We start from the raw sequence: 202661 nt of genomic DNA on the forward strand, positions 1-202661 counted from the left end.
ATGACATACTGAGTGATATAAAGAGAAGCTCTGTGGGTTGCAGGGTCCTGCATTTTTTCCTGTGAGAAATAATCTGGAAATTCCAGATTATATGATTCCAATCTGGACAAATTTTAACCATTTCAGCAGTAAGACTCTATAGTAATACACTCTCTCATATGTATGGTATATAATAACGTACATTAAGCTTGTGTTGTCCTGCATAATTGTTTTATTTTCACACAACTCCTCCCCATCTTATATCCTCATTACTTTAACTGTTTCCCATTTACCCAGTTTCATAACGAGTTCACTTTCATTTTGAAATGGTGATTCACGGTCACACGTACAGCACCGTGGAAATAATTTGCCCCCTTCTTGTCACGCTTCCATGTTTCAGATCATCAAAGAAATGTTAATATTAGACAAAGATAATCTGACAATCTGATAATCTTACTTATAGAAACATTGTGCTCAGCTTTGAGAGACAAACACAACCTGACGCAATATGCCTTTCACAGATACCTACAGCTGAGATCATATATTGATCGTGAGTGCAAATTGTCCGACTTTACAGATGCTGAGTCGCATTTTTCCCCCCATCCTGAAGAATGCTACAACCATGACCCCTACTAAATCTATTTCCGACCTATACAAAGCTCTCTCTAGTGCCAGCGAGGATAACACTTTATACATTAAAGATAAATGGGAAAGGGAATCAGGGCTTGATATTTCTGTGGGGGAGTGGAAAAATATTTGGTCCTGCCAGTGATCCACATCCAGTTCCATGAGCTGGAGGGAACATGGCTGGAAGAACATTATTAGACACTTCAAGATACCAAATCAGGAGAGATATAAAAGTGCTCATATGCATTCTGGAGACAATGTGGCTCGACTGTTGCTAATCATTTTCGTGTCTTTTGGGACTGTCCCAGGTTAAAAAATTTCTGGATGGGTGTCCGGGCCTCCTTAAGCACAGTCTTTAACGCTCAAATACCTCTAGATTTTGAGGTTCTATATGTGAGTCTGGTCCCTTTTCTGGAATGTAGGAGTGAGATTAAGCTGGTGCAATTATTCTTGGTGGCAAGTAAGAAAACAATTACAAGAAGATGGTTAAGCCCAGTCCAGCCTACCCTGGATGATTGGTTTGGGATCATTTTAGAGATATTTAGGATAGAAAAACTGACATATCTATTAAGAAATCAAAAGGTAAATTCTACCAAATTTGGAACAATTGGATAATATTAATGACCCCGACAAGAGCTAACTTTATTTGATCTCACTGTTACTTGTACTTTTGTAACCTACTTATCTAATTTCTGACCATTGTTAATCTGGACGATCAGCGGAGACAGATGAGGCTTGAGACTCCAGTTCCAGCTTACGCAGCCTCACTGCTTTATCTGCCTCTATCTCCAACCTTCTGATCTCGAGCTCTAATTAAGCTCGCCTGACCCGAGCCTTCTCCTCGGGCTCCAAATGGACGAGCCCCCCCTCTGCTAGGCGACAAGAGGGGAGTAACATACACAAGCCCCCACACGAAACTTGAGTAAAATAAAGGGTTTTTTGCCTTACCTTCTCTGACTGATTTATGGTATAGGAGGACACCTGCTCTGTATCTGTTTTAGTATAAGAGACCTTTGTTTAGGCGGACCGCTGGGCTCCTAGCACCAGCTTTGGGGAGTCGTTCACAGGGTCACATCTTGACCACACACACACACCTGCGCACACATACATACACACACACGCACACCTACACGTATACACAGACTGGTACTCTTTGTTCATATGTATGCCTGTGTAAGACGTCATATGTTAATGAACCTATACATATTCATTTAAACACAATAAAGAGCAGTGCTACGGGGGAGCTAACTGAGAGCGACTGGGGTTCGAGCGGAAGGAGCGGCGCAGGCACAGGTCTCCAAGTAACCAACCATCCACGAGTCCCAGCACACTTGGATTTGCATGAACAAAAAAGGCAGTCTCACTTCCTCCAAGGCTCAAGGCCGTAACAATGTATTTTATTTACTTTTTTTCCTACTTTTTTCCCTCCATGACAGCAGCATGGGCAACCCCCCAGTTCACGTTTATAGCTCCATATAATGTGTCCTACCTTTATGTAATATGAGTCCCCTTCTGGAGAACATATGAACCTCGTAGAACTTTGTTATCAGGCAACTCTCCTAGTAATATCCATTAGAGGATAACATGCACTTGCCGATCACTGTGTTTATCATTTGCTCTCCTGGACTTAACTCTAAAAACCTGGAAGAAGGACTCTGTTTTCATCTTATTCATATACAGGGAGTGCAGAATTATTAGGCAAGTTGTATTTTTGAGGAATAATTTTATTATTGAACAACAACCATGTTCTCAATGAACCCAAAAAACTCATTAATATCAAAGCTGAATGTTTTTGGAAGTAGTTTTTAGTTTGTTTTTAGTTTTAGCTATTTTAGGGGGACATCTGTGTGTGCAGGTGACTATTACTGTGCATAATTATTAGGCAACTTAACAAAAAACAAATATATACCCATTTCAATTATTTATTTTTACCAGTGAAACCAATATAACATCTCCACATTCACAAATATACATTTCTGACATTCAAAAACAAAACAAAAACAAATCAGCGACCAATATAGCCACCTTTCTTTGCAAGGACACTCAAAAGCCTGCCATCCATGGATTCTGTCAGTGTTTTGATCTGTTCACCATCAACATTGCGTGCAGCAGCAACCACAGCCTCCCAGACACTGTTCAGAGAGGTGTACTGTTTTCCCTCCTTGTAAATCTCACATTTGATGATGGACCACAGGTTCTCAATGGGGTTCAGATCAGGTGAACAAGGAGGCCATGTCATTAGTTTTTCTTCTTTTATACCCTTTCTTGCCAGCCACGCTGTGGAGTACTTGGACGCGTGTGATGGAGCATTGTCCTGCATGAAAATCATGTTTTTCTTGAAGGATGCAGACTTCTTCCTGTACCACTGCTTGAAGAAGGTGTCTTCCAGAAACTGGCAGTAGGACTGGGAGTTGAGCTTGACTTCATCCTCAACCCGAAAAGGCCCCACAAGCTCATCTTTGATGATACCAGCCCAAACCAGTACTCCACCTCCACCTTGCTGGCGTCTGAGTCGGACTGGAGCTCTCTGCCCTTTACCAATCCAGCCACGGGCCCATCCATCTGGCCCATCAAGACTCACTCTCATTTCATCAGTCCATAAAACCTTAGAAAAACCAGTCTTGAGATATTTCTTGGCCCAGTCTTGACGTTTCAGCTTGTGTGTCTTGTTCAGTGGTGGTCGTCTTTCAGCCTTTCTTACCTTGGCCATGTCTCTGAGTATTGCACACCTTGTGCTTTTGGGCACTCCAGTGATGTTGCAGCTCTGAAATATGGCCAAACTGGTGGCAAGTGGCATCTTGGCAGCTGCACGCTTGACTTTTCTCAGTTCATGGGCAGTTATTTTGCGCCTTGGTTTTTCCACACGCTTCTTGCGACCCTGTTGACTATTTTGAATGAAACGCTTGATTGTTCGATGATCACGCTTCAGAAGTTTTGCAATTTTGAGACTGCTGCATCCCTCTGCAAGATATCTCACTATTTTTGACTTTTCTGAGCCTGTCAAGTCCTTCTTTTGACCCATTTTGCCAAAGGAAAGGATGTTGCCTAATAATTATGCACACCTGATATAGGGTGTTGATGTCATTAGACCACACCCCTCATTACAGAGATGCACATCACCTAATATGCTTAATTGGTAGTAGGCTTTCGAGTCTATACAGCTTGGAGTAGGACAACATGCATGAAGAGGATGATGTGGACAAAATACTCATTTGCCTAATAATTCTGCACTCCCTGTATTGCTATGTTGATGGATTTTTCCTGTCCATTCCAAATAAAGATTTTTTTTTAAAGATAATCTGAGTAAATAGAAAATGCAGTTTTTAAATGATAATTTCATTTATTAAGTGAAAAAGGAGCAAAACGCTATTGTCCCTTAAACCTACTACCTGGTTGTGCCACCACTGGCAGCACAAACTGCAATCAAGTGTTTGCAGTATATGGCAATGAGTGTTTCAGCCCTCGTCCCCACTGTCATTACTGTGGAGGAATTCTGCATGCGCTTATCTGTAGAATTGTTTTCATTCAGTCATACTGGAGTGTTTTCGAGCATGGACAGGCTGTTAAATTTTGGAGTCACTAGCCCACTCTAAAAAATTTTAAGGCATTCAGAGGTGGACTTGCTGGTGGTGTTTCTGATCATTGTCCAGCTCCCCTGCACTCTTGAGTTTCAGGGCATGAACAGAACAGACAGCAGAATTCACGGTTCCATCAATTATGGTGCGACTTTCAGGTCCATCATGCTACCACCACCATGTTTGGCTGTTGGTCTGATACTCTTTAAATGAAACGCAGGGTTGGTTGCAGACACGGCGGAACTCGAACCTTCCAAAGAGTTCAGCTTTTGTCTCGTCATATCCACAGAACATTTCCCCAAAAGTCTAAAGGTCAAGGTGTTTTTTGACATGTCTCGGTATTAAGGAGCCTTGTGTCTTTCTTATTGTTGAATCATGAAGTCTGACCTTAACTGAGGCACGTGAAGCCTGCAGTTGTGGTAGACCGGTCACTCCTGTGAAGCTTTACCACTCAGCCCCCTGTGGCTTCTGCTCCGTGGCTGCTGAGTGACCCCTCGTCTGGGGTTCTCCTCAGCTCTTCCCAGGAGGATGGCATGGTTCCCCCTCTGATGGTCCCCCTCATTATGAAAGCACGGTACAGCCTCGGTGTAATGTCAGCAGTTTTTGGAGAAGTAAATATGAGAATATAAGAAATATATGACTAAAAGAGACAAATATATGCAGTGGATTTCAAAGGTTTTGTCACTCTTCCCATAAAAGCAAAAAAAAGTTTAATTAGCTGTCATTTGAAGTTGGTATCCTTGTCCCTGGTTTTTAGTTCCTGTCCTGAGTTCTTGTAATCATGGTTTGTATTTGGTTTCACAGTTGATCCTGTGCTCTTGTTTCCTGTTTGGAATTTCTCTGTTATTTTAGTATTTTATTAGTTTTACTTCTCGTAACATTTCAAATCTTTGGTTTCTATTTTATGAATATTCTTGTGCTTAGTTTCAGTTTTGCAATCATGTCTTGTTACTCATCCACTGTGCTTAGATCCAGTGTGGACCTTACCTTAGTGTACACTGTTTTGCCTTTGGACTTCCTGTTTTACTTTGAAGGACAGTTTTCTTTAATGCCCTGCATTAATGTTACTTTGTGCCTCAGGGAATCGGTAAAAGCAGAGGCACAAAGTAACATTAATGCAGGGCATTAAAGAAAACTGTCCTTGAGTGAGGATAGCTCTCACTCTGGATAACAACTCAGTTAGGAATCCAAATTTTTTTAAGGTCCAGTGAGCGATGAGTGAGGCCGGGAGGGCGACGTCTCTATCTGTAGTGTCTCTGATCCCACTGTGAGAGTGTGCTCTTGGGGCAGTCAAGCCTTGTCAGCCCCTCCCTCAGTCCCCCTGCCTGCCACTACACTTCAATCACTCACACAACACACACACACACAACCTTCAGAGTCAACACCCCTTTCCCCTGACACCAAGCCCGTACACCTTATCTCCTTCCTAACCCCTTTTCCTTAAAATTGATGATGTTTTAATGAAGGTTACCTTTCGTTTCCATAAGCCTGGCTTTGGTCCTCTCCATATCCACACTGTAACAGATCTGCTCTCAGCACTCCTGCTATTTTTGGAAGACTCCCTGATGGACCTACCAGTGGGTGAAAACTAGAAACTGTGGCCCGTCATTCACAGGCAGCAGGGAGACTTGCAAAGGCTGCTAAAATGAGACACCAGGATAACAGGTATATGGATTCTGCTGAAGCCCAGAAGAAGCTCAGGAACTTTGTACCCAGATTGTTCTGAAGATGTTAAATGAATCGATGATTGAGGGAGCACCCACTTCCTCTACACTGTTTCCATTAAACTGATGGATGCTTGCTCTTGTTAAAGGAGGTTGAAGTGCTTCTCTGTGACCCATCAGTTTGTTGCACCTCACAGCTTCATTCAGCATCTTTCTCTCACACTCTTTTTTATTACATGTTGTAACACAACTTGACCAGCAGATGGCAGGTTAGAGGCAGTTTCTGATGTGCTTCAATTGTGGGCATGGTTATATTTTGGAACAATCAGAGTTATATTGTTGTAGTTTGTAAATGATAAGTTTAGAACACTATGTGATTTTAATTGGTCACTGCACTTGAAAACATGCTTCTCAATCATTATATTTAAAAATCATGAAAACAGTGCTAGCCTTTTCCTTTTTTCTTTTTTTAAAGGAAGCTGATTGTTAGATTAATTTAGTCAGTTCCTTTTGTGTTCTCAGTCTGATCCTCTGGTCTTGTCTTTGTATTTTTGTCTTTCATGCTCCCTGGTTTTGTTATGCCAAGTTAATCTTGTCTCGCAGTCAGTCATGTCTCTCTTCCTGTTTTATTTTGGTGATTCTTTGTCTCCGTGTCTTGTGTGTAGTTTAACTTCCTCCACAGTCATAGTGTGTTTTATCCTAAACTGAGTTCCCACCTATTATTATCCTGTGTGTGTGTGTGTGTGTATACTGTGCGAGGCTTTCCCTGTTCTTTTTTTTGGTCTTGTCCAGGTCCCTGTGTTTTCCTAAAAATTCCTTCTTCTTAGATTTGCTGCTCTAAAATGCTATTCTTATGAGTTGATAGCATTAAAACTGTTAGCCTAGCCTTGTCCTTCATTTGGGTCCTATATCTGCTCGCCAGCACAGTCGCGTTAGGCATGTAAATGTAGATTCAACTATGTTCAAAGTGAGAATCAGAATGGGGAAGTGTGAGGGGCTGGGTCTGTGTGTCACGGCCTGGGGGGTCAGCGGGACGCTGATCAGCCTTTTCTACCATTTCTTGTCTCTCGTTCTCTCTTTCCACCTTTCTGTCACCGGGGCGGAACTCATTGTGGGTTCACGCCCTCGGCCCACGCCCACGGAGGAGGAACACACCTGATGCCCATTAAGGCGATCTGCATTTAAGCCAGGAGGAGACTGCTGGTCTTTGCTGGATCGTTGTCTGCCATGAGTCAGTGAGAGTCAAAGCCACAGCACAGCACAGCACAGCACAGCACAGCACAGCACAGCACAGCACAGCACAGCACAACACAGCACAGCACAGCACAGCAAAGTTGAGAATCTATTGAGAATTTTGTAATTAAGCCCTATTTCCTGTCTACAGACCTCCTGGATACCTCCCCTGTGTGAATCTTTGTGTCGAGTGTGAAGAGTGGACCCACGGTCGTGTGCGGAGAATCGGAGAGCGAGTGATCACCCCTCGGATTTCCCTGGAGCCCCGTCCCCCACTTTGTTGTATATAGCACTGCCCTGCACTACCTGTATATACACCCGGTGACTTCTGTAAATAAATTCTTGTGTGCAGTCAATCCTGGAGTCCTGCGCTTGAGTCCCCCACGTTGCACCATAACACTCTGACCCAGCATTTTGTATTATTTTTTTATTGTTTTCTTATTTTTACATTGTGTTCTATCCATGTGCTATTCTTAAGTTAAGGGTTAATGAGTTATTTTATATTATTGGGCTATTTATGAAATTATGTTAAGTCTTAGTATTATGTCTGTGAAGGTTCTCAGTCATCCAGGTCATCGTAGTCAAAGGAGCTTGCAAAGAAAAGCGTCTGGACTTTCACCTCTCATCCGAGAAGCTTCTTCAGTTCTAAGGTCAAATGGTGGAGAGTCCCAGATATAAACCTAGTGGGAGTGACCCCCCACAGAGGGACAAAAGGACCCCCTGATGATCCTCTAATCGCCTGAGCCAAGGTGGGAAACTGGGCGTGGGTCCCAATCAGCCAGAGTTTCGGGTGTGTTCATTGTGAAACCTGGCCCCACCTTACGACACCAACTCTCTGCCATCTATAATCCAGTTTTGAGATCCCTTCCGAGACGCCTTAACGCCCACTCACATCCTGGGCCATCTGACCTCAGGAATTCGCATGATAAGGTGGGGCCAGGTTTCACAATGAACACACCCGAAACTCTGGCTGATTGGGACCCACGCCCAGTTTCCCACCTTGGCTCAGGCGATTAGAGGATCATCAGGGGGTCCTTTTGTCCCTCTGTGGGGGGTCACTCCCACTAGGTTTATATCTGGGACTCTCCACCATTTGACCTTAGAACTGAAGAAGCTTCTCGGATGAGAGGTGAAACGTCTTCAAGCAACTTAAAGAAGTCCAGACGCTTTTCTTTGCAAGCTCCTTTGACCAAGTCTTAGTATTATTATTGTTACCTTGAGTTGCAGTATAGTTTAGGTTCTTTCATGTCTCTATAGTTACGAGTCTCTTCATGTCCCCTGGTGTAAGTCTGTCCCAGTCTTCTGCGTCATGTATTTTCTGTCTGTGTGTTTTCATGTTGCTCATGTCATGTCCACGTTTCCTGCTTTATTTTTCTTGGTTCCTTAGTTTTAGTTTTTGTTATTGTGTCTCAGCTGTGTCCTCCTGTGTCTCCACTTCCCCTGATCACCTCATGTGTGTATTTAAGTCCTCTGTCTAGTAGTCCGTGTTACCTTCCCCGTGTCCAGTCGTAGATGTCATTGTGTTCTTAGTACTCACAGTTTTCATAGCATTCATTGTCGTCATAATCTAGTCACAGTGTCACAGTTTATTCATAGATTCCTTAGTTTTGTCATTGCCTTCAGTTTAGTTGCTTGCTCAAGTTTGTTTCGTGCTTTGTTTTATGTTTCACGTCACATCAGCCCTAATGAAAACTTGCTTTTTGTTTAAAGTTAATTCTGCCTCCTCTCCTGTGTCTGTGCCTGACCAACCACCTGTAAGATGTGCAGAGCATGGTCTAAAAAACATAAAATATCCATGAGTGGCTGTTTTTTGGTAGAAATCCTTTGCTGGAGATCAGAGGAGGATTTCTAGACTGCTTTGAGCTGATAGGAAAGCAACACTAACTCAAACTACACTCGTTACATCCAAAGCCTGCAGAAGAGCATCTCTGAATGCACAATGGAAGCTTGAAGCAGAAGACCCACAGCATCAAGCACCCAGTCAGCAGAAATCTTCCTGTTCTTAGCTGAGCACTCCTGTCCTCTATGGACGGGAAACTGAGGCTAACACAGGCTCATCAAAACTGGGCAACGGATGATTGGAAAAATATTTTCTGATCCAATGAGTGTTAATTTCTGCTGTGACATTCAGACAGTGGGATCAGAATAACATGAAGGCATGGATCCACCAATGGTTCTGGTGGTGGTGTAATTGTGTGGGGTATTTTCTTGGTTGGCGACTGTGTGATGCTGTCATGCCAATGTGGACCAAAAGCTCTGAGAAACATTTCTAGCACTTTGTTAAATCTACGCCATGAAGAATTAAAGCAGGTCTGAAGGCAAAAGTTGGTCCATAGCATTAGGAAGGTGCAACTAATAAAGTGTCCAGTAAGAGAACGATGCAACACTTTGATAACATATTCATAATACTAATCTGTTACCAGGTTTTCTACATAGTTTCATCTGTTTTGCTTACGACTGCTTGTATTTCATGATCTGCAGCTGCTATTATTCCTCTGCAACAACCTAGTTTCCTCGCCTAGGTCCTGTTTTTTTCTCTGCATATTAGCACATATTAGCATACTGGCTTGTTTCTCGAGAGCGCAGACTCACAAAATAATTGAAACGAGGTTGAAGGGTAGATAAAAAGCTGTGTTGTTGTCACTCACAGCCACAGGAGGGCAGTGCCTTCTTAAAGTTTGGACAAAAGAGCGAAACCTCTTAGTCTCTTTTTGCTTCTGCAGTGAAGATTTACTGCTCGCTGGAAAATGTTTAGAGTTTAGAGTTAGAGTTGTTTACTTAAACTGACATGGTTGCTCTGAGATGTCAAAGACTTTTTTGCTTCCCATTAGAGCGCGAGAGGAACAACAGCTGCAGTCGTGATATGGAAACTGACAAGTAGACCAATATTGACAGGTTTGTGGAAAGGGTGATGGAAATAAACTAAAATAGTTCACCTTTTTTCTGAGGTGAGTATTTCAGGAAAAAAATAAAACAGTGTTAGAGGCTATGCCAACAAGAAGGTAAATCTCAAGTGAACAAAACAAAAAACAAACAGAAGCTCGGTCAGGAACAAGAAGGCTAAGGAGCAGCAGGTACAGGAAAGGGGGGTGGCAGCATCCGAAGCAACTGACAGAAAACTCAGTGGTTGTGACAAAAACAGGCAGGAAAGACATGAAGAGAAATGTATTTTTTTAACTTTCATTTTAGAATAGAATAGAATAGAATTCAACTTTATTGTCATTGCACATGCACAGGTACAGGGCAACGAAATGCAGTTTGCATCCATCCAGAAGTGCTTTAGTGATATAGATATATTACAATATATATTAGCAATAATATAGATATGTGAGTATATTACAGAAATGGGTCTATTATGGTATGTTATAATGTACACGGTATGAAGTATGTTGTGAATATTCTATAACTATAAGTGTGTACAGGCTGTAGTGAGTACAAGCTATGTACAGGATATGAACAGGATATAAATATGAAAAACTATACAGAATATGAAATAAATAACTTTACAGAATCTGGGATATACAGCTATACAGAAATGGGAACTATGCAAGTTGTAAACAGTTGTAGGATTAAAGATTATCGAATGTACAGAATGATTATTTACACAGAGCTATACAGTAGTGCAGTTAAGATAAGTGAGGGTGTAGATAGTTTCTACAGAGGCTATATAAAGTGCTAGTGGTTGTGAGTGGTGGTTCAGTCCATGTTATTATTGTGTTTGAGGGTACAGTTGTCCATTGTGGGTGTGTGTATGTTCAGTCCATGAGTTTAACGTGGGTCAGATGTCAGGAGGCAGAGTTCAGGAGTCTGACAGCTGTGGGGAAGAAGCTGTTCCGGTACCTGGTGGTCTTAGTCCGGAGGCTCCTGTGGCGCCTCCCAGAGGGCAGGAGGGTGAAGAGTCCATGTGATGGGTGACTGGGGTCTTTGATGATTTTCCCAGCCCTTTTCAGACACCGCTTCCTGTAGATGTCTTTTATGGCAGGAAGTGGTGCTCCGGCGATGCGCTGGGCAGTTTTCACGACCCTCTGCAACGCCTTCCGGTCCGAGGCAGAGCAGTTCCCGTACCAGACTGTTATACAGTTGGTCAGGATGCTCTCGATGGTGCAGCGATAGAAGTTCACCAGGGTGTCTGAGGACAGGTGGTTCTTCCTCAGAGTCCTCAAGAAGAAGAGGCGCTGGTGAGCCTTCTTGACCAGCTTGGAGCAGTTGGTCGTCCAGGTGACATCCTCGGAGATGTGGACTCCCAGGAACTTGAAGCTGCTCACACGCTCCACAGCCGTCCCCTTAATGTGGATGGGTGGATGTGGGTCAGCATTCCTCCTGTAGTCCACGATGAGCTCCTTGGTCTTCTCGGTGTTAAGCAGCAGGTTGTTTCTATCGCACCACTCAGCCAGACGATCCACCTCCTCCCTGTAGGCGGCCTCATCGTTGTCACTGATGAGGCCAATCACCGTGGTGTCATCTGCAAACTTAATGATGGTGTTGGAACCATCAGCAGGTCTGCAGTCGTGGGTGAAGAGGGAGTAGAGGAAAGGGCTCATCACACAGCCTTGTGGTACACCGGTGTTCTCCCGTTTTATCAGATTTAAGGCATATCTTGTAAAGCTGTCATCATAAATCTGGAGATTTGCATGTTGGCTTGCATTCAAAACCACCAATATTAGTAGATAAACTCATTTAATTCAAGAACACAGCTAAGAGAAACTTGCAGTAAGCTTTCTCTGGCAGTATAATCCAGCAGCAGAAAATAATCTGAAATCTGGCTTTCAGTATGAATTCTACTGGCAATGATTTATAGGTAGAAAAAGGTTATCTTGAGGCCGTAAATGAAATGAATTTCCCCTTTTTTGTGTGAGATTCACTTTTCTGTTTGACTTACTGGGGGAAAAAAAAAATCAAAGGTGTAGGCAGTATTTCAGAGGTGTGAAAACCAAACCTAATACTGGATGAAGGAAAATGTTTTTATGAAAAGGAAAGTTACGCCTTATCAACAAAATAAGATTTGATTAGAGATAAAAGAATCAGTTTCTCAGGAAAGCAAAACACTTGATCAGCTGTTGCCCTTTGTTTGAATGGTAAACACTGAGTTTTTCCGTAATTGTTCAAGCAAATGCTTGGTTTTTTAAAACCAGGCCAGGCGCATGTAACAACTATGCACAACGATCGCACAGTCAATCCATCCACTCCATCCATTTTCTTAATTGCTTATACGGTTCAGGGTCACAGACAGGCTGGAGCATAATCTCAGCTGTCATTGGCTGAAAAACAGGGCAGGATACACCATGGACAGATCCAGAGCCAGTCCATCACAGCACCAACTGCACACTCTCTAACTCACATCCATGGCATCAATTTCAGCCGACAGTGGAAAAACATGCAGAATCCATGTAAAAGGGCACCATCCAGCTGAGAGTTGAACTCTGAGCCTATTTGTTGTGAGGCATCAGCATAAACCACCCAAATACAACTGCACTTGCATATCCATAAACTTAGAAGTAAGAGTTTCCACTTTAGCACAAAGCAATTAGCTAGAGCTAGAGCTAAAAAAAATTACGTCCTACTCTAACGGCCACAAGAGTCAGTCCCAATGTACCCCAGTTTATCAGGTAAACCTTTCTAGTACTTAGTTGGACAGCATTTGCCTTCAGAACTGCCTTAACTCTTCATGGCACAGATTCAACAGGATGTTTGGTCCATATAGAGACGATATCATCTTGTTCTTCCGTTCCACTGCATCTCTGTGGAGGCCATGTGAGTACAAAGAAATCACTGTGATGTTCAGCAGTTGATTTTTACTTAATGACATGGCACATTATCCTACTGGAAGTAGCCATCAAATGTTTGGTACAATGTTGAAAAAGGTATGGGCAAAATTAGTAACAAGCTGGTTTGTGCTGAGAAAATATCCCCACCCCACTGCACCACCACCACTAGTCTGAACCAGCAGGGATGCAGCCACGTTTCATGCTGTTTAACCCCAAATTCTGACCCTGCTGTCTTTGGCAGGAGAAACAATTCAGATGAGTCTCAGTGTCAAATGAGTAACTGAGACAAGAACACTTCAGGAAATCATTCCTACTGTCCTCTCTAAAACTGAAAAATGACTCTTCATTCAGTGTCAGGCACACAAAAGACCCCTTATTTTTGTATTATACCATCATGCAGTTGTTTTTCTTACATTTATAGTGTACATATTTTTTGTAATGCACTTTCTATCTATCTATCTATCTAGCTATCTATCTATCTATCTATCTATCTATCTATCTATCTATCTATCTATCTATCTATCTATCTATCTATCTATCTATCTATCTATCTATCTATCTATCTATCTATCTGTCAGTTATATCAAAATGATGACACACAAGTTTAAATCAAAGGTTGCACTTTCTGCATTCTTGATGCACTGGGTTAGAAAATGCAATGTCTCACTTGTGAAAATGCAATGTAGGGTTGTTGTTTTTTTTTATGAGAAACCTCGATACAGTAGAGGTGGGTGTTAAGAAGTGCAAAGTGCAGACACATTATTTGCTCAGGCCACTGCTTGAGTGCAGCAGCAAACATGCACACAAACAGAAAACAATGAAGCCTTTACCTCAAGCACGTGGGAGGCAGAAACTCACTCACCGAATGATCAGCTTAAGTGTTTACTCCAAACACACTGAGCTCAGTTATTGTGGCTGTACCACCGGATAGACCAAGTGTTCTCCTTTTGATCAAACTTTAGATGTGCTTGTTACTTCATCTGGATTTTAGATTGACAGTGTGCAAAATATTTTTGTTGTAGAGTTAACTTTAACTGATGCACTTTTGCAAAATGTATTATAACCAAAACCTGAAATTTATCATTTGAAACTGCATGTTTACAGTTAGGTCCACAAGGATCTGGACAATAAGACAACTTTTCTTTTATATACAGCACACCGACTTCAGAGACTCACTACCACAGACTGACAGTTATTCCACATCTGCAGTGGAACTTGTATTTGGTAGCTGTTTGCTTGAACTCTCATTATTCTGAGGTCAAAAGAGATGCTGATGCAGGTGAAGGAGTACTCAATGCTCACATTCACAAATGCCGCAAACAGTGCAGATGGATAAAGACCCAAAGCACTGCAAACTGCAAAAGCAACCCAAAGGTTTCTCAAGGCGATGAAAAAGTCAAATCAACCACCTAACCGGAACCCAAGAGAGCTGCTTATCAGTTAATAAATACACAAATAAGCACTAAGTGAAGGCGGCTGCAGGAAAGGCCTGCCAGAGCATCAAAGAGGAGGAAACAAAGCAACTGGTGATATCCATGGGCTCCAGACTTCAGGCGATCATTGAGGGTGGGGGGCGTGATGCTTAATATCTCAAATAAAAGATAAAGTCTGCAGTTCAGTCACATACTGATGGTTGATGGTCACATACTGGTTTCAGCAGATGGCATCACATCACCTCTATTGACTGCGCTTCGCTCATCTTTTAGAATTTATTTTAAGATCTTCTTATGATTGATTTGTATGATTTCATTATACTTGTTCATATGAGACTGCACTGTGCTGCGTTATCAGAAATGCAGACTCCCATATGTCACTTCAAAGCCTTAGATTTTCAGCTGGGGCCCTTCTGGGTTTCCAAAGAATGAGGCTTAAATTCAAATATGTCTGTGGATTTGCCATCAGGGTCCCTTGGCTTCGGAACAATCTGTATGAGTGGAATATGCAACCTAAGACACGCTGCTCCAGACCTGCGCGTCGCTCTGCTTTTCTTCAAACACCTCTCTGTATTTTGCTGCTTTCATTTCCTTGTGTGCTCTAACCAGTCTCACTGTCCCTGCTGATGAGAAGTGTGAACAGCGTGATGCTGTCAAGATAATATTTCATCTCAGTCATCTCGGGGTTAAGCAGAAGGGTGTTTACCAGACGCAGCGCTTCAGGTTCTACCAAAAGAATTTATTTTTGTCTCATCAGTCATTTGAGTGGTTTCCATTCAGCCTCCTACTCCAATCAGCCAATACAGGTAGCAAAAGCCTTGCAGGGCTGATGCCGTACGCCTGTTTGGGGCATCACTAAAAACGAAAGTCTTTTAGCACACTAAAAGACACTTTGCAATGTTTCGGTGTAGGTTTCAGTTTATTCTAAGGTGAAAAAGCATCCACGTCTGTGTATAACCTAAGATCACGCTTTATTACGTGGTCTTGACAGAAAAATAAAGTTGGCGTTATAGGTGATTTACTTGGGTAAGTCCCTGCAACGTGCTAAAATACTGCTTATTTTTACATGCCAAAGACTCCACGACCTACTGTAACACAGACTAGAAGATAAAACAGTGCATTCTTTGAATACACAACTGTGTGTGGTGAGCGTCAACTTTAGTTACTAAAACCATAAAGAAAACCAGAATCTCAGGTAAACTTTTTATTTTATTTTAGAGGTGTTTTTACAGGATAAGAATTCAGAAATATTAGATTTTTTAAAAACAAAACAACACTCTGAAGACTTATTTTACACATCTCCCAGAATGCACCGCTGCCATCAAAATAAAGAGCAGTTTCTGTTCCTTCTGTGACACAGATCCAGTACAGTACATTCAGGAACTGAAGACAGTATTTACACACACATACACACACACAATAAAGTTGATAATTTTACATCCATTTACATCTTAAAAACTGCGTATTTCAATTAGAAACAGTTCAGCAGTATGTAATAAAGTAGCACGTGACAGGACGGTACATTTTGAAAGCTTGCTGGGTTTCAAAATGAACTTGCTCTTTCTCTGAGTAGCTGGTGAACAATAAACCAGAGAATACATTTTAACATATGATAAAGATGTATGAGAACTGAGTAAATCAAAGACATCAATAAGCTTTCAAAAAGAGAACTTCAGAGGCCATGCATGCAGTTATTGCACATAGTGTCAGATTGTTGTTGTCAGATTTGCATGATAGTGGCGAGCTGATGCAGCAGCTCATGGAAAAATCACCAGTGACCTTTGAATATACAGTACTGATAAGCTGAAAGGTCTATAACTGATCTATAAGCATGTATGGACGGTGTCCCTGAAACTTTTTCCTCCGTGTTGTGATAAATACCCCGATGCAAAAGAAGTCACTAAACCTGAAAGTCAAAAGTGAGCTTGTTAAGCTCTCACGCGATTATCAGCATGGGAGTGAAGATGAATTCTGGAGATGAGGTGAAGCGGAAAATGAAAGGTTTTCATGTTGGAAATGTCATCAAAGTGTAAAACCTTTCAGCCTGGGATTGCATGATGATGCATTCTCAGTCAAAACTTTCCACTCAAACAAAATAAAAGCCCCTAGTTTCTGTGTGCAGCCACTTATTGGGACCCATTTTAAAACTGACCTCTAGCAGCTGTTTGATTGTGCAAATTGCATCTGAAATTATCAACTTGGTAATTTAGAAATTTGAGCTTACTGGCATGTGTCACACTCTTCATCACACTAACCAAGTGGTTTTGGTTCTTAAATTATAGAAACAGCGAGTGAAAGTTTTGCATTATTTTCTTGCTGCATAACACCTTTATTATATGTTCTGCATCTACAAGAGTGTGCAAGTAAGTGCTGGGATTCTCATGAGCCACTATAATACAGTGACACCAACGGCACGTGCCAGCACGCGCTTCCTTCAACCAGACTCCAAGTGAACTCGGAGGTGTAATCACAGCCACATGTGGATTTAGGCATTTGTTTAAAGTGGAAACACTCCTATTTTTCCACTTACAAGGTCATTTATGGTTCTATAGCAGGGGCATCAAATATAAGGTCTGGGGTCCAGATTTGGCCTAGGAAAGACTCCAATATGGCCCACAGGACAGCTTTGGAAGATTTTGTAGTTTTAACTGAAAAGCTACAAAACTACAAAGTGTGAGTTTTGTAGCTTTTCCAACTGATAAATAGGAACTGACATTCATACCACACCAGAGTGATTAAGTGTAGATATTAGTAATTGATTCTAGTCTACATATTTATCATGTAGTTTCACTGGTGGGCTGTCTGTGGCCCATGATGTAAAATTAATTTGGCATCCCTGTTTTACAGGAACTAACAAAGGATACCGTGCTTTAGTTATTTCTGTCATTTGGGATACTTTTATAACTTAAGACAGTGTCAGCTGCAGAGTTTTGGTAACATATCCCGTTCAAACAGGTTTGGATATCCACATTTCCAAAGCTGTCTCTAAATTCATGTGCTTAGTTGGCAGGTTTTTAAAGATTTTTAAATATTAAAAGCATCAGAATTGTTCAGTGTAGTTTTTAGTCAACAGAAGTGAGGCTATTTCAGTGGTAGAACAACCTAAATTTGGTGCTCTACAGAGGGAGCAAAGTTTGTAGGGGTCACTACATCTCCTGTGTTATCACCTAGTGCATCAGTGTGGTTCACTGAAGCTATTAAACACAGTGAGACCCAGAGCAGTGATGTACAGTAGACTCTGGGTACACAGGAAGTGCTTGCTTTGTGTTTCTGGTCTGAAGAAAATCTAAAATCTAATTTATCGCCTGTTAAGTATTCCTTAGCGGCCGGATACCCCCGACACAAATTAACAGCAAAGAAAAATTGAAAGCTAACTGCGAGGCTGGGTTGTCACTGTAACTGTATTATGTTCTGGCTTGAGGTTTGCCGCAGCAGCATGCATCTCAATTTCGAGACCACCAAACACAAAGTGACACCTACATACACACTACCCATGCAGACTCTTCCTCTCCCAACTCTTTTGTTTGAGATATAGTGCAATAAGACATCCCTGTATAACAAAAGCAGGATTTTTAACACTTGCAAGAAATTTATATTTATATATATTTAGATTTATGTTATGTACACTAGTCGAACAGTGAGCTGTGCATCACATGTGTCTCTTTTCTGTGAGATAGCTGACGGCAGCATACTCTGTATCTCTTGGGTTGATCTCAACAATTGTCGGAGGTCTTTTGGGGAAGTCCAAGACGCTGTAGATCACCGAGGGTGCAGACACGCTGCTCAACGACGCCACTGATTCCTGCGAAGGCAACTCGAGTCAGGCTGAAGAATTTCCAGGCTTATTTTTTTCTCTAACAGCAGATCAAAATCTTTCTTACCTGCACTGTGGGAGTGGAGCTTTGCGGCCTTTCTTGTTGTTGCTGTTGTTTGTCTGCATGAGAAGAAAAGCAGGTGAAATGTTACAAAATAGGTGAAATCGGTCATGTATACTATATTTTGAGTTTTGCAGAAGAAGCATTCGTGGGACGTTCGAATAAAAAATTTCTTATCAAATTTATTGTTACAGCCCATCAACCACGTCAGTTTATCCCCGATTTACATATTTTCCATTGTCATACTTTTAAAAAAGTGTGAAAATAGTCAAATCTCAATATTAAAGACATAAATGCCGCATGTTTTGGAATTTTTTAGCTCATAGGAAGTAGGGAGTAGGAGTATGCCACAGCACCCAGGAGTATAAAGGAAATAACATCCAAGATAAGTTTCTGATTCATCAGATAAGGAAAAAAAACGTTAGACGTTCATAAAAATAAAGCAATTAACCGTCGAATACATCAAAAGCACGAATCCACGTCAAATACGTCGTAACCACATAGAGTGTTTGTGCTGTTGCGCAGGAGACCGGGTTTCGCTTTGCCGGTTTAGACTAAACACAAACTAAACATTATCATTGCAATGATAATGTTAATGTTCAGTTACTGAGCTCAATGATGAGATTGCATGTTTATTCCTGAGCTTTTTTCACGCTAATATCAGCATTTTGTTACCTTTACACAGAGTTACGATTGCTTTTTACTTACTTAATGCTAAGCTAGGCTTAGCATCACCTCCTGATCCCGCCTCTGGAAAAAGATATAAAAAAAGCTATCGATATTCTTACATAAATACCATTAATTAAACAAATTAGCGTTCAGATTAAGTGATAGCAAGCCAAAATTATGGACGACGAAAAATTTAATGCTTAACAATATTTTTTCAACGAATAATGATTATAATAAGCTGTGCTAAAGTAAAATGTTTTAATTTTGTTTTAGTTTAACTAAAGTTTGTGACTAAATGTTTTAGTCAAGCCTGACTTTTATAATATAGTTTTAGGTCTAAGCTTTTTGTAAGTTTATGCCGAACAAGTCACGTTGTCTTTATCCTCTAGCGGTGCAAATGCACCAGGACAAGTTGCCAAAGACAGAGAGCAGTTTCTCTTCAGCATCTGTCGGTTTTGTGCAAAACGTCTACTCGTGGACAGCGGCCGGGCCCAATTAGCACGGCACGATGCAGGAGTGCGCAGTCAGCAATTGCTTGCATTTGTATACATGTACGGGAACTCTTCTAGTGCGGTTTCTGAGGTCACGGGGGCTGTCAGATTATTTCAGTGTGGCAGCGTTCCTACTCAAAGTAGGCCAGAGGGGTTTGTCTTTGAAGTGAAAGCGCACTCGTATTAGTGAACAAATAATGCAAGCTCTTTCTTTCCACCCATCTCTCAGTGATAGTAGGCACAATTAGATTTGCATGCACTGAAGGAGGACTTATTTTCAAAAGAGATGAATCATCGCATCTATCAGAAGGATGTGAAACTGCAATCTGGTTTGCATTTTTGAGCATCTAACCACACAACTGCAAATTTTTTCCACAGAATAACAAGTGTTTCCTTACCATTACTTTGTTTGCTTGAAAAACTAGAAAATACTACTGACTGCAGCCCCGCACACGCAATTTGGCTTCATACCCCTTTACTATTTATATGTGGAGAATATTGAATTAAAGGTTCCTGATGTGTTTTATTCCAACTCAGCTGACACTACGTTCAGACTACAGCATGGAAATGAAATAAAATCCTACGTCTCCAAAAAATAATAAAAGTTTTGGCCACACTCTGATAACAGACACAACACAACATATCAGTGAAAAGTGAAGGTAAAGATTGTTTTTGGACCGTATATTTGCTTACCTTTGGGTCTCACGAGACTACAGATCAACCATGGGAGTACTGTTGCTAACAGGACCACAGGTAAAACCGCGAAGATGATGATGATCTTATTGATGGAAAGGGAATTGGAACTTTCATTGAAAACTGTGGGTTTAGTCGACGGCGGTGGAGCTGTAGGAGTTAAAAGAAAGTCATGAAAATATGTGAGCTTCACTCATATTTTCGCACCACGTTTATGAAAAGAAATGAAACAAAAAATAAAAATGATTAAAGATACTGAATAAGTTTAGATCCCAATGGATCTATGCATATTTCCCCAGTACATATAGACTAATGCAGTATAATACATATTTATAACATACATCAGCAACAGAAATAAAGCATGGTAGGCAGTAAAATTACACACTTCGACTCTTTCTTATGGGCTGTAAGCTGACACTGTAAACCAATGAGAATGTGAAACAGTGATCAGTATTCAGTTTTTCTGTAATCAATAACAAATAACATACTGAATATGTGAATAGTAACCAAGCGGTTACAAAAGGCTCATTATTTTATCTATAATGGGACTGTACATCAGTCAATCTCATATCAGCTGCTTTACGCTCAAACATCTCAGCAGCTCCACGAATGACGCAAATTGCGATTCTGTGAGGATAAATGTAACTGACACTGCTGTTTGTGTCCCCCGTGAATGCACTGCAAACCCTTTGATGTGCCTGATTTTCAAGCTGGCTTCCTTGTCAGGTAGAGAGGTAAATTTGCTCAGTAGCCCAGTTCTGACCAAATATTTGCAAACATAATTTATATTTAACGCTAGAACATGTTGACACGCTAGATAGCTTTGATTGCCTAGATTGTAAAGCTGGTTAATGTACGCCTGCTGGATAGCAAGATGCTAGCATGGTGACATCAGTATTTAGCATTTAGGTCAAAGCAACAGAGTGCTTTTTATTCAAACAGGCTAGGAAAGGAAGGCAGTATTATTGCCCTACTGCTCTGGTAAGTATCTACAGCAGATGGGACTGACTGAATGTCAGCTATCCTTTAAATGCCCAGCAATATGATCTGAGAACGAGGAGCTATTTTTGTTTGTTTATTTAAATATTTCTGTTCTAACTGAGCCTTTATCAACAATGTGGCAAAAACATAACCTGCAGGACTCTGTGACAATCATATTTAATTTGTTCTACTGTTTTAATAGTGTGTTAGTGACTTATTTTCATATGGGCTTTAAACTTTTCACTAACTGGTTAAGAACAACCTTGGATCCATGACACTTATACACACTATATGGTTTTTATATTTAATGCAGTCAATACTAGCAGACACAATTAATTAAAGTGATCATTTTAATTTGGAATAGTATTTTAAAAGATATTAGGAATGATGATGTCATTTATTACAGGATCTATAATAAAGAGGCAAACATTGAGGAAGTAAAGGTGGTGAGGAATTAGTGTATACTATATATGGCTGCTCTGTTTGTATGAATATAATGGAAACATACTTCACTTTAGTCTGCTCTTGATATTGCTCTACTGTGTGTTAAAGTTGTTTTCATTATGTGCAGCTTATAATCATAACAAATGTCCTTACCTGTACAGCTTATGTTCCTTTCTTCAACAGTCAGCTTCACTTCATTACTTTTTCTTAGGTTGCCCCCAAATAAACTGGCCCAGTAGGTGTTAGTGTGGTTTAGAGTGAGATTTATGATGTGGTAAAAGACAGAATTGTTTTGGGGGCAAATAACAAAGGAACCTTTCCCACTTTTAAAATCGTCAATCTTTTTCTCGCCTGTTATATAAATTCCAATTTGACTGTTTTCATTAATGCTAACATTAAATGTAAATTGAAGGGTGATGTTGCTGCCAAAGATCCCGATGACTTGTGCATGGCTGGGGTCTGTATGGAGACAGAAGAGCAGATTTGCATTATAAACACTGAGCTGTAGTGCTTCTTCACCTCACTGTGCAATACCTTTGTGCAATACTTTTGTAAATTGTCAATGGTGCAATAGACCTCAATACTTGAAATGTGCAATTCACTTGTATTTTTATTTTTATTCCTATCTATTCTATTTATCCCCTTCGTATAATTTACTTATATTCGTCTCTGTATTTATATGTGTGTGTGTGTGTGTGTGTGTGTGTATATATATATATATATATATATATATATATATATAACATTCTGCAACTGTAACTTCTGTCGGTGCTGTGCTTTTGGAAACCGAATTTCCCAGAGGAACCCACCCGAGGGATTAATAAAGTTCTATCTTATCTTATCTTATGATTAGTGGAGAAATTAGTTTGATGTTTTTAATGCTTTCTAATGCTTTTACTGTTATTCAATTTAAATTTAATAAATCCATAATGATGCATCAGTCTCCACTCATCAACACATGATCATACCCCGCTTTGTGATCCTATAGTATTTTAAACTGATGCTCTTCAGTATACAGTGTAAGCTGTGGGTAGCTGGAAGAAAGCAGTAGTGAAAACAGAATAGTCCATGTGACATATTCTGTGTTAGAGACTTCAGTTGGTTTAATCCTCAAAAACCTAAAAGCCACAGAAGCAGCACAGGACGACTGATCCTCTCCACAAAGGAAACAGGCGGGTCACTTTTCCCTTCTGCTCACTACCTCAGTGCAAGTTCCACAGTTACTTTCCATCACTGACAGTAAAACTACAGGGTAGTGTTTAAACTAGGCTAAGCCGCCACAGTAAAATGCCAGCAGTGCTGGATCAGTCTACACAGCCATATAGCCACCAGCAACAGCACCAAGGCGAAGTTCGGACTGATTTACCTGATTTATCTAGCTGCCATCTGTGTCTAATGTTCAGTGTTAGCTCACATATAGAAATGAGATAAGTAACTTTTCTTAGATGTGTCATCTCCTCTGTTTGAAAGTCTCTCTTCTGTAGAAACTATGTGATTTGTTGATTAGAAACCTTTAAATAGCAAGTACTTATATTTAAACAGGAGTCTAGGTGTTTGGACACCTACTAAAAACAGTAACGGAAACAAATAAAGTTCAAATATATTCTATTATACACTATCCTTCTATTCTCTTCTGTTTATTAAGTTCAGAACGGCGGGGGGACTGGAGCTACTGCGTTGTCTTTTTCCAAATTAATCAGCCCAAATCAGCGTTTTCTATCTGTGTATCTATGTTATATATCTATTTTAAGTTAAGTTATTTTTCAAGTTTTTTCTCTAAACATGTGTGAAGCACCTGCGGATGTCTCCATAATGATTTGAGGGCTTGCATGTGGTATTAGTACGATCGCTTGTTTTTGGCATCATAAAAGTGTGATTGCTATATTTGTTTAACATCAGAACGTACACATTATGAGCCAGGGTTAAATTCACAATGCCTCAGACTAACTTTAATTTGCTGCAATGCCTTTTTCACCTCAGACACAAGCACACAGTGTTTTATCCAGAATGTGTCAGTGTTTTCAACATTTTTGAAACACCCAGTTCCCTGTTTTAATATCGCTCGTCTGTGATAAAACTCTAACAGATACCGCAGCAAAACTTAGAACAAACCACTTGTGGAAACAGGGTTACCGACAAATAAAGTTGAGTCACAAAACCAGAGCTTTGTGGAACTCCCCAATTATGATTCAGTAATGGTAATTGAGTGGGGGAAACTGAGTTGTCGTTAGAGACCTACTACAACGAGTTACATACAAAATATTCAGTGCATTAACTAACTGTCAGAGGAATCAGGGAGCAATAAATGTAACAGACAGTCAAGTTCATCATGCGCTGCCAGGACACAAAACCTCTCACACGTCACGGAGTAAAACAGTTACGAATGAGACGGCTTACCGTTGAACACCATGTGAGCTGTGATGATAAAAACTAGCCCGAGAGGCTTTGTGATGGTGTTTTCACCCATGATGGAAGCGTTAGGCTGCTCGGAGGCCTCTTGCGACGGCGCTTGGGCTTTGACCTTTCTGTGTGTGCGTTTTTTTCAGCTGCCCCTGTGATGTAAAGCCTAAACTCTACACTTCTACACAAGTGACAGCTTCTGTGCCTGCCTGGAGGAAACTGTAGACAGGAACTTACACCAACACCAATTTATCTAGCTTCAGTATCATAAGCGCCTCCCGTAACGGAAGACTTCAAAGGGGTTCATGGACATGTGGTGCAGACTGTGAGGAGGATGTCACTCACATGATGTGGGTAAAGTCAGGAAGAGTAAATAGTTTCCTTCATATTCTGGGGGAGAACATAGACTCTTACATCCTGTTTCTCTTAGAGGACAAATTAAAGTTTAAATTTAGAACACGGAAAAACAAACAGCACTCTTTTTTCACTTTTCATTACACATAAATGTATTTTTCTTGTTTTCTGCTGTTTTGCAACATTCATCTTGTATGAACAGGTTCAGGAGTGCTCAACACGACATCAAAAAACATCTGAACTTCTAAGAATTCCAGCAGCAACTTTTCTTCTAAGAAACAACACTCAGTATCCTGCATGTCCACAGACATCTGCAGATTAGAAGATAAATGCACATTTGCATGTTTCTCACCAACTACATGTATTCACGATTGAATAAACACAATGTTATTTCAAATAAAAGGAGCCATCGTTTTAGGTCCACGTGCATGCCAGCTTCCCTGTGCGTGACTGTGATTGTGAATTATCGCACATTACCACTAACAGACTGCAAAGAATGGCCTAATAAAACATATTTCAAGAAGCAAACAATAGTTTACAATAGTTCACCGTGAGCAGCTGGAGCTCAAACACCAACCGCTGTAACCACAGCTGTCTGCAGGTTTGATCTTTATTGAACACCAGACTTGTTTTTTTGAAAGTTCATCTGATTAGAGTGAATTTACCAAGAAGTGTCTGTGATTGAACGACCTGCCAGCTGTACACAGACACCAACTGCACATTTTTAAACGCTCATGTTAATGAATGTGCGTTGTTGAATAAAAATGACGATATAGAGACTGTTCCACCACTAACGAAACTTACTATAAAGTTGATGTTACACGATTAACTCGTATTAGTTTCCTCATTACTGTAGGTGTTAAAAATCTGGCCTTGATACATTACACACACACACACACACACACACACACACACTGTAACACTTTAACCACAGAAGAGGAAGTTGGGGGCTTTGAAGTAACAATTTGAAGACTGCAAGGGGGGATTTTGTTTGTTGGATGTTTCAGTGGTTGATGGAGTTGGGCGTCGACTTGCAGCTCCTGTTCGCTCTTCATGTGGCATCTCCACAGGCAAAGACAGACCTTGTGGATTAGTCTCCAAGCTGATGACTCAGTTGTGAGGGGCGCAAATTTTAATGCATTTTCTGTCGGATAGCTGCAGCCCTTCGCCAAATCTCTTAATAGCTGAGTGTGTTTTGGAACGTAGCCATAAGCCTGTCCTTAAAAGAACTCAAGTGAGGTACATTTTTATTGCTTTTGATCCTTTTATTTATGGCCTACACACATAGTTTTTCAGTGCAGATGTGACTTGCGTGTGATGACTGTTGTTTTTCACCATTTCACAGGTGTGCATGTTTGTGTGTGTCTCTGTGTTAACCCTGCCACAGACTGGCAGCCTGTCTAGACTGCACCCTGCTTCTGTCCTATGGCAGCTGCTTTTTCTTTTTTAATAAAAAAAAAAAAAAAACTTCCCAGACCTAATCTCAGAGTGAAATAAGGCAAACATTTGCTTTGTTCCTCATTTGCAATAAAAGTTTTTCAGTGGTTTGCTTTAAAAAAAAAAGGAGCACCGGCAAGACAATAGTATAATGTGATAAGGGGCAGTTTGACATGGAAGTATCATTTCCATAAAATCCCTGTGTGTATTTTTACAAGTACAATAGGCTAACACACTGGAGCCCCTAGTGGTGATAACTGTTCATTAAAAACCTAAAAATAAATACAATTCTACCTGCGACAGAGCGTAACGCTCCTGTAGAGAGTTTTACTTCGTGGTAAAGTTGTCCTGTATCTGCTTAGTGGTGGATTTTTACATTAAGATTATGCAAAAACCTTTATTCTCCAATTGTACTGCAGTGAACTGTACTGTTCACATTTCTTTTCATTTGCATAAAATTCTGTTTGTTAGGTTTAAATATCACCACATACTTCTGTTGGAGATGCTCCATCACTAGTGGGAAACTGAACTCACCCTTCATTGCTTTCTGCTGGAAAAAACAAATTTACATATGTAAATATATCACTGTTATAGGTGCATATTACTGAAATAACTCTTCTCTTAGGCATTTAGGAAGCTTAGATGCCCCAAACCAACTCTAGTTCTATAGAGGAACTTATTCATTAATTTATTCATGCAGCAACTTTCCAGCAAAAGTTTTCTATAAAATCCTGTACAACACAGACAAATGTATGTTTGTGGATAATTCAGGTCCAGTTTAATTTGGGTTTATTTATGTAGTGTTAAATCAAAACAATAGTCAACTGACAATGCTTTATACTGTAAGATAAAACCTTGAAGCATTCTGGAGAAAGACGTGCTGCAGTGCTGTATGATCATGTGGGGAATGAATGAGGTGAGTGGAGAAGTCCTCAGTGCATCATGTTGTCATGAAACTAGATAAAATCTAGTTTACGTATGATTGTTTTGCTGAAGGAGTTTGCTGATTTGACTCTTATATCAATCATCTCCATCAGGGGTCAGTGAGAGCAATCACAACAACGACTTCCAGCCCCAAAGAGAGCGTGCAATACTGACTACAGTTGCAGACACTAATGTAGTTATTTCACCCTCATTATTGCATTTATGCGCCATCTTGTGGACTCAATAGTCCCTACAAAATTTGCTTGACACGTGATAACCCACTGCTCTTTCTCCCCCGCTCCTCACATACACTTTCACAGAAACACTCAAGACACACACCTCGCCAATCCCCTGTGGTATTACTTCCTGCATCACAGCATTTTGAAAATGTTTCCTCTTACACCACATCATGTCCTGTTACACGCCTCTGTTGCTGTCACCCAGCAATAGGAATGCAAGTTTATTTGTTTATATTGCATGGCCTCAATTACGGTAATGGTACATTTTAACATATCATTAGTGTGTGCAAATTGACTTGCAGTGCACTAAACCATGGCTCACTTTGTATCTGCAGTGTTTGAGGGGCTTTGTAATAGAGTCAGTGAGGAAATAAATGAAGACCTCAGGTTTTGCTGGAGCCTTTATTAGGTCATCATGGGAATCCTCTTCAGATAACTGAGTCCAAGTCTGGCCACAATAAGACATTTACTCCTGTGGAAGCTCTGATTTTCCAATCAAATGTATGAGGGTAAACACTAACCACCTGTTTCAGTTCTATATTTTGAGAAACAGGTTGCTTGTTGTCCCTGCTTCATGCCTTTGTTATTCTTTGATCCACAAGAAATGTCTGCATAATGTATTTAACCAAATAATATTTGCATTAATCATCTTATTTAAGCTATTTTTGTTTTTGTTTCGTGCAGTTAAACAGCCCCGTCTTCTTTGCTCCTCCCATGCAGTTTTGCTGACTGAAGCAAAGCCTTGCCTCACGTTTCACTGGTTCGGGTGCACAGCGAGTCCTCGCTCTTGTTAGTGAAGCCTTCGATATATGTGGGTGAGATTCTGGATGAGAGCTACAACAAAAAGCCTCAGTGGGGGTCTGTGGAAAGATGTGCTCGTATGTGTTTGAAGAAACAGCCGTATTCGCTTTAATATTAACAAATAATGCCCTTGAAAGTTTACTGCATCGCTCCGCATGTGTGTGAATGACATAAGAATATGTATTAAGAGGCACCTTGCAATCATTTACGGCATTAATTTTGCTAAGCTGAATCTCACACAGCAGTGATGGGAGGAGGCGCACAGAATGGAAGAGCAGGAAAGCCCTCATCTCCATGGTAACGGAATCTGATGGAAACTGACTCTGTTATTAAACGCTGCTTTAACAAAACAATTACCAAGCAATCGAGAACGGGAACCCCACCACCACCACTACACGCACGCCACAGGCTCTCCAAAGTGTCAACAATGGTACATTTACACCTTTCCACACAATAGCTCCAAAACCCACCAACATCCACCTTTCTAGTTTGGATTTGCATCATCCATACGCCACATTTAAAGTCCCTTGCAGGGCTTGAAGATGATGTCACAGACCATGCACAAAGCTAAATAGGTGAAATAATAAACCCATCATTTTTTGAGTCATTTTGGGAGATAGGAGGTAATCTGTTGATTTATGACTGGAGAGATGTTTGTTTTTAAATTGAGCTGCTGGATATTTGATTTCTGCTTGGGGATAAATACATTATCTATCGATCTATCTATGAAGAGTCATTATCAAGGTGTGGGAGATTTACAGGTGAGTGCTTTCCTTGCTTTTTGCTATCCCACAAGCGAACTACTGCCTGAATCCGTGAGCTTCCTGAGCTGTAGTGAGCTCATCTCGTTGATTTGCTGCAGTTTTACTGTTACTGAACACTGCTGGCCAAACACCAAACAGTAGACACACACTGTTACAAACAAAATGAACGATGAACTGAACGATACCTCAATTTACCAAAAAAATATACAACATAATTTCTTGTTTTCTTCAAAAAAAAAATAAAAATAAAAAGGCCAAACATCAAACAAATCAACCAGAATCACTATGAACTGCAAAGTTTCAAAAACACGTGCATGCTTGTCTTATGGTAATCGAACAGTAAACAGGTAGCACACTGCTCAGTCTAACAGGTTTTGTGTGGAAATGTGAGTGATGATGGTGGAGCTGGTGTGGATTGGACTCTGATTTTGATGGCATCACTGATGGAGCTTAGGTGTGACCAGTTGAAGCAGCTAAACCTCCACCTTTAGATGTTCTTACTGGACGGCACTTCGTACATCCACCTACAGCAGCAGGAGAATCGATTTTTAAGCACACACTAGCACACAAACACTACCCGTGGTAGGATATTCTACCTTTAGTCAGGCTGTAAAACTACCCCTCCCTCCCCGCCCCCGCCTCCTCTCCACTTAAGCCCGCACGTGCGCGCATACCCGAGGAGCCAATTAGAGACGCTCAACACTGTGATTTATGTGGACGGTCTCGACGTGGCCACGTGCTCACAGAGCCAGTAGGCTATATCCCCTCTGTGTAAATGCGCCGTGTCTGTGAAAGTGAACATAAAAGCAGAGTGAAGCTGGCACCCCACCCACTTGAAACGTAAAGGCAAATAGGCGGATCGTAGTGATGGGTCGGTCGCGAACGAAATGGCTCTTAGAGCCGGCTCTTTGACGTGAACGACGCGAGCCGGCTCCTTATTGCGAGCCGTCAGGTTTTTTTCTTTCTCTCACCCTCTCTCTCTCTCTCGCACTTTTTTTCCGCTTCACTCAGCACATGAGCCTTGTGCTTTACGCTGGGCAGAAGGGGGAGGGGCGGTAGTTACACCAGTATCACAGGAACAGAGCAGGAGGGAGAGAAAGAGAGCCAGGGACAACAAGTCAAATTAGAAAGGTATAGTAATCATCCACAACTATTTTCAGTTGCAGATGATAAAGGATTCAAAAAGTTTATTCATGCAGGTCCATATGACAGAGAATGTGCATGTTCTTTTTGTTATCATATTATAATTTATATTTAATTGTGTTGTGGTTTGCAGTGTTTTGTGTTGTTTCACTTTAAATTTGTAAAAGGAAAAAGCTGAAAATTGAAATAGTTAAAAGTTGAAATGTGAATAGTTGGTTTTTGTATTATATGATTTATTTATTACATTTTATGTGGAGTGAATAAATAAAAGTATATTTACGGTGGCCCCTAGAGACAAAGCACGTACAAACTTCAAATTACGTACGAACCCTGTGGCACGTACAAACTCCAAAACACGTACAAACTCCAAAACACATAAAAAACACGTAAAAACTCCAAAACAGAACACAAAATTGGTCCAAAAACCTCTGATGTTCAGCTGGTTTTTTGTAAAAAGATAACAATGTTAGCCTTTTCTGCAGCTATGGGGCATATATGGTATCACTCTTGGCTGGAAGCAGTGCTTAAACAATGGAAAAAACACAAACTTTGTCCAAAAACCTCTCATGTTTAACTGTTTTCCACTTTTTCTTTGGTCATTTTAGCCTTTTTGGCCAGGGTGAAGGGAGTATCTGCCATCAAACAAGAAGACAGCCGGATGTAGCTATGATGATGTTTGCTAGTTCACCTTACATGCATTAATGTAATAACGTGGTTAGCCTACTCAACGTAAATTACACACGAACAACATTAAGCTACTCACGCAGAGAAGAACGGCTGCTGCTGCCGTCATCATCCGTCATCATTTCTGCTACACTGACAGGGCTAGGGGCCAGGACTCTCCTCTTCGGGGTTTTTGGGGGATATTGCTAACTCTGGGTCCGATAACAGGCAACCCACGCACAGTAGATGTGCTCGGTGTGAGGTCTCGCAGCAAGCTATCATACGGCGCATTTCTGGGCTTTTAAAGAAAAGCTATTCGTCGCCAGCTGTTTCATCGGATTTGAGGTGTTACCTCCTTTGACAGTATCACAGTATCAGCTTAAAGCACTTGTTGCAGGCTGCTGAGTTTGCATATTTTGCTGTGAAGTACAGCCAGACTTTTGACCGCTTCGCCTTGGACATTTTTAATCTGTAGCTCTGCTCTAAAAGAACGCACGTACCCGGACCCGCCTACTATCCTCGGAAACGTAAAATTATTGGCTAGAAGTGTATCACAGCTCAGGAAAAAAAAGCACCGAAATAAAGCACCGAAATGTGCGCTGCTTTTCGGTCTGGTTACTACCGTTTATGTCAGAACCAGTGCCATCATGGCACCGGACACCGGTACCCATCCCGAATCGCTTGTGTCAGATCACACGCTGCACTGCCGTGCTGCGCCGTCTTTTCCGCTGACATTTGTGTTTGCGCGTGCGCAGTGTGACAAACTGCGGTGACACCCTCACGAAATCCTCACGACCAAGCGATTGATGATCGGGAGCTCGTCGTGAGGTGTTAATCGCGTCTCGTTACCCCACGTATACTACACGATGCACGACGCACGATGAAGGCCAAAATCGGGCCGATCGCCAAAACGGTCGCACGACTCAAAAATCGGCTCAAAATGGGCCAAAAATCGCAAAGTGTAAGCCCAGCATAAGGCTTCCGCTCCTCACATATCAATATGAACATAGGTTCATATTGATATTAAAAAGTTTCTGTGTAACCGAAACAAAGGCTGGTTGCTGTTAAACAGTGTTTCTGCCGTATTTATGCTCTTTGGCAGTAAGCTTTTGTTAGCCCCCTAGTGGTTGCTGCGCATAGCACGAAATGTGTTTGGATTTACTGTTTTTCTGTGCTTTTTGTGATGTTGTTTTACATTGTAGGAGCTACAATTGCTGATACCATCAGAAGATACCTGTTGAGTGTGTTTTATGTCTTCTGCAGGTACGTGAGCTTGTTAACAGTCATTTTGTCTGTACAGCACAAGCAAGTGAAAATGTAATGCGCTATTGTTAATTTGTCCACTAGAGGGAAATGTTTAGTCGGTGATACTTCTGTTATCCTGTTATTTTGTTTTATACGATTGTGAAATGTATTTTATTATTCATAAGATTTCTTTTTGTATACAAATTCAGTGTGACAGACTGTAAAATGGGAGAAATTATTATTTTCCATCTTTTCTTTATTAAAAAGTTAATTGTAAGTCTGTAAACACAGTGCGCGTTTGCACTGTGAGGGAGCTACAATTGCTGATACCATCAGAAGACACCTGTTGAGTGTGTTTTATGTCTTCTGCAGGAATAAACTGTGAAAAGCCAACCTTTCTGAGCGTCTGTGATTTATGAAGAGCTGGAAGCGTTACAGCTACACAAGCCAGCAAGTACCAACGACCGGATTTGGTGTGTGGTAATAACAGGTAAATGAACATTTTTTAAATTATTATTTGACTATATATGAATGCTTGTGTATAAATACACAAACAATACACATATGCTTTCATGCTTTCAATTGTGTAATTTAAGTGATCTAGGTAGCTCCGTTTTGGAAGTTCAGTTCATGCTAGAAATGTGTTTTGGAGTTTGTACGTGCTTTGTCTCTAGGAGCCACCGCATATATTTATATATAAACATATATAAATAAAACCACTTTTTTTTTTACATTAGTAATTCCTTTTGTGCATAATTTTATATTGTTGTTAATAATAAATTAATTAAAGCAACAAAACAACCTGAAGAGCCGGTTCGGAGCCGAAAGAGCCGGCTCTTTTTAGTGAGCCGAACCGAAAGAGCCAGTTCTCTAAAAAGAGCCGGAAATCCCATCACTAGAAACCCAGGGGTAGGTCTACACCCAGGGACAGAGAGGCTGTTCATTTACTGACAGAGGATCTTTGCCTAGTAGACATTTGGAGGTTAGTTAATCCTAGTTCAAGGGAATATACATTTTACTCCAATTGTCATAAAACATATTCGAGGATAGATTTCGCTTTAATATCAAAGTCTTTGGTCGATTCAGTTGTCGACTGTGAGATTGGTGCCATTGCCATTAGTGATCATGCCACGGTAGAGTTGCAAATTGATTTAAACACAGATAGAACAAAGAGGGGTCGCTGGAGGCTTAACACGATGTTGTTGCAGAACAAAAGTTTTAGTGAGGAGTTAACAAAGGATCTTAAAATTTTCTTTGAAATCAATATGGGTTCCACAGATAAAGTAGCCACAGTTTGGGAAGCGTCTAAAGCATATATAAGAGGAAAGATAATTGCATATGCAACAAAAGTTAAGAAAAGTGATCTAGAATGGGAAAAAACCTTAGATAAAGAAATACGAGAATTGGAGAAGGATTTAGCAAGACAATACTCAAATTATAAATACCAGACTATATGTAAATTAAAATACCAGCTGAATGACATTTATAACAAAAAGGCAGAATATGCCTTATTTAGGCTTAAAACAAAATTTTATGAAGGTGGCGAAAAGAATGGTAGACTATTGGCAAGGCAACTGAAGCAGCAAGATAATTTAAATAATATATGGCCTGCATTTGTATAGCGCTTTTCTAGTCCCTAAGGACCCCAAAGCGCTTCACACTACATTCAATCATTCACCCATTCACACACTGGCGATGGCAAGCTACATTGTAGCCACAGCTGCCCCAGTGCTGGACACTGGCGCCACCGGGCCCTCTGACCACCACCAGTAGGCAAACACGGGGTTAGTATCTTGCCCAAGGATATTTGGCTTGCAGCCAGGAGGCAGCCTGGGATCGAACCACCAACTTTCTGATTAGTGGCTGACCTGCTCTGCCACCTGAGCTACAGCCACCCACGATATCTATGATTAAGAAAGACAGCCAAGTGGTAACCTCATCAAAAGAAATAAATTCAATTTTCAAATCATTTTATTAAGATTTGTATACCTCTGCTGGTGCACTTAATGAGGGGGAGGTGAAGACATTTTTTTCAGGTCTACAATTACCTACTCTTTCTGAGGAACAGAAAACAAGGCTGGTTGCTGTTAAACAGTGTTTCTGCCGTATTTATGCTCTTTGGCAGTAAGCTTTTGTTAGCCCCCTAGTGGTTGCTGCGCATAGCACGAAATGTGTTTGGATTTACTGTTTTTCTGTGCTTTTTGTGATGTTGTTTTACATTGTAGGAGCTACAATTGCTGATACCATCAGAAGATACCTGTTGAGTGTGTTTTATGTCTTCTGCAGGTACGTGAGCTTGTTAACAGTCATTTTGTCTGTACAGCACAAGCAAGTGAAAATGTAATGCGCTATTGTTAATTTGTCCACTAGAGGGAAATGTTTAGTCGGTGATACTTCTGTTATCCTGTTATTTTGTTTTATACGATTGTGAAATGTATTTTATTATTCATAAGATTTCTTTTTGTATACAAATTCAGTGTGACAGACTGTAAAATGGGAGAAATTATTATTTTCCATCTTTTCTTTATTAAAAAGTTAATTGTAAGTCTGTAAACACAGTGCGCGTTTGCACTGTGAGGGAGCTACAATTGCTGATACCATCAGAAGACACCTGTTGAGTGTGTTTTATGTCTTCTGCAGGAATAAACTGTGAAAAGCCAACCTTTCTGAGCGTCTGTGATTTATGAAGAGCTGGAAGCGTTACAGCTACACAAGCCAGCAAGTACCAACGACCGGATTTGGTGTGTGGTAATAACAGGTAAATGAACATTTTTTAAATTATTATTTGACTATATATGAATGCTTGTGTATAAATACACAAACAATACACATATGCTTTCATGCTTTCAATTGTGTAATTTAAGTGATCTAGGTAGCTCCGTTTTGGAAGTTCAGTTCATGCTAGAAATGTGTTTTGGAGTTTGTACGTGCTTTGTCTCTAGGAGCCACCGCATATATTTATATATAAACATATATAAATAAAACCACTTTTTTTTTTACATTAGTAATTCCTTTTGTGCATAATTTTATATTGTTGTTAATAATAAATTAATTAAAGCAACAAAACAACCTGAAGAGCCGGTTCGGAGCCGAAAGAGCCGGCTCTTTTTAGTGAGCCGAACCGAAAGAGCCAGTTCTCTAAAAAGAGCCGGAAATCCCATCACTAGAAACCCAGGGGTAGGTCTACACCCAGGGACAGAGAGGCTGTTCATTTACTGACAGAGGATCTTTGCCTAGTAGACATTTGGAGGTTAGTTAATCCTAGTTCAAGGGAATATACATTTTACTCCAATTGTCATAAAACATATTCGAGGATAGATTTCGCTTTAATATCAAAGTCTTTGGTCGATTCAGTTGTCGACTGTGAGATTGGTGCCATTGCCATTAGTGATCATGCCACGGTAGAGTTGCAAATTGATTTAAACACAGATAGAACAAAGAGGGGTCGCTGGAGGCTTAACACGATGTTGTTGCAGAACAAAAGTTTTAGTGAGGAGTTAACAAAGGATCTTAAAATTTTCTTTGAAATCAATATGGGTTCCACAGATAAAGTAGCCACAGTTTGGGAAGCGTCTAAAGCATATATAAGAGGAAAGATAATTGCATATGCAACAAAAGTTAAGAAAAGTGATCTAGAATGGGAAAAAACCTTAGATAAAGAAATACGAGAATTGGAGAAGGATTTAGCAAGACAATACTCAAATTATAAATACCAGACTATATGTAAATTAAAATACCAGCTGAATGACATTTATAACAAAAAGGCAGAATATGCCTTATTTAGGCTTAAAACAAAATTTTATGAAGGTGGCGAAAAGAATGGTAGACTATTGGCAAGGCAACTGAAGCAGCAAGATAATTTAAATAATATATGGCCTGCATTTGTATAGCGCTTTTCTAGTCCCTAAGGACCCCAAAGCGCTTCACACTACATTCAATCATTCACCCATTCACACACTGGCGATGGCAAGCTACATTGTAGCCACAGCTGCCCCAGTGCTGGACACTGGCGCCACCGGGCCCTCTGACCACCACCAGTAGGCAAACACGGGGTTAGTATCTTGCCCAAGGATATTTGGCTTGCAGCCAGGAGGCAGCCTGGGATCGAACCACCAACTTTCTGATTAGTGGCTGACCTGCTCTGCCACCTGAGCTACAGCCACCCACGATATCTATGATTAAGAAAGACAGCCAAGTGGTAACCTCATCAAAAGAAATAAATTCAATTTTCAAATCATTTTATTAAGATTTGTATACCTCTGCTGGTGCACTTAATGAGGGGGAGGTGAAGACATTTTTTTCAGGTCTACAATTACCTACTCTTTCTGAGGAACAGAAAACAAGGCTGGATGCGCCTATAACTGAAGAAGAGGTCAGAGCTGCGATCTCATCAATGAAAAATGGGAAATCGCCAGGCTTGGATGGCTTCCCGATTGAGTATTATGGCCTGTATTTATATAGCGCCTTACTTTTATATTATACTATTATAAGAAATATATTGATATTTTAGCTCCAGTCTTGCATAAAGTTTACCTTGAGGCATTAGAAATAGGTTCCTTACCGAATACATTTAATGAGGCACTAATCTCCCTTATTCCTAAAAAGGATAGGGATCTATTGGACCCATCAAATTACCGGCCAGTAAGCCTTTTGGGCGTCGATTGCAAAATTTTGACGAAGGTTTTGGCCTTCTGCCTGGATCAAATATTACCAGATATCATCAATGGTGATCAGGTTGGCTTTATTAAGAATAGGTCCTCAGGTGATAACATTAGAAGACTTCTTCATCTCATGCACAAAAGCAAATCTAGTCTAGCCCCGGTTGCGGCCTTCTCACTGGATGCTGAGAAGGCTTTTGATCGGGTAGAATGGGGCTTCCTTATGACAACCCTTGCAAGGTTCGGGTTTGGGCCTGGATTTTGTAATTGGGTCAAAACTGTATATGCAAGTCCAAGGGCAGCAGTTTTGACAAATGGATGTTCTTTGACAAGGGTGTTCTTTGTCCCCGCTGCTTTTCACAATATTTCTGGAACCACTGGCCTTGGCTATTCGAGCTAACAGGGATGTCAGAGGTGTTCATGCAGGGGGTATGGAGCACAAGTTATTTCTATATGCTGATGACATCTTAGCAGTACTAACGGATCCCATGCAGTTTCTACCAGCGCTACTCACATGTGTTGAGTCATTTTCAAGGTTGTCAGGTTATAAGATAAACTGGTACAAATCGGAAGGCATGCCACTATCAGCATCATGTCATTCTAGATGACATTACTCCATTCAATTTTAAGTACTTACCTTCAGGTATGAAGTATTTAGGAATATTATTAAAACCCAAACTGGAGGATATTATGCTTTCAAATATGGAACCTATCCTCCTAAAGATAAAAACAAATCTGGATAAATGGGGTAAATTGAATCTTACACTATGGGGTAAAATTAATGTGATTAAAATGATGGTGGCCCCACAGTTCAATTATGTTTCCATGATGTTACCTGTAAGAATTCCTTTACACATATTTAGTCAATTTGAGAAGTTAATTAAAGATTTTTTGTGGAATAACAAGAAGCCAAGAGTGAATATAAAGAAAATGTGGGCCTCTAAAGACATTGGGGGAATGGCCCTCCCAAATGTGAAGTTGTTTAATTTAGCTTTTGAAATGTCAAGACTGGCCAAGCACTGGACAGGTTCGGACTCTGAGCTGAGCTGGATGAAGATCGAACAGGAACTAGTGAGCCCTTTTACACCCTTGGATGTTCTCTCACAGGGCTCAGCAATTAATGGACAAGACTTTCATAATAACCCAGTGCTCGGGTATTCTAAAGCTGTCTGGGTAGAGGTGCACAAGATGTGTGGAGCATCTCATTTAAGACAACCTTATACCTCGCTATGGAACAACACCGCTGTACAGATTGGGCGAAAAACAGTGTTCTGGAAGTATGGCTTGTCAAAGGCATACACAGGATAAGTGATCTTTACTCAGGGGGAGTGTTTATGTCATTCGCTGAAATAACCCAAAAATATGGTTTGATAAGAGAAAATAATTTTTGGAAATATTTACAAATTAGGGATTGTATTACCAAAGGAAAATTTACTCAAAGCTCAAATATGGTGGAGTTTTTAGAATTGTCCAGTACAGCACATAGAGCAGCTGTTTTCTACAAACTGTTTAACAATCCAAAAAAAGAGATATGTGAAAACTTGAGGATTATATGGCAGAGAGATTTGAGTTGTGCAATTTCTAAAGAAGATTGGGGTAGAATTTTGTCATTCTCTGATAAATATATAAGAGAGGCCAGGGGTACGACGAACTCTTTCCGGAGGCCGTCCCCGAAGGCCATGATGCCATCTTAGAGGCTCGGAAAACGGCCGGCAGAGGCGAGGCGGAACGGGTCGAGCTGGCACTGACGGCGGCGTGGCAACCACAGGACCAGACGAGGCAGGACCAGACGAGGGCGGAGCTGAGGCTGGACCAGGCGAAGATGATGAAGACGCGGAGGCTGGACCAGGCGAAGATGATGAAGGCGCGGAGGCTGGACCAGGCGAAGATGATGAAGACGCGGAGGCCGGACCAGGCGTGGATGACGGCAGCGGGACGGCTGCGGAACCTGACGGCAGCGGGACGGCTGCGGAACCTGACGGCAGCGATGCTGCAGGAGGTGATGTGGAGATGTGCTGGCTGGGTCCTCCAGGACCCTCAGCTAACGAGGCGTGGTGCTGGGTGAGCTCCTCGGACCCTCCAGCAGACGTGGCATGAGGCTGGACGGGCTCCTCGGGCCCTCCAGCAGACGTGGCATGAGGCTGGACGGGCTCCTCGGGCCCTCCAGCAGACGTGGCTTGAGGCTGGACGGGCTCCACGGGCCCTCCAGCAGCCGACACTTGAGGCTGGCTGGGTTCTCCTAAACCCCCAGCAGACGACACTTGAGGCTGGCCGGGCTCCTCAGGCCCTCCAGCCGACGAGGCAGGACGCTGGCTGGGTTCACCTGAACCCCCAGCTAACATGACATGAGGCTGGCCGGGCTCCTCAGGCCCTCCAGCCGACGAGGCAGGACGCTGGCTGGGTTCACCTGAACCCCCAGCTAACATGACGTGAGGCTGGCCGGGCTCCTCAGGCCCTCCAGCCGACGAGGCAGGACGCTGGCTGGGTTCACCTGAACCCCCAGCTAACATGACGTGAGACTGGACGGGCTCCTCAGGCCCTCCAGCCGACGAGGCGGGACGGTGGCTGGGTTCACCTGAACCCCCAGCTAACATGACTTGAGACCGGACGGGCTCCTCAGGCCCTCCAGTGGAACCAGTCTCTGAAGCAGCAGGTACGGAGACCTCTGCCAGTGTGGACACTGGCTGGGACTGAGCAGCACAGTGGCTAGACTCAGGCAGCAACAGTGGGATACAGTCCTCAGAGGGCTGAAAGTGCTCCCCAATACACTCAGCAGAGGACTGAGGCGGACGGGTGAACTCACTTGAACTCTCAGGGGGTGCTGAGAGCCGAGACTGTTCTGGTGAGTTCTCCGGTGAGGCTGCTGGTGCTGGCGTCTTGACCTCTAGGGGTCCAGAGTTGGCTGGTGACTGACACCCAGCCTCTGGGGAGGCCCTAGAGGGAGCAACGGTCTCTGAGATGGCCAGCTTAAATGAACCAGCAAAAGTTTGTGTGGAGTGTGTTCCCTGCTTGTAATGAGGCTGTGAGGATACAGGCTGGGTAAATGAGTGGACAGGCTGCTGAACTGGTGGCAACTGAGCTACAGGTAGCGAAGTAGTAACAGGTGGTGGAGTGGCTGGCTGAACTGATAATAAGGCTGATGAATCTCTTGCCAACTGAGCTATTGACTGGGCTATGGACTGTGTCTACTGGGTCTGACTGTGACTGTAATGGAGGTGATGATTGAGCGGCTGACTGAGTTAGCGACTGCTGGGCAGCTAACCGAGCTACCGGCTGAGCAGCTGACTCAACGAACACAGCCCCGGTATAAACAGTCATATGAACTGGTGAAACAGCGTCTTTTCCACTCACCACAGCCGGCAGTTCCGAAGTCCTAATCTCCGGCTGTGGGGCGACGCACCGGTATTAGTCAGAGGTCCCTTTACTACGGTTCGGAGTCGCGGACATTCAGTAATAGTAATAAATCACACAGCAATAGTACATTCACGTTGTTGTAAAAAGCATGATAATATATTAAGTAATCCAAAGTATTCCGAATACGTTACTGTCATTGAGTAACGTAACGGAATACATTACAGAATACATTTTGGGGCATGTATTCTGTATTCTGTAATGGAATACATTTTAAAAGTAACCTTCCCAACACTGGCAGAGGAGCTGCTCAGCATTGTAAAGATGGGAAATGCTTTGCGGCACACCAGCACCACAGGAATGAACGAGCGCTCCAGTCGCTCTCATACCATCCTCACCCTTCAGGTCGTGTTATCCTGCCATAACAGCAAGAACTCTTCCTTTAAGTCTGTCTGCTCCTCTAAGCTCTGTCTGGTTGACCTGGCAGGCTCGGAATGTGCTAGAAAAACTGAGAACACACACACAACTGAAAGAGTTTGCTCATATCAACACAGGCCTGTTTGCACTGGGCAACGTTATCCGTGCACTTTCAGACCGAAGTCAAAATCGGCACAGTAACAACTCCGGCAGTGCACACGTACCATACCGTAATGCCAAGATCACTCGACTCCTTCGTGACTCATTAGGAGGCAGCGCCCACACGCTAATGGTGGCGTGTGTAAGCCCCTCCCACCACTTTGTAGCTGAGACCCTGGGCGTCCTCAAGTTTGCATCTACTGCCCGATACATTCAGAACCGTCCAAGTCCTTCTTTCAGGCAGCGGCTGCAGGAGAGACTCAGAGCTGTCAGTCACTCACCTCCAACTCGTATGGAGTGTTCAAAGGAGGAGGGAGACCATTTTGCTCCATTAAACCTCAGAGAAGAGCTAAAAAAAAATACCAGGTAACTATAAAAGATTTTAAAAGGGATGTTGCCATTAAGAGATCGCAAACACTTTGATTACAATCAATTGATAAAAAGTAAAGCAAAAAAAACTCTGAGATTTTTATTTGGTTGCCTTGAAGTGTAAAAGATGGTTAGTGTCTCCAACATGTGGACATGCCTGACACATTAAACAACAACAAATGAGCTTGGTGTTTTATTTATATAAGATAAGATAAGATAAGATAAGATAAGATAAGATAACCTTTATTAGTCCCACACGTGGGAAATTTGTTTTGTCACAGCAGGAGTGGACAGTGCAAAAGTTATGAGGCAAAAATTAGAATACATGATATATTACTGTACCCTCTTAGATACCTGCTGTCACGGCCTGTGGCTCAGCATCCAGGGAGCCGTGGGAGGCTGCGGTGGCCACACCCTCGGGCTGGGCCGCCTCCAAATCACCTGCGTCTCATCTGAGGCAATCACCGGAGGACTACTTCAGCCAGCTCTGACGGCTTCTCCTCGCCAGTCTGTAAGTCTCCTCCCAGTGTGACCAGCATTCGGCGTGGAAGCCTGTGGCCTGCCTGTCATCCTGCCTGACTGCCTCCCTCCCTAGGATTCCCTTCATGGGCACCTCTCCCCTCCAAGCTCCACAGTCCTGCTCTACTTGTAAGCCTCGGCTACTTATGAAGTCTAGCTGTTCATTTCTTGACAATCTGCGTGCTGTTAACTCTGTCTCCCCTTTCTGTTGCAGTTTCCCCACGGTCCCGATTACTGTGCTCCTGGGCTCCACGCTCCTCGTTTCCCCCCGTGGCGTGGGCTTTATTTTTCCGTTTCCTTAACGTTGTTAAAAGATTCTTCAGTTCAATAAAAACGTGTACATAGTTCTGAGCTGCGGTGTGCTGAGTCTGCTTTGGGGTCCTGTTACCTGAACACTCCATGTTCTGTGACACCTGCTATTCAGAATAGGAGAAGTGTATTCAGACTGAAATCATTTCAAACTGCTGATGGAATTGCCGTTAAAGAACTGAAGTCTAATATGGATTTTTTTTTAAAAACCACAGACATAGCTAATGTAAACTAAGAATGACTGCATCCCGTTTAGATTTGAGGCTGTAGAAAGAAGTAAAGCCATGGGTATATCATTGGTTATTCCTTTGTTTCCGTTACAAGTTGTCAACATTTCGTCTGGAACATCTTATCCTCTGAGAGCTTATGAGAAGATGATGTGAATAAACGCAGCATGGCTCAACTGGATCAAACTGTTTACATAGACAAAAGCCAAGTTGTACAATTTTATAGGCTGGCTATCCTATCCAGTTTCTCTTTTGTATGCTTAGGAAGCTCTCCACATAGACAAGCAACTGTTGCAGCAGAAAGATGCAGAACTGAGACGGGTAAAAGAGGAACTCGAGAAACTCCCTCAAGAGAGGAAAACTCACCTTATGTTGTTAGAGGAAGAAAAGCAGCGATTACGCATACAGTTGAGGAGGAGAACAGTGCAATAAAGAGCTGCTCTGTGATGCAGAAATCAGTATATTTTATTTACGGGAAAAAAATTAAAAGATGAATTTAATGCATGTCTGCTGTGTTATCATTTGTTCTTTAAATGTGCACCTCTGTGCAAATGTTTAGACAGAACAACTGGTGAACCAGCAGATAATGATTGATCGCCTTCGTGGCGAACTCATGACCTTTCGGGGGACAGCCTCAGGGGCAACAGTGGAAGTGGGGGGGGGGGGTCTGAGTACTCAGGCAAGAGACCCCCCAGTGTCCCTCTGATCACACACAGCTGCATGTGAGGCCTCCCAGGAAGGTAGGAAGCAGTGGGTAGCAGTGTTGGTCAAGTTACTTGAAAAAAGTAATCAGTAACTAATTACTGATTACTTACCCCAAAAAGTAATCCCATTACTTTACTGATTACTTATTTTCAAAAGTAATTAATTACTTAGTTACTTAGTTACTTTTTAAAAACACGATTTACAACCTGAAGAGGTGATAAAGTGATAGATCTTTCAGCCCAATTCTACTTTTTCTACATAATCCATCATACAAAATGTAATCAAATGGAAAAGTCTCTTTTTTTAACTTGTTTTATTAGTTTTAATCTTTTAACTTTATGCATCAAGCAAAAATGTAATTATATGCAACATTCTCTGAGTTGAATAAATTAGTTTAACATTTAAAACTATATTCCACACATTCCAGCACATAAAGTAAAATATTTTTTGTGTTTACACTCACTCTTTCAAATAGATGCAAGTAAAACACAGTAGAAAATAAATAAAGTCAAAGACTAGCGGTCCTGTTGCTCTATTTTCACCTGTAAAGCAGGACTGCGGTAGGCGGAGGTTTACCCTGGTGCAGGTGTGCCGCGGTCAGTTGAAGAATCCGTGAGTTTCTCTGTGAATTTCCCATTACGTCGTTGCGCACTCGGTGTTTGTTTGGAAGTTTAGGGGGTTTTTTCGCTGTAAAAAGAAGTTTTCTTCCCACGCACGATGGACGCTAATGTTTTTGTCACTTTTTATGGAATCAAACTCAAAGTAAGGTCAGTACTTCCACGCTTTAAACGCTGCACGCTCATACTCTCTCCCACAATCGAAATGTGATCCACTGTTGATCTGCACACGGCTGTTGTCACTAACGGCGCACTCGCTTACGTCACTGTCATGAGACATTCTCGCAAAAAATCACGGTTTTAGTAACACAGTAACGCAGCATTCCTACGGGAAAGTAACGGTAATCTAATTACCGTTTTTGCAATAGTAATCCCTTACTTTACTCGTTACTCGAAAAAATTAATCAGATTACAGTAACGCGTTACTGCCCATCTCTGGTGGGTAGTGTGTGGGTTAGGTTGATGTCCATAAGTGAGGGTTTTTTTTGTTGTTGTTGTTTTTGTTTGGTCTGTTATAATGGGGTTTTTTGTGACTTTTGTTATCTGTGATACTAAAAAGTGTGCCTATAGACTGGAGAGGGTAATGGCAGCTTTTAAAATCCATGGCCAACTCCTGCTGGCTGAAATCGAGGAAAAAGATGACGTGTACTGCCCGCTCTTAAGTGGGTCTGGATGAGTGAAGCTTTCTGTTAATGTAAAGCTTTTTAATGACATATCTAATCCATGATATATCTTATATAGCATGTCTCAGTTTTTCTACATGAAGAAAATGTGTAAAATACAGAAAAGGTTCTGGTAGACAGGTGATGTATTTATGGGGATGTCAGGAACAGTTTCTGTAGTAGATACCAGGTGGTAAACAAAGCTGCTTGATGTTGTAAAGCACTCAATACAATGACTTAATGGGGTTTTAGAGTTCAGGCCAGAAGAACTTAAATTTCTTGTAACGGTAATTATTTTTGTTTTCCTGTTTTATTTCATCTTTCTACAACAGCACCATCATAAAAAATAAGAACTGCAAACTGTTGACCTGGAGAGATGATGCAGTAAAATCTCATTACTCTTTGCTCAGTCCTTTTATTTGTCTTCCACTGTGGTTATAAATTTTTATCCTACAAGTTTTTGTTCCTCCCACATATTTTTTTGGGGTTTTTTTTTTGGGGGGGGGGGGGGGGGGGGGGGGGGGGTCTAAATCTTTCAAGTTGTCAAATGTCTTAAATCATAAATGTGTCATGAATTTGTCATCTTTTGACTTGAATTAATAAAAGCACACACACAGACCTCCTGATATCCATAAATAATTGTGTCCTTTCTGCAATTTTCTGTTTCACAGGGAAACAAGAAAGGCAAGAAAGGCTCAGAGGCAGATCTATGAAGGTTTCAGAAGGAAAATGCCTGAAAACAAAATGAAATAAACAAATGAAGAAACCCCTGAAGAATATTCCCACTATTTATCGAAATCAGGGTTCTTTTTTTTTTTTTTTTTTTTTTGTTAATTCTTAGACTCCTGGTCAGCCTGTAATGCATGCCCTCCCTAAACACACACACACAAACACACACACACACTAATAGAAAAAGCTAGATTTGGCACGATATGTTACACAATTAAATAAGATTTACAAGAGGCTTTCTGAAATATCGACAAACGTTCTAAGCTTGTGCTAAAGTAGCTGCTTGGCACATCGTGCTGCCCTCTTCAGGCCTAAGAGTGCCTTTGGATCTCCTGTACTGTCGAAGGCTCTGTGCCTGGGCCCTATTTCAGGAAGCCGGTTTAGAAAACTCAGAGTGAAAAACGATACTCAGGGTTGAGTAACCCCGAACTGTCCAACTCGGAATATTCGGTTTCAGAAAGGCTGATAACAATTAGTTCAATCAACACGGAGTTGCTTTAACCCCAAGTTGAACGCGCGCACGAGGATACATAAAGCCCTGATTAGTGGAGCACAGATTAAGCGAGTCACCATGGAGACGGAGGGAAAGAAGGCGCGGTCAATGTATTTTACAGCGCTTGAGGCCGAAATTCTGATGGCAGCATATGCCGATAACATGCAAATTTTGCGGAAAAAAGTAACACAGCCTCAGCTGCAAAAGAAAGGGAGCATGCATGGCAAAACATAGCCGACAGAGTCAATGCGTGAGTGTTAATTTAAACATTGATCTAGGGATTTCCACCCATTTAACACGTTATTATATTATATTTTATTTTATTTTTTAATTTATACATTTTATTTTGTGATGTGATGTGAGCGCAGGTGCAACCCAACAGGCCCCAAACGTTCCTGGCAGCAAGTAAAAAAAAAAATTTAAAAAAAAGAAATATAAAAATATAGTCCAAACAGGTAAGGTGTAATTGTATTATGAGCCATAGTGCTTGGTCTGTTTGTCCGATGTAAATCAATTGCAGTTAGAGGCTACATTAATTTCCCCTCTGTAAGCACTTATTGAAATTATCTGAGCACATTACAAGTACATATTTGCTTACTCTGTATGCTCAAATGTGACCCGTTATAGCCAACAGAAAAAAAGCGGAGGCCCGAAAAACAGGTGGGGGTCCTCCACCACCACCACTCACAGAGGCTGAGCAGTTGGCTTCCACATTTGTGATAATGTTGCCAGCATCATATATGATCTTCACAGTGCAGAGAACACAAATTGGCATCCATTACTATAATGAAATAATTTGTTAGTTTGAAATGCTACAGGGAGCTATGTACCTGTACATTAATGCTGTGGAAAGACTTCCTGTTCACATAGTCTCCTTCATTTACTGAAGGAGCAATGATTGGAATGTGAGTGCCATCTATACAGCCAATCACGCCTGGGAACCGTGAAAATAAATGTAAAATTTAAGTAGTAGTTCAAGTATCACCACATCATGGATTAAGTTTTGTTCATCCTGATACCTGCAATTTTGTGGCATCCCTCTTTGATAAATCTTGTGGGTCTATGACCGGGGAACACCACAAACGAGTACAGGAGACGTTTCAGTGCAACTGTAACATTCCTGACTGCCCGACAGACGGTAGCCTTGGAAACGTGCTCAGCATCACCAATATTATACAGAAAGCTCCCGTTTGCAAAAAAACGAAGTGCAATACAAATAATATGTACAGAACTGAGAGGATGTCCGCGATGTGTCACATGAGCAATATTAGGCCTGAGGATGTTATTCAAATAAATTATAGATTGTGCTGAAAAATGGTAACGTTCACACAGGAAATCATCAGGAAATGATAAAATGTCCAAACGTGCTCTAATCACTCTCTCCCGGCGGAGAGCTCTGCGGAGAATTTGGGCTTCAACATCTACTGGCTCTTCAAGGAAGGGGCACGCCATGTCTGACACTTCCTACAGTCAGGTTTCCGACAAAGAGGCGGAGAAAGTCAGGGTTAGTTGAAGTAAACCTGCTAGGGGGCAGGTTAGCTTCACGGAGTGTGTCGTCATAGTAACTCGCTCGGAATTAATCTAAACTCGCTTTGTGAAACCGAAAACCCAGAGTTTTCGTTAACTCAGGGTATACTTACTCAGAGTTTGCACTAAACCGGCTTCCTGAAATAGGGCCCTGATCTTTAAAGGTTTTGTTGCCATCAACTACCACTTATCACCTGTGCGTCACCTTTGGAGGCTGTTAAAATTATAATGATTCATTATTATTCCTGGAATGAGAGTTTAAAAGTGAACTGAGAGCATCTAGGATTTGAACTGCTGTCTGATTTTTAAGGGCACTATATCTTTAAGTTAAGTCCGGTTACATAACTACGGTGGCCCCTAGAGACAAAGCATGTACAAACTCCAAAACACGTACAAAATCCAAAACACATGCAAACTCCAAAACACGTACAAACTCCAAAACACATGCAAAATCCAAAACGTACAAAATCCAAAACACATGCAAACTCCAAAACACAACGGAAGTGCTCCAGGGGCCCGTTCTTCGTACGTCGCTCACTACATCCAAGATCAAATGACACATCCAAGACCAAACCATCGCGCTAACCGTGAGCTCGCTAATCCGGTTCCCCGAACACACCTGCTGTTGACGATTAGTACAGCTGGACGCAGTAATGTGACATCACTGGGTGTCGTAAAAGGGGCTACGCATCGATAGTGGAAACATTGATCGGCAACCCTCTGATTGGTCGGCGAAAATGTCGACGGAGCGCGCTCGGCTCGGTATTTTTCGGCAGCAGAGCAAGAACTCTTGAGTGAGGGATTTCAGGAGTTTCAGAGTTTAATCAGAACGCAAGGGAACACTGCAAAGGCTGCAAAAGCAAGGAGAGAAGGCTGGCAGAAAGTTGCTGACAAATTAAACTCGTAAGTAATTTAATAATAACAATAATAATGGAGTGGATTGATATAGCGCTTTTCAAGGCACCCAAAGCACATGACAATGCCACTATTCAGTCACTCTCACATTCACACACTGGTGGAGGCAGCTACAGTTGTAGCCACAGCTGCCCTGGGGCAGACTGACAGAAGCGAGGCTGCCATATCGCGCCATCGGCCCCTCTGGCCAACACCAGTAGGCGGTAGGGTAGATTTATTATATTACACTATATTATCCAATATTATATTACATTATATTATATTATGTTATATTATATCCCCTTACACATTAGAGCCACAACAGGACCCACTAGAACATGGGAACAGGTAAAAGTGAAATATAAGAATATTCTACAGAATGGTAATATTTATCACTTATATTGCTTTTCGTCTCTTGGAAAGAGACCCTGGAATAATCTGTTAGTTTGTTCATAACAGCAACCAAGAAAAGGGCAGAGCAAAAAAAAGACAGGTGGTGGTCCTGCACCCCCTCGTCAACAAGTTGGTTAAGTAAATAATATCCTCACGGGAAAATCGATATCTCTCTATGAGCACACTGTCGCGCTGAGCTAAAGGATCCTGTCTGTCCCGCAATATACGCTGAATTCTGAAAACTCTCCTTATCAATCTTGCACCTTCCGCAATGGGCTGCTCGCGTATACGGACAGGACATGGCTGCGACAGGCTTCCCAAATCCACCTTCGCTTTTATAGCCGTGGTCTCTCATCTTGATTACACAAAGTAATTTGCAATTGCTACTCTGAAATATGAATTACATCTGTAATAATCACATACATGTGATAGAATGTTAATAGTACATTTCCCTTTTTTTAGGAAATGACCTGTATGTATGTGTGAAATCAATAAATGGATCAGGGGCCCGTTCTTCGTACGTCGCTTACTACATCCAAGATCAAATGACACATCCAAGATCAAATCATCGCGCTAACTCTGAGCTCGCTATTCCGGTTCCCCGAACACACCTCTTGTTGACGATTAGTATAGCTGGATGAAGTAATGTGAGATCACTGGGTGGCCCAACAGGGGCTACGCATCGATAGTAGAAACATTGATCGGCAACCCTTTGATTGGTCGGCGAAAATGTCGAAGGAGCGCGCTCGGTATTCTTCGGCAGCAGAGCAAGAACTCTTGAGTGAGGGATTTTAGGAGTTTCAGAGTCTAATTAAAACGCAAGGGAACACTGCAAAGGCTGCAAAAGCAAGGAGAGAGGGCTGGCAGAAAGTTGCTGACAAATTAAACTCGTAAGTAATTTAATAATAACAATAATAATGGAGTGGATCTATATAGCGCTCTTCAAGGCACCCAAAGCGTTTTACAATGCCACTATTCAGTCACTCTCACATTCACACACTGGTAGCTGTCACAGCTGCCCTGGGACAGAAGCCAGGCTGCCATATCGCGCCATCGGCCCCTCTGGCCAACACCAGTAGGTGGTAGGGTAGATTTATCATATCACACTATATTATCCAATATTATATTACATTATATTATATTACATTATGTTATATTATATCCCCTTTCACATTAGCGCCACAACAGGACCCACTAGAACATGGGAACAAGTAAAAGTGAAATATAAGAATATTCTACAGAATGGTAATATTTATCACTTATATTGCTTTTCGTCTCTTGGACAGAGACCCTGAAATAATCTGTTTGTTTGTTTATAACAGCAACCAAGAAAAGGGGCAGCGCAAAAAAAGACAGGTGGTGGTCCTGCACCCCCTCGTCAACAAGTTGGTTAAGTGAATAATACCCTCACGGGAAAATCGATATCTCTCTATGAGCACACTGTCGCGCTGAGCTAAAGGATCCTGTCTGTCCCGCAATATACGCTGGATTCTGAGGACTCTCCTTATCAATCTTGCACCTTCCGCAATGGGTGGCTCGCGTATACGGACAGGACATGGCTGCAACAGGCTTCCCAAATCCACCTTCGCTTTTATAGCCGTGGTCTCCCATCTTGATTACACGAAGTAAATTGCAATTACTACTCTGAAATATGAATTACATCTGTAATAATCACATACATGTAATAGAATGTTAATAGTACATTTCCCTTTTTTAGGAAATGACCTGTATGTATCTGTGTGACATCAATAAAAGGATCAAGTGCTGCATTATCTTTAGTTACATTGATGTTATTTATTTATGGTACAACAGTGGTAAAATATCGCTGTTGCTTTCGTATACATGAAGCGGAAATACCTGAGTGGCCGCAATCTAATCCTGTTTACATAAAGTAAACCTGCTCCCGAGCAGGTTTACGCTTACGGCTCTGTTGCTATGACAGCAAGTCCCGGATGGGCTTCGAAGAACCGAACGATCCAGGATCACGCGAAATCGTCAACAGTCAAATCCGGCTAACTTACTTAGCGAGGTACGAAGAACGGGCCCCAGGTGCTGCATTATCTTTAGTTACATTGATGTTATTTATTTATGGTGAAACAGTGGTGGAATATCGCTGTTGCTTTCGTATAAATGAAGCGGACATACCTGCGTGGCCGCGATCTAATCCTGTTTACATAAAGTAAACCTGCTCCCGAGCAGGTTTACGCTTACGGCTCTGTTGCTATGACAGCAAGTCCCGGATGAGCTTCGGGGAACCGAACGATCCAAGATCACGCGAAATCGTCAACAATCAAATCCAGCTAACTTACTTAGCGAGGTACGAAGAACGGGCCCCAGGACGTTAGGGGCAGTGTTGAGCTCGATTTGCAAAATAAACGGCAAGTTTGTTGCAAACACATGGGCTAGTCTAGTCTCCATCGCAATTCCCAGGTTGCCTAGCAACCATGATACTAACCGCTGGAAACGTGTCATACAACTTTGTTTGACAGAAATGAAGGAGAACATATTTTGTTCATTTGTTTGTTTGTTTCTACAAGAGCTTTGTGTGATTTAATAAGTATCTGAGGCTGAGACCACAGGACAGTAAAACATATTTTTGGGCTTCATTTCTGTACTGAACAGTCATTTAAGATTAGTTAGTAAATAACAATTAGCTAATGTTGTTCATGAGACTAAAGTCATATCACTTTGGTAATGTAAATATAATATGGCCAATATTATAGTTATTATTATATTAATCATTATTAGCTATTACAGCAGTGAACATGAACTGTGTCAAATACTGAGCTTCAGTACAGATTCAAGTGGTAGTTATTTACATGTCTTATCACCTTAAATCTTCACTCAAAGACAAGTATATAGGAATGACTGCCAAATTTATTTGCCACTGAAGCAGAAGGATGGCATCTGAATAAAACCTCTCTTGACATGCCTAGATGACATTAAAGCTTGGTTGGCTCTAAACTTTTTAAATTTCAATGAAAAGAAAACAGATTTGTTGGTGTTTGGACCCAGTGGCCCCTGTGAGTCCTCTTCTTTTGATTTGGAAGGTTATTTTAAACCTGTTGTTACTGCCCTTGGTTTTAAGTTGGACCAGTCCAGTTTTTATCATTTAAGGTGACTGGCAAGAGTGAAATCTTTTCTTTCTAGGCAGCACTTTGAAACCGTGATCCATGTTTTCACTTCTTCCCCTGTGGACTACTGTAACAAACTTTATGTGGGGGTCAGTCAGTTGTTACTCTGACGTCTGCAGCTGGTTCAACATGTATATTGACAGTGCATATATAGGTGTATCATATATAAGAGACAAATGTTGTTCCTTCAGTATGTTGGCATTACTAAATTTGGCTCATTGCTTACATATATTTATAAAAAGAAAATGTACAAGCTGTGATAACTGTTTCTGATCAAATGAAGAGTAGACTGATATATGAAATATTCCTTTATTGGGTGAGAAAATCACACTATGTCATAACTGCTTTTAGTCATACAGAATAGATATCAGAGCCTTAAACAGGCTGGCTTCTGCTAAATGGGTCAAACTGGGCAGAAAGTCTACAAACACATAACATCCTTATAGAATATGATGTAACACTATAGATCAACTTACCTCAGAATATATAAAGCATATAAACAATTACAGCAGTATGATGCAACAAACACAGCAGTGCTACTGATCCAAAATACTCAAAGCTTCATAGAACTGAAACAAACATTTATTTTTAGGTCCATTCTGCTGCTGATACATACTTTATTTTTCTGAACATTAAACTTGTTGCTGCCTTTCATAGTGTGTAACTTGAAGGCCCTGAGTACTTTCTCCCACACTGAAAACACTGGAATGATAAAATTATTTGAACATTACCTAATAAGACTGATTGAGGACAGACAATTAGTTATGTTAAACTTTCCTAGCAGTCCTTCACAAACAGGGAACAGTCTGTCTATTCTCTCCATCTGTCAGCTGCTGCTGGCTCTTCCTCCTCCTCTTCCTCACACACTGCTGAGTTTGTCCTGGTGGATCATCAGGGGTGCAAAGCCTCACAGATGATGTGCAGCAGTGGGTCCCTCAGTCTGTCCTCACTCTGGACACTTGCAGTTGTCACACATGGAAATCAAATGTGTCACACATGGATGTCACGCAGGATTCAAACTAGAGCTGGGCGATATGAGATTTTTTCATATCACGATATGTTTTTTTCATTTCAGGCGATAACGATATCTATCACGATATAAGCCAAATAACTATATTTGTAAGATTTAAATGTGCCGTTGCTCACAAGTAAAATGTGAAATAATCAGCAGCTTGTTTTTATTTAAATATTTATTTCCCATAATAAGTTCAACAGGGTAGATGTACTTAAGGAACATGAGACTTTTTCAGATAAATAAAGGCAAATATTGCAAACTACACAAAAGGCAGCCGCTAAAGCGTTTAAGTTTCAAAATAGAACAAACGAAACAGACTAAATTGTCAATTCCACTTAGAAACAAAATATTAATTCTAAAAATAAATCTTAGTTTGTGTTACAGAAGAACAGACAAAACTGACTAACTTTTGTCAATATCAAATAAACTGAGAACTAAAAGGAAATTCTCAATCTCTCCTTGTTGTATAGCTTAGCTTTTCAAACAGTTTTAACAGTTACTTTAGTCTGACAAAAGCCGAATGAAGAATTAGCGCTTCCAGTCAGAGACTGAGGCTACGTCCACACGTACACGGGTATTTTTGAAAACGGAGATTTTCCGTTTTCGTTTTAAAAAATAATCCCGTCCACACATAAAGGCAGAAATGAAGGAAAACGCTGCTATGAACATGCCAAAGCAGCAGGTGGCGCTAGATTCCTAACCGTGCAGAAATGTTGGCCAATCAGAAGTCTAGAAGCCTCGGTGGGAAAAAGTAAACAAAGCTGGGGCATAGAAGCAGAACCGAGTCGTATGTGTGGAGGGACAGTAACTGTGTGTATATGTAAGCATTTAAACACTGCAGAGAGTAGAATTAACAGTATTGTAGAAATTCATTTCACCGAAACAATAACGTGGCGCACAGTGTGACGCATGCACCAGTTTATTGTATTTCCAGACTTGCTTTCGGCACAATTTACAGTGCACGCTACTCTGTTTTTTGTCAGACTTGAAATAGCCGAAATACCTTCACACTACGGAACTTCTATGGCTCTTCCGTTCGACAATCTCTCCGGCATTGGAACCATCATCTGTTTTCTCTTCGGTCACGCTCGGTTGATTTTTCTAGTCGGCACACTCATTTCCTCCATTACCCGCTGGCTGCTTCCCAAACAAACACACGTGCGGCTTGGCACTTGTGCTGTACGTAACAAGTCACGCGACGTGACGCTGCGGCTGTGATTGGTTCGGCTCTGCGCTACTTAATTTGGATTGGCTGATCTTTTTTTTTTTTTTTTTTTTAAGAGGACAAGAGCGACGAGGTCTATCGCGATAGCTTAATTTCTCTATCGAGTAAAAGTTATATCGCGATACATATCGTTATCGTTCTATCGCCCAGCTCTAATTCAAACACAAGTGTAACTTATAAATACATGTTCATACTTTTATTCCACAATCAGAGAGAAAGAAACAGAGAGGAAGTGCAGGACAGACAGACAGGTGACAGTCTCAGGTGTATACACTGCTACAAACAGGAGGATTTAGCGTTTGTGTTATTACGAGTGCAAGAAGAGTTCCCAGCTGGTACAGTGGACACATGTGTGACTCCTGTGATTAAAGCATCTTTCTTTCAGCTTAACGAGTGAACCGTCAGCTCGTTCAAACACACGTTAAAGTCCGTTTGGCTCGACACCACCGAACAGAGGCAGAAATATAACATAGCTAACATTAACAGTGCAGTGAATCCTGCTTGTGCCGTGATATTCAGGACTGCAAACCGAGCAGCATCACTGACTTTCAGCTTGTTGTGTTTGTGGATATATGACTGACTTTATTTATCCATAAAATCATCACATTCTCTGTAAGATTAAGGTCAACTATTGAACGGCGTATATTTTGAAGTAAAGGCTTTAAAACCAAGTTAGTACAAACATTGCTAATGTCACATAACTTTCCTGACATTTGGCCAACAGTAATTTTTTAAAATGTTCTTCATTATAAAAACATTTGGCCGCATTTCGAGCAGCCTTTGAATTGGGACAGCCTTTGTCGTGTCGCTGTGACGTAATCGTAACCTTAAAATGCGGCCTCGGTGTTGCCAACTCCTCAGTAAGGAAAATCGCTATTGGTTGTCCTAAAAGTCGCTAGAAGTCGCTAAATGACGTCATCACCTAATTTGCATAATTGGTCATGCTAATCTAATTGTAACCTATGTTGTTGGAGAGAGAAATAGCATCGTGGAAGAGACATAAAGTGAGTAAAAAACGTCCTAAATGCATTTAGAGTTTATTTAGAACTACAAATTAAATTTCTTTTAGCAATTATTGTTTTTTTTAATGTCACAATTCCAACCCTGCTCCTTTATCCGGGGTTGGACCGGCAAAAGTGACCCAAAATAGGCACTCTGGTGGAGTTACTTTGTGTGTGTGTTTATAAGTAGTTTTAAACCTTCTGATCCACAAAACAGCATAAGAGTAAAAGAAGAACTGACTGCGTTACAGCACCCGCTGCTTGTTGAGAGTAAAAGCGATACGTGCTTTCGCGTCTTTTTTAAGGGGTCTGAAAGGGGTCTGAAAACTAGCGACAAAGTCGCTAAGTTGGCAACACTGTGCGGCCTTTATGGCTGCAGACCCCAAATCCGGTCATTGGTACTTCCTGGCTTGTGTAGTTACTAGGTAACAAACACAGCTCAACACTGCCCCTAGCGTCCTGGAGCACTTCCGTTGTGATTTGTAGTTTGCATGTGTTTTGTAGTTTGCATGTGTTTTGGCGTTTGCACGTGTTTTGGATTTTGCACGTGCTTTGTCTCTAGGGGCCACCATCCATAACTGGCTTATTATTAAGTGTGATTTTTTTTTTTAAGTCTATGTGCACTCAAAATCTGTTATAACCGGCAGCAGGGGCATCAGATCTGTGCATAGTAGCAACTAGGTGTGGGCTTTGCGTGTCCACCTCAGTGACCGGTGTGGCCACAGCAGAGTGAAGCTGACCCCCCACCCACTTGAAACGTAAAGGCAAATAGGCGGAGCGGTTAGTGCTACGTTTGTGCTGATTTGTGCAGGTAAAATTAGCGTTTGTGCTGCTACGGTTTCCGAGATATTAAACTTTATTTTATAGGTCATTCAAAGGTCACCATCCCCCCAGACTGCTCCAAAACGGGCCAAAATGGTCTACTTTTTTAGTGCTACGTTTGTGCTGGTTTGTGCAGGTAAAATTAGCGTTTGTGCTGCTTCTGTTTTAAAGATATTAATGAAAATGTAAAGGTCAACCAGCCCCCCCACATTAATTAAATCAAACAAAATGGGTGTCAATCAACTGTGCTACGTTTGTGCTGGTTTGTGCTGCTAAAATTTTCGTTTGTGCTGCTTCTGTTTTAAAGATATTAATGAAAATGTAAAGGTCAAAAGGTCAACCAGCCCCCCCCCACATTACCCAAATCCAACAAAAGTGGTATCAAACGTTTGTGCTACGTTTGTGCTGGTTTGTGCTGCAGAAATTTTTGTTTGTGCCGTTATTATTTTAAAGATATTAACAAAAATTTCTAGAGGTCAACCAGCCCCGCCATATTAATGGAATCAAACAAAATGGATGTCAAACGTTTGTGCTGGTTTGTGCTGCAAAAATGTTTGTTTGTGCTGCTAACATTTTAAAATGTTTAATAAAATAATGTCTTGATGCGTGCTTAATCATCCAGGTAAGTAAATCCCAAAAGGTTGATTCTGTTCATCTGGACATTTTCAGTTGGAGAAACGTTTCGTCACTCATCCAAGTGACTTCTTCAGTCTCAGCTGACTGTAGGTTTCCCCAACCATATAAACAGTACATTTGCATAGTGAAGGAAACTAGCGCCACTGAATGAACAATGTGCCGGGGGGTTAATTCCATGATTGTTAGTATGCAAATTCTTATGACCATTGATCAATGACAACTAATCAAAGCCTATTGATCAATGGCCATGAGTACCATTCACAGAAAGTGGGGAATGGCTACAATCACAGCATTGTAGGATGGCGAAAGATGTACCCTTGGGCCCCCCTTCTCGATCCAGAGATGGTCAGCATCCTGACAGCCCGATGGACGAAGCTGTCTCTCAGTCTGCTGGTTCTGGCCCGGAGGCTCTTCAGTATCCTTCCTGATGGCAGCAAACTGAAGACGCTGTTGAAGGGATGAGTGGAGTCACCTGTAATGGAGACGACCTTCCAGATGAGGCAGGTGCAGTAGATCTCCTGGGGAGGGAGGCAAGAGAGGTCCCCACAATGCTCTCGGCTGCTCTCACTACCCGTTGTCATTTTTTCCTGCAGAACCCAATGCAGGAGTCATACCACACAGTGATGCAGCTGGTGAGGATACTCTCAACTGTGCCTCTGTAAAAGGTGCTCATAATGGGGGTTGAATCTCTTGTGCTTCTCAGTTTGCAGAGGAAGTAGAGTCACTGTTGGTCTTCTCCACATTCAGGGACAGGTTGTTGTTGCTGTACCACTCTGGCAGATGGTTAACTTCACCCCTGTAGTAGATCTCGTCGTGGGTCAGCAGAGTGAAGAGAAGGGAGCTCAACACACATCCTTGGGGAGCCCCCGTATTCCGTGTTCTTGGGCTGGAGGTGTTGCTGTTGACCCGTACTGTCTGCTGTCTTCCTGTCAAGAAATCTAGCAGCCCGTTATACAGCAAGGTGCTGATCCCCAGCAGATCCAGTTTGTGAATGAGTTGCTGGGGAATGATGGTGTTGAATGCTGAACTGAAGTCTATGAACAGCACTCTGACATATGAGTCTCTAGTGTTCAGATGTGTGAGGGCTGAGTGAGGGGCAGTTGAAATTCCATCATCGGTTGAGCGTTTTGACCGGTATGCGAACTGAAATGGATCCAGGTTGGGGGAAAGCAATAATTTGATTTGATGCATGACTAACTGTTCAAAGCACTTAACTTAATAATGATGGAGGTGAGTTTGACAGGACGGTAGTCCTTAAAGCAGGAGATAGATGACTTCTTGGGTTCAGTAATGATGGTGGAGGGATCTCCACACACTGTCTGGGGATTGTGTCACCACGGTCTGTAGAGTGGGCTTGTAGTCTGTGATGGTTTGTATTCCTTGCCACTGCCTCCAAGTATCTCTGCTGTCGCTGAAGCTTTGCTGTAGCTGATGCCACGTGACAGGTTTGCCCTTGCTGTTCTTAGACTCACCTAATTCCCGGCTCTGAAGGCTTGCATTTTTCAACTTTAGGAGCATTTAAACCTGACCTGTGAGCCATGGTTTCTGATTGGCCCAGACAGTGATAGTCCTGGTCTCTGTGACATCATCGATGCATTTTGGGATGTAGGCAGTGACAGTTTCTGTATATTCCTGAAAGTCTGTGGTGTTGTCGTGTGTGGCGGCCTGTGGTGGAAAAGCAGTGCCTCTGAGGACCCTTCTGGCCACACCTGTACCTGCTTACGAACTGGTTTGGTGACTTTGACCAGGGGCCTGTGGGAACCCATGGCACACCTAGATTTCTGCCTGTACTGACCTTTATGCAAAATAGGTGGAATTAAGACAGTTCCAAAAGCAAACACAACTGATCAGTGCTGAGAGTGGTCCTGTTGCTGAGGTTGGGATGATCCTGTAATCTCTTATGAACGACCTCCAACGCTTCTATGACTGGGATGCAAGTGAAGACAGATGTAACATCTCTCTCTCACTGTACATGTACTGTTTATAAAATTAGGGAAACATAACCTGCACAAACAAAATAATTTGCAGGACAAATGTTTGACATCAATTTTGTTCGATTTGAAGAAGGTAGGGGGGGCAACTTCACTCACGGGTGTTTATAAGGTTGGGGAAACCTGCAGTCAGCTGAGACTGAAGAAGTCACTTGGATGAGTGACGAAACGTTTCTCCAACTGAAAATGTCCAGATGAACAGAATCAACCTTTTGGGATTTACTTACCTGGATGATTAAGCACGCATCAAGACATTATTTTATTAAACATTTTAAAATGTTAGCAGCACAAACAAACATTTTTGCAGCACAAACCAGCACAAACGTTTGACATCCATTTTGTTTGATTCCATTAATATGGCGGGGCTGGTTGACCTCTAGAAATTTTTGTTAATATCTTTAAAATAATAACGGCACAAACAAAAATTTCTGCAGCACAAACCAGCACAAACGTTTGATACCACTTTTGTTGGATTTGGGTAATGTGGGGGGGGGGGGCTGGTTGACCTTTTGACCTTTACATTTTCATTAATATCTTTAAAACAGAAGCAGCACAAACGAAAATTTTAGCAGCACAAACCAGCACAAACGTAGCACAGTTGATTGACACCCATTTTGTTTGATTTAATTAATGTGGGGGGGCTGGTTGACCTTTACATTTTCATTAATATCTTTAAAACAGAAGCAGCACAAACGCTAATTTTACCTGCACAAACCAGCACAAACGTAGCACTAAAAAAGTAGACCATTTTGGTTTGTTTTGGAGCAGTCTGGGGGGATGGTGATGTCATCAGCAAAAAATATAACTTTTAATATCTCAGATACTGTAGCAGCACAAACGCTAATTTTACCTGCACAAATCTGCACAAACGTAGCACTAACCGCTCCGCCTATTTGCCTTTACGTTTCAAGTGGGTGGGGGGTCAGCTTCACTCTGCTCGTCCGCACAACATAAAGGCTCGTAACAGCAAGACAGTCCCCGCATGCGCGTGCACGGTGCTTCCACGAATAGAAGCGCGCATCTTGGTGTGCGGCAGCTGTTACGGTCTCCGGCAGAGGTATTCCCCAGTTCCATCACAACCAGCAGCCTGCCAGTGTTCGTGGTTCCAGAGTTGACAGTAAAAAAAAAAGAAACGCTTGTATTAGGTTGTTTTTTTTAATGCCATATGGTGCATAGAAATGTGAAAAAACGCGTAACGCACCTAAATAAATACAAAGATACACGAAATGACCAAACCTCGGGGCGCATTCAGACTCATCGGGTTTGTGAATAAAACCTCCTTCTCGACTTGAATTTCTCGTCCTCACCCAACCTCGACTCTGACATGGCTGTCACCCACCCAAATTGATTTGGCCACCCCCCTTCCCCCTCGCTTTCCTCCCTTCCCTCCCTTCCCACCAGTCACATGGAGGTAAGCGGTGACCCATCGTTCCCTCGGCTTTGTGGCAGTCGCTCGCTCTCCGGTGCTCTTGAAAGACGCACGGGGGGAACAAATAAACAAAAAGCGCAAAACTGGCAGTAACTGTCTTTTTTTAAGTTCTTTTATTGTATCTGTTGCTAAGGAGAATCAACCCGGAATCCGCTGAAGCCGCCGGGAAACGATACTTGGTTAAAGGGGTTATTTTTAGTCCCCCACGGCGGCGATGAGTGGCTGGAAGCCGGCTGCGAGACCGAGCGCTGCTGCGCTGTGGTAAGTGAAGCCCCAGCTCGGTGCTCAGGAAGAATGAAGTCGAGACGAGATAAACTGAAGATCCCCTCTCTGACTCTGGAGTAAGTTCTGCTTTTTTCAAACAAACAAACAAAATGTTTTCGTGCTGTGCTGCAGATGTGAAATCACTAGCTGTCCTGTGTGGCTGCTGAATTTGAAGTTGCAGTAGGTGAGAAATAGGAGCGTTCACGCGCTCGTGTACAACGCGCTCGTGGTGTCAACAGAGTTTTAGATGCGCCGTGGCTTTAATTCAAACCTTCAGCTATCTGCTGCGCAGTGAAGTTAAACAGCCACCTGAGCACGAAAGATGTAAAAATAATCTCTCTCTGGGTGATAGCATTCTCATTGTCTTGGTAACGGCTTCGGTTTATTCTCATATTTTGAAGACGATGCGCTTTGGAGACTTCAGGAGTCAACAGGTGTGTCTCACCAGCAGCCTTTATGTCTTTAGAAACATCATCAGTGCTCTCAGGAAGACACAGGCTTAAAATTGGCAGATCCCCCACCCTGCGCGTTAATCTTTAAACTGAGCTGAAGTGGAGAAATCAAGCTGTCCAACCTTGAACTGGATCCGTGTTTGCTCAATTTACGACTGGTTAAATTTGTAAAGCCAAACTAGTGAAAACAACACTAAACTTGTGATGGCATTGACATATTTTGTCCGTGAAATGACTTCATCCAGGTTCCCAATCCTTTAATCTCACCAAATGTTTAATTTCATATGACTTTCTGTTTTTTTCCTTCTCTATTGTCTCTTTTTTTAAAGCTCAGTCCACAAATCCTGCATGAATCACATCGTGGCCTTTCCACAGGAACAACACACACTGACAGTGTTTTATTTAGCAGGACAGACGCTGGCTAACCTGTAATTTTTGTCTCTATCAAAGCCCATGACTGCAGTCTTATGTCCACCCACCCTTCCTTCTGAGTGAATATAGCCTTTTTTTTGCATTGAGAAAAGGGAGGGGGTTAGGGAGCGGGAGGGGTGGGGGTTCCTGCTGCTGCTGCTGCCCACTGGGATGCTGATCCATAAGGCGTAGGAGCTCCCTTCTCGCATCCTCATCATCCTCTGATCCATGCATCCATCTGCCTCCTCTGTGGACCATCTCGGCTGAGCATGCGTTGGTTTCATTTCATTTTTAGGCACTCCTTAGCTTCTGAGATACAGAGGAGGTTTCACGCTTCGCAAGCAGGGAGGGTCTCAGGGTCTTAATGATGGCACCCGCTGAATCAAACCACTACTGGAAGTGCAAATGTGAAAAGTAACACTTTCCTGGCATTCAGATAGATTTTGTTATGGTGAATTGTGCTCTTCGAGTATTTAGCCAGATTTGTAGTCGTAGTGACACTTTGGATCTTATGAGGTAAAATATGAATAACGTGGAATAATAAGAAGCCATTAGGTCTGAGCACAGTTGTAATTGGATTGTAGTTTTTAAGGACAGCCAATGGATGTTATCTGATGATTTGTAGCTACCGCCGGTCTGAATATCAGAGCCTCCCTGAACATTTAGGAAAATCTGAAATGAGTCAGTCTGAGATTTTCCGCTCTGTTTTCCACTCTGGACAAGATTGGAGATAAAATTGAAATGCAGTATGGAATTGACAGATTATTCACTCAAACACCACTCGGGGCTTTTCTTTAAAGGGTCTTAAGGAGAAGACGTGCCAAAATGAAATGCAGTGGAACGACTCGCATATGTTGCTTAATTATGAGGAGGCACTACAGAATGATCAGTCTTTGTGCGAGGAGTTGTTTTTCCTACCGTCCGCCCTGCATTACTATGACAACATGTTCATTAGTGCTGTGGTAGCCAGGGCCGTGTTTAGCACTGAGAAGCTTCTGCAGAACTGAGACAATAGCAGCTTTGTGGAACCCCGAAGGCAGAGCTTAAATCTGAGAGAGAATTACTTCACGCATTATGTCAGTGTTAGACAGATGCAGATTTTGGAGCAAGCTCGGCCTGCTTATCTCGACCGTGCATTAAGATGTGAAGTAGTAGCTGAGATTCATTAGAGACAGTGCTGTGCAGGTTTGGGTGTGCAAGAACTACAAGTGCATTGTTGTTTTTGATTTCAGGAAGTCAAACCTCGATTTATCTGATCTTAGGCATCTCCTAACACTGTTAAAGATTGCGCTACATGTTCAATAAATGTGTGTTGGATGCTGAAATTTCCTGTCTGGTGTGTTGACAAGCAGCTGCTGACTTCCTGTTGTGTAAGAGCTCACATGAGATCAGTAGCCGGCTAATCAGATGCATCCAGGGATGCACCCAGCGAGCCTGTAAATAAACAGCGCTATCAGATGGGCATCGGCTTTGGCAGCCCCAGTGGTGATGTCAGCTGGAGAGAGGCGGGCATCGGCCTCTAACCTTGCGCCAAAGCTCCAGCACTGACTGATGATGACAGACACCTGACGGGCCAAGTTGCTGAGCCAGCTCACTAATGCACGTGACCATGTCTTGCTCTTACAGTTTGTCACCCACATGCCAGAGCCCCACCCTCCTGAGCCCATGCAGCCCATGCAGCCCCTGCAGCCCCCTACAAACCCTTCATCCCTGGAGGTAAGAGAGCCAGGTCACACGTAAACTCTTCCTAAGGACTAAACCTATCCATTTTTAAATTAAATTAAAAAACAAAGAAACAAAAAAACCCTGACAATTTGCTGAACAGGTAATGTTAATGTTACTGTTAACATGGGCCAGCAAGTGTAATTAAATTTCATTTATTTCAGAATAATACAGCTCTTATTATTTGGTTGCTTTTGATCCTTTTATGCACTATTATTTCAGAATAGTGCATAAAAATGCACCAAATCATTCCTGACTGGATCGATATGACATAAAAAAATCATAATTTGCTCATTTATATACATGACAATAACACAATCTGGGTGTGTTTTTTTCTGTTGCTTTTCCTATTTGAGAAAAAAAACGAGATCAGAAAAAGTCAGAAATATCATTTGAGTCGTGTGCTCTTTGTTGTCTTGTTGTTGTTTTTTGGCATGTGAAGGTGCTTCTGTTTCACCAGTGAAGATGTGTCGTTTATTAGTTGTCTCTAAGTCTTAGTGGGTTGCTTGGCAACGGTGCTGGGTGCTGTGGAGGAAGGCAACACTGCAAACAGAGGCGGCTGCATCCAGCATGTTTCTGGATGTGTGAGCACCGCTAGGCTGTCACACCACACACTGAGCAGTAATGAATCTCATTTGCTCTCCTGAAAAATGAGCACAGTTTTTCTAGGGATGCAAAAAAACATGCATTCATTTGCACATGGACATAGTCTGATTCCACAGCATGACCGGCTCCATATTTGCTGGCTTCGTGTTTTTAACACCGTTTTGCATTTGTTTCACCACCCAGGCACATGCTCATTCTCTTGCATCAGATTCTGTATTTGTATGCAAATTTCTTATTTCCCAACATCAACCCTTGGATCAGATACTGTGATTGTGCTGCAGTTTGGCTTGAAGGAAAAAAATGTGAGAAGACAACATGCCTTTTGCCTGGCGTAGGATTCATTTTCAGTATTACCCATTCTAATCTTTTGGCAGCATAGCCAAATCCTAAACCTAAACTACAGACAAGAACAAATTATGTTAAGCTGCCACACCCTAAATAGCCACCCGGTATGAGCTGTATATCCAATAAAACCTGTTTGATGACTCAAAAAAAGTAAATCACGTCAGAGTTTCTTTGTGTCAGGGTAGATGGAAGTTTATTTAAAATTTGACTGGAAACCAGTTCAAATTAGATTAAATAACATAAAGTGCCAAAGGTTTGGAAACAGGACCGAAAAATTCCAGCTATCTGGTAGAGTCACGTGAAAGAGAGAGTTTTTCATGTGAAAATTATTCATTAGCTTTAGCAGCAATAACTTGAAGCAATCATGATTTCATCAGTCTCTCACATCATCGTGGAGGAATTTTGGTCTACCTTTCTTTACAGCGTGGCTTCAGCTCACTGAAGTTTGCAGGCGTTTTAGCGTAGCTCTCTTAAGGTCTGTGCATAAATAGCCAGCATATAACCAAATCGTTAACGCCTCGATTCTTTTCTTTTTCAGCCATTCTGTTATAGATTTGTTGCTGTGCTTGGCTCGCCCCATTGAATTATCCATTTCTGGCCATAGCTCTCATCCACATGGCCTCACATTTGATTCTAGAATACTTTGGTATACGATGACTGCAATGTGCCCAGGCCTTGTGGCTTCAAAACAAGCCCACATCATCACTCCTCCTCCACCATGCTTGATAATTGATGTGAGGTGTTTGTGCTGATGTGCTGTGTTTGATTTTTGCCAAACATGATGCCTTTGTAAACCCTAAGCTGTACTGCCATGTTCTTTTGATAGAGAAAAGGCTTTCTCCTGGCAACCATCACAAACAAGTTATACTTGTTTTGTGTTTTGCTAATTGCACTGTTATTGACTTTAACGTCTAACACACTAACTAAGGCCTGTAGAGTTTGAGTTGTAGCTTTTGAGTTTTTTGCAGTTTGCATTGCATAGTCTGACCTTGGGGTGAATTTGCTGGGTAGACTTGCAGATATCTTGAATGTTTTCACTTGTAAATACTTACTGTAACCTGATCGGCTGTGAGTTTTTCGAAAATGACCCTATAGACATTCTGTTTGCTGTGGTGACCCCTTGTGAGTAAGGGAGCAAGTGAAAGCAGCTTCTTCCGAGCATTTCACTGTCTTACCCTGAGGTGAATTTGCCTGGACGCCCACTCCTGGAAGAATGTGGCACTTTGTCCATACACACTTAAATGCTCCAGACCGGCAAACTGACAAATGTCTGCTTTTATAGAGGTGATGTTTACATTTGCTGATGATCGGTTGTCCTTACCCTTTTAATTCCTATCACAGCACATGAAGGTATGCTTAGACACGACTGCTCAGAATCCTGTAAAAACTCTGTTTTTCACATGACTTTATGTTAAAGCCTTTAATGAAAAATGGCCTGACTGTGTGGGAAATAATGTGCATAGAGACACTAACAGTCATGAATGGTATGTCAGTGGTAACAAAGTCATTTCACTGAAAATATCTATAAAATTCCACTTAAAGCTGCTGTGATGGAAAGTGCAGAAATGACCAAGCCTGAAAATATGCAATATTCTATCTTTGTTATCAGATAGGTTCAGACACAGACATGCCTCTTTTTGTCAAGGTAAGGTGCTTGGTTACAGTTAGCTTACAATAAAAGAAAGATTTCAGTTAGTTTTTGGGTCATAGAGATGACGAGATTACGTTTTAAAGAGTAACGTTATTATTATGTGCAGAGGTGTAAGAAGGTTTTATTTTTAGGCCTGGTTGGTCTGAGACTCTAACTTGACACTTCTAATCTTATACATAATGAAGTTTTAAGGTCAGGTAAAAAATAACTAACTACAAAAACAGTCGGGAAATAACTGTTGTACATGCAAACTTCTAATGATGACTTTAAATAGATGTGCTGCAGTATAACTAGAGAAACAAAAAGTTGCAGATCTATCTATCTATCTATCTATCTATCTGTCTGTCTGTCTGTCTGTCTGTCTGTGTGTGTGTATGTGTGTGTGTACGCGTGCGTACTAAGCCAAGAGTAAGTGCACAAGTACTGGATGTAGTTTGTGCAGTGGAATGTACCACTATTCAATAAGTTTATCTGGAACTTCCCTCTACCAGGCTCCTAATGGTATACCCCAGCAACATCTTATGCTGCTTTCACGTTTTGTAGGAAATTATCCCTAAGGTATGAATGCAAGCAGCATCTGTAAGTTTACTCGTATTACATCATAAAAGGATAGTTTGCATGTTTGCAGCACAACTAATCATAAAACATATAAAGGCTGCTCTCTCTCTATATTACACGTTTTAATTATTCTTGGTCTATTTGGACAAGATTTTCTATGGAAACTTAAAAACGTAACAATGATCTTGCACTGTTGTTATTGTTTACATGGCAGTACACCAGGTTATTAAAGAAATACAGAAAAAATAAACTATTTTAAACAGGAGAACAAAAAAAATTAGATTCATTTTCCAGTTCATTGCTAATTATTATGATTAAATGATTTTAAAAGGGGGATTGTTGATATCTGCATATTGTCCTGTCTCGTTTACACACAGGTTTACGCGACTATTTTTTCAATATTATGTTAATTTTGCAGTTATATGATTATAACCCTTCCACACAGAGAGGTATAATCATACATACTAAAAGAATTCAAGCTACGTTTTGACCTGTCTGAAGCCTATATGAAAAGAGTGGCTGTCTCAGGCTAATGTAGGTTATAAATAGTCAAGATAGAAAGTAGAAAAAAACAGCTTTTAGCAGGTTTCTAGCACGTTTGCGTGGTAGGAGTCAGCGTGGTTTGGATTTGTACTCCCAGTCTTCAGTGGTGTCAGTTTTTTTTCTTTGCTCTGCTTTTGTAATCTGAGCTGCAGCACCGTCTGTTAGAGTCTTTAGCTGCAGTTATGGCAAACCAACACTTCTCCCCCACCTCTGTTTCAAAATCCCAGGGTCATTAATCATACAGAAAACAGCATGACTGAAAGCTTTATTTTATTAATCTGCTACAGGAATGTTGTATTTATTTGGTATCTTTACATGACTCACACTTTCAGTCTTACAAATAATATTACTTTTGCATCTTTAGCAAAGACAGATAGACAGAAACCCCCTTACAGTCCAGCAAGTCTCATTTGTAGTCAGCACTGGGACCAACAAATCGGGGCTGGGTTTCTGACTATAACTGAAATTAATACCTTTGCTTCCACTCTGGGAAATTACTTAGCCAGATCCAGTGCACACTAAAATATTGCCATCAATGTTATCTTTTATGTTATCTTTTTGTGCATGTCCTGGCTAAAGTGAAGTGTTATTATTGGTACGGAATCAGAATAATTAGGACATTAACAGATCCCAAGTTTAGGCAAAGCTGCTTCTATTCTAGTTGTCTATTGTCCAATACACGTGAAAGCACTGAAACTGAAAGACAGCTCTGTTGACACTGATGACAATATACCTGCCCCACAACAGCCTAACTACAGTACACACAAATACAAATATATATACCCACAGCGCACATAAATGAAGTATTATTCATCAGGAGGTACAGTATGGTTGCATATTTGAATGTGGGGCTCATTGAGGATTATCTATTAAACTAAAATCAAACACTACACCACGTGCACTCACAGTTTTTGATACCCAGTCACATTTATTGGGCAGAAATAGCAATCAGTTGTGCAAATACCAAAACAACTATTTGTGTAGCTGGATTTAAGTGCTTAAAGTTGAACCTTTTAGAACATAATTAACGCCACCTTGTGCTGATAGATTTACATTTATTTATGTTAGCTAATTATTAACAGAACCAATAACTCAGGGGGAAATAAAGACACTAAAACTAAAAATCAGTGTGTTGTGTGGTCTTTGGCTCCAACAATGAGTTTCATGTTAAGTAATCAAGGCTATACTGTCCACTTTAACTGTATGTTTAGCAGCAATTGGCTCTTCCTTGTTTGGCTAGCTGCACTGAAACTAGAAGATCCAGCTGTTAGTCATAATGTTCAGGTTTTAAAGCACTTTATGGATGAGAACAGAGTGGAGATATGGAAAAGAGCTGTTAAATCGAGTGCTGCACACAAAAATTAATATGAATACAATATACATACATTTTTAAACCATTGCATATGAGAATATAACTGGACTCAGAACTGTTTGTCAGGCTTTTAGGGGATTGCCACTGTCCATTTTAAACTGTTTTGTAAGAATTAGCTAACATAAGAGAAGCGACAAAAACACAAGTCAGTTAAAAAGCCCTAAAACTTGAGCAGACTTTTGCGGCAGTGCGTAGCGAACGTAACGAGCGGCGCTTGAACGCAGCACTTGTCTCCAGCTTCCTCACGCGCAGAGACACGCAGCGAGCGGACACGGTGTGGACAAAGTACCGCGGGCTGAGAGGCTGTTTTCAGCGGTATCGCTTAACCGACAAGCCGCGAAGGACGTGATGTCCCGGGTGTAGCGCTTTCCGTCAGACCGGGGGATGTAACGGCTGCTCCGGAGATGTTGGGACGGCACGAGGCGGTTTGACTCCGGCTTGAATACAAACGGAACCGCCGAAAAGAAGAAGACGAAGAAGAAGCAGAGACGATGGTGGGGAGAGAAGCAGTATTAGCAGCAGCAGCTGGAGGGGGAGCGGATTTCACATCAAGTCGAGCTTGTGTTTTTTGAAACCAGCATAAACTTTAAACGAGGGGTTATGCAAGAAAATCCTCCAGCATGTCGGATCCGATTCACTGGTCTGCGGTGCCGAGCCAGAGCAAGTCCCCTTTTGTTTCGGTGTCGCTACTGAAGCGCTCGAAGAGGTACTTATCAGAAGTTGACATACCGGAGGTTGAAACTAGCCCACATAGCTATTTAGTCTTTAAAAGCTACCACATAGGATTACATTAGTCTATCCTAACTCACTCAAACGTCTCCGTTTACGTTTAACAACACGAGCTAGCTGCTGCTTCAGAGCAGCAACCCGATCGCTTGAACGTTAATCCAGTGTTTGCTCTCTGTTACTCTTTTGTTTTTGTGGTTATGAAGAAAACATCGTATCTGAAGCTGTTTGCAGATAATATTTGCTATAAAGCCAATATTCTCAGAGGCAGGAGCTTAAAATAATAGGCGCGGTGTGCAGTTTCCTTTGTTGAAATTGGATGTAGCATGACAGCAGGTCTGCATGTGTTTGTCAGTGGATGCACTTTGCAGCTGGCACATAAAGCTGTGTGGATAGACTAAATAATAAAATTATATGTGCGGATCCCTGTTTAGATTGGTGTGCTGCACGTTGGATTTGGGATTAGGGTTATAATGACTGCCTGGAAGTCATATTTAGGTGTAATGTATTGTGTTTACTGTTGGCTGACTGGAGATAAGGTCTGCACCTGTTAACTTCCTTGTGCAGGATGTCACACAGGATCACTAGTGATTAGTGTCATCCAGTGATTGATTTGCTCTCCAGAACGTGCCGGGCACAGTCTGAAAAAGCCCCTCTGGCTATCAAATACTTTAAATGTGCAGCTGGACATCTTAGATATTGAGATTTTTTTTATCAGTGCATCCAGAAGTTATTTAATCAGGTGATTTTTCTCAATTCATCTTGTGGACTCTAAAACATCAGAAGGTATTTGCTTCATTTTATCTGCATCATAAATTTGGAACGGAGTGCTTGGACCAGCAACTTTGAAATGTCGAATTTCCTCCTTTTAGGGGATTATTTAGCATTCCCTCCTTTTTCCTTCTCAAACACACACACAGTGGTGGACATCTGTTGACCAAGCTGGGCCCGCGGCTGCGGTCAGCGTGCACACCCCCCCCTTCAGGCTTGAGTCCGGTGACAGAAGGGCATCCTTTTTGGATTGTGGCTCTCATGAGTTTTCTCTCTTGATCTGTCATGCTGGTGTGTCATGCATTTGCCTGCAGATTACAGTTGTAGTTACGTAAACGCGTCTCAAGGCAGAGGTGCTCTGAAGGCGGAAATAATCTCACTGGTTGAGTTAAATTCCAGTGGGCAGAGAAAAAAAACAAAACACATAAAAAACGCAAGCTGTGGTTCTTAACGCTCATCTGTATTGGGCTATGAATGCTGTATTTTTGGTAAGTGTTAAGAAAGGAAAGAGGAAAAAAAATAATAAAGTAAAGAAAGAATTAGCTCATCAATAGTATTAGGTTAACACGAGCTATTGAGCTTGAAAGGATGTGCAGCAGGTTAGGGTGATTAAAGGACCGGAATGGAAATGTAATAACGAGTGAATGGAGTGTGCAGAGAAGTTAGGAGTACTTAGAGGGCCTAATGAATGAAGGAACTGAGAGATTGAGGACAGATCGAGGAAAGCAAGTGAATAAGGAAGTGAAGAAGATTAGTGAGGAGAAGTGAGGGCAGCAGTGAAGGAAGATTAAGAGTGAAAAGGTGGTTATGTAAGCATGTCCAGCTGGCATACCTGTAGAGGTATGCAGATTTCCAGGAGAGAGGGCAGTGGCATTTTTAACCAGGCTGGTAATTACAATCTTGGAGAGCAAGAGGATGCCTGGGTAACTGAGAAGAAGTGTATTGATACCAATTTTCTAGAATGATGTGCAGGACTGTAGTAACACTATCAGCCATACTATCAAGATATGGTGAAAGAGTCATTAAAGGTAGATAAGAAGAGAAGCAGCACTATGGCTTCATGCTGAAAAAGAGCACGTTTGCTCTGAGGGTGCTGATGGAGAAGTGTAGAGGTCACAAAGATGCTCTGTAATGCATCCATTGGAGTATGAATTTGAATTTGAGGACTGTTTGAAGATGGTGGCACTGACAGGAAGACAAGCAGAGCTAAAGATGGAGAAGATCGGTATCAGAGGGACAGTTCAGGTTGACAGACAGAGAGGCAAGGTTGAGACGGTTTTGGACATCTGCAGAGGAGGGCTAGTGGAATTATTTGACTATGGATGTTGGAGATGGAGTTTCCAGGAAGAAGGAAAAAAGGAAGACCTCAGAGGAGGCTCATGGATGTAGGGATGGAGGACATGCAGAGGGTTGATGCGACAGAAGAGGGTGAGAGGGAGGCAGATGATCCGCTGTGGTGACCTCTGAAGGGAGCAGCTGAAAGAAAAAAATGATAATAGGTCATTCAGCTGAAGAACTGTGGAGCTAATTTCATTGCAAGGCGTCAATCGTCCGTCTACAATTTTCAAGACTTGCTAGTTCTCCTACAGCATTGGTCACAATTGATCATCAAACGGGTCTTCTATCAAACTGTGGTATAGATCAAGGTCACATTTGTTATTTTCTGTGCAGTAACCTGTGAATTGTGGTGATACATTGGTATTCTGTTTATTATTTACTTGTCTGACAGCATTGCTACTAGTATTAGCATTTAAATATTGGAAACTTATTGTTTAAAAAGGGATCTACTTTCTTTAGTTTCTTTCTCTCATATAATCTTGAGAAATACTAATAAAACGAACAGATGCAACATATGACTAAACAGAATGCTAAACACCCTTCTAATCTTGCGCAAAAGACAGTACAGTAGATCATTTTCAGACCCATTTGGTCAAGAATCGCCAAACACAGTGTTGTTTATTGGTTGTGTTTAAACCAGTAAAAAATTAAGCCTCAGGCTGAAGGTATATGGGTCCAGAAAATTAATGATCTTCAGATGACCTAAAGTGCAGGTCTTAGCATGTTGGTCCCATGTCGACATGGTTTTACTCTGGCTTCCCACCACAGTCACAAGCCACGCATGTTAGGTCAGCTGATGATCCTAAATTAGGCGTGGGTGTGATGGTGAGCGTGAATGTCGCAGTGAGTTAGCCCTGTGATAGGCTGGCACCCTGCAGTAGATTTGCAGCAATGTCTGAAAAAGGTCTTTTTTGCTAATTAACGATGGAAATTCCTGCCTTTAAAACAAACAGGCGATTGCAAGAAACAGTAAAAAAAATACTGAAATGAAATTAATAATGTAAGGACATCCTAAAGATGGTAAACACCGACAACAAATTTTGACGTGTTTTTCAGGAATATCGCTATGTTTGTTTTGTTTAATAATACGTAGTTATATGAGGATTGCACACTCTACATCCATGTCCTATCTCCACAGCACCATTTACCCCCATTTCTCCTTCCAGTGTGCACACAAAACAGACATGTTTTGGTGTTACTCTGTGTTTTTTCAACCGTCACAGCTTGGAGGATAACGGTCTGCTACGATAGAGGTCAAGTGTCTGCTTAATCTCCTCAGAGTTACACTGTCATGAGCCTTTTGTGTCGACAAGCTGCTGCTCAACACACATACTTAAAGCCAATCCGAAACACTGGAAGACTCAGATGACTCAGACCTGTAATTATAGGTGGAAGAAGTCAGGGCAGCAGCGATTACGCTCACTTTGAAGGAAACCAACAGGTTATTATTTTCTGGCATTGCCATATCGTTCTTCCCGTCAGTTAAAAGAGCTGCTGGTATTATCAGTGTGTTTCATACAGTGCTCTGTGTTAAGGTGTGGAGCTGCTGTCATTATTTTAAAAGTGAGAATGTTGCAGGTTTTAAAGGGACCTTGTTGAGGACATAATGAGAAGAAATAAAGCTTTGTTATTCACTGATCATGAACGTAACACTGCAACTAATTTGTCAGCATGCTGCTACACCTGCAGGGCACAGATTACCCTACTGAGGCCAATGTTAGGTTATTTTCATACAGCAGTCACTTAGTATTCAAACTACTACAGAAACACTTGTATATAAATTGTGATGGCAGATGCAGATAAGTGATATGTTTTGACTGTGACAGGCTGTTGAGGTTTCTCTTTTTGCTGTTTGTGCTCCAGCTGTCGCAGCAGCAACAGGAAGAGCCTCGGTGTCGGGACGCCGTCGCCTACGCTTTCCCGGCCGCTCTCTCCACTTTCACTCCAAACTGGTAAGACCTGTTTCAGTGTTTTCCAAAATCTCGGCACTGCACCGGCCAGTCAAACCGATGAAAGAATGAACTGTTGTTATAGAAGCGTTTGCTTTGCTTGTTTCCATCTCACCTTACCAGCGTTGAGAAGAAGGATTTTCAGAGTTGTACGACCCCAATCCCAAAAAAGTGCTGCGTAAAATGTATATAAATTCATAATGCAATGATCTGCATTTCTCAAAAACACATTAGAACATAGAAAATATCAGATTTTTAGAGTGAGACATTTTACTGTTTCGTGGCAAAAAATCAGAGCTTATTTTGAATTTGATGGCAGTGACGTATTTTAAAAGAGCTGGGACAGCAGCAACATAAGGCTGGAAAAGTGAGTGGTACTAATATGAAGCAGCTGGAGGAACATTTTGTAACTAATTAGGGTAATTGGCAAGTAACACGATTGGGTATAAAAAGAGCATCTTAAAGTTTCCCTGAAACAAAGATGGGCAGAGGTTCATCATTTGGCAAAAAACGCATCTAGAAATTGTGAAAGAATTTCTTAATAATGTTCCTCAACCTAAAATTACATAGACTTTCAAATATATCATCATCTACAGTACATAATATTGTCAAAAGAGTCAAAGAATCTGGAGAAATTTCTGTGTGTAAGGCAAAGGTAAAAAAATCAATATTAGATTCCTGCGATTTTCTGGCCCTGAGCCAGCACTGCTTTAAAAACAGGCATGATTCTGTCATGGAAATCACTACATGGGCAAAGCCATATGTGAACACGATTGAGAAACAACACTGTCTTCTTTGGGACAAAGCTCATTTAAAATGGTTTGGGCCAAAGTGGAAAGCTGTTTTGTGATCAGATAAATCATAATTTGAAATTATTTTAGAAATCCATGGAAAGGCACCATCAGTCTTAAAAAGTATTAACAAGTTTTAAATCAACGTTTGCTTTCATCCAGAGTACATCTTTCTCCTACAACCACTTGCTTTTCATAGTACAAGAGCTGGGTGCTGAACTGACCGGCCTGCAGTCCAGACCTTTCATCACTGGAAAATATTTTGTGCATCATGAGATGAAAAATACACTGAACAAGAGTCAAGACTGTTGAGCAAACATAATCCTGTGTCAGACAAGAACTGGACAACATTGCTCTCCCAAAAGTCCAACAGCTGGTGTTCTCAGTTCCCAGACGGTTTCACACTGTTGTTAAAAGAAGAGCAGATGCTACTGTTACGTTCTTAGTCTAGGCGTGTATTGAACGCAACAAGAAATTGGCCCCACTCACGCACCACCCAAGAAAGAACACAAACAGTAGTATCTTTTAAAGTGCTAAGCAACCATTTATTTGCTTCAGCAGTGAGCATTGCCAAAAATAACAAACACAACTCCCTAAAGGTCCCTAAGCTTTCCTACACAAATGAAAAGCAACCAAAAGTGGTAAATATGGCCCCCTCCAAACTTTTGGTGATGTGTTGCTGCTCAAATTTAAAATGACCTCGTGTTTTTCTTCGATATGTTCCATATCGGCGTGTTTTCTAAGTTCTGTCGTGAAAGACTGCCGACCACTTATTTGTTTGTATTTCAGACTAGTCGACTAGTCTACAAGTCTGAAAAATACTGACTACAACCGTTAATTTTCTACATCAAGTGCTGCAGAACAGCATTTGTTCACCCAGCTGGCATCTGTATTGCTTCCCACCTTAATTATTTTCAGCCTAACATCACAGATAGACAGATGGGGGCTGCTGTTTGCCAGGGTTGAATTCTCGTCTTGTCTTCTAAAAAAAGAAAAAAAGAAGAATCACTGTTGAGTCTACAAATAACAGAGAACTTAGTGAAGAACTAGTTTTAAGTTGTATCTTTAACACTTTGTTACGAGCTGCCTTGTAAGAAACACAATATTTTCTAATTTCTTTAGATGAATTTATGAAAAATACCAAAGATAACTCAGTTTGAAGGCCATAAAATAGCAATTTTCATGAAATTGTAACCTAGTTAAGGGACAGGAGATACTGAGATGCTTGATGTTGCCCTCCTGCTTTCGAAATCAGCAGCAGATGCTCTAAAGCCCCTGAATGCAATGAAGCAGCAGGAAAAAATAACGTTCGTATCCTCATAACAGCAGCATGTAGCTGTGCTTCCTTTTGAACTCAATCACGCTAAGGATGAGCTAATAATGGAGTGCAGTCGCACTCTAATTGGGCACTCAACACTCGCATGTAAACACACTATGGTCTCTAGTGTACCCAAATCTGCAGACTCAAACAAAGCCAAGCAGGATGAGGCTTCTCCATGAATCGAGAGCCTTAGTAGACTGGAAGCAACATTTGAAAAAGTAATATCAAAATGATATGTTGGACCATTCGTGCTAGTTTTGCACTGATGATAGGTTACTGCATAAACATGATGTTATCTGTTTTCCGTTCCATTTTCTCGTATGTTATTACAGTGCTAACTTTCATTTATGTTTTTATGTCTTTCAGCCGCCAGCAGTCCTTTAGACAGTCCACGAAATGTGTCGACCAGTGCCTTCCTCAACTTTCCATTTGCCCGAAGGTATGTCGGCAATGCTTCTTAAAAATTGTTCCCCTGGAGTTTAGTGTTTGCTTTATTGCCGTTTTTAATCATGCTTGTATTCTGTTGGATGATGGACATTAATCAGCATCACTGCTGTTAAGAGAAAGCCACATGTTGAATGTGGCAGAAATACTGCAATGAAACTTAAAAGTAAAAAGGTCATGTGTCATTCGATTAAAAGTTTGAACCATAAAATCCATCATATTACACTTGTATACAAAGTAAAATCAGCACAACAACAAGTGAGTATTTTTAAAGATATAATTAAAATCAATCGCTTTATGATGTATTTTTGAAGTTCCTGGAACTGGCAACTCTTACAGTGAAGGTTGTTGGGATTGTGCTGGTAGAGGATGATGTCAAGGGTCAACAGTGGTCGAAGTTAATGGTGCTAGCACATCAGTCAAGTCAACTTTAGTCTGGTTTTCCCCTTTTAAGAAGAAGAAACCACCTGTCAAAGTTTTCTTCTTGTTAAAAGAAAGCTTTTCTTTCCCACTACACGTAGGGGGTCGTGTAGTTGTTGGGGTTTCTTACTAATATTTGAGGGTCTTTACATTGTCTCCCCTGACGATATGTCCTCTGAGGCAGCTGTTGATTTGAATTGGTACTATATAAATAAAACTGAATTGAGTTAGGTAGTCGTTTTTTGATCTCTGAATCACCTGGGCCATTGTTTAGCCTTACGTCTTTGTGATTTATTACTGTGAATCCAAATCAGAAAAGTACACACTTAAAAAAATGACTAAAAAAAAAGCTAACACAGGATCACGGTCTTCATAAAAGCAGCGAGAGGAAAACAGCAGAAAGGTGACTGAGGCTGACTCAGCCGGGAGCGCTCCCCACCATCCTTAACGCTGCAGACTCCTCGGCAGGATGAGTGAAGTCAGATGGAGGGTACCCCCCCTTACTCACGCATCATTCAGCCCGGTTCCCATGGCAACATGCTTGTCTCGCTCCAGGCGTGCGTAGCCGACAAGTGAGGCAGTACCTTAAAGACACCCGAGAACAGTCATTAAAAACTTATAAGCAGGTTCAGGTGCTGTGGACTGCTCTGAGAACACATCATAGCTTGCCAACAAAATAACAGGCACTAGGTAAATATTTATTCATTAAATATTTAGATTTCCTCCTGTTGTATAAAAAGCCAGTCAAATTAAAGGTCAGTTAATGTCTTTTAAAAAAAAAAAATTTCATATACACAGGAATGGCCCTCGACTTATCTTGATAAGCTGAACTTAGACTTGACTCTAAATTCATGCCGATAATAAATTGTTGTGCGATACTTTTCTTATTATCTCATCCTGTGTCATATATCTATTCCTAACCGTCACTGTGCTGCAATAAAATAGACTCACAGCCATGAAGAGAACTCTTTTTGTTACTGCGTGAAGCTCTGGTTGTCCTGTTGTCACCATTTAATGAGACCCTTTAGTGGAAGAAGAGATTCATGAGTATAATCCGTTTGCTGTTGTTGTTTTTGTGGCAGTCAAAGCTTTTTATTAATTTACTAAATCTGTCCCGATCTATTTAACACTATTTGTCAGGGTTGTATGCTTTTTTTCTTAAGGGGGGAAAAAGGCAACGAGTTTCTGCTACGTTATACGACAGACGCCTTTGCAGTATTTTTGTGTGATTTGATAAACTAAAGCGTGTTGATGCTGGTGATTTTCCTTTGGCTCAGGCTAAAACTCTCTGCCTAAGCAGGAAAAGCCCTGCTCTTGAAGTTTGCCACTCAGCCTATGCAGCTGCACTTGATTCTCCATACAATCTGTGTGAAAGTTTAGTGCAGTCCTTGCATCATTTCTCTGCGTGCAAATGCCAAATAACATAAACATACTCCCACCGCCACCCTTTTTTGCAGCTGTACAGTCCAATCTGCAGGTTCGTTCTTTCCAGCTTTGAAGTGAAGGGCTCTTCCTGTTATGTAACACACATCCTCAAATTAATTTAGTTTGCTCTCCACTCTTTGTATCTGGACAAATGAAAAGTGGCAAGGAAGGCAACATTGTCAGTACTAATCCCTCAGCCGAATGCCAGAGGTCACAGGTTCATTTGTGCAAGACTCTTAAAACTCACTGAAACTCACTTCTCTGCTTTTCTCTTTCTTGTTTTCTTTTTTTTCTTGTCCTTCTTTCCGTTGCTGTCGTGATCGCAGCCACTTGGCTCGCGCGGACAGGTAGCTTCTTCTCCAATTCTTGCACCCTGTCTTTATGTCTAAACTTTTCTGTCGTGTGTTTTACACAAAAAATATTTGTCCTTCATAAATTCTTATTGCTTGATTATTGAAATCAAGTGATGAGAGAAAGTGAGGGAGGGAGGGAGAAATGGGCATTTATATTTTTAGATATATATATGTGGGGGGGAAAAGACATAAATTTCATGCTCATGTAGTCACAGGACACCTCCGTTGTCTGTTATGTAACAGGTTTCACATATGAAATGCTATGAAATGCTAACTAATGCCTATGCCGCTGAGGCTTATGTAACATGCATGTCTGCTTCCCTCAGAGCCGAGGGCCGACGATGGTCCCTGGCGTCCCTCCCTTCGTCTGGCTATGGAACCAATCCGCCGAGCTCCACCGTCTCGGTAAGACACCCGGAAAAATGGCGCCATCGTCCCCCGGTCACAACATGGCAGCCAGGCGATTCTAACACCTCACTCAGCCCAAATAGCACATTGGTTTATGCAATAAGGGACAGTGAATGCCAAGACTGATGATGACAAACCGCTAATTGTTTTCCTCCATCGTCTGCTTCAGTGAGTCATTCTCCAAGTCTGTGGAACTCGGTGTAAGAAGTAACACACACACACAGTCTGCGTGGATGCATATTAATGAGGAGAGGAGGGGAAGGAAATTTAAATAATTTCAGGAACTTTTTATTTTTTTTGACAGCCTTTATTAAAAACACAAAACATCATAACATCACATTAACAGTACACTGAGACATTAGTGTTTGGTAGCTTTAAACAGCATTTTTGAGCAACAGGATGTCACAGTGATTCAACCAGATGTTTTTAAAAGACTGCGAATTGTCTTATTGCAGAATAAAGCCATAATTGTATTTACTGGATGATGTCACCAGACGGCAGTCAGATGAACAGTTCGTAATGGCGGCAGTCTGCCAAGTCTTTGAAAGTCTGCTGTGTGAAGCTCTAATAAGGAGGTTTATTGGGCCGACCCAGGCATAGCCCCAGAGGTCAGTGGGGACAAAAGGGCTCTTCAGTGGCCCCCGCTGCCCTCTTTATACTGAGGCTTTAGAAAGAGACTTCGCAGATGCTGTCCCTCTGGCCCCGTTCTGTTCACGACACATGGACCGCAAAATGAAACAGATTGCCGGCAACAGACACCGTCCCCTATTTTGCTTGAAAAGATGTTACTCTCTGCCTCGGTAGACATGGAAGATGACTGCAAATAATAATAATAATGCCTCTGTAGGCTTTTGGTTTTTTGGTCACCTAAATTCATATACATTGTGAATTTGGATTTCGGGCAAATCTTCACAGGTGCCTGATCTATTTTATGAGAATGCATAAGTGGAATATTCTGATCTGAAAGATGCTATGTGGAATTATTTTACATCACTGAGTTCATTCGTTATGTCTTTTAAACAATTATAACCTTTCAGTGTGTTGTTTTTCAGCTGGTCTGAAAAGAAACTAGACTCTTATGTTTCATAGCATATCACAGATCTTTCCAGATTCAGTTACTCTCACTGAAGTAGTGCATCCATCCATCCATCCATCAGTATCCAGTTCAGGGTTGCAGGTGGTCTGGAGCCTATTTTAGCTATCATAGTGCAAGAGGCAGGGTACACCTCGGACAGGTCGTCAGTCTGTTGTAGAGCCAGTAAAATACAAAGAATAAAGATTGTCCAAGCAGAAAATCACAGTACTGCAAAGGAAAAGAGCACCTTCTCATGGGAGAGCAGGGTTTGAAACCCGAGTGAAGCCAGAACGCAGCACATGCGTAGGCCTGTGCTTGCCTAGTAAGACGAGCTTAGCTTTAATTTTATTTTTTCCCCTTCGATGATCCTTTAAGTCAGGCTCACAATGCAGAACCAATTTCAGTTTGCTGTTGTCCTTTGCTTTGCCCGACTTGCCTGAACCCGTTTGTGATCTTCAGTCTTAGCAGCCTACCTTGTTGAGTGATGCCACCTGAAAAGCAGACCGGCAAATTGCAACATTAGTTGTTTTTCTTCTTTTGCGAAAGCAGCCCGCAGTGGTTACAGGGCCGATGCTGCGTATTGCAACATGTAAAGCTGGCTTAGCTTGCACTTACTAATCGTGAACACAGCAGCAAATCTTTGCCAGTTTGGGAAGCTGTTGGGCTTTTGTAGTGTTGAGGTGAAGATCCTTTCTCGGGGATTTTCAGTCTTAAGTCATTTTTGAGTTCATTTAAATATTTTCCCACTCTTTAGAAGCACTGCACAAGATGATGGGTCGGAAGTAAAGATTTGGATACTTTAACATTTATTCAAATGTCAAAACAAGTAGCTCAGAAGGGCTGAAGAGATACTGCTCGTTGTTTTGGTTAAATCAGCCTCAAAAGAAGCTCAGTATTAAATGTGAAAATAGATGTATTTTTCTTATTTGATGGATTCCAAGAAACTTGATTCTTTTCATCTGAACGCAGAGTTTTCAGCGGGAGAAACTTCAGCTCATGACAATTTGCATATTAATGATGATGAAACTGACCTCACGACCCATTGTTAGTCAATGGTGCCAGTTTCGGTCACTATGTAGTGTTTATAAGGTTGGGGAAACCTGCAGTCAGCTGCAAGTCACTTGGCTGAGTGATAAAACGTTTCTCCCACTGAAACCGCAACATGTAGATGAACAGAATCAACTTTCTGGGGTTTGTTTACCTTGATGATTGAACATCCTTCAAGACATTTGATTAATTTCTTTCTGTGTGCGCAGTCCTCCTCCTCGTCCCAGGAGCGTCTCCACCAGCTTCCCTACCAGCCGACACAAGACGAGCCTCACTTCATCTTCAAGCACTTCCGCAGCACAGACAGCATAACAGACGAGGACGGACGGCCCTCGCCGGTGGTACGACCGCGGTCTCGGAGCCTCAGGTGGATAATTGACACAGAACTGAACAAACTAAAAAAACGTGCAATTAAACTTTGTTTAGGGTAGCCATTTTTAGTTATTTATTCAGTTACTGAAAACATAAAGTGTAAAGTAATGACAGGATCACTATTTTAAGACGACCTTCTGACACCGACGGAAGGATCCACACGGAGATGGGAGAACCTCTCACAGCCTCCTGTCTGTTTTGTTCAGATTGTTTCTTGTTCTACCATCAAATTAAAAACATGTAATGTTTCACACAGATTAAATGCAGTAATCCGTCCGAAAGGATTAACTATCTACATTTCAGATTAACTTTGGACAGCGACTACAGAACACGAGCGCTGTTGTATCATTTATAGACTGTCAGATTTGAAGACGCCTTCAAGCGCCAGTTTTGGCACCTCAGCTGCCTCCGATTGATCGCACATGCCCGTTGGCCGGCAGGCAGGTGGAGATCTGACTGCAAAGCGGTGCGTTTTTGACAACTTTTGTCTGTTGGCTCTGCTCCGTGCTGTTTGTGCAGTGCCTGAGTGCTCTGTGTTCTGGCACCATGGTGTGCCGCGCGTGGGCGTGCTAGCTAACAGAGCGCCTCGGGGATCATCGTCTCATAGCTGCTGAACTGTAGTCGAGGGTGGTGGGTGTCTGATGCGGCGAACTGCAGCGAGCTTTGCAGCAGTGTGTGTTGGGCAGAAGCCATCCAGTAAAACAGAGGCGTCTTTTATGACAAGAAGAAGAAAAAAAAAGACTCTGGGAGTCTGTTTGCAAGTGATAGGTTTTCCCTCCATCTGTTCTGTTTGAAGCTTCATCAAGCAAGATTTCTCTGTAAAAATACACCTTCCCTTTGGCCTCAATGCTGGAGTGGTGCTGCAGCGAGTGACTAATTATTTGATGTCGATGATTCACACAGTTTTGGCTAGAAGAAACCTCTGCTGCTGCCGGTACGGAAGCATCTTAAAGTGAAACATCAAAACCTGACAGTGAAATCCACCTTGATTGGAGCTTAAGCAGCTTAAGAGCCACCAAACCTGAATGTTGTCTCGCAGGCTGACATCAAAAGTATCGTTGATGCTGACCTCAAAACCCTCGTTCAGTCACACTCAGGCTATTAGTTAAGAGCCGACGTGTGTGTGTTGGTTGGATTGAACTAAACTGACTGCTGGCCATTTCGAGGGAACTGCGATGGCCTCGATGACATAACCACTCTTCATCGCCATTTAATAGCTTAGAAGAGAAATGCAATGAACTGTGTAGTAGTAATAATAATAAATGTCTCTGTGTTGATCAGTTGCAATGTACTAATTTGTTGTGTTTTGCTTTTTCGTAGCCCGGGCCGATCAAGTGTTTCCTTCGATAATGAGATAGTCATGATGAACCATGTTTACAGAGAACGTTTTCCAAAGGTACGTACAGGATATCTGTAACTTTGCATTCTCAACGAAGACATATTCAAACCAGAAACACACTTTGCATTTCTCCTGTTGTTGTGTGGAGCGTCCTGAAGCCTTTTTGGGTTTTGGTTTTGTTTCAATAAGGAGAAATGCTTTTAAACAAGCTTTTAAAGCCCACTTTTCAACATTTGGAGAAATTCTTTTTAATTTGCTGTAGAGAGGGGTTAAAAAAATGATTATCAGTGCTCGTTTAATTGTTCTAACTCTGTGTTTGTGTGCTCCCTGCAGGCCACAGCCCAGATGGAGGAGCGCTTGTTGGAGATTGTCACACATTACTCTCCAGACAGCTCCCTCCGGCTGGCTGACGGGGTGTTGGGCTTCATCCAGCACCAGTTGGTGGAGCTGGTCAGAGACTGTCTGGATAAGTCCCAGAACGGCCTGGTTACCTCTCGTTACTTTGTTGAGCTGCAGGAGAAGCTAGACAAGCTGCTACACGAGGTGAGAATCCCTCAATCTGACATAGGGTGCATCTGAAAGGCATCCACACTGCTGAGGTGTATCTTCTAGGAAGCTGAGGGGTAACTGGCCACCACCAGTATTTTGTCATTAATTAACTGAATCCATTTTGGAACAAAGCTGTCACATGACAAAATGTGGAACAAGTAAAGACCTGTGAATGCTTTCCAGTTACACTGGAGGTTTTGCAGGACTGATGAGAGAAGCGGTGCAGGCCAAATGCTCTCTCTGGTTTTAAGCAGCAGCTGATGAACTGATGCTGAACTCTTTAATTCGGGTGTGATGACGTTTTGAAAGAGGATTGATCGAGCCCCGGTGAAATGTGCAATCAGGCATGCCTCTCCAGTGATAGCCAACGGCACACACAATAGATCTCTTAGTGGAAATTTTCAGTGATGCTGAGAGGCACTTTTGTCACAGGTCTTATGCATGTTGTGTTAGTTTCTATAGCAACCTCTTCCCGTGTTTCTCTGCGTGCTTTCAGACAGCAGGCACGGCTAACTCTCTGTACTTCCAGCTGAACTGATAAGTCTGTTCCCGCACAGTGGAGCAAATGTCATATATTTACGCACACACACGCACGACTTGATTTGTGTGCCAAGGCCACTTTGTTAAAAAGGGCAACAGTTTTTTCCAGAAAGTTTTCTCTGGGTCTTTGTCATGCAGTATATGCAGGGGGCCCTGTGACAGGCTGGGGACATGTCCAAGGGGTGTCCCGCGTCTCACCCTGTGACAGCTGCGCAGGCTCCAGCCCTCCACGTGGATACACGGCTGCGGTGTTGCCTGAAAAGTGACACATTTTTTATTAATTTGTTATAAAAATCTTGTACATTACAGGAAGCAATGCACAAAAAGTAGCTTTGTGAAAGAAACACCTGAACAGTGCTCTGGACTAGATTAGAGGTTAGAGATTAGATGAAACTTTATTAATCCCTCGGGTGTGTTCCTCCGGGAAATTCAGTTTCCAGTAGCACAGCACCGGCAGAAGTTGCATGTTACAGATACAATAAAGGGGAATGAGAGCAAGGATATAAACATAAAGACTATAGCCTATTTTAGTAACAATTATTAATAATCATTCACTGCTCTCTATTTCCCATATCTGGACTTCTTCGGGTTTGTGATTGTGCTCTGGTCCCATCATAACAATTACAAACTATGCTTAAACTGCATTTAATGCTTTATTGGCTGTGGGGTACAAAATGTTTTTCTAGTCTATTTGTCCTTGATTTTATTATCTTGCCTGATGAGAGCACTTTACACTAATTATAATTTGGGTGTGATGAGTCATGCAAAATTTTGGGGGCTTTTCTGAGACAGCGGGTGTTTGAAGTTCCTGCAGTAAGGAAGCGATTTCCTGGACGACCTTTTTGAACCACCCGGAGAGCTTTCCAGTTTGCCAAAAAAAACGTGTTGTAGTAGTAGCAATTTTATTGATTACATTTGATTACATGTAAATTCAAGAAGAAGACAAAAACATAAAAATGATACCTTAAGGCAGTGAAAACAAAATAAAAACAACAAACAACAACAAAGCAACAACACCTGTAAGGCTGGGTGAATGAAAAGGTTTTAAGTCTGTTTTTGAATTTGTACACAGTTGTAATTGATCTCAGGTCAGCAGGCAGCTTGTTCCAAAGAACAGGACCACAGTAGCTGAAAGCACCTTCAGCACATTTACATCTGATTCTGACAACAGTTAAAGAATCCTGAGAGGGCTGACCAGGTGCTAGACAGTAGGATTTCTGTCCGGCATAGGAGGTCATAGGGCACAGTAACAAAAACACTTTTTGATAGCATCATTAATTATCTGATGAAGATATTCCTCTTCATTCCGGGAAATACGTAAAACTTTTACCATTTACCCCCATTTAGGCCTGTTCTGGGCTAACTGTTGATCCTCTGATTCTGTGTCAGAGCCTCCCCTTTCAGCTCAGCTGTTAAGTAGCAAAAATAATGTCTGTTTATTGGCTAAATATTTTTGTGTACATTTGTCTTAAAATCCACTTTTCTTTGTCTTCTCATCGATCTGTTCTTTTGTTCGTCAGTGTTGATCACGAGGAACTGTGGGGATACTGCACTTTGTACGGTATAGCAGTACTCACTGTAAATATGGATAGCACTAGGCAGTGATTTCAGGCACAGACATGGCCTGTATCACAGTTACGTACAACAGAAAAGCTTTAACAAGAGTTTAGAGCAGGCAGGAGAAAGCCTGTGACCGTAAGGTTTGAGTAACTGCTGTCTTTCTTAACTTACACATTACTACACTCACTACCAGAAGGTTAAAATATAATCCACACAAACCTAAGTGTAGACAGAAATGACGATCACAGCCACAGGAAGCTTGGCAGATTGTGAAAGAGTATCTCATGTTTCAGAAATGCTGGTAGACGGGTGTAGTAGCAACATTTCCTTTAGGGCCACTTTCTTGAGTCTGTATCCTCATATTTGACAGGTGGCTGAGATTAGTAATAGTCTTGTTGTGCAGGAAGCTTCAATTAGCTCTCATATGACTGGATCACAAATACACAGTGTGCTGTGCTGCTGTATCGTCACCAGAACAGGGTGTTTCTCTGTTATTATAGAAGAAACTGAAAATGACTCACGAAGACTCCGCCCACCCACCGCGGATTATTCTGATAATTGCTCTTCGTTTGAAGTGGCGTCATTTCTGATGTAATTCTATCAGGCGGCACCTGTTTTCATGTTTTTGTTAAAGCCCTATCCACTTCCTTAGAATTTTATATTTATTTTTATTTCACTGTTTCCCCATAAAGCAGTGTTCTTGTATTTCTCTTTTTTTATAGCTTTTTTTTCAGGGGTGGATGAAATGGTGCTAATAGTGATAAACTGTACTTGCCTGTTGGATCAGTTAGGGTTCCCTTAGACATACAGTGGGGCAAAAAAGGTATTTAGTCAGCCACCGATTGTGCAAGTTCCCCCACTTAAAATGATGACAGAGGTCAGTAATTTGCACCAGAGGTACACTTCAACTGTGAGAGACAGAATGTGAAAAAAAAAATCCATGAATCCACATGGTAAAGAAAGTAAAGAATTTATTCGTAAATTAGGGTGGAAAATAAGTATTTGGTCACCTCAAACAAGGAAAATCTCTGGCTCTCACAGACCTGTAACGTCGTCTGTAAGAAGCTTTTCTGTCCCCCACTCGTTACCTGTATGAATGGCACCTGTTTGAACTCATCATCTGTATAAAAGACACCTGTCCACAGCCTCAAACAGTCAGACTCCAAACTCCGCCATGGCCAAGACCAAAGAGCTTTCGAAGGACACCAGGAAAAGTATTGTAGACCTGCACCAGACTGGGAAGAGTGAATCTACAATAGGCAAGCAGCTTGGTGTGAAAAAATCAACTGTGGGAGCAATCATCAGAAAATGGAAGACATACAAGACCACTGATAATCTCCCTCGATCTGGGGCTCCACGCAAGATCTCATCCCGTGGGGTCAAAATGATCATGAGAACGGTGAGCAAAGATCCCAGAACCACACGGGGGGGACCTGGTGAATGACCTGCAGAGAGCTGGGACCAAAGTAACAAAGGTCACCATCAGTAACACACTACAACGGCAGGGAATCAAATCCCGCAGTGCCAGACGTGTTCTGCTGCTGAAGCCAGTGCATGTCCAGGCCCGTCTGAAGTTTGCCAGAGAGCACATGGATGATACAGCAGAGGATTGGGAGAATGTCATGTGGTCAGATGAAACCAAAGTAGAACTTTTTGGTATAAACTCAACTCGTCGTGTTTGGAGGAAGAAGAATACTGAGTTGCATCCCAAGAACACCATACCTACTGTGAAGCATGGGGTTGGAAACATCATGCTATGGGGCTGTTTTTCTGCCAAGGGGACAGGACGACTGATCCGTGTTAAGGACAGAATGAATGGGGCCATGTATCGTGAGATTTTGAGCCAAAACCTCCTTCCATCAGTGAGAACTTTGAAGATGAAACGAGGCTGGGTCTTCCAACATGACAATGATCCAAAACACACCACCCGGGCAACAAAGGAGTGGCTCCGTAAGAAGCATTTGAAAGTCCTGGAGTGGCCTAGCCAGTCTCCAGACCTCAACCCCATAGAAAATCTGTGGCGGGAGTTGAAAGTCCGTGTTGCTCGGCGACAGCCCAAAACATCACTGCTCTCGAGAAGATCTGCATGGAGGAATGGGCCAAAATACCAGCTACTGTGTGTGCAAACCTGGTAAAGACCTATAGTAAACATTTGACCTCTGTTATTGCCAACAAAGGTTATGTTACAAAGTACTGAGTTGTATTTTTGTTATTGACCAAATACTTATTTTCCACCCTGATTTACGAATAAATTCTTTACAAATCCTACCATGTGGATTCATGGATTTTTTTTTCACATTCTGTCTCTCACAGTTGAAGTGTACCTCTGGTGCAAATTACTGACCTCTGTCATCATTTTAGGTGGGGGAACTTGCACAATCGGTGGCTGACTAAATACTTTTTTGCCCCACTGTATAATCCCTGATGATCCTTTTGGCACATGCAGTTTCTCAATATTAAATGACAGTGACACAGTTTTTGCTTTTGTGCACCTCCACGGTGGATTAAAAGCACAGAGATCAAGTTGTGACTAAAATGTAGACGCTCGTTCAGCGATTTTAACATTTTTAAATTAAAGCCATTTTAATCACAGTCGCCTCATGTTCACACAAATAACTGGTCAAACTTTATCGTAAATGTAAGCCATGTTTTTGCCGCTCAGACCCAAACCGTCTGCAGTCCCTCTCTGAAACTGGAAATCTGTTGAGTTGAGTCTCCTGATGGCTCCTTGTGTTTTCCAGGCCTACGAGCGCTCTGAAAGTGAAGAGGTAACCGTCATCACCCAGCTAGTCAGAAAGATCCTCATCATAATCTCTCGACCGGCTCGGCTCCTCGAATGTCTGGTAAGCTACCTAAATTTGTCAATCGAATACCAAGTTTGTCATCTCCAACAATCAGCCATTTATTAACACAAATCTGATCTGAGTCGGCAACCTTACCCCGACAGCTCTGCGCATAGCTTTGTTTAGGATTTTTAGTAGTAAATCAAATGGCATCTTGGATGCCTTTCAGTTTCCCGACACTCTGCATTAATTACACTGCTGTTGGATGCTGGTGACAGGAGTTTGATCCAGAAGAGTTTTACCACCTACTCGAAGCGGCAGAAGGCCACGCCAAAGTCGGCCAGGGAATCAAGACCGACATCCCGCGGTACATCATCAGCCAGCTGGGCCTCACACGCGACCCGTTAGAAGGTAAATTTAATCAGTTATCGAGCGAAGCCTGTGATGTGGCTCATATGTGATGTTTTTTTTAAAGCCTGTTTCAGACATGGGTTAAGTAACATGCTGCCCCGAGTAGGTGATTATTATTATTATGCTTTATGATACTGCAACAAATACACAGTCCTGACTTAGATGAAGAGCAGACTGCATTTTTAAGTGATCGGTGCAGAAATGTTGGAAACCCAAATTAAAGCCTCTTCTTCTTTTATTTCTAGACATGGTACAGCTTGAACAGTATGATGCCAGTCCCTCGCCCTCAGCGTCAGTGTCAGTGGAAACAGATGCTTCTGTGGAGGTGAACTGACTAATTCAATAAGTTCAAATAATATTACAGACTCAGGCTGAGCTTTATTCAACCATTTGACATGTTAGAAATTAAACACAGCATCTTAGGTCTCAGTATATGCAGCGTGCTATTAAACAATAGCTAAAACAGTATAAATAACTAGAATAAATACAAAAACCAAGTATTGAAATATGCTAAAATTCAAATAATGGATCTTAATAAATGTACAGTATTGGACAGTGTGTGGCAGGGAAGAGTTCACACTGCCGCTGTTCCCTGCTGTACATTTATTAGGAGCCATTATTTATATTTTAGTGTGTTTATACTGGGAGAGGAGATGATTTAATGTTGAGTGCTCAGGTAAAGTAGAATCAGTCCATTTACCAAAGATGAAAAGTGCACACGCTTCTTCAGATCTGCCCACCGTGCTGTGCTGAATGTGTTTAAAGAGGATCAGGAAACGGTGACTCTTTTTATTGTGAAAGGATGCCAAAAATATTTAAAATCAATGTTATTTTGGTTAAGTAGATTGCAGGTGTAATTAGTATTTGGAGTAGTAGTTGGCTTTTAATCTGCAATCAGCATTAATCACAGCATTGCTTCTGTCTGCTTATTTAATTTTTCACATGGGCGTAAACAGCCACAGAATAAGAGCCCACAGACGCTGACTCCAACTCGAAGGAAACCTCTTGAGAGTGATTTTGAGACCATCAAACTCATAAGTAACGGAGCTTATGGGTAAGAGCACAAGTCTGTTTAACTGCATTTCACTGCTTCATCTTAGAAATGATGTTTGTTTGTTTGCGACACTTTGTTTATTTGCAAAGTGTCGCAAAGCTAAGATGAAAGATTAAATGGTGTCAGGAAGCGGAAAATACATTTAGTTGGAAGTAGTTTTTATTGTTGTTATTCTGATGCAGTTTGCCTCAATTTCAACCTTTTTTGTGCACGTTTTTGTGAGCCACTGTGACTGTGCCTTTTACCCGTTTCCAGGTAATTGAGCTAATGAGGTTTGTTTGGTTTTTGGCAGGGCGGTGTATCTGGTTCGCCACAAGGAGACCCGTCAGCGCTTTGCCATGAAAAAGATAAACCGTCAGAACCTGGTGCTGAGGAACCAGATCCAGCAGGCGTTTGTGGAGCGGGACATCCTAACTTTTGCTGAGAACCCCTTTGTTGTCTCCATGTTCTGCTCGTTTGAGACACGACGTCACCTCTGCATGGTCATGGAGTATGTAGAAGGTAAAGAAGGGAGAGGCTGCGGGGGCTGTTACAGTTTTATGTCTCTAACATTTTAGCTTAGCTTAAACAAGACCCGGTTTCAGTGAGTGCCAATGCAGAGAGTCTGAGAATAAGAGTCTGTGCATTACTGCCTCGGACAGTTGGTGTGTTAGGATCACTGCTGTTACTGGGATTTTAGTTGTTTTTTAAGGTGTTCTGTTCTTTTAAGGTGGAGATTGTGCCAACCTGCTGAAAAACATGGGCCCACTGCCTGTGGAAATGTCCAGGATGTATTTTGCTGAGACGGTCCTGGCTCTGGAGTACCTTCACAACTACGGCATCGTGCATCGGGATCTTAAACCTGACAAGTAAGGACATCTCCAACATCACCTTCACTCAGCTCTTCCGTCTTGCTTTTCTTGCTTTCATTAGGATCCGTTGACATAGTTGGGTCTGTGAGCGGGCACATGTAGAGTCTTGATTTTTCTGTAATTCAGCCCTTATCCTCATTTTCTTGACAAATTGTAAAATGCGCCGCTTACACTGACGTCTTCTTTCCCCCAACAGTTTGTTGATTACATCTATGGGCCACATCAAGCTGACTGACTTTGGTCTCTCTAAAATCGGCCTGATGAACATGACGACCAACCTGTATGAAGGTCACATAGAGAAAGACACAAGAGAGTTTGTTGACAAGCAGGTGAGACAACTTCAGGTGTAAGAGATGAATCACCTGTCACTTTTGGACAGCAGTGATTGTAGAGGCACTTGATCCAAACTGATGTTTGCTGGTTTACTTCCTCAGGTGTGTGGGACTCCAGAGTACATTGCCCCAGAGGTGATCCTCAGACAGGGCTATGGGAAGCCAGTGGACTGGTGGGCGATGGGGATCATCCTTTATGAATTTCTGGTCGGCTGCGTCCCGTTTTTTGGAGACACTCCCGAAGAGCTTTTTGGACAAGTTGTCAGTGGTACGTCTTGAAATGAATGAATTCTCTACTTAAAAATCGAGCATCAGGTTTAAAAAAATAGAATCACAGCATAGAATAGCCACTGAGATCAAATCTTTATGTTAAACTAGTTTCTTTTTCCTTTTATTTGAATTGAAAACACAAGCAGTGACGTAGGCACAGAAGTCTACAACTTTGCTTCACTCTCAGAATCTTAACCACATCAGTCCTGGGCAAGCTTATGCTTTGGCAAACACAAACATTCTGACTTGCTGTTTAATGTCTTTGTAAGACTGTAAATTTGGTTTTAATTAATATTTAATTTTGTACTTTTATTTATTATCTTCTCTGATTGTCAGATGAAATCATTTGGCCTGAAGGAGAGGATGCCTTACCTGTTGATGCACAGGATTTGATCACCCGCCTGCTGAGGCAGAACCCTTTGGACCGGCTGGGAACAGGTAATGCTGATAAATTACAGCAGGGATCTTTTATACAGGTCTGTACAGCTAAATCAGAAAAACAAGGTTTATAGCAAGGGGGACATTACATTTGAATAATTTTAAAAAAGTGAAACTAAGAATGAAGTAAACATGTTTGCAAGAGGAGTTTCACCCTGATCCTAATCCAGTGTTTAACTGAATGTTTTTAGGTGGAGCCTCAGAGGTGAAGCAGCACCCCTTCTTCTTGGGGCTGGACTGGAACGGACTCCTCCGACAGAAAGCCGAGTTCATCCCTCAGCTGGAGGCCGAGGATGATACCAGCTACTTTGACAGTGAGTTCCTGCTGAGTCTCTTTGTGGTTTATTTTTCTGTGTAATCTTGACTTCACATGGTAGTGAGAGCAAAACGTTGTCCATAATTGTGGGTGTTGGAGATGGGATGCAGGTTAAATTTAGCTGGAATATAATACGGGCGAGCTAAGATAAAACTGCAGAGTGATGAGTTTTTCTCGGGATTATACCATGAAGTTTGACTTTCTCTTAAATGAGAGCATCTTCCCTTTTTGCCATATTCAGCTCGTTTGGATCGCTATCATCATTTGGCCTCTGACGAAGACGACGAAACTAACGACGAAGAGTCTTCCTTGGAAATCCGACAGTTTGCTTCCTGGTCTCATCGCTTCAGCAAGGTAAAGACCGCTGCAGTAAGAATCTGCTGTAAGAGTGCCAAAAAATTTGAAAAGTCAGATCTTAACTGACACCTTTTCACCTGTTTGTCATCAAGGTTTACAGCAGCACAGAACACCTGGCAACACCGTCCAACCTGAGTTTCTCCTCCGACCGCAGCCACAGCGAGGACAAAGAGGACCACGGGGATGCGGCAGGGCTCGGGGCCTCGCCAAGCCCAGCAGATGGCAGTGCTGAGCACAGGCAGTCTGGACGCATGGCCAGGTAAACAGAAGATGTGGACACCTGCTATTCCTCTTTATTCTTGTTTCTTTTTCGTATTTTTGCACGTTTCATAGTATTCATAATATAATAAACAGGTGGCTGAGTTTGTGGGTCTGCATGAAAACAGATCCTCAATCAGCTGATCTATGAGTTCAACATTTTTTTGTGTGCTTTTACTGTTTTTAGTCTTCGCCCCCGGGCCTCCTCCAGTTCCTCCCAGTCTGACAGAAGCACCAGTCCTCTGGTAATGAGCAGCACTCACAGCCTGGAGACGATGCCCCGGTTTGCCCTCTCCACTGATGATGAAGGTAAATCCACTTTTTTTTATTTTAACACATCTCTTCATAACACGTCCAGGTGCTTCTGCCAGAAACATTCACACTTAACACCTTCTGTCCGCAGCAGAGGTGGTGGTGTCAAATCTTCGGCGGATCAGGATTCGCAGCAACAGTACCGGCGGGAAGCAGTCATCCCCTAAGGACACGGCAGGCCCTCGGCGCTTCGGTAACCAGCTGGAGACGCCAGACAGGCAGAGGGTTCCCTGCGGAGGAAAGGTTCCCAAGTCTGCCTCTGTCTCAGCCCTGTCTCTCATCATCACTACAGGTGCAGAAGGTTATCATAACTACTTTAAATCCAGCAGAATCAGTTTGGTTTTTATTGCTCCGCTTTGACAGAGAGCCTCTGCAGATATAGTCTAAACATGTAATCCATAGACAGCAGTTTTTGTTTCTAATTGTGGAATTAAAACTGGCCTTCTAATTTGAGTCATAAAATGTGAGATTATGAGTCTATTTATCTCTAAACTGTGTGTTTGTTTCAGACGATTCACCCAGTGGCCTCCACCCCGGTCCCATCTCCCCACGCTCACTGTCTTCCAACCCCTCATCCCGCGACTCGTCCCCAAACCGGGATCTGTCATTCAGCCCCGGCAGCCTGAGGCCACCAATCATCATCCACACCTCAGGGAAGAAGTTCGGCTTCACCCTGCAGGCCATCCGTGTGTACATGGGCGACAGCGACGTCTACACCGTGCATCACATGGTGTCGGTAGGTTTTAACCACAAGCCTTAAAACAGATCAAAGATCTGAAACCTGTGTTTGTAAACTGTAGCGTGTTCCAAATATTTTGCTTTGCTTTGGTGATCCAAAACTAGAAGGTAGTGATATAAAAAGGTTGTTATGTAATGCTCAGTTTGAAACTCACTCACTTCACCATCGCAACAGAGTGTGGAGGAGGGCAGCCCGGCTCACCAGGCAGGCCTCTGCACTGGAGACCTCATCACCCACGTGAACGGAGAGTCTGTCCAAGGCCTGGTCCACACAGAGATGATCGAACTGCTGCTGAAGGTACAGCTCGGAGCTGCGTGGCACTTGAACTTTGCTTTTTAAGTTGCTTCTGTGTTGAAAGGTCTGTAAAAATTCTTTCATTCTCACGAAACGTGCAGAGCGGCAACAAGGTGGCCCTTCAGACCATAGCGCTCGAGAACACTTCTATTAAAGTCGGTCCTGCACGAAAGACCAAACACAAAGGGAAGATGGCTCGCCGCAGCAAGAAGAGCAAGAGGAGAGATAATTATGACAGGTGAGCATCTGACTGGGTTCTGGGTTTCTTTTTTTTCTCTCTCTCTGTCTTTGCAGCTCTGCTGTGTTACTCATCATCTGTTTACTCTGGGAGGCTCTTTCTCCTTCAAGTGTAAGCTACAACAGTGAATTATATATCGTCCCTTCTAGGCGACGGACCATCTTTAAGAAGCTGTCCAAGCAGAGCACAGTGATGCACTGCAGTCGCAGCTTCTCCTCAGGTCTTCATCACTCTGTTTCCTCCAGTGAGAGTCTTCCAGGCTCCCCGACCCACAGCCTCTCCCCGGGGCCCTCCACACCCTGCCGGAGCCCCGCACCTGACCATCAGGGCCACGGTAATTAAGGAAATGTAGTCATTTGAGATTCTGCAGGTACACTGAAGGTCTTATAATACCCAGATGGCCGCCCCTCCCTCAGCCTAAAGGATCCTTCCTGTTAAAAGGGGTTTTTTCCTTCCCACTGTTGCCAAAGTGCTTTGTGATAGGCAGTCGTCTGATTGTTGAGGTTTCTCTGTATTTTTGTGGGGTCTTTACCTTAAAATATTAAACACCTTGAGGTGACTGTTATTGTGATTTGGTGCTACATAAATAAAACTGAACTGAAATAGAATTGAAATTTAAAAGTGTTGTTTGCCCTGCTGCAAACTGCAGCTTGTAGTGTGAGTATTTCAACAGTCCTGCCTCTACTTTCCAGAGAATAACTCACCACAGAGTACGTCGCCTTGCTCCAGCTCTCCAAGCTCTCCCGCCACACACAGCCGGCCCATCACGCTCGGCCTGGGCTCTAAACTCAGCCCGCAACGCTACAGCAAAGTGGGCCGCCGCAAATCCACCAGCAACATCCCCCCCTCGCCTCTGGCCTGCAGCAGCTCCTCATCCTCTAATCAGCCGCTTTCCCCACAGCGCTCGCCCTCTCCTCTGCCAGGCTTCGCCAAAAACCTTCACACATACCACGGAAAAACCCTGTCTCCCCCCACCATCGTTAGGCATGTCGTCCGGCCACGCAGTGCAGAGCCGCCTCGTTCACCGTTGCTTAAGAGGGTGCAGTCAGCGGAGAAACTGTCTGGAGTATATCACGCTGACAAGAAGTCAAAAGCCCCCCGCAGGCACACGCTGGAAGTGCCGTTTTACGGTGAGGCTGACCTGCTGGGCGACTCAGAGATGGACGCAGCCTGTGGCATCGCTTACATTGGGGTTGACCACAGCAGACTTGGGCCGTACATTAGCAGCCAAAGGATTGAACGATCAGAGCAGCTGGTTGTGATGCGGAAGCTGAACCTGTCAGAGCGGAGAGACTCCTTTAAGAAGCAGGAGGCAGTGCAGGAAGTGAGCTTCGACGAGCCAGAGGAGAAAAGCAGCAGTAATGCAGCAGGGAGCAGCACACCTCCAGGGGCTCAAACGCAGCACAGAGCGGCCTGGACTGTGACACGACCCCAAAGCAGTCAGGACATCGAGATGGACGTCCCCGTGGTGAGGAGGTTCACGCTTGTGCCGCAGATAGCTGTGCAGGGCTCTACGGAGAGCGAGGAGCAAGACGAGTGGGAGCCGTGTTCAGATGGAGAGGACTCTGGTGAGAAGCCCGAGGTGGAGGTGGACGTCACAGCATCTCCGCGGGAACAAACAGGATGTCTTCTCACCAACATGAGCTGCAGGCAGGGAGCAGAAACCACTTCCACGGGTCCTAAAATTGCACCAGAGAAGACACCAGAGTGCAGAGAGCAAACACAAAAAGGGCACCTGAGAAAGTGACAGCTCGCCGTTGTACTCCTAAAACCTGCTCTTGTCTTTCAAGGGTGACGAAGATGTTAAGTCATTCTCAAAGTTGTCGGGCTGAAAGAGCGGGAGAAACTTTTACTTGAATTTTGTTTTGTAAAAAAAACAGTTGCCTTCAGGCATCGCTGACCTTTCTGGTCTTATTTATTACATTTCATGATGCGTTTGTAACAGGGGAAAAGAAAGAAGTTCTCATGGGTTGACCAGCCAAGGCTCAACATTTTTGTATCCATAAAATGTGGTTTTATGTCTTCTGAATGGATTGTTTTCTAAAAAAAACAAACAAAAGTTGTCTATTTTTTAAATAAATTCTGGTACAGAGTAGAAGTGTTAATGCTGCGTAAAACTGTTGGACCAAAAGGTACGAGGAGTCAAGGTCGCTTTTTTTTCTTCTTCAGTGTCTGTGTGTGTTTGTAGTACTGCTGTAGGTCTTCCTGAACCTAAAACGATCTCTGGTTCACACTGTGAGCAACATGACTGACACGTCATTGGATCTATCTCTGCAGCTGATGGCTACAGTACTGCATGGATTTGTATTGATGCATCCTTTAGAAGGAGTAAAACTGAAGCTACTACGCTCAAACTAGAATGCAGGGGAGAAAAACAACTGTTAATAAAACGGTCGTATCAAAGAAGAGGCTCTGAAGATGTTTGGTCCATGTTTCCTTGATGGCTTTATCCCTTCATGTACTTTAATCTTGCACAGCTTGTTGTGTTGGTCATGTTCCTCACAGTGTGAATTCACGAGAACGGCATTGTTTTTTTTTTTAATTCTTGCTGAGAATAATGTTGCAAACGCGGTGAGACACTACCCACCTTTGTCTTCTCTTATGAAGATACGGAGCCGAAGGGTTTTTATGTGCCATGGCATCTTGTGCAATGTCCTCTAAGCCATATCATTGAAGGCAGAAATGTTACTTGTAATTTTCAGTCACTAGGAAGATTTGTTTGGGGTTTTTGTTTGTTCGTTTCCACTGCTATTGTGGAAAAAGACGCCGAGCCTGAAGCTCCGGATGATCCACGTCCACCTTTCTGTGTGCTGTGAGTTTATCAGTCGAACTCTTTGATCGGGCGCGTTCATCTCACAGCACGCCGTTTTACTTCAGAACATGGAAGGGAGCGTTTAAAACACTCATTTTATTTGACTTTCGTTTTTTGGCCAGGTTTCCTTACTTACTCTGACACGTGTTGGACTTTTGCAAGCACAAGTACGTACAAGTGCGTTATGGGGTTGTTGTTGTTTTCACCTTTTCCAGAAGCTGTAGCGTTTTTCCATTTTAATCATTATTTTTTCCCACATGTGCATGTGAAAGAGACCATCCGTAAACGCCCTGGTCCTACTTCATGTGCTGTGCAGTGCTGTTTACATCCAAAGGGGAAAAGTGCACTAATGACATTTAGACATAAGTTTTTTGTAACCGAATGTGAAAGGTAAACTGAGATAAACATATTTACAGTGAAATCAGGGCTTCTTTGAACAAGTGTTTTTGGTTTTTTGTCTTTGTATTGTGCAAATTTTGATGTATATTTTGGTAACAAGAGTGTGTATAATTCCAAGTGTACTGAAGGACATAATATGCACGAAGACAATTTCTGGCAAGAGGGAGTTTTTGGGAATTCTGTCTTTTAAATTCAGGCAGTATTTGACAGCTGCACAGACTGGCTGCACATCACATTTTCTCCACAACAGACATGACGTTTGGAGAGTTGTCGTCCTCTTTGTAAGTGGCTGTTCCTGGCTTTTGTACTAACTTTACTCTGAGTCTTCTCTTTCTAAACAGCTGTTGTGTTACTTCAACCCCTCTTCTTCCTTAAAAACCATAGAAGGGAAAAAAAAAACCTTAAATCTTGTGATGAAAACCTTACGGGATGATGTTGTTGTGTTAGTGACGCAAACAGACGGACCACTCAGTTATTTTTGCAGTCTGACAGAATTGTTTACAATGAACAAACATGCTGTGTACTGTACAAACATTTTATATTCTGTGGCTGTACACGATGAAACTATCCTCTTTGATACTCGCAAAGGAAACGACATTCATAGAAGCTGCATATCCGTTTGTTTTTTATGTTTAGTTTTAAAGACACTGTTCTTAATGAGTAGTTTGGCACCAAGCTCAGAAGCATTTTCGATATTTGCATGTACCTGCAGAACGAGATCATTGGGACTTGTTGTTCAGACTTCAAAAAGAAGCTTTAAATATTAATTAATTGGAGGTGGGGGAAAAGGGATGGATGGAAACATGCATATTTGTTCTTATGTGCATGAGAAAAATGCTTTACACCAAAAGTAAAAGTGTTAAAGATGAGTAATAAAATATATATTTACATTAGAGGTTTCTTTTTGCATACAGGAAAAGCCAATTTAAATATGTAAACATGATGAGGGATAATGTTTTGGTTGCTTTTTAATAACCTTGTATGTGTTTAAAAAAAAATGCTTTTCTGAAGTCCACCACAGGGATTTTTCAGCCTCTGTTGAGCGTACTCTTAAAGAACAAGTTTGGCAGGTCAAAGTGTCGTACAAGTGCATTTGTTCTCCTGTGGACTCTTCTGTCCAGTGCATGCTGCATGAGACAAGCACACAGCTGTAATACTTGACTGCATGGTATACCGGCGATGTCGCCCTCTACTGTGTTTTCTTGTGCAACAAATAAACTTTGTATTTCCCTTTGATTCTTCTCTGAGTGTTGCGTACAGTTATCTGCCTTATTGTTACATTGATGTACCAGATCAGACCATTCAAATCCTTTTCATCAGTATAGGTGTTGTAATTCTACAAGCAACCATTCCACTATATCACTATATAAATACTTCATCAATAGACAAATGTGATGAAGCAAAATTACACTGTGAAGGTTATTAAGGCTTCCCTTTAAGGCAGGTGTCTCAAACGTAAGGGCCAGGGTCTAGAATTGGACTCTGATCCAGCTCACAGATCACTTTGGAAAATCTGAAGGAGGCCATAAATTCTGGACTTTGAATTTTTTCATAAGTTTTACAACTTTACCTACTGATAATAGATCAAGCTGTGTATTTTATGCATACCAATAAAAATGTATGCATGTCTGTCCAAGATAGACCAATCACTTGTAGGATAAAGGGTCCAGAGGTTAACCTAGTAACAAAAATGTTTTACTTTAAAATCCGTAGGAGTTCTGCAGTTTCAAGCAGGTAATACTTGAATTCGGTCAAAATTTACTACTGTCCATACTGGCATAGCAATAGTTAGGGCCATAATTTGTTGAACAAAGACACCAATGTTTGTAGTTGGGGATTTGTACACCATCACAGTGGACTGTAAATCAAGATGTAATCAATATGCAGATTATCATCTTTTAAATACAGGGATTTGAAAATTGTGTGTATAAAAATGAATTACAGTCATTTTTATACACACGTCCTGTTTTTTTAAAGGCTCAAAAGTAATTGGACAAAATACTGTAATTTTTAAAAAAAATTATGAGCTGCTCTGCCAGGCCTTTACTAAAGAAGATAAAGATTAGTTGTACAGAGTGTCTGTGTTCATCCACTTTATCTAAGTTAATTTGGCCCTCGGAGTACATAAATAAATTGTAAAACAACAAAAGTCTCTAAAATGCACGTTTTTACGCTGCAGTTTCCCCTGCTGGTCGGCAGGTGTCAGCAATGTGTTGAGAAACCTGGGAAAAGGAACGAAGAAGACCCGTGTCCTTCACAACAGCTAACATGGCTACTGCTACTAAATTCATTCAGAGGCTGCGAAATTTTTTATCAGGGGTAAGCAATAACATTCGTCACACTTTAAAACGGAGTAGTTTTCTGCTCTAAATATGATGTAATAGCCCTCCGGACGATTTGTCGCAATAAACTTTATCAAAGGAAACGTTTAACAGCCAGCTAACCCTTACTGACGTTAGCTAGCAGTAGCGTTGTGGGGTAGCTAAACACTATGAAGGAGGTGAAGTTCACCAGTGTGGGATTTGCACTCGTCGAAAATTGACTTTCCTTTTCCTTTTCAGCATGACCTGCAAGCCAAACTGCAGCTGCGATATGAGGAGATTGCAAAGAGGTAAGACCACAGGCGCTACCCTCGTACCGCTCACGAATGAAAGTGTTCACATATTAGAAACAACGACTAAAACCCCGTTAACAGAGAGATGCAATGACTCTGTGGGTTGCCAGACTTGCTTTTTGTTTTTGTTTGTATTTTGTTTGTTAAACCACTTAAAACTAACGAAGAATTCAAATTTGTTGTATAAATCGCTGTCAATGTATATGGACGAGAGAAGTACCACAGTGAATGTCTACAGCCATCTGTAAAAGAAAAATCAAAGCTTTGTGCTGGTTTGGGGCTGTATTTTGAGATTTTCTCAAAAATGCTAGAGTTATGATTGCACAAAAAGCATCATCACTGCCAGTGTCTGACTGGCAACAGCTTCACAATGATCCCAAACACACTACCAATGTAGTATTAACAAATCTGGTTAGAAAAACACACAATGTAACACTATCAGGCTTGGATTGGCCTCCCTGAAGCCCGAACCACAATATTATTTAGATGGCGTGGAATCATGTTGACAGAGAACAGAACAAAAGCCAGCCGACATCCAAAGAAGAGTTCTCCAGAGCTTCAAGAAGCCTGGAGAACTATTCCTGAGGACTACATAAAGAAATGACAAGAAAGTTTGACTAAGAGTTTGTTGATGTGTGGAGGAATAAAGGTGGTCATACAAAATATTGACTTTAAAGCAAAAACTCTGTTTTTGTTTTAAATTCTATATTTCCAGGTATCTTTGCACGTTTCAGTAAACTGCACCTATTTTCCATTTTGCCTGCAAATGTGGAAGTCACCAACATTGTTAAAGTCTGTTAAAATAGATTTTTTTTTTCTTCATCCCAACAGGACACAACCACCACCCAAACTGCCAGTAGGCCCGAGCCACAGGTATGCCAACAACTACTACTACAGCAGAGATGGACGGAGAGAATCAGCCCCTCCCACACTCGTGATGTCCTCACAGAAAGCTCTTACTGCTGGCAGGTTTGTTAATGATCACTGCATTTTCATGTATTTCAAGTTCAGGTGTTTGTTTTTTGCACCATATACATAATAATAATAGTGTAATCCATCTATTTGATGTCACCTGTCAAAACATCTTCTTATGACTGACAATGGAAGTTTGCTATTTGTAGTTTTTAGCTGAAATATTGTGGTCTTTTTTTTTCCCTTCTTTCTCTGTTGTTGTTCCTTTTTTTTTTTTTTAGTCAAGTTGCTGAGATCTCAAAGCTTCCAGTGACTCCCGGCACTGTATATAAAGAGCCACCAATCTCCACAGACCAGCCCTACCTCTGAGCAGCAAGACAAGACTCTGCAGGGTCAACATTATGTCTCCATCCTGCCCTGACTACAGCAAGTGTTGGTTGTATCTTGTACAATAGAAGATGTGAATAAAATATTATGTTTATCTCTTTCTGCTCATTGTTTTGGTCAACCGTGTACTGAACAGATGTGAGAGTAAGTGGGGGAAGCGATGAGCTAAACATCCAGCTGAAGCTCTGCTCATCCTCTCCAAGTGACCGCTCAATGTCCCTCAAAATGAAAACTCGTACACAGGCGAGCCATTTGCAATAGTCTAAATATTGGAAATCACATTTCGGCAATCCATTACCTGGAAATGGGTAAAAGGCACAGGCCCGTCCCTACCAGTCGCGGCAGAATGCTGTCTCTTTCTGAGCCTGGTTCTTTCGAAGTTTCTTCCTCTTAGAAGGGAATTTTTCCTTCCCAGAGTCGCTAATTGCTTGCTCATAGGGAATCACTTGATTGTTGGGGTGGCCAAAACTCTAGGAGAACTAGCAATTCTTGTGAAAATCCAAAAAAAAAAAAAAAAAACAGCTGCCAAAATATGCCATTGAATTTAGGCACCATTTTGCTTAAAATCCATTAAGTAATCTCTGTGTCAAGTTCTTAACAATATTCAAAGCGGAGCAGCGGACAACTTACCATCACATCAGTCCTTTAATCAGACCTAATTTGATACAAATTGGAAATAAATTGATTTTATTAAATAATTGGTTGGGTTTTTTTGTTTTTAGAAAAGTTGAGCTCTAGCCTTGAAGTCAAGGTCCCTAAGATTTAAACCTTACAGAGAGTTTCAGTAAATGCAACCATGGTATTGATTTGAAAATTATATTGCATTCACAAATCCATATGCCAATTTTTATTTTTACATTTTGTTTTTACTTTTTCATAAAGATTATAACACACAAATAACACAAATGAGAACATTGTCATTTTTGAAACCCCTACTTTGACCTTATCTAATGCAGTGCAAAAAACAAATAAATAAATAGATAACTAACACTAAGTCTTTTGTGTGCGCGCAGACTGCGTGAACACACAGGGAAACACTGAGAATTCAGAAGATTTTCACTGTGTCCAATTCAGCCACATCTTTCAGATTTTTCACATAACAAGCAGCACGGATTTTGTCATCATTTCAGCTGGAAGCACTTTATAAGGTGTTATTTCACGTGAACGTCGAGGAGAGATCTCAACAAATATCACAGCTGCATGAAGATACTGTAAATGTCCACAAAGACGTGGACTGATTATAATGTAGACACATTAATCAGAGTCATATATGTAATTTCTTTATTTTCTATATAACCAACCTTTTCACAAATTCTATTAAAGTTTGTTTATCAATATAATCAAACATGTTGAATATACAGAAAAAGGCAGAGAAGCTTGGAAAAGCAAAGTGGACCGTTTGAGGCATTTCCATGTTAAAACCTGCGACGATATAAAGATAAACAAGTACAAAACATACAGCAGTTTCTACTCAACACGAGCCAGTTCACGAGCATAAAAATAACACAACTAGACGAAGAAACGAAGTATGAACGGCGGAGTACCAACTCGGAGACCTGACAGGTTGACAGGCTCGGCTCTTGCGTCATATTTGCGCGCCATCTGCCTCGTTTCTGTGGAGGACGTTGAACATGGGACACCTTGGAGCTGTATTTCTTCTGGTCGTGGGTCTCTCCTTCTATATTTGGGGTATGTTGTGGAAAGAAAAAGCTGCTTCTGCGTGTGTGTGAAATGAACCGGCATGTCGTTTTCGGGGCGCGTGCAGAGCGCCTGTTACTTTGAATGAAGCGTGCTTGCAGCGCGAGCGGGGTTGTTCTTGGTCTGTTACTCATGACGTGTTTATGCTTTTACTGTTACTAAACCATAGACAAACAGTGCTTCAGAAGCCGAGGCGTTTTATGTTCGGGTTGTTGCGTGCGCGAGTCTGTCAACATAAAACACTAAAAACAAAATTATATTATGCGATGTTTGCACAGTCACAGTCTGTTAGGGCAGAATGAATCATTATGATGTATTTGCATGAAACAAACCTGGTACGAGAGCCTGTCACATTGTGATTGATTTAATGTGATTTTTTTGGGGGGGGAAACTTTTTGGAAAATGTGCGTGTTGCCGGTTGATTTTAGCAGGTTAATGAATGGGTTTTTAAAAATTAAATAGTACTCTTGGATATTATTAAAATACCTCTTTTGTCAGCAATGTAATGAACAAGTCCTTTGTTATTTTTAATAATTCATTAATTTATCAGCTCTTTCCCACAGCAGTAAAACACTCAATGTGCCTCGTTTCCAGGCGCTGCAGGTCACTTTGTGCCCGCTTGTCACCAGCAGCGAGAATTCACGTGCAGCGATGGCGCATGCATCTCCACCCTGAAGGTGTGTGATGGACATGCAGACTGTGAGGACCGATCGGACGAACTCCACTGCAGTGAGTGCACACATGCGCTTCATCACACACATGCTCATTGCTTTGTGTTTAGCAACACAGATGGTGTAATCTGTTTGGCCTATTACAACATTAGGACAACTTTCTCAGCAACTTATGCAGAATTTACTTTTTTTCTAAATATGATTTTTTTTAAAAATAAAATTGAACATTTTATCCATTTATTTATTTTAATTTTAATAAGGCAGCATAGTTGAGATGTTATGTTCCATGCATGACTGATACTTTAATAATGTTAATAAATCTAAATCTGCACTGTTAATAATTGTCCTACTCAAGATTTATGGCATATTGTATACTGTTGCACCTTTTGGACTTCTTTTGCAGAACAGATTATCTTCTGTTCTCTTGCTGCGTGGGAATATGCCATTTGAGATTCTGTTTTTCTAATCCTGCTGAAGTCATGAGAGTCTTTGATATCGAATTCCAGAGAGATTTAGTGTTCATCACGTACATCAGCCTGCGGGTTTGCCAAACAGAACCCTGCAGGAGGGAGTACTTCTGAAAGGATTAGGTGTGATTTTAGGTTAAACATAAACTTTGCTGACGTGAATGAAGCCAGCAGGTTGGAATATTTGTTTAGAGCTTGGGGATGTGTGAGTCCAACCTGAAAGGTTTTGGTTTGACTGCTGGCCAGGAAAACTAAAAAAGTGAGTAATTTATTCTCACTGTCCTACTAAGAAATGCAGGGTTCATCAGTTAGGCCAGGAGACTTTAAAGAGACTAATCCAGTCCAGGTTAATCCAGTATAACTAGGAGCATTAGACACATTTACTATGTCGGATCACGCTCTTGTTTTCTTGTCTGTTTCAGATAAATTACACACGCACAATAGACATGCATGCTTGAATTTTAGTTTTAACTTTTAGCTGTGACTCTTCACAGGCCATGTGTGGTGCACCAAAGGTGAATTTGCCTGCCAGAGCAGAAGGTGCATATCAATGGATTTCTTATGCAATGGTGTGGATGACTGTGCCGATGGGAGCGACGAGGCTTCCTGCATGAACTGCACTGCTGGTTTCTTTTCCTGTGGGCCGTCTGATGCCTGCCTGCCCAGAAACAGGGTCTGCGACAGGCAGACTGATTGCAGAGATGGACGTGATGAGACCGAGGAGTTGTGTGGTTTAGCTCAAACCCTCCCGCAGGCGTCACCGAGATGTGCTGCGTCAGAGTTTCCGTGCAAGAACGGCCACTGCATCCGTCACGCCTGGAGGTGTGACCACTCAAAAGACTGCTCTGACGGCAGCGACGAGGAAAACTGCGGTGAGTGATGTGATGTGCAGCTCCACTTCCTTGGATAAAATGTTGAAGTTGTCAGTAGCAAAGCTATAGTGGCTCTGTTGAACTTGTTTTTTTTTTTGTTTTTTTTTTAAGGCATAGCGCAGAATAGAAAAATGCGATTCTATCTACCTTTTTGTTAGGAACACCTAGACCCAGTTTTGCCTTCAGAACAACCCTAATTTTTTGCAGATCAGATTTTGGTCCATATTGACTTGATAGCGTCACATAATTGCAGCGTATCCATGATGTGATATTAAAGTAAAAAATTGCTCTATTGGATTGAATTCTGGTGACTGCTGGGGGCATATTGAGGGGAAACTTGTTTGAGAGGATGTGAGCTTTGTGACGTGGCACAATATCTTCCTGGGTAATGCACTGTGGTCATAAAGGATTGAACATGGTCAGCAACAATACTGTAATAGCTGATCATGACCATGAGGTAGGCCCAAAGTGGACCAAGAAAATAATGTCTACACCATTACACCAAAACCACCAGCCTAAACTGTTGATGCAAGGCTGATGCAGTAAAGCACTATACAAATACAGGCCATTTACCATTCTTTCATGTTTCACATTTCCACTGAATTTTGCAGCAGAAATCAAACCTCTTAAGACCAATTCCACATCCAGGTGCTGCTGGCACCTGGATGTGTCATCCCACAAGAATGCTTGAATGACAGGTTAACCAGTACACACCTTAACAACCTTCCCAGCAGCTTGAAGCAGTCTAATTATTCGTCTCCAATCAGCAAGGGATTTTCTCCTAAAGAACTGCTGCTCTCTGGATATTTTCTGTCTTTCATAGCAGGTTCATGTCCTTGTGCATAGATGCACTGAAATATCTAATCAGCCATGTGATTGGCTGATTAGATATTTGCATTAGCTAACAATATAGCTGGTAAGTGTATAAAGTTTGTAGTTTTAAAAGTTAACCAATGCGTTTGACCTCTAGTGTTCCAGCTGCCACCCAGAATGAAGCCATATTGGATGCTGCTGCACACTGATGATAATGGGAAGTAGAATAAATATTGTATGGTGATACTCGAGTTCTACAAGCCAAAAAGAATACAGGCTAATCCAATTTGTGCAGGCCTGCAGCAATCACGTCTGATTCATTTTTAATAATGTGCATGTTAACACTACTGTAATACAAGATAATGTTCTTGTAACTGGTGACGTTTGATGCCTGAAGTTGAAGGTGGGTAGAATGATGGTAGCTGGGAAGAGCTTTTACACAGATGTCCAGAAAGTGGGTGTAATGTTTGAAATGTTGGTGTCACGGAAAGAAAAATTGTCACACAGACGATCTCTCTACTCCCTGAGGGGTTTTCAGAATTTCCGAACTTTCAAACAGATAGACAGGTCTCACAGTTTTGAGTCACAAAACGGTGACGTGTCACAGCGTCATCCAGCAGAGGGCAGCACTGTACTGCTCTGTATTGCAGAGTTGGTGTACTGAAGTTAGAACAGCCAAACATTTTAGCTGAAGGCTCTGTTCAGACTAGAGTTGATAAAAATTGCTGCACCTTCATAAGTGTCTGAGTTGTTGGTCACCTGTACAGTTAGGAGACTAAACACAACGCAAGCGTCTTACTAATGCGTGTGTGGGAAAGCTGAGTTAATCAGCAGAATTGCGCTTTCAGTTTGTTATCAAATATAATAACAAGGTGCTAAAATTTCTCAGCTTCTGTGATGGGATAAAATATGGTGTGCTGATGAATTATTGCACCTCCTTAAGTGTACAAAAAAATTCCACAAAAGTTGGGATGTTTCCAACATTAAAATGTCGGAACTGAGAAAATGTGCTGGAAGCTATCCCAGCTGTCATGGGGTAGAAGCCGGGGAACACTCTGGATACTAAGATGAGGCTTAAAACAAAGAGCAAACCAGTAGTGACAGATGTGCCCAGTAGTGGAGTACAGGCCCCAAAGATGATTGAAAAAAATAAGAATTCTGTGCCAAGATGTCTCTGTGGGGTTTTCGTCATTTATCTGAGACATAAAAATGTTTTTCCTTGCAACCTATGCAAGGATATGATAACGTTTGTTCAAGCTGGCATCAGTGATATTATCCTGACTCAGCTGTTCCAACAGGAGAGACACAGGGTCCATATATCCTGTGAAATGTCAATGAATGTTGGTCACGTTCAACATAGATCAATTCAGCACATTATAAAAACATGATATGTCTTAAAAAGTACTTTTTTTCTGTATGGTTTTTTTTTTTGTTTTGTTTTGTTTTGTTTATGAAGTCCTGAACCTGACGGTATCTGAAGGAGTGATGTGCAGGGAGATGAAATTTCTTTTGTATTTGATCAGTGTGATAGAGATTTAGTCTATCATACTGTGAGCTATGTTCACAGACGGTGACTTCTGTAAGTGTTCCTGAGCTCATGTAGTAATTTCCTTTGAAGTATCATGGCACATTGTATTTGTGTGTGTGTGTGTGTGTGTGTGTGTGTGTGTGTGTGTGTGTGTGTGTGTGTGTGTGTGTGTTTGTTTTTGTTCTTTTTGTTCTTTTTGTTCTTTTTTTTTTTTTTTAAATGCACAAAGACCACAGCCATCCGGTGTTGATTTCCAGCCTTGTACCTTGCGCACAGAAATTTCTCCAGAGAGTCTTTTGATGATATGTTATGAGTCTTTGTAGCTGGACATTGAGGAACATTATTCAAAGTCCACAGTTTTGCAGACTGGTTGAACCTCTGCCCATCTTTATTTCTGAGAAACCCTGCCTCTTTTTTATACCTGCTCATGTTACTCTTTACATTACTCTTTACACACCAGTGGCGCTGGGTAATGATTCACACAGGATCTGTTACAGCAACGACTTGTGAAAAAGTCAGAAAAAGATAATGAGAAAAATGTAACTGTTTATTTTTTTTACTGGGTTGAACTCAGAGAGAGGTGTTTGGGGGTTTTTAATTTTAATTTTTGGAGGATGGCATGCCCAATAATTGGACACCAAGGGTGTTGTAGTTTCAAGAGAAGGGCGCGTGAGTTTGTCTTGGAAAACTTCCAGAAGGTTGACGATATGCTTCTTTGAAATTAGAGTTGCAAATGCATTCAGTAAACTTCATTTCGCTGCCTCGTGGTAGAAGCACTTCAGCTCAGTTAAGCTGGTGCAGTCCATAGTCTCACATATTAATGTTTGGAGGAAGTTTGAGAGTTGTGGCTTCTGAATGTTTTTCATAATTGTCGCTCATCATCTGCATGAACAGCTGGGTAGAGGCTCAGTGGGTCATTGTGTTTTGGTGTGGTTACTTTACGTTTTAACCACAGTGCAGCTCGAGTGATATCCACCCCTGTGGTTGACACACCCGTTTGGATTATCATGTTCTCGTTGCAGACTCTCATGTTTTACTTTTTCTCAAGTTCAGCTGCCGAGATAAAATGTCGAGCGTCTCATTTTCATTAATGACTCCTTCAAATTGCTCGGTTAGCTTCAGATATGTTTAGAAATAGTAAGCGAATGTTGGCATATGAAGACACTAAAGCAAAATGAATGTGCTAAACATTGTGCTGATTTTAAGCAAGTTTAATCATGCTGGCATTACCCGACTATTATTAGTCATATCTAGATAAAAGGGTGGTTTTTGGTGTGAAACCACTGCTGATGTTCTCTTTTTTGTGTGTGTGTGTGTGTGTGTGTGTGTGTGTGTGTGTGTGTGTCTGTTTTCTTCTTGTTGCAGATCAGGACGAGTGTCTGGTCAATAATGGCGGCTGTTCTCATCATTGCGTGGATCAGCCGATGGGTTTCTTTTGCCGCTGCCCCGACAACATGAAGCTGGTCAGGGACAGCCAGTGTGAGGGTGAGTGGCAGCCTGATGGAGCAGCTGCAAAAACAACCCCGCCCGAAGATTTATTTATTTTGTATTCATAAGTCAGGGTTGTACCATTCGTCTTACATACATATTATAATACAATGCAAGCTATGACTATTTACTCTAGTAAATTATCTCTTTGATTCTTTAGAGGTGGATGTGTGCCTAGAGAGGGACACATGTGATCAGCTGTGTGTTCACAATAACGGCAGCCTTACCTGTGAGTGCCAGGAGGGCTACAGGATGAATGCAACAACTGGAGATTGCAAAGCTGAAGGTGAACAACAAATTATCTCACAACAATTTCAGATGTGTGCCATCAGTGGAGTTGCTAGATTTTTAAACAGTTTTTATTAGACATTTTGTTCATGACATTTGACTGTAGGCTGAGAATAGTGTGGAATAGCCACAGACACATTCACTGAGTTAGTCTGTAAAAAGTCTATTTGTTTTTATATTTGTTCCTTTTTATCTGAGATAAGGTGTTTGGTTTTTTTTTTTTTTTTATGAAGTCTGGCTCAGATCCCACTAATAGGCAAACCCCAAGTGGATGACTGAATTCATCTTTTGCACAAAGACTTGTTAGTGCTGTGGTCCAAAAGAAGGAAGTCAGCTAGGATTTTCAAATAGATACCACAGGCGTGTTTACTGGAGGGGTGAGGGGTAGCGTTGGCTGTTGCCAGTATTTCTCGTTTATCAACACTATCTGTAAGTACAATCAAACTTTTATGTCACGTTCACAAAGGTTACACCTTAACAAATATTGACTCAGTCACACTATATAGGTTGACACAACTGTACAAACATATTGCTCAAATCCGTAACTTTAGCATAGATACACTTACCGTAGTCAATGGCATTTTCCATTCCATTTTGTTATTATGTGACTTACAATGTTCCTGTTGTGCAAACTATTGTAAAATGACCCTGAAACTTAATTCGCTGCCACTGGAAAAAAAAACAAGGTCAAAGAGTTTAAAGCAGGCCCGCTGACATTGTCACTTTTTCCACACGTCTTCAAGGACATTTAGAAAAGTCATTAAAAAATAAATAGTGATGGCACATCTGGTTTAAATGAATGAGTAAATTGAAGATAAGTAGACATAGACAGGGGAAATTCACTTGTTACAGCAGCACAATGAAAATGGAGATGAATACAGAATAATTTCTACTGTTTATAAGTGGTTGCTGTACACAGTAAATAATGTGTGTCTTTTCAGGAGATGAAGCTCAGCTGGTCTTCACCAGTTCCAAAGGGATCCAGCTGAAAAACATCAGCAGGTCTGAGTACATGGAACTGGCACCGCATGTGCCGGGTCCCCTGGCTGTCATGATTTCTAATCGCACACTGTACTGGGCCCAACAAGGAAGAGGCTCCATTTACAGGTAACCAGCACGTTTCAATATGACCTGCTTTCCAAAGTCACATGTGACAGTTGCAAGAAAATCTGAGGTCCAAAAAATATATACACATGGATGTTTACCTGTTTTGTTTTGTTTTTAATTTATTATTTATTAATAAATTTTTTCCCCTAACGCTGATGTGGATCTGTGTGGCAGCAGGATAAGTGAGATAGCCCATACCCATTTTCAGAGTATCAGTTTTAGTTTCGTAAGTATTATTAGCAACTTCCTTATTATTAAAGATATACAAAATATGATCTGATCAGATAAAAAAGGGTACTTTGATAATCTGGAAATTGTTTCCTGTCTGTGGACCAAAACTGATTAGCTGCAGAGCAGAGAGACTGGATTTTAATATTCCTATCTGTATGCAAACCTGACTGGTCTCTTTTCATAAACACACATTCACTGGACTACAGTAATGTGTCAGGTAGTTGTTTCAAACTCGTGGCCCGGGGACAACTTGCGGGCCATGTCATCCCTACTTGCGGCCTGTATACCGACGTGAAGAAGTATAATGCAATTTGGCCCTTGAAGTAAGTTTTTTTTTTTTTTTTTTTTTTTTTTTTTTTTTTGTTAGGGATGATTTGTTTATTGTTGAGCACAATGTTAAAATAAGTTCTTTAAAAAGCCAAAAATGATTTAATGTGAGCAGAGAGCACAAACACGCTGAGTAATTGGCTGTGTTAGTTCAGTGAGAGAGTCAAAAACTAACGTGTACAATTATGTCTGCAGTTTTATTTTGTTAAATACAAACAAAATGATAGCAGAAGTGCTGCCATGTGTCTGTAAAAAAAACAAACAACCCCCCCCCCCCCCCAACCTGCATTTTAGGACATATTTCTGTGTGTTTTCTTGTTTCGTTTTTTGCATTACCTGAACACCAAAATGGCCCTCAAGCGAGATGACAGTGTCAGCAGTGGCCCATAGCTCATTTTGGTTAGGTGTTAAAATAAACTCTGTGCTCACACACTCTTACTTGTCCACCAATGCTTGCAGTATAAATAGAAACGGTACAGCATCATGGTCTGAAACGTGACCCAAACACAAAAACGCTATGGGACGGTGAAAACAGCCACATGCTGCGGCGCCACTATATCAGTGTGACTACCGCCGTCACTGAACTCCAGATTCAAACCAAACAATATATGTTCTGATTCTCAAAGAGTGTTTCTTAGACAGCTTTGACTCAGATTAGGGCAACAGAAAGCTAATAACCTTCACCTGACCAGATTATTTGGGTAATAGGTAATTTAGTTGTGTCAGTATCAAATATCTTCTCTCTCTCATGGCACACAGTGATAATAATCCGCATACAAGTGTGTCGGTGTTGTTGATATAAGGAAATGCAATTTATGGGGAAATGTTTCTAGTTCAACAGCCTTCATTATGCAAAGCATTTCAGAATAAAAGTGATTCTGAGAAGCATCAAAGAGTGACATGAGTCTGCTGATACGGCTATAAGGGAAGTTTTACTTTATGCTGATTCATTTAAATGACTGATCACAGGCAAACAAGAGAGTCAAATTCCACATCTCAAACAAGCTCTTCAAGTTATGGAGAGAAAATCACATATCACCTATGTCATGTACTTAGTGTTAAGTTTTGAGAAACTACTGTTGTATAAGTGAAGACTTTATCTTGCAGATTGCTTTCTCCTATAAAGCGATTAGTGCTCGGATGCTTCTTAAAAAATAAATGGTTGCCCATGTGTGACTGATATAATACATTTCCTTCATTTCTGCATTTACGTGTGGATGGGATTATTTTTTTAAACGATAATACAAAAAAATACCCATGTACGTGTGGACGTAGCCTTAGCCACACATGAAAACAAAGGGAAACAAAGCCATGATTTGACCTCACACATGCACTCTTGAAAGCAGTGCAAAGACAGAGTGGAATCATCAGCTAGTTCAAAGTAGATCTGTGTATCATCAGCATAACATAACAGAAGTGATACTGTATTTCGCAAAGGTTAGTCACAGTTCCCACGATTGTAGCCTGTTGTTCCTGTTGAAGTTATTGACTGTAGAGATCAAACAAAGAGTATACGTATGTTTTCACCTTACGGTGCAACCTATGCAGTGATGTTGTATAGCTTGTGTGCTAGCTAGTTTAAAAAACTTGATACAATGACATATATCGTTTACCATAGTGTTTTTTTTTTTTTTTTTTTTTTTTAGTGGAGTAATGAATAGTTATGTTTAGAGATGGACCGATCCGATATTACGTATCGGTATCAGTCCGATACTGACCTAAATTACTGGATCGGATATCGGAGAAAAATAAAAAATGTAATCCGATCCATTAAATATCACGAAAGCACCTCACAAAACTTGCAACACGCCGTAACTCACCTCAGAACGTTAGCATGTCGGAGCAGTATGCATCACGTGATAGAGCGGCTGTGGCATGCAGGACCTGTCGGTGGTCTGGATAGCATTTGGAGCTTCGCTAGCAACCCGGCATTTCATCTCCGACAAAGTTATCCCCGAGAGAAGTAAAGCAAGTGTGTAAGTCCATCTCTGAATGTTTGTAAAGCATTCCTGCGTTAAGCTTAACAAACGATATATGGAGCGACTGCCTCTTCTTGCTGCTACTTCAATCATGAAACTGCTTAATGATCAGCTGATCGGCTTTTCTGTCGCGAGTCGTGTCTCTAGTTTGCTTTTGGCCCACTTTGCACCAGAAAGAGGAAACCAGCGGCTGAACAACAGCAGCACGTTTAAGCTTGATCAGCTGTTGTTAGAATTTATTTAATATTACTTTCTACACCAGGATCCTTTTCTATGTAGCTGACAGCTGGTAACTGTGCAGGGGCGGATCTAGCAAAGTTTAGCCAGGGGGGCCGATAGGGCATGAACAGGGAAAAGGGGGCACAAAGACATACTTTTCTTTCTTATTCTCATTTAAAATGTCTAGCTTTTAATAAATAATTATCTGACACCCAAAGTTTTAATTTGATGTAAAATGAATAGAAGTCAATTACTGTATATAGTAACTATTAAGTCTAATATACCCTAGTAAGCTATAGTACTTTTTCCTTTGTGAAGGTACCATCTGTGCAGTCTGCAATTTTGTTGAAGAAAGATGTTGAATCTATTTAATATTTCTTGAAAAATAATTGATTTCTGTGCATTTTTTTTCACACTGCATCAAATTAAGGTTGATTACGTCGATTAAGCATCATGAGGTGGCGCGTGAGGGGTGGTTTCCTATTTTTTATTTATTTATTTTTGTTGTTGCTGGGAGTTGGAACCCTATTAGTTAGGTTGCTTAATATTTATGCTAGGTACTCTTTAAAATACCAGAATAGGGAGGATGGTGTAGGTTTAAGTTTATTAGATTGATCAGTATTGCTGAACTATGAAATATTTTTTTTTGCATACAGGTATAACAGAATAGCTTTAGTGTAGTTGTTGTTTTAAACTTGAGTATGAACTTATACAAAATGCAGCAAGATATTTAAAAAAACAGTTTTGTTGATTAAAAAACACTATATCGGATTCATATCGGTATCGGCAGATATTCAAATTTATGATATCGGTATCGGACATAAAAAAGTGGTATCGTGCCATCTCTAGTTATGTCTATAACTTCTGTTCCCTGAAGGAGAGGAACGAGGTACAACATATAAGTATGGGATATCACGACCTCGTGTGCCCTGGCTGAAGAAACCTTTATTCACCGCTGTCATCACAGTCATTCCTCAGTTTGATAGCCGCGCTTCAACGAGCCAAACTGCTCAGTGGGGCCACCTTGTGTTGTACCTCGTTCCTCTCCTTCAGGGAACAAAGTTATAGACATAACTATTCATTCTCTTTCAGTTGATTCACTCGGTACAACATATAGGTATGGGACATATATACACGCCCCGCAGAGCAGCCACCAAACCGGAATCGGACCACCACCACCTTAGTGAGCGGTAGACCAAGCAGAAAGGACAGTATGAGCCACCGATGGGGCTGTAACATCCAACCGATAAAACCGCACAAAAGTGTGCGGTGATGCCCAACTAGCTGCCGCACAAATATCACCTACAGGCACCCCTTTGAAAAGAGCCCATGAGGTTGCCATCCCCCTGGTGGAATGAGCTCTCACCCCGTGGGGCAAAGCAAGACCTTGGTGCCGTATGCCAGTGAGATAGCTTCTATAATCCAGTGGGACAGCCTCTGTTTGGACAGAGCTCTACCTCTATTTGGATTTGGATGTGCATTTCCCCCAGTGGAAATGATACAGAAGCACGTCTGGCCATTGGTGCATATTAAAACCCGATTCTTTGATCCCCATAATAGAACAGAGAAAACCTGACTCAGAGTGGTCAAAACATTTTTATATTTAATTCTTTATTCAATCATCTTCCGGAAGAGAGAGTCCTGCACAGCCCAACGCCAGTTGCAGGATATCTAACAGAATCATAAAATGTGTCTCTGTGGTAAGACTCGACTTAAGCGGTCAAAGAAATGCAAGAGACTGATGCTGTCCAGTGTAGCAAGTGATTTATTCACCATTTTGTGGCCCAAACAATATTTACAAAGAAACAAATAAGAAACTCAACTCTATAATTAACTCAGTTCAAATAAACATAACTGAACTTAAATCAACAGAAATTAAGGTCAAACTGCACACAGCTACACTGACCTGAACCTTTCTCCTCAAACACCTGAGTTTGTCTGCTTAAATAGTCCACTTAATCAAACAATTTCTCCTCTGGACTATTCCATTCAGTAGGTAGGTAAGATGAACATTATTATATTCAATCCTCTACTACTCCTCTTGACTGGCAACATAAACTCTGTGGTGTAATCAATACATATCACAACAGTAAATCTATTTCTTTATAAACCCTCTAAAATCAACTTTATTAAATTAAAAGAGTTCTTCCCCTTCTGCACTTGGTCTCTTCCTGTGACCTCAAATGAACCCAGAAGGTATAAAGCAGGAAGTAAAACTACATTTCCTCCTTTTGCTTCTGGAAGACAGGTAGGTAAGGTAAGTTCTAAACAATACCAATTAACAGTTGAAATAAATAACATGTTAACTTAACAAACTTGTAGGAATTGATTTAAACCAAGATGTTTTATTATATAATCTGTAAAAGTGCAGAACATAAACAAACCCGGGATAGTAGATGTTTGCCTATTGCAGATTACATGTGAAATATGGTTAAATCAAAACAAGAATGTTAACTAAGAATGTAGACAAATGGTCTTCTCACCCACTTTGTCACAGTCTCATATAGATGTTATTTTGGTACTTTACATGTCACACATAGTTTCAACAACTCCTTATATACGGTACAAGTTCCTCTTTTCTGCCTGGCTTCCCTTATTTATTTATTTCTTTAAAATATTTATTAATATGCTTGTATAGCGCTACACTAACTTCCTGTTTTTCAGTCTGGCTGAGCACTTGGTTTGTGAGTCAAAAGTGGCCTTGCTTTACAAACCTTCATTACTAAAGTACATAAAACAATATAATCAGCGCCTCCATGCCCAAGGGTGCATCGTGGTCGATTATGGAGAAGAACAGGGGGCAGTGAGTATTAACCTTGGAGGGAAAAAGATCTATTTGCGCCTTGCTAAATAGATCCCAAATCTGAGCCACTAGATTTAAGATGGCGCGGCCACGTCCAGACGCCTTCCTGACCGCTCCGCTCCGACTATCCACTTTTCTTATTTTTTGCTCTGGTTTACATTCCAAAATCCTCTAGTTTTATAGTATACGACAGCAGATCACTTGTAAACATCGGTGACAAGGTTGCACATCTAATCTTGGACACTTTTAAACCCGACCCATCCTGGCCGCCAGAGATTCTACGCGGCGCGAAGAACAACAAAGGACGGGCCGCTCATCCGAGGCGTAGAACAAAGAAGCGCCGGGGGACTGGCCAATGTACAATCCATGGAGAACAAGCTCGATGACCTAAGAGCAAGAGTCACCTTCCAACGTGACATGAGGGAATGCAACATTTTGTGCTTCACAGAAACATGGCTGACCCCCACCGTGCTGGACCAGGCCGTAACTCCGTCGGATTCATTCTTTGTGCTCCGCACGGACAGAACGGCAGAGTCGAACAAAACCAAAGGTGGAGGAGTGTGTTTCATGGTAAACAGAAAGTGGTGTGATGCCAGGAGCATTTCTACTCTTTCCAGCAGCTGCTCGCCACATCTGGAATTCCTGAGCATTAAGTGCCGCCCTTTCTATCTGCCGTGTGAGTTCACCTTGGTCATCGCCACGGTGGTCTACATCCCACCCCAAGCGGACACAGGTATGGCTTTGTCCGAATTACATGATGTGCTGAGTTCGCTTCAAAACAAGGACCCGGGCGCAGCCCTCATTGTAGCAGGAGACTTTAACAAAGCGAACCTCAGACAAGTCATGCCAAACTTTTACCAGCATGTCTCGTGTCCAACGAGGGGGGATTGAATTTTGGATCACTGCTACACGCCATACAAGCAGGGCAACAAAGCTGTCTTACACCCGGCTTTTGGGAAGTCTGACCACAATGCCATCTTCCTCATTCCCCACTATAACATACGGAGGGAAGAAGTAACCACGAGGGAGGTGAAACGGTAGTCTGCCCAATCAGAAGCTACGCTACAGGACGCACTCAACGACGTCAACTGGGACATGTTCAGAGCATGCGCAGTCGACATCAACGAGTTTACGGAAGTAGCAGTATGCTTCGTCATTATGCTAGCGGAGGAGATTATCCCCACTGCGAGAGTCACCACATTCCCAAACCAGAAACCGTGGATGAAGAGATCGATCCGCACTGCAGTGAACGCCAGGACCTCCACCTACAACGCGGGTCTTGCCACTGGCGATATGAGCGCCTACAAAGCGGCCTCATACGGCGTGCGCGCGCGGTGAGAGATGCCAAACGCCGGTACCGGGAGCGTGTGGAGTCCCGCTTCCACCAGGGCGACACACGGAGTATGTGGCACAGACTACGCACCATTACGGACTACAAAGCCAGGGACACTGCGCCAATCAACGCCAACTCTGCATTCGCCAACGAGCTGAATCAGTTCTATGCCCGTTTCGAGGTTAGCCAGGCGGCTAATGCTATCTACCGCCTGACTACCGAGGACAGTGACGTCATCAGCGAGAGACCGGTGACCATCATCGCGGAGCATGACGTCCGAGCGGCATTGAGGAGAGTGAACACAAGGAAAGCGCCGGGGCCAGACGGCATCACCTCTCTCTCTGAGGGGCACTAGCGCTGCCTCGGCACATTTAGCAAAGGTGCGAGGAGCGAGCGACAGCCCTAAATGGCAGCACCAGGTATTCATAGGCTAAGCCCTCGAAAGCATATCAGGAACTGCCTGCGTTTCAGGTTTATAGCCACATGAAAATAAGCATCTGTTAGATTGGTTTGCAACAATCAATCTCCTGGGCCGACTTCATTCAAGACCTGTCTGAGTGTTATTGATTGTAACATGGAAAGATGTACATTCATACATTCATTGGAGGCACCTTTCCTGGGGCACAACAATGAAAAACAGCGGTAACACGTGATGTGGTCACCTGAACATTTAACACACCTGAACAGGGAGTTACAACCTGAGGCATTTTGTGTGCACGGGTTTTGTGCTTGGGAGACAGTGTTAGGCAGCGCATTCTGGAGCTGACAACCTAAACAGAACTTAAGCGGCACCTCTTGGGCGGCAACAGAGGGGTAAAAGCAGCGTCTCCCTGCTGCTGGCCCCCTGTTCCCCTCAGAACCACAGCTAGGAGGGCTGAGGCTTCTTTCTCCTGGGCGTCGGGTGGGCCTTTGCTCCAGGCCGACTGGTGTGGAGCTCGGGCTGTAGGATGTGCTTTTGCTAGCGGCACACCCACTGTAGCAGTGGGCGCTGGTCTTTTGCCAGTTGGCAGAGGAGCGGCAGGCCTGTGAGAGCTAGCTGCGGGCTTGGTCTTCGCCTGACGTCTGGGGATGATGGCGCGCAGAGCTTCTGTCTGCTTCTTCCTCAGATCGAATCTAACCTGAATGGCTTCAAGTGAATGTCCAAAAAACCCAGCCGCAGACACTGGTGCGTCCAAATATACAGCCCTGTCTCTATCTGGGACATCTGAGAGGGTCAGCCACAGCCACTCTGCGCCACTACTGTCAAAGCCATTCCTCTGCCCAGGGAGAGCGCTGCACAGCGGGACACACAGAGGATGTAATCTGTGGCAACTCTGACCTCGTTAGGAAGAGGTACCAGCGGGCTGTCATCAGGAACCAGCGATTCGAGCTCCACCAGGCACATAGCCTGGTACGTCTGGAGCATGGTGACGGAGCTCATTGCGCAAGCAGTGCCGGCCTGAGCCTGATAAATCTTCTCCAGCTGCGAAGCTGAGAATCTGCAGTGTTTGGATGGCAGAGTTGCGGGGCCGCCAACACCATCGTTATGGGATGGGGCCAGATAAGCAGCCAGAGACTGCGTTAACTAAGCCAGCTTCCTCGGCGCCGTCCAACTCCATGTACTTTCCATAGCCGGGCACAGTGATGCGGCTAGACAGAGGTTTGTCCCATGATGCCGTTAGCTCGCAGACAAGGTCTGGGAACATGGGAGGCACCTTTTTGGCCGATGCGGGCTCTGGTAGGAGGAAAAAACTAGCGAACCACGACGGCTTTTGAGCTGGCGGAGGAGAGGACCAGTCCACCTGCAGCTTCTCAGCAGCACGGCGAAACAGGGAGAAAAGAAAGGTGTCATCGTGGCTGACTGGCGCAGCGGTGGCGGCACATTGGGCCATGCTGTGCGACAGCTGAGCGTCCCAGCACTTTTTCCACAAACATCACCCATCTTTCCAGGGTCGAGCGCCAGAGGTGGCGGCAAAACGCACAGGCTTCGGGCTCCGTCAACACTCTCCTAGCGTGAACGATCCCCAGGCAGACAGTGCAGGCATCGTGCTGGTCGCTATCATGCAAAGAGAGGACGGGAGAACGGAAGATTTCTGCTTTGCTAGCTTCAGTTTGGAGTCCATTTTAAAAAGCAAAGCAAAACGCTGCACAGTTAAAACTCGAAATTAGTGCTCTGCGGGCAGCCCACGCACCAACTGCGCAATGGAGGCTAACACCAACAGGGGCAGTTAAGCTAAGTTCAAGTCAGCAGACAACGGAGCTAACTAGCAGCAGCTAGCTAGCCCAACTCAGCAGAGGTGTTCTCAGCGAGGTGAGATTCGCGATGTTGAGAACCAAAACAAAATACCAGAGGCCCAGAAGGATGCAATCAAACAGATGAGTTTATTGAACACACACGTGGGAAGATGTACACTGGGACTTGTCCTCTTCTTTGGCCCATCTTCTGTCACTTGTTACTAGGCAAACTCAAAAGCAACAAGAAGCTGAATACATTCAGGCCTTCACTCAAGCCTGTTTCTAGATTATATGTAATATATGTGTTTTGTAGGCGTGTATGCAGTTTTAACCTTCTATAGCTCCAAGTCACTTACACAATAGATTGTCTGGACATCGCGCCAAACAAAGCTTACAACCTTTAATTAATTGACTGAGCTTCAACTCTTTAATAAGCACAAAATGCAATGTGTATAAAATGGTTATAGCTGCACCTGTAATAAAAATGTCAATGTAATGCCAACAGCTTCAACAAATGCTTTAATGAAATGATGATTAATTTGATTATGTCTTAATGCAAAGTGAATTAATCCAATGGTAATAATGAAAAGTATGAGTAGCAGTAAAATATTTCCCGTATTCCACAACTGTGATGACAGCGGCTATAAGTGCAGGCGGGGCTGTGCGTGTGTCATCACACGTCATCTGCCTTAAAGGCGTGAATAAAGGTCTCTTCAGCCAGGACACGCGAGGGCATGATATCCCATACATGTGTTGTACCGAGTGAATCGACTGAAAGGGAACTTATTACACGGTCTCCACCCCCCTGGCTAATAAACTGCCCCTCTGTCTCCCAGGAGGTATAGGGACAGTTTCTTTCCTACAGCTCTGAAATCTAACACCCCCTGCACACACACCTGAAGACATGCACAAGGCCACTGCACTTTACAATACCACTTTTTAATAGTATTCCCTTTTTTATGTGTGTGTGCCGTTTCCATATTGTGAATATTTGTTTGTGTTTGTCTATATTTTTTGTTCTTGTTTTTTTTTTTTTTTCTCTTTTCTCATTATGTAACTCCAAAATCACAACACAGAATCTTTGAATGCTAAATTATGCCAGTTGCTCCTATATAGAAAGTACAGCTAAGGCTGTTAAAGTGCACAAGTACTGGCCTCTAGTAGTGGATTAAAAAGTAAAATAAAAAATTTGACTTGAAAAAAATAAAATGTGTGTATATATAATGGTAAATGGTAAATGGCCTGTATTTATATAGCGCTTTACTAGTCCCTAAGGACCCCAAAGCGCTTTACATACCCAGTCATCCACCCATTCACGCACACATTCACACACTGGTGATGGCAAGCTACATTGTAGCCACAGCCACCCTGGGGCGCACTGACAGAGGCGAGGCTGCCGGACACTGGCGCCACCGGGCCCTCTGACCACCACCAGTAGGCAACGGGTGAAGTGTCCAAGCCGGGGCTCGAACCGGCAACCTTCCGATTACAAGGCGAACGTCCAACTCTTGAGCCACGATATAAGATATACGATATAAGATAATAATTTTAAAAAAGTGTTTTGAGTAACTGCTAAAATATTTCACTGAGACAGAACTGGAAACATCAGCCTGATAGTGGAGGGGAAGGAAATGTTGGTCATGAATTGTTCTGTGGTGGGGGTGACTGTGGTGATGCATCAGTCTGAGACGTGCTAACACTAACATTACTGTTGCTAATGTGGCTAAAATAATGTTTAGGCCGAGTTCTGATGAATTAGCCTGTTGTGGGATGGCGCCAGTGGCATGGATGGAGTCTGATTGGATTTGTTAGAGCTGAAATTTCAATAAACACACTGTCGTTGTTGTGGTTGTTGTTGTGGTGGGGTTTTTTTGTTTTTTTTGTTTTTTAATGTGTTGTCTGGGCTTCTTATTTTCACTCTTGCATTGTTTTTTTTTTTTTAGGATCTCCTTGGATAGAAAGCCACAGGAAGCTGTGTTGGTGCTGAAAGTTCAAGATTCGGTAACCAGCATGGCGGTGGATTGGATCCACCAACTTCTCTACTGGACCAGTATAGAGATGGGGTGGGTTAGCGTGGCCTTTCTGGATGGTTCAGCTCATCGTCGGCTCATCGCAGGGCTCGACAAGCCCTCCGCAGTGGCCGTGGATCCTCTCCGAGGGTACGAGGCTCTGGGATTTTGCATTTCATTTTAATGGTTAACAGCACAAGATAAGGAAAAAAAAAATGCTTCACCTGTGATAAGGGGCTGTTGCATCATGGTTGTTAAATAGCAATGATTGCATTTCAAAGCAAAGAAGCTAAAAGCCAGCACGTCACGCTGGAGCTGGTTAAACATTTACACCTTTACTTGTCCAGGGAAGGGCAGCACATTACAAAACCCTACATTAATACTGTTTAAATGGTGTTTAAGCATGACTGTGTCCATGTCATGCTTGAAGGCATTGAATTATTCAAATAATACATTCTCTTCCTTGCTTTATGCTAGTAGGTCCAACCACTTCCTTTAGTTTTGCATATTTCTTTTTGCTTGTTTCGTCTTTATTGAAGTGTTATTTGTTGGCAAATAGCTTGTCTCCTAAATTAAAAAAAGACATCACCAAAAGGTAAAATAAGTCTTAAAAATCAAAGCTACAGAAGATCAAAACATGGGTGCTTTTATTTTCTCAGGCTGCTTTTCTGGGCAGATTGTGGTGTCTCCCCAAAGATCGAAAGTGCCGGTTTGGACGGCTGCGACAGAAAAGCTCTGGTCACTTCCTCAATACGCCAGCCTGTAGCCATCTCTCTAGGTACGTTCTGACATTCAAATTAATTGCTGTCAAACTGGCATTATTTAGAGAAATCAGAGGAGAGGAAAAACATCTTCGTCCTTAAATTAGGAACAACATGAGTTCATTTTTCTGTACTTCAGGCAGAAGTCAGACCTTCAGTTCGGAGCATTTGAATATATTTATGTTGAGTCACTTAGTGCTGGTATTCATGTTGCACGTTCCCTTAGATATGCCTCGGCAGCTGCTGTACTGGTTTGATGAGGGAATGAGAAGAATCTCAAGAGTAAATCTAGACGGTCGTCAGCGTAAAACGGTGGTGGAGTCTAACGGCTATCTAGACCGAGCGTTTGGACTGTCTGTGTTCGAGGTACAAGAATTACATTATGGTCTGTGCTGCCTGACATCCTGTGTCAGACCCGGGGGGCAACAACAAATGCATTTTAATACTGAAGGCAGCTATATGCAAGGAAACTAAATGCAGTGCATCCAGAAAGGATTTACAGTGCTTCACTTCTTCCACTTTTTGTTATTTTGTAGGCTTATTCAAAGTGCATTCAATTCATTTTTCACCTTAAAACCCAACACACAATACTCCTAACACAACACGCATGCGACAAAAGTGCCTAAATTTCCACTAAAAGATCTATTACTTGTGCCATTGGCTATCACTGAGAAGACATGCTGCTTGCACATTTCACCGGTGCTTGATCATTCCCCTTTTATAATTTCATCACAGCTGAGTTAAAGAGTTCAGCAGCAGCAGCAGCTGCAGCTTAAAACGAAAGAGAATATTTGGCCTGCACCACTTGCTGAATTGAAGTGTGAATACTTCCTGGATATACTGTATACAAGAAAATCACTTCATGATGAGATATGGAGCTTTCTTCTTGCATGCAAAGCCCGATTTCTGCTGTGTGCTGCTAAAGCTTTCCCTCACTGGGTTTCAGGGATTTGTATATTGGAGTGACGAAGTTACGCGGTCCATTTGCCGAGCAAACAAACACAACGGCAGAGACCTCCAAGCACTTCTGTCTAACGTCACCTCACCAGGTGGTGTGCTCATCATACAGCCTGTTCTCCAACCAAAAGGTATGCCCAATCAAAAAGGGACTTCTTCACACTGTAGGTCCCAGACTGATAACTGTTGCTGATTTCTTCTAAGGACCCTCTGTTTGTGGATGTCCAAGGGCAGTTTGCCATCACAAGTGTGTCATTGACTTGCTGACCCAGGGTCCAAAGTTCAGCTGTGTTTCTCCAGAAATAGGAAGAAACAAAACAGAGGAAATTCCTGCAATCTCCCGTTCAGTTCCTGCAACAGCTTTATCGGATCCTACATTTTTGGGAATCCTTTCTCTGATTGGTAAGAACCTGTCAAAGTCTCAAAACATTTAAACAAATCAGATCCATACTGCACATGAAAGGTCGTCTTTCATTAGTAGCGGCACAAATTTTTCCACCAGAGTCAATAAAATAGAATAGAATAGAATAGAATTCAACTTTATTGTCATTGCACATGCACAGGTACAGGGCAACGAAATGCAGTTTGCATCCATCCAGAAGTGCTTTAGTGATATAGATATATTACAATATATATTAGCAATAATATAGATATGTGAGTATATTACAGAAATGGGTCTATTATGGTATGTTATAATGTACACGGTATGAAGTATGTTGTGAATATTCTATAACTATAAGTATGTACAGGCTGTAGTGAGTACAAGCTATGTACAGGATATGAACAGGATATAAATATGAAAAACTATACAGAATATGAAATAAATAACTTTACAGAATCTGGGATATACAGCTATACAGAAATGGGAACTATGCAAGTTGTAAACAGTTGTAGGATTAAAGATTATCGAATGTACAGAATGATTATTTACACAGAGCTATACAGTAGTGCAGTTAAGATAAGTGAGGGTGTAGATAGTTTCTACAGAGGCTATATAAAGTGCAAAAATGAATGGATCATTGATTTTCTTTTAGTTACAGTTTACCAGAGTAATTAGTAATCCAATAAACATGCAACAGGTCTCCATTGGTCATCACAGGGAGATGCACCAATCAGGCCTAACATTATGACCACCTGCCTAATATTGTGTTGGTCCCCGTTTTGCTGCCAAAACAGCCCTGACCCATCGAGGAATGGACTCTACGGTCCCCAACCCCTGCGCCACAGGCCGGTACCAGGCCGCGAGAGTTGAGGCCCGGGTGTGAAATTTATGGTTTTCAGGGTTTGTTGTTTGTTTTGTTTTTTGTTATTGTTAACTCTCTTTCCCTGGGTCTTTTCCCGTGTTGTAGTTGTGTGTCTTATTTTGAAATAAATATTTACCCGTTACCATAGCGACCAGAGAGCATTAAGGGGCAGAGAGCTACTCTCGATGCTGTTGATGCATTTCAGGAGGACACTGCTAATAAAGTTACACAATTACAGAGTGATTTGGCATTTATTATTATATTTAAAAAATACCACAGTTTTTGTCTTGGTCGTGTCATTTTGTTTTGTTGTATTTATCCTGTAAGTTGCGAGGTATGACCTCCATGGATCAGACTTGTCCAGCAAATCTGAGAGATGCTCAATTGGATTGAGATCAGTGGAATTTGGAGACCAAATCAAAACCTCAAATTGTTTGTTGTGCTCCTCAAACCATTGCTGAAACATTTTTTTATTTTTTATTTTTTGCTTTGTGGCAGGGTGCATTATCCTGCTGAAAGCAGCCACAGCCATTAGGCAATACGGTTTCCATGAAAGGGTGGACAGGGGTCAGCATGGGTACCGTGACTGGTTTGTGTCTCTGCAGCCTCATATGCACCTAACTAATGCACTGTGTATTCTGACACCTTTCTATCAGAACCAGCATGAACTTTTTTGACAATTCGAGCTACGGTAGCTCATCTGTTGGTTTGGACGACACGGGGAAGCCTTTGCTTCCTACGTGCATTGATGGGGCTTGGCCGCCCATGACCCTGTCACTGGTTTTACCATTGTTCCTTGCTTGGACCACTTTTGATAGATACTAACCACAGCAGACCCGGGCCACCATGACAAAATGTTCACTTGTTCCCTGATAATATCCCACCTCTACCAGATGCCATAATAAAGAGATAATCAGTGTTATTCACATCACCTGTGTGGTCATAATATAATGCTTGATTACATGTATGAAGTCAAGCTTGCAAATGAATATCTTTGCAAAAAATGCTTATATGAATGTGCGTGAACGAGACCTGTTTTATAAAAATGCCCAAATTTAGTAGAAAAGCAAAATAAGAAGCATTTCATTTACCACACATAAGTAAATGTTTTCAAGTTTTTATGAAGCGTTGTTAATCCAAAGGGCTTTTTCCACAAGTGTTTTTCCATTCATGCAGCCACCCATTTGTCCACTCAGTGGAGGTAATAGAAGTGACATCATGCATGACTTCAGCTTCTATGTCATGTCTGGAACTCCAAAAAACTGATGAATTTCCTGTGTGTGTTTCCAAGTGTTCCTCAGTGTCCTGCTGTTGGGAATGGCTGCATGGTGGTGGAGGAAAGAATTCCAACCTTACAGATCTCTCACTGTGCAGAGCTTCTCCCTGAAGGAATCCCAGGACCCCCTCGTCATTCAAGAGCCACCAATGGGTTCAGACACACGTATAGTCAAGGTGAGAGGAGTTTTGAAGGTAAAACCAGTAGTTTGTGTTTGTGTGCACATGTGAGAGATACAGCTAACTGCTTTACATGTTGTTTTCCCACTTCATGGCTATCTTACACCCTCTGTTTTATCTTTTTTAGGACAATAAGATGCAACCCTCACTAGCAAAAATGTTTTAAAATTTCTTTTTCACTGCTCCCAGTGATTTAATAATCCTGCAAAAACACATCCAAAGAAGGAAACTACATAATAAACAATAAAGGGAAACCATAGCTATTGGGCAGGTAGCATGCAACTGCAAACTGAACCTGGACCCACATGCACGTGCGTTAAGCCATATAAGTCGTATTTTCAAATGTTTTTGTCATTCCCATTTTTTTCCTGCACACAAAAACAAACTGTTCATTGCGTTTATTGGACTATTCCTTAAAGAAAACGCCAAACAAAAACCGGCATTTCCCCCAGTGCTTTACATCCCTGATCTTTACCCAAGTGTCCAGAACATATGGTCGCAGTTCTGGTGATACGATTACAAAATCGATCATCGACCTGCAGCCTACAGCGTCCTGGTGCCACGTGCACTTATGCACACTCTTATGTTCAAACAAGGTGTTTGTTATGGCCAAACTGTGATTTGCACAGAAGTCCAATAACAAAACACCGCTCTGGTTCAGATCAGGGAGGCCGTTCCTCCCAATCACGCCCCTCTAGGTCTCGCTGTCGTTACCCACGTGAGCATTGAAGTCTCCCAGTAGGACAACAGAGTCTCCAGGTGGAGCACCTTCCAGCACCCTACCCAAGGACTCTAAGAAGGCTGGGTACTCTGAACTGCCACTCGGCGCACCCGGCCACCAGACGCTCGCCCTCGAGCACCCTCCCCGGGTCTGGCTCCAGGGTGGGGACCCAGTAACCCTATCCCGGGCAGGGTGAACTGTTCCCTCGATGGTCTTTTCATAGGGTACTTCTGAATCGCTCTTTGTCTGGTCCCTCACAGGACCAATTTGCCATGGGAGACCCTACCAGGGGGCAAAAGCCCCCGGACAGCATAGCCCCTGGGATCCCTGGGACACACAAACCCCTCCACCACGATAAAGTAGCGATTCACGGAGGGGTGCTATCTAATCTAGCAGTTCAATTGAAGTTTAGCTATACAGCCCCGTATCACAACAACAGTCCCCTCAAGGCGCTTTATATTGTAAGGTCAAGACTACAATGTTACAGAGAAGACCAAAAATCAGATGACCTCCTATAAGCAAGCACTTTGTGACAGTGGGATGGAAAAACTCCCTTTTAACAGGAAGAAACCTCCAACAGAGTCACTTAAAGCACATAGTTAGGGCTGGATTATCAAAGAGAGAGCTGGTTCCACAGGAGAGGAGGCCTGAAAGCTACTTTTAAATGCCCTGAGAACCACAAGCAAGCCTGCAGTCTGAGAGCAAAGAAGTAGAGCTTAGGCTTGCATTAACGTCTAAAGAGGCCTGCTTTGCATGCTCGAAGGAGCGAATTAGTAGATGTGAGGGAGTATATTGTGGCTAATGTGCAGGCTTCTCTTATTAGAGGAAACAGGATTGTCAAACAGCACAATGTGTTATCATAAGGTCCCTGACTCAGCCTTTAGTAGCCCTGAACAATGTTTTCACTATAAGGAGGCTGGCTAAGATCATCCCATTTATTGGAGTCCCCCCCATTATACATTTATGCATTTGTTTGTTTTTGGCTGGGCTCTGCTTGCTGCTTTGACTCGAGCCGCGTTCAGTAGTGATACACAGATCAGGGGTTGGGTTAATGTGGATTGAAACCTGGTGATCCTTCTTCAGTTATTTCATTACAGTCAGTCAAATCTTATCAAGCCACTGTATATGTGTGCATGAGGGTGGGAATGCATGTGTGTGTCTGTGTGTGCCAGTTTGTCTGTGTCTATATGTCAGGTTGGGTCTTAGACTCCACCTCTCTGGGAACTCCCAGGCCCTCCAAGGCCTATCTCCCCTCACCACACTCCCTGCCGGTGACTGATGCCCTCAGGGGTCAGTGCATTGGTGGTTCTTGGTGTCCAGGGCTGGGCACTCAGGTATGTACCAGCTCACTCCCGGTGGCTACCTGGCGGGGCCTGGCGCCTGTTGCTCGGTCAGGCCTCCTCCGGGGTGCGGGGGGCCTCCGGCCTCTGGGCCTGCGGCTCGGTTCACTCTGGCACAGCTGGCTGCCGGCAGAGCCGGCGGGCACGCCGGTGCAGCCACCTCTAGCTTCTGCTCGGTGGCTACTGGGTGACGCCTTGTCTGGGGATCCTCAGCCCTTCCCATGAGGGTGGCACGGATGCCCCTCCGGTGGTCCTCCTTGGGCTCTCGCACTCTAAGGCCTCTGGATGTCTGGGGCCTGGATCTCCTCCATGCCTGCTTCATGCCCTGGGGGATGGGGCTATGGCTCGCTACATCCTCTTGCAGACCATTACATGTGGAAACCATTTGAATACAAGCGCGCTGATCCACACAGGTATGCACACGGGTGTTTACTGCTCGTAGACTTAAATTACACCTTTCTTGGCTGCTACTTCAAAACACATTGTGCGCTGTCTGTCCTGCGTGTTGCACAACAACATCGAATATTTAGTATTTACTGCTGTTTACACTTAGCTAGATTAATGCGATGGTGTTGTGTTTAGTATGTTGCTTTATCATTAGTATACAGAAATACTAATGATTATGAAATTACTGCAACCCATCATCTCCAGAGGTTACTCCTGTGCATGACCATTAGTATATTTATGCTTTATTTGTCAGATTTTTTTTACTGTTTCATCTTGAGAAGTGAGACATTTTTAACATTTGAAAAAAGAAAATAACACAGTATTCCACTTTCAAATGGATCCATTTCATTCATTCACTTGAGTACACTTTGAACCTTAAAGATCTGGTATAAACAACAGTTTATTGTGACCTTATGAACATCCTAGAGTTGCATAATGTGACTTTTGGTTTTATTGCAGAATAAAAAAATAAAAATAAAAATAAAAAAATAAAAGAAAAAGCCACTGTAAGCAGTTCTGGTGAAGAAGAGTGGATTTCTTTGAGGGTAAAATTGGGACGGATGACAAAAAACCTAGTGCTTCTAAATATTGCTCCTTGCTCCTAAATGTTTCATGTGTGTGTTGTCCTTGAATTAAGCTGTGGTAAGTGCAGCAACTTTCTCTTTTGGTAGTTTAAAAAAAACAGCCTCGTGCTTCTGAAGCGACGCAATCAACAGGTGTTTCCTCCTCAGGAAAAACACGCACACACGCATGTCTTACTATTAAGATTTGAAGCCAGCAACCTCAGATTTTCTAATTTGCATCTCAGCTTTTAAAATAGTTAGAAAGAACTGCAAATGTGGGCTGTTTGAAAGGCTTACAGAATACATCCGTTAAGCTACAGTTTCTTCCTCCTGTCTAGACTTTAAACTGACACAATCACAATATAAACAAACAGGCTGTCCCATCAATGAGTTTCTTTTGTTTGTTTATGTGGAATTTATCCTATAATATATAGAAACACAGTTTGACTCACAAGTTAGAGGCTTATCCCATGCAGCAGGTTGACTAAGTCGTGTTTTCTTTGCTGCCAGGAAACTTTGCTTAAGCGGGACTTGGACGGTGAGTGAAGGTTTGACACAAGTGATCAGCTGACTGGGTTTCTCCCGGTGAACCTGGTGGTGTTTTAACCCCTGGCAAAGACCTCAGAGCTGACAGGACATCAAGGCTGCAAGCAGGCCCGGCTGAGAGTTCCAACTCCCCTGGAAGTTTAAATCTGTGATCTGGGATAAATATCTGCATTTGAAGAGGAGGAAAGTCCTTCACTTTTCAGGATATTTTTCACATAGCTCTCGCAACTCACTTTGTTTTTGTTAAAGTCATAGTTTATTTACTTAATGGTGAACAAGCACATCCAGTTTCTTTTTCTTTAAGTATGTCTAAGAAATGTTCATCAGGTTAACTGTTAAGGTCTTCACATTTCCATGTGAACTGAAGACGAGGTGAAAATATGTGTATGAAGGACACTGGCAGTGAGATCGTTCTGATAATTGACAACACAGTTTGCTGGTTTCTTTGATATGTTTTGCACTTTTGATCAAAGAGAATGAGCAAACTGTAGGATGAGGTTTCACAGATGAAATTATTTAGTCACTAATATTTGTTCATATTTGTATTTTAGTTTAGTTGCATCGTTTTACTGAATGTTTTGAATACTTTTTGCCTCGTGTTCAATTCACCAAACTTAACTCCAGCAGTACTACAAGTTTTACTTCCTCACATCAATCAGGAATCAAGCGAGCAAAATGCGTTAATTTAATAGACATTTAGTTTGGCACATTTTAAAGAGCATCACCAAATGTATGCATGGTCCTGTTTACACACTTGGTGTGAATCCTGCAGGGTACAAAGTGCAGAAGGTCACTCTTGTGTGTTTTCACAGACTGGATTAAAGCTGAAAGTTAAATATTGATCTAAAAAATCCATCCCTACCAGGATGTTTGTTTTTTGTTTTTAAATGGTCACCTTTTTTTTTCTTCATCTTAGTTCGATAAACTTTTGAGAGCTTTCCTCAGTGTTAGACCGCTTTCCTATTTTCTACAATATAACATCAACTATCTAGCAGCCACTTTTGTGCAGCACACGTTTTATTACCAGTTCAGAAGCTGGCTGAGTTAAATATTTCAACATTCCTAACCCAGCTCATGGCATCATTTGGAATCTCAATTCAGTTTAAAGTGACCTTAAATAAATACATAAAGGGCTTTTTTTCTTAGTCTATTACCAACTGTTAGAAAACCTATAACTGGTTTGGGGGTTTCTTCATGTTTTTGTTTGTGTGTTGATGCGGTTATGGTTGATGCTGTTGAATGGTTGACATGCCTTATCTGATTTCAGTCTCTTGATTTGTTTTTTCTGTTGGACCTTAAAAAAAATATCTGTTGGTACAAACTGCTGACTTGTATGGTTAGTATTTATTTTGGTGGGTTTATTTATTTTGCAGTAGTATTGTAGCTGCTTTAGTGCTGTCTCTGTACTTTACATAATTCTGTTAATTGCTGTAAATGAGTCAAATAAAGAATTTTATGTTTTCCTACATTTGATGTTTTTGCATTTTGGCTTCATTGCTCTCTGCATGGAAAATATGAAAATGTTAGCTAATCCAATTGTGAAAAACCACCAGTTGTACTATATGTCAGGAGCCTCCTGCACCTCTGTCTGCACTGCAATGATCTGTTTTAAGTAATAACTCCAAACAGACCTGAGTTCACTGTGTTTGTGCGTTTATGTTTGCCTCTTTTAACTATACACTCGCTGGCCACTTCATTAGTTACACCTAGCTAGTACCGAGTTGGACAACTTGTTGCTTTCAGAACTGCTTTAATTCTTCATGGTACAGATTCAACAAGGTGCTGGAAACTTTCCTCAGATTTTGATCCATGTTGATACAACAGCATCACACAGTTTGTGCACATCCCAAGAAGCTACAACATAAGAAGCAACAATACTCGGGTAGGCTTTGGTGTTGTAAATGATGCTCAGTTGGGACTAAGGTGTCCAATGTGTGCCAGGAAGGTCTGCCTCACACCATTACACCAAAACCACCAGCCTAAACTGGTGATACAGAGCAGGATGGATCTATGCTTTTGTTTTGTTCACACCAAAGTGACTCTACCAACTGCCGTAGCTTGCCTCCACCAGTGTGTGAATTCAATTCAATTCAATTTTATTTATATAGCGCCAAATCACAACAAAAGTCGCCTCAAGGCGCTTCATAGATACAGAGAAAAACCCAACAATCATATGACCCCCTATGACCAAGCACTTTGGCGACAGTGGGAAGGAAAAACTCCCTTTTAACAGGAAGAAACCTCCGGCAGAACCAGGCTCAGGGAGGGGCGGGGCCATCTCCTGCGACCGGTTGGGGTGAGAGAAGGAAGACAGGATAAAAGACATGCTGTGGAAGAGAGACAGAGGTTAATAACAGATATGATTCAATGCAGAGAGGTCTGTTAATACATAGTGAGTGAGAAAGGTGGCTGGAAAGGAAAAACTCAATGCATCATGGGAATCCCCCGGCAGCCTACATCTATTGCAGCATAACTAAGGGAGGATTCAGGGTCACCTGGTCCAGCCCTAACTATATGCTTTAGCAAAAAGGAAAGTTTTAAGCCTAATCTTAAAAGTAGAGATAGTGTCTGTCTCCCGAATCCAAACTGGAAGCTGGTTCCACAGAAGAGGGGCCTGAAAACTGAAGGCTCTGCCTCCCATTCTACTTTTAAATACTCTAGGAACAACAAGTAGGCCTGCAGAGCAAGAGCGAAGTGCTCTAATAGGGTGATATGGCACTACAAGGTCATTAAGATAAGATGGGGCCTGATTATTTAAGACCTTGTATGTGAGGAGCAGGATTTTGAATTCAATTCTGGATTTAACAGGAAGCCAATGAAGGGAAGCCAAAACAGGAGAAATATGCTCTCTCTTTCTAGTCCCTGTCAGGACTCTTGCTGCAGCATTTTGGATTAGCTGAAGGCTTTTCAGTGAGTTTTTTGGACATCCTGATAATAATGAATTACAGTCGTCCAGCCTGGAAGTAATAAATGCATGAACTAGTTTTTCAGCATCACTCTGAGACAGGATATTTCTAATTTTAGAGATGTTGCGCAAATGGAAGAAAGCAGTCTTACATATTTGTTTAATATGTGCGTTGAAGGACATGTCCTGGTCAAAAATGACTCCAAGGTTCCTCACAGTGTTACTGGAGGCCAAGGTAATGCCATCCAGAGTAAGAATCTGGTTAGATACCATATTTCTAAGATTTTCAGGGCCGAGTACAATAACCTCAGTTTTATCTGAATTAAGAAGCAGAAAGTTAGCGGCCATCCAGGTCTTTATGTCTTTAAGACATTCCTGCAGTTTAACTAATTGGTGTGTGTTATCTGGCTTCATGGACAGATAGAGCTGGGTGTCATCTGCATAGCAGTGAAAATGTATGCTATGTCTTCTAATGATGCTGCCTAAGGGAAGCATGTATAATGTAAACAGAATTGGTCCTAGCACTGAATGCAAGAGTGAATGTGTCAGGGGTCGACATTTGTTCAAACACAAGTAAGAGAAATGAGACAACTGCAGACCGACTCAGAGTGTAATTAGAAAACGTGCGCACGGGTGAATGTCTCTCTGAGAAGACACACACACCGAGCACAGGCTCGCTTGCTTTATTTATAAGGCAAAAATGGGTTACATAGTACTTCCTCTTTTAACTGTCAGGGAAGAGGTTAAACATTAAATCAGCTTATCTGATCTTTCACACACTGGGATAAGAATACAGAAGTATATCATGCTTTATCTGACATCACAGACACTAAAGGAAAAGAATGCATCATTATATCATGCTGTCAAACATCTCAGACACTGAGGTAAGGAATGCATCAGTTTTCCTTTAACAATAGACTTGGTTAGGTGATTCTTCAACAATAGGCTTGGTTATGTGAAAATATATGAACACACAAAATATAAGGCATACTTGGTTAAAATATAAGGTTTACTTGGTTAGAATATAAGGCTTACTTGATTATATTGTTTTATAGAGATTTGTATAATGTAGAAAATCTCTAACAGAATGAATAGTGGCATTGTAAAGCGCTTTGGGTGCCTTGAAAAGCGCTATATAAATCTAATCCATCATTATTATTATTATTTTGCAGCAGAAATAGAAACTAGATAAAGCCTCTGTGGTACAATAGCATCAATTTCCTGTTATTGACTCATAGGAGTGGCATCCTGTGTGACTATTTCCATCCCAGCAGCTTGAAGCAGTCTGATTATATTATTACCTCTAGCATTAGCAAACATTCTCAGAGAACTGCCGCTCAATGGATGTTTTCTCTTTATTTGGACCATCCTCTGTAAACCCTAGAGCTGATTTTGTGGGAAAACCACAGCAGATCAGCATCTTCCCCGTTCTGACGCTCAGTCTGAACTTCGGCAGCTCATCTTTAGCATGCCAAACATAAGTGGAAATGGCTGCTGTCTTAAATGTCGCTCTTACCGTTCACTCATGCAGCATGCAGCATGTTCTGCCTTATTAACTGGCAGTAACTGAAAATATAATAACTGTTGGTGTCTAATGTCCGTAACATTACAACAATTTGCATTTTAGCAAAATGAGGCTCGTGATGTCACAGACATTATGTATAAATTAGAGATGGAATCAACACGTCACAATCATTCATAAAATCTCGTTGTAGTTTCTTATTACACACTTGAAAAAAACTGATTTTTGCCTCCAGCTTTAAGAGTTTTTCTCGATTTTAATGAGGTCAGAGGTTGAGATGCTCTTTCAGTAATTCCAGCATGTATCAAGACTGTAAAACATGACTCGACTTAAATTTTATTTATAAAGAATATCTATTAAAAAAAAAAGAAATGCTGTACAAAAATTAGAATGAATAGAGAAAAACAAAGCAAGGGAATAGATAAGAAATAAGTAAAGCACATGTTAGTAGGTGCTAAACAGAAAAAGGCACCGAGGCTAGGATGAGCAAAAATGTGAGTGAGTCATCTTTAGTTTTAGGTCTACAGGACCACATTCTGTAGACATACATCCTGTAGTGGTATACAAACAGGAGGACCTTGAAATCAATTTTAAACCTCACTGGAAACCAGTGGAGAGAAGCTAAAACAGATACGATATGATCTCTTTATTCGGGCGCATGTGAGAGACCTAGCAGTAATATCTTGAGATGGGGGACAGAGACTGACAGGAACCAGTGTAAAATGAACTGAGCGTGAGTTATTCTGAAATCTTAAGCTTCTCCGTGTCTGGTTCTGACTCTGGGAACTGATAAAAGACCGGATCCAGATGACCTGAGGGATCTGGATGGTTCATACTGGGTCAGGAGGTCATTGATGTATTTTGGTCCTAAACCATTCAGAGCTTTATAGGCCAGCATCAGAACTTTAAAGTCTATCCTTTTTTGCTCCTCCCCTTTGTGAGTGTGGACACTTCATCTCTTTGCTCTTGAATGCTTTGCTTCTTATATTGATTTTTATGCTGATTTTTTCCCTTTTTTCCGTGTGAGCTTACCTGCGATAACTTCTGGACACTTGTAGATCATTAGGACTAGAGTGTTCTTAACAGAAACAGCAACATTTTATGGTTACCTTATCCTCAGCGCTCCGTGTGTCTGTGGCCTAGACACAGCTGAAGTCTGATTACAGCGTCTGGGCACCGAGCAGCCTCAATAGCCTGGAAAGGTGCTAACCGCTAGGCTAACTAGCAACAAGATGCCTTCCCTCTCCACAGATGACTACCACAGCCTCCTGCAGAAGATTGCAGTACTGGAGACAAAAATTCATCGCTTAGAAGTAAACGTGGAGGTAAATGGACTGTGTGGAAATGAAACAACCTTGCCTTTGATTCAAAACAATGGTGATGAGCAAGCTAGTACACAGCTAAGGAGCACAGATAACATGACCAAGAAAGTAGACTGTGCATTATTATAAATCCTCAAGTGATAATCCCCCCTTAGACTGTCTTGGTGCAAAACCAAGACATAAATCATGTCTCCTGGAAGGGGGAGGACGTATCACAGGCAGGGCACAGCGAGCTGAAATCTCTGAAACCGACTGGCCTTCACTTCCTACGAGACAGAGAAGCTCTTCTACCCCTGTATACTGGAGGAAACAGGACTGGACAACCGTGAATAGGAAGGTTAACAACAAACCTCCAAAACAACTGAATGTGAAACTGCAGAACAGATTTGCTCCACTATCAAAGGACCCTGGATCTATATCGGACAACCATCCATCTAAAAGCAGCGAAATAAGGTCTGAAAATCTGTTGAAAAGTGAAAGGCCACAGGGAAAGCTAAAGGCTAGGCCTGAAACTCTGATTGTGGGTGACTCTGCCGTAAAGGATGTACAAATGATGTGCGGTAAGAACACTAAAGTCCTCTGCTTTCCTAACGATATGGTCAACAACCTGAAGGAGAGAATTCTTCAAATTGCAGATGAATATCCAACTGTGACAAACATTGTTCTGCATACAGGGTCAAACGATGTGTCCAAACAACAGTCGGAGGTTCTGAAACGGGACTTTACTGGATTATTAAATACTGTAAACTCTCTGAATGCAGCTGTATTCATCAGTGGACCTGTACCGCCGGTCAGAGGAGGAGACGAGAGATTCAGCAGGTTGTTTACACTGAATAAATGGCTTATATCAGCATGTGCTGACCACTCAGTGCATTTTATCGACAACTTTAATATTTTTTGGGAACGCAGGCATCTGTTCAAAGCAAATGGATTTAATTTTAACAAGTCAGGGGTGAAACTGTTCACCTCCAACTTGTTTTATTCCATACGTCATCCATCCGTGCTTGGTGCCAAGGCTGAGATAAACGAGGAGTTATCTCATAAAGAGGAACAAACAGTACTCCAAGAACAGACAAAGCCCAGCAGAAACCTTGAGGAGGAGCTCCATTTGCCCCCACCCGGGAAGAGCCTCAGAAAGGAGAGACATCCATGGCATCTGAGGAAGAGCCTCAGAAAGGAGAGACATCTAAGGCAAGAAGAGGGGTCCCTATTTGCCTCCAACTCTCTCAACAACACCAACGACCAGGACAAGGGACCACGACCTTCCCCAGTCCCCCAAACCCCTGACAGGCCATCACCCTCCTCCCCCTCCCTTTCTCCCTCCTCCCCACACCTGAAATTCACTGAGGAGATGATGGAGCGGGTCAATGCTGGGCTCAGATCTACCCCCCGTCCCAATCCCTTTTTGTCCCCCATAAACCCCCCACCAGAGCGGCCAAAGGTTCGCCATCGAGCCCCACCCTCAACAGAGCAATCGAAGTCACATTGCCCAGCCTCGCCCCCCTTAGTTCCTCTTCATGCCCTGTCTCCGCAGTCTGATGCGTGATGTGTGAAGGGTCCGGGCTGTGAGGATTATGGCAGTGATGACTTTTCCCAGGAGAAGCTGGGACCCTGTTTACTAGAAGGTTTTAAAATTTCTGTACTTTTAGGTGACAGGAGACATGTGGCCTGGTCAAAACACAGAGAGCTGCACTCTAAAAGATCTTTAAACATAGTAAACATACCTTGTGTGCCACAGACTGCTCCCAAACACGAGGGGACAAGTAATACCTCTAAAACACTTAAGTTGGCTTTATTAAACATTAGATCTCTAGCTGGGAAAACATTTTTAATTAATGATTTAATCACTGAGCACAGCCTTGATTTTATGTTTTTAACTGAAACTTGGTTGGACCAAAGTAACAGTGGAGCTGTTCTCATCGAGACGACCCCTCCTAACTACAGTTTTATCAGTGAGGTCAGGGCGAGCAGGAGAGGAGGAGGGGTTGCTGTCTTATTTAATGAATCATTTCAATGTAAGCAGCTATCTCCTGGAAGTTTTCAGTCTTTTGAATATGTGGCTTTACAGCTGAAGGCCCCATCCAAAGTTGTGTTTCTTAATGTTTACAGGCCTCCCAAATACTGCACAGACTTTTTTAATGACCTCAGTGAACTGCTGTCTGTGATCTGTGTTGATTTTGACTGTGTAATTATTGCTGGGGATTTTAACATTCATGTGGACAACCCTCAGGACAAAGGGACTAAAGACCTGAGTAACACTCTGGGCAACTTTGGGCTGACTCAGCATGTAACAGAGGCCACACATAATAGAGGACACACTCTTGACCTACTGATCTCCAAAGGCCTGAGCATTTCAAAGGTTACTGTGTCTGATGTGGGCCTGTCTGATCATTACTGTGTTTTCTTTGAAAGTAAAATCTCAGCCCACACAAATATATCAACAACAGTGATCACAAAACGGTGTATAACTGAACACAGTAGTGCAATTTTTAACCAGGTCTTCCCATTAACACCTGACCTGCCCAGAGGGTCAGTCAATGAGCTCGTCAATAGCTTCAATGCTAACATGTTAAATGTAATGGACACTATTGCTCCCATTAAGGTGAAGGTTATCTCTGGAAGGAAAAAGTCTCCATGGAGAAACTCCACACTGGTGAAAAATGAAAAAAGAGAGTGTAGGAAAGCTGAGCGCAGATGGAGAAAAACAAACCTCCAGGTTCATTATGACATTTATAAAGAGAAACTTCACAATTATAATTTACAACTGAGGAATGCAGGGAGGTCCTACTTCTCTGACATCATCACTAAAAACAGCCATAATGCTCGGGTCTTATTTTCTACAGTTGACAGGCTAACAAACCCTCCTGTGTCAGTGGCAGCTGAACTTCATTCGACCATGGCCTGCAATGACTTTGCCAAATTCTTCACTGAAAAAATCCAAAAAATTAGACAAGCAATTGGTACATCAACAGCAGATCCAGGATATGTACTGTGTCCACCGAAAAACTGTTTAAACACCATGAAACAGTTTCAACCTATTAACAGCAAAGACCTGGAGGACATCTTAGGTCAACTGAACTCCTCCTCCTGCTGTTTAGATGTCCTGCCAACAAGTTTTTTCAAAAAGGTCTCAAAGACTTTAGAGTCAGACCTGTTACAGATCGTCAACTTTTCTTTATTATCAGGTGTGTTTCCAGAATCACTAAAAACTGCTGTAATCAAACCTATACTGAAAAAGGACAATCTTGACAAGACACAAATGAACAACTACAGGCCGATCTCAAATCTCCCATTTTTAAGTAAGATCATTGAAAAAGCAGTTTCCCAACAGCTCAGTTACTTCTTAAAACAGAATAATTGCTACGATGCCTTCCAGTCAGGTTTTAGACAGAACCACAGCACTGAAACCGCTCTGACCAAAGTGTTTAATGACATATGTCTGAATACAGACAGTGGAAAAATGTCAGTCCTAGTTTTACTGGATCTCAGTGCAGCATTTGATACAGTTGACCACAACATATTACTCAAACGACTGGAGAACTGGACAGGTCTTTCAGGAACTGTACTAAACTGGTTCAAAACATACGTAGAAAACAGGAAATACTTTGTATCAATAGGTAACTTCACATCTGAGCAGACAAGTATCACATGTGGAGTTCCCCAAGGTTCCATCTTGGGACCCCTTCTGTTTAACATCTACATGCTGCCACTGGCACAGATTATAAAGAACAACAAAATAAACTACCACAGCTATGCAGATGACACACAAATATATATCACAATGTCACCAGGAGACCGAGGCCCTGTACAGGCTCTTGGTAAATGCATTGAGGAAATCAATGACTGGTTGTGCCACAATTTTCTCCAGCTAAACAAAAACAAAACTGAGGTAATAGTCTTTGGCGCCAAAGAAAAACGATTACAGGTCACCAGAGAACTTCAATCTATACATCTAAAAACCACAAACCAGGCGAGAAATTTGGGTGTAGTGATGGATGCAGACCTAAACTTAGAAAAACACATTAAGACAATAACAAAGTCAGCTTACTATCACCTCAAGAATATATCAAGGATAAAAGATCTGATGTCTCAACAGGACCTGGAAAAACTAGTCCATGCATTCATCTTTAGTAGGCTTGATTACTGTAACAGCATCTTTACAGGTCTACCTAAAAAATCAGTCAGACAACTACAGCTCATTCAGAACTCTGCTGCTCGAGTCCTCACTAAGACCAAAAAAGTGGACCACATCAGTCCAGCTCTGAGGTCCTTACACTGGCTGCCTGTCCGTCAGAGGATAGACTTTAAAGTTCTGATGCTGGCCTATAAAGCTCTGAATGGTTTAGGACCAAAATACATCAATGACCTCCTGACCCAGTATGAACCATCCAGATCCCTCAGGTCATCTGGATCCGGTCTTTTATCAGTTCCCAGAGTCAGAACCAGACACGGAGAAGCTGCATTCAGCTTTTATGCTCCTTATATCTGGAACAAACTCCCAGAAAGCCTCAGATCAGCTGAAACACTCAGTTTATTTAAATCCAGGTTGAAGACTCACCTGTTCTCAGCTGCATTTGAATAAAGCACCAAATCCACACTTTAAGCTTAAATTTCAAAACTTACATTTAACTACTGATTTTATCTACTGTTCTGATTTTATCTGTTTTGATTTTATATACTGTTGTTTGTTTGTTTGTTAATTAGTTAGTTAGTTTATTTGCTTGTTTTATTCAATTTTAAATCATGCTTTTTATTTGTTCTTGTTTCTAATGTCTCTGTAAAGCACTTTGAATCACCTTGTTGTTGAATTGTGCTATACAAATAAACTTGCCTTGCCTTGCCTTGCCTAAATAAAAAAAAAACCTTTGATGGAACTGTTTCTATTTTATCTTCATCCAGCTGAAGAGGCTCACGCCATTCGAGGTCTTGCAGAAAGTATTGTGAAGTGATGTCGCTTATGAAACATTGTTACCTTAGTGAAATTGTATGTTTCAAGCTTCTGGTTGGCCAGCACATCAAACACACCTGTCAGTACGTTTAGAAACATCATCACTCACTGCACCACTACCAACTCCATGTTTCCAGTTTGTGTTATGTTTGTAGTATTCCGATAAAGCTGCCCAATCCCCCTCTGTCCCTTGCAGATTTCATCTTGTGATCAGTTCACTGAAGTGAGATAAGTAGGTTAGCAGGAGAAGGAGAAGATCACGCTTAGTTAATTAAGCTGAGAGATTACTCTGTGTCACAGTGAGTGGTAGAGAGTGCAGAGGCAAAACAGAATAGCTTGGTAGTGTCTCTTTAATATGAGGGATTTATTAGAAGTCAGTATTTTAAAACTATTCTTTAAGTGTCTGTGAAGTGAGGACAGCAGTTCCTGCAGCTCTGATGTAGGATTTCAGGTCCTCAGCAGTTTGTGTAATCTCATTTTTATAGCCACCTCAACACAACACAGCACATAAGCCATCAATCTAGGGCAACACCCAGCTGTTTTTTTTTTGTGTGTGGTTGGGTGGGTTTTTTCAGATAGCCAAGTGAACTATTCACCAATGGATTACATTTTACACAATCTGTCTTACACATATACAGGATTTACACACCCTTTTTTATCTAACCAACGAGTGTGTGTTGGTAGCAACACAGCTGTCTCATGACAAATGTAGAAGAGACTTATTCCTAGTGTAGTCAAAGCATGTTTTAAGTTTCACATCCACTTACATTCATAAATAATTTACTAAGTCAGTGAACTAGTTCAAACCTCATCAGTGTAGCATGCAGAGAATGTAACCACCCACAGTCTATCCTGATAACCGTGCTGCATTGTGCTCATTTTGTGTGGGAAGATTTTTTTCTGCTTCAGTGGACTGATGTGCAGTTTAACTGTAAGTGCACACGTATATGACAATGGTTGGTTGACTCTGTCTGAGTGTGGTTCTGCTGGAGGTTTCTTCCTGTTAAAAGGGTGTTTTTCCTTTCCACTCTCACCAAGTGGCTCCTCACAGGGGTTCATTGAATTGTTGGGTTTTCTCTGTATTTTTGTAGGGCCTTTGCTTTACAATATAAAGCACCCTGAGTCAACCGTAGTTGTGATTTGGCGCCATACAAATAGAACTGATAGCTTCTTCTTTGCATTATAGAGTTTTAACCTGTATCTGAATGGCACTATGAACTGTGTTCACAGACAGTAATCTCTCTCATTTAATGCAATGCCACCTGAGGGCCCAAAGATCACAAGTATTAGCCTTGTCCCTTGTGGACAGAGATTTCTCCAGATTCTCTGGACTTATTGACAACAGTACGTATGCACTGTAAAAGAGATATTCAAAGTCTCTCTTAATCTGAAATTGCTCTCTGATTTGTTGTTGTTCTTTTTTGCAGATTGGTGAGCCTCTGCTGATATTTGTTTCTGATAAACTCTACATCTCTAAGATGCTCCTTTTATACCCAGTCGTGTTACTGATGTGTTTTTGATTAACCTAATTAGTTACAAAAACTCATCTTTTTAAACTTGCTTTTGGTTGATTTTTATTTTTGTTTTAGCTTCTGTGAAGCACTTTGTGATTTTTGTCTTGAAGGGTGCTATATAAATACAACTTTACTTACTTGTTTTGCAGAAATTGAAGAATTGGACTGCATTTTATTAAGGCTGATAAACCTTGTTGGGTTCAAGACAAAGATACTGAAGTTTTGATGTCAGGTTAACTCTAAGTTATTTATGTAAAACTCCACATTTCTGCCATCTGTGCTGAAGACTGTAGAGATGACAGTGGACTTCAGGAGACATCCTTCAACACTGCTCCCCCTAACCATATCAGACAGCCCGGTGTCAATTGTGGCGATTTTCAAGTTCTTGGGTACCACCATCTCCCAGGACCTGAAGTGGGAGACCAACATCTCCTCCATCCTCAAAAACACCCAGCAGAGGATGTACTTCCTGATACAACTGGGGAAGTACAGTCTTCCACAGGAGCTGCTTATCCAGTTCTACACTGCAGTCATTGAGTCTGTCTTGTGCTCCATCACAGTCTGGTATGGAGCAGCCACTAAACAGGACAGGAGCAGACTGTAGCGGACTGTATGGGCAGCAGAAAGGATCATCGCCGCCCCCCTGCCCTCCATCCAGGATCTGTACCTCTCAAGAACCAGGAAACGGGGAAAATCATCACAGACCCCTCACACCCTGGACACAGACTTTCTCTACCTGCTGCCCTCTGGCAGACAGTACAGAAGCCTGCAGACCAGGACCACCCGACATAGGAACAGTTTCTTTCCCCTCACCATCTCCCTCTTAAACAGTTGAACTGTCACACTGCTCACACTGCCAGACTGCAACTGCACCTTATGTACATTCTGTAGTATTCATTCCATTTCATTTTATCCTGTATTTTATGTGTATAAAATTTAGATGCTGTGATTTCAATATTAATTTTAAAAAAAATGACCACTGAGGGTGGCACAGTGGTGCAGTGTTTAGTATTGTTGTCTACACGTCAAGGAGGTTCTGGTTTTACACTTCCTGGTTGGCTGAGGCCTTACTGCGTGAGGTTTGCTTGTTTTCCCCGTACCTGCGTAGGTTCAAAATCCTTAAAGCAACTTTGTTTACTAATCCTGCCCTCCATGCCCCTCCCACCTAAATATACAACTACTTAAAGGCACCTGGAAAGGTCCCAATGAGATTAAATGGATAAAATCCCTGCTGCTTGTCCTGATCTTCTGGTCGTAAAGTCCAATGTGTTGTCTTTGCTGTAACAAACAGAGGAAATTCCTTCTGTCCCCTAACTTCCAGGAGTCACCATATCAGCCACAGCTGAGCCATCAAACAGGAAAACCCCGTTTTCCCTGGGATGTCAGAAGTGGCTGCAGGATCAGATATTCGTGGATTTACCATGTGTTGATTACATCCCTTTCTCAGAGTCTTTCTTTTAATGGTTGTTTTCCTCTTTCTGTTCTGTTGCATTTCCTGTCTTGGACCACAGCTGATATGGCTTGCTCAGAGAACGCTCAGCTGCAAACATGTTTGCAGAGCTCCTGCTATAGTGTCAGCTCTCTCTCAAAGTGCACAAAGGGTAATAAAACATTCCCATTTTCTCAGGAAAAAACAGCCAAAGCGTGGAGCTCACTGAAGAATCTGGACTATCCTGGGATTAAAGATGACTGCCCTAAAGGTGAGAAGACACCCAAACCCCAGCAAAACATGAACTTAAATGTAGGAGGGAAAGTGTTTTACATTCCAAGAATGTGTGCAGTTAGATATCCTAACACTCGAATAGGTTCCTTAGCTCTCTGCCGGGACCAGGCAAAACTCCTCACCCTCTGTGATGACTACTCTGTGTGCAGCAACGAGTTCTTCTTTGACCGGGATCCTGCCTTCTTTCACCACATCTGCCATTTCTATGCAACCGGAGTGCTTTGGATCATAGTGGAAATGTGTCCCATCAGCTTTGAGGAAGAAATTGCATACTGGGGCCTGAGCCTGAAGGACACACAGCTCTGCTGTTGGATGGTGTTTCAGGAGAAGGTAGATGAGTTGAAGGAGAACCTGGAGGTGGAAAGAGAACTAATGGCTGAGGTCGAGGTAAAGTACAATGATGATTATTTCAAGGACATGATGTTTGGGGACGTTCGGATGACTATGTGGAACATTGTGGAGAATCCGTACTCGTCAACTCTTGCGAAGACTTTCACTCTGCTCTCTAACCTTTTCGTGCTCTTGTCCATCGCTTCAATGTGTCTCAACACTGTGGAAGAACTACAGTCGTACAGAATCGATGACAAAACCTACATGGAGTGGGGAGAGATCGTCACCATTGTGTTCTTCACCTTTGAGTATTTGATTCGTCTCATCACCACTCCTGACATTGTATTATTTTTGAAGAGCGGACTTAACTTTGTGGACATGGTTTCAGTCATGCCTTATTTTGTCCAGATCATCTTTGAAGCCTTTACTGACTCCGAGGATGTGAGTGCACAAGAAGACCTCAGGGCCATGGCCCGGGTCAGTAAGCTCAGCCACGTCCTCAAAATTGTCAAGTTGCTGCGGATCTTTCGGATTTTGAAGCTAGCCCGCCACTCGACCGGCATGAGGGCCTTTGCATTTACTCTGCGGAGGTGCTACCAGGAGGCCTATTGCATTTTTCTCTTTATCGCCTTGGGAATCTTCACATTCTCTGCTCTTCTGCATTCAGCAGAAAGGGAAACCGAAGGCTCTCCCATCAGCAGTATCCCGTACGCCTGGTGGTGGGCAGCAGTAAGTATCACTGTCTGTAGCTATAAACTCCACATCTCCACGTCTGCCTTTGACTTTTTCTTTCTAAGCAAACATCTGCCTATTATGTGCGCTAATAAAAGGAAGGTTCAACACCAGCCGGCCAGGCTTCTACCTTTCTACCTTTAAAAACCCGCCTTCCAGCCAAATGGCTTTTAGCTAGGCTTTAGCTTCAGCCAAGTGGAAGCTAAATTGGCTAGTCATTCATATGTAAATTAGGTTGTTATCTGGGAATTCTGGAGGGGAGTGGGGGTGTGTGAATGAGGGGGTGGGGGAGCTGCTAAAAGCTGTGAACTTCCTTTTGTGTTCGTCTTGATGCATTCTCAATCATCCAGGGAAATAAATCTCCAAAAGTCACCAACTTGGAGTGTTTCAGTTTGCCATCTTAGGGAGAAATCAACAGACATGGGTGTATGTCCTTTGTTGCTGAGATTTATTGATAAAAACAGTACAAAAAACCAACCATTTGTACACATATTTACAAATAATAATAAAAAGTGAGTGAGTACATTTCAACATTTTCAGCAATCACTCACAATCCTGGCACTGCCATGGTATCTGTAGTCTGCATTTCCAGTGTGTGGGGATCATTTGTCACCAACTACATCACGTGCTACAACCCTGGTCTACATATCACCGTTGATGAACAGCTTTTCCCATCAAAGACTCGGTGTTGTTTCCTGCAGTATATTGCAAGTAAACCTGACAAGTTTGGGATCAAGTTTTGGGTGGCTTGCGACCTAAAATCCAAGTACATTTGCAATGTCTTCCCATACCTTGGCAAGGACCCCAATCGTCCCAGTGGGGAGAGACTTTCTGAAAATGTAGTAATGAGGCTGATGGAACCATTCCTAGACAAGGGCAGAAATGTTACCACGGACAATTTTTTCACATCGCTTTCACTTGCGCAAAAACTTCTTAGACGGAAAACCACCATCCTCGGCACAGTCAACAAGATTCGCAGGGAAATTCCTCAATCCACTAGACAGACAGATCGCAATGAATTCACCACTCAGGTATGTTGCAGGTCTTTTGTGGTTCTATGTTTATGTGTTTCATTGTGTGTAAAAGGGCTATGGAAATAACAATTTATCTTATTTCTTAGGTGTTTTCAACCTCTGCTGCCACGCTGACGGCGTATGCGGCCAAACGGAAGAAGACAGTCTATATTCTTAGTAGCATGCACAGCGTGGTTCAGACTGATAACACTACCAAAAGGAAGCCAAACACTGTCTCCCTTTACAACAAAACAAAGTGTGGCGTGGATGTGATGGACCAGATGGTTCGGGAGTACACTGTCCGCAGAGGAACACGGCGCTGGCCAGTTGCCGTGTTTTATAACATGATTGACATGGCAGCACTGAATGCACATGTGCTGTATCAAGCATGCACCGGGACGAAGGAAAGACGGGTGGACTTCCTGGTGGAGCTTGCAAGAGAGTTGGCTCACTCTCATGTAGCTGGGAAGAAGGCAAGAAAAGAACAGTTGCTTTGGACACAACCCTCCACACCTAGCCCTGGAAAGAGAGCCATGTGTCAGGTCAAACACAAATGCAAGAACAATCATGCCACTGTGCGATGTGTTCACTGCTACAGATACACATGTGGTAAATGCAGAGATACCATGGCAGTGCCAGGATTGTGAGTGATTGCTGAAAATGTTGAAATGTACTTACTCACTTTTTATTATTATTTGTAAATATGTGTACAAATGGTTGGTTTTTTGTACTGTTTTTATCAATAAATCTCAGCAACAAAGGACATACACCCATGTCTGTTGATTTCTCCCTAAGATGGCAAACTGAAACACTCCAAGTTGGTGACTTTTGGAGATTTATTTCCCTGGATGATTGAGAATGCATCAAGACGAACACAAAAGGAAATTCACAGCTTTTAGCAGCTCCCCCGGACAAACAAGGAGGCAGTTGGCAGTTAGAAATTAGCAATCATTCTCACACACCCACTCCCCTCCAGAATTCTCAGGTAACAACCTAATTTACATATGAATGACTAGCCAATTTAGCTTCCACTTGGCTGAAGCTAAAGCCTAGCTAAAAGCCATTTGACTGGTAGGCGGGTTTTAAAGGTAGGTTTTAAAGGTAGAAAAGCCAACTGGCTGCTCTCGGGGGCTCTAAGTGTCAAAGAAATGTGTACTACAGCACCTAACCCAAACCAGCCGCTTATTTCCTTTTGCAGTCTTTTTTCACCTACCTACTCTTCCCCTGAGCAATAAGTTGAACGTTCTAACACCTACAAGTGTGACTTTCACCTGTCTAGAAATGTAAATACTCTCTAGATCAAAGGTTATTATTCCACTACTTATTAGTCAAACACAGAAATTAATTGATTTTCACAAATGTAACATGCAGTGATCTGTACTTATGTTTGGCTTAAAAAACTAAATTCTTCTCAGCATTTTTTTAGTCTATTTGCATAAATTTCTTAAATGTCATTTCATGAAAGGCAAACCCTGCCCAAACTGTTTTCTCATAAAGAATTAGAAGATGGCAATCCTAACACTGGTCAACGGAAGTGGTCTGCTGTCTGTGCTTTTTCTTAAGTATTTTGACACCTGCTAGAGCCACAAAGAGGCTAGGGTGTAGGTTTTGATGGAAGAAGCAGCATGATTGTACAGAACTGTCCAATAAAGTTACACATTTTAATGTTTATACTTGCACTGCAGACTTCAGATAATGTCTTTGTGTTGCTTTTGAAGTGAAATTAAACAAGTAAGTGTCGATTCAGCAGACATTTTCAAGGCCAGCTGTACTACTTGTTAGTGTAAACTTTTAATTCATTCTTAGAATCAAAAATAACTCTGATAGGATTTTGTTTCCCCTTTTCTCTCTCAGGTCAGTATCTCCACTGTGGGCTACGGGGATGTGGTTCCTGTAACTATCCTGGGCCGCATCGTGGCCTTTGGATGCATTACTTTTGGGATAATCCTCAACGGCATGCCGATTTCTTTCCTGTTTAACAAGTTCTCTGATTACTACAGCAAACTAAAGACCCAAGCTTACAATTCTACCTCAGTCCAGCGCCGCTTTCAGCTTAAGAAGAGACTCAAGCGTAAAATGGATGCATGGTTCCATCCCTTTGAAGAAGATGACACCACAGCCCAATCCCCATGCTAAGTGCATCTCATACATGACCACTGTGTACTGTGAACGTGCTGCAGCCTCAAGCTGCCTTCAAAAGTTAAAATGTGGTGCAAAAAAATTAAACCTAGCACATGTGAACGAGGGCAGGAAGAGGAAGTGGAAAGTTTCTTTGTACTGATGCAATTTCAGGCCTGGTAGTTTCACAACTACCACATGCACCACTGTTTCTTTTTCATTTTGTATGTATCTTGTATGTAAGTAATTCATGCGATTGAAAAGGAGCCTGGATGTCCAACCCAGGTATTTTAACCTCAGGTGAATCCATCGTGATGCTTATCTTCCACCTGACACCAGTGAATTATAAATAATGAATGCCTGCCAATGACACCTTCTTTTTTAAGTATGTGTCACATGCGACTGCGACATACCAAACAGGGCTAAAAGGGGTTTCTGGTTACCATATAGGTTACACTGTAGATTTCCCGCTAAAGCAAAATTCTACTAAGGAATAACGACCTTGACACGATGTTTTGGTGAAGGTCAAATCAAACGTTTCTGGATAAAATGTGAGCAGGTTTTGACATGTGCCAAGAGGAAAATGTATTCTCTCTGTTCCCAAATGACTTGGGATTAATAAAAACAAATGAATACAACAAAACTTGCATCTATTATGTTGCAGTATGTTAGCCTCAAAGGTTAAGTAATAAATTACCAACAATTTTTAAAAACTGTCCTTAAAATAGATGTTTATTGAAAGAGAGTTGCATTTTCTGTGCATTTTCTTTACACTCATGTCACTGCTTGATGCCTGATAAAAGAAAATGTTTATATGGCCTTATCTGAGCTCTGTACCAGGAAAATAAAAGGTCATTTTCACATTTAATGTCTGGGGGGAGGACTTCACAACAGTTCCTGTCATTAGACTGGTGCTCCCAGTTCTTAACAGTGTTTACTGTAAACATTTCTATATGTTACTTTTATTTTGCCTTGTGTGTCCTGTGGAAATTCCATTTTTTTTAAAGTCTTGATGCATGCTCAATCATAGCAAGTAAAATAGTAAAAGATATAACAGCAATGGGCTGTGAGATCAGTTTCAAATGCGTCCTAGCTGTTCCCGTACTCCTGACACACAAGGGATCACTAAAGTGCTTAGGCAGCAGTTGTCCTTCTCTCCTGGATACCTTGGAGCTTTCTTTTTGCCAAAGCTGGGAAGTCTTTGACAAATGTTCAGCTGGGCCTACTCAGGGCCTTCTTGATGTGATGTTCTTCTGCTTTCCTGGCCACTCGGTCTGTGGGGATGTAATTTGCTCTGTGTTGTAGTGTCCTGATGACACCCAGTTTATGCTCCAATGGATGATGAGAGTCAGACTGATTACACTGATCCATGTGTGTTTACAGAACACAACACCTTCTCAAAAAAATCCAAGGTGTTCTGGATATGGTGTTTAGAGCTGCCTGCTAACGGATTGAGGATTGAAGCCAGAAACTTTGACATGTTATAGGGGACCGAGTTGATGATACAGACAATTGGTCTGTATGTAATTGGGGAGATTTAAAGTTGATACTTGCCCATTATATTTAAATGACTTTGATAGTCTGCTGTAGGGGTAGACCCCACTATTCCATAAGATATCACTTCATTTGGTGGAGTGCGCTGTTTAGTATACAGGTCCGAATTCTCCAGCAGGTATTCACCCGAGTTGACATCTGGTGACTAAAAAGCTGCATATCACCTTACAGCCACATATTTTTCCAGATTCGTAGTCAACTGAGCTGTGCATGGTTTCAGTCTTTAAAAGAGATTACACAGCATATTACATCAGGTATTGCAAACTCACACAGAGCATAATACATTCAGTCCTAGCACTGGTGACTTTTTAATCCATATTTCACAGTGAAATGCAGTTAGTCTGGTAAGATTAAGCTTTAGATTCTTCCCCTTCCCTGTCTTTCTCTTTCATTTCTCCAAATTGCTTTAGTGTCATGACAGCAGAAACTATAACCGCATTTATATTTCCATATACTACAGCAGTATTTTTATGCTATGCTTAACTCAGCACTTTTAACCCTTGACTAAAAAAAAAATCCCAAGGCCGATGGCAACTAAACCTTGAGGTTCACGTTCTATGTTTAGTTGTTAAGCTTCACGTAAACATGTACATTTCAGTGTAAATATGAACTGAAATATTTGTAATTTTTTCACCCAAGTGCTAAAGGTTGAACACGCGAGGCAAACATGCTCGATCAATTCAAAATTGCAAAATTATTCAATTAAAAATCATTCAACGTGTGGGGATAGCAAAGTAGGACAGCCTCTGGGATTAAACATAAACTTGAAGGGGAACTTGGGATCAGGTGTTTTCTGTCAGGAATCAGCAGGGAGTGCGAACACTTTTAGTATTCAACTCTTGAAGATGTTTGACTTATCATTGTTGATGCTTGGCAGCGTGGAAAATGAGTTTTAAAATGTACAAAAGGTCCTTGAAAGCGTTTGGAGTCCTTCTAGCCCCGGTCAAAAAACTGTGTGCAAAATAGAGGAAATTTAAGACCATGAGCGCTTAAACAACGAAGGTCACTGGAAGAGTAATAATGGTCATGGCAGCACTCCAACGAGGAAGAACAGGCTTTCAGAAAGAACTTCCTTTTATTTTGGTTGAAATTTACACAGAAGCATGCCTGAAAAGTGTTGTATAGACAGAAAAAACCAAAACAGAAAGATGAAGAAATATTTTCACGATAAATCCGAAAGGGATTAAAAAGCTTTTGAAGACAAAGTGCAGGGAAATATTTAAATCTCAAGGCCAAGCCCTTAAAAGCATTTTACCATCCACATGAGTTAAGGTCTTCTTGTTTTACTGTGGTGATATTTAGCTGTGTCCTACAGCGAAGTACTGTCTCTACAGATACGACTAACCCTGCAAGTAGAGTTTTAACTATATTAAGTGTCCCATTTCAAATTCAAATCAAATTCAAATTTTATTTGTCACACACACACACACAGCCATACACAGTATGACATGGGGGGTGGGGGGGTGAAATGCTTGTAGCTGTGCAATGCCCGACCATTTGGTTGAAAAGGAAGCTCAAATCTTTAACTGGATAATGTGATCTTTCATAAATTCTGCTAAAGGATTTCCTTAGACTGCGTTGTGTAAAATGCTACTAGTGGATGTATAAATGGTGAATACCTCAATCACCCAAGCACTTTTTCTAAGTACTTTCTATCAAACATCCACACGCATTCAAAATCCAGTGGATTCAGTATCTTATCCAAGGATACTTTAACATGCAGACCAGAGCAGCCAGGAATTAAACCACCAACCTTCTGATTAGTTGATGACGTGCTCCACCTCCTACAGCTACAGCTAACCTAATAGGGAATAACCTTTACTTTTAAGGTTTTATTATTAGGTAATCATAGTACATTTTATTTAAGCAGCGTCTTAATGATATTGTAATACTTATACTTCATTTAAAGTATTATAATATCATATATCCTATAATAATCACAAGTAATATTATTTCTATAGATATTTGTTATTAATCAACAGTCAAAGTAATTGAAATTGTGAAAGAAAATAGTCATAGCGGGATGATCGCAGATCGTTACCGACAGGCAATAGATGAGGAGATGACGCACGGGGCGGACAGAACAACGCCCTGCAGTGCAGGGACCTGAGCCTTTCAGCCACCGGATTCTGGATTCACTATTAGTCTGACTTCACTACGGACACAGGAGAGGGGCGATCTTCTTAAACTTGTAAGTACTGTACACAGCAGCTTCGCGAAGTGCTGTCTCTGTGCCCGTGCGCGTCCTCGAATAAAGTTTCCGTAAAGTAACGGGATCTGGCATAGGGAGCATCACATGTTTAGTTTGTACTCGGCGTAATTGGGATATATTACTGGCTATAATAACACAGTTTCCTGAGAAATTACGCATAGACGACAAATGCTGTTTAAAAAAAATTTTTTTTGGAGTGTCGCTTTTTAAAATCTCTTATTTTATGAATCTTAACTGTCCCCTAGATTAGTTTACAATAGTTTAGGCATGACTCGCTATATGAGAACTCGACGAAAGCTAAAGATAAATGTCTTCTGATGCTTCAGCCATGCGCGACGTGTTACTTTGCTTACTCTGCTTACTTTGGCTTCCACAAACTCTGTCTGGTTTGTGGAAGCCAAAGGAATTTAAAAATTCCTTTTACAAACTAATAATCGTCGCTTAAAGCTCGACTATTGTCCATTCAACAATATGACACTATGTAAAAAAAAATCAAAAATCAAAAAATGGACTTAAATATTCACCAATGCTTCTTTTAATCTCCCGATGGTTTATAAAAATTACATTTGTTTAATACGCCTTCTGTGTGATGGAGCTGGCAGATATTAACTAAATACTAAATGGCACCATCTTAAAACAAACTGGAGAACACAGACAACAAAGACCAAACAACAAAAATAAAATATAATATTTGGCAAAAAGATTACAGCCTGTGGCTACTGATGCTTTGATGACAATACACTATGAAAGGATTTAATAAGAAATATATATAATAACCATCGGACTTGCAGATTAAAAAGTAAATAGGCATATCTTCTAAATCTCTTCAAATGACTGTTGTACCTGGACATGTTCAAGACTGAAAGGAGCTCTCATTGTCTGAAAGTAGAAACACCACAAAGTAAAAACCACATTAAAAGTGAAAGTCTTAACCAGACAAGTGTACTTAAAACCTGTGCAATCATTCTCTACCTTGTCCAGAAGACTAATTTGACTGCTGTTTATCATTTTGCTTTTTACAAAACTAGCCTTCTGTATTCGTGAGTCTGCACAGTATGTAACTGGTTAACAATTATCCTTTGTATTGTAACAGGAAATTGAAATAAGCATAGAAATATTCAGCGATCCTAGTAAATAACACTTTCACACACAGCAAAAATAATTTTAAAATAGGCCTATATGTTATTCATCTTTTTAATTGTTTTTGATGTCGTGGCTGTCACAAATCAAATACTCACGACACTGTGCAGTTAACTTCCGTTTTCCAGTCCATTTTTGTGGAATCCAAAGCTAAGCCCATTGTTCCTGACTTTACCCTGATGTTGTGCCAACTACACAAAAATCACGCAAAACAAAAGAGTGTCACGATCCTGGGTCTTAGGACCCAGTGTTTTGAGTTTTAGTTCATTTTGATGTTTATAGTATGTTTAGCTCATTAGGCCTCCTATGTTGATTTGCTTATTAGTTCCCCCTTGTGTTTCAACCCATGTTAAGTCTCCCCTGCCCTTCATGTCTCTCTGTGCCCCCTCTGTTCTGTTTATGGTGTGTCTTTGCATGTTTGAGTTTCTTGTTTTCTGTCACCCTGCATTGTGCATTATGTTCTCATGGTTGGTCTTTTGTTACTCCCTCTAGTCTAGTCTCTTGTGTTCAAAGCTGAGTATTTCCCTCTGTGTATTTTGGTTCTTAGACCTCTGCCTTATGGTTTGTCTCTGTTTCTTAGTTGCTGTCTCCACTGTGTCTAGTTCGCGTCTCTGTGTGATACTTCCTGTTTTACTTTGAAGGTCCATGCCTCATGTGAGTGTTTCTAGTTTTGCGTCTCTGTCTCGTCCAGTCCTGATTTCTCCCAGCTGTGCCCTCCTTCTGTGTCTCATTCCCTCGTTATCCCTCTGTGTATTTAAGCCCTGTGTTTCTCTTTGTCAGTGTCGTAGTCTCCATCATAGCTGTGTGATTTTTCCCTGTGGCTCTTTGTGCTTTAGTTTTCCCAGTTTAGTTTATTTTGTATTGTTTTTCGTGTCCCACTTCACGCCAGCAATAAAGCTGTGTTTTTTGAGTTTACCTTTTGTCTCTGTGAGTTTGCGTTTGGGTCCTCTCCTGCCTGCCACACAGCCGAAACATGACAAAGAGGAAGAAAACTAGTAACAGTTAAAATGGTCAACACTGAAAATTCTGCTTTAACCTCCTAAGACCCGAACTCTTCCACGACATGCATTTTTAATTTCTCCTTGATATTTGGGCATGTTGAGGCCCAATTAATGTAAAAACAAAGAATTACCAGATTTTTTTTAAAAGAAAAATAAGAGCCACATATGAGGATATTTGTTTAAAATTTTGATAGAACAGTAGCAATATAATGTCCTTGTAAGTAGAAATCAGGCCCATGTTGAGCAAAATTGAGTATTTTGGTCTAAATAACCCAAAATGTGATGTCCACATATGTGGACACCAGGTCCTAGGAGGTTAATAACAACATAAAGCAATCTGCTGCAGCTGTCCTACCGCACTAACATGCTTAAGGATTGCTGAACACTGTTACACTGCACATTTTGAGTTTTATTGCTGTCAGATTTGCATTTAAAAAACACACAAAAGCCTGTGTGGACCGGGAACTTCCTTTTCTTTCTTTCTTTTTCCCCCCTTAATGCTTCTTTCAGAATGACTGTGTGGTTTTATTACTCAATGTCAGAAACCGCCTATGTAACATATTCCATCCATTCTGAGGACACAAAACAACATTTGATTTATTTTTATTTTGTGTGACAGCATCCTGTGTGTGGATTTTTCAGGCACATGTCCAGCTGCTTCATGTCTGCTCTGAAGCTCGGTCTCCTCACTCCTGCTGGCTTGTCACTCTGAGAGTCATGTCGTGGTGCAGGTGAGTTTGCATTCCTGTTGCCCAAGTGTTTTTGTATGTTTTTTCGTGGGAGGGTGTTGCCTTCATTTCAAATTAAAACCAAAATGTTAGTTTTGCATAAGTGTTAAGCCACAGCCCATGAGGTGTCAGGGCTACAGCAAAGAATTTGATAATTAAAATGATGCTTCAGTCTTTTGCAAAACAAACATCAACTGTACTGTAAAAAGGATGTGTGAAAAACATATGCTGTTACATGCGTGTCGCATTTTGTGTGCATGCACAAATATTTTCAACACAACACATGTTCTGTTTAATTTAAAACAGGAAAATGAATGCTTTGAATGGTCAACCCATGTGCACCACACGGTCTACCATTAAGGCACCAGCATTAGCTCTGTTGGAAGGAATATAACACCCATTGCTGCATTTTAAGCTGTTTGAGGATTGATTTTAACAGGTGAAACCTCAGTGTAGATCTCAGCCTGCAAACACGATCACACCAAAGTGACACAACCCTTACTGATACAGTATCACATTACAAGACAAGACAAAGGCAACATTATAATAAGGCCCATTGTAACGATCACTGAGCTAACACTGGTACGTGATCATTCTAGAGTTAAAGTGCACTCTGTCCTCATGTTTCAGGAAATCACAAGTTTACTCTTAAAACCACATTCAGAGCAAAGGATCATATTCTGAAAAATAATTTCACCTTATGCCTATGCCACAGATATAGAGAGCAATTGTAACATACAAACAAGTCAACAAGTGTTTTAAAAACCACTGTATTGTTAGCTAATAAAGGGAACATAGGTTTATGTTCAGCAATACTCTGACAAAACAAATTGCAAGTTCCCTGCAAGTTATGCCCTTGTCAGTGCAATGTATGCTACAGTTGCGGGTTTAACCACATCACCCTAAAGGAACTTTCAAGAAGAATGCGAGGGTCTTATGCACTGCACAAGTAGTACGTAAATCTATAAGGCTTTGGCTCACATCTTTGTGTTCACTGCATGCTTGTACTTGCTTCTAATCAATAACTTCCTCAATAAGTTAGTCTAGTTTCATTCTGATCTTAATTAATCTCTGTCTTTTGTCTTGTCGCTACAGAGTTTTGAAGATGAAAACCATCAGGGCAAGAAATGTATTGATGGTGGTAGCACTCGGGCTTTTGCTCCTTCACCTTTGCAAAGATTTTGTTGACCATAAAACTATAAGTTTCCACGTAGATGTTAGAGAGGACCACAGCCGACTGACGCAAAACACCAAAAACAGCACATATGTATTCTCATGGCCAAAATGTCAACAAAAAACATCTGCTGCCAACATCGCTGAGTTCAACTCTTTGCCTAATTCTATCAAGGATTTCCTCTACTATCGCCACTGTCGCCACTTCCCCATGCTACTGGATGTTCTGGACAAATGTGGAGGAGCTGATAAATCTGGAGAAGTCTTTCTTCTTCTGGTCATTAAAAGCTCTCCGGGGAACTATGAACGCAGAGAGGTGCTGCGCAAAACGTGGGGTGAAGAGAGGTTACACAACGGTGTGTGGATTCGACGGATCTTCATCTCAGGAACGACAGAGAGCGGGTTTGAGAAGGAAAGGCTGAACAAACTCCTGGAGCTGGAGCAACAGGAGCACAACGACATCCTCCAATGGGATTTCAGTGACACATTTTACAACCTTACATTGAAACAGATACTCTTCCTTGAATGGATGGAAAGGAACTGTCCCAATGCTCACTTCCTGTTGAATGGTGATGACGACGTCTTTGCCAACACAGACAACATGGTCGAGTATCTGCAAAGCCTCAAGGACAATGATGGAAGCCAGCACCTCTTTACTGGCCATCTGATCCAAAATGTTGGCCCTATTAGATCACCAAACAGCAAGTACTATATTCCTGTTCAGGTGCAGGAGTCAAACTCATACCCTCCTTATTGTGGTGGCGGGGGCTTCCTCCTCTCTGGCTATACAGCTTCAGTCATTTACAATATGTCCCAGTCTATTACCATTCTTCCCATTGATGATGTTTACATGGGGATGTGTCTGGCCAAGGCAGGACTTGGCCCCACTTCTCACATGGGCGTCAAGACAGCAGGACAACACGTTCCATCCCACAGTTTAGACCAATACCATCCTTGCTTTTATAAAGAGGTTTTACTTGTGCACAGATTCCTTCCAGCTCAGATGTATCTAATGTGGCACAGAGTACATGATCCAAATCTAAGATGTGGTCTCTCCAGCCAAAAACATTTGTAGCACCAAACTTTAACTTCTAGGCAATAATAGAGCTTAGTGATGTTCCGGTTCCTCCTGCTTCCAGCTCAAATGAACATGTAAGTGTTTGTTTCACATACTGTAAAGAGAAAAAACTTTTGCTGGACAGAAGGGACTGGCACATACCTTAAATGAGTTGACAACATTTGAACAGGCAGGACTGGCTGTTGCATTACAATATAATGCATTATATTTTGTCTTTGTCTCACCAAATCTTGTACCTTTCTTTACCAGATTGTCTAATATTACTTAATAGGTACTATACTGGTTGGATTGCTAGATTTTTCTTTTGCTTGAAATGCCCACTTACTGCACAGAAAGAATGAATGTGAATTTTAAGTAGCCATCAAGTGTAAAGTTACGCCTCATTTTGAGAATTCTCATTGGAAAATGAGTCCACATTTAAGGTCATTGGGTCTGATTTTCTATATTTTAGTATCACATAAAGTTCAGCATAGCTACAGCTGATACAGACTAATAAAGGCCATGTTTTAGTAGACAAAAGCTGCCAGCTAGAGTGCAGCCGTGTGTTAGCTACCTTGTCCTGAGATTAAGGACATGAAAAATGGCCAAGAATTGAAAAGTTGGCTCTATATTGCATAATTTACTGAATTTCCATCACGTAGAAAATGAGCCAGGTGTAAGGAGAGTTACCAAGTTAATGTTAGCTGCCTGTAAATCAAATGTGAATTTTAAGAGCTGATTGTAATATTTAATTCATACTTTCTGTTGGAGTTTTTCTGTATGTCGCGTGCCAGCCAGTGTGAAAATCATGAACAGATGACATATAATCAACCAATTCAAATGTAAAGCATTGCAGAGTACTATGGTTCATCTGTATGGGTCTTTTCATGCTACGATTGTATGGAGGAATGTACATTTTGCGGGTTAAATTGGTTATAAGAGCTGGGTATTTATTTACAATAAAATACAGCAATGATATGAAAACATTTTATTTATGTATTGTTTTTCTGCACAAAGTTACAAAGTGCTTAAAATATACTGAGACTTCTCCAAAAATAAATACATACATTAAATAAAACAGGACAAATAACAATGCAATTCATCACCTAAAAAGAACGATTGAACTCATGTTTGAGTTGGTTTGATATTTTAAGTTCTACATTTGGTAAATTTTACACTGCAGTTTAATTGTACCTGTAAACTTCTGAACAATGCCCAGCTCTAGATCTGACGCTTGTGTTGCCGCAGATATCATCCAAAATAATTTCTCAGGGTTTCTTAAGAATAAAAGGTGTAATATATATATATATATATATATATATATATATATATATATATATATATATATATATATATGTATATATATTTTATATTCTTAATCCTCTTTGTTCTGTTAAGCCTTCTTTATTTTGTTTGTTTCAGCCTCAATATTTCTGTTACACAAAGGGATTTGTGCCTTACATCAGTGTTGCAGAACATAACAACTGGGTGTCGGTAAAAGCCGTTACAAGTAGTTGCCAGTAGGCAATCCAATGCAGGATCACTGTTTCATTAAGAATCAATATCTGTTGTTGCAGATTCAGTATGCTGAATCGAATATATGCACAAATGTTCAAATCTGTTTGGGTTTAATGCTGCTAAGTAAGGGGCTATATGTTGTACGGTTAAACAGCTTTAAATGGTAACTGTGAACTGCATACACTGGCAGTACACAATCGTTTTAAATAAGATGTACGCATAATTTCCTTGGACCTTTTTTGTTTGGGTGTACCTGCGCAAGACATTTTGGAGGATTATTTTGTAATAAACATTGGGATAAATATTTATAAGCTGCCTTGGATTTTGTTCATGTCTGTAAAAAAAATTGTTATATAATCCTAACCTTACTTAACACCAGGTGGAGGAATGTGAGGAGACTGTTTGGGTCCGTTTTAAATTCGTTAGGTTTTTTAAAAGATGTTAAGAATTAAATTAAGGGAGGATGAAAGCCAACATAACAGACAAAGCAACGCTAACTGAAAGCAACGCCTACAAGGCTTGTTTTTTTCCCTCTCAGGGGAAGAGGTGGGCCGGCGGTTACTGTGCCCTTTTTTCGGTCTTTAACTCAGCACCTGCTTTGCATTGCCCAATCAGTGTTTGGTATTTAAGGATGTCTTTAATGGCAAATAGGTTACTTTAATAACTGTTCAAATAGTTACTTGCATTTTCTCGGGTAGACTGAAGAGGATAGCTGGTATTGCTAATCTGATTCAAACACTCTATGGAAATGACAGCATGGACAAGGACTTCCTTGTTGGATAACTGCCTGCCTGTTTGCTGCCCCTCCAAATCTCATGTACCAGAAAATAGCAAGTTGTATAAAAGTCAATTGTCTGGAAAAAGTGTTAAAGTGTGTATCATTAACAAGAACTCTTTAGCATGTTCCAAAGGCAAAAATGCACCACATAGCCATTTTTGAATGCCCAAATAGTCATACTTGCTAAGAAGCAAAACAAACCCTTTTTTAAAATTATTTTTTAACTTCCGTCACTTCCGAGATCTAACATTTGACTTGCGAGGTACGAAGAAACCACAATTTGTCACACAGCACTCCAGTCACACGCTGTGTCCCATCAGCATCTTTTCAGACTTGTATTTTATCAGTTCTGCTATGATCTGAATGTGTGCATTCGAACTTCTTCCTGCAGAAAGTAAGAACATGAGCAGCATTTCCCAACTGTTTCATGCATAGAAGTAAAACATGCATCAGCTGTCTGTGCAACAGCGAGAGCTTCACTTGCCACAGTGTTGATGAGGGTTTGCTAGGTGACTCCACCTCCAGGACATCTTTTCTATTTAAATATGGGGTGGCTCCTTTATTAGTCAGTGTTGAAGTCACTGTATCAGATAAATTTGTTTGCTCTGAGAAAATGGAGAGGTAGCATTTTGAAAATTCATTTGATTCCAGGTTATCTGTGGCTTCGAGTGCAGGACACACTGTACAATAATCAAAACATAATCAAAACATCAAAAGGCAACTGGAACATAAACCATTTGAACTCCTTGAATTGGAGTGTTTGTATGTCAGGAGGAAGCCTCACTCATCATCGGTACTAAACCCATGAGGGGGGCCTGGCAGCTGACCACGCCCCGTCACACATACTCCTTTGTACAATGTTTTTTTTTTTCTATCGCCACTATACTTGCATGTTGGAGTTCATTATCTTGCTCTTTGAGACAATGATATGTAGTCAGGAAACGCTGGTCTGATCAGTATAACACCAGTCTACTTCCTGAAACACAATCCTCCTGAGTACATAGTATATATTGTGCAACTGTAGATTAGTAGACTGGTTGTTGGTTCAGTGTATAACTAAGTGCCTCGTGTAAAAGTCAGATAAGTCACCCACGCATAGAATAAAGTGCATCATGAAAATATTTGTGATTGGATAAATGAGGTCTCTAGTAAAATTAGATTGCATTTTCTATTTCCTTCTATTATCTTCTTCCTCGTTTACCTTTAAAGAATAAAGATAAAAGGGCCTCTTTATTCTTTGCAAGATAATATGATTTTACAAAAGCTTGAGATTTGCAGCATTTGTTAAGTTCCCGCCACAACAATTCAGTCGACTTGAAGTGCATGGTGTTGCAATGGTTCAGCTAGACTTTGACTGAATCATTGCAATGCCTTGATTTTTGTTTTTCAGACATGTGGTTATTGATTTGCTTAGGATCACTGTGATGTTGCACAACACAATTTCAATCAAGCTCTTGTTATCAGACAGAGGGCCTCACATTTGACTCTAAAATACCTTGGTATAAAGGAGTTCATGTTCACCTCAGTGTCTGCAAGGTGCCCAGGTCCTGTGGCTGGAAAGCAAGCCCTAATCATCACCTCCCCACCCCTGTGCTGACAGGTGGTAAGAGGTGTTTGTGTTGATGTGCTGGTTTTGTCCAAAGTGGTGTTGTCCATTATGTCCAAACATTTCCACTTTGGCCTCGTCTCTCCAAAGGACACTGCTCCAGAAGTCTTTGTGTAATATGTCTTACACTGTTGTTCATTTGAGGAGGAGAATCTGGTTGGAACCAGTTGTGTTGTACTGAGTTTTATTATCATATTTAAAACCTTAAATTAAAGAAACAATGTAGTTTCTTTATCTTACGATTGCACAAGCAATGTTACACCTATTCTGCCATACTGGATCTTGATCTATATATTCTCCTCTAATGCTCATGAAATAACTAAAATGTGGAAATGGATTAATCAAACTGTCATGGTCCTCGGCCTCTGAACCAGTATTTTCAGTGTGTTCTATTTTTCTTGGATTTAAGAAATTATATTCTCTTTCCTAGAGCTTCTCAGTTCATTAGTTTCTTTATCTGTTCCCTGTGTCTGGGTCTCCCTCCCTGCTTTTGTTTCCTTCTTTTAATTTGATAGTCCCTTATCCCCTGTGTGTTATGCTATGCTTTGCCTTCCTCGGTTCATTGGTGGATTTAGTTCACTTGTGTGTTTTCCATCTCCCTGATTACCCAGGGTATATTTTAGCTCTCTGTCTCCTCTTGTCATTTGTCGCAAACTCCATCATGTTGAATGTCTGCCTCGTGTTTCAGTCTCCTAGTTGATTATTAAGTTGATTATTACTTCCGTTCCCAGTTTCCTCCTTGTCTCCTAGTCTGTAGTTTTCCTTTAAGCAATAAAGCTGCTTTTGAGTTCAGTTCTGCCTCTGAGTCCTGCATACTGGCTCCACAAACAGCTTTAAATGACACAAATGTGAAAACATTAGAAACATTTTTTTTATTACAGTGGAAAAACAGTCCATATAAACGTAACGCAAAAAGTAAGGAAATCTGCTATTCTGCTATTCAGTCTTGTTTGGCGTCCTAATTTCACACACGATTTTTACAACTCAACCATTTCAGAGTGTTGAGCAAGAAGATTGGTATAAAGGAAACACAAACATGGCAACAAAACAAGCTCTGAAAGTCATTTTAATCTGAACCAAAAACCACTGTTAGTAGTGATGGGACGTTCTGTATCGAGGCTTCGGAGCGTGTGTTGAGTAATGGAGGGGGCGTTTCCGCGATGCGCGTATCGAGGCTTGCTTCATTTATGGGAGGAGCTGAAAATGATGACGTCCGAAGCCTCGCTGCCCGGCTGTACCACGTGACTGGTTCATGAAGTGATTCCAACTTTTTCGCGAGATGTGACAGCGATATAAACCCCTCAGACTTCATTCAAAAATGTGGGTGTTTGATGGAGAGTTGCGGTTAGTGAGAGTTTGGAGACAGTTTGGAGGTTTATGAGAGTGAGGAGAGAAAGTCAGGAGAGAATGGAGCCAGCTAAGAAGAGGAGGATGTCCTCCCCTGTGTGGGAACATTTTGATCTTATTCCTCCCAACAAGGTATGTAAATTTCTACAGAAGATGTGTTTTCATAATACTGATGGTGCAATACAATTTATGTTAAGCTGTATTGTACAAGGTGAAGTGTTTGCTATGTGCCAGGCAGCTGGGATATAACAACAACACCTCATCCATGCTTAGGCACTACAGAGCTTTGCATGAGAATAAGGGAACACCGATTGTGGAGCAAGACCAGGTGAGCCATCAAATGCAATGATAATATAGCATGCAGTAATGTTACTAAATGATATAACAATATTATACAACTGTTATAAGTTACGTGTGTGATATTTATATTTGTCCTTTGTCTTTATTGTCTTTCCTCAGGAGAACAATCTCAAATAGATGAAGACCTGGTTAGCATGGTGATTGAGGACTCACAGCCATTTAGCATTGTGGAGGACAAAGGATTCAAAAGATTTGTTAAATCATTAAATCCCAGCTATGTTCTCCCCACTAAAAAGGTCATAAAAGCAGTGAAAATTTAGTTTTTACAGAATAAAATGTGAACAGGCAGGACTGCTGTCCATACCTCAACGTTACAAAAGCACAACCACTGTCCACACCCCAACCACACCTCACCTCACAGTAAATGATCATTTCCATTTTAAGCATTTCCAAATAATCATTTTCCATACTGCCAGTATAAATATACACAGTATACTGCCATCACTACAATATAGATGTTTTACACACTCCTTTTGTTGTTGACATTTACAGGCTGTGTGCAAAAGGCCACACTCTTCAAATTCATGCCAACTAATATTTTTACGTCCAGTAGGTGTCCTACTAGAGCAAATGAAGCTTCAAGAAGCTTTGCGCTGGGATGAACCAATTGGATGAAAAGCTTCAGTGCTTCATGAAGCTTCATCTGCCCATCACTAACTGCCAGGGCTCTGTGTGCGGGCAGGTGGAAATGTGGATCCAAATGCAGGACTCCGAGACAAAATGTAACTGAAAACCACAGCTTTTATTGCTGGCATGAAACAAAAACAGAAACCAAACAGGAACACACAGGCAGGATCTGAGGGTACGACGCAACACTGAGCACAGGAAAACACAGGGCTAATATACACAGGGTGGTAATCAGGGAATGGACAACAGGAGGGAGACACAGCTGGGAGAAATGGGACTAACGAGACAGGGGAGCAGTAGAACTGAACACACTCACATGAGACACAGACCTTCACAATAAAACATGAAACAACAAATCCTTAAACACGGATAAACAGAAACATGAAACTCTAATAATAATCATCATCATCACCACCACAAACACTACAAGAGAATAAGAAAACAATCCATAATGCAAAAACACACCAAAACAAAACAACTCAAAATACTGGGTCAAACTGGCCCAGAACCGTGACAACCACAGCACTTTGGACAGTATGTGAATGAAAAAACAAACAAATAAATACAAATTTTTTTATACAAAATGTCTCAACTTTTATTTTTATTAACAATTACAGCACTGACAGTTCAGTTTAATGTGGCTTTTTCCTGCATCTAAGTGGGCACCTGCCTGTGCTGGTTCAGCTTGTTTGAGCTCTCCTTATTTAAAAACAGCCAAATACTTTATACATAAACTTTCAAGTTTAATTTCAGTATTTCAATATTTCCATCTTTTACAAATCAAACAATCAGCTAAACTTGAAAACCATCAGCAAAACAAGCAGAAGATTAGTACAAAAAAAATAAATAAAAATCAGTGCAGTCCCAAACAGTCATTAACCCTCTAAGACCCAGCATATCAAAAAACTAAGATTTTTTGGAACTGAGATGTTTATTAACCCTGATGACAAAATCCATAACAATTCTTTTGCTATATTGTGTTGTGTTTGATATATTTTTATTATTATATTTATTATATATTTTTTGTATTGCATATGATACACTGGTCATTTTTGGCAACTTTTTGTTAACAACAATGTTCATTTTAGACAAAAAAAATTATGGCAAGTATTGATCATGTTAATGAGATAGAGGTCTCAGAATCTCATGAATCAAATATGATACAAAGGGCATTATAGGTTTAGGGTTTTTTTTTTAAAAGCCAAGTACTTTATATGTAAACTTTCAAGTTTAATAGTAATATTTAATCTTTTAGTAGTAGTACACTCGAAGGCCATCAGAAGGTAGCATTGGAATCGTTTTATGATTTTCATCTTTTAGAAATCAAACAATCAGCTAAGCTTGAAAATCGTCAACAAAACAGTCTAGTACAAAAATTAAATAAAAATGAGGTCAGTCCCAAACAGTCATTAGGTGAAACAGGGTTGTTTTGGTGTGTTGTCAGCTAATCACATTTACCCAAGTGCAGTTTGTAAGTGCGGAGGGTGGAGAGAATTAAGAGGCCTGGGTAAGAAAAATAAAAACTAGAGAGAAGAGTACTGAGGCCATGGTGAAGAGAAAGAGTGAATAGCATGGAGAGTGTGCTTTTCTGTCTGTTTATCAGAACCTTAAAACCTGTAAATCTAGCCCTTTTTAAATACATATATTATTAAATGTGGGAGTGCACAGTCTATCCCATTAAAATATTTGAAAACGTCAGAGCAGATATATTTCTTTATCATCCTGTCTACGTTAATGCAAGCACCGCCTAGTCGGCTCGGTGCAACCCTCATATCTTTGGGCGCAAGAACAAACATCCGTTCTTGCAGCTATGAGGTTTAAGGTGTGGCAGCAGACAGAATAAAATCTTTTTTAGGAAGTGACTAGCTTACATTTAAACTATACAGAAACTGCAAAACTAAACTGTGAATTTTGGATTCTCAAGTGATCAACATACTATGCCTGTCCTGGGAAATTGAAACTTGGATTAAATCTGGATTTTGATGAAGCTAATCAGACAATTATCACATTTCACCACATCTCACTGCATTAAGGTTTGTATGAGTTAATGTGGTTATTATTTTAAAAATATAAATATATGTGTCACCTGTTGATATTATAGCAAAAGATGAATCTATTTTCATCAACCTGACAGTTAGAGAAAACTGAAATGAGGTCGGTGAGTCAGTAACTGATTTGTTCCTCGGCTGTGCCTTAGTAATTACTTGTCCTAATGGTTTTGATGCGTACCTTTTTTGCTGTTATTGTTGTTAGAGTTCTTCCTTGTTTTGGTTTGCAGAGTTTAAAGGATGAGAATAAGAAAGTCAAAAAATCTCCCGATAGCTGGAGTTCTTTTTTTATTGATTTTCCTTCTTTGGAGGGTTGGATTTTTCCACCGTGGGTTTGACTTTGTACCTGTGACTACCAGAAGCAAAGGCGTTCAAAAGAAGACACCTATGAAAAACTCTCATATGTCCTCGTGGCCAAAATGTCAACAAAACACATCTACCGCCAACATCCCAGGATTCCAAACACTTCCTCAGCATATCAAAGATTTCCTCTACTATCGCCACTGTCGCCACTTCCCCATGCTACTGGACATTCCGGACAAATGTGGAGGAGCTGATAAATCTGGAGAAGTCTTTCTTCTTCTGGTCATTAAAAGCTCTCCGGGGAACTATGAACGCAGAGAGGTGCTGCGCAAAACGTGGGGTGAAGAGAGGTTACACAACGGTGTGTGGATTCGACGGATCTTCATCTCAGGAACGACAGAGAGCGGGTTTGAGAAGGAAAGGCTGAACAAACTCCTGGAGCTGGAGCAACAGGAGCACAACGACATCCTCCAATGGGATTTCAGTGACACATTTTACAACCTTACATTGAAGCAGATACTCTTTCTTGAATGGATGGAAAGGAACTGTCCCAATGCCCACTTCCTGTTGAATGGTGATGACGACGTCTTTGCCAACACAGACAACATGGTCGAGTATCTGCAAAGCCTCAAGGACAATGACGGAAGCCAGCACCTCTTTACTGGCCATCTTATCCAGGGAAAAGGGCCTATTAGAGGGAATAACAGCAAGTACTATATTCCTGTTCAGGTGCATGAGTCCGACTCATACCCTCCTTACTGTGGGGGTGCAGGCTACCTCCTGTCTCACTATACAGCTTTGGTCATATACAAAATGTCAAAATCCATTAACCTTCTTCCCATTGATGACGTTTACATGGGGATATGTCTGGCCAAAGCAGGACTTGGTCCTGTGTCCCACATGGGCTTCAAGACTGCTGGATTGCACATCCCATCAAATAAAGTGGATCTTTATGACCCCTGTTATTACAAAGACTTTTTACTAGTACACAGATTTCTCCCGGCTAGGATGTATTTTATGTGGCATAAAATACACGATCCTAATCTAAAATGTGGCGATAGTAGCAATCGCTGAAGATTCATATTTTCTTTGACTTTTGTCAATACTGTGTTTGTTATAGCATCTCAGAAAAACTGTAGTGCTTTGCTTAAGTGAAAACTTCAAAGACATTTTAAGTAGCATTTCGATGCAAGTAAATGGCCTGTATTTGTATAGCGCTTTACTTAGTCCCGAAGGACCCCAAAGCGCTTTACACTACCCATTCACACATAAGTAAAAGCAGTTTTATCACAATTATGGTTGAGTAACAGCACAGAAGAATTATTACCCACTATTATTCTGTCAAAGGCTTGGTAAGATAAAACTATGGAGTCAAAGGTAATGAGAGATAGAGAGAACACTGTGAAAAACAAATTTGTATGTACTTTTTGGTACTTCTCTCTAGTCTTTGTTGTGGTTTATTTCTAATACGAATATAATAATACAAGTTTTGTAAGAGAGAGTCACTTTTAAGAATAATGTCTAACAGCTGACATCTGTGTAAGTCGACCCATGTCAAACTGGTTTGAATGTATTGGGTTAATCATTGTATCAGTCAGTCATAAATGTATTGGGGTGAAATTAAGATAAAATCAAAATACTGAAAAAAAACAAGCATGTCTTGAAATTCTGAATTATATTAATATACTTATATGTAAATATACTTACTTTATTTCTACCACTGTGTGTAACTGGACTATAAGCTTTAAGAATTTCATACAAGTCAGGAATGCAAAACACAGTGTATTACAGTGTACACTGAAGAAAATACAATATTGCATTAAAAAATCTGCACATTTTTAAGCTTAAGTTTCTGTAATATTTCAAACCCGTTCAGACACAGCTAAAACTTAAACAAGCTGCTTTTCAGCCTTACATTCTCCTTCAGTCACTGGCAAAAGCAAAAAGTGCAAATTATTCTGAAATAATACTTAATACATATTAAAGATGGCACGATACCACTTTTTTATGTCCAATACGATATCATAAATTTGGATATCGGCCGATACCGATATGAATCCGATATAGTGAGTTTTTTAATCAATATAACTGTTTTTTTAATATCTTGCTGCTTTTTGTATAAGTTCATACTCAAGTTAAAAAACAAACAAACAAACATTAAAGCTATTCTGTTATACCTGTATGCAAAAAATACACTGCACCCAAAATATTTAATAGTTCAGCAAAACTGATCAATCTAAAAAACTTAAACCTACTCCATCCTTCCTATTCTGGTATTTTAAAGAGTAAGCAACCTAACTAATAGGCTTCTAAAACTCCCAGCAAAAAAAAAAAAAAAAAAAATAGGGAACCACCCCCACCTCATGATGCTTAATCAAAATAATCAACTTTAATTTGATGCAGTGTGAAAACAAATGCACAGAAATCAATTATTTTTCAAGAGTAATTAAATAGATTCAACATCTTTCTTCAACAGAATTGCAGACTGCACAGATGGTATCTTCCCAAAGGAAAAAGTACTACAGCTTACTAGGGTATATTAGACTTAATAGTTACTATATACAGTAATGGACTTCTATACATTTTACATCAGATTAAAACTTTGGGTGTAAGATTCAGATAATTATTTATTAAAAGCTAGACATTTTAAACGAGAATAAGAACGTATTTCTTTGTGGCCCCCTTTCCCTGTTAATGCCCTACCTGGCCCCCTGGCAAAACTTTGCTAGACCCGCCCCTGCACAGTTACCAGATGTCAGCGTAAAAAAGGATCCTGGTGTTATTTGTCTCTCAGAAACAGTTCATAACTTCCCTTTAACTCATTCAAGTCACCTAAAAGGTAAACCTGTTTCTCCATCACCTGTTCAGCTCTGATGATTCAGTAAGGACATCTCCTGGTTTCATCTTCATGTTTCCCTCTCACCAGATATACAAACCGATATCATGACCAGCAGCTTTACAGCTGTGGCTCCAGCAAACATCAGCTGATACTTGAAATTAATATTAAATAAACTCTAACAACAGCTGATAAAGCTTAAACTTGCAGCTGTTGTTTAACACGACATCCGCTGGTTTCCTCTTTCTGGCGCTGTCATGGTCTCCGTGCCTGCCCGGTCGGCCCCACAAGGCTACATTTGCTGTTTCTGTTCTCTCCCTCTCTGCCTGGGCGGAGCTCACTGTGGGCTCCCGCCCTTGGCCCACACACACACCTGACAACAATCACCTGTCATCACCGGGAGCACTATTTGAGGCTGGAACACAGATCCTCTCGTCGCTGGATGATTGTACTACTGACATCTCTCCTCCTGCCTCCCCTTTCCCTCATCCACCTGCTGTCCTCCACCACTTGCTAATGTTACTGAATCTGTGGAAGCTCTGTGATAGCCACCCCCAAACAACTGAGTTATTTTTACACACTGGCCAGCATCTGACCAATCCACCACCTTTCATTATTTATACCGTTAACAGAAAAAAATAAAAAATCATCGGCCCATAAAAACGAAAAATCACCATTGCCCGGTGGGCCGATGGCCAGTCCAGCTATGAGCAGAGGGAGAGAGAGAGGCAGTCGCTCCATATATCCGTTGTTAAGCTTAACGCTGGAATGCTTTATAAACATTCAGAGATGAAGTTACACACTTGCTTTACTTCTCTCTGGGATCACTTCCTCGGAGATGAAATGCTGGATTGGTAGCGAGGCTACAAATACACACGGTCCATCTCTAATACATACATACATATATATATATTTTTTTTTACCACATAAACTTATTATTATTATTATTATTAGCTTTATATAAGCTTGTCCAGCTTGTCTTTCTCCCGCTCATCTCAAAAAACACATTTTGATTTAGGAAAAGAGCTTTATTTATGCTTTGCTGCATCTTTCGTAAGTGCGATCAACGCATGAACACAGAGAACTAAAGTTACATCCAGGTAACATATATTTTTCATCTACTTTTAAAACGTTGTGAACGTTCTGAGCTACGGAACACTTACAACCCCCCCCCCCCCCCCCCCCCCCCAAAAAAAACCAAACAAAAAACTAGCAATCTCTAGCAACCATTAAATCTCTGCAAAAAGTTCAGAGTGAAAACTGGAAAAATATACAATATAAAAAATATAAAAATATAATAACCTAGGCTTTGCTGTGATATCAACTTGAAAGAGCCTAAGCAGAGCTTATCAGAACCAGTGTACCCAGAGATCTATCATAAATAAGTCAGCCTGCGCATACTCCCATAATTGGATGTTCACTCCTGAGAACTTGTGAACATGTACTCATTTAAACTTGATTTCCTTTTGAACAAAGAGTAAGTATCTTGTATCCTCGTCAGCCTTTAGAGTTCTCTCTTTCATCCTGGATCATAGTTTCAATTTCGTTTCCAAGGTTGGAGAAAAATGGACGCTCATCAAAGTCATGTGCCCAGCACTGCCTCATCATAAGGTACACCTGGCATTACAATGAAAGTAATATGAGCAAGGATAAACATTGTGTAATAAAAGGATAGAAGGGAAATTACTTTATTGCTGATGCACACACCCAGGACACCGGGTGTTTAAGCTGCTGCCGTCTGGCAGGAGGTTCAGGCTGCTGAGGTCCCGAACAAATAGACTCAAGGACAGCTTTTACAACAGGGCAATAGCCCTGATCAATGTAAATAGCTGACCTGACTGGATACCTCCCTGGACTTTTTAGGGGGAGGTAACAATGTTTAAAACGATAACAATAATATTTATATTTATAACAAGGTGCAATAATAATTAATGTGCAATAATAACAGTGTGCAATACACATACACTTATTCTTCTTTTTTATACTAAGTTAATATACTGTGTTGTGTTGTTTGTTACGTTGTGATGTGTCATATCGTGTCGTGTTGTGTTATATGTAGTGCCGACGTAGGACAGTTTTTCCAATTTCATTGTACTACTGTACTATGTATGACTGTGCAATGACAATAAAGAGTTATCTTATCTTATCTTATGTAAGACAGATAAGAAAGTCGTTTCTCCAAAGGTCTGATTTACTCACAATAGCAAAGATCAAAAAGTATTCCGAAAAAACTACAGTTTCGACCGCACAGAGCAAACGTACCTTGGGCGGGCAGTTTAAAGGTGGTGGTAACCTCCAGTTACCCTTCAGTAGATTTGCCAGATGCACTGAAATGGATGTACCCAGCACGTTGTGCCCAATCTCCTGCATATAAAGCTGAAACAAAACAGTAAGCCATGGGAATCCATATTTAAGCTGAAGCATTTTCCAGACACATTTGTAACAATTGTACATTTTCTTACTCTTTTCGGATTGAAACTTATATCACAGTAAGAGAAGATTTCATGAAGAACAACCCCGAAACTCCAGACATCTGATTTTTGGGAGAATCTGGACTCAGTGATGGACTCTGGGGCATACCTGCAGTAAATGCATGACCATTAGAGCACAGAATAATCCCGAGTAATGGGGCAACTGTGATCTTCAAGCAGAGGAAATCTATCTCATAGCTTATGCTTCACTTTTCAACATTACATATTCTTTTCTGAGAAGCATTTCTTTTAAAAATAAGCACTGTCTCATGTTTGGTTTTATTCGTGTCTTTCATTTAGTCATATTAGGAAGTATTAACAGCTAGTAACCACACCAGCGACACAAGAAAGTAGCTGATTCATTGAAAAGCAGTTATTAGATTTTTATTGGTGAAACTAGTGGAAATCTACCAGAAGATGGGGCTCTCTCCTGGTTGGGTGACACGGTAGTAGTCCTTATTATGTGGAATGACCTTGGTCAGCCCAAAATCAGCGATTTTTACCAGCGTCTCACTGGCTACAAGGATATTTCGGGCTGCAAGGTCTCGGTGCACATAACGCAGGCTCTGCAGGTACTCCATCCCCTGACAGAATTAGAAACAAACGAAAGACACTTTTATTTTTAGCTCTGTCAATCTCCCTCTGTGTTTTAAGTTTTTTTTTTTAAAGATTTGCAACACGTAGAACTGTGGAAAGTCTATGTATTTGTGTGTGTCTGTGGGGGAAATATAATAAGCTATATGGTATTAGAAGGTAAATATTTTTAGCTATTAATTCTTCTTGTCACCTTCTAATACAACTCTAAAATGTGCGTCATCGTTACACAGCAGATAAGAATAAACTGCCAAAACTGAACTGGTCCACACAGCAGAGAGAAATATTCTGCATTAGACACACACACACACACACACACACACACACACACACACACACACACACACACACACACACACACACACGGCTTGGACAGTTTGTGTCCTTGGGCAAGACACTTCAAACGTTGCCTACTGGTGGTGGTCAGAGGGCCCGGTGGCGCCAGTGTCCGGCAGCCTCGCCTCTGTCAGTGCACCCCAGGGTGGCTGTGGCTACAATGTAGCTTGCCATCACCAGTGTGTGAATGGGTGAATGACTGGATGTGTAAAGCGCTTTGGGGTCCTTAGGGAAAACGTGAGCACTGGTTCAGGAATGGCTTCACATATGTCACGTCAATTTTCAGATCCTGCCCAATCAGATCTGTAATCCTGCTGCGTCACAGGCAGCTTTAAATCCTGCTGGTTTACACTTGCTTGGGAAGACATGTTCATCATCTTTATCAAAAGCAGCAGGTCAAGCACACGTTAAAGCAAAAGACTTTCAAGTCATAGAATGTGCAGTCGATACTCATTTATGATTGTGTGGGCAAACAATTAATTCCTGTCCATATAGCAGAGGTCATATTTTTAACATTTTGCAAGCTCACGCACCTTACAAATTTGAGAAGCAAATAGTAACATCCGCCTGGTGTTGATGTTGTGTTTGTTCTTCTCTAAGTAGCCAATAAGGCTGCCATAGGGCAGGTACTCCATCACTAGACTCATGCTGAGGCGACCTGTGAACAGACAAGCCATAACGTTGTTCATCAGATAATGTCCTTTCAAATCTTTGTCACTGAAACACAGAGACATGTGTGAGTTTCATGCTTTAAGAGGAAATGAGTAAGTGCAACGAGCTCTTTTGCTTGGTTCACTTACATTTACACCTTTTACAAAAAAGTCATACAAGTCACCTTAAACATGTTTTTGAAGTGGCACAGCAATCCTTAATGAGTTCATTTATAAAACAGGAAAGGGAGAGCTAAGAGTTTTACAGTCTAAGCAGGGGGCAGATCATTTTATTATTGTTTAGTTTTTTTTTTTTACCCATGCTGTAGCAGACTCCCTTGTATTTGACGATGTAGTCGCAGTGTAAGACGTGGAGGGTGTTGACCTCCTTTTGGAAGTCCTCCAGGTTTGACTGCTTGTTGGACTGCAGCTTCTTCACAGCCACCAGCTCACCAGTGTTATCACCCAGCGGGTCATAACGGCAAAGCTCCACGCTGCCAAAGTTCCCCTGCAAATGTGTTAAGTCACAGGTAAAAACTGAAGTTAAAGTAGATGCATGAAAGAGACGGATAAAGAATGAGCACAAATAGTAGGTCCTGCTTGTGTAGCATAACATCAGCTTGACACATTTATTTAGTTTAAAGCTTCTGTCCATTATATGTCACCTCACACTTACTTTTCCCAGAGGGGAGATGTAGCGCAAGTATCTCTCCTCAAACAATGTCTGGTCGTGCTGAGGGTGGCTGTAAGATCTGCACACGGGGCTCTGTGTGACAGGTTCGGTAGCATGAAGTATCACATAGTCTGGCAAAAAACAAGGCAACGTTAGCAGTCAGCAGTATTTTCACTTCAGTGAATCTCAGCGTAATACCTAAAACATCATCCATTTGGAAAACAGCTATTGGTAGCAACAGTAGTCTGTTTAACAGCTACCCCTGGACGAATCACACAGACACACAAACACAAGGACAAACAAAGATTTCTCTTTGCTATTCTATAATTTACATTTAAAAGGTTCACTGTACTACTGTATATTAGAGCATTTTTTGAAATGCACATACTTATATTGTGTTATCTCAGAGCTTCCCAAAGTGTGGGGCCCGTCCCCTGGGGGGGGGGGGGGGGGGGGGGGGCGGTATGAAAAGGAAAAAAACAAAACAAAAAACACTTGGACACTGCTAGCATAATGGACAGGTTTTTGACGGGGCGCCCACACAGGGCGGGAGATGAAGCATCGCTGAATATGTTTCCAAACCAACTTCATTCTAAGCCAAAGACTAGAAAATATGGTGAAGCATATCTTCCCTTTGGCTTCACCTGCACAAGTGCCAAGCAGTGTTGCCAACTTAGCGACTTTGTCGCTATATTTAGCGAGTTTTCAGACCCCTTAGCGACTTTTTTTCTAAAGAAAAGTCGCTAAAAAAAGACGTGAAAGCGCGTATCGCTTTTACTCTCAACAAGCAGCGGGTGCTGTAACGCAGTCAGTTCTTCTTTTACTCTTTTACTCTTATGCTGTTTTGTGGATCACAAGGTTTAAAACTACTTATAAACACACACACACAAAGTAACTCCACCAGAGTGCCTATTTCGGGTCACTTTTGCGAAAAGAATTTCAAAGTCTGTTTTAAATGATCTCTGATCCAGGGAAGATGATGATCCGGGGTCATGTTCACGTATAACTTTGTTTTTTATAAAGTTGCATGACAGAGTTAATTGTGTTTTACAGACAGCGATTTCTGGAGATGTCCCTGAGCCCGTGCAGTTATTTCAATGAAAGAATCATGCCTGTTCTTATGCAGTGCCGCGTGATCATTGGCATCCAATATTCATTTTAGGCCTTGTCACTTGCACACAGAGATTTCTCCAGATTCTCTGAAACTTTTGATGGCATCATGTGATGACATATTCAAAGTCTTTGCAATTCTATATTGAGGAACATTATTCTGAAATTGACCCATAATTTGTAGAGGTATTTTTTTGCAGAACTGGTGAACCTCCACCCGTCTTCACTTCAGAGAAATGTTACCTCTTTAGGATGCTGTTCTTTATTAGCGCTGACTTTTGTCACTTGCATTCCAAATTGTTTGAGATTTTTGGCTGCCATCAAACTCTAAATCAGCTCATATCTTTCATGAAGTAATACAATGTCTCACTTTAAACATCAGTTATGTTTTCTATGTTCTATTCTGAATAACATACGGGTTTATAAGATTTGCAAATCATGGATTCTGTTTTATTTACATTTCATAAAACACCATAATTTGTTATCTATGTCTTCTTTTCTAAGGATTATATCTGATACAAAAAGTTAGTCAAAGTATTGTGGTATTAACTGAATTAATTTTATTTATCTAATTAATTTATGTTTTAAAGGACAGTTTTAACATGTATGTGTCAGCTGATTACCAGAACAGTATGGTACGCATCTTTACCTGAAGTGATGAGACTGTTGAGTTGACGGATAATACTGCGACATGAAGGTCTGAAGTCTGCCTGGTAGTCCATACACTGACTGATCAGATCTGCTAGCTCTGTCCACTGAGAGGGAGGCAGCTGCTGGAAACTCTCATAAAACTGCTTCTTCTGCAAATAAAAACAAAAACAAACACAACACATTTAGCACCACATAGCACCATTTAATGTTTGTACAACAATTTTTCTAACGACTGAAAATTCACAGAAAAGGAAGTGCAATTTTCATTTAATCTACACAGTATTCTCAGTAGTCTTTTCACAGTGTTGCATTTTATTTACATCAACTTGAAAAGTTAATATAATATTCTGAACTGCATCAGTTTTTCTGCATGCTGAACTTTATGAACCAAAACCAGAGCTACAACTCACACACAGAGTCCTCTAGTTTAGGCATTTTCTGCAATTGTTGCATAACAGCAATGAGCTTTGAGGGATCATGTAACACTGACCCAGACAGCTAAAAAGTTTAGAGTGTTTAAAGCCTTCCAAAACCACAAACTGCAGATCAGGGAATACGATAATCTACCTGATCTAGGTTCCAGCCTCGTAGCAGGGAGTTTCCATTGTTAAAGATTTCCCACACTGTGGCGCCAAAGCTCCATTTATCACACTCGAGGGTCAGTTTTTCTGGAGCGCCCAACACCTCGGGGGCCACCCAGGGGATCCTGTCCAGAATGACTGGAGAAACGACAACTCTATTAATTAAGTTTCTTCATCTATTTGTTTGTTTGGCTATAAGGAAGCAGCTAAAAGTATCCTTTATTTTGTAAGGCATGTTAATGGGTATAAAATAAAACGAATAAAGCTAAAATTGGTTACCATTGCATAAAGAAATGCTGATACATACATTACAGTAAATAATGAGTCAATTTAAATTAAAAAAAAAGGCTTTACCATCTTTGCCCACCATGGCCATACTGATGCCCGGATCACTCAGCTTAATGAAAGGAGAGCTCCCCTGAGAGGGGTCACCTTCTCTGGCCAGCAGCAGATTTTTGGCACAGATATTTCCATGAACAATGTTCTTCTCTTCCTGTACGAGGGTTACATGTGATTTTAGCAACTACATTTCAAAGTAAGCAGGACAGAAAAATACCTGTTTGCTTGTTTAGTGTTATTAGGAAACACTTCATCCTTTGCATTAATTCTACTGTTCACAGCAGTTATGTATTTTAAAATACCTGGTAAAACATGACATTTTAAATAACATTTATTTGCACATCACGCAATCTACAGTCATGCCTGCTCTAGGCTGCCTTCTTCTCATTTCCACATCGGTAAATCTTCCTTACCAGGAAGTTGAGGGCTGATGCGAGCTGTTTGGCTACGTCAAGTTTCCAGCTCACTGATACAGATCTCCCCCTTTTCAAGTAAAGGTCAAGGGCCCCGTACTTGACATACTCCTGCACCATGATGTCTGAAAGGCACAACAAGGTTTGTTTCAACAGCTGTACTTCAAACCAAAACACAGAGCGCTCACTCGCAGAGCAGCGCCTGAGCTAGGGCCACATGATATGAGACAAAGTTAACCAAATAACTGTCAGCTTTGAAATTACAACTACTTGTGTCAGTCGAAACACTGATTGTACAACATTCAGCAACACAACATTCAGCTTTACTGGGCTTACTAGCAAACAACAAAACACAAAACAACAAAAACAGTCAATGCGATCATGGAACTTAGTTTTAACTCACTCTTTGCTCCGTGAACACTAACACCGTATACAAGGAGCAGGTGTCTGTGTGCAATCTGACTCATCAGGCTGGCAGCTTCAAAGAATGACTGAAATGGTCAAAAAGCATGTGTTAGTCATAAGAAACAAATACATTTAAAAAAAAAATACTTAGGTATGTATAAAGTCACCTCCCAGCAGTTCTTGTGAGTCGCATCGAGCTCTTTCAGCAGAACTTCGGTCACACGTTTCTCCCCGTCATGAATGTCGATTTTTTTGCCTTTAAAGATTCGAGTGAAAGAGCCCTGACCGAGGCTTTCGTCCTGATTGGGAAAGTATCCATCATAAACAACATTATAGCTCAGTGATTCTTTTTAGATTACCGTGGCTATAGCGTCACAGTAGCAGCATTAGCAGTATTTGTTAGTGCCACAGCGTTATTCATTTAAAAAGACACAACTGTAGCTGTAATGGAGGTATGAGCAGTTGTAGAAGAAGCAGGGGCAGACATTTACACTTTCAGGTCTCGGCTCAAACCAAGAAAGTGTGAATAGATACGTTGCATATTGTTGAGATAAAGAATAAACATTTTAATCACAATACTCGAGTTGTGTCTCCTTAGAATAATAGATTTGCAACAAATCTCTGCTGAAGAAGACTCATGTAGGACTGTTCCTGTTGAGAACCCCTTGATGTGACTGTGTCAGCTGACAGAATATTGGGACTGTCCCATATAGTGTAACTATTTTCGTATGAAATTCAGCTAATGATTATACTGTTGTTAAAAAGCACAACTCTGAATCAGTCTTCCAGAAATCACGATAAAGGGTGCCAGCTCTTGTTCTTCATTCAGCTACTTAAGGGTCATTACAGCAGATCATCTGCTTTTATTTCACCCTATCCTCAGCATCCTCTTCTGTCACGCCAACCCTCTTCATGTCCTCCTTCACTACATCCATGAGCCTCCTCTGAGGTCTTCCTCTTTTCCACCTGCCTGGCAGCTCCATTTTCAACATAATTTGTCCAATATAGCAACGATCTCTCCTCTGATGCCCAAACCATCTAAACCTAAGTTGTCCTTCTAAAATACCAGTTTCTAATCTTATCCATCTTGGTCACTCCAAGCAGAAATCTTAGCATCTTACACTCAAGCACCTTTAGCTCCACGTCCTGTCTTATGTCCGTGCCACTGTCTGTATTGAAACTCTTCTAGCGTCACTACCTCTGCTCCTCAGAGCTTCGCTGTTACACCTGCCCTGTTCTCATTCACACACATGTATTCTGTCTTACTTCTATTGACTTTCATTCCTCTTCTCTCCATTGCACACCCCAATGTCTCCAGACTCTTTTCCACCTCTCCCCACTCTCACTACAGATCACAATATCATCTGCAAACATCATAATTTATAGAGACTCCTGCCTGATCTCATCTGTTAAGCTGTATATCACCATAGCAAACAATACGGGGGTCTGAGCCGATCCCTTATATAATCTCACCCTCACCATGAACCCATCTATCACCCCAACTGCACACTTCACCAATGTCTCACAGTCCTAATACACCATCCTTACATATTTCTGACTTCCTTGTGCACTATCACAATTACTCTTTTGGCACCCTATCACATGCTTTCTCTCTCTATAGATAGATATCTGAAATTCAGGACAGTTTCACAGGGTACATAGGTGCTGTGCAAATCTTTGCAAATCTTGTTGCAGTTATGAAATATCATAAACACATGGAAGCTGTAATACAGGGTGCTACTGTTCATGTCAGAAAGGAATAAGTTAAGGTAATAAACAATTAAAAATTACAATTCAAAGAAAAATAACCAACAACTATTCCATATCCATCTAGTCTGTTGTTTGTGAAAGGTGCAGGAGGAACCACTGGAGATGTGGTTGACATCATAGCTATAGCATTGTTTGGATTCCCAGAATCCCTCTCTCTACATGGGGCTGAAGAGCTACCCCAATAGAACAATGCAGGAAAATAAATCCACAATGAAGGATAGCAGCTGGGGGAAGTGGGCTGCTGTTGCCTACCTCTGAGTTAACATTAATTTTTCAATAGAAATTTAATGATACAGATAGTTTATAAATAATTGCCGTTTACTGTTTAAAAAATGAGTTCACCACTATAGGTATGCACCACTTCTCGTCCAAAGCTAGCAAGCAAGAAATGCCTGTTATGTTAGGATAAAGGTATATTTTTCATTAATGCTCCTGCTCTGCTTTCACTAAAAAAGGAGTAGATGGAAAAAGAAGAAAACAAGTAGAAGAAGTTTTGTACTGACAGTCATCAGAAGTACCAACTGGCCTGATTGGCACAACATACAGATCAACTTACACAGCTCAGGTCCTCATATTTGATCATATGAAACTGGATGTGACTGAATTTGTTCCTTTCGGTTGTTGGAGAGCCTGGAGCTTCTACAGAGCTGCAGTTGCGTATGATGATCAAATTTGTGAGCTCTTTAAAAACAGCAGAAAACATAATATTTCTTATAAAATCTTCAATCTTTCAGACATATATTACCTCAAACAAGAATTGAATGATGATGAGTGCACAGAAAATTGTCGAGCAACTGTAGATTTGACAGTACATGTGTCCTAGTAATGTTTTTTTCTATATCCTTGATGTAGTTCAGAATACTGAATGTGACAGTTACACATTGTAACCATGTGGATGTTCATTTGTTTCTACTGCTACAATTGATAGCTTGCACAGATTAATTGAAACAATAAAACTTAGATTATGAGACAACTGTAATATGACAATTTCATATTTAAAAAAAAATCAGAACAGTATGTACTCTATTGCAAAAATTGGCATGCAGTTGATGCAAATATGTAATCACACTTTGATTTTCCTGTAACAGACCCGTCAAAAAATATGGACATAACCTGCTGCTCTTAACAGCAAAGTCTTACAGTGCCATTAATCTGCACTGTTTCTAATGGCCAGCAGGTGGCAGCTCCTCTGTGAAAGAAGTTGCACTATAGGATACTCTTGGTAGTTGGCTCTGAACTTATTTTGGCAAGTACTTTTTATGTTTCTTTTTCACTAGTGAAAACAAGCATCCCAGTTGTCACAGTGTTTACTCACTGCGCCTAGCTAACTAGATAAGCTAGCTTATTAATTTAGCCTCTTGTCTAGTCATGGTGCTGAATTTCAGGAAGTAGATGGCCAAAATGAAGTATCAGGGTCACATCTCTCTGTGTGTTTGCCCTTGTATTTTTGGCGATCAAGGCAGATAATGTCATCTGTAGCTTGAAGAAACATACCTTTGGGTCGGGGTGGACAGCAGCAGGTTAACTTGACAGGTACTTCAGCCAGCAGGAGCTTATTGTGTTGATAGTGGCTGGTAAGCTCTCTCAAGCTGGAAAATGATTTTTGGACACCAAAGAGGCTGTAGTGCTCATTTTTATTAATGAGACAGTCTTTATAATCAAGTCCAAGTGGAGTCTGCAAAAATAAGAGGGTGATTTTTGATCAGAAGCAAGAATCCAAACACTTGAGTCAAAATGTAAGCCATGGGAAACACTCTTGCACATCGGATTGAGCAGATGCTTCTTTAACATGAAGTGGGTGACAAAAAACATTTAAACAAAGGTTTTTGTCTATATCTGTACCTGAACACAAACAGTGAGGAAAAAGTTGTCATAGTTCTTCGGACTCTGCCGCAGAAGGAAGGTACCACCTTTGTATCCTGACTTTTTCAATTTGTTGACTGCAAACTCTGATCTGCTCAAACAGCATAAAAACAAATCAGAATATATCTATCTATCTATCTATCTATCTATCTATCTATCTATCTATCTATCTATCTATCTATCTATCTATCTATCTATCTATCTATCTATCTGTCTGTGTGTGTGTGTGTGTGTGTGTGTGTGTGTGTGTGTGTGTGTGTGTGTGTGTGTGTGTGTGTGTGTGTAAAAGCTGGCGTCTGATTAAGTAATGATTAAATTGACGCACGTTATTGGGCCATGACAATGGTTTTTGATTCCCTCTAGAATACTTGGCGGAGCAATGTCTTGGCAGAAGAAGTGGCTTGAGTCCGTGGTCAGTCTGAAGTAACCATCAACAAGTGACACAAACGAAAGTGCCTCTTTGAGACTCTGGAACTTGACTTCCTGTAATGAAAGTAGTCACACACAAAAAAAGTTAGTCTCCTGTTAGTCTCCTGTTGCATTACTGGACCACTTAGGGGACTAAGTTAGGTTTTCAAACTCCCGTTCTGACCGATGCCACGTGTACCGTGGAGTCTTACCATGGACTTCCCACATCACATTATGGATCAAACCTAGCCAACATTTATCCTAAGGACCATCAGTAGTCACGGGAGTTGGGCCTCTGGCTATGAACCATTTGTAGGCAGACATTTATTACTCACTGCACACCCTGCTTGCTGCATTTGGCCCTCTGTGTTCTTGTCCTCTTCTCTAGTTTTAGCTTTAAGTTAAAGGACCATTGTTTGACAGCGTCAGCAAGCATTACAACACTGAATAACCATCAAGTGTTTGCTTAGTCATGGTACAAAAATACTTCCAAACTAAAAGTTGAACCAATGTCTGGGGTGTTACAATGATGCTCAGTCAAGTTACTCCTGAAATGGACACCATTGTTAGACTTTCTAGAAAGACAAACTGCTCTCTACTATCTCTGTATTAATTAATTTCAACTAAGCAAAATTTGAAAGCCTTCTTGAAAAAAGAATGAGGAGGGGAAAAAGCATTTTTCAGTGGTGATGGAAACTTGATGTCTCATACTTTTGGGTCCATCACTTGTCCTAACTCGTTAACTGACTTCCTATGGATATAACAGCTTTCCTCACATCACAGAAAGAATGGGGATAATTGTAAGACTCCAACACATTAACTTCACCCGCCACAAATGACATTATCTGATTAATATTTCTCACTTCTGGTCCAGAGATGGTCTGGGTAGAATTCTATTCAACATACAAACATCACCAACATCGGTCCATCTACGATTAAAGGTTTGGTGTTATGCCATGACCAGTTTTGGCCAGATGGTACAAATTTGCAACTTTTCCACCCCAGCAAGCCAAATGTCATCCACGTAGCCAGAACAGGGAGCTTTGGAGAAGCAATACAAAAGTAGAAGGGATACAGTTGCCCGAGGACACTAATTTGATGCGAATAGCTTTTAAATTGTTCATATTTACATCCAAACAGTAAAATATATATATATATATATATATATATATATATATATATATATATATATATATATATATATATATATATATATATATATATATATTAAAGACAGTGAAGGTAGTCAGAACTGAGGGGATTGAACTACCAGAAGGCAACATTGCAGACATAGAGGACAGTTACAAGTACCTGGGGATCCCACAGGCAAATGGGAACCATGAAGAGGCCGCTAGAAAGGCTGCAACCACCAAGTACCTGCAGAGGGTCAGGCAAGTCCTGAGGAGTCAGCTGAATGGTAAGAACAAGATCCGGGCCATCAACACGTACGCCCTGCCCGTGATCAGGTACCCTGCTGGGGTAATAGGCTGGCCAAAGGAGGAGATAGAAGCCACTGACATAAAGACAAGAAAGCTCCTTACCATGCATGGAGGGTTTCACCCCAAGTCCAGCACCCTGAGGCTGTACGCTAAGCGGAAGGAAGGGGGCCGGGGACTGGTGAGTGTCAGCACCACAGTCCAGGATGAGACAAGGAACATCCAAGAATACATTGGGAAGATGGCCCCAACTGACCGAGTGCTCAGTGAATACCTCAGGCAGCAGAAACCCAAGAAAGAGGAGGGAGACGAGGAACCATCATGGAAGGACAGGCCCCTGCACGGTATGTACCACCGGCAGATAGAGGAGGTGGCTGATATCCAGAAATCCTACCAGTGGCTGGACAAAGCTGGACTGAAAGACAGCACAGAGGCACTAATCATGGCAGCACAAGAACAAGCTCTGAGCACAAGATCCATAGAGGCTGGGGTCTATCACACCAGGCAAGACCCCAGGTGCAGGCTGTGTAAAGATGCCCCAGAGACAATCCAGCACATAACAGCAGGGTGCAAGATGCTAGCAGGCAAGGCATACATGGAACGCCATAACCAAGTGGCCGGCATAGTGTACAGGAACATCTGTGCCGAGTATAACCTGGAAGTCCCGAGGTCAAAATGGGAGATGCCCCCAAGGGTGGTGGAGAATGACCGAGCTAAGATCCTGTGGGACTTCCAGATACAGATGGACAAAATGGTGGTGGCTAACCAACCGGACATAGTGGTGGTAGACAAACAGAAGAAGACGGCCGTAGTGATCGATGTAGCGGTTCCGAATGACAGCAATATTAGGAAGAAGGAACACGAGAAGCTGGAGAAATACCAAGGGCTCAGAGAAGAGCTTGAGAGGATGTGGAGGGTGAAGGTAACGGTGGTCCCCGTGGTAATCGGAGCACTAGGTGCGGTGACTCCCAAGCTAGGCGAGTGGCTCCAGCAGATCCCGGGAATAACATCGGAGATCTCTGTCCAGAAGAGCGCAGTCCTGGGAACAGCTAAGATACTGCGCAGGACCCTCAAGCTCCCAGGCCTCTGGTAGAGGACCCGAGCTTGAAGGATAAACTGCCCACAGGGGCGTGCTGGGTGTTTTTATTTATATATATATATATATATATATATATATATATATATATATATATATATATATATACACACATATATATATATATATATATATATATATATATATATATATATATATATATACACACACATATATATATTGCAATGGTTTAAGTGTAAAATATGTTGTTTTTTTTACCAAGCAGCTGTCATCCTTTCGTGTTATAGTCACCATCCTGCTGTCTTGGGGAACCTGCTCATGGCATACCCGCTGTATACTGATGTCAATGATTTCTTGAAAATCACAGAAGGTCTGCCACTCAACTCTTGACAAAACCTATCAACCAAATAGCATTTTGATCTGTTTAGTAGCGTAGTAGAGATATTAAAGCAGGAAAATGATAGCAGTTAACCAACTACAAACTAAACTCGATCTTCTTCAGTCATCTTACCTGGCTGTTATTGATACTTCCAGCGGTTTGGATTCCTGTTTCCCCTGTGACCCGCACAAGAGAGAAGTCTGACTTTGGATGGGAGGAAGAATGATTCACTTGGAAGGTTTCCGTTCCAACAGAAGGCTCAATGCCAGACAGCTCAATCAGGTACTTGAGTTTCAGGCTGCACTCATCTACGGAGCAGTTGCCAAGCTTCTTTAAGAAACGCTTGAGGGTATTTCTAATTCGGTAGCGGTCCAGCCGGTTTCGTTTCTGGATGTCATGGCGATGTGACATGGGAAGGCAGGATTTGTAGCTAAAGAGGAATAATATTTGGTGTAATGATTGCAAACTAGAATGGATTGTTGTATAAGCAATGATACAGTCTCAACTGTAAATACCTGACAGTCTTGCAGAGCTCTCTAACACTCTGGTTGCGCTCCTTGGCCATTCTCCACAAGTCGAGCACTGCAAGGCCAAGGCATTCCTCCTGAAGAGTCAATGGTGGGGCTATGCCTGCCTTACTTTCAATGAAGTCATTTCGAAGCTAAACACCAAAAGAAATCAATTGGACTTATTATCGTCACATCTACTAGTATAACAAGCATGGAGTTTTTTTGTGGCCACAACTTGTGTTACATTGTGCAGTAGTACATTAATCTATCAGTTTTACAAAAACCAAAACTAATAGACACCTCAAAGCAACAAAGACAGTACATGGTTGGATAAACTTTTGCTAATGAATTAAATTGAAGAATCTCACCATTTTCAATAATAGAAATTGTAAATATTTCATCTTACTAGAAATCGGTACTTAAAATAGAAAAACATTTATCTAATCACTTTCTATCAGTCTCGATTCTTAAAATTAAAATAAAATAAAGAATTTCATAAAGTATAACATAATTTAAATTAATTATGTTAATTAATAAAAATCTTTACTTAATATATTTGAAAATAATATCATTATTTAGTACTTTACCTGGGCAAAAAGATAGTCAATGACACTGTAGTCGAGTACTGGACTGATTCTGTCTCTAGTCAAACTGTAGCGGTATGAAGATCTTGGTTCTTGCCCAAACCAATTTCCAAAGAAGTACCTTCAAACACAAAAGAACTCCATTGCATATCAAATCATATAAAACTAACCTTTACATCAGGATCCATTAAAAACCTTTCAACTAGTACTCCAAACTCTAATTATTTATAGCAACATTCTAAGTATAAGGAGTTGATGCACTAAACATTCATCAAATGAAAGAATATTCAATAGCCACTTTATCTGTCTGTCACTTTATCTTCTGTTGTCAAACTTTGGTGAGCTCTTGTGAGCTGTGGCATCAGTTTCCTGTTCTTAGCTAACAGGAGTGGCACCCGGTTCAGAGATTTTCTTCTGTGTCTTGGTTGTAATGCAGTTGCTTGAGTTATCGTTGTCTTCCTATCAGCTCAAAGCACTTTGGCCATTCTTCTCCGACCTCTGACATCAAGAAGTCCTTTTCACCCAGAGAACTTTGACTCATTGGTTATTTATTTCCTTTTCAGACCATTCTTTGCAAACACTAGCAATGACTGTGTGGGGTAGATCCCAGTAGAGCAGTTTCATAAATACTCCATCTGGTACAAACAGCTATATTGTGTTCAAAGTCACTTAAATCACATTTCTTCCCCATTCTGACGTTTGAGTTGAACTTCAGCAAGTTGTTTTAACCGTGTCCACATGCCAAACTGCGCATTAACAAGCATTTGAAAAGTTGAATTTGAATCTTAAATATATATATATATATTTTCTCATCAAATAAGGCATTTTGACACCCACCTGACTCTGAAATGGACTTTTAAGTTTTCATCAGTGTCAAACATGTGAGAAGGAGGATACCAAAATGAGAGGTCTTCAGATGCCAAACCAAATAGACTTAGGTATACCGGCAAGATTCCTGGAGGAAAAAAACCCCACAATAATGAATATGGCTGACAAAAATTAGTGACTTACATAATGCATTACAGTCTTACCACATTTCTTCCCTGCTTGGATGCAGACATTTTCAGCAGATATTTGTCCAGATGTGATCTGTAATGTTGTTGCTTCCTTTTTGACAGGGAAGAAGTTGACTTGTAAATTAGGAACAGTGCTTGAACTGGACCTCTGGCTGCCTCCGCGGTCTCTGATCACCAGAGGAGTTGACTCTTCCTCGCTGAGATCCATGGTTACTTCAGAAAATAAAGCCAACAGATAAACATCAGAAAATGTATTTAGAGGTCAGTAGTCAGGTGACCTTTTTTATATTAACTTACACTGAAAATCAGAAATCCTTGGAATAACTTGAACATTTTATGTTCTGACATGGAAGGTTCAATTTTGACTTGATTGGCTGAAGCGTTGACATAAAAGTAAAAAAAATGGAGAGTTAAATAACTAATGCTGAATAACTGAGTTGTTTTCCAACTGTTTTTTGTTGTACACGTACAGTGACAATAAAAGGTTATTCTGTTCTTGTGACGTCCACAAAGCTTGACTTCATCCATTTTAGATTAGTAATGTTCCTGAGTCATTGAGTCAGGAACTGTTTCACAGGTCCAGCTTCTTATTTAGTCTGTTCTTGGTTTCCTGTCTGTTCTTGTCTCATCTATGTTTTGTCCTTTGTCTCATATGTGCATCAGCCTTACCTTTCAGCATCTTATATGCTTTACTGTTTCCCTGTTAGGTTCATTTATTGGCCTGTCACCTGGTATTTCCTCTGGTCTTTTGTCCTCCTGTCCTCTAACTCTAGTTTTACTCTCTCTGTCTCATCTTCCCTGATTTGTTCGCTGTTTGTCTCCCTATGTCCCCTGTCACGTCCTCCTGTTCTCCTCTGTTAAGTTAACCAAGGTTTCTCGTTCAGTTGTGTCTCCCTATATTTCGTTCCCCTTTCTGTTCCTAGTCAGACATTTGTTTTCCTCTTTGGTCAGTGTCAAGGTTGCATGTCTCAGTCTCCGTCTCATTGTTAGTTTGGTGTGTTATTTTTATAGCCCCTTGTCAAATACGTGCTACGTTCAGTTTAACTTTTCTTGTCCCCTCCCCTGTAATCAGTGTTTCCTTTTCCCTTGTTACTCGGTGTGTATATATTATCTCAATCTCCCTTTATTGCATCGTCCCTCATACCTACATGCTGTGTGGTTCAGGTTCAGAGGGATTTTTTTCTGTTTCTGAAGTCCTGCATTGTGGGTTCCAAATCTGGCTGCTCGCACAGCACGTACATGACAAGGGAGTGATTCAGCTCTATAAAACCCCATTGACTCAGGAAAAAAAACCTAGATTATTGTTATAAGGTGTTATTGTATCACAGTAGTGTTTACAGTATAGGCTTATGACTCATCGTGTCATAAGAATTAGTGTCATGGCTCAAATCAGGTTTTAAGGTACCTTGGTGCATTACGACATGGTGTCAGACGCCTGGAAAAGCCCCAAATGCTTAATAATTAAAATCTTGGACAAAAACCAAAGAAATGTTTCATATCCTATTTCCCAAATGTATGTATATAAATGCTGACTGGGATGTGTTGGAAAGACTGTTTACAAAGATAACTACCACTGGATTTTCTTGCTAACTGTATAGGAATTTGTGACCTTAAAAAACATAAATTAGGAGAAAAGTCACAGGAGGGTGTAGTCCTAAGTAGTTTTCTTGATTAGTCAGGTCCTTCATAGATTCATTAGTGCTGAGGAATAATGGGTGTGTTAGTGGGAGACTGTGAGGTAACAAAAAGCCATGCATCAGGCAGTACCCATGTATACATTAATGTCAAAGGTCTTCTTTTGACAAAACAGACCTGTACCTACCTGGTCTGTGTCAACAAAAGACATAGCATACTTTTATATTTGTTATACTTATGTTACCTGTGAATCTAACTGTCTTTTTCTCTTTGAATTCCAATTAAGCTCCAATTATTATCTAATAGTATCTTAATTGTCCTTCTAATTCTAATACATTGCTTGTTTTGTTTCTATTGGTGATTAATGGTATTATAGTAGTGATTTTAACACTGGTTCTTATGTCAACCAGTGTGCACACTTGGGGCAGAGTGATTTATGATGGCACCTTACTTTATTGTGGAATCATGTGCATCACTATTGAGGTGCTGCACCCTTTGGCTGTCTTTTCTTTTCTTAATATTATCTTTACCAAGATCAGTGGATGCTTTTTTTAAATTAACTTTTTAGCTTGTAACACTAATAGTGCTTTTACAAGACAATTTCAGTGAAGTGTTTATGCAGTTTACTGTAGCAGTGAACTCTCTGGTGGGCTACGTAAACAATGCTTGATAAAATTACAGTGTACTATTCTGTTAGGATCAAGAACCTGTTATTGTGGTGTTTCTTAAAAATAACAAAAAATGTTTAATGTTTTGTAAAATACTGGGAATAAACTTAAATATTGCTCTGGGCTGCAAGAAATGTCTGTACGGGAAATAATTGCAAGGATGAAAAAGAGAATAATAAAATAAAAAGAGAAAATAACATAATCTTGGAGCTGAAAAAATATTGTCCACATGCAAATATATTGCATGATTATATATACACAGATAAATTAGACCAGCATCCAATGTAAGGTTTATGTCATAGATTTACATTATTGGTAATAGCCAACATTATTTTTTTATGTTTTTCCACCAAGCTCTTTAATATAATTAATATTTTTGATCATATTTAAATTTTTGCTTAATACTTTTGTTAAAAGAGATCAAATACTGATCTGTGACAGAGAGCTCACAGGAAACATTTACCAAATATTAACAGGATAACTATTCCTTTCAGTAGCACTCAAATTAATTAAAGGTAAGTCCTTAAATGTCAATTTGTGTTTGTAAACCTTAATGCAGGCTCCTGCTTGTATAGGATGAAGTCGTATGCTATACAGTAATATGCATAACCCTGCATTCTAGATAAACATCATATACCGAATATGATGTAAACCTGGACAGACCCCATATTCAGTATTCACATCCATATAAAAGCATTCAGAAAGCTTTTGAAAAGTCAATTGTAGTTTTGCGGGGATTCCCGTCCTCAAGTGAAACTGGTTACCACGCTTTGCCGTAGCCCAAATTAACACTATGTGAGAACATGTGACTTACGTTTCAATGTAATAAGTACATTTATTTGACTTTGTCTTTCAATGTCTTTCAAATACCGTATATTAGGATCAATTTTAAGAATGTTTTTTTATTATTATTTTTTTAAAGATCACCATAACAACTTAAGAAGGAGTCACTGTTATAGAAAAATATCCCACAATATGGACATGCTGTAAAAGCTTCTTTGAATAGCCATTTATAAAGAGCTAAAGACAGATTAATCCATAGATCAAACACATTCTTCATAATGTGACATAATACTTGTCGATATACAGTGGAAGTGGATGCTTCTGAGTAGGAAGTATGTAAAAATATCTTTTATACTTACAGGAATATGTGCAATCACTCGTCGGGTCGTGTATTGTCACATGCGACCATCAGAAGTCCTCATTTTGTTACTTTGTAGCCACAAACACAGAGTTACTTTTCTGACTTTTGCGCTGCGTGTCTGTCTGTGTGAGACAGGAAGTTTAAAAGGATTTCCTGATTTTCAGAAAACTCATCAACTGTTTGTCACCAGGCTGTTGTCACCCCACACATACAAACCCATACAACTTTCAAAAGTGAAATACTGATGTCAGAACTTGTGCAACTTCTCGTTAGAATTCACTTTTCAAGGAACATTTCAAGGACCTATGATGCACATTACACGAGAATTAGCATATTTCTCATTCCAGCTGTCTAAATTAATAATCATTGGTTCCAATAGTGTTCAAAAAACGCCTTGTAATGCACCATCACCGTTGGATGAACTTAATACATTTTGGTTACCCCTGAGTGGTGTGGCTGTTTCTCTTGGTTACCAGCAAATGAAACATACAGAATGCAATAAAATATACTGAACACATTTATGCTTCCTAGAGGATGTTGACCAAATTTATTTTCCTTCAGTCATAAGCCTATATTATTGTATTATAATGGACCCATGTTCCTCTTTCAAACCACAACCAGCAGGAAAAGTTTAGCAGAATTGCAAATATTTGATTACTTCTTCCAAAATCCACAGGCCTCTTTGTGTAAGTATAACCATTGTAAATGGCCTGTATTTATATAGCGCTTTACTAGTTCCTAAGGTCCCCAAAGCGCTTTACATATACAGTCATCCACCCATTCACACACACATTCACACACTGGTGATGACAAGCTACATTGTAGCCACAGCCACCCTGGGGCGCACTGATAGAGGCATTGTCTCATCGACGGACTTTAAAACTGCTCATCCCGAGTAGTGGAAATTTCAAGATTTTGTGTATGTAAATGTGATCCATCATTAGCCTTTTATATTCTTGTCTCGGACCAAGGAGATAAGAACTATGTCTCTGATCCCTGTTATACTTTTGAACAACAGAAATCATGTTAAATGTTGTAATGGTTGAGCACAGAAGACTCAGACTTTTTAATAATCAAAAGAAATTTCCTGTACAGGGGTTGTGGGCCCTCCAGATCGACAACAGAAGAAAATCGACTGATCTAACATTACAGGAAAAGAGAAACAGCTGAAAACTGTGGTTTCCTTGTTCAGCTCTTGGGTTTCTGAGCAGTTTCCTGTTATAGCTCTGAGAAAACCATCTGCTCACAACAGCAAACATTTTAGCACTTTAGGCAATACTTGTAATTTCTTGTTCTGTGAAACTTTTTATTCTGACACATTTAGTATTCTTTTTTTTCTATAGCTGTCAATTTTCAGGTTACAGTTAACATTTAAATTAAATAAAACACCTTTGTTAAGACTGATAAATCCAACATAAAACCCTTTCAAACCTCAGCTCCAGTAAACTGAAGCCATTGAGCCATTGCTTGGTTTGTCATCATTTCTGGAAAAAAGGTGATTCATGGGTGTTAAGCTCTGATGCATGCAGCATTCATACTGACCAGGTGGTGTTTACTGTTAGTGTAGAGGTAAGTTCTTCTAGTGTGTGCTATCAAGAGTAGTTAGGCAGGTAAGTTACGTCAAGTAAGAGTTTAATCTTCTTAACAGGAATCCACAGAGAAGTAGGATAAAGAGAGGACTGATTGCATAACTAGGTACAATAACGTAGGCTGATGTAACAGCCTGGTCCCTAAATTCCCAGCAGGATTTGAGGAAATGAAGACTCTTGTCACACACTGCCAGGAAGCAAGAGAGGAATGGCTGGAACAGCCAAGTCATGACAAAATAACAATCCAAAGCACTTTATTAACGGACTGACAGACTAGCATTAATATCCACAACAATGCCAGCATGGCTGAAAGAATGAGTCTATAAAGTCCAGTATTATCTTCATTGGCTTTTACTCCCTACATTTTTATACAAATATTTTTACTTTCTCCTGCTTGAATGTTCAAAACAGTATCCTTTATAGCTTTTATACTATAAGGCTAAAGTGTCACCAGAGCAAGTGCAGGTATCAGCACCAAGCTAGCCCTACAGAAGGGAGCAACATTTTTTAAGTAGCAGTTGGTTTCAAATGCCACATTCTGTAACCTCACTGAACATTAACAAACACAATAAAAACATTAAGAAAGTTGATACTGATGATGGTTTAAAGTGGAGCGTTTTCAGTCCGGTGTGCTCAGCTCTTTTATAAAACTCCCCGTTCCTGCATCTCTGTCTCTCTGAGGGGAGTTTGCTTGTTACAGCATGATCTCTAAGTTTCTTTTTCATTCTACAATACACTGTGTCCTGATTCTTTAATATTGAGGATAAGAACAAACCAACACTGTCCCAGATTAGTTCAGTCAAACAATGATTTTATTAAACACAATAAAATAAATGCTAAATGCAAGCCATGTTGCAACGATATATTTTCTTTTAATTCCACAACTGCCATACATCCTTTTACACGACAGACTCACTGATGGATCAATCTATGACACCCATAAAATTACATTTTCATTATTTCACTGGGTGAGTTTTGTAGAGAAGTCTGATTATTTTGGATGGACAGAGACAACAAATCAAACATCCAACAGATAACACTGATCTTTTTTTTAATGCTTTAAAGTTGAAGAGAAATGCTGGAGTCTGAAGAAAATGATCTTCTGTGTGAAGTTAGACTGGGCAACAGAGAGTTCACCCAGTCCAAAAGATGTGGGGAACAAGTCCAGGAGGGAATTAGGGTTCGGCAGAGGCGTAGTACACTCCATGATCATTAAATTTTATTTTATTTTTTTCATTTCTGTCCCTAGACAAGACACAATTGAGCACACAACTCTCCGTAAAACTGTTAATTAGTGAGCGTTCATTAAGTCTTTATGCTAAATGGAAATAATATTCTGGTATTCTGTGTTTTAACTGCTCTGTGGGCCAGGATCAGAAACTGCACAAGAAGTATATGTGAAAACTGATAGAGGACATCAAGTACTGGAATGAGTGTTTAAAACACATATCAAGGAGCAAAGACTAATCAAGACAAGTGAATAAAAATGTGACATTATTATTTTGACTAGATAGTTTTAGCAGTAAAAGGTTAACGTCTCAAAAACATGTGTAAACATGGTGACTGCTTTGTAAGGTTAGCTCTAACATCTCAGCCATAGATTAAGTGCAGTCCAGATATTAAACAGTAAAAATGTTGTTTTTTCTGAACCTTTCAGTTTATTCCTTTTATGTCATTAAAGCATTTGATTTAGTATTTCCCAAAAGATCATGATGACATAAGTCATTTGGCACAGATTTTACAAGGTCATGGGGGTAAATCCTGGCCAGGTTCATCAGTCTTTCTTTACAGACTACTAACCAAACATATTTGTAGTTGCAGAACTAATCATATCAGTATCCCCCTGATACTCAGTCAGTCCAGTCAGGACAATGTGGAAAAAATCCAATATTGTAGATCCTGAAGCCCCAGGTCTTCATCCTATTCTAAGTTAAACAGGATCTCAAGCACAGTTAGTGCATTCCCAGACATTCAAGTACATTCATAATTGTGTGTTTATCCTATTAGGTAGTCTTCTTTCTAGGATAAAGGTGTTGCAGACACTTATTCAGACAACATTTCAACATTCATACCTTTATTTAAGATCAGCTTTCACAGCAGAACAAATTAACTGCTGGTTTTAAGGCTACACCCTAGTAACACATTTGATGATCACATTTCACTATTGTCTGTTGTATTACCATTAATGCAGACAGTATTTTTTTTTTCTAATGCACAACCATCTCTGTCTGTTTTTTGAAACCAGGTACTCAAACACAGTTAAGCAGCATATGATTTTCCTCCTTCACAAACAAAATACCAACTGGCTGAAATGATCCATTTGTAGCATTTATGCACCCTTAACACCATACAAAAGCTGGTGCATGAATGTAGATATATACACGCCTATACATACTTCAAAGCAATTTTATTTAAAATAATCTAGTTACATAATAATCCCATCACTAGTAAAATGAAAAATACATCTGTATTAAATATGTTGGCATATACTGTTTACGTTTTAGACATCCCCAAATGGTGATGTTTACAGTATAAATGTTACATTGCATCATTTGATGGACTGAAGCCAGGTTTACTGTAATTAGGAACAATATCATAAGTTTAATTTCAGATAAATAAATATATAAATGTGCTGGGTTTTAAAGCAAGGTGCATTCATCCACAATACAAAGTTACCTTCCATATCAAAAAGCATGCATGTTATTGTCAGGTGCACGCTGCTGACAGATAGATAAAAATGTGTGTGATTTGTTATTCAGGTAGTGGATGGTCAATTTCATCCCTTTATCTTGCATAGATGTAAACAAATATTGCTGTATAGAAATATACAGTGACTCCCATATTTCCCTTCGATTCATTTACAATAACAACATCTTCGACTCCTTTATTTTAAGAATACTACTGCAGGGCAGTTACTACATATTAGGTGCTTAATTGTGTGCATTGTTCCTTGTGCCCACAGTTTGGGCAATATTAACCCATGATGGAGGAACAAAGCTTGATAAAAAGATAGATGAAAGAAAAAATAAACTTCTTTCAGCTGTTCCATATTCACCAAGGGTCACCACAGCAGGTAGCTCCACATGTTTGATTTGGCAGATTTTTACACCGGATGTCTTTCCTTTTTTTTTTTATTCATGTTTTGGATGGACAGAAACATTAACAGATATACAACAAGGAATAATCATATTGTCAGTTCTCTGTCCGTTTCTTAACAACAACCGACAAATAAGGGCTAACAAAAACTAAAGAAATCCAAAAGGAAGACCAACAAACAAACAAACAAAAAAACACCAGCAAAAACAAAAGCAAAAGGGGCAAAACACCCAGGTGCCTAAAAACCCCAGACCTGCTCAAAAATATCTTCTCTCCCTTTAATTCTTTACACAACCCGTTCATATAATGCCATCTTAGACATTTGTTCAGTCCATTCCCTGAGAGAACAGGGGCTGGATGACTTCCAGTGCCTCAGTATTATCCTGCATCCTGTTATGAAAGCCAGACGCATCCATAGTCTCTGTCTTCTGGAGAGGATACTGTTGTCAGGTAACAGACCCAGGACACACACAGCTGGAGACTTCGAACGATTAAGTTTAAAAATATCATTCACCAAGTTAATGATCCCGTCCCACAAATAATCATTTTTCCGGCATGTGTACAACATATGAACTAGGGTCCCGGCTTCCTCATGACATTTCCAACAGGTGTCATTATCCACAAGCTTCAGCCTGACTAATTTACTGGGAGTCCAGTAATTTCTGTGAAGCAACTTGTACTGGATAAGTTGAGACTGTGTTTCAGGTGAGCAAACATACCATGATGAAACCAGCTTCTTCCAACTGTCCTCTAAAATCTGAATTCCCAGATCCTTCTCCCAGCACTGCCTCAGCCCCCCCAAATTGGGAGAGTGCGCCTCTCTGAAGATCCTGTAGAATTTGGATGCCCTGATTCTATTAATGCCAGTAGCTGCAAACATCTCCTGAATACTAGATGGAGGGTCTGGGTTATTATTCAAAATGGTTTTAATACAGTATCTAAGTTGAAAAAACCTCCAAATTTCCCTTGGATCCAGATTAAATTCTCGTCTGATTTCTGCAAACGATTTCATGCCAGTCTGCCCAAATAAATCCCCCACCCGATTGATACCTGCCCTAGCCCAAGCCTCCCACCTGACCGGTTTCTTACCAATTAATATTTTCTTATTATACCAGATAGAGGCTCTAGAGGTAAGATAGGGGCTAATGTTGGTAAATTGGTGAGCTCTAAACCAGGTCTCTTGTATGAAAGCCAATACTGGATTTTTAGATGGTACTGGTCTTCACCTCTGAGTGAGGAAGGCCTCTAAAGATGAGGGAGCCACAAGACTTTCCTCAAACGCAACCCATGATGGCGTCTCCGTAAGGGAATTATGTATCTTAACTAACTGAGAGAGGGAGAAAGCATAGTGATACCAGACCATCTTGGGCATTGCCAACCCGTCACTATCTTTAGCAGCATATAGTTTGGACCCATTAAAAGATGGCTTTTGGCCTGCCCACACAAAACCCTACACACATGTATTATAAAGCTTTAGCAAATTATATGGGACTGCTATAGGTAACTTGAAGAAAGTACTGAAGTTTAGGAGCAATAATCATCTTCACCAAATTAATTCCGCCCAAAAGGGACAGATTTATTTTAACCCAATTCTGCAACAGCGGACGAATGTTTTGAATCACTGGGGAGATATTTACTTGCATTATGTTATCTAGACCAGGGGTTAAACCCTCGGGCATCCACTTGAACTGCCATGAGCTCCTAATGACTGGAGGACACAATTTAGAAATGGGCATAACTTCCGATTTAGACCAATTTATGGTGTAGCCAGAGATTACAGAAAAGGAATCAGTAATTGAGGAAATTGCAGGAACGGCCTGTTCTGGGTTACTTGAAATCAATAAAATGTCATCTGCATACAAAAAAGTTTTATGTTCTTCTTGACCCATATCCACCCCTCTGATTTTCTTACATTCACGTAGTGCAATAGCCAAAGGCTCCAAAAACAGGGCGAAAATGAGAGGTGATAAGGGTGAACCTTGTCTAGTGCCCCGACTTAACAAAAAGGAGGGTGACATTATCCCATTGGTAGTAACTGTAGCCACTGGATCTGTGTATACCACCTGAATCCACTGCCTGAAAATGGGACCAAAACCAAATCTCTTCAGCGTATAAAACAGAAAGGGATACTCAACTTTATCGAAGGCCTTCGCTGCATCTAAGGAGAAGGCGACGACAGGATCTAAATTATTCCTGCTCTTCCAGAATATATGCAATAACCTACGTAAGTTATCTGCAAAGCTTCTGTTTTTCACAAAACCGACCTGATCCCTATGCACCAAACAAGGAAGGACCTTCTCAAGCCTAAAGGCTAGTATCTTGGAAATAATCTTTTCGTCCACATTAATTAATGAAATTGGGTGGTAATTCCCACAATGCTGTAGGTCTTTCCCTTTTTTATGTAATAACGTGATCACTGCCGATCGCATACAAGTGGTAATCTCCCCCTTTGAAACGCATCTTGATATACCGACAGTAGTCTTGGAGCTAATTCGCCCACAAACACCTCATAAAAATCTGATGGAAATCCATCGTTGCCTGGAGATTTGCCCAATCTAAGACTACCAATTGCCTGCTTAACTTCAATTAGTGTGATCTTACCTTCAAATACAGTTCTTTGGTCTTCGGACAGGCTGGGAATAGAAGAAAAGAAATCTGACAGCCTCTGTTCCTCCACCAATCCATTGGAGGTGTAAAGCTCCTGATAGAATTTAGTAAAAGCATCATTAATTTCTTTTTTACTGGTGGTCAACTTATTATTATTACTAGGAACAAAAATAGATGTTATAAGGTTGCTAGATTTTACCTGCTTAACACTGTGTGAACATTTTACCTGTTCTCTCCCCTTGTTAAAAATACTTTTGATTTAGGCCAAACATTGCATATTCTGCTTTTTTCTGCAGTATACTATTCATCTCAAATGTAAATTTAATTAATTTGTTCCACACTTCCCTCTCTGGGTGCAGCATGTGCTGTTTTTCGAGCTCCTTGATATCCTGTTCCAGCTTCATCAGCTTGTCCCTCTCAGCTTTTTTAATCAAGGAGCCATACTGGATAAGACGCTCCCTCAGGTAGGCCTTGAAAGCATCCCAGGTCATTCCTATGGAACGCCAGGACTGCCATAATGAATTAATTAAATACACCATTAAATAATTAATTAAATGTGGCAATAATTAATTAAAATTGGAATTAATTAATTAAATAAATAGTTATGATATATGTAATTAATTAATTATTGACACATTTAATTAATTATTTATGTATTTCACATTTTAATTAATTATTGACACATTTAATTAATTAATTATTGACATATTTAATTAATTATTTATGTATTTCACATTTTAATTAATTATTGACACATTTAATTAATTATTGACACATTTAATTAATTATTTAATGATATATTTATTTATTTCATTTTGGCAGTCCTGGCGCCTGGCTCTCATCATGAAATAATTTTATCTGTCAGCCTCACCCATCAAACTCAGGGGGCGGGGTTAACGCTGATCGAGTCAAAACCATTGCTTTGGCCTGGTGGCCATTGTTTCTAGCACACAACAACCGGCATGTGGAAGCTAACAGAACTGAGCTTTGAAAAACCCTGTTTGTGTGTTACCAAATACCGTTTTAATATTTTTTTAGCCGAGAATGTAGTGGTTTAATCTTCATGTGTCTGGTCGGTTTGTCAAGATACAGCCTCTTTGCAAAAGTGTTTCGATGATTTCGGAGATGTCGTCCCAGTCTCACGGCAAAGCGTGGGATAGACCCGCTCGCCTCGCAAGCAATCCCACCGACAAAGCGCAGGCCCCGGTACACAGCTGTAGTAACCCCCGCTGACTTCTTTTACTGAGGTTATATTTATCGATGTTTTATTTCCTGATGTTCTTATGTGTCCTACGTGTTTCAGTCGCCAATTCTGAATTATAACTAACATTAAAAACATGTTTAAGGAGGAGAGAGAGCAAATAAATCTGTTTAACATCTGATCTTTGGGTTTTTGTTCAGTAATCAGCGTGACCTGTGTATAAACACATAAAAGAGATAACGTTGGTGTTTCCGTCATGTAGTAACTGCTGGCTTTAACTGTACAAAGGTTGTTCGACACTATGAAACACATACAGACTTCATGATGTTCGGCTAATATTTTTATTGTGAATATTAATCATGCTGACCTCGCTCTGTACACCACGCAGCGAGGTCAGCATATCCACGATATCCTCAGCTCCATGAGTTAACACAAAGTTTCCCAGCTGACTATCTAACTGCCAACTATTCCAGAGACGTGAAAATATACAGCATAAAGAAAAGTGTAAGAGACTCAGCAGCAGATTAGAATAACAGTTATACATTTAATAAATCACCAAATGAATCCAAGAAACGAGCAAACCTGTTCCGACAATTTGAATTTGTATTCCCTCAGCTGCAGACTCGCTGCTGTTTAAATGTTTGAAAAGGAAGATTAGATATAAACAAACGTCAAACATAGACTCAGTCTGCCTTCACATTTGATATGAGGCCAGCACGTATAGTGGCCTCAGCAGGCTATTACTGAAATACACGTGCTATATCATAAACTGTGATATAAATAGGGAGGTCCTATTAACATGTTTAGTTTTAAAGGACACCTTCCTGCCTTTAGTCTCATTCATGAGCAGTATTAGTTTTCTTCTAACATCCAGAAGTCTGCACAATGTGTTTCATAGTTTGTAACAAGCCTTTGACAGGTAAACATAACATGACCGAAAAAGCAAAAAAAAAAAAAAAAAAAAAAAAAAGAGAGAGAGAGAGAGTGTTGACATAAGAAGAGAAAATGCTCTCAATTATGGAGACAGGCAAATGGTTCATTTATGTTTGATGTGTGTTTATTCCTCCCTAAATATCGTCGCTGAAGTTTGCCATGCACGTCAGATTTTCCTGCGCATTTTTATACGTCTGCCAACAGAGAGAGAAAAAAAATCACATTCTAACAGACAGCTGGTGCTTAGAATACAGTTGAATAACTATTAAAAAACAGATGATATTTAGATGATAGTTCAGTCTAACACATGTGCCAGTGAACCATTAAACGTCTGTGAAACTATGCAGTTATGAAACGTAACTTTAACCTCAGCCAAACCGATTTGCTCAGTTGTAAATAAAACAGCGAAGTAAACGTGACCCGACAGACAGAACCTGAGTGAATGAAGTCCAGCGTTTAACCACTGAGAGTTAAAACTCAGCTGAGGTTTCAAAGCTGTGTGCCGGTGATTGGACATCAGCCGCTGATAAAGCTGGCTCGCCTATAAAGTGCTCTGTAAGGAAACAAGCTCCAGCAGCTCTGCGCTCGGGGAAAATACTATATTTACTTATCTTGTGCAGAAAAATGCGCTGACATTGCGTTATATCGAGCACCGGCTGCCCAGTTAAACTGTGACTATCACCAGGTAACTAGGCGTGTTTCTTGAATTAGCAGCAGGTGTTAAACAGCTGACAGATGAGGAGGAGGATGCATGCAGGTAAACTGAGGGTCTGCTGAGCTGATCGCTGGTTTCGTGAGAAAAATGTCAGCTCGTTCTTTATGTTACAGAAGCACAGAGACACAAGACCAGGCGGAAAGAGACGATCGTTCGGTGAAAATGAGAATCTGCGAATGCAACATGTGGAACACGGAGAGTGGAATATGTAAACAAACCGGTTAACGTAACCCCCTCGGTGCACTCTGCATGCTAATTGTTAGCAGAGCTAGTGAAATCTCTGAAAACATCTGAGCACTTTTGCAAGCATGTTCTATGTTGACAACCTGACCAGACATACGGCGCGACATTCGCGGCTAAAACACTGTTAAAAGTGTAGCTGGTGACAGAAAAACGGGGTATTTTAAAACTACACCACCACCATTGCTGCCTGTGATTTGATCTGCATTCTGGGATACCTGGCTGCCCCAAGTCTACACAAGCAATAGATTATCTAGGATCGACCTGTTTTGACTTACTTTGCACGGCAACCAATCAAATGTTAGAGAAGCTGCATGGGCAGCGTTAACCCCGCCCCCTGAGTTTGATGGGTGAGGCTGACAGATAAAATTATTTCATGACGAGAGCCAGGCGTCAGGACTGCCAAAATGAAAGAAATAAATATATCATTAAATAATTAATTAAATGTGTCAATAATTAATTAAATGTGTCAATAATTAATTAAAATGTGAAATACATAAATAATTAATTAAATGTGTCAATAATTAATTAATTAAATGTGTCAATAATTAATTAAAATGTGAAATACATAAATAATTAATTAAATGTGTCAATAATTAACTAATTACATGTGTCATAACTATTTATTTAATTAATTAATTCCAATTTTAATTAATTATTGCCACATTTAATTAATTATTTAATGGTGTATTTAATTAATTCATTATGGCAGTCCTGGCGTTCCATACATTCCAACATCGTCAATAGAGCCCTCATTGTGCAACCAAAACTCCTTCATCATTTCCCTTATACATTCACAGTGACCCTTATTCTTCAATAATGAGTTATTCAGACGCCACCTAGGTGACGGTTTGATATTATCATTACCAGAAAGAACAAGGTCGATGGGAGCATGATCCGTTACAGCAATATTACCAATAGAGGACCCAATAGCTTGACTCACCAGAGAGCGAGACACCAAGAAGTAATCTATCCTAGAGTAGGTTGAGTGAGGATGCAAAAAGAAAGTATAGTCTCTTTCTTGAGGATGAAGAAGTCTCCATATATCTACCAGGCTCAGTTCCTCTGACATCACGTCCACCGCAGCATTTACAGGGTCCTTACTTAGTCCAGGACGGGAGGATTTATCCAAAAATACATCCCTGACCCGGTTAAAATCTCCCCCAATTACAATATTTGTATTACCAATAGTCCGCACAGTGTTATAGACTTCGTGAAAAAATTTATGGTATAAACCACACTTTCACAGTCTGCATCTTTATAGGTTTTTTTTCTGCTTTTGTTCACTCCTAGTGTGATTAAAAAAAACAATAACCGCAAACACAGAGCACACTATTAGCTGCTTTCCCCCCTAAACAGTCAGTTGACTGAGAGAAATGCAATCCATTATTGTGAACGCTGAAGGAGATGTGCTCCATAGTCAAACTTATATTTCCTTAACTTACATCCTATGTTCTGTTTAATCCCTTTGAGGGAAAATTGGTTAAACCATTGCTCAACTTATGTCTGAATGACGGCAGATAATTCTAATGAAAAGGAAAATGACCCCGTAAGCACTTTGCAGCTGAGTTGAAGGCTCGTGGAAATAAGGTCAGGAGGTGTCCGGCGTGAGTATGCGTGCGGCCAGACATCCCATTTGGGACATCTGACAGACTCATCAGTGTAACTCAGGGTGTGAGCAGCAACTCCTGTATACTAAACAGAAGAAAAGTATTGGGTAGTGCTTCTTTTTTTTAAAACCGAGATTCCAGGGCTCATGCTTATATGGTTTTCTTTTATCCAAAAACAGGTTAGTTTAGCAATCGTGTAACTGTGTCCTTGACCTTTTTACCAGTTTGAGGAGTTCCCTGGTCCAGATATTTGGGATGGTTCAAATGCCGAGTCTCCAAATGCAAACAAAAGGATATTTTCCACTTTATATCTTGAATGTGTATAAATGAGATCGGATGATGTCCAATAAAAGTAATAAACAATAAATGTAAATCAGTTTTTTTAACTTTGCAGATTCATTTACCCACTCCGGTGAAAGCGATAAAAAAAACGATCATGACTTTAAAGAGATTATGAACAAAATGCAATACATTTTGTTTTTTACTACAGTAACAACTTTTCCAACTCTGATTCTCTGCAGGACCAACACGGACATCAGTTCAGACTGAAATCCAGTTCAGACGGCACACGCAACATGTTCAAGCTTGCACGGAGGCCTTTCATTAAATATAAGAAGATGGTTAAGGCGAGAGATTGCTATTCTGTCTTTTACATCGGTACAAAGGGAGGACTAAATGACATAAAAAAGAGAAAAGTTTTTTAAAAAATGAAGCTTTAAAACAGTTCAAGTATCTTTGTGTTTACGGGGAGAAGGGAATAACTGCGGCCGAGGCTCTGAAAAGAGACAGACGCTTCACCGATGACCTGGGCTACTTTGAGCTGGTTAACGAACGTAAGACTGAGTGCACAGACATAATAGATTGTCAGGACAATAAGAAATTCCAGATGTTTTCCACAGGGAGCAGATACGGAAATAAAAGATGTAGCCATCCCAGGGCAGTAGAAACCTCCACACGCATCAAATAATGCAAAGCACAGCGGTGGAATGACATCAGTCTTAGATGTAGCACGGCAGAACGGATTGAGTCTAAAAATGGCAATCAAAGAAACGGGCAGCAGCATTGACCGTAAGGAGGTTTACGATCTACTTTGTCAGCAGTATCCGCGTCTGAAACGATGGATGGAGAGTAGATTCCCTAAAAATTATTTTCTGGAAGCACTGAAATACAGGAAGGAGACCTTTGGAAAGAGCCGACAGTCTTTTACCGAAATTCGCAGTGTTATGTTGCTGCTTGAACTGAGCGAGTCAGTTTGTCTCATAACTGGTTCCTTCATAAAGCAAGGCACAGGCTTTGTGCTATTTGACAACTTTATCTTGACCTACGCCCACTTATTCGACTACTGGGTTAAATCAAACACACCTAACTGGCATGAATTTGTAAACGTTACCATGGTCTTTAACTTTGAAGACCAAGAATCAGATTATGTCATACTTAAGCTGGAAACAGAGAAAGTGCCGCCAGTGTCATGGTCCGGGTGAGCACGGGGTTTTTCCACTCCGCTGGGTTCTACCTTCAGGCAGAGACTCCAATCAGCTTCCACACCTGGTTCCAATCAAGTCACCTGCATATAAGACCAGCATTCACAACAGACCTCTGCCAGATCTTCTGCTAACCCATGTCAGTGCTAGGCTGCGAACCCCTTGTGAGAACCCTCAACTACTGCTTTTCCCTCACCGTGTTTTTCTTTGTCATAGGACCCACCTGGCAGTCACGTTTCCCGAACTACTCTCATCTCCGCCTGGACGTTGGTTCTGTCATCTGGTTTCTTCCTCTCCACCATCGGACTACACCTGCCTGCCTCCCTGCCAAGTCCCTCACTCCACGCATATTCTGGATCCTCTCTGGACACTCCTCACCCGGAACCCCCTGGACACCCCTTCCTCGCATGACACTTTAAACCTGCAACGCGTAAGCCCTAACCTCCATAGCCTAATCCTGCAGCTGTGATTCACTGGACTGCCACTGACTACTTGTCTCTTCTCATTATAGTGACTGCGTACCTCCATCCAAGCCGCTGCCCCTTTTTTCCATCCGTGAAGTCCAGCACCTAGCCATAGCACTCAGTTTCATGTTCACAGTTTGGCCTCACAGTTCACAGTTCATAGCATTTCATAATTCATAGCATTCATAGTCTCCTGTTGTGTAATTTCACTAGACACTTGTAAATAAAGCACTGTGTTCACGCCCGTTTGCCTCCCTCTGTGTCTGCATTTGAGTCCACACCCACAGCAGGGCCCTCTCGGCCGTAACAGCCAGGGCTCCTTAAGAGATTTGGGCCTGTACCTTCAGACAGCGGGGCCTGTGTCATCGGAGGAGGAGTGAAGAAAATGAGTCCTACGTGCGTCATCGAGAAAGAGAAGCGATCTCAGCACTGACTCAACAGAAATCTGCTGCGTCACCCCCCTGAACTCTCCATGCCCCAGGAACCCTCCCTCTTTGATATTTGCTGGAGCCACAGCTGTAAAAGCTGCTGGTCATGGTATCGGTTTGGATATCTGGTGAGAGCGAAACATGAAGATGAATCATCAGAGCCGAACAGGTGATGGAGAAACAGGTTTACCTTTTAGGTGACATGAATGAGTTGAAGGAAAGTTATGAGCTGTTTCTGAGAGACAAATGACACCAGGATCCTTTTCTAAGTAGCTGACAGCTGGTAACTGTGCAGGGGCAGCTCTAGCAAAGTTTTGCCAGGAGGCCAGGTAGGGCATTAACAGGGAAAGGGGGGCAAAAGAAATACTTTTCTTTCTTATTCTCATTTAAAATGTCTAGCTTTTATTAAATAATTATCTGAATCTTACAACCAAACTTTTTATCTGATGTACAACGTATAGAAATCATACATATACCAACAAGACTGTGTACATCACTGTCAAAACAGCGTTTGTTTTCATTCAAAGGCTTTATGGCTTTTCCTATAATACCTGGTGGGCCGGTCTCTAGTCAAAATGCCCGGGCCGATTTTTTGTCCCACTCCAGCCCTGGGCACGACACGCAGTGAATTAATCTGAGAGGGTGCAATAAAAAAATAAATGGCCGGGCCAGCGGTGCACATCGCAAATTAGCTCACATAGACACATTTGTTGTACCGCTTCTTAATGACAGTATCTTAGCTAACACCCCCAACTACCAGATTCAGCTTGTAATTGGCTAAAAATCACTTAGCCTACTGGTGAGAGGGACGTTGCTAGCTGTCAGTTTTTTCAAGCGATATTGAAATTTCCACATTCCAACACTTCAAATGCTTCAGGAGCTCTCCGCTCAGCGCAGCAACTGTTAATATAGAGCATTACTAAATTTATTGCTAATGCAATTATATGGCACATTGACTTCTGAGGAAATTTTAGATGGCACTTGTCATCACAAAGGTTGCCTACCCCTGCTCTACATGTATGTTCATGTAAAAGGAATGTCCCATATATAGGGCTGAGTATCGTCTGTCACTCGCAAGACTTTATCAAACGTGTAAGCATCACAGCAGACGCCTTTGTGTCAAAGTAGCTGAAGATAAAACACAGAAAAACATGAAGGTGATTTTCCTGGCCTGGGATTTTATAAAAAGTATATCAAAAACGAAAGAAAACCATTAATCAACATATGAACATTACCTATGAAGTTACAGCGGTTTTAGTAGAGACACGGCTAAGCATTTTGCATTTTGCATAATTTTAAAAAGTTTCAATTTGTTCAGTAGCCCATTGAACAGCAGAAATTATGTTTTCTTTTCGGAAGTAAGTAAAAGGAAAAAACAGTGTCCGACAGTGCTGTAAACAACGGTAGACTTGTGCGTAACAAGCAAGCGAATAAAACAGATTTTCAGACGGGAAACTGTTCTTGAAGTACAGAGAGAGCAAGAGGGAGAGAGCTGTGCATGACGTGTGATTTTATCGTGTTGGAAGCAAAACAGTAAAAGTCAGAGGGAGTCCATGACAGTGTTTATGTAAAGCGTAGTTTGGATCTTCTTTTGCTGCTGGTTTGGTCAATATTGTTTGGAGAGAGATAAAATTATCAGCTTTAGAATCAGCGCAAAAACTGCGTAAACACAAAGCGCGGATCCGCCAAAACATCAGAATCAGCGAGCTGTCAGCTTTCAGCCCCGACCGTGTCTGTGCCATCGGGTGAGAAAGCCACATCTCACTGATTCTGATCCGTCAGCGGGTCCGCACTTTGTGTTTACATTTATGTGCAGAATCCGTGTTCCTGCTCTCATTCACTGTTTTAGCTGTTTGGTGGTTGTTGAAATTTTGTGAGGTTTCACCTAAGATTGTGGCATTTCGGGCAAAATAAATTTATATTAAAAAATTGATTCAGGATTTTAATGAATGGATATCACGTTATCGAAGCCAGAATGGATTTTAAGCAATAAATCGATTATCAAAACCCACCCCTACCCATATATGAAATATATATATATATATATATATATATAGGGATAGGGGTGGGTTTTGATAATCGATTTATATATATATATATATATATATATATATATATATATATATATATATATATATCATATTTAAACATTGTAGAATTGGCATATACTAGTGTAAAAGTCAGTAAATTTAGTTATTGTATCCAAATTGTGCTGTTTAGCACAGCTGCTCATCTTATTTAGTCTCTAGATTTCCACAGCAGTAACTCTGAAGCTCATTCACTCACTTACTCAATATTA

At 41.2% G+C, this 202661-nt stretch overlaps 8 protein-coding genes, 2 long non-coding RNA genes and 1 pseudogene across 22 annotated transcripts; 9 read left to right on the forward strand and 2 right to left on the reverse strand.

Moving 5' to 3' along the window:
- Positions 1 to 15488: 15488 nt before the first annotated feature.
- On the reverse strand, positions 15489 to 24025 carry LOC309689658 (uncharacterized protein). Of its 2 annotated transcripts, XM_082506224.1 has the most exons (6): positions 23827 to 24025; positions 21583 to 21888; positions 20005 to 20154; positions 18860 to 18901; positions 18158 to 18210; positions 15489 to 18078 (listed from the first exon to the last, which is right to left on the reverse strand). In XM_082506224.1, the coding sequence occupies exons 1-6, from the start codon at positions 23894 to 23896 to the stop codon at positions 17926 to 17928; spliced, it is 774 nt and encodes a 257-aa protein (XP_082362350.1). In that variant the 5' UTR covers positions 23897 to 24025; the 3' UTR covers positions 15489 to 17925. The 2 variants fall into 2 exon arrangements, with proteins under 2 accessions (XP_082362350.1, XP_082362351.1); XM_082506225.1 differs by lacking the exon at positions 18860 to 18901.
- A 5135-nt stretch (positions 24026 to 29160) lies between these two features.
- Positions 29161 to 31418, forward strand: LOC309689861. Its single transcript, XR_014271540.1, has 2 exons — positions 29161 to 29479; positions 31357 to 31418. It is a non-coding gene; the product is annotated as an uncharacterized lncRNA (long non-coding RNA).
- Positions 31419 to 34079: 2661 nt separating this feature from the next.
- On the forward strand, positions 34080 to 41205 carry LOC309689979. The gene is made up of 3 exons (XR_014271574.1): positions 34080 to 34157; positions 40704 to 41001; positions 41087 to 41205. It is a non-coding gene; the product is annotated as an uncharacterized lncRNA (long non-coding RNA).
- Positions 41206 to 58875: 17670 nt separating this feature from the next.
- On the forward strand, positions 58876 to 96133 carry mast3b (microtubule associated serine/threonine kinase 3b). 3 transcript variants are annotated; one of them, XM_082507094.1, is made up of 27 exons: positions 58876 to 59022; positions 61435 to 61524; positions 71304 to 71392; positions 73868 to 73940; positions 76470 to 76548; positions 78883 to 79040; positions 80366 to 80441; positions 80718 to 80927; positions 85775 to 85876; positions 86095 to 86227; positions 86473 to 86552; positions 87184 to 87281; positions 87574 to 87782; positions 87991 to 88129; positions 88329 to 88461; positions 88567 to 88732; positions 89071 to 89172; positions 89364 to 89486; positions 89730 to 89842; positions 89938 to 90104; positions 90291 to 90412; positions 90507 to 90707; positions 90925 to 91151; positions 91329 to 91451; positions 91550 to 91686; positions 91836 to 92020; positions 92379 to 96133. In XM_082507094.1, exons 1-27 carry the CDS (start codon positions 58976 to 58978, stop codon positions 93431 to 93433), a joined length of 4437 nt encoding a protein of 1478 aa, XP_082363220.1. In that variant the 5' UTR covers positions 58876 to 58975; the 3' UTR covers positions 93434 to 96133. The 3 variants fall into 3 exon arrangements, with proteins under 3 accessions (XP_082363220.1, XP_082363221.1, XP_082363222.1); XM_082507095.1 differs by having other exon boundaries at positions 90510 to 90707; XM_082507096.1 differs by lacking the exons at positions 58876 to 59022; positions 61435 to 61524 and adding an exon at positions 66792 to 67311.
- Positions 96134 to 97103: 970 nt separating this feature from the next.
- ndufa7 (NADH:ubiquinone oxidoreductase subunit A7) lies at positions 97104 to 98904 on the forward strand. Its single transcript, XM_082504495.1, has 4 exons — positions 97104 to 97216; positions 97459 to 97508; positions 98343 to 98480; positions 98705 to 98904. The coding sequence occupies exons 1-4, from the start codon at positions 97166 to 97168 to the stop codon at positions 98790 to 98792; spliced, it is 327 nt and encodes a 108-aa protein (XP_082360621.1). The 5' UTR covers positions 97104 to 97165; the 3' UTR covers positions 98793 to 98904.
- A 1382-nt stretch (positions 98905 to 100286) lies between these two features.
- On the forward strand, positions 100287 to 128359 carry LOC309688623 (low-density lipoprotein receptor-related protein 8-like). Its single transcript, XM_082504494.1, has 13 exons — positions 100287 to 100499; positions 101103 to 101237; positions 102141 to 102518; positions 106225 to 106344; positions 106508 to 106633; positions 107577 to 107742; positions 118792 to 119007; positions 119517 to 119635; positions 119845 to 119984; positions 120565 to 120706; positions 120780 to 120977; positions 123111 to 123271; positions 126856 to 128359. Exons 1-13 carry the CDS (start codon positions 100442 to 100444, stop codon positions 126889 to 126891), a joined length of 1995 nt encoding a protein of 664 aa, XP_082360620.1. The 5' UTR covers positions 100287 to 100441; the 3' UTR covers positions 126892 to 128359.
- A 2041-nt stretch (positions 128360 to 130400) lies between these two features.
- LOC309689277 (potassium voltage-gated channel subfamily V member 2-like) lies at positions 130401 to 145449 on the forward strand. 3 transcript variants are annotated; one of them, XM_082505567.1, is made up of 4 exons: positions 130401 to 130680; positions 138819 to 138936; positions 139252 to 141884; positions 144755 to 145449. In XM_082505567.1, the coding sequence occupies exons 3-4, from the start codon at positions 140367 to 140369 to the stop codon at positions 145034 to 145036; spliced, it is 1800 nt and encodes a 599-aa protein (XP_082361693.1). In that variant the 5' UTR covers positions 130401 to 130680; positions 138819 to 138936; positions 139252 to 140366; the 3' UTR covers positions 145037 to 145449. The 3 variants fall into 3 exon arrangements, with proteins under 3 accessions (XP_082361693.1, XP_082361695.1, XP_082361694.1); XM_082505569.1 differs by lacking the exon at positions 138819 to 138936 and having other exon boundaries at positions 140614 to 141884; XM_082505568.1 differs by lacking the exons at positions 130401 to 130680; positions 138819 to 138936 and adding an exon at positions 138452 to 138519.
- Positions 145450 to 148615: 3166 nt separating this feature from the next.
- Positions 148616 to 154872, forward strand: LOC309690036 (N-acetyllactosaminide beta-1,3-N-acetylglucosaminyltransferase 3-like). 5 transcript variants are annotated; one of them, XM_082506869.1, is made up of 4 exons: positions 148616 to 148763; positions 151545 to 151656; positions 151960 to 152092; positions 152749 to 154872. In XM_082506869.1, exon 4 carries the CDS (start codon positions 152759 to 152761, stop codon positions 153899 to 153901), a length of 1143 nt encoding a protein of 380 aa, XP_082362995.1. In that variant the 5' UTR covers positions 148616 to 148763; positions 151545 to 151656; positions 151960 to 152092; positions 152749 to 152758; the 3' UTR covers positions 153902 to 154872. The 5 variants fall into 5 exon arrangements, with proteins under 5 accessions (XP_082362995.1, XP_082362994.1, XP_082362991.1 ...); XM_082506868.1 differs by lacking the exon at positions 151960 to 152092 and adding an exon at positions 150505 to 150578 and having other exon boundaries at positions 148617 to 148763; XM_082506865.1 differs by lacking the exon at positions 151960 to 152092 and adding an exon at positions 150505 to 150578 and having other exon boundaries at positions 148617 to 148763; positions 151568 to 151656.
- Positions 154873 to 158706: 3834 nt separating this feature from the next.
- Positions 158707 to 166483, forward strand: LOC309690174 (N-acetyllactosaminide beta-1,3-N-acetylglucosaminyltransferase 3-like). Of its 3 annotated transcripts, none has more exons than XM_082507098.1 (3): positions 158707 to 159264; positions 159344 to 159460; positions 159592 to 166483. In XM_082507098.1, exon 3 carries the CDS (start codon positions 162408 to 162410, stop codon positions 163542 to 163544), a length of 1137 nt encoding a protein of 378 aa, XP_082363224.1. In that variant the 5' UTR covers positions 158707 to 159264; positions 159344 to 159460; positions 159592 to 162407; the 3' UTR covers positions 163545 to 166483. The 3 variants fall into 3 exon arrangements, with proteins under 3 accessions (XP_082363224.1, XP_082363225.1, XP_082363226.1); XM_082507099.1 differs by having other exon boundaries at positions 159350 to 159460; XM_082507100.1 differs by having other exon boundaries at positions 159406 to 166483.
- jak3 (Janus kinase 3 (a protein tyrosine kinase, leukocyte)) lies at positions 166314 to 186172 on the reverse strand. Its single transcript, XM_082507097.1, has 24 exons — positions 185997 to 186172; positions 182567 to 182764; positions 182373 to 182490; positions 181539 to 181656; positions 180958 to 181103; positions 180575 to 180872; positions 180322 to 180459; positions 177488 to 177645; positions 177142 to 177253; positions 176794 to 176974; positions 175856 to 175980; positions 173697 to 173828; positions 173528 to 173615; positions 173125 to 173249; positions 172727 to 172865; positions 172359 to 172510; positions 171790 to 171940; positions 170034 to 170161; positions 169676 to 169865; positions 169241 to 169365; positions 168189 to 168361; positions 167769 to 167886; positions 167569 to 167682; positions 166314 to 166923 (listed from the first exon to the last, which is right to left on the reverse strand). Exons 2-24 carry the CDS (start codon positions 182757 to 182759, stop codon positions 166804 to 166806), a joined length of 3342 nt encoding a protein of 1113 aa, XP_082363223.1. The 5' UTR covers positions 182760 to 182764; positions 185997 to 186172; the 3' UTR covers positions 166314 to 166803.
- A 12392-nt stretch (positions 186173 to 198564) lies between these two features.
- LOC309688664 (serine protease FAM111A-like) lies at positions 198565 to 200367 on the forward strand (annotated as a pseudogene). Its single transcript has 2 exons — positions 198565 to 199452; positions 200245 to 200367. The product of its transcript is annotated as a serine protease FAM111A-like (transcript).
- The last annotated feature ends 2294 nt before the right edge of the window (positions 200368 to 202661 follow it).

The sequence above is a fragment of the Aulonocara stuartgranti genome, assembly GCF_965226115.1.
Source record: "Aulonocara stuartgranti genome assembly, chromosome: 15".
Classification (NCBI taxonomy): domain Eukaryota; kingdom Metazoa; phylum Chordata; class Actinopteri; order Cichliformes; family Cichlidae; genus Aulonocara; species Aulonocara stuartgranti.

Bases quoted from the DNA above. Each gene is read 5' to 3' on its own strand.
- ndufa7 (XM_082504495.1), top strand. From the start codon at position 97,166: ATGGCTACTGCTACTAAATTCATTCAGAGGCTGCGAAATTTTTTATCA. The intron at 97,217-97,458 runs GTAAGCAATAAC...TTTCCTTTTCAG, and splicing joins TGCGAAATTTTTTATCAGGG to CATGACCTGCAAGCCAAACT. The intron at 97,509-98,342 runs GTAAGACCACAG...TCATCCCAACAG, and splicing joins TATGAGGAGATTGCAAAGAG to GACACAACCACCACCCAAAC.
- LOC309690174 (XM_082507098.1), top strand. From the start codon at position 162,408: ATGAGAATAAGAAAGTCAAAAAATCTCCCGATAGCTGGAGTTCTTTTT.
- LOC309689658 (XM_082506224.1), bottom strand. From the start codon at position 23,896: ATGGGTGAAAACACCATCACAAAGCCTCTCGGGCTAGTTTTTATCATC. The intron at 18,902-20,004 runs GTAAGCAAATAT...ATCTTTTTCCAG, and splicing joins TAGTCTCGTGAGACCCAAAG to AGGCGGGATCAGGAGGTGAT. The intron at 18,211-18,859 runs GTAAGTAAAAAG...CTTCTCATGCAG, and splicing joins TAAGCCTAGCTTAGCATTAA to ACAAACAACAGCAACAACAA.
- LOC309689277 (XM_082505567.1), top strand. From the start codon at position 140,367: ATGTGTTGTCTTTGCTGTAACAAACAGAGGAAATTCCTTCTGTCCCCT. The intron at 141,885-144,754 runs GTAAGTATCACT...TTTCTCTCTCAG, and splicing joins ACGCCTGGTGGTGGGCAGCA to GTCAGTATCTCCACTGTGGG.
- LOC309690036 (XM_082506865.1), top strand. The intron at 151,657-152,748 runs GTGAGTTTGCAT...TTGTCGCTACAG, and splicing joins AGAGTCATGTCGTGGTGCAG to AGTTTTGAAGATGAAAACCA.
- mast3b (XM_082507094.1), top strand. From the start codon at position 58,976: ATGAAGTCGAGACGAGATAAACTGAAGATCCCCTCTCTGACTCTGGA. The intron at 80,442-80,717 runs GTACGTACAGGA...TGCTCCCTGCAG, and splicing joins ACAGAGAACGTTTTCCAAAG to GCCACAGCCCAGATGGAGGA. The intron at 91,152-91,328 runs GTAGGTTTTAAC...CCATCGCAACAG, and splicing joins CCGTGCATCACATGGTGTCG to AGTGTGGAGGAGGGCAGCCC.
- LOC309688623 (XM_082504494.1), top strand. From the start codon at position 100,442: ATGGGACACCTTGGAGCTGTATTTCTTCTGGTCGTGGGTCTCTCCTTC. The intron at 119,985-120,564 runs GTACAAGAATTA...ACTGGGTTTCAG, and splicing joins TTGGACTGTCTGTGTTCGAG to GGATTTGTATATTGGAGTGA. The intron at 120,707-120,779 runs GTATGCCCAATC...ATTTCTTCTAAG, and splicing joins GCCTGTTCTCCAACCAAAAG to GACCCTCTGTTTGTGGATGT.
- jak3 (XM_082507097.1), bottom strand. From the start codon at position 182,759: ATGGATCTCAGCGAGGAAGAGTCAACTCCTCTGGTGATCAGAGACCGC. The intron at 173,829-175,855 runs GTAAGTTGATCT...TTTCCCAATCAG, and splicing joins AATATGAGGACCTGAGCTGT to GACGAAAGCCTCGGTCAGGG. The intron at 167,683-167,768 runs GTAAGAAAATGT...GTTTTGTTTCAG, and splicing joins TAAGTTTCAATCCGAAAAGA to CTTTATATGCAGGAGATTGG.